At 39.1% G+C, this 288,358-nt stretch overlaps 6 protein-coding genes across 12 annotated transcripts; 4 read left to right on the forward strand and 2 right to left on the reverse strand.

The window, feature by feature from the left end:
• The first annotated feature begins 6,166 nt into the window (after positions 1-6,166).
• On the forward strand, positions 6,167-45,124 carry LOC139162585 (baculoviral IAP repeat-containing protein 1-like). Its single transcript, XM_070743112.1, has 15 exons — positions 6,167-6,205; positions 12,461-13,038; positions 16,910-17,009; positions 19,570-19,651; positions 21,890-21,935; positions 22,223-22,348; positions 25,882-25,981; positions 27,568-27,643; positions 30,369-30,426; positions 33,149-35,251; positions 35,634-35,804; positions 36,437-36,598; positions 39,123-39,209; positions 39,439-39,603; positions 42,212-45,124. Exons 2-15 carry the CDS (start codon positions 12,462-12,464, stop codon positions 42,574-42,576), a joined length of 4,218 nt encoding a protein of 1,405 aa, XP_070599213.1. The 5' UTR covers positions 6,167-6,205; position 12,461; the 3' UTR covers positions 42,577-45,124.
• Positions 45,125-45,392: 268 nt separating this feature from the next.
• On the reverse strand, positions 45,393-60,231 carry LOC139162593 (survival motor neuron protein-like). 2 transcript variants are annotated; one of them, XM_070743124.1, is made up of 9 exons: positions 60,081-60,231; positions 59,041-59,112; positions 57,533-57,658; positions 56,582-56,782; positions 55,790-55,933; positions 50,201-50,272; positions 49,711-49,821; positions 47,222-47,283; positions 45,393-45,687 (listed from the first exon to the last, which is right to left on the reverse strand). In XM_070743124.1, the coding sequence occupies exons 1-8, from the start codon at positions 60,132-60,134 to the stop codon at positions 47,227-47,229; spliced, it is 837 nt and encodes a 278-aa protein (XP_070599225.1). In that variant the 5' UTR covers positions 60,135-60,231; the 3' UTR covers positions 45,393-45,687; positions 47,222-47,226. The 2 variants fall into 2 exon arrangements, with proteins under 2 accessions (XP_070599225.1, XP_070599226.1); XM_070743125.1 differs by having other exon boundaries at positions 45,393-45,576; positions 60,081-60,217.
• Positions 60,232-65,617: 5,386 nt separating this feature from the next.
• SERF1B (small EDRK-rich factor 1B) lies at positions 65,618-81,154 on the reverse strand. Of its 3 annotated transcripts, none has more exons than XM_070743127.1 (3): positions 80,944-81,154; positions 71,322-71,430; positions 65,618-66,409 (listed from the first exon to the last, which is right to left on the reverse strand). In XM_070743127.1, the coding sequence occupies exons 1-3, from the start codon at positions 80,987-80,989 to the stop codon at positions 66,337-66,339; spliced, it is 228 nt and encodes a 75-aa protein (XP_070599228.1). In that variant the 5' UTR covers positions 80,990-81,154; the 3' UTR covers positions 65,618-66,336. The 3 variants fall into 3 exon arrangements, with proteins under 3 accessions (XP_070599228.1, XP_070599227.1, XP_070599229.1); XM_070743126.1 differs by having other exon boundaries at positions 80,925-81,081; XM_070743128.1 differs by lacking the exon at positions 80,944-81,154 and adding an exon at positions 75,990-76,116.
• On the forward strand, positions 80,956-143,729 carry BDP1 (BDP1 general transcription factor IIIB subunit). Of its 4 annotated transcripts, none has more exons than XM_070743116.1 (41): positions 80,956-81,415; positions 86,016-86,580; positions 89,327-89,436; positions 90,277-90,336; positions 92,183-92,338; positions 92,963-93,096; positions 96,101-96,195; positions 97,152-97,206; positions 97,805-97,963; positions 99,977-100,258; positions 101,760-101,919; positions 103,073-103,202; positions 103,758-103,828; positions 105,338-105,562; positions 106,140-106,287; positions 110,327-110,409; positions 110,549-110,810; positions 113,273-113,469; positions 115,561-115,753; positions 116,464-116,636; positions 118,257-118,455; positions 118,631-118,752; positions 119,705-119,924; positions 120,901-121,082; positions 121,350-121,542; positions 123,017-123,231; positions 125,300-125,672; positions 129,158-129,265; positions 131,064-131,094; positions 131,393-131,476; positions 131,959-132,187; positions 132,910-133,073; positions 133,432-133,588; positions 134,898-135,069; positions 135,841-135,892; positions 136,787-136,988; positions 137,593-137,806; positions 139,050-139,092; positions 139,614-139,830; positions 140,335-140,563; positions 141,641-143,729. In XM_070743116.1, exons 1-41 carry the CDS (start codon positions 81,129-81,131, stop codon positions 141,749-141,751), a joined length of 7,062 nt encoding a protein of 2,353 aa, XP_070599217.1. In that variant the 5' UTR covers positions 80,956-81,128; the 3' UTR covers positions 141,752-143,729. The 4 variants fall into 4 exon arrangements, with proteins under 4 accessions (XP_070599217.1, XP_070599218.1, XP_070599221.1 ...); XM_070743117.1 differs by having other exon boundaries at positions 136,790-136,988; XM_070743120.1 differs by having other exon boundaries at positions 136,823-136,988.
• Positions 143,730-148,904: 5,175 nt separating this feature from the next.
• MCCC2 (methylcrotonyl-CoA carboxylase subunit 2) lies at positions 148,905-187,296 on the forward strand. Its single transcript, XM_070743114.1, has 17 exons — positions 148,905-149,148; positions 153,168-153,234; positions 154,852-154,936; positions 156,505-156,606; positions 157,933-158,060; positions 159,982-160,094; positions 160,932-161,045; positions 164,228-164,292; positions 165,188-165,287; positions 168,018-168,113; positions 173,026-173,098; positions 174,137-174,213; positions 178,849-178,915; positions 179,619-179,775; positions 180,514-180,628; positions 181,288-181,373; positions 187,096-187,296. Exons 1-17 carry the CDS (start codon positions 148,939-148,941, stop codon positions 187,211-187,213), a joined length of 1,773 nt encoding a protein of 590 aa, XP_070599215.1. The 5' UTR covers positions 148,905-148,938; the 3' UTR covers positions 187,214-187,296.
• A 6,529-nt stretch (positions 187,297-193,825) lies between these two features.
• CARTPT (CART prepropeptide) lies at positions 193,826-195,666 on the forward strand. The gene is made up of 3 exons (XM_070736348.1): positions 193,826-193,969; positions 194,348-194,431; positions 195,555-195,666. Exons 1-3 carry the CDS (start codon positions 193,826-193,828, stop codon positions 195,660-195,662), a joined length of 336 nt encoding a protein of 111 aa, XP_070592449.1. The 3' UTR covers positions 195,663-195,666.
• Positions 195,667-288,358: the final 92,692 nt, after the last annotated feature.

Genomic DNA, 288,358 nt, shown 5'->3' on the forward strand with positions numbered 1-288,358 from the left:
TGGGTTTGGCGTTCGGCTTCGGGAGGCTGCTGGGAAGCCCCCCGCTGTTTTAAAGGTGACAGCTGGGCGGCGGGGCTTCTCGGCGGCGGCGGCAGGTTCGTAAGACGGAAAACGTTCGGGTTCTGGAGGCCGCTTTGGGTTTTTGGCTGGGAGGGAGGGCAGGAGGTCCGGCGCTGGGGGAGGGAGTCAGGAAGGTCCTCCTGCTACCCCCTCCCAGCGAAAAACACAAAGACGGTCTGCCGCCGCATGCATTTTTTTTCCCGTTGCATGGATTAATGGATTTTACATTGTTTCCTATGGGAAACAATGTTTCATCTTACGAACTTTTCATCTTACGAACCTCCCCCTGGAACCAATTAGGTTCGTAAGACGAGGTATGACTGTACAGTGAAGGGCTACCAAAAGTTTTACTATCACCCTGTGGGACGCCCTGCATTTTCTTTCAACATCTTTCAGTGCAAATTGGGTGCTCTGGGGTGGAGCTCCATTTTCACTACCCCACTGCTTTCCTCCCATCTGGGCAGTAGCTCACCCCTGAATGTATTCCTTCAGTTTGATAGGTTTATTCTTGTATGTCAGAGTAAACGACTCTTTTAAGATATGGTAGCAGTGGGTGTTAGTAGAGACATAATTTCCATTTGCTGAATGGAAGAGTCTCTTCTAAGTAGCTGCTATATAGGATCCAAAAAGAAATATGGGCTGGAATCAAGTGTCCTCCAGGTGACATCTGGCCCAAGCCTTTCAAGTGCCATAAGCAAATTGGCCAAAAATGTTGTTTGAACCTTTGATTTCATTTCATAGGCCAACCTATGAAGGTCCCACTGAAACGAACAACAAAGAACAGCAGTGTTTAATGGCTGTTTACTTATCTCGCCTTGGTCTAAAATTTCTGTCTGCTTTCTTTACCGTTGATTAGAAATAGTTGTACGATCATTTATGCAATTATTGATATTCTGACAAACCAGAAACTGTTAAGATGAGACAGACTTCCAGTGACTAACCATGTACATTACCCTAAATACCATACAAGTATTTTAATATTGCAGATGCAAACTTGCAGTATTAAAAAAATAATACTGATATATAACACTTTTAGTTAAGTGGGTACGTTGAATAAACATAACTTTGAGTTTCAAAACACATTGATTTCGTTGTTGTCTTGGGTGACATCTGTGAAAAAAATTCAGGTGCTCAGGCATGAAAATGTGCCACTCAGACACTATACTTTTCCACTCACACCAAAAAAACCTAAGAGGGAAAATTGCCCGCCACCCCTCCTCTGAGTAACCTGCTGCCGAGCGGCCTCCTTCACCCCGCCCACTTAATTCGTGGGGCAGATGGGCTGGAACCTTCACCTGAAAAAAATCAAAGAACCCCTAAACCCATCCCAAACAACATGACAACACATGTGCAGTGCTGGAAACTCGGCTTCTGCATTTGCACAGAAGAAAAAAGTTTTTTTAAAAATCCATTTAAAAAAAAACAAATATTAAAAAAAAAAGATGGCAGAGCCCATGGACCAGCACCAACCAACCCAATTTGGTGATGTCATCATGATGTCACCAGAAGGTTGCTAACAATTCGGGTGAACAGTTCTAAACCATGGGGGTGGGGGAAACCCACCTCTGATTGAAACTAAGTTATTTGCTTAAAACATTAACACACGCTCTGATAACTGAAACTCAACTTTCATTTTTGTTTTTGTCATATACAATAAACAGTTTACTTTTCATTTTATTAGCAAATTTGTATTATCAACACCATAACCTTTGATGATTGGGTTCCAGGAATTTTTTTTTAAAGTTCCATGGCTTGGAAAAATGTGAAAACTCTTGATTTAGATCAGAGGTCCCCAACCGCCGGTCCGCGGACCAGGACCGGGCCGTTGGGATTTTTCAGCCGGTCCGCGGCGCCGCTGCCCTCCCGGCAGAGAACATTATGCAGGACGGGGTGGGGCGTCGGGCAGTGATGCAGCCCTCCACACTTCTCCACAGGGCGGGGAGAATCAGGAGGCTCCTTTGGCGGCTGGGGGCTGCCTGGCTTTGTGATTTTGGCTGGGGGGAGAGTTAGGAAGGTCCTACTTCTCCCCCCCGCCAGCCAAAAATTCAAAGCCTATCTGCTGGATATGGGCGATGGGTGGGACGAGCGGCGCGGAAGCCGGTGGCTGTAGCAGCTGCTGCAAGAGGCTTCCGTGCCGCTCTGTCCCACTCATCGCCCGTATCCAGCAGATAGGCTTTGAATTTTTGGCTGGGGGGGGGAGAAGTAGGACCTTCCTAACTCCCCCCCCAGCCAAAATCACAAAGCCAGGCAGCCCCCAGCCGCCAAAGGAGCCTCCTGATTCTCCCCGCCCTGTGGAGAAGTGTGGAGGGCTGCGTCACTAAGCTCCACCCCTCCATAACCCCACCCCCATATGACCAAAGCCCCCCTTCCCCCCACCGGGCCATGGAAAACTGGTCTAGCTTAAAGCCGGTCCCTGGTGCAAAAAAGGTTGGGGACCTCTGATTTAGATAATCGATTTCATCTAAGAATCTCTGTATTCCCATCTACCCCCACCAAGCAATAAAGTCATTTTATTTATTTATTCGACTTCCATGTCGCCCAATTGTAAGGGCAGCTTACAATAATAATATAAATACAAATACAAATAGACACAGAACAATAAAAAGAAGTCGAATATAATCCAAAACTACAAAACCCCATATTAAAAGAAAGCCATTAATTATAAAGTAGTCATAATCCCATACATACATACCATTCATACAGTGTGGCCCTGTCAGTTGTTAGTTCATGGCCCCCAGGCCCGCTGGCAAAGCCAAGTCTTTGTGGCCTTATGGAAGGTCAGTAGGGTGGGAGGAGTAGGGACATCAGAGGCTAGTTGCTTCCATAGAGCTGTGGCAACCACAGAGAAGGCCCTCTCTCGTGGTCCCGCCAACCTGCATTGCTTCGTCGACGGGACCCGGAGGAGGCCAACTCTGTGTGTTCTTATGGATCTCTGGGAGGTATGTGGCAAGGGGCGGTCCCATAAATAGTCTGGCCTTGAGACATGTAAGGCTTTATAGGTAATAACCAACACATTTAATTGTGCCCAGAAACAATGTGTAGGACAGAAACTGTCCTACACATTGGGAAGAAGAATCTGAACTCCAAATACGAACTGAATAATCAAATTATCACAGATAATCCCCACTCGGTTAAAGACCTTGGTATACTAATAACAAAAGATTTAAGTGCCAAAGCCCACTGCAACAATATAGCCAAGAAGGCTTCAAGAGTTGTAAACCTTCTGCTCTGGCAATCTCACACTACTTACCAGAGCTTACAAAACTTTTGCCAGACCCATCCTCGAATACAGCTCATCTGTTTGGAACCCATATCGCATCTCAGACATTAACACCCTTGAAAATGACCAAAAATACTTCACCAGAAGAGCCCTTCACTCCTCCACTCGAAATAGAATACCCTATGAAACTATCCTGGGCCTAGAAAGTTTAGAACTAAGACGCCTTAAACAAGATCTAAGTATTGCCCACAAGATCATATGCTGCAACGTCCTGCCTGTCGGCGACTACTTTTCAAGTAGAGCGTGTTGCAATAATCAAGACAGGGGGTGATGAGGGCCTGAGTAACTGTGCATAGAGCCTTCTAGTCCAAATAGGGCTGAGACTGGTAAACTAGGTGAACCTGGGCAAACGTCCCACTGGCCACAGCTAAAAGCTGGTGATCAAAACTCAGCTGTGGGTCCAGGAGGACACCCAAGTTGCGGACCCTATCTGAGGGGGTTAGTGTTTCCTCCCCCCAGAACAATGGAGGGACAGTTCAAGGAGTCCTTGGGAGGAAATGCCCACAGCCTGTTGACCCACCATCCAGATCCTTACAGATCCAGATCCTTACAGATTCCAGGCACTGGCACATCACATCCACCGCTTCACTGAATTGGCATGGGGTGGAGATGTATAGCTGGGTATCATCAGCGAACTGATGATACCTCACCCCCTGCCGTCAGATGATCTTGTCCAGCGGCTTCATGTAGATATTAAATAGTAGGGGGGAGAGGACAGACCCCTGTGGCACCCCGCAGAGGAGAGGCTGAGAGGTGGAGTTCTGCCCCTCCACTAACACCGACTGCGAACAACCGGAGAGATAGGAGGAGAACCACTGTAAAATGGTGCCTCCCACTCCCAATCCCTCCAGTCATCACAAAAGAATACCATGGTCAATGGTATCAAAGGGTGCTTAGAGGTCAAAGATCACCAGAATAGAGGAATGTCCCCTCACAAAGCACAAGAAAGAATTTTTTCTGCACCAGCTCAGGAAGCTCAAACTGCCCAAGGAGCTGCTGACACAGTTCTACAGAGGAATCATTGAGACTGTCATCTGCACCTCTATAACTGGTTTGGTGCTGCAATCCAACAGGACTGACACAGACTTCAGAAGATAATCAGAACTGCAGAAAAAAACCATTGCTGCCAACCTGCCTTCCATTGAGGACCTGTGTACTGTACAAGTCAAAAAGAGGATGGGGAAAATATTTACTGACCCCGCGCATCCTGGACACAAACTGTTTCAACTCCTACCCTCAAATCGTCACTACAGAGCACTGCACACCAAGACAACTAGACACAAGAACAGTTTTTCCCCGAACGTCATTACTCTACTAAACAAACAATTTCCTCAACACTGTCAGACCTTTTACTAAATCTGCACTTCTATTTCTACTAGTTTTTCTCATCATCCCTATCATCCCTTTCCTCCCACTTAGGACTGTATGACTGTAACTTGTTGCTTGTATCCTAAGATTTTTATTAATATTGATTGTTTCTTCATTGCTTATTTGACCCCTGTGACAATCATTAAGTGTTGCACCACATGATTATTGACAAATGTATCTTTTTCTTTTATGTACACTGAGAGCATATGCACCAATACAAATTCCTTGTGTGTCCAATCACACTCAGCCAATAAAATTCTATTCTATTCTATCCCAGGCCAGTCAGAGATCATCCATCAGCACAACCAAAGCAGTTTCCATGCTGTGACTGGTCCTGAAACCAGACTGAAAGGAATCTAGATGACGAGCTTCATCCAAGGACCATCGGAGCTGGAGTGCCACCACCTTCTCAACAACCTTACCCCAAAAGGGCAGGTTGGAGACTGGCCTATAGTTCTTCAATTCGGCTGGATCCAGGAACGGTTTCTTGAGGCGGGGTCACACAACCGCCTCCTTCAAAGGCTGAGGGAATGAACCCTCACTCAAGGAAGCATTAATCAATGCCTAGATCCAGCTGTGTGCCACCTCCCGACTGGCCGAAACCAACCAGGAGGGGCATGGGTTTAGTAGGCAGGTGGAAGAACTCACAGTTCCCATTGCCTTGTCCACATCCTGAAGGGTTACCAGGTCAAACTCTTCCCAAATGATGGAACTAAGATCTGACCCTGTCGCCTCGGTCTGAATTGCCTAATTGGAGTCCCGATTGTTCTGAATCTGAGCGACTTTATCTGCAAGAAACTGAACAAATTCCTGAGCCCGCCCCTGCAAGGGCTCCACTGCTGCCTCCGTATTCAGGAAAGAGCAGGTTACCCTAAACAGGGTGGCTGGCCGAGAATCTGCAGATGCAATAAGGGTGGTAATGTACGCTGACTTTGCTGCCTCTGTCGCCACAAAGTATCTCCTAATATAGGCTCTTACCTGTGTTGAGTCAGACTCAGAGTTGCTGACCCTTTATGCTTGCTATAGGCGTCTCTTCTGGCGTTTCATCCCCCAGAGTTGCTCAGTAAACCAAGGAGATCTCCAGGGTCTATTACCTCAGAAAGGCCCCCAATGCTGTCACCGGAGACTCGGATGGACTATGGACAAACGAGTTGGGAATTTCCCCAAGCTCCCTCTGAAACCCATCTGGGTCCATTAGGTGTCTGGGGTAGAACCTCCTAATCGGTTCTGCCTCCCTGTGGTGAGGGATTGTTTGATTGAAGTCCAGCCTCAACAGGGAGTGATCTGACCATAACAAGGTTGTAAGGACTATGCTATAGAACCTATTGTTCCCTTGTTTTGCTTCCCATAGGTATATTTCTCAATTGAGGAAAGTCCATTTTTCTTACTTCCTTTTTCCTGTAAGGGGAGGGTTTACTTTTGGTATATGGGCTGAGAGAACCTTTTTGTCCTGAAGCAACTGATTTCAACAGTCCGTGAATCAGTCTCTGGAATCAGGTAAGTTCCAGTGCTAAACTGAACTATCAATAAAGGCGATATTTGTAGCTCAGAGTTGAAATAAGGAATCCTCTGTGCTCTCTGAACTTGCTTGTTTTCTTGCAGATGTTTCATTACCCAAACTAGGTGACAGGCATGATGATGTTACTTAGTTTGGGTAATGAAATGCCTTTAAGTAGAACTGAACTGTATTTGAGAATGCATTTGACGTTCAGTATATAATGTCAAAGAATACTATGACATAAAACTAATATGCATTCCTATTTCCTCCTATATTTTTTCCTGCGTGTTCTATTCGGTGCCAGTTTTGATTTTGGGGGTGGCTGAAATGGAGCGGTTGTTGCTATTTGTCTCAGTCTGCAATGTCACATATCTGTTCCAATCTGTTCTTTGCCTTCATTAAGTTTCAACTTTAATTGACCTCATGAATAGTGGGTTTTACAAGACTATGCAGTTCAAATTCAAAGAGAAAGAGAGGTGGTGTTAATTTGAAGTGTTTCCTGCAGATAATAGCGAACACTGCCTGCATGGGTGAGAATGAAGGTTTCTTTCAATCATGATTTTTATTAGTACCAGAACAAGGAGGTTTATAATAATTTCTGATTTGGATTCAGACTGTGTACATTTCCAAGATATTCACACCAATTTGAATTGCAAGTGGCATTTCATCTTCATGCCTAAGAAAATTTCCTGGGAATTTGTTTTTGCATTGAACAAGTTAAAAAAAATATGAAAAAAGGGTGAACCAATGGTGAGAGAAGAAGCATAAATACCATGCACACAAAATCTACCTCTATATTAGTGTAAGTCCTTTTGAAAAGAAATTTCATTGGTTTTTTTTTTAGGTTTAATATTTGCTTTTGCTGTATCTACATTGCTGGGATATACTAGAATCATAGTATGAGTCACAGGAGTTTTTATATGGGCTTTTTTAATAGCTCGAAAAGTGGGGGAAAGGGAGAGGAGGAAGTAATTTGTTAATTCTTTTCAGCAGAAACTAATTTGAGATTTATAATTGATATCCTGCCAAAGATTTTGTTTCTACTGCCTGGCAAAGGAACTCAAGGGACATCCTCCAGCAAGTGAATTTATTTATTTATTTATTTATTATTTATTACTTGGATTTGTATGCCGCCCCTCTCCGAAGACTCGGGGCGGCTCACAGCATGTAAAACAAATCATAGTAATCAGACAGATTTAAGATATTTAGATATATAGGATTTCAATAGCATTTAGACTTATATACCACTTCAGAGTGCGTTTACAGCCCTCTCTAAACAGTTGGTGGACAATCAACTAAACATGAGCCAACAATGTGCAGCAGCAGCTAAAAAAGCCAACACAATCCTAAGCTGCATCAACAGGGGAATACACTCCAAGACCAGGGAAGTCTTAATACCACTCTACTATGCCCTGTTCTGGTCACAACACTTCAAAAGAGACATTGAAACTCTGGAGAAGGTGCAAAAAAGAGCAACCAAGATGATTAAGGGATTGGAAACCAAGACTTACGAAGAGAGACTGAGGGAACTGGGCATGGATAGCCTAGAGAAAAGGAGGGCCAGAGCGGACATGATAGCAGTCTACAAGTATATGAGGGGATGTCACAGAGAGGAGGGGATCACTTTATTCTTCAGGGCACCAGAGGGCCGGACGAGGAACAACGGCTAGAAACTGACCAAGGAGAGATTCAACATGGAGATAAGGAGGAACTTCCTGACGGTCAGAGCGATCAACCAATGGAACAACCTACCAGCGGACGTTGTGAACTCCAACAGAAGATTGAACTGCCACTTGACTGGTGTACTATAGTGTTCCTGCTTGGGCAGGTGGTTAAACTCGATGGCCTTCATGATCCCTTTCAACTCTAACAATAAATAAATAAATAAATAAATAAGTGAGTGAGTGAGTGAGTGAGTGAGTGAGTGAATGAATGAATGAATGAATGAATGAATAAATAAATAAATATTTACAGAATCAGCATATTGCCCCCAGCAATGTAGGTCCTCATTTTATCCACCTCAGAAGGATGGAAGGCTGAGTCAACCTTGAGCCAGTGGTGAGATTTGAACTGCTGAACTACAGCTAGCAGTTAGCTGTAGTTCGTAATGTTCATAATATGCCTGGATAAGTAAAATCTTGAACAATTTCCTGGCTTTGGAAGAATTTGTAAAGTTTGTGAATGGATCCTCTCCCTTTCCTCCTAGACTGGTAACCTGAAGTATGGAGAATGGATACAAATAGGAGGGTAGATGTTCTCCTGATATTCCTTGGAAACTCTCCTTCATGCCTGTAATATTTCCTCCAGGATAAACCTGAACACATTTCTGGTGTGCATTTCAAAAATTGCTAGATTTGTTTTCAAAAATTGACCCTGCTGTCATGTCGCAACACTAAAGGATGAACACATAATGAATGAAAGAAAAATCTTTGCAAAGACAATTTGTGACCTATTCAGAAACAGTCTCACTCACAAACTGGAGGCATGGAGCACTTCCATATCCTGCAGCCTGCTAGAAGCGCAACTTGATAATTGGCTAAGCCCAACGTTCATTCTCCTGCCAACCTAGCAGTTCAAAAGCATGAAGATGCAAATAGGCACCACTTTGGTGGGAAGGTCACAGCATTTTGTGTACCTTAGGATACAGTCATGCTGGCCATAGAACCACAGAAGTGTCTTCGGACAATAGTGGTTCCCTCGGCTAAGAGACATAACCACTGCCCCCTAGAGTTGGTTTTGACCAGATGGGAAATCTGTACCCCAACCTTTTAAACTTTCATACGCCTAGACCAGGGGTATCATGGGCTGTGGGCTGGATGCGTCACGTGCAGGGCCACCATCAGGAATTTTGGGGCCCCATACAGCCTAAGTGTCTGCCCCCCCCGCCATTTTAAAACTATTTTAAGTCGCTGAGCCACTCCATCCCCTGGGAATCATTTCCCGCTTCACGCCAAGTGAGGCGGTCCCATAGGCCAGTGTTTCCCAACCTTGGCAACTTGAAGATATCTGGACTTCAACTCCCAGAATTCCCCAGCCAGCGAATGCTGGCTGGGGAATTCTGGGAGTTGAAGTCCAGATATCTTCAAGTTGTCAAGGTTGGGAAACACTGCCATAGGCTATTTCAGGAACTGGGTTAAGCCGATTGTGTGGACTCATCCAGGAGAAAGAAAGAAGCGGGAGCGGCGAGGGAAAGAAAGAGCCTACTGGCATTGGTCAGGCAGAGCATGGCTTATTTACGGCTCATTGGCACTTCTCCCTTCTTGGAAGAGGCCTTGTTGACAAAACCATGTGCTTTCTAGCGAGGGGAGAGGGGAGGGGGATCCCACACCTGGCAGCCACTGGCGAGGAGCTGGAAAGGACGAGGGGAGAGAAAAAGCAGGGTACCAGCAGTCGGGCAGGTGTCTTGAGGGGGCAGGTGTCTTGAGGGGGCAGGTGTCTTGAGGGGCCATCTGGAAGGAAGGGAAGAAAGGCGAGGACGAGCTATGAAGGAAGGAAGGAAGGAGGAAGGAAGGAAGGAAGGAATGGTAAAAGGGGCGATCAAGAGAGGAATGGGTGAATGAATGGACGGAGGGTGAGAAGGAAGGAAGGAAAGAGGGAAGGGACAGGAACAGAGGAACGGTGCAAAGAAAGCAAGGAAAGGTGTGAAAAGGGAGAGTAAGAGAGGAAGGAGTGAAAGAAGGGAGTGAGGGAGGAAAGAAGGGAGGAAGGAGAAGGAAAGCAAGAAATGGAGGGAGGGAAGGAAGGAAGGAAAGAAAGAAAGAAGGAAGGAAGGAAAGAAAGAAAGAAAGAAAGAAAGGGGGAAGGGACAGGAACAGAGGAAGGAAGCAAGGAAACTTATGAAAGGGGAGAGTAAGAGAGGAAGGACTAAAGGGAGGGAGGGAAGAAGGTAGGAAGGAGAAAGAAAAAAAGAAATAGAGGAAGGGAAGGTAAAAGAGAGAAAGAAAAAGAGCAAGAAAGAAAGCAAGAAAGAGAAAGAAAGAAAGAGAATGAAAGAGAAATAAAAAGAGAGAGGGGGAATGAAAGAAATGGAAGGAGGGAAAGAAGGAGAGAAAGAAAGAGAAAGAAAGAAAGAAAGAAAGAGAAAGAAAAAAGAATGAAAGAGCAAGAGAGAAAGAGAGAGAGAAAGAAAAAGAAACAAAAGAAAGAAAGAAGGAAAGAAAGAAAGAAAGAAGGAAAGAAAGAAAGAAAGAGAATGAAAGATAAATAAAAATAGAGAGGGAGAATGAAAGAAATGGAAGGAGGGAAGGAAGGAGAGAAAGAAAGAGAAAGAAAGAAAGAAAAAGAAAGAAAAAAGAATGAAAGAGCAAGAGAGAAAGAGAGAAAGAGAGAAAGAAAGAAAGAAAGAAAGAAAGAAAGAAAAAGGCAACTCCAAAGAAAGGCTCACTGAGCGGATGCATGAAAAGAGGGACCTGGATCTCCACTTGCCTCCCCCTCGTGCTTACCTGCTCCCAGCGCCAGCAGCAGGAATGCAAGCGAAAAGAAACTATTGGCTCCGGGCGGCGGGCGGTGTTCACGCCCCCCCCGAACCCATGGCCCAGCACCTCCGGAGGCCGAAAGGCGCGGCTCTCTTGCCCTCGCAATCCTCTGGGGGGACACAAGACCGGCAGAGAAGCCGGCCGGGCTCAGCCCTCTCCCGGCTTCCTCAATTCCGCTTCCCCAGCAGCGCGGCTTGGCTTCCGGACCCCCGCGGTGACTCCTCCTTCCACGGCTGCCATCGGGGCTCCCTGCCTGTCTGCCGGCCTCCCTGCCTTCTTTCCTCGCGGGGGTGGGAAGAAGGTGCGGGGTTGTTGGACAGAGACAGAGTTCGTCACAATCGGGGTTGGGGAGTTTTTGGCGGGTGCCGCCCCCCCCATTTTTCAATTTTGCCGGGCCCGTTACACCACTCCCAGTAATACCGGTATATCGGCGGCCCTGGTCACGTGCTGGCCCCGCCTCTGCCTGCTTTAGCGAAAGGAGAGAATGTCTTGCTATGTCATGTGACACCACCCTGATGATGTGAGTTTGGCACTCCTGACCTAGACTCTTTAGATCTGCTACTCTTTAGCAGATATTATGGGTAGTTGTTTTTTTTCAGCTAGCAGTTGAAACTCAGTTGGAGGGGAAGGAAACCAACCAGTTGCCCTCCGTAACTTCTGAATTAAAACTGTTAGACAGCACTCTTTACCATTTATTTATTTATTTATTTATTTATTTATTCATTCATTCATTCATTTATTTATACTTCTATGCTGTCCAGTCCCGAAGGGACTGCCACTCAGACACTATACTTTTCTGCCTACACCGAAAAAATTTTAGAGGGAACACTGATGGGGATGAAACATTTGCAACCAAATCACCAAGCTCGGAACTCAAACCAACACCATAACTACCAACCCAAGCTACTAATATTTAAAGATATTTCAGTTTTCGTTATTTACAGGTTTTTGCATCTTTTAAAAACTGCATACATTTTCTTCTCTATTACAAATCATGAAAATATGTCTACTTGATGGTATCTCAGACCCGTCAGATTTATGCCACCTCAAGGACTCGTGGAGTACTCTTTATTTTAACCTTGTTATCTGGCTATCTTGTTTACAGTGGCAATGAGTGTATCATTGGAAGACTTGAAAACAACAGGTTTTCAGATCAGTGATGGCTAATTTTTTCTGGACCGAGTGTCCAAAGCGCACATGCGTGCATGGGAATGCACACCTGTGTGCCAAACCCCCAAAATGCAATGCATGTGTGGCCCCTATGCATGCACCTAATTACCACACATGCATGCATGGGCCCCTGCATGCCCCCAGCACATGCATGCCCAACCCCCTATTCCACCCATGCATGCGCAGCAGGGACCGAAAGGCTGCTATTGTGCATGCATGGCAGAGTGCATGTGTGCTGTCCGGCCTGCATGCCTTAGATTCACCATCATGGGGTTAGATTGTCATGGAGGAAATCAATCTATTCAATTGCTGGCAGTAAAAAATGTATTGATTAATCAATCTGGCTGTGCACTAAAAATGTAATGCTCTAAAAAAGTAGCAAAATATACTACTTGAGATAGCAGACCCATACTACTTTCTGTTGACTCCTGGGAAAACAATAAGCACCATGATTATCATTTCTCTGTGCAATGAGTCTTCGGAGAGGGGCGGCATACAAATCCAAATAATAAATAAATAATAAAATAAAATAAATGAGATATGTAATTTCCGAACCCAAATCATTTATGATGTATTGACTATAATTTTGTTTTGTTTTTAATACTGTAGAATGGCTGCCGAAGAGACTTCTGCAGATATCAGTAATATTTCAGAGCTGGATGCCGCTTATATTGAGAGTTTTTTGCCTCCTAGAAATCTTAATATTAGCAAAATAGTCGAAGAAAATGAGCTAGAATACCAGCAAATTCGCAAGCAACATGAAAGAGGGTTTAATCCTACAATGAGAAGTGAAGCCAAAAGGTTAAAAACTTTCCTCTCCCTACCTGAAGATGGTCTATCAACTTGGGCCACCTCAGAAATGGCTGCAGCTGGCTTCTCTTACATCAACGTTAAGACTGCAATACAGTGTTTTTCCTGTGGATTAGTTTTGCTTGTAAGAAGTGTTGAAACGCCACCTTTTGAGAAACATAAAACGCTCTGGCCGAGTTGTGACTTTATTTTAGGCAAAGAGGTTGGCAACATCTCTAAATATGACATTCGAGTACAGAATCCAGAGAACAATTCCCAAGAAGTAAAAAATAACCACCAAGAAATGGAGTCAAGACTTGAATCCTTCAGCAACTGGCCATTTTATTGCAAAGAGATACAGCCTGTTTTACTAGCTGAGGCTGGATTTTTCTTTACAGGTAATCCCAAAGCATATTTGTTTTCTAATGTATAAAACCTCCACACTGCAAAGAAAACATAAAACATTACCGGTTTTGGTTAAGAATGCAAAATTTGGCTAATGGGCTGCAAAACAATAGTATTAAAATTTGCTTTTCTTTAATTATTGCACATTTCCAACACTCTGTGTTGAGAAATATTATCTTTTTATGTTGATCAGTGGCACCATTGAAATATTTATTGAATTTTTAAAAAATTATTCTTCCTTCTTTAGTACCTTAGTATGATCCTTAATTACTTTTAAAATAGGAAATAATTAAATAGTAGGTTTTCACCCCTAAATCCTTTACTCGTTGTAATCATTATCTAGAACTGAACTTTTATAGCAATTAAAGAAAATTGAGCTATTCACCTAATCTGTTATCATACTGAACCTTATGGGTTCAGTCCAAAACCTTAAAATGTTACTGTGCTCCTCAACAAATAATGCTGTCTATTATTTATCCTTTTTGTGGCTATTCAAATAATGTGACTTAATCAACAAGGTGCTTAATCCAAGCACCTATTTGAAAACTTATCTTGGTCAGCAAGTCACTCCCACCCAGTCACATGACCTTTAAGCACCCCTGGTCACATAATTGTCAAGCCACTCCCACCTGGTCACATGGCTGGTAAGCCACTCCTAACTGGTCATATGACCATCAAGCCACACCCACACAACAAACAATACTTCATAATTTGCTTTCCTTTGATTCTACCACTCTTTGCTGTTGAGCAATATTACCATTTTTATGTTGACCAGTGACACTCTTCCCGCTGTACACCAAACCAAAACCTAGATAAACCTCATTGCTGCTATGTCTGGCAGCTCATTCATATTAAATGGGTTTTTTTGGCAATGCAGGATCCTTATTCATTTTCTCCAGGAGGTGCCTGGACCATAAGCCCATGGACAAAACTAATTGTCTGGGGCACCAAGACGGTGGTGATTGTTGTTTTAAGTGGTGGTATTATTTTTTTTGTGTTATTGACTGCTGCTTGTAAGCCACCCATTGTTATAGTAAGATAGGCAGCAATGCAAATCCAATAAAAAAAAGTCCTAGTGTTTGAGCCCTGGTGGACCCATAATGCACAATTGTAGGCTAACTCTGCCCACAGTCTGGAGTTCAATCCTCAAGATTCACTCCAACTTCCATCCTTTTGAGGTTGATAAAATGAGGACCCAGATTGTTGAGGGCAATATGCTGACTTTATAAACTATCCAGAAAGTGCTGTAAAGTAGTATGAGGCAGTAATCAGAGGTAGGTTCTTTCCAGTTCAGACTGGTTCTATGAAACTGGTAGTAACTCGGTGCCCTAGTCGTTGGACCCGGCAGTGACCCAGACCTGCCACGCCCCCGAACCGGCAGCGCCATAGATGCCACCACCTTGTTTTTTGCTTCTGTGCCTGGACAGAAGCTGGGTTTTTAACACTGCCTCTGCACCCATGCAACGCTTTAGGAAGTGAACCAGCAGTGAAGAAAATCAGAACCCAACCCTGGGCAGTATGTAAGTGTGAGTGCCATTATTATTATTATTTTTCCTTGGTCAGCCAAGTAGAAGTTTACGTGTCCAGTAGAAGCTACAATTCAGTCCATAAATTCAATATAGCATTTTATATACCGTATTTTTCAGTGTTTAAGACACACCGGTGTATAAGATGCACCTCGATTTTAGAGGAGGGAAATAAGAAAAAAAGTCTTCTGAACCAAATGGTGTAGTACAGGGGTAGGCAAAATCGGCTCTTCTGTGACTTGTGGACTTCAACTCCCAGAATTCCTGAGCCAATCAGGCTAGCTCAGGAATTCTGGGAGTTAAAGTCCAGATGTCATAGAAGAGCCAACTTTGCCTACCCTGGCTATAGGAGATTTGCTTAGGTTACGGTACTGATCTGTGGATTAAAAAAGAACTGTGACAGATTTCTCCTCCTCCCCAACTTTTGAGTTATCCAGCAATCCCTTTCTCAGTTTAGTGAAGTCCATAAGGTGACGTCCTTAAACAAAGAGATATTTAATTGAATTAATAAAATGACTGTTTAATTTAATTAATGAAAGAAGGTTCTGTAACTTTGCTGTGAATTACCACATTACAGTATCCTTATTCATGAACGTAAATGTATGAAGGTTTAGCATTGTCATTTATTCCCTAAATTTGACATCTTGGGGGGAAGCAACTACAGTACTCACCTCCGTTGGATCAGGCAGGCGGACCCTCCTGCTTCGCAACCCTCTGTCATCCCCCCCCCTCCACTTTCTTGCCCTTCTTGGGAAACTTTTTCATGAGCTGCATACACACATTTATTTATTTTATTTATTTTTATTTTTATTTATTTATTGGATTTGTATGCCGCCCCTCTCCGTAGACTCGGGGCGGCTACCTTTCCCAAATGTGGCCAGCGGCGTGTGTGTGTGTGTGTAGATCACTTTTCTTCCCACATGAAAAAGTTTCCCAAAAAGGGCAAGAAAGTGTGTGTGAGGGGTGACAGAGGGTTGCAGAGAAATAATGGCTCCCCTCTCTGCCCCAAAACTTTGGGGAAATAAAGCGGGACACAGCAGAGATCCCAGGCTGGCCTGGCATGTAAAGGGAGAGTAACCTGTGGCTATGGCTATGTCCTCATCCTCCAGCACCACCTGCCTCTTTCCCTCGCTGGGTGAAGTAAGCCGCCTCCTTCCACCTGCTCATGTCGGAGAAGCTTGGTCGCCCAGACAGGCAGCTCCCGGGCTAGAGGGCTGCGTGCCAAGGCTGCTCCTGAAAGGGCATCATTTTCCAGCCTTGCGTGCGGATCCTGGGCTTCCAAGGTGGACATCTGAACTATGGGTGATGCTGGCAAGGATCCTGCAAGGAATGCCTGCCGCTGGGCAGGTGAGGCGGGGCACGAGGCAGCAGCTTCAGAGAAGTGGGCAGGCATTTCCTCGATGCGACCAGTCAGCGGAGGAGGTCTTGATCATCTGAGGGGAAGGGGCTCAGCTCCATTATTTATTTATTTATTTTATTTATTTATTTATTTATTGGATTTGTATGCCGCCCCTCTGCCCAGACTCGGAGCGGCTAACAACAGCAATAAAACAGTATACAGTATAACAAAATCCAATACTAAAAACAGTTAAAAAACCATTATATAAAAACCAATCATACATACAGACATACCATGCATAAAATTGTAAAGGCCTAGGGGGAAAGAGTATCTCAGTTCCCCCATGCCTGGCGGCAGAGGTGGGTTTTAAGCAGCTTTCAAAAAACAAGGAGGGTGGAGGCAATTTTAATCTCTGGGGGGAGTTGGTTCCAGAGGAGTTGGTTCCAGATTAGGCCCCACCCCAATCTCCTGCCTTCGGGGGCACCTTTGGGAGGTGTGGTGGTTGGTAAAAGTGCTCCGAGCAGAGGGCGTCAGCTGCGGAATTCCCGAGCTGAGGCAGCTTTGTTCAGAGTGTCTTCGCCGACTGCTGCACCTTCCCAAAGACCCCCCTGAAGGCAGGAGATTGGGGTGGGGGCTGATGGAGCCGAGCCCCCTCCCGCCAGGTGATTGAGGCTGCCCCGCAGGCCTCCTCTGCTGGCTGGATGTGAAGCTGCTGCCACGGGCCCCACCCATCCCCGAGGCTGAGCCACTAGCCTCCAGCCAAGGGCTGCCTGGTGGCTTCGCGGACAGCCACCACTTCTGCTGACCGCCACCCAACATTTGATGTATAAGAAGCACCCAGTTTTTGATGCACCTTTTTCTGATAAAAAGGTGTGTCTTATACACAGAAAAATGCAGCATATATCATGCATACAGGATGAATCTGTTACTTTTTATAAACAAAGAAGATTAATATAGTCAGTTGAATAGCTCAGCTCAGTGTAATTGTCTTTCATACAGGCATAAAAGATACAGTTCAATGTTTTTCCTGCTCTGGGTGCCTGGGAAATTGGGAAGAAGGTGATGATCCATGGAAAGAACATGCAAAATGGTTTCCTGAGTGAGTAATACATGAGACAAGTTCACAATGCCTTTATATTCCTGGTTCTAATGTTGAATATAACAGCACTGTAGTTCTATTCCCAGTGGCTGAGACCCCAGTATCAGATTCCTTGAAGCAAATCCAAATGATCAGAAGAGCCAACAGTATCTTTGATCTACGTTCACCAACCACAAGCTTGTTTGCTGACCATGTCTCCTTCATGGGCCATAGCTTTAAACCCATTTTTCCACTGCCTTTGGGCACATAAGGTTTCTGGTGCACCCAGAGTCCAAAAGGGCTGGTATCCTTCCGCTTGCCCCCCTCGTTGGATCCAGCAGCATGACAGGGATGTACAAAGATCCATGGGGGGGACTTGCCAAAATGGCTTCTTCAGACTCCCTGTCTTCGATGACTAGGCAGATGGGAGATCTCAGCTCCTCCCTCTTTGGGGGAGGTGACCTCTACGGCCTTCTTCCCTTGGCGTCCTGCTTCTGGAGGCTTATTGGTTTATTGTTCTTCTCTCTTGCTGCCACTAGGGGCTCCCCTTGGCACAGGTTTAGCAAGGCACCCCGCTGCCCAATGGTCTTCTTTTCCACACCAAAAACATGCTGATGGCCTGGGCTTAGGCTTCACAGATCTGCCAACATTTTTCAGGCCCCATTCCGCTGCCAGGATGGAAGTTTTCACTCGCTGACTTCTCAGCAGATTGATCTCCATCTCTGCTGCCAGCTGGAACCACAGATTCAGATCCTTGAGGGTCCCTCTAGATTTCCAATGCTGGTAGATGTCATCAGTTAGGCCATCCATGTAGTATTCCATGAGGACCCCCACCAGATACGTGCTCACATAGGACATCAACTCCTGAAACTCCTGGGTGTAGTCAGCCATAGACCTCCTACCTTGCATCAAGGTTTTAGTTTTGTTTCTGCCCTTCCGCTCCGCCAAAGGGTCCTCAAAGCACGCTTTAAGGGCTATCATAAAATCATCAAAATTCCTCAGGACAGGGTTACTTTGTTCATGCAGTGAAACCATCCAGTCCGCTGCACTTCCGTCAAGTGCTCTCATCACCACTCTGACCCTCGCAAGGTTACTAGGGAATTGCCCTCCATAGACTTGGGCTAAGAAATGTCTTAAGCCCCCAGGGGATCCATCGTACCTCTGGGCCAGTGGGGGGGGATCTGGAGGGAGACGCCTGTTTGGTTTCCCCCTCCCACAATGAGTTTGCACTGGGAGGGGTCTGGGCTGATGCTCTTCGGTGCGCTCCATCTCCCGATGGGCCTTCTGTGGGCTCCTCCTCCCCTTCTCCATCACTTTTCGAGCCAGCCGTTTCTGGATGGGTCTTCCTCTCCACTACTTGTAAAACCTCTTTGATGCCTGCCACCAGCTCCGATAAAAGGAGCCCCTCCTCATTTAATTCTTCCCATTTGTTTTTTTTGCTTCCTTCGCTGGCTGACATTTGCATCAGAAGGGAGAGGGTCAACTTCAAAAGTATGATTTACGCCTATACCCATGGACCATTTGGGTGTTTTCCAAGGCCCGACATCAAGTTGGTCGTCTTTCCATAGCGAGGCTGACACATGAGGAAAAAAAGCCAACATTAAAAATACAACTTACACCTTAGATCAACAATCCATTGCAATGAGGTCCACTATCATAGCTAAATCCAGCAAGCATTAGATACGGTCAGGGACCCTGAACTCATCCGAAGACATTATTTTTATACTTTTCTGCACGCATTTCACAACTTACTTACATTTCACAGCAGCAGCTCACCAAAATTACTAATATTTCTGATACACTTTGCAATGTTTCTACCTAAAACTTTGGTTCATGTAACTTTTTAGGGCCTAATATCCTTCTGAGACCTATGAACTCTGTTAGTCCAATAGGCTATTTGTCCGTTTCTCACAAGGCTATCTTAATCCATTCCTGCCTTTCTAGGGTGCTGGTGGGTTTTTTTATTCCATACAACAAATGAGTCTCTCTGGATTGCTTGGGATGAACAGGTAGAAGAAACAACCCTTTCCACCATTAACAATCCCAAGCTAATGTTGTTCTATCTTCTATCACCGCCATTTTGAAAATTGAAATGGTAGTTAGATTTCAATATAGTAGTTTTGTTACTAGAAAGACAATGTAAATACTATGAATAGATAAATTTATGAATTCATTTCTAATGGGAAAAATTCCAACCTGATACCTTCAAAATATCTTGGACTATAATAATCATTGCCAGCTAGCATTGCCAATAACCTGCTACAGCAGAAAGTGGAATTTATAATCCAACATTTTTGGCAGGCACCAGCTAGAGAAACATAGTTCTTGGATATTTGTATGCTACCGTAGTTCTAAAGCAAAAAAGTGTAAGAATCCTCAGAATAAAAACCAGAGCAACACGTTCTTCTTATTTTGTAATATGAAACTCATTGTAGAAAATCTCCACAATACAGATTACTACATGTTTATATTTGTGCTTTAAGTTCTTGATCAAATGCCAAGACAAACTGATATGTCATTAATTGTTTGTATCTATTGTGATCATCTAAAATATATAAATTACCATTATATTATATTATAGATGTGAATTTCTTCAAAGGAAGAAGTCCAGAGATGAAATTAAACAGTATATTCAAAGTTATTCTGGATTTTTTGGCATTACGGTATTCTTTTTTCATTTTTATTTTATTGAAACACTATTGCTTAAGGAGCTACTTTTAATGGGATACTGTATTTTTTAGAATATAAGACGCACCCCCCCCCAAAGAGGCTGAAAATTTAGGTGCATCTTATACTCAGAATGTAGCTTTTTTTGAAACATAGAAGAAACATAGAAGACTGACGGCAGAAAAAGACCTCATGGTCCATCTAGTCTGCCCTTATACTATTTCCTGTATTTTATCTTACAATGGATATATGTTTATCCAAGGCATGTTTAAATTCAGTTACTGTGGATTTACCAACCACGTCTGTTGGAAGTTTGTTCCAAGGATCTACTACTCTTTCAGTGAAATAATATTTTCTCATGTTGCTTTTGATCTTTCCCCCAACTAACTTCAGATTGTGAAGCTTTTCCCCCCAACCCTAACAAGGTGTTAACAATATTCCTGGCTCTTCCTGGCTTGCAGCTTGTTTCCGTTACTACTCCCACCCACAAAAAAGGTTTTTAGTGCTAAGGTGGTGCTAATGATCTCCCCAGCTTGCAGGATTTTTCCATTCCTACTCCCTCTGAAGGTATTTTTCTCAGCCCTAAGTCTTTGCAGGCTTGTTTTCATTCCTACTCTCTCCAAAGAAGATTTTTTTCCAGGCCTAACCAGGGGATAAAATAATGTGCTGAAACTGACCAGACTAAGGACCCTAGCCAGATGAATACCTGGTAGGCAGATTTTCTCCCCTATTTTTCTCCTCCAAAACTAAGGTGCGTCTTATAATCCAGTTCATTTTATACTCTGAAAAATACAGTAAATAATTCCATTGGGTTCCTGTTAAGAGTAGGCTTTTGAAATGATTTTTCTTGGAGAATGATGACTAACGCCTGTTATATAATGTCCTTGACAATTCCTATGTACATTTTTATACTGAAAAATATGGTAAAGTATGGTTTTAATTTTTGTGTTGGAAAAATCTAACTAAACCTCATGAAATGTATTTCTCTTGGTTCTCTTCCTTCACAAAATTAAAAGTTAGAATGTTTGAGTATTATGGAAAATTAAAGCAGCAGTTAGCTTATCTATCTGTCTGTCTGTCTGTCTGTCTGCCTATCATCTACCTATCATCTACCTACCTACCTACCTACCTACCTATCTATCTACCTATCTATCTACCTATCTATCTACCTATCTACCAATCTACCAATCTACCAATCTACCAATCTACCTATCTACCTATCTACCTATCTACCTATCTACCTATCTACCTATCTACCTATCTACCTATCTACCTATCTACCTATCTACCTATCTACCTATCTACCTATCTACCTATCTACCTATCTACCTATCTACCTATCTACCTATCTACCTATCTACCTATCTACCTATCTACCTACCTATCTACCTACCTATCTACCTACCTACCTACCTACCTATCTATCTATCTATCTATCAATCAATCAATCTATCATCTACCTATCATCTATCTACCTACCTACCTACCTACCTATCTATCTATCTATCTATCTATCGGATTTATATGCCAATCCCTTCCAAGGACACGGGGCAGCTCACAACATACAAACAAACAATGCAAAGAAAATCTAAATTCAATTAATATGAAACCCACTAATCTAATCTAAAATCCCCATTATTAAAAATCAATCATCAAAAACAACATACATATCATTCATCAGCCAGGGGGCTAGAGTCTAATGGCTCCAAGCCTGGTGGCATATATGAGTTTTTAGACTTTTATGGAAGGTGAAGAAGGTGGGGGCAATATGAATCTCTGGGGGCAGCCAATTTCAGAGTGCCCGGGCCCCCATAGAGAAGGCTCTTCCCCTAGGTCCCGCCAAACAACATTGTCTAGTTGACGGGACCTGGAGAAGGCCAACTCTGTGGGACCTAACTGGTCGCTGGGATTTGTGCAGCAGAAGGTGGTCCCATGCCATGTAGGGCTTTAAATGCTGAGATCTGGTGGGGAGGGGGAGTCCAGACAATCCTAATTGGAGGATTACTAAAGAAGGAAAGAACTGCATCTGTTCAAGACATAGTTATTTGTCAGAGTATAAACTCATGGCAGATCAAAGAAAGGAATTTAATACTATACATAAATTTAGCAATTTATATACAGTATTTATAAAGTGAATTTAAAGCATCAGTGGAACCTATCAAAATAATAGAAAAAAATAGAAACATGAATAAAATTAATTTTAATGTTTTTTTTCCTTTGTTTTTTTTTTTAAGGGAAAACATTTTACATCTGCCAGGAAATGTTTACCTTCTGACCCAGGTACAGTAATGGAAATAGAATTCTAGGTCTGTGATTTAAATCACAAGGAAGCAACGTAGATACTTTGGTTGCAACCAAATCACCAAGCTCAGAACTCAAACCAACAACATAACTACCAACCCGAGCTACTAATATTTAAAGATATTTCAGTTTTCTTTATTTACAGTTTTTTGCATCTTTTAAAAACTGCATACATTTTCTTCTCTATTACAAATCATGAAAATATGTCTACTTGATGGTATCTCAGGCATATCTTCCTAAACTCTTTTTTTTTTAAATTGCAAAAGACGACCTAGAACCCTTTCTGAACATCTATAAGGATGAAGAGATGCGGCTGGAATCCTTCAAAACATGGCCACAAGATGCACATGCTGACCCAGCAATTCTGGCTAAAGTAGGTTTCTTCTATACAGGTAAGTTTGCTTCCCCTCCCCCACCCTCCATAATCTAACCTTTAATTACCAATGTCCGCAAAGTGTCATTGGAGTTTGATTAAAATTTTCATATTTGCATTCAGTTCTATTTAATAATAACCTTCTCTATCTAACCCACATCTTTGTATTTTTTTTTGCTGTTTTACATAATATTTTGAAAACATTTGTACATTATTTTAAGTCAAATCAAAAAAACAGTTTTTGCAAATGATGACTATATTGAAGAAATTTTAATTCAGTTGCCTAGGAAACATGTTTTAAATTTTTTAAAATTCCTTGTATTATACAGAAATGTGTCTCAGTTTGATGGCTTTAAGATATGTACTCTTCAATGCCCAGAGTTCCTGCAATTCTGAAAGTTTAAGTTCACATATCTTAAAGTTGTTGAGATTGAGAAACACTGATGTAGAGTTAAACATTAACCACACTACTCTAAATATTTAATCTTACTACTGTTTGATGAGGTTCTGCATGCTTGGAAAATGATTCAGAGGAAAATAACTTTATCTTTGAGTACGTGTGAACACAGCACATTTGTGGTACTTATTAAGGCAGCTCAAGTTTTTTCAACTTTTATGAAAGAAGCGGTTACTTTAAGAGATACTTCGAGTATAAATAATGTATTCCTTAAAGTTTCGGCATGTTTTTTCAGCCATTCATAAGCTGTTTATTAAAATCAAGCAATTATGCTTGGTTGAGGGCTTAGCTCTATATATGTTGTATTTAAGTGTTTAAGGATCCATGTACAAAAGTCTAAAAAAAAGGAGATGGAAATTTAACAAAAGTAATATATCTTGCCATACATAATATCAGGGGTGAGTTCTGGATTCTATTACTGTTGGTTTGGTCAGGGACATTATTATTATTATTATTATTATTATTATTATTATTATTATTATTTATTAGATTTGTATGCCGCCCCTCTCCGCAGACTCGGGGTGGCTCACAGCAATAATAAAACAATATACAGTAACAAATCTAATATTAAAAGTCTAAAATAACAAATCTAATATTAAAAGTCTAAAAACCCATTATTTAAAAAGTATACACACAAACATACCATACATAAAACTAGGCAAGGGGAGATATCTCAGTTCTGTTCTGCTTGCGTGTGTCAACCGTCCTTAATTACAGGTTAATTAGTCCAAGCAGACACACACACAAGATAGAAGGCAAATAAATGTTCTTTATCAACAGAAGAGAAGAAAAAACTCCCTTTTAAACTTCAAAGGGATTTCTTGTAGCAACAAGGCACAGTTGAAATACAATACAAGAACAAAGTCCAATTATTAACTCAGTAACTGTGAAATTGGGTCACAGATACTGTTGTCCAAACAGGGATAAACACTCACAATGAAGTATAATCCAAAGTCCAGGAATCCAAACAGTCTTGAATACAATCAGGAAACAACAATTCACCTTGATGAAGTACGATCAGATAATCTTCCACAAAGGCCAAGCCAGCACACTGCTATTTTTATCAGCAGCTCTAATTACTGGAGCCCCACCCAAACACAGGTGGCCTCTCTTATCTCCTGTAATATTTCTTAAGTTGTTCTCTCCTATGCATAACTCTACGCATGCGTGTGTCAGTCATACATTCCTGATCTGAATCCAGCGAAGATAAAAATGATTGATCTCCTTCTGAATTGTCTGCCAAACCCCCCTCTTCCATCACACCCACACTTCCTTCATCAGAGGATAATTTGCTGGCAGCTTCTGTCGGGAGCAAAACAGGCCTGTGGCATGTGGATGTTTCCCCCACATCCACCTCCACATTCCTTGGGCAGGAGCTGGGCCAGAGCTATCTGCAACAAGTTCCTCCACGCCTGACGGCAGAGGTGGATTTTAAGGAGTTTACGAAAGGCAAGGAGGGTGGGGCAATCCTAATCTCCGGGGGGAGCTGGTATACACTGCTGCCTTATATGGTTTCCACTAGGAGTCCCTCTCACAGTTACTATTGCTGAACAAGATACCACATATACTGTACCTGTACATTTTGTTTTTCTTGCCTAAATGTGGAATCTTACCTTTTTCACCATTGAATTTCATTTTTAGTGAAAATGAATTTTTGGGGGCATGTTAGTGCCCAATGTTCAAGTCTGTTAAAAGCCTTATGTACAGTATCTTAAGCCTATCTTCTGGAGTGTTGCCAGCTTGGTGTCATTTGCAAATTGATAAATTCCCCATCTATCCCCTTATCCAAGTCATACTCCATTGCATAATTCCCTCCATGTAGATCAAGTTCCATTGAGCACTACACATTGAGTGTGGTTGGTCAGCCAGTTTAGAATCCATCTGGCGGTGTCATACTTAAATTTAATTATGCCTAAGTCAATCAGGACAAAGTTTGCATTAATCCTACCTGATATATGGGACAAACAATGGCATTCCAATCCCAGTTTCCTGCCAAACTAGATGTCATCATCCGTTCATATTGTCTGACAACTTAGTCCTTCCAAATAGCAGCCAAGCTCTCCCACAGTGTTGGCCTTCTCCGGGTCCCGTCGACTAAACAATGTCGTTTGGCGGGACCCAGGAGAAGAGCCTTCTCTGTGGTGGCCCCGACCCTCTGGAACCAGCTCCCCCCGGAGATTAGAACTGCCCCCACCCTCCTTGCCTTTCGTAAAGTTCTTAAGACCCATCTCTGCCGTCAGGCCTGGGGGAACTGACACATCTCCTCCGGGCCTATACAGTTTATACATGGAATGTTTGTGTGTGTTTTTCCTTTTAATAATGGGGTTTTTAAATTATTTTTTTAAATTATTAGATTTCTTTTTTACATTGTTCTTGTTAGATTATTAGATTAAATTATTAGATTTCTTTTTTACATTGTTCTTGTTGTTGTTGTGAGCCGCCCCGAGTCTACGGAGAGGGGCGGCATTCAAATCAAATCAAATCAAATCAAATCAAATCAAATCAAATCAAATCAAATCAAATCAAATCAAATCAAATCAAATCAAATCAAATCAAATCAAATCAAATCAAATCAAATCAAATCAAATCAAATCAAATCAAATCAAATCAAATAATAAATAATCATCTCACAGTATGAATAATTCTCCTCATCTCACACCAAAAGGACCAATTCTATGCATTCTGATAGATGTTCCCTTCTTTCTACTTATAACTAAGAGAGTGAAGGCTTTGATTTTTAAAATTTTCATTTAGCATTATATCTACCCTGGCTCCCTCAAAATAAGACATCCCCTGATAATAAGCCCAGTCAAGCTTTTGAGTGCATGGCAATAAGGCAAAGCACTTATTTCCGGGTTCCAAAAAAATATAAGACAGGGTCTTATTTTTGGTGAACACGGTATTACTTAATGCTCTTGATGTAGTGTTAACAAGCCAACTGCAATATAAGTGAGTATCACAGATTCTGATAATAATTAAAGAAAAAGATTGATCAAACATTGATTCCCGCCCTCCATGTTTGTTTGTGGATATACCACATACACACATACACACAAACACCACTATATTGAACTGCTATTGCCTTTTTTTTTTAGGGAAAAACGATACTGTACAGTGTTTGTACTGTAATGGGTGTCTGCAAAACTGGAAAGAAACTGAGGATCCTTGGGAAAAACATGTGAAAATTTTCCCTCAGTAAGTGAATATTGTACTGAATTATCTCATTACAATATAATTTATAAAAATGGTATAACTTTGTATGTTTATAAGTTACAAATACTTGCTCCTCTTGTAGAAATGAATAAAATAATAATAAATTTATTGAATATTGAATAGAAATGAACAAAAATAAATACTTGGATAAATGTGTATGTTTTAATTGATAGAGGTCAAACAGAACATGGCAAGTTAAGTAGGATGTCTTCAAGTTGGGAAATGGGCCATTTCTGACCTCTTGAGGAGGTGGGATAGGCTGTTTTCACCCTCCCCAGGCTCCTAGAAAGGCTCTGAAGCTTGGGGAGAGCAAAAAAACAGGGCTTCCAATCCAACCAGAAGTCTGCAAATGGAATATTGCTGGACTCTGGAGGATCTCTGAGGGGGTGAGGAAGGCCATTTTCACAGCCTCCCGGGGTTCTAGAAAGGCTCTGGAGCTTGGGGAGAGCAAAAAACGGGCCTTCCCTCCCCAACCCCTGAGGCTGGAAACAGCCTGTTTCCCAACTCCCAGTGGGCCCAGAAGGCCCGAAAATCAGCACCCATGCATGCCAGACCTGAGTTTGCGTGCTCACTAATATGGCTCCATGTGCCACTAGTGGCACGTGTGCCATAGGTTCAGTAATGGGCAGCTAAATTTTTTACTGCCACACTATGGGTGTGGCTTATTTTGTGGGTGTGGCTTAATGATCATGTGACTGGGTAGGAGTGGCTTGCCAGCCATGTGATCACATGGGAGTGGCTTAAACAAGAATCATCGTTCAAGTGAACTGTCAAGTCCTCAAATTGCAACCTTACCAGTGTCGCTCGCTGGTGTGACAATTTGCTTTGCGTTTCCCACGTGCTACTTCCTGGGTCACCCCCCCACCTCAGGCTGGGTAGCTAGGCGAATGGGTGCTGCCAAAAGCATAAATGCTGCCAGCGCCGCTTCCAACTACGCCTTCTGCTTGCACCTCAGGTGAGAGGTGGCTGCGTGAGGCTGGAGGGGAGCCAGGCAGGAGAGAGGGAAGCTCATCCAAGGCCAGGAAGGAGGAAAGAGGGGAAAAGCAAGGAGCACAGACGCAGCAGCAGCAGCAAGGGGGAAAAAAGGAGAGCGGAGCTGAGACCAGTAATCTAGGAAGTGACAGCTGCCAATCAGCTGGAGCTGGGTAGGCAGCTTCATTTCCGCCAATGGAACTGTGTTCCACCCCATCCTGCCTGCTGCCCACCTCTGTATAGGTATGACATCTTTGGGATTGAGGCCTCTCTGGGGCAAGCTTGAGGGAGAGAATGAGTTAGGATAGGGGAGACTTCTGTATTGATATGGCTCCACATTCCACAGGTTCACCATCATGGATATAGTCTATTTTAGGCTGTGATGTAGGTATACAGGTTTAGTTTTATTTGTTTCAAAAAAATTAAAGTAACTTAAAGCAAACTAGAACAGTGCCAGCTAGAATATCCAGATAAAATAGCAAGATTCAACCATTCAATGGTACACTATCTAAGGATATACAAATACTAGTGGAATCTGATACAGTTCATTTTGTTGATCTCAGTTAACACAGCTATTCTTTATAAATGCATTGCAGCTGTAAGCTGTCAGATCCAGAAAGACGGCTGTCATCGGAAAATAGCAAAATGCAACCAGAGTCACAGCATGAAAAGGTAAAACAGAGGGCAGCTAGGATTTGATAGGTTAACTTTTTCATTGTAGAAAGTAATTTCCATTTATATAAACAGAAGTGTCAAAGGAAAAAACAAGAATTGTTTTTTTTATAATATTCTAAGAAATAGTCCCTGGTATGCACAAATTTTAGAGTTTGGTTAGAAATTCAGGTTGCCACTATAGACCCACACAAGAGTGAGTTTCATTGAAGAAGGTGTGATTGCTTTTATAAAGGATACTGGACTATCAAAAACTAAAAGGAGGATACTACATTTTTTTACATCTTATATAGTGTTGTGAGCCACTCCGAGTCTTCGGAGAAGGGCGGCATACAAATCTAATAAACAAACAAACAAACAAACAAACAAACAAACAAACATTGTTTTGTCCTGAAATAATGGAGGACCACATTGTAGCTTCAACTTACTTTATTAAGATCAGCTGGAATGGACCTCAAACATAGATTAGGCAAATGGAGCGGAATTGATACAAAAAGTGGTGTGGCTTGCACTCCCTTTTAAATTTTTTCTCTTCGGAGGCGCGGCTTGATAGCTGCTTGAATTTTGCCAGTCTCATCTTAGCCAATCCGCAGCCAGTATGCAAATGGAGGAGTTTTGCATATACAACAAATATACTGCAATAACTTCTTTACATATTACACAACATCTATTGGTTGTTGTTCTGTCGGGCTCTCTGGTAGACTCCTCCCAAAAATTCACAGGTACAAATTTCAGACACACACACATTTGAAAATTCAAAACAATGTTCTTTATAATGAAAATTCACTTAAACCAAGCCCTCTTTTGGTATAGCAAAGAGCACTCGTCTCCAACCAAACTGGTAATTTGTACAAGTCCCTTATCAATTCTGTGATACTTAGCTTGCAGCTGTGAGGCAATTCACAGTCCTTCTTCTTTCACAAAGTGAAACACACTTTGCTCTGGTTTAGTTTCAAAGCGGGGGAAAATCAGCACACAAAAGGTCAAAATCAGTAAAGCAGTCACGAAACACAACGATCAGATAATCCTCCACAATGGCCAAACCCACAGGCTGCTATTTATAGCAGGCTCACTAATTACCACAGCCCCACCCAACCACAGATGGCCTCATTTTCTTTGATAATAATCTCTCAGTTGTTGTTGCCTATGCATCGCTCTCTGCATGCGTGACTGTATCATTAACTTTTGTTCTGAATCCAAGGAGGAGCTAGATAATTGATCTCCTTCTGAGCTGTCTGCCACACTCTCCTCCTCCCTGTCACTCATGTCTTCTTGGTCAGAGGAGCCTTCATCAGCAGATTCCACCGTGGGCAAAACAGGCCTGCAGCATGTGGATGTCTCCCCCACATCCACAGTCCTTGGGGCAGGAGCTGGGCCAGAGCTAACCACAACAGTTGTACGGGATCTTTATATAATTTTGGGTACCATTAATTGTAAACAGGTGAAATAGAAGAAGGTTCAGGTCACAATGGCCATGTTTCTTCTTAGAAGTTGATGGGAATGGCAGAGGTAGCGGTAGTGGCTTTAGATTTGTTCTAGATTTGTTGTCAACAACTGTGTTCCAGGTGAATCATGTACAGTTATCAGTGTGCAATTGTTATGGTGACTGCCTAATTTGCACATGTGGAAGAGCCATACCAGTGCAGCAAAGGTTTTTATGCTATGATGTTCCACGATATTCTGTCTTGTCATCCATGAAATAATTGTTTACATAAAATTAATGGGGTAGATTGTAGTTGGTGTCACCAACTATTCTGAAGACACGCTCCCTTTGGAATGCCAAGGAATCTGTTAAGGTATTCATGAACTGGGAGAACCAGTTAAAAAGGTTAGCCAATAAATAAGCATAGCAACGAAGTCAGCCAATGGGAGTTAACCACTTCTGAGTCTGTGCAGAGAATTGAAACTGGAACTTAAGCTCAAGGCAGGGCATAGTTCAGCCCATTCTGTACTCTCTGAACTCTGAAGTTGCTTATTTTTTACTTTTAACCGTTACTACATTGAAGAAGAACTCTGCTAATGGTATTATAAATATATAGAGTGGTACCTCTACTTACTAATTTAATTCATTCCATGACCAGGTTCTTAAGTAGAAAGGTTTCTAAGGAGAAGCCATTTTTCCCATAGAAATCAATGTAGAAGCAAATAATGCGTGCGATTGGGGAAACCACAGGGAGGGTGGAGGCCCTGTTTCCTTCCAGGAGATTCCTAGAGAGGCCCCACAGAAGCTTCTCCCCACCTTTTCCGGCTCTGTTTCCTCCCAAGAGATTCCTAGAGAGGACCCATGGTGGTTTCTCCCCGCCTTTTCCAGCCCTGTTTCCTTCCAGGAGATTCCTAGAGAGGCCCCACAGAGGCTTCTCCCTGCCTTTTCCGGTTACAGTTTCGGAAGCTCGAGTTTATAAGTGGAAAATGGTTCTTGAGAAGAGGCAAAAAAATCTTCTTATCTAGAAAAGTTCGTAAGTATAGGCGTTCTTAGGTAGAGGTACCACTGTATATCATATTACTATGTTTATAACTAAGTCAATGAATCCAACTGGATCAGTTATCTATGTATGTCTCTGATTTTTAATTTTATGCAACAAACTCTGATAGAGCTCTTCAAATTCTACACCAGTAACTAATAGCAGGGCTAGGCTAAACAGAACAAACAGAAATTCAATAGAGAAAAACAGTGTCCTTCGCAGTGCTATACTGGACAGAATCTTACTATGCTTTTCTTTTTTAGCAAACATATTACAACGAGAATTCAAATGAGACAGAAACTGTCAGCTCAGCCATGACCAGTAAGTATTCTACTGCATGCAATGGACATGGATCACAGAGATTTTGCCTTAAATTTTAAGATAGAAACATAGAAGTCTGACGGCAGAAAAAGACCTCATGGTCCATCTAGTCTGCCCTTATACTATTTCCTGTATTTTATCTTACAATGGATATATGTTTATCCCAGGCATGTTTAAATTCAGTTACTGTGGATTTACCAACCACGTCTGCTGGAAGTTTGTTCCAAGGATCTACTACTCTTTCAGTGAAATAATATTTTCTCACGTTTCTGTTGATCTTTCCCCCAACTAACTTCAGATTGTGTCCCCTTGTTCTTGTGTTCACTTTCCTATTATAAACACTTCCCTCCTGGACCTTATTTAACCCTTTAACATATTTAAATGTTTCGATCATATTTAAATGTCGATCATGTCATATAAGTAGGTATATGAAGTGTTCAGTGTATACTGGGTCTAATAACCCTGAGCTAAAATCACCTGTGTAGCATTTGTGTACAGTTCACTTATTCAACAGGTTTCGTTTTCTAAGGTCTACATTTAAATTAGCATACCTAAGCTTTAAGGCCAAATGAGGGGCATACAGTCAACTGCATTGCACAACTGGATGTCAAAAGAGATGCCTTAGGTAGATGTTGAATTTATTGTATACTGTAAATGAAGCCTGATATGTGTTAATTCATTGGTCTAAAGTAAAGTATGAATTTGTAATCCTAATATAATTTGCTGTCTTTGAGCCAATTTTGACTTTTGGTGATTGCTTAGATAAGTCCCTTCAGTTTTCTTGGCAAAGCTTTTATTTTGGGAATTGGCTTGCCCCTTGCCTCTTTCCTAGGGCCGAGAGGCTTATAGTTTCCTGATTTGTAGGCTGGTTTTTTCTCTCTCTCTCTATCCCTCCCTCCCTTCTATCCCCCCTTCTTCCCCCCCTTCTCTCTCTCACACACAGTCGGTGTTGGTAGTGGGGCAGAGGTCTATCCCTAGGCCCCTCTTTTGTGGGGTGCAACAGGGCTTGGTTCTCTCCCCTCTCCTATTTAACATCTACATGAAACCACTGGGTGACAGATTTCTGACAGTCTCAAAATGGGTGAGCAGTGTGGTCGGGCAGTAGGAAAAGCAAGTAGGACGCTTGGCTGCATAGCTAGAGGTATAACAAGCAGGAAGAGGGAGATTGTGCTCCCCTTATATAGAGCGCTGGTGAGACCACATTTGGAATACTGTGTTCAATTCTGGAGACCTCACCTACAAAAAGATATTGACAAAATTGAACGGGTCCAAAGACGGGTTACAAAAATGGTGGAAGGTCTTAAGCATAAAACGTATCAGGAAAGACTTAATGAACTCAATCTGTATAGTCTGGAGGACAGAAGGAAAAGGGGGGACATGATCGAAACATTTAAATATGTTAAAGGGTTAAATAAGGTTCAGGAGGGAAGTGTTTTTAATAGGAAAGTGAACAAGGGGACACAATCTGAAGTTAGTTGGGGGAAAGATCAAAAGCAATGTGAGAAAATATTATTTCACTGAAAGAGTAGTAGATCCTTGGAACAAACTTCCAGCAGACGTGGTTGGTAAATCCACAGTAACTGAATTTAAACATGCCTGGGATAAACATATATCCATTGTAAGATAAAATACAGGAAATAGTATAAGGGCAGACTAGATGGACCATGAGGTCTTTTTCTGCCGTCAGTCTTCTATGTTTCTATCCAACGGCACGGGGTGAGGTGTCAGAAATATATTCAGCTTTACATCTCCACCTCTTGCCAGGTCAGTGAAGCGGTAGATGTGATGTGCCAGTGCCTGGAGGCTTTGAGAGTCTGGATGGGAGTTCAGGCTCAAGCCAACCCCGACAAGACTGAATGGTTATGGGTATGCCTTCGAAGGACATCTCCAACTGTCCATCCTTTGTTTTTGGGGGAGGGGAAAACATTAACCCCCTCAGAATGGGTTCACAATCTGGGTGTTCTCCTAGATTCTCAGCTGAGACTAGAACAACATCTCTCATCTGCGGCTAGGAAGAGCGCCTGGTGCACCAGTTGCGAACCTATCTGGATCAGGAGTCTCTGCTCATGGTCACTCATGCCCTTATCACCTCATGGTTCGATTAGTGTAACCTGCTCTACATGGGGCTACCATTGAAAAGCATTTGGAGACTACAATTGATTCAGAATGCAGCCAGGCAAACTGTTGTGGGTGTACCAAGGTACACCTACATCACATCAACACTCTGCGAGCTACACTGGCTCCCAATCAGCCTTTGGGTGCAATTCAAGGTGTTAGTTATCAACTATAAAGCCCTACATGGCTTAGGGCCAGACTATTTATGGGACCACCTTCTGCTGCATTCCTCTCAGTGACCAATTAGGGCTCACAGGGTTGGCCTTTTCTGGCTCCCATTGGCTAGACAGTGCTGGGTGAAAGCCTCATGGGAGGGCCTTCTCTGTGGCAATGCAAGCTTTCTGGAACCAGCTACCTTTGGAGGTCCAGCCCCCACCCTACTGGAAGACCGTGAAAACCTGGCTTTGCCAACAGGCCTGAGGTCATTGAGTAATATGATACCATCTGGATCCAGCCCAAAAGGATGTGAATGATTTTTAACCTTATGGGTTTTTAACTGTTTTCTAAATATTGTTTTTTAATTGCTGTTCTCTGCACAGAGTCCCTAAGGAGTTGTGCGGCCTATAAATTTATTAAATAAATTAACATCTCATTTCTGCTTTTACAGACCTTGCTCTGCATGAACACGAATGGCTGCAAAGGAAGCTCTCACAGGCTTATAATGATTTCAGTTTCAGGAAAACACTTTCCTTTGGGGATCACACTCATTTTGCCATTGACTTGAAATTGCTTTACGGGGATCTGGCCATTATCTCCAAGGACATCAGTAACCAACCCCAACAGCAGCTGACATTGACTGAGATCCTGCAGAGCTTTTCTTCCATTACAGTCATAGAAGGAGAGGCAGGTAGTGGGAAGACCGCATTGCTTCGAAAAATAGCGATTCTTTGGGCCTCTGGATGCTGTCCCATACTCAACAGATTCAAGTTAGTTTTTTATTTGTCCCTGAATCCTGGGGAGCGTGACCAAAGTCTGGCCGACCTTATCTGCAGTCAGGTAATAGGGCTTAAAGGGATCTTGACTGAAGATTCTCTGAAGAACATCTGTCAAAGTTTAACTAACGAGGTCCTGTTCCTTTTGGATGAGTTTGACAAAACGAATGGGCTTTCCCATGCAATCGAAGATTTGATTCAAAAGAACTACTTGAATAAACACTGCTTGGTTATTGCAGTCCGTCCCCACCAAGTTAGAGGGATTCGCCAATATGCCAACACTCTTCTCAGTATTTTGGAATTCCCATTAAGTAGCACCTTCTATCTGTTACGAAAACTATTTTCATACAATGTTCAGCATTTGGGAGACTTTATTACTCAATTGACCAATGAAAATATCATGCGTTCCATGCTGAAGACTCCCCTTTTCGTTGCAGCCCTTGCTTCGTACTGGGCTCAGAATCCCAATAGCTATATATTCACTGATTCTGTCATTTTAAAAGCCTACCAGCTGTACAACTTGTTGAAATACCCTCAAGAAGTGGATCGCATGAAAGCTGTGATGTCTGCTTGTGGGGAATTGGCTTTACAAGGTCTCTTCAAATCCCTCTTTAACTTCAGTGAGAAAGACATGTCTGAAGTTGGCGTCAATGGGGAGGAAGCTCTCTACTTTGGATTGCTGAGCAAGTTTACTGCCCAAAGGCTCCAGCCACTCTACAAGTTCTTCCACCTTTCCTTCCAAGAATTTCTTGCAGGACAAAAAATGAGTGAGCTCCTGACTTCAGATGTACAGGCGGATATAAATAAAGGCCTGAAATATTTGCAGCAAATCAACACTTTCGAGAAAATATATGGGCGGTATCAATATATTTTGAGACATGCTTGCAGTCATCCATCCAAAGCGGTACCCATAATAATATCCTATCTCCTGAATTTATCCAGTGACAAGAAGTCACTTGAAAGCCATTCAGATGATTCTGCTTATCTGCAGCAAACTCCAGACATTAATTTAAGGCAATATGCAATTATGAAGGCTACCTCTAGTTGTAGTCCGGAATATTATCACTTACAATTCACTGAAACTGTACTGAAACTTGCTATTGAGTTAGCCTATCAAGGCAATATGATTTCCACTTGTGCACCTATCATTTTAGAATTTCTGACTGGGAAAGAGATTCCTTTATATTTATTGGAAGGGGGATCAATCCATAAATTATGTATGGATTATCCAGAAAGTTTGTTCTTACCAAGTAGGTTTAAGGGAACGTTTACCGGAACACAGGAACGTTTTGACTTGGTTGCAGCGGAAAATGCTTTTCTCAACTTGGAAGTTCCATCGGTTGAACCAATATACACTCAATCTTTTGAAACCTTCAGTAATATTAACCAGAAACTACAAGAAATGTTAGATACTACTTTTACTTTTTTGTCCTATAAACACAGAGATATTCCGGATCCCATAATAACTCCATTTCTCTCTGTGAAAAGCCGTGAAAAGATTCCGTATCTGAAATTTGATTTAATATGTATGAGATCCTTTGCAACACCTGATATTCAGAATTTAAAACTGCTCTTCTCATTTTTCAATAATATTGAATTCAATTTACAAAATTGCAAAGGCCTCCTTGAGAATATCAAGGCGGCTATTGAAGAGAATATTGAATATTTTAAAATCTGCCGCTTAGATAATACTGAACTGAATGATCTGGAAGAAAACCTACTACTTTCAATGTCTTCACTTGAATCCCTTCACATTAAGTCAAGTGCTTCAGTGCCAGGTATAGTACTTCTATCTTTTTTGCTTTTAATTTACAATGCAATATTCAATATTGCTGGATCTTGCAAGATTCCAGGCGGAAATAATACAAATATATTGTTCCATGAATAAATCAGGAAATACTGGTGGATTAGAAGAAGGAAAGTGGTTACCAAAGGTGGTGGTAGTGAGAGAAGACTGTGTTTGATTTTACTTGATTTATTTGAGAACTTCCTTAATAATAAATACTGTTAAGTCTGGCAAGCATGTCAAATCAACTTGACATAAAACACACTAAATATTGTGTTCACAGTAAGCATGTACAGGATTTCATGATAAACCTGAGTAATGTACTTTACATATTGATGTAGAAATAAATGTATTGATTATCTGTTTGCCTTCAGAAACTCTCTTGGCAAATTTGGACAAATACATGTTTTTAAAGGAACTCTCATTGAATCTATCTGACTGCCGGAATATGTGTGATACCATCCCAGAGGGGTTCAAAAATCTTAACAAAATTGAGAAATTGATGCTCAGCAACTTTAAGTTTAAAACAGATTCTGTCTGGCTAGGTAAGTGCTATGTGTATAAAATTCAAGAGTACAACTGGTTGCATGTGGATGAAAAACTGGGAGGCTTAATGCTTTTATACTTTTTCCCTAATAGAACACTGTTCTTTTAAAATGTGTTTTAAAGTACATTAGAACTGAGAATGCTTGTTCCTGTTTCACAATGTAGTAAGTCCACTCAACGTAGCAGATTCTGTGCCCAAACCCCCTTCTATATGCCCCTGGATTCCTGCTTCGTTCTGTGCCCGAAGTCTCTTCAATATGCCCCTTGCCTGCTGCTAAGTTCTGTGCCCGATCTCGCTTCCAAAGTAACCTCTCGTCAGCCGCTTCCTCCGGTCGCCACTTTCTTTTTTTAAAGCCTTAAAGTTTTGGATTTTCCTAATTGGTTTTCACACATTATTTGCTTTTACATTGATTCCTATGGGAAAAATTGTTTCATCTTACGAACTTTTCTACTTAGGAACCTGGTGACGGAACGAATTAAGTTCGTAAGATGAGGTACCACTGTATATGCTTATGTAAAATAGATTCTGAACTGATGTGAAGTAAATCTGCTGAACACCTGACACTACTAAAGTCAAAAGTAACTTTAAATCCTTCACATCATAATGTGGTTTTTCTTTTTTCTTTTACAGTTGAACTCATACGGAACTGTCCAAATCTCTCTCTCTTCCATTTCCAAAAATCAACTTTTTTTTATATGGGAGCTCTTATGAACGCAATGTCTTCCTGCAAGAAGCTCACTGAAATTCTACTCAATGAGTTGAACGTTGGAGATGAAGATCTGCGTGCACTTAGTAAGAAAAATATAATGGAGAACTTTTGCCATATTAATGCAAAATTACACTTTTTCTTAGTAAAAAACCAGTGACAATTCAAGAAATTATTAATATAAAATATATCTGAGAGATTACAGCCTTCTGTGCTGACTTGACCATGCTTGAGAAATGATTTATCTAGCTTGGTTTTCTTCTCTTCTTCTGTGCACATCAGAAGTGAGTTGCTACCGGTACAATAGAGGATGATGCACACCAGTAGTGAATGCTGCGCTGCACGCGCAGCTTCAGTTTTCTGGTGTGCGCGTGAATCCCAGTGTATTTTTTCTTTGTGTTCTTGCACAGATGCAAAATCTCATGAGGGGCCACATACGTGAGATTTCCGTGGTTTTTTGCTTCTGTGCAAGCAAAAATATCACCCAAATCTCTCATGCATGCGGGTCCTGTCACAAGAGTCTATGGAGAGGGGCGGCATACAAATCTAATAAATAATAATAATAATAATAATAATAATAATAATAATAATAATATTTCAGTGTGATTTTGCTTCATGTGCAGGTGCAGAAGCAAAAACATGTTGAGATGTGCGCAGACGCACACAAGGACAACTGAAGCTGTGTGCGCAGCACACAAGTTGCAGTGGTAACCCATCCCTGATACAAACATTGTTATGAAATAAGAGAGCTGGATGTTAATAATAATAATCAAATATAATAATCAAATCAATAGTCAAAGACCACCAATATAATAATAACAACAACAAAACAACAACAATAACAACAATAACAACAATAATAATAATAAATAGAACATCCAAGAACCATTTCAGATTCTTAGAATCTACACATTTTAGTATCTCTTTGATCCTAGGAGCAGATTCTTGGGTGATAAATGAAGTCCTTGACTTACAGCAGTTCGTTGACCATCCAAAGTTGGTCGTCACCCAAGTCAACAAAGACATGCTAGGTGTTGGACATCTGGAGACAAATGACTTACAAAATTCATGACTTTTGGCTACCAACCAAAATTGACCCATTGTAAATATACAAAAGATGTGCATATCTTGCGACGAATCCCCACTGCTGTTGCGCAGAATCTGGCCACCTGTGCTGTAATTATGGCCTGTTCATCTTTAAGCAGCCACTGGAGATAGGTAGTGTCTGAGTGGCCAGGATACCTTGCAATTAGTGGCAAAATATGTTTTTTCCTAATGTCTGTATAAAAGGAGCATCTCAGGAGCATGTGTCCCTCAGTCTCCATCTCTCCAGAGCCACAAGGGCAAAATCTTTCAGTGAATTCTTTTGTACTTGCCATACAAAACGGCGGATGGAAGTGCATGACTGGATGTGCTGAATTGTATTTGTAATCAGAAAAAAACTATAAAAAGTTGCCTACAGTGAATAGGTGGAATGACTCTGAGGAAATGGAGGAGAACCAAGAAGATGGGGCTACCTTTGAAAAGTGTTCGGAAACTTCAGATCGTGCAGAATGCAGCTGCGAGAGCAATCATGGGCTTCCCCAGGTATGCCTATGTTACACCAACACTCCGCAGTCTGCATTGGTTGCCGATCAATTTCCGGTCACAATTCAAAGTGTTGGTTATGACCTATAAAGCCCTTCATGGCATTGGACCAGAATATTTTCGGGACCACCTTCTGCCGCACGAATCCCAGCAACCGATTAGGTCCCACAGAGTTGGCCTTCTCCGGGTCCCTTCGACTAAACAATGTTGTTTGGCGAGTCCCAGGGGAAGAGACTTCTCTGTGGCAGCCCCGACCCTCTGGAACCAGCTCCCCCCTGAGATTAGAACTGCCCCCACCCTCCTTGCCTTTCGTAAACCCTTTAAATCCCACCTCTGCCGTCAGGCATGGGGGAACTGAGATAACTTCCCCTGGTCTATATTGTTTATGTATGGTGTGTTGTGTGCATGTTTTTTAAATTATGGGTTTTTAGTTTTAATTATTAGATTTGTATTGCACATTGGTTTTCTATTACTGCTGTGAGCCGCCCCGAGTCTACGGAGAGGGGCGGCATACAAATTTAATAAATAAATAAATAAATAAATAAATAAATAAATAAATAAATAAATAAATAAATAAATAAATAAATAAGATGGTTGAATAAAAGAAACTTGAGTCAGGGCAGTACTGTAACCTGATGGCTCTTCCAACTTCATTCTCACAAATCATTCAATTTCCTTTTCATATAGCAAGATGTCCCATGAACTGGAAGATTCAGTCTGTGTCAAAATCTGTAAGATGGCGACTGCGATATTTGTGATCAAAGCCAGACTTTTTTGTACATAGGTTGATATTACATTCATATACAAAAGGATAGAACTTAGATTGTGGTGATACACCCATCATCTTGCAGATTTTGGCCATAAACCCAGCTAAAGGAATTACAAGAAAATTGTAATTCATTTGTAATTGTATTCATTACTGTAAAAGTATTCATATTTTAATCATATCATCTGTTGATTTGAATTGAAGGCAGCTATTTGTAGTCGTTCATTTATGCCGATATTTATTTTTATATGTTGCAGTTGCTGTCTTGCCAAATTTTACAGCATTAAAGATACTGAATCTCTCAATGCTGTTTTTGAACAACGCGGAAACAAGCGCAGCCTTGGGTATGGTTTAAGTTTTCATTCCTGATAAATATGTTTTGATGTTTAGAATAGTGCTGGTCTAGAAAATTCAGCATTTATGATGTTGCATTTTCTTGAACAGGTTATATAAAACACCTTGGCCACTTTTAAGATTTGTGGACTTCAACTCCCAGAATTCCTCAACCCTGATCTAGACAGTAGCTGGGAGACACCCAATTACCACTTTTATTTTATTTTTTTTACTTTGCAGCATTAGCTTTGCGCTCTCTTACGAATTTGGAAGAACTTGTTCTACCAAGTGGAGAAGGAATAAGGCCTGCAGCTAAGTTAATTGTTCAACAATGTTTCCATTTTCCAAATCTTCGAAAGCTGGATTTTCGTGATTCTTTAAGTGCTGAAGGCCTGTTGGAAATAGGTACGTTTTTAAAACAAATACTCTGTATACAACTTTTCAGCATAGGGCCATACTCTCTTCATTATCCAGATTTATTTATTTATTTATTTATTTATTTATTTATTTATTTATTTATTTATGATTTGATTTGTATGCCGCCCCTCTCCGTAGACTCGGGGCGGCTAACAACAGTAATAAAAAACATCATGCAAATCCAATACTAAAAATAACTAAAAAACCTTTATTATAAAACTAAACATCAATACAAACAAACATACCATGCATAAATTATAAAGGCTTAGGGGGAAAGAATGTCTCAATTCCGCCATGCCTGACGACAGAGGTGGGTTGAAAAGAGATTTGGCCTGGCACAACTATCTTATCCCAAAGATGAGCATGCACAAACATTTTAAAAGTCCTTAGAGCAACTTTTCACACATTTATGTAACTGACATAAATTGTGTAATGTTCATGTTTATTATTTATTTATTGGATTTGTATGCCACCCCTCTCCGGAGACTCGGGGTGGCTAACAGCGACAATAAAACAGTGTACAATAGTAATTTGGTATTAGAAATGATTAAAAATCTATTAATATAAAAACCAAACATACATACATACATACCATGCATAGAATTGTAAAGGCCTAGGGGGAAAGAGGATCTCAATTTCCCCATGCCTGGCAGCAGAGGTGGGTTTTAAGTTGTTTACGAAAGGCAAGGAGGGTGGAGGCAATTCTAATCTCTGGGGGGAGTTGGTTCCAGAGGGCCGGGGCCGCCACAGAGAAGGCTCTTCCCCTGGGTCCTGCTAGGCGACATTGCTTAGTTGACGGGACCCGGAGAAGATCCACTCTGTGGGACCTAACTGGTCGCTGGGATTCGTGCAGCAGAAGGCGGTCCCTGAGGTAATCTGGTCCGGTGTCATGAAGGGCTTTATAGGTCATAACCAACACTTGTTGTCACGCAAATGATGAAAATGATATTTGTTTCAACTACATGATGCGCAGGGGCAAGCTCCTACTTACGTCGCTGCTGGTTCACTTCCTCCTATGCAGTGTGGGTGCACCTCATGGCCACATGCATGCACGGTAGCAAAAACCCCCGAAGAAAAGCCAAAACCAAGATGGGTACCACGTACACAATGCCAGAAACTCGGCTTCTGTGCATACTCAGAATTTTTTAAAAGAAATTGGCAGTGCCCACAGTACTGAATAGTGACGTCATCGTGACATCACCAGCGGGTTGCTAACCGTTTGCCCAAACTGGCCCAAACCAGCAGGAACCCACCACTGATGATGTGACTAAATACTGTTTATAATTTGCTTTTAATTGAAAGACAATGTAATGCAAATGATATCTCTGGCTATGGATACTCGAGGTCCACAGCGTATGTTAAAACTCACAGTGATATCCCGTGCATTAGTGTATTATTGTGCAAATGAGCATTTTGTAATTATTTCATGTATGAATTAATACTTCTTGTAATCAATGTTAATTCCATATATTACATTCTGTGCACAATGACAGCCTGAGGCTTGTAACCCATTTCCCTTCTTGCAAATGCCATTGAAGGTAACAGAGCCCTTTGTCTGTGATGGTTTCATTTAAATTCCTGCCCTGGAAAGGAATGTGGACATCGCCTAAATCAGTGATTTTCAACCTTTTTTGAGCAGCGGCACATTTTTTACATTTACAAAATCCTGGGGCACACCACCAACCAAAAGGACACAAAACGACACTCTAAGACACTCTCCTCTCTTTTTCCATTCCTGTCTCCTCCCCCTCTTGTTTGTGTGTGTGTGTATACATACTCTTGAACCATTTCCAAAAACAGGTGAGGGCTGGGGGGTTTTCTCTCTTATTTTTGGGTGCTTTAAATCAAGAGTCACTTCTCTCTCTCTCTCTTTTGTTTCTCTCTCTTTCCTCTCATTCTCTGTCTCAATCATTTTCTCATTTCTCTTTTTTCCTCCCCTCTTTGCTCATTTCTCTCTCTCTCTCTCCCTTCCTCTCCTTTTCTTTCTCTCTCTCTCTCTCTTGCTTTCTCTCTCTCTCTTTCTGTCACTCTTTCTTTCTCGCTTTTTCTCTTTTCTCTCTTGCTTTCTCTTTCTCTCTCTCTCTTGCTTTCTTTCTCTCTCTCACTCACTCTCTTTCTCTCTCTCTCAGCAAAAAGTTGTGAGACCAGAACCTGAGCTTCCTTCTTTGCGGCACACCTGACCGTGTCTCGCGGCACACTAGTGTGTCACGGCACACTGGTTGAAAAACACTGGCCTAAATGACCCTTCCATCTTTCCCAGAGGAAAGTGAGATCTATTTTTGTGAAGTGTTGTCTATCATGGAATAACAATATGTCATATTGAGGGAAGAACTAATGCTTTAAAATATTACATCAATATTTTATATTCAAAGGAATTGTATCAAAAGTTTCATTACTTTTTATTATAGAGGATGCTCTTCCTCTTCATGCTAATTTAGTATTTCTCAACTTTAGCAACGTTAAAATGTTCTCAAAATTTCCTAGCCATCATGCCACCTCCAGAGATTCTTTGCAGACTGTATCTAGGACATGAACACCATTGTGTACAATTAATTTGGAAATAATTTCATATTTCTACTCATTGTTTTTGTTTCAGCAAAAGTAGCTGCCGATGGAGGTTTTCAAAAACTTGAAATTCTGTGCCTCCCAATCAACCATAAAATTATTGAAGAGACTTGGAGGAATTTCTTTCAAGCGTTGTCCAACATGCCAGACTTACAAAATATGGATTTAAGTCGTATTATTACACATCAAATCAAATGCCAAGCAGTAACCATGAAGTCTTTCGTCCAATGTGTTTCTCGACTGCCCAATCTCAGGACAATCAGCATGATTGGCTGGTTGTTCGATGAAAAGGATCTCAACATGTTTGAGATTATGAAAGAACAACATCCCCAAGCAAAGAGGCTAACCTTAATTTGCAAATTTATATTGCCATCTGTACCTATTATTAATGAATAAAGTAGTGGAATGTAGTTCACTGTACCCTATTAACATTAGTTATTACGCCATATACATATCTTCACCATTTATTGACTTGTTTTAATTTTTATGCAAGTGTCATCATCCTGTAATTTTATCTTTTTCATAACCATAGATTCCCATTTTTCTGAAAGTTCTTCTCCATTGCACTTGGAAGGAGAGTCCAACATGGGTAATTCTCAAGTCTTATTGGTAGAGACTGAGTTTAAATTAACATATTAATGAGGTACCACCACCTAGCTTCCTCAGTTTTAAAAACCTCAGCACCCATCACATCAGAAGTTTCTACGCTTCTGTCTGGAGGGAGTGCATTACCAGTACAGGGCGATGTCCTTTGGCCTCTTGTCCACCCCACGGACATTTACAAAACTGTTGGACGTACTGCCAGTCTGCGTGTCCAATCCATATGCTTGATGGCCTACCTGGACGATATAATTATATTGTCAAGGTCTCCGATGAAGGCAAAGAAAGATCTCCAGCACACTATACAGGCTCTACAGGAGCATGGCTTCACCATCAACTTACCCAAGAGCCAGCTGTCTCCCACCACCAGTCTCTTACATCTGGGCTCAATCATAGATACCGTTTCCCTCTCTCCATAGAGACAATCCAACATCCTACAGATGGTATCCAGCCTACGACACCAGCACCAAGTACCTCTCTCCTTCCTTTCCAAACTGCTCGGGACCTTGGTCTCATGCATAGACATTGTGCCATGGGCCTGCCATCATATCCAAACCCTCCAGTGGTTCTTACTCCCTTTTCCACCCAGAGTCATCCTACGTCTGGATCCGGCGTTCATTTTCAAGGTCAATACCTTATTTCATAGAAAGCAAGATCCCGTGCTACCGGACTTTTGTACGCATGGTAACCACCCATCAGAACTTAGGTGGACACCCGAAGGGGGTTAAAAATTTATATTAGACAGACTAAGCCATTTAGGAAATCTGAGGCCCTATTTGTCTCCTTTTCTCAATCCAAGATGGGCCTCAAAGTATCATCACAGACACTTAGCTGTTGGCTTTGGAGCTGTATAGTGGAAGCTTATAATGCAAGTTCTCAACTTCCTCCAGCTGGGATTATGGCCCACTCTACCCGAAGTGCAGCTACCTCTGCTGCGTGGACGATGCAGGTGCCCATCGAGGACATTTGCCAGGCAGCCACTTGGTCAGCACTGTCAACATTTATACATTACAAACTTGACTCGTTCGCCTCTGCTGAGGCGTCGTTTGGAAGGCGAGTTCTCCAAAGGGTGTGCATTTCACCTGCACCCCTGGTCCAGCCTTCTCCCTTCCATGGTACTTAAACTTGGGTATATCCCATGTTGGACTCTCCTTCCCAGTGCAGTGGAGAAGAACAGTTGAACTTACCTGAACGGTCTTCTTGATGCAATAGAAGGAGAGTCCAAACCCTCCTGGCCATTTGGCCCAGGAGCGCCTATTATCTAAAGTTCAGCTTTTGCCATTTCTGTTACCAATGTTGAATAAATTTTGTTTATGTTTAATATTGTCTTTGTTTTTTTTAAAAAAAAACTGGGCTCACTCTCTACCAATAAGACTTGAGAATTACCCATTTTGGACTCTCCTTCCAGTGCATTGAGAAGACTGTTCAGGTAAGTTCAACGGTTCTTTCCCATCAGTATTGGTACCACTTCCTGATTTGTGCCACATCCCTCTGATTCCATGATATAGGTTGTATGGCCACTGAGATAATTTACTTATGATTCAGCTGTAGCACACCACCACTTGTAATTCTGTATTGCTGAAACTTTGGTTTTAGGCCAGTTTTCCCCTTGATGGGAAAGCTGAGTAGTCCAAATTCTGACATGAAATTCTGACTTGATTATAAATTGATGGAATAGTAACCAGCATATAGTTAGAGACCACCATCCTAAGCCTATCTGGGAAGAATTACTACTATTTTAATCTTTTTTGATACACCCGTCAGCATTTTTTCATGTTAAAGCAATTTTTTAGTGATTGACACATATCTAACTTTCTTTCGTTATAGTATTTAGCCTGCTTGTGTAATCGATTTTTCTTTCTCTTTTGCTACACTCAAATGGTAGATCACTTCTGCTGATGTGTTAAGATGTCTGTTCTTGTACGGGTATTAATTTTACAATTGTTATTTTATCTTTTTATGGTTTTTTGGCTGTTCTTTCAAAATATAAGCTTCAGGGATAAAGTCACGATGTTGTTCAAAATATCTAAAACTCAGTTCACAATTTGGGCAATGGTTTACCTCCTTTAGTCTTGTGATTGTGACTGGAAGAGTTATCCCAATGCATTTTAGAAAACCCTGTTGATTTTCTATATTAAGCAAGGAAACCTAAATTGATAAATGTAATGTAATATATATTATGCATATCTATGTGACTTACTAGGTATATTGTTAGCCTGTAAACATACATTAAATTAGTAAAATAGATTTATATGGTTCATATGTAGTTCTGTAATTGATAAAGTGTGTTCAAAATGCAATTATTATACACACAATAAAAGGAGACATGGTATGAGATGAAAAACAGGCTCTTCTCCTGCTTTTATGACTTCCTTATTGCTTCGAAATTGAAATCAGTTGTGATACCATGGGAGACTTTTAAAATCCTAAGGGAAAGCAGAGTGTTTTCTAGTGAGCTTAATCCATGCAGTATGTGCATTTTCTGTGTTCTGTTGTGAGGATATATACCCATATGTCCACAGATGATTCCACAAAATGAAACATGACTATCGTGTTAAAAATGCTTTTTACTTATTCTAGTAAACTTGATAAAAAAGAAAATGGAAAATCAATTTGAAAAAACTTAATTTTATTTACCAATATTTTAAATCAGTTGACTCATAGTAAGCAAACATTCCCATAACTGACAGAAGAGCTGTTTTAGTCCTGGATCCTAGATAATCCATGTTTGAATACTGTCATTCACTTAGGGCATTTCTGTTGTCCACAACTACAACATGGAATACATCAATGTTCCTGTGGAATTAGCAGTGAAGATTAGTCTTTGTGTTGTTGACTCTAAGTTGACCCTAAGAATCAGCATGTCAGAATTTATCTGAATGTTATTCAACTGTTCAGAATAAACACCTAAAATGAACACAAGATAACAACAGCAACTGTATCAATATCTTGCCAGCAGTGAAGATAATGTAGACAAATGCACTAATGCCGATTTTCATCTCTGAGCATTATTTGTTATATGTAAATTCCTCTGCTAACAAGGGTCAAGGGGGAACTCTTTCTGAAAGTCTGTCAAACTTTCCCAATACAGTGATACCTCGTTTTACAAACATCTCATCATACAAGCTTTTCGAGATACAAACCCGGGGTTTAAGATTTTTTTGCCTCTTCATACAAACTATTTTCACCTTACCAACCCACCGCCGCTGCTGGGATGCCCCGCCTCCAGACCTTCAGTTGCCAGCGAAACACCCGTTTTTGCGCTGCTGGGATTCCCTTGAGGCTCCCCTCGCTGGGAAACCCCACCTCTGGACTTCCGTGTTTTTATGATGCTGCAGGGGAATCCCAGCAGCACAAAAATGGGTGCTTCGCTGACAACGGAAGTCCGGAGGTGGGGTTTCCCAGCGAGGGGAGCCTCAGTGAAATCACAGCATTGCAAAAACACAGAGGTCCGGAGGTGGGGTTTCGAGGACTTTGGTGTTTTTGCGATGCTGCAATTTCACTGAGACTCCCTTCGCTGGGAAACCCCACCTCCGGACTTCCGTTGCCAGCGAAGCGCTTGTTTTTGTGATGCTGGGATTCCCCTGCAACATCGCAAAAAACACAGAAGTCCGGAGGTGGGGTTTTCTATGTAGGGGAACCTCAAGGGAATCCCAGCAGTGCAAAAACGGGCGCTTTGGCTGGCAAAAGGGGTGAATTTTGGGCTTGAACGCATTAATTACTTTTCTATTGATTCCTATGGGAAACATTGTTTCTTCTTACAAACTTTTCACCTTAAGAACCTCATCACGGAACCAATTAAGTTTGTAAGACAAGGTATCACTGTACTATTATGATTTATTCCAGATTTGCAATGGTGGCAAATATCTGTAGCTTGGGTACAGGATGAGGGTGGAGGTTTGTTCTCAAAGCTTGTGATTTGGTTTCTGAACATTACCAGTCTAGGTAATATTTTCAGAAGAGTTATGGGAATGTCAATGTGAGTGTTCCTCCGTTTATAAGGGCATCATTTGATTAAGAGCTTTATAAGGCTTTGCGTGGAACAAAGGAACACTAATTCTGATGTTCCCTAAACTCTGATGAAGATGTTACCTAGCCTGGTAACAAAAGATTTGGAAAGCAACCCATAAGAGAAATAACCTCTACCCTTCTTTCAGATTACTTATAACTGCTATAAATCTGATGCTTAAATATTTATTCTTCTTGGGCATGTAAAATATGGTATCAATAATATAAATCGGAACAACTACTCCCTACTAATCAATCCATACCCTCTGCAGCAATTTTGGATTCAGTAATAGCATTCTATGAGTTCTAGATGCTACTAACAATTACTACAAGACATGCTATTCTGAAGTGATATTTGGTCAGGGGTTCATCTTAATACATTCAAGGAATATCTTCCACTGCACAATTAATGCCAATAAGATACAATACTTACCAGATTTATTTCAAGTGAGTGTCCTGTCCCAAGGTAGCTTCCACTCGGCCCTGCTTTAAACCCTATGCAATGTAACATAGTTTGAAGTTAAAAGGTTAATAAATTTTGCAGTCATGCAAGAAACAGGTGACACAGGAAGGGCTCCCACAATGAAAGCCAACATGAAGGAGACTGCGACTGGCACTGCCCACAAAGGACAAGGAATCACGAAAGGGGCGCTAGGGTGATTTCTCTCTCTCACCCAAGCGCCCCCTTTTTTGTGATTCCACATCCTTTGCAGGCAGCTCTGCGCCAGCTGCGGTCCCCTCCATGTTGGAGTGAAGCGCCACATTTCTGCTCAAGGCAGCCCTTGCCTCCTCCCCCTTCGGACTGGAGCTTGCACCTGCCGTGCTCAGGCAAAGAGCTGCGGAGGAACAGAGGGAGGTTTGATAGCCAGAATGGAGGAGTGAAAAGGAAGAGAGGGACAGAGAAATGAGAGCTGGAGGGAGAGAATGAGAGAGAGGAAAGAGCGAAACAAATGAAAGAGAGAGATAGAGTAGGGCGAGAAGGAAAGGGACAGAGAAATGAGAGATAGATAGAAGAGGAGAGGGACAGAGAAATGAGAGAGCTGGAAGGAGAGAATATGAGAGGGGGAAAAGAGAGGGAAACAAATGAGAGAAGAATGAGAGAGGAAAGAAAAAGGGAGAGGAAAATAAAAAACAAATGAGAGGCAGAGAAAGAAATGAGAGAAAAGAGAGAAAGAGAGAGAGAAATGGGAAAATGATAGTGGGAAAGAATGGGAGAGTATAAAATAAAAAGAGAAACAGAGAAGGGGAAAAGAGAAAGAAATGAGAGGGAAATAAATGAGAAGGGGAAAATAAAAGAAGAAAGAAAAAGAAAGAAAAGAGGGAGGAGATGAAAAAGAGAAAATCAGAAATGAGAGGGAGGGAGAGACCCATTTCCTACAGAAAAAGCCAGGAGCCGCAAAACTTGCTTAGGCATGGCTGTGGGTCATGTGACTGGGTGGGAGTGAAGTTGAGTTGGTCATCCCCACCCGGATTTTGTGGCTCCTGGTGTTTTCTTTTCTGTTGGAAACAGGTGCAAATGGCTCTTTGAGTATTTAAGGTTGCAGACCCTTGATATACAAAATTTAATTAGGAGCCATCAATTATGGATCTTATCTCATTCACTTTTCTTGTAGGCTTGAACTTATGAGCAGGAAGTGTCTCATTATTACTTTTTAAAATGAAGTTCTGGGAGTCTTTTGGTTGAAGAAAAGAATAATAATAACAACTAATATTGTCATTATTAGGTAGTAGTACAGTGATCCCCCGTTTATTGCGTCCCCAACCATTGCGAACAGGGTACTTCGCTATTTTTCAACCCGGAAGTCAAAAATACCATCTACGCATGCGTGCCGGGCACGCATGCGTAGATGGCAGCGGCTTCCCTGGGTCTTCCCCCTCTTGCTGGCATCAGCGAGGAGTTTCCCCACCGCCCACGCAAACTCCTCGCTGCCGCCCGCCCTTCGCCCGCCCACGCCGTTCATTCTCGCCGCTTTTGAGCTAAATCCGGGAGCGAATTCGCTCCCGGATTTAGCTCAAAACCGCCGATAGCAAGCGGCAAGGAACAGCTTGTCTCGGCGCTTTCGAGCTGTCAGCTCGAAAGCGCCGAGACAAGCCGTTCCTTGCCGCTTGGTATCGCCGGTTTTGAGCTCAAAACCGCCGGTTTTCAGCTCAAAACCGCCGATACCAAGCGGCAAGGAACGGCTTGTCTCGGCGCTTTCGAGCTGACAGCTCGAAAGCGCCGAGACAAGGCGTTCCTTGCCGCTTGCTATCGGCGGTTTTGAGCTGAGTCCGGAAGCGAATTCGCTTCCGGACTCAGCTCAAAACCGGCGATACCAAGCGCCCCCCGGACCCCCAACCCGGGTTTGGGGGGCTGCTAGGAAGCCCTCCATGCCGGCGGCAAACAGCCGCCCCGCCCCCGATCTTCGGCTCCTCGCTAGCGCTGTGGGAGTAAAAACACCGTCTGCACATGCGCAGACGGTGTTTTTACTTCCGCATCGCTACTTCGCGAAAACCCGCTCGTTGCGGGGGCTCCTGGAACGGAACCCTCGCAACGAGCGGGGGATCACTGTACTATCTACTAGTACTATCACTAACCTAAAATTACTCCTGTATATATTTAAAGATATAAGCCAGAGAAGCAGATAGCCAAGAGTGATGTATAAGCACCTATCACTTATTATAATTAAACAGAAATAGAAAACCCAAATACAAATAGAAAATAGATCAAAAGAAGATGATTTATTGCAAGCCTGAGAAATGAGGAGCTATCCCTTTAAACTACATGGTTTAATATTTACTGTACATTAAGTTTTTACATCAATCTCTGCGTATAGGACATTTCTTTCAAAAAAGCCATATTGTCATAAGTCATATTTTTTTTTAATTTTTTGCAGCAATAAGGCAGGCAGTTTGCTTTTAATATGGGAAAAAAAGATGTCTCACCAGGTAATAGCCAGTGTGGTAGCCACTCATATACCAAGATATTAACATACTTCCTAAAGCTTCATCATCATCAGGTGAATCTGAACTAAGAAGTGGAGGAGGTGGTATCAACTAGAAAAAGTAATGGACACATTTATCATTCAGGTTTAGTTTGCAATAGTGCTTTTCAAGAATGGCTGGATAAAACTAAGAGTTGAAATTCAGTATACAAGGTAGAGAAATATTAGTTTCTATGAACAAAAAGGAAAGCAGTCATATTAGAACAACAGTGACATTTTAACTAGCTAAAACCACAAGAAACAAGTTCAGAATTAGTCACTTCAAATACAATTTATACATTTTTATTAACAAATCCTTTAATGCAAAATTAATCAAATTAATTAAATAAAAATTATAGAGGACATTGTCATTTCATGACAATCCTCCACTAGAAAGTCAACAACAAAGTTTATTTCTCACAACTATGACATGGCTTTTATTGCCCACTCACCGGTGGTCCTGATGGAAATGGTGGGGACCAGCCTGATAAGAAAGTTGGAGGCCCAGGGAATTTCCTTCCAGCCTAGAGCAGCAAAAGATCCTTAATCAATTATACTATCATATTTGTGCATGATTCAACAATTCATAAGACAAACCTAGAGAAACATCAATGTGCATTTGGGCAGACCTGACATGAGCATCAATCAAACTTATTATGGTCAAACCACCAGCACGAAGGAGGGTAGAGTATAGTTTTTAAAAAAATCCTATGTATATTAGGTTCACAGGCAATAAAGGTTGGTATCTTAGCGATATAATCCAATTGATGCTCTGTGTCGGCTACACAGTGTTTAATGAATATTTTGGGCCAATCTGGAGAAAAACCTGAGGATGAGATTTAGTTGCTGTTCTCTTTTTTGCATGTGGACTGGAAACCATCCCTCGTAGTTAGTGGGGCAAGATCAAGAGGGGAAAAGGCAATAGTTGAATATGGCGATGCACACTCTAGCCTCCACTTTCTTGAGATCTGTTTCTAGTCTTATAGTGCCATTTGGAGACTTGAAGGATCAATATTAGAAATTTGGACTGAACAAGTTCTAATGGTTCAAAACTAGAGAATGGGCCCAGTTGGGCATAAAGTTGTGTTATTGATTTGGCTTCAAATAATTTGAGTGCTACAGGAATGTAGTGCCCACCTTTCGTTTTGGCAAGTAAGTTTGTGTTGAGGAGATGGCCCACCATAGATATGCAAGCTGGAGCAAATATAGAGCAGAAAGACCCACTCATTCTGGAGCCAGAGTAAGAAGGAATGCATTGTCTCCAGAGTTGGGAGAAAGGCACTTGTGCTCTGTGAATAGGATATGGTCATTGGAGTATGGGCATCAATGTTTTATTTTTCCTTCTTACCCATGAATCCCATTTTTACGCAGTGATTTTCTGATGGTGGTGTGGCTTTAGCCAAAGTGGAAAAGACTTGCTGATCTCTGGAAAGTATTTTGTGACTTCTAGTTTATTTGTTTGTTTTAGTAAAAATGTTCTCTTGGAGTGATTTTATGAGAATAGCCACTCTAAAAACCACTATAAAGCATACAAAACATTCGCTAGATCAATTCTCGAATACAACTCATCTGTCTGGAACCTGTTTGAAGAGTCCAAAAATATTTCACGAGAGGAGTCCTCCACTCCTCCATTCGCAACAGAATTCCTTATGCCACCAGACTTGAAATCTGGGGCTTAGACAACTTAAAATTACATCGCCTTCGACATGACTTAAATGTACAGTAGTTCATAAAATCATCTGCCTAAATGTCCTATCTGTCAATGACTACTTCAGCTTCAACCACAATACACAAGCACACAGTAGATACAAACTTAGTGTAAACCACTTCAAACTCGACTGCAGAAAATACGACTTCAGCAACAGTGTGATCAATGCCTGTAATTCACTACCTGACTCTGTGGTTTCTTCCCCAAATTGTAAAAACTTTAACCTTATACTGTCTACTGTCGACCTCACCCCATTCCTAAGAGGCATGTGTAAGGGGTGTGTATAAGCGCAGCATTATGCTTACCGTCCCTGTCTTACTGTCCTATTGTCCTCATTTATCTGCACTTGCTTTGCTTATGTTTATACCTACACCTGCTATCTTGTACATGTTTGACAAACAAAATAAACATTCCTTGTTTAAAATCTCTATTTTAAGGTAATGCTTATGGATGTTAACTGAACCTCAAAACTTTAGAAATATTTCTATAACTTTGTTCAAATGGATAGACTTATTTTCCAAAATTTTCAGAAATGTCTTCTGAGTGGGACATGCCTTCAGAAATCATGAAGTAGGGAGTCAAATTTGTGAGATTTACATAGTGTAGATTTGATCCAAATCAATCTGTTTAATGAAATACTCATGCTCTAGTCATTCTTTTCAACTGAACTGCATGAAGTAGGGAGACAATTAGGTTTTCACACTGGCACATTACTTGTGGGTAATTTTGTTTATGCCCAAAAAAGTAGATTTTTATTTTTTCAGATTCTCTTTACAACATCAATACAATTCATATAAATCCCCAGTGGCCTTACATGCAAAAGTAAGAATATAGTAGAGGCCTTTACAGGAGCAGCTCTGGCACAGCTGGTTAAGACACCAACTAGAGGGGAGAATATTCTAGATTTAGTTTTTATGAATGGGAATTGGGTTTCAGATGTCAAGGTGGGAGAAAATTTAGGTTGCAGTGACCATCTATGTTTGTGGTTTGATGTAAAAACTCATTGTGAGCAATCCTATAATGCAACCAAAGTATTGGATTTCAGAAAAACAAATTTTAATGCAATGGGAGAATATTTAGATAATGAATTAAAGGGGAGGGATAAAATGGCAGGAGCGAGCATCCAGTGGACTGTATTAAAAAAGGCCATCTTAAAAGCCACTGGACTGTATGTAAGACAAATAACTAAAGGTAAAAGGAAGAAGAAACCGCTATGGTTTAGCAATGATGTAAGGGCTATAAGTCAATGAAAAAAAGGCTGCCTATAGGAGGTATAAAGAGTCTGGAAGTATAGCTGATAGGGAGGTATATAAAATGAGACAGAAGGAGGCGAAACAGATAATATATGCTGCTAAAGCCTCAAAAGAGGAAGAAATTGCAAAATCTGTAAAGAAGGGGGATAAAACCTTCTTCAGATATATTAATGATAAGAAGAAGAAAAACTGCGGCATCACGAAGCTTAGTACCGGGAATAATACATGCATTAATGGGAATAAGGAGATCGCTGACCATTTCAATAGCTACTTCTGTTCAGTTTTCTCAAAAGACACCTTACAAAATAATACTATAGAGGGATATAGCATTGCTTCCAGCTGTACGGATTCAGCTCCAGTGATCTCAGAAGCCGATGTCTTAGAAGAACTTGAACGATTAAAGATAAATAAGGCAATGGGTCCAGATGGCATCCACCCCAGAGTTCTTAAAGAACTCAGATCTGTCATTACTACCCCCCTGACTGATTTGTTTAACCAATCCTTGCTAACAGGAGAAGTTCCTGAGGATTGGAGAATGGCCAGTGTTGTGCCTATTCACAAAAAGGGCAGTAGAGAAGAAGCTGGTAACTACAGGCCAGTTAGCTTGACATCAGTTGTAGTTAAAATGATGGAGACTCTACTCAAAAAGAGGATAAATCAGCACCTAAAAAACGATAACTTATTGGACCCAAATCAGCATGGCTTTACTGAAGGGAAATCATGTCAGACTAATCTCATTGATTTCTTTGACTATGTCACAAAGGTGTTGGATGAAGGTGGTGCCGTGGATATTGCCTACCTGGACTTCAGCAAAGCCTTTGATACGGTTCCACATAAAGAGCTGATAGATAAATTAGTGAAGATTGGACTTAATCCCTGGATAGTTCAATGGATTTGCAGCTGGCTGAAGCGTAGACATCAGAGAGTTATTGTTAATGGCGAGTATTCTGAGCAGAGTCAGGTTACAAGCGGTGTGCCACAAGGGTCTGTTCTGGGTCCTATTCTTTTTAATATATTTGTGAGTGACATAGGGGAAGGTTTGGTAGGGAAGGTTTGCCTATTTGCCGATGACTCTAAAGTGTGCAATAGGGTTGATATTCCTGGAGGCGTCTGTAATATGGTAAATGATTTAGCTTTACTAGATAAATGGTCTAAGCAATGGAAACTGCAGTTTAATGTTTCCAAATGTAAAATAATGCACTTGGGGAAAAGGAATCCTCAATCTGAGTATTGTATTGGCAGTTCTGTGTTGGCAAATACTTCAAAAGAAAAGGATTTAGGGGTAGTGATTTCTGACCATAGTTCCCTCTAAGCTGAGCAGTGAGCAATCGCTCACTTAAAAATCATCATCAACTCAGAGTTTTTCAAACCTGCCCAGAAGCCGAGAGGGAAAGAGTGAGAGGGAAGGAGAGAGAGAGGAAGAGAGAGAAACAGATAGAAAAAAGGAAGGAAAAGAGAAAGAAAAAGAATGGGAGTAAGGAAGAGAGAAAGAAAATCAAAATCCAGTTTGAAACTAGCTCAACTATTTAAGTGGCATTTTGATATTGATAGAGTTGCCCTATTATGAGCTCACTGTTATAGACACACAGTACAGTATTTTATTTTGAAATTCTCTGAGGCAAAACAGGGTGGGTTTTTTATTTATTTGTTTGTTTGTTTGTTTGTTTATCTATTTATTTAATTATTTAATTATTTTTATATTTCTGTGCCGCCCAGTCCCAAAAGGACTGCCGCTCAGACACTATACTTTTCCGCCCACCCCCCAAAAAAATTAGAGGGAACACTGTTTCTGACAGTCTCAAAATGGGTGAACAGTGCAGTCAGGTGGTAGGGAAAGCAAGTAGGATGCTTGGCTGCATAGCTAGAGGTATAACAAGCAGGAAGAGGGAGATTATGATCCCACTATATAGAATGCTGGTGAGACCACATTTGGAATACTGTGTTCAGTTCTGGAGACCTCACCTACAAAAAGATATTGACAAAATTGAACGGGTCCAAAGACGGGCTACAAGAATGGTGGAAGGTCTTAAGCATAAAACGTATCAGGAAAGACTTAATGAACTCAATCTGTATAGTCTGGAGGACAGAAGGAAAAGGGGGGACATGATCGAAACATTTAAATATGTTAAAGGGTTAAATAACGTCCAGGAGGGAAGTGATTTTAATAGGAAAGTGAACACAAGAACAAGGGGACACAATCTGAAGTTAGTTGGGGGAAAGACCAAAAGCAACATGAGAAAATATTATTTTACTGAAAGAGTAGTAGATCCTTGGAACAAACTTCCAGCAGACGTGGTAGATAAATCCACAGTAACTTAATTTAAACATGCCTGGGATAAACATATATCCATCCTAAGATAAAATACAGAAAATAGTATAAGGGCAGACTAGATGGACCATGAGGTCTTTTTCTGCCGTCAGACTTCTATGTTTCTATGTTTCTAAGGTTTTTTTCTGATAACATTCAGTATTCAGGATTTTTTTTAAAAAACGGAAAACCTGAGAGGGACAATGTGTTTATTCATCTTCTTTAAAATAATTTACTCATTTGCAGCAAGACTCTACAGACTCTGATAGGAATTTTTCCAACAAATATGAACAACTTAAGTAGTAAACTGATAGAAAGTTTTGTCTGAAGGGTTTCCAATGTGCCCTTCCTCATAAAATTAATTTCAACACTACACCTTAAGTTTTAATATAATAACTACAACTTAATTTTGTGAATACCATTGTCTATTAAGCAGAGATGTTTTCCTCCTGGTTCGGACCAGTTTGCCCAAACCGGTAGCAAAGTGCTGGTGATGTCACGGAACAGGTTTGTTCAATGCTGGTTCTTAGAGTCCACCATCTTTTTTTTTTGAATTTTCCCCAGATTTTTTTTCATCTGCACATGCACAGAAGCCAAATTTCCGACACTGTGCATTTGGCACCATCTTGTTTATGGGTTTGAGGGGTTTTTTGGATTTTTTTTCTATTGGGTATGAGTGTGTGCAAACGAGGAAAGTGAACCAGCAGCAAGGTTAGTTAAAACCCACCCCTGCTAGTAAGATACAAGCTTTCCAACTTGCTGGTAAACTTACCCTTTCTGAGCCTTGTGCTGAAGGTGATGGTGGAAGAGGAAAGTGGGAGTTCCACTGTGCTGTTTTTGTAGGGTTGTGTTTACTGTGAGGTGACCGGAAGGAAAAGTCACTTTCATCTGTTGAATATTGAGTCTCATTTTCATTCTAGAAAAAAATATATTAAATTTTATGAATGTGCAGCAAATTTTTAAAACTACCAAATATATACTGTACTTTTTGTTTTCATTCTATTCTTTGTAAAATATAGTTTTAAATGCAATTGCTAAAATAATCCCCATTTCAAACACCAACCAGTAAATAGGACAGTGATGGTGAACCTTTTTTTTCCTTGGGTGCCAAAAGAGTGAGGATCTATGCTGTAGCGCATGCGCGAGTGCCCACTCTCATAATTCAATGCCTGGGGAGGACGAAAGTAGCTTCCCCCACTCCCCAGAGCCCCTCTGAAGGCCAGAAATGCCCTCCCCCATCCTCCGGAGGCTGTCTGGAAGTCAAAAATGCCGTCCCAGAGCCATTGTGCGAGCCAAAAATCATTTGGTTTGCACACATATGCAAGTTGGAGCTAAGCTAGGGTCAACTGCCCTCGCTTAGCTGCTAGGGCAGTTGACTTCCAGCAGATATGGCTCTGTGTGCCACCTGTGGTACCCATGCCATAGGTTCGCCATCACTGAAATAGGACGAAAATGATAATAACAATAAAGTAGCTGGAATAGACTGTGGTCAGTAAATGAGGATAAGATGCATCTTTTCAGTTTTATTTTTCCCTTTTGGTATAAGTTGTTATATTTGTCTTACCTCAGCAGCACTTTTCTCTTCATTAGTTCCCTCAGTATCTATTGGTGGTAAAAGATCTGACAACTTCTGCTCTTCTCTATTACCATATCCAGTATAAACTACTACACAAGTTCCTTTCTTCCAGTTGACCGAGGTAATAATTGCTTGGTATACATTGCCATCTTCAGACCAAACTGCGCTACATACATCATTAACTCTCCACTGCATTGAAAAGAAAAATGTTACATTAATGCTGCTTCAAATCAATTATTTCTTCACCTTCCTATATATTTGCTAGCTAGTTTCTGACATAAAGGTGTGGCATTATTTTTATACAGCAACTATTCAAAACAGTAAAGTGGCTCTGAATTTACAAATGGATTTATGGGAGGATAAAAAAGCAAATCTCAATAAAGTGGAACCTGTGGAAGTAGAAGTTTTGTCCGGGCTTGGGATCTGACAGTAAATCAGATCAGCACAAATTATCCCAGTTTTAAAGAACTGTATTGTTTTAAAGATAAATATGAGAAGCAAATGCCTTCTCCCTATAATTTTTTGCTCTGGGATTGCTCCAATTACTTGCTTGAACTTGTACTATGTAATTATAAAAGAAAAGCATAGCTTTAATGGGTTAGAAACACAGATTAATATGAAATATAGAAGTCTTCATAAACACTTTATTTTATAACAACTATTTTAGTAATTGGAAAACAACTAACCTACCCAAAAAGCTTAAATCTTGGCAAATAGCGGATGCCTCAATTTCTCTCTCAAATTTTATGTAAAATTAGATATTTGAAACATTGCCTCCTATGTTTCATGCCAGGGAACAATTTCTGTCTTTCTATTTTAGATTTTTAATACCTTTTTGAAGTCCATTTTAAAAAAATGTTTTTTTCAATAAAACAGTTATTAAAAAAGGCTCATCTTTTATTTATTTTAAATACAGTGTTCCACCATACAACCAACAACCTTTTTCTGTGATGTGGCATTATTTTTCTTTCTACTCTTATTCTTTTTATTGTTTTTTCTTTTTGTGCCAGCATTTTGCTCAGTTTTGTCCAAAGGCTCTGAACAGTCACCATTCTTTAAGGCATTCTGTAGGGGAAAATAAAGAAATTTATAAAAATAGACATTTCTTCAAGTTGAGCTCGATTGTTGATATCTACATAGCTTTATTTTTCTTGGCAACTGCCTTTCCATTGCCTAGTGACTAGTCCAACCTACACACTTGCAGTAAAATGTTAATTAGATACAAATCTCTTAATTTCCAAGTTCATAGGTTCTGCAACCAACTGCTTATAGTTTCAAATCCACTATGACAACTCATTTATAACTACCAGGTTTTAAAAAGTGTGTTGTGATTGTTTACATTCAAAACACGTTTTAAACAATTTGAAATAAATTATGTAACACATGGAATGTAATATAACAAAACATAAAAAGAAACCTCTTGGGATTGTACAAGCAAACCTTCAATGACTAAGATTGGTGATATGCTTGAATATCATTCAGGCAGATGGATTGGTTGTTTCTTTTTTAAACAGTGATTTCTAAAACATACTTCTTAAGAACTTCTGTAAGCTTTCAAGTGATATATAATTGGTTCAACCTGGTAGTTATAAATGAGTTGTTATAGTGGATTTGAAACTATAAGCAGTTGGTTGTAGAACCTATGAACTTGGAAATTAAGAGATTTGCATCAAATTTAGATTGCTTGCTTCTACATAAACACATATGCGTAAAGTTGCATTAAAATGATAGTTTGGGCACAAGACAAATAATTGTAATTTTGGCTATTTAACTAAAATATATTATCAAATAATAAAAATGTCTTTAAATATCTATATTGATTTCCTTACAAAATTAAATTAACCAGAATATGATTGAAGAGTTAAAAGTAGCCAACCTTGGTGCTTAGTCCTGGCACATGGTTCACATCCCACCCACCCCGCCAAGATAAATAACAAGTAAAATTTACAAAATAAAATGCCTTTGTAGATATAATCAATTCAATTCAATTTATTAGATTTGTATGCTGCCCCTCCGAAGACTCGGGGCGGCTCACAACAATAATAAAAACAGTATAATAATGGAACAAATCTAATAATAAAATTATATTAAAAAACCCCAACAATTAAAAAACCATACAACACATACATACCAAACATAAAATATAAGAAAGCCTGGGGGAGATGTCTTAATTCCCCCATGCCTGGCGATATAGGTGGGTCTTTGAGTAACTTGCAAAAGACAAGGAGGGTGGGGGCTGTTCTTTCAGAAATGTTTTGCATTTGCTTTTGTGCTTTTATACTTTTGACTACATCTCAGCATTAGGGGAAATTATTTCTTTGGAATTTTCTGCTTGTTTCTAGCTAGTTTAATGTTTAGGAATCAAACAGTATATGATGTACAGTATACATTTCAGGAAAAATAATCCCTTTGCATAGTGAGTGCGAAATTTCACTGTGTGTTTTTACCTTAAAAGATGCAACTGCTTTGTCGTAGGCTTTTATCAGTGCTGTATCATCCCATATATCAGAATCATCACTCTGTGAAAAGTAGAATAAAAAAAACACCTGTATATTTCTGAAAGAGTTAAAAAACAACAACACAACAGTCCCAACAAGGAATCATACAGTGTGAAAAATCTTATCTTTCACTATTATCTCACGATTCTTGACAAATGTATCTTTTTTTATGTACACTGAGAGCATATGCACCAAAGATAAATTTCTTGGGTGACTTGGTCAATAAAGAATGCAATTCAATTTGATTCTTTTGGTTCAGGAATAACATTTTTTTTAATTTATGTTGTCACGTTTCAGTAGTGCATACTAGACGCGGAGAGTGGAGACCCTTTGAGAGTTGTATTGCAATGACATTTTATTTTAATGACATACATTTAGTGACTTACATTCCAAGTGACAAATGAAGTTACCGGTACTTTAAGTTAGAGGTCTAAGACTAAACTTTATTGGCATGTTAGATTCAAAGCTCTGGGGGACGCCGAGCAGCCAACTTACCTCTAAAGCAGTGTTTCCCAACCTTACCAACTTGAAAATATTTGGACTTCAACTCCCAGAATTCCCCAACCAGGGGAATTCTGGGAGTTGAAGTCCAAATATCTTCAAGTTGCCAAGGTTAGGAAACACTGCTCTAAAGCATGGAAATGGAGAGGGGAAAAACCAACGGCAACTTTACACACACTTTACTGCCTTTACACACAATTTACTTTACTGCCCTGCAACAGGACAAAACTCTGGGCTCTAAAAATCCCGCCAAACTTCCAGCAAGTTTTCCAGCTCCTGAAAGTTGAGCGCTTCTCCTCCTTCTCTCCCCGCATTTCTGGTAGCACCAACGTCCCTCAGACTAGCCCCCTCCCCGAGTCCTTCTTTAAAATAAGGGCTTTATTCCCTTCCCCCTTCCTCGCTATTTCTTTTCCCTTGCTTCGGAGCCCCAGCGGCCGCGGTTCCCGCGGAAGACCCTCTCGAAGAGGCAGACGCCTCAGCCCCATTACCTGGCCGGCCCCACGTCTGAACAGGACCGCGTCGTCCCCTTCCCGGGAAGCCATGTGAACTTCCGAGCCAGAGTGGGGGGGGGAAAAGCGGAAAGCGTCTTTCCCGAAGGCCTCTTCGCGGCTACTGCCGGCCTCCTCCGCTAAATAATCGCCGGGCAAGAGCTCCGGGCCAACGAGGCGCGGGCTGGCTCCGCGGCGCACAACGCGGTGCCGCCCCCTACCGGTTGGGAGGCTCCTCGTCTTATCCTCGCTTAGGAGATGGCCACTTTGTTGGTAACGGCCGCTGGTTCTTTCCGAGCTGGAGGACCAGCAACACCTGGAGGTGCTCGGCCTTTTCCAATAGGGGGCTCTCCGGAAGGGAGGCCGCATCCTACCAAACTCCCAGCCAACTGACAACGGCGAGTGATTCGGGGAGGCATAATCTACAGAAAGCAGCAGGCTGGGAATCAAAATTCCTGACAGATTTTCAAGAATAATTCTGTAGCCACAAGCATCAATCAATCATGCAATTTGTAGGCTGCCCAACGCCTTACAGGCTCTGGGCGCCTAAGAAGCAATATATAATAATAATAATAATAATAATAATAATAATAATAATAATAATAATAATAATAATAATAATAATTTATTAGATTTGTATGCTGCCCCTCTCCCCTGATTAAAACATCCATTCAGCCTGGAAAAAGATGAAACCGTTTACCAACTCCAGGCCTGTTTCGAAGGCAAGGAGGGTGGAGACGGTATGGATCTTAGGGGGGAATTGATTCCATAAAGCTGGAGCCACCACAGAGAAGGTCCTCCTACGTGGTCCCACCAGTCAGTATTGCCTGGCCGAAGGAACCGTGAGATGACTGACTCTGTGGGCCCTGACTGGTCGCTGGGAGATATGTGGCCGAATGCGGTCCCATACATAATCTGGTCCTTAGCCAGCGATGGCGAACTTTTTCTTCTTCGGGTGCTAAAAGATCATGGGCCTATGCTATCGCACATGCATGAGTGCCCACACCAAATAATTCAATGCCTGGGGACGGTGAAAACTGCTTCCCCCCCCCCGGTGGTCCTCTGGAGGCTGGAAACAGCCTGTTTCTAAACTTCTGGTGGTGCCAGTAGGCTCATGTTTCACCCTCCCCAGGTTCCAAAGGCTTCCTTCCACCATCACCCTGGGGGCTCTCTGGAAGCCAAAAACGCCCTCCCAGAGCCTCTGTGCAGCCAAAAATCAGCTGGCCGGCACACACATGCATGTTGGAGCTGATCTAGGGCAACGGTTCACGTGCCAGCAGATATGGCTCCATCACTGTCTTAAGCCATGTAGGGCTTTAAAGATAATAACCAACTAGCCCCCTTTTCAATTCTAATTCTAATAATAAAATAAAAAATAAATAAAAAATAAATAAAATAAAACTATCTGTCAATTGCAAAAGGCTGCTTTACCGGGATCAGCAAACATAATTTGCCGCTATATCACGCAGTCCTAGGTGCTTGGGAAGCGCCCGACTGGTGATGAAATACGAAATCCAGCATAGTGATCTCGTTTGCTGTGTTGTATTGATATAATAATAATAATAATAATAATAATAATAATAATAATAATAATAATTTATTAGATTTGTATGCCGCCCCTCTCTGGAGACTCCCAGTATTCTTTGGCACAGCCCATAAATTTAATTAATTAATGACAATCCTTTACCCACTGTCGTCTGACTCATTTCTCCCTGCTTAGATTTATTTAAAAAACCCTTTTATTACTTTTATAAATAATTCAATATGGTGAAATGTACCTAATACTCTTTTCCCCCCTCTTCTTTTTCCCAACGATCTGTGAAGTAGGTTGGGCTGAAGGAGACTGACTGTCCAGTCATCCAGCTGGGCTTTCATGCCTAAATCTAGCCTGGCTCAAAGCTGCTTGCTTTTAGATCAACCGTTACAGCATGTTAAGCATAGCACACCGTGTTTACCATAATTTCACCTCTTCACAAAGTGTGTCTGTGTCAATTTGATCAATATTTGGTATAGTACCAAGGAGCAGGATGGAGTACATGCCATTTGCTATTAATGCAATTCATCAGTACATTCAAAAGTAAGTTTCTTTCTTCTACCTCCACCAGACAATGCTTTCAGTTAGCAAACAAAGATATGGTATTACAATAGTCTTTTCACATAATAACAGCAAGGGCTGTTACACTAACTAATGCCCCAAAGCTGAGGAATCTATACCAAGCATTACATAACCAATGGTCGACCAATAAACCTCACTGATTCCCAAAATGAGACATGTAGTACTAGAGCTACAATATTTAAAATATCCCTCTTTAGTTATCTACTAGTCCTCTGGCTTTTGCATAAAGTTTTAATGGTAGCCAGATTTGGCACAAAATAGAAAATCCTGTATTTTCCTTACTGCCTCAGATTTGTACCTCACTTTGCCTAATGTTAAACCAGTAAATAAGTGGGTACTAATCCCCACTGTAATGCTCAACTTCCCATGAAGTAAAAGGCGTTCCATTTTTTATGCTTAAAATGTTGATACTCTAAGGAACCATTCTCCTCAAGTGATTTTATTTCATTGATGCTGCTGTATTATTTGTTCCTTGCATATTTAAAATGGCAATGCATTTTTCAGGATTCTTCTGTAATCTACCTGTTGCATTTGTTTCAAAAATGACAAAAAATATATACAGTGGTACAGTACCTCATGATACGAACTTAATTGGTTCCAGGAGGTTCGTAAGGTGAAAAGTTCGTAAGATGAAACAATGTTTCCCATAGGAATCAATGTAAAAGCAAATACAGATCCCTCTATTATCGCGAGGGTTCCGTTCCAAGACCCCTCGTGATAATCGATTTTTCGCGATGTAGGGTTGCAGAAGTAAAAACACCATCTGTGCATGTGCGCCCTTTTTTTCTATGGCCGCGCATGCGTAGATGGTGGAGTTTGCGTTCCCCGCCGCCCACGCAAAGGGGAAACCCCGATTCGGCTCCTCGCTGCTGCTGCGCTACCGAGCAGATCAGCTGCTGGGCGGCCGAAGGAACCTTCCCTGGGTCTTCCCGGCCGCCCACGCAAAGGGGAAACCCTGGCTCCTCGCTGATGCCCGCCGCTCGCCCCGCCCGCCAGCAAGAGGGGGAAGACCCAGGGAAGATTCCTTCGGCCGCCCAGCAGCTGATCTGCTCGGCGCAGCAGCAGCGAGCAGACGAAGATCGGGGTTTCCCAGCCGCCCACGCAAAGGGGAAACCCCGGCTCCTCGCTGATGCCCCCGCTCGCCCGCCCGCCAGCAAGAGGGGGAGAGATAGAGAGAGAGAAGGAAAGAAAGAGATGAGAGAGGGAGGAAGAGAGTGTGAGAGAGGAAGAAGCAAGACAGAGAAAGAGAGAGAGAAAGAAAGATGAGAAAGGAAGGAAGAGAGTGATGTCATCGGGTGGAAAAATCACGATATAGCGTTTCGCGAAGATCGAGATCGCGAAACTCGAGGGATCACTGTAATGCATGCAAATCCTTCAGGAAAATCCCAAACTTTAGAAGGGAGGCGAACAGAGGGCAGGGAGGAGCAGCTAAAGGGGGCAGGTGGAAGAAGCAAGGCTAGGCTAAAGGGTGAGAGGGAAGGAAGAAAGGCAAGGGGGCGCCCCTCCCTTTTCTTTCTTCAAAAGACACCGTTTCAGTTCCTTTGCAAGCACGTTGTTCTCTGCAAAATTTTTCCTCCCCCAAGCTGCCCCTCCCTCCTCCCTTTTCTTTCTTAAAAATACATCCTTTCAGTTCCTTTGCAAGCACCTTGTTCTCGGCAAAAATTTTCCTACTCCAAGCAGCCCCTCCCTTTTCTTTCTTCAAAAAAGGGGATAAAAAGAAACCCCTTCATCCCAGCAGCTGCTGCTTGGGTTCGCAAGGTGAAAATAGTTCGAAAGAAGAGGCAAAAAAATCTTAAACACCGGGTTCGTATCTTGAAAAGTTCGTTAGAAGAGGTGTTCGTAAGATGAGGTACCACTGTATTTCAAAAATTATCAACATCTGTAAGATGGACCTAAAAGGTTGAATATATAAGAATGATTAAAAGATCTTTGAAAGGTGGATGGCTCCTTGGCATGCTATCAAATGCATTCACAATGAAATAGCCTTTTGGACCAAATCCCTCAACCAGTGCTTCTTCCATATTTACATGATTCTGTCTACATTAATACACAAGTTTAATTTGAATCTTGGTGATATCATTAACAAAGCATTGTAATTGTCTTGACAATACAATCATTTGCCACTGCATTGTTATGAAGTTTGTCAATTGCCTGGCTTGCATTCAGTGTTAGGATTTTTCAGGAAGTTTTCCTAATCTGACCTTTTTTTTTAACCCCCCAAAAAGTTAGCTATGCATTTTCTGAACTTCCAGTTTTGCCATTGTGCTGGGTTTCTTTTTTTTTTGCACTCCAGAGCTTCAGGAAGCTTCTCTGAACCCTCCAGAGTGCAAAAAACAGCACAATGGCAAAAAGGAAGTGCGTTTTCCTGAACTTCTGGTTTGCCCGTTTGGGCATTTTTTTTCACCTACCAAGCTTCAGAAAGGCCTGTGGGTGGGAGCAGCGGTGGGCTATGAGCTGGAATGCTAAATTGCGCTTGCTGCGGTGGCTCTTAAGTTCTTGCGGGATCAGCACAATTTTGCTGCTGCACCTGTGAAGGTAGCAAAATTGCTCAAGGAACTGCAGGTAAAACCTCGCTGAAACACGGGCACAATTTTGCTACCTTCACAGGTGCAAAACTTAGTGTTCCGACTTGTAGTCCAACGCTGGGTGGGAGGGAAGGGGTATGTGCAAGTACACGCATGCTAGCACACACACACACACACACCCTTTTGGCACGCAAACCCAAAAAGATTTGCCCTTACTGTTCTAAAGCATCTTTCTGGAACTGAATCTGAGTAACTATAATCTACAAATTGGTTTTAATCCAGAAGGCCAATTTTTATCTAAAGTTCAAGTCCATCTTACCTAAACTCCAACTATTTTTAAATCCCATGTAATTGAAATTTAGTAACATCACAGAAAAGACACAAGGCTATCTCAACTTTTGGTTTTATGCCAATGTATCAACCTTTAAATCACAAGTCTTTCTTGTTTTAAAATTAAATCATGGCTAACAGCAGTTTTCAAAATACCTATTTTGTTGCAATAAGAATGGCTTTCTGGAGACTCTGAATTATCTGTACCTTTCAAACAATGCAATTACGGTAGTTCTCTGTATGCTTGAGCACAGTCTCTTTGAAATGTTCAGAATTAAGTTAAGGTCACCCTGATTATTATCTTCCAACTGACAAGTATGCTAATAAAATTTCATTGTTCAGAAGAAGTTACTGTTCTCAGAATATTCGCTTGATCTAATTCTAGGTCAGCCTGATTTTGTCCCAAGCTGAAACACAATTAGGCATGTAAAACTAATTGTTCAAATAATGTCCTTACCAACTGTCGTGGAAATAATCTTGTACATCAATAAAGTTAAGCAACGCATTCCCTGACTGCTGCACTTACAACCAAACCAAGTTTTAATCAAAAGATAATATAGTTTATATTTTAATTCAAATTAGATTTTAATTGCAATTTTACAGAGAGAGAATCTTGACTTGCAAATTACTGAAGAATGGTATTAAATACTCAGATTGAAGTTAGAACTCATGATGAAAGGCAAGTTATTTGTGCTAAATGTGACAAAGGATTCTCTAAAAATTATGTCATATTCCCAGCAATAACTGAAAATCTATTTCGTTCAACTTCTTGAATACCCAATTTTGACAATATGTCATGCAATATTTTTATTGTAAAAATAATTTATGATTAACTTTACAGCTGACCTTTTACAAAGTGGAAAGCAAGTATAGATACCTATCCTTTTAAAATATCACTTCTGAATGTAAGAGTGCTGCCATATACATTTCCCATCTTACTTGCATATATAATAACTAGTAAAATCACACAAGCAATTTATTGAGCAAACATTTTAACAATAAAATACATTCTGGCTATTGCTACTGTTACTAACAGGCATGCAAAGGGAAATACAACCTTAAAATCCAATTTTATTGGACCAGATTCTAGTAATTCATTCAAAGCCAAGTCAGCTGCAAATACACAATACTAACCATACATTCTAAAATAACTGCATACTGGACAAGCAAGCAAGTAGAAGATAAACATTAACCATTTAATGGCTGGCTACTTTACAAATATGTCTTTTTAGGCCCTATATTTTGAGATGCTGCAGCATTATTAGGTCCTCTCTGTAGCCACATATTATTTTGATCCTCCCTGATGAGTCTTCTTCTCATCTGCCGCTTTTTGCTTCTGCTGCATAATTTCAGAATCTCTGTAAAAAGGGAAAGAAGGTGGTCAGTTTGTGGTGCCAATTTTTACAGAGTCAGAACATCACAATTAAATCTCCAGTAAACTCATTAATTTAATATCAATAAATTCAAAAGAGCAAAACTTCTAGCTGTTCTGAGCATAGAAAAATGTTATGCCGGACTTGTATTATGTACAGGTAGTCCTCGACTTAGGACTACAAATGATCCCAAAATTTCTGTTGCTAAGTGAGACATTTGTACAGTGAGCTTTGCCCCATTTTACAACTTTTCTTGCCAGGTTAAGTAAATCAGTGCAGTTATTAAATTAGTAACAGGGTCGTTAAGATCAGGTTTCCCCATTGACTCTGATTATCAGAAAATCCCAAAGGTGCTTTTTCAAAATGCAACTGGACTTTTTGGTTTTTCTTTGAAGATGTTTCACTTCTCACCCAAGAAGCTTCTTCAGTTCTGACTGGATGGAGAGAAATGGAAGGATTTATACTCCTTGCAGACAGCTGGTCATTTGCATTCTTTTAACAAATCATTAAGGGCACCTGGAGGTTTATCTGTCATAAGACCTCACCTACAAAAAGATATTGACAAAATTGAACGGGTCCAAAGACTGACTACAAGAATGGTCGAAGGTCTTAAGCATAAAACGTATCAGGAAAGACTTAATGAACTCAATCTGTATAGTCTGGAGGATAGAAGGAAAAGGGGGGACATGATCGAAACAATTAAATATGTTAAAGAGTTAAATAAGGTCCAGGAGGGAAGTGTTTTTAATAGGAAAGTGAACACAAGAACAAGGGGACACAATCTGAAGTTAGCTGGGGGAAAGATCAAAAGCAACATGAGAAAATATTATTTTACTGAAAGAGTAGTAGATCCTTGGAACAAACTTCCAGCAGACGTGGTAGATAAATCCACAGTAACTGAATTTAAACATGCCTGGGATAAACATATATCCATCCTAAGATAAAATACAGAAAATAGTATAAGGGCAGACTAGATGGACCTTGAGGTCTTTTTCTGCCGTCAGACTTCTATGCTTCTATGTTTCATCAGGGTCTGGTGAAGCCTTCTTGAAACTGCTGAAAGGACTGTGTTATAAACTGGAGATAGAGGATGTCCTATCCCTCCCCCTCTGCTGAGAGGGATGTTCAATTTTGACATAGCTGGCCTTTGACCCTTCTTTCAAACCAGCGGTCTTCCCTGTCAAAAATGTGGACTTTGCTGTTTTCAAAAGAGTGGTCTTTGTCTTTTAAATGCAGATGGACTGCTAAATCTGGTCCTGGTGAGTTTGTTCTCCTATGTTGTGCTATCCATTTATGAAGTGGTTGTTTTATTTCCCCAATGTACAAATTTGCATATGGCTCACTGCATTGGCCTGCATGTACTACATTGCTCAGTTGTTTCTGGGTGTTTTATCTTTGAGATGGACAAGCTTCTGCCTTAGTGTATTCCTGGGTTTAAAGTGTGCATGTATGTTGTGTGGACTGAAGATCCTCCTGAGCTTTTTTGATATTCCTGCATTGTATAGAATGACGATGGGGTTAGCTGTTGTAAAGGAGCTTCTGTAGAGTCTTTTTTGAGATTCGATGAAGGCCCACATGGGAGCCACGCATTCTGAGGGCTTCCTTGATGTGCTTTAGTTCTTTCCCTTTCCCATCTTTGCTGGTAGGCAGGCCTTCAGTTCAGTGGTGTAGGGCAGTGTTTCCCAACCTTGGCAACTTGAAGGTATCTTCTATGTCAGTGTTTCCCAACCTTGGCAACTTGAAGAGATTTGGACTTCAACTCCCAGAATTCCCCAGCCAGCAAATGCTGGCTGGGGAATTCTGGGAGTTGAAGTCCAGATATTTTCAAATTGCCAAGGTTGGGAAACACTGTTCTATGTTTGCAGAAAAACCATTTTTTTCCTGCCAATTGTTGCAAACCTCCTAAGAGCCCCCCACCCACCTACCTTCCCCTGGCCCAAAAGCTCAGTTTCCAGGCACTCTTAACATCCACCCACCCCTTGTGTCTCTGGGTCCCTGTTTCTTACACCTTTCCACTGATTGGCCACCTTCCCTCAAAGAGATCCAAAGCAGGGGAGGGAATTTAAATATGTTAAAAGGTTAAATAAGGTTCAGAAGGGAAGTGTTTTTAATAGGAAAGTGAACACAAGAACAAGAGGGCACAATCTGAGTTTGGGGTAAAGATCAGAAGCAAGGTGAGAAAATATTATTTGACTGAAAGAGTAGTAGATGCTTGGAAGAAACTTCCAGCAGATGTGGTTGGTAAATCCACAGTAACTGAATTTAAACATGCCTGGGATAAACATATATCCATCCTAAGATAAAATACAGGAAATAGTATAAGGGCAGACTAGATGGACCCGGAGGTGTTTTTCTGCCATCAATCTTCTATCTGGACTTCAACTCCCAGAATTCCCCAGCTAGCGAATGCTGGCTGGGGGATTCTGGGAGTTGAAGTTCAGATAACTTCAACTTGTCAAGGTTGGGAAACACTGGTGTAGGGTTCTGATGACTCCCATTTTGTGCTCCAATGGGTGGTGGGAATCAAATGAAAATATTGATCTCTGTGTGGGAGTTTTCTGCAAACTTCAATGATAGGGATTTTGTCTGCTTTAATGTTGTACTCAAGGAAGGCTAAACTAATCTCCTTATCCTCTTCCTTTGTGAACTTTATGTATTTGTCCATGTTTGGTGAATGCTTCCAATTCCTGTATTCTGATTCTTGACCCAGGTATCATCCATATACCTTTATCAGTGAATGGGTGGAATTCCTGTGAAGGAGTCTAGGCCTTATACCAGCGGTCTGCAAGGAATATAAATCCATCCAGAGCTGAAGATAAGCCAGAAAATCCTGTTGCCTCTTGAAAGAGCACCTTTGGGACATGACTTGAATGACGAAGAATCTCCATAAACATTTATCAGAAAATCACCAAAAAATGATTACATGACCCCAGGATACTGCAACTGTCCTAAATATAGGTCAGTTGGCAAGCATCTGAATTTTGATCATGTCATCAATATATGTCAAAACTGCTTTGGTCGTGTTGATGGATGATCTCTGCTGGGATCAGGACAGGGGCTTGTCCTCTGTCCTGGTGCTTCTTGACCTCTCAGAGGCTTTCGATACCATCGACCATGGTATCCTTCTGCGCCGGCTGGAGGGGTTGGGAGTGGGAGGCACTGTTCTTCAGTGGTTCTCCTCCTACCTCTCCGGTCGGTCGCAGTCGGTGTTAGTGGGGGGTCAGAGGTAGACCTCTAGGTCTCTCCCTTGTGGGGTGCCTTAGGGGTCGGTCCTCTCCCCCCTGCTATTTAATATCTACATGAAACCGCTGGGTGAGATCATCCAAGGGCATGGGGTGAGGTATCATCAGTATGCTGATGATACCTAGTTATACATCTCCACCCCATGTCCAGTCAACGAAGCAGTGGAAGTGATGTGCCGGTGCCTGGAGGCTGTTGGGGTCTGGATGGGTGTCAACAAGCTCAAACTCAACCCAGACAAGATGGAGTGGCTGTGGGTTTTGCCTCCCAAAGACAATTCCATCTGTCCACCCATTACCCTGGAGGGGGGAACTGTAGACACCCTCAGAGAGGGTTCGCAACTTGGGCGTCCTCCTTGATCCACAGCTAACATTGGAATACCATGTTTCGGCTGTGGCGAGGAGGGCGTTTGCCCAGGTTCGCCTGGTGCACCAGTTGCGGCCCTACTTGGACATGGAGTCATTGCTCACAGTTGCTCATGCCCTCATCACCTCGAGGTTTGATTACTGCAACGCTCTCTACATGGGGCTACCTTTGAAAAGTGTTTGGAAACTTCAGATCTGCAGAATGCGGCCGTGAGAGCTATTGTGGGGCTTCCCAGATTCGCCCACGTTTCTACAACACTCCATGGCCTGCACTGGCTGCCGATCAGTTTCCAGTCACAATTCAAAGTGTTGGTAATGACCTTTAAAGCCCTACATGGCAGTGGACCAGAATACTTCCGGAACCACCTTCTACCACACAAATCCCAACAGAGTTGGCCTTCTCCAGGTCCCGTCGACCAAACAATGTCGTTTGGCGGACCCCAGGGGAAGAGCCTTCTCTAAGGTGGCCCCGGCCCTCTGGAATCAACTCGCCCCGGAGATTAGAACAGCCCTCACCCTAGTCTTTCGTAAATTACTGTATTGCCAGGCATGGGGGAACTGAGACACCTCCCCTAGGCTTTTATATTTTATGTTTTTGGTATGTATGTGTTGCATGATTTTTTAATTGTTGGGGTTTTATATATTGTTCTCTTTTAATATTAGATTTGTTGCAATGTTATATTGTCTTTGATTATTGTTGTGAGCCGCCCCGAGTCTTCGGAGAGGGGCAGCATACAAATCTAATAAATTATTATTATTATTATTTTATGTAGTTGTGTGAAAAACGGTCATGTCACTTTTTTCAGGGCAGCTGTTAATTTCGAATGTTCACTAAATGAACTGTTGTAAATCAAGGACTATGTCAAGTTGGTGAAGAAGTTGGTGATAAATCAACGGCTTACCACGCTATCTGTAGAAGGCTTGATGTTTATGGGAACTTGGGAGAGGTGATTTCATGAGAGAGCAGATGCAACCACAAAGCATTCTTTCCAGAAGTTCAAGGCCATCATATGACCACCACCTGGGTGGAAGTGGAAGGAGTTGCCATGCTGGCAGAACCTGAGTGGGCAACATGACAAGGTTGTGGGTGAGGGGCAAGGCATGTGAACTTTCAACTGAGTGGAAAGCTCAGATTCAGGTTCCCCAGTGTAGGTGCCCGAATGGCTCTGGAAATAAATTGGAACTTTGAGGAATACTTTGACTTGGACTCTGATTTAAATTTGGATGCTACCTGAATACAGACTACCTGTATTCATGAGACATGAAAGGTGTCACAGATTATGCAAATATACCTCTGTTTCCTTTGAGAAGCTGATAAAGCGTCTTCTTTTCTTTTCCCCTTGTTGTGTTCTTGGGTTTTTTTCATATTCTTCTGGCGGGAAAGTTCACGCTGGTTCCCACCTGTAAAAGTAACAGTCCAGGTTTTATGCTAATTATTGATAATTACATTTTATATTAAAATAAAATCCACAATATCAAATCCAGTTACCACTGTGGCATTAAAAAGAATATCCTTGGCTCAAGGATGTCTTTGCCATGCCCAAATTATCTAAACTATAAAACTAAGTTTTGAATCTTTAGGAACTGCAAACTTTTAGCAGCTGTTCTTATGAACCTATTATGCTTTTTACCAACTGTTTTTTTAATAGCAATCTGAAATGCATTTAAAAACAAAATATGTCTTTAAAAGTATAAAAATGGAAGTCTTGCTCAAATAAGAAAAACAGGAAAGTGTGAATTTTGGCTAAATATATGTAACCAATTGATAAAATAATGTACGCAAAAGATTATGAAGAATATACAGCAGAGAATATTAAACCAAATATCTTAGACTTAGAATAACTTTAAATGTAATATTTAAATTAAACATATCTGCAGATTTATTTGGAATAAGAACCCAACCAGAGGCTACTGGGCTACTAATGATGGGAGTATTAAAGATATCAGAAAAAAATAAGGAGAGAAACTGAATGAATTACTTGCTTTTGTCTTCACTATTGAAGAAAGAGAACAGATGCCAATTCTGAACTGGCGGAAGGAATGGAGATGTTACATAAACATGTTAAAAAAAAGATGAACCAACTTAATTAAATTAACACGTCCACTTTTAAAAAAGAAATTGATCCATTCACAAATCATCTTAAACATCTTCATGCCTTTCACAGAACTAAAATAGCTGGGGTGACCCTCTTAAACGAATGATAAACTGTAGGCCAACTATCCAAACATTAATAATTGTGTTGTACTACTTTTTATATTCCATATAAATAAAGGACTATTTGCTTAAGCCACTTTCCAATGTTACCTTGTTTCTCTTGGCTTAAAATATATTTTAGTCTCTTTTGCCTAAATAATATTTACTGCATGTTTCCATCAAGATACTTCCCTTGCTCCCTACACATAACAACAACTAAAATAAACAGCAGTTTTCTGCCAAGGAAGCATATGGAAATTTAGTTTGAAATCGAGGGCAAAGTTTGACAGAGGTATATATTGTACAATAACACACTAAAAAATAGTCAGAAAACGTTCTTACAATGTTAAAATTCAAAGTCACCTACTGAATCTAAATAGTGAGATTCTAGAGACTGACAGAAATACTTTATTATTAAAAGCATAATATACTTTTAGAATTTGCTGTCTACAGTAAAAATAGGTAGCCCATTTGGATGTTTTAAAAGCAAGCTAGAAAGTTCATGGTTATGATTAGCATGCCTATTGCCAGAAAGCAACAGTGGATTGTGACTACTGTATTGCCTTCTAGGTCAGGCTTGGGAATTTCTCAAATACATACAGTTGGCCATAGTGATGCAGAATGTGAGATTAGAAAGGTTTATGACTTGATTCAGCAGGTCTTATATCTTGTAAGCAAAATATAAACATTTTGAAAATGCTGAACACATGAAAAATTATTGTATGGCCCTAACGTAAAATATATTATAGTTTTTAAGATTTTATCTGGCATTATGAAATTTAGGAAAACCATATGCATATTTGCTGAATCTCTTTAGAATAGAATAGAATAGAATTTTTATTGGCCAAGTGTGATTGGACACACAAGGAATTTGTCTTGGTGCATATGCTCTCAACGTACATAAAATAAAATATACATTTGTCAAGAATCATGTGATACAACACTTAATGATTGTCATAGGGGTCAAATAAGCAATGAAGAAGCAATATTAATAAAAATCTTAGGATATACGCAACAAGTTACAGTCATACAGTCAACATGGGAGGAAATGGGTGATAGGAATGATGAGAAAAACTAGTAGAATAGAAGTGCAGATTTAGTAGAAAGTCTGACAGTTTTGAGGGAATTATTTGTTTAGTAGAGTGATGACGTTCGGGAAAAAACTGTTCTTGTGTCTAGTTGTCTTGGTGTGCAGTACTCTGTAGCGACGTTTTGAGGGTAGGAATTGAAACAATTTGTGTCCAGGATGCGAGGGGTCAGTAAATATTTTACCGGCCCTCTTTTTGACTCGTGCAGTATACAGTTTGTATAGTATACAGTTTGTACAGTTTGTTAGTACAGTTTGATGATTTAAAAATGGACAATAGTTCAAACACACTGTGATCTTAGAAGCAAATGCTTCAAGTTTGAAGTACATTTTAACCTGGATGCATTATAATTTGGATCTATGTTTACAATCTATCATATTGTTAGAAATCAGTCTTGAAAATAAGATCTTTTTGAATTCTATTAATTCCACTTTGGGCCATTGCTGCTTGTAACTCTTAAAATATTTTTTAAAGTCTTAGAAAAAAAGGGAAAGTGAACAATACACACTTAAGACACACTTCTAGGCACACTTAATTTTTAGCAAACCTAAATTCTATCCAGTTAAATACCAATGTTCTGAACCTAAAACCAATAAAATACATCAAATAAACATACCACTACAAAGAAATCTTACATGTTAAACCTTTTATTTCGAAGCTCATTTTATAAAGACAAAACTAAATTAGTCTCTCTCTTAGCCTAACCTATTTTATAGCACTGGTGCAAGGATAAACAAGTTACGCAGGCAACAACCACGCATATAATTTTTAGTTCCTTAAGTGAAGAGGCACTATAATCATAAGATATATCTGTAGCATATTTAAAAATGTGGCTCCCTGGGAAAAAAACCCCAACCCGAGATAATCCTCCATTCACTCATTAAGGACTATGCATTTTGTATTTCCAAACCAGAATATCTAACTGTACAGTATTGCACAGAAACTGCAAGTTTTTGTTCTGCAAGTTTCTAGGTAAAAAAGAAGAAGAATCAAATTACTGGGTTAGCTGTGATATCCACTGAGTCTAGATAAGGATTCATTGAGTTGCAACCCTAAGCACATTACTGTATTTTTTGGAGTATAAGAAGCACCCCCCCCCCCCAAAAAAGAGGGTGGAAATGTTGGTACAACTTATGCATCAAATACAGCAATTTTTGCTGTCCCAAAGCCCTGCCCCATGTCCCATTTTGGGACATTTGGGTCTGGGAAGCCTGCAGAGAGCTCCTGGGTTCTGACAGAAAACAGTCCTGTTTTTGTGGAAAAAACAGCCTATTTGTCACAAAAACAGAGACATTTTTCCATCCCCCAACACCCAGGAGTTCCCTGCAGGCTTCCCAGACCTTTGCCCACCCAATTTTTGTGAAAAAACAGCTCTCCTTTTGCAAAAACAGGGGTGTTTTTGCCTTCTAATTACCCCATTTAGCATGAATGGAGGAAAAATTCTGGGAGTTGAAGTCTTAAAGCTGTCAAGTTGAAGTTTGTAAAAAGTGTCCATGGTTGTAAAAAATATACATGTTTGTAAAAGGATTCTTCTACACTGATATATTATTAAATAATATATTAGTACATCATTTGGTTCAGAATACTTTTTTCCTTGTTTTCTACCTCTAAAATCTAGTTGCGTCTTATACTCTGGTTGGCATCTTATACTCAGAAAAATACAGTACTTCTCAGACTTTCAGCTGCAATCTAATGCAGGAGTCTCCAATCTTGGTCATTTGTAGACTTCAATTCCCAGAATTCCTTAGCCAGCAAAGCTTCAACTCCCAGAATTCTTCAGCCACCAAGGTTTCCAATCCTGGCCACCTTAAGACTTGTGGACTTCAACTCCCAGAATTTTTCAGCCAGCAAAGCTTCAACTCCACAATTCTTCAGCCACCAAGGTCTCCAATTCTGGGAGTTGAAGTCCACAAGTCTTAAAGTGGCCAAGGTTGGAAACCCCTGATCTAGTGGGTATGTTTTATTTGCCCGATTTGTTTACGGAGTAACTGTTTTTAAAGTTTTTAAGGTAGCTCACACCGGACCATCAACTTCAGTCATAATTACTAACACAGTACCTTCAATCGCCAACATCTGTTCAAGGAGACGAGCTAACATCTAAAATACCATACACTACACTAGGGGGATGGCGGCTCAGTTTCTTAACAACAACAACAACAACAACAACAACAAGAAGAACTATTTCCAAATCGGTTCCGAAGAACAACCGAGCGCAACATCGGGAGGGTTTTTTCAGCGCTTCCTTCTCGACGCTTTTCAAGCGCTCCTTTAACCGGGCAGATTTGAGCGTCAATTCGGCGAGAAAGGTCAGTTCACCTGGCAGGCTTCAAAAAAGAGGGCGGCCGGGGCTCCCCCTTCCTCTCCTCGATCCGGGAGCGGGTCCCCCAAAAGAGATCGAAACATTTGTAGCGGCAACGCAATCCAGAAACCAGCGCCCATCCCGACGCGGGGCTTCCCCTTTTTATTAAATCGGTCGCTGACCCCAAGATCGCCGCCCACCGCGGAGATGCCACGAACAACAGGCGGAGGGGCGCCTCCCTCTCCGGGCCTGCGGCCTCCGCAAAGCCCCGGGAACTGTCCCTTCTCGGCCCCTAACGGCCGGGCACCACCGATCCAGCAGGAGGGACCGCTTGGCCTTTCCGGCGGCGGGAGAGAAGGCGATCGCGTGGGATACTTACGGGCCATGGCAGAACAATAACCCCAGCGATAACAACCGTTAGGCTCGCCAAAGCTTCGCAACTCCCCACCAACCACTTCAACTGCCAGAACCTTCTCCTGGCCCCGCCCGCCCAAGTTTTTATTAAGTAAGGGACCGCCCCCCTGACGTCACGTCACGTAGCGCTCTCTCTCTCTCTCTCTCTCTCCGTCCCGAACGGAGCTCTTCAGTGACCGCCTTGCCTCTTATTGCGCTTGCGCAATTCTAGCAAAAAAAGCCTCCTTTGTTTGGATGGTGACGTCGGCTTCGGCAGCTGACTCAACTTGGAGACTTTCTTCGCCCGGGTGCGAACTAGTAGCTTCCAAGTTAGCGGTCGCCAGTCAGCTGGCTCTCTCGCTCTCTCCCACTCTCTCCCCTTTCCCTCCCTCTCCCCTTTTCATCCCTTCCCCTCTCTCACCTCTCCCTCCTTCTTCCCTTCCCCCTCTCACCTCTCCCTCCCCCCTTTCCTTCTCTCCCTCCCTCTTCCCCCTCTCTTGCCTCTTCCTCCCCCTCTTCATCCTCCTCCCTCCCCCACTCTTCCTCCTTATCTCTCCTTTCCCCCCCTATCTCCTTTCTTCCTCTCCCCCTCTCATTTTCCTGCTCCCCCTCCCCCTCCATCTCCTCCCTCTCCCTCCTCCCCTTTCCCCCTCTCTCTCCTGCCCCCCCCCCCACTAACAGAGTAGCATAGGGTTGTTTCCCTTTTAAAAAGCTATAAATAAATGCATATTATGGCTGGTCATCCACATATTTAACCTGGATTTGACATTTTTATTCACCTAGCCTAGTCCTTCCCATTATTATTCTCTATTCACAACCACGGGAGTCACAGCTGCCAGTTCTTTAGCTGCTATTAGTCTTCGTAAAGCATTGAGTTGGTCTCACGAACCTAAAACATATATTGGCATAGTTATGTGTGAGGGTCCCAGCATTGAGGTCTTTTCTGACTGACAGTTCAATATTCTAAGTGCCATCCCAAATTTTTAGGAATAGGCACCCAATGGGTAGCTAGGTAACTACTAGGAACATAAGAACTGCCTTAACACCATAATCTTTCAATTTTGACTTTTAGATCTTCCATACGTAAGATACCCAATTCTTCCTAATCTATTTCACTGTCCGTTATCCATATTTTCTTTTTTTTAAACCATAGCTATGTCTTATGTATTATCATCTAACTTTATCAGTCTGTATTCAGAAATCCCATCATATTAACCACCTGCTTTTTCAATTATGTTTCCACACATTTTTGCCAATTGGTTAAAGAATCAAGTTAAAAAGTGGAAGGAGTTCAAGTGCCACCCTTAGGCATGAAAGCCAGCTTTGGGTCAGTCATTCTCTCAATTCAACCACTTCACAGGATTTTTGTTGTGAATAAAATATATCTTAGATATGTTCTCTGCTTTGCATTATTTATGAAAATAATAAAGATGGGATACAAATAATTTTTCATTACTGGTACATGTTAATTTTTACAGATGTTCCAATGAATTATTTTGGTGAGTGTTATATGATTAATTTGGTCTAGAGAAATGAACTATTTTTCAAAAACAATAGTGAGAAATTGGAATTAGCTGGCTATAAGATTGTGAGAGGTTTGGAAATCAATTTATGTGTGAAGTGATGTATTTAATTTTTTTTTACAAAAAAATGTAACTTTGACTAAACTAAATGGCTATACAGTGTTCCCTCGATTTTCGCGGGGGATGCGTTCCAAGACCGCCCACGAAAGTCAAATTTCCGTGAAGTAGAGATGCGGAAGTAAATACACTATTTTTGGCTATGAACAGTATCACAAGACCTCCCTTAACACTTTAAACCCCTAAACTGCAACTTCATATTCCCTTAGCAACCATTTAGATTATTACTCACAATGTTTATTTATTAAAGTTTATTAAAAAAATATTTGTTAAAGGTGGGCGAAAGTTTGGCGATGACAAATGACGTCATCGGGCGGGAAAAACCGTGGTATAGGGAAAAAAACCCGCAAAGTATTTTTTAATTAATATTTTTGAAAAACTGTGGTATAGACTTTTCGCGAAGTTCGAACCCGCGAAAATTAAGGGAACACTGTACAGTGATCCCCCGCTCGTTGCGAGGGTTCCGTTCCAGGAACCCCCGCAACGAGCGGGTTTTCGCGAAGTAGCGCTGCGGAAGTACAAACACCATCTGCGCATGTGCAGATGGTGTTTTTACTTCCGCAGCGCTAGCGAGGAGCCGAAGATTGAGGACTCAGCTCGGAAGCTGCACGGGTGTTTTAAAAGGTCTCCGCCGGCATGGGGGGCTTCTTAGCACCCCCCCAAACCCGAGTTGGGGGTTCGGGAGGTGGTAGGAAGCCCCCCATGCCGGCGGAGACCTTTTAAAACACCCGTGCAGCTTCCGAGCTGAGTCCTCAAGCCAAGCGCAGAAGTTAGCCTTGAATCCCTTTGAATCCCGCCGCTTCTGCTGGATACGGGCGATGGGGGGGCGAGCTGCCACAGCCCCTGGCTTCCGCGCCGCTCGTCCCACCCACCGCCCGTATCCAGCAGAAGCTGCTGGATTCAAAGTGCTGCTGGGAGCCGCAGGCGAAAGGAGCTCGGGCATCGGAGCGCGGCGCCAGGCATTGTTCTCCGGACCCCGCCCGCTCAGCCCCGCGGCGGCCCTTTCCCTCTCCAGGCTGCGGGCGGGGTCCGGAGAACAATGCCCGAGCTCCTTTCGCCTGCGGCTCCCAGCCCACCGCCTGTCTCCTGCTGCCCGGTTTAGCCAGGACACGAGCGGTGAAATGACTTGGAGGAATGTGAAGCTGAAACCGGCCGGTTTCAGCTTCACATTCCTCCAAGTCATTTCGCCGCTCGTGTCCTGGCTAAACCGGGCAGCAGGAGACAGGCTTTGAGTTTTGGCTGCGGGGGGAGAAGTAGGACTTTCCTAACTCCCTCGCCCCGCAGCCAAAACTCAAAGCCTGTCTCCTGCTGCCCGGTTTAGCCAGGACATGAGCGGCGAAATGACTTGGAGGAATGTGAAGGCTCAGCGGATCAAGGCCGGCTCCTCTCGGCCCAAGCGGCTGCCTTGATCCGCTGAGCCTGGCTGGCCCGGAAGATCGTAGCGCGCGTTGGCTGCACCGGCGGCGACATTGCTGCCGGCTTGGCTTCGCTCGCCGCTGCAGCCAACGCGCGCTACGATCTTCCGGGCGAGCCAGGCTCAGTGACGGAAGGCAGTCGCTTGGGCCGAGAGGAGCCGGCCTTGATCCGCCAACGCGCGCTACGATCTTCCGGGCCAGCCAGGCTCAGCGGATCAAGGCCGGCTCCTCTCGGCCCAAGCGGCTGCCTTCCGTCACTGAGCCTGGCTCGCCCGGAAGATCGCAGCGCGCGTTGGCTGCGGTGGCGAGGGCTTGCAATGGAGGGTGGAGAAAGCGGCCATGGGAGGGCGAGCTGCCTCAGGGAGGAGGATCGGGCGGGACCAGGTGGAGGCTGGAATTTCTCCGCTGGGAAGAAGCGGCCAGGGCGAAGGGCGGGCGAGCGGCGAAGGGCGGGCGAGCGGGTGCTGGGGAGGGCTTCTCGCCCTCCCGCCAGCAAGAGGGGGGAGCGAACGGCGTGGGCAGGCGAAGGGCGGGCGAGCGGCAGCGAGGAGTTTGCGTGGGCGGTGGGGAAACTCCTCGCTGACGCCAGCAAGAGGGGGAAGACCCAGGGAAGCCGCTGCCATCTACGCATGCGTGCCCGGCACGCATGGGTAGATGGTATTTTGACTTCCGGGTTGAAAAATCGCGAATTACCCTGTTCGCAATGGTCGGGGACGCAATAACCGGGGGATCACTGTATTTGTATTTAGCCTACAAAAAGGATAAAAATTGAGATAATGAAACAATCATTACCTATCTGAATGATTGTCACATGGAAGAAGCAGTGGATTTAGTCTCCATCAGAGAGAATTTTTATATTAATGCATTTGAAATCACTAGGACATACTTCTGAAAATCCTTGGACTCAAGAGGCGCTTATGTTCGAATAGAATAGAATTCTTTATTGGCCAAGTGTGATTGGACCCACAATATGCACGCCTTTAGTGCATATGCTCTCAGTGCACATAAAAGAAAATATACATTTGTCAAGAATCATGAAGTACAACACTTAATGATTGTCATAAGGGTCAAATAAGCAATCAGGAAACAATATTAATAAAAATCTTAATGATACAAGCAACAAGTTACAGACATACAGTCATAAGTGAGAGGAGATGGGTGATAGGAATGATGAAAATAAACTTAGTAGTAATAGTAGTGCAGACTTAGTAGATACTTTATCTCACACAATTTCTATAATAATGGTGTTTTAGTTTTTTTCTTTTAATCTTGTGTCTCAATGTAAAATACTGGAAATTACAGCTCCTTCTTCCCTAATTAGTGGAATTGTAGGGTAATGTATTTCTTTCTTACTGAAAATAATTTAATTTAATTTATTTGACTTCTATGCCTCCCAATGGGACTCAGGGCGGCTTACAATAATAAATAGTACATACAATAAACAAGTCAAATAATTAGTAATAGGAACAGAAAAACCCATAATAAACCCTAAACTCATATATATACAGAAACAGTTGCAAATCGGACGTGATGTTACATTCACGGCCCCCAGGCTAGCCGGCAAAGCCAGGTCTTAAATAAATAAACAGAATAATGATACAGAATTGCGGGAGGAGAACAACACATTAAGTAGGAATGAAAAAAGAGAATTATGGCATAGGCTTTACTACATTAGTACATTAGAAGACCTCCAAAATCCCTTCCAACTCTTGTTATTCTGTTATGGAATTTCTTTATTTAGAAAATTTATTTGCCGGCCGTCCCTCTCCAACGATGAATTAAGAACACCAAACCCCCCCCCCCTTCTTTAGTACAAATCTGCAAAGCAAAAAACCTCGATTTCTGCATTGCGGGCAGCACACCAACCGTTAATAAAGAAGCAAACCTTTCGTCTTGCTTTTGTCGCAGAGTGATGACGCGAACAACGCCATCGAGATTTAAGCAGCTGATTGAAGTCCTCTCCCAGAAAGGAAGGGCGGGGAGCTGGACCGAGCCGGGCCGATGACATGAGGCGGCCTCGCCGGCGACGCTGGACTCTAGCCGGTGCCGGACCTTCCGCCTCGTTACACCATGTTCCGCCGCGCCAGGTTTAGCGTGAAGCCCAATGTCCGGCCGAATGCTGCAGGGCGAGGCGGGAATAGTGGAGGCAGCGGGAGCTCAATTGTCCCGGCGGTTACCACCACCGCCACCGCCGCGGCCGCCACCACCACCACTACCGATGCCGACGGTCAACATGACTCGGCGCAGACCACCCGGTCTTCTACGGCCGAGGACAGTCCGATGCCCCATCCCGGTGACGCTGCCGCCTCTGGAGATCTTCACCAGAGCGGGGACAGTAGTAGTAACGACCGTAGCAGGTACCCGAGGTTTGCTTTTAGCCTCTCGTGGAGCTTTTTGTATTGGTCGTCTTCTCGGAAACCATCGGAGCTTCCCCGTTTCCTTTTTGAGATGACTGGAGGAGATACATTGGCTTTGAGAAAGCTTCTCTATAGTACAGGGGTAGGCAAAGCTAGCTCTTCTCTGACTTGTGGACTTCAACTCCCAGAATTCCTGAGACAATCATGCTAGCTCAGGATTTCTGGGAGTTGAAGTTCTCATGTCAGAGAAGAGCTAACTTTGCCTACCACTGTCTTAGTAATAGAGGTTCATAACACAGGTCTACAAAAAGAATATTTTTTGTAATCATTGCAGTTGACCTTGTAATTTTCCGAATCATTTTATATTCTGATTTCAAGTATATACAGTATATAGTTTTCTGTAACAGGTATAGTTTCCACAGAGCAGCATCATTATTATAAAGTATAGGAAATATATTGGCGACATTAAGAAAACAGTAATCTACATATCAGAAATAACATAACAACAAAAATGCTTCTATATCAGAAACTTTACATGACAGAGCAAAACTAAGCATATTTTTGAATTAGCACATCAAACTCCATAAAACAGACATTACCTTTGCTGATGATTTTTTGTGTGTGTTGACCAGTGTAATCTTAGTCAGCAAAACTCCAGTCTCAAAGAAAGAACTTTAGGTTTGTGTTGTAATAAGTGAGCTGTTTGGACTCGAGTCTAGTGACTTGATTCTGTAGTGTGAACATGCAGAGGAGTAATTGGCATTAAATAGATTGTAGAAATCATACCAACTTGCTGTTCTCCTATGGAGAAGTTTTCCAGGTAACGGTGATGATGATGATGCAGAAGAATTGTATTAGCCAAACTCTGATCCAATGAGAGTATAACATCTAAACTGTATTAATGGTCACTGTACAATGAATAATGCTGTCAGTATGTTCATAAGCTTGAGCTGTGTTGTTTACGTCCCTGCCAATCTTGTAAGACCTTAATACCAGCTCTTTATAGCTAATTAAATAACATGTTCAGGTAGTCCTTGACTTAAAGCAGTCCATTTAGTGACTGTTCAAAGTTACAACACCACTGAAAAAAGTGACTTGATCATATAAATTTAATAAGTAAAATAAACAGGACAATATAGGAAACTGCTACTATTACAGTACTGCAGTTTAGGGGGCCTTTAGATTGTTGCAGTCTTGATGTGGATGTTATACATAAATTAAAGTAATTATTTTATTTGAAACTTGATTGTTGTGTGAGATCATTAAACTGTATGAATAAATTGCAAATAGTTAGAATTGTTCTTTTGAGTTGTTTAAAATGCTTGGTAAACTTTCAAACAGAAGGGCTTGATCTTTCTACTGTTCTCCCCAGTCCTTCTTTTCATTAAATTAGATATACCCAGCTCCTGCAATCATTCTTCATATGTTTTAGCCTCCAGTCCCCTAATAATCTTTGTTGCTCTTCTCTGCACTCTTTCTAGAATCTCGACATCCTTTTTATATCGTGGCAACCAAAACTGAATGCAGTATTCCAAGTGTGGCCTTACCAAGGCATTATAAAGTGGTATTAACACTTTGCGTGATCTTGATTCTATCCCTCTGTTAATGCAGCCTAGAACTGTGTTGGCTTTTTTGGCAGCTACTGCACACTGCTGGCTCATATTTAAATGGCTGTCCACTAGGACTCCAAAATCCCTCTCACAGTCACTACTGTTGAGCAATATACCACATATACTGTACCTGTGCATTTTGTGTTTTTTGCCTAAATGTAGAACCTTACTTTTTTCACGATTGAATTTCATTTTGTTAGATAGCATCCTATGTTCAAGTCTGTCAAGATTCTTCTGTATCTTGAGCCTATCTTCTGGAGTGTTGCCTATTCCTGCCAGTTTGGTGTCATCTGCAAATTTGATGAGTTCTCCATCTATCCTCTCATCCATGTCATTGATGAAGATGTTGAAGAGCACTGGGCCTAAAACAGGAACTCCACTGCATACTTCCCTCCATGTAGATGCAGTTCCATTGAGCACTACAAATTGAGTGCGGTTAGTCAGCCAGTTTCGAATCCATCTGGTGGTATTGCTTTCTAACCACATTTTTTCTACTTTATCTAGCAGTAGGTTATGGTCTATTTCAGTGGTCCCCAACGTTTTTTCCACCAGGGACCAGTTTCAGCAAGACAATTTTTCTATGGCCCAGTGGGGGCGGAAAGGGGCATGGTTGGGGGCGGGATTAAGCATGGGGGTGCTGGTCCTCCCAGCCCCTCTTTCCCGCCATCGTCCTGTGGCCGGCAGAACCTGCCTCCCAAGCCCTCTTGCCCAGCGGGAGCTAAGCGCTGGAGAGAGGGGGTCAGGCTGGCCCTCCTGCCTCCCCCCAGCCAAAAACGCAAAAGCGCCCCGCGGCAGAAGCCAAAAGAGGCTTGAGCCTCTCGGTCCTTCCCGCCCCTCTGCCCCATCCATCGTCCTGTGGCCGGCAGAACCTGTCTCCCGAGGCCTCTTGCCCGGCGGGAGGCGAAGCGCTGGAGGGAGGGGGTGGCGGCATGAGGGCCGGCAGCTGCTGACTCCACGGACCGGTGCAACATGCCCCGCGGCCCGGTACTGGTCCGCGGCCCGGTGGTTGGGGACCCCTGGTCTATTTTATTAAGTGCCTAACTGAAATCCAAGTAAATTGTATCGACAGCATTCCTCTGGTTCACTAATTTTGTCACTTTGTCAAAGAATGCAATAAGGTTAGCCTGGCATGATTTGTTTTTGACAAACCCATGTTGGCTTTTGGTTAATACTTTGTTTGCTTCTAGGTGTTCCCTGATTTGTTGCTTGATGATCTTTTCCAGAATCTTCCCTGGTATTGAGGTCAGGCTGATAGGTCTATAGTTTCCTGGATCTATTTTCTTTCCTTTTTTTGAAGATGGGAAGTACATCAGCTCTTTTCCAGTCCTCTGGCAGTTCCCTGGTGTTCCAGGATTTTTGAAAGATATAGTTCAGTGGTTCTGAGATCTTGTCTGCCAGCTCCTTCTGAACGTTGTGGTGTAATCCATCTGCTCCATTAATCCATATGGTTGGGTCATTTGCTATGATTGTTGGGTTTGGGCTGACATCAACAGGATTGTTAAATTCTAGATCAATTTCTGATTGTTAAAGATATATGTGATCTTGGCTATATCACCAGTATTTGAAATTCACCAAGATACCAAGATATGTGCTTTTTCAAGCATAGGGTTGACTTAGATAATAATTCTGCAACATTAAAAGGAGAAATCAAGCCACCCACAATATTTTAATAATGAGATGCTTGTAACCCAATTTATCAGTTTTCAGTAAACATTTAAAGATATGATGAAAATTATTTAAATTCCATTTATTAACGTTTTTATTTTTTATTATTGTCATCATAATGATAATTTAATGTTTTTAAAAGCACTTCTGCCTTTCAAAACCAGATCACAAAACAAAAATAAAATAGATTAGTTAGTTTATTAACAGATATGCGCAGGATTGAATTATAGCACTGACATATATTTTATATATTTACATGGAAGTTAATCTCACTGATCTCAGTAGTAGTTATATCTGAGTTGGTATGTATAAAGTTAGATTGGAGAAACCCAAAATATTTGCAGGATAATTTATTACCTAGCTATCCTTTTGAATTCATGAACCTGCATTGTAACACTGCAGTATTTTGATCTGTTTATTGTGTTACTTTTTTACTAGTGGTGGCATAAATGTGCCAAATAAAGATTTGTTGACATTACAAGTAATCTTCAACATATGACCACAATTGAGCCCCAAATTTCTGTTCCTAAGTGAGGAATTATTTGAGTGAGTTTTGCCCAATTTTATGACCTTTCTTGCCACAGTTGTTAAGTGAATCATTGCAGTTGTTGAGTTAGTAACACAGTTGTTAAGTGAATGACTTCCCCATTGACTTTGCATATCAGAAGGTTAGGAAAGGTGAGCACATGACCCTGGGATACTGCAACCATCATAAATATGAGTCAGTTGCCAAGCATCTGAATTTTGATCATGTGTTCATGGGGATGCTGCAATAGTTGTAAGTCTGTAAAATCGTTGTCACTTTTTTCAATGCTGCTGTAACTTTGAACGGTCACTAAATGAACTGTTGTAAATTGAGAACCACTTGTAAACTTGTATTTCTGGAAAATTGATTTATTGATCTACAGTATATTCATTTTCCTATAGAGTCCTAATATATTTGTTTAGGTCTCAAATTTAATCTAGGAGGGTCAGTGTTTTCCATAAGAATTAACTATAACATAGTATAATTATTTATGTAAACTATGGCATACCCCCATTTCTCTAAAAACAAGACCGGATTGTATTAATTTTTGCTACAAAAGATGCATTAGGGCTTACGGTATTTTCCAGTTAGATCTTATTTTGGGGAGAAATATGATAAATGGTTTCATCAGGCTGACAATTTTAATTGGGGTTTATTTTGGGGACTTATATTAGAAGCTTATTTTCCAGTGAGGTTTTATTTTCAGGGAAACACGGTAATTACTGTACTACTTTTTTTAAAAAAAATCTGTCATTATGTTGTTCTATTCTATTTGCTAATATTTCTCTGAATTTTCCAGAATTGAAAAGACCAGTGATAAAAGTGGAGGTGGAGATGGAGACTGCAGGAAAAATGCCGAAGGATTTTCACAGAGAAGAAAACGGATCTCCACTATGCCCAACCTTATAAAACCAAAAATTGTACCTCCACCTCTCCCCACTGTTGATTCGTCATCAAAATGCTCTCAAAAGCAAGGACCTCACTCTCCAGCTTTTAGTAATTCTCCGTTTCAAAAAGAAACAACTTTACCTGAAAAGATTAATGTGGAAAGTTCTCCCAAGTCTTCCATATTGCCTGAAAAGAAAACTTCTGGTCCTCAAGTGCCACAGTTCTCTCCATTTAAAAAATCTGCTAGCAAAGAACCCAGCCCATGCATGCCAGCTCAAAGAAATGACGAAACCCTTCCGAAAAACATAAGCTCGCCCCTCAAAGAAAGACCCACGCAGGAAACATTGATAGAAGAGGAAACAATGCAGACAAAATCTGCTTCAGCAGATAAGAAAAATATTTGTTCGGATCGTGTGAAAATTATCAAAACCCAGAAGCTAAGGAAGATGCTTAAAGAAGAATTGAATAAAGAGAAAGTACAGTATTTTTTGTAATTTTAATCTGAAGTATCGGAGAAGGAAATAGAGTTCTAACATGTTTTTGTGGGATGAAGTATCCTATAGTGCAGTGGTTCTCAAACTGGGTGTCGGGACCCCTTTGGGGGCTGAACAACCATTTCACGGGGTAGCCTAAGACTATGGAATAAGACAAAGTTCCGATGGTGTTAGGAACTAAAGCTTCTATTCTGGTGCCTTGGAACATATTTTTACAATCCGAAAAAAGAGTGTCCCTTTGTTGTTCCTGCCAATCAGCTTAAAGTTCTGTTGGGAGACTTATAGACTTATAGTTGGGGGTCATCAAAACATAAGGATCTGTATTAAGGGGTTGCGGCATGAGAAAGGTTGAGAACCACTGCGTATAGTGAATCAGACTATTGATTTTTCCAGCCTGATATTTTTTCAGTGCAGAATAGCAACATTTCTCATTTCTAGAGGGTGATTAGGCACCAAATTGTTTTTGACTCCAAGTGACCACATAGGTAGTTCTTCTCTATGATGATCTGTCTTTAACCAGGTCTTACAGAGAAGAGAGAAGGGGTTTTTTTAATCATTGTCTAGAAATAATACATTTCATCCTTTGATGAATGTAGATGCATGTAGATCTTGGGCCCTACTGTTGAACTAAGACAATCTTCACCTGTGGGAAGTAAAAAATCTTTTGTTACAATCACTGTTCCCCATAGGCAGAGCACGTGAGCACGCGCGCGCCCCAAAATACCCCCCCCCCCGCGTGCCCTTTTCCATGGGCGTGCAGTCCCCATCCCCCTGCGGAAGCTGCCTGCCTGAGCCTCGCGTTGCTCCACCCCGCTTCGTCCTGCCTGTCATCCTCCGTTGTGTTTTCGGGGGGGGGGGGAGAGCGGCGGGAAAGCCCTGTGCCGGCCAGGAAAGCCGGCTTTGCTTTCCGTGAAAGCAGTGCGCCTTTTAAACACACTGCTTTCCTGCACCTCTTTCCTGGGGGGGGGGGGAGTGGCCTCCTCCCCATCCCTGCCCAGGAAAGAGTTGCAAGAAAGCATCATGTTTAAAAGGCGCGCTGCTTTCACGGAAAGCAAAGCCGGCTTTCCTGGCCAGCACAGGGCTTTCCTGCCGCTCTCCCCCGAAAACACAACAGAGGTTCAGGATGACAGGCGAAGCGGGGTGGAGCAACGTGAGGCTCAAGCTGGTGGCGGAAGACCTCCGTTGTGTTTTCGGCTGGGGGGGCAGGAGGACCTTCCTGGTTTTCCCAGGCAGCTGGCTTGAGCCTTGTGCTGGTCAGCAAAGCCGGAGACGTGGAGAGAAAGCAAAGAGAGGGAGGGAAAGAGGAGAGGAAAGAAGGAGGGAGGGAGGGAAGAGAGAGAAAAGTGAACGAGAGGCAGAGAGAAAGGGAGGAAGAGGAAGGAAGGAAGAGATAAATATAAAGGGAGAGAGGGAGAAAGAGGGAGGGGAAGAGGGGAAGGAAGGAAAAGAGAAAGAGAAAAAAGTGGAAGGAAGAGAGAAGGAAAGAAAGGAAGGGAGAGAGAGAGAAAGAGAAAGAGAGAGAGAAGATAGGAAGGAAGAGAGTGAGAGAGCACGAAAGAAAGAGTGAGAGAGGAGAGAGGAAGGAAGAGAGTTAGAGAGAGAGAGGAAGAAAGCAAGAGAGAGAGAGGAGTGGAAGGAAGAGAGAGGGAGAGAGAAATGATAGAAAAAAGGGGGGGAAGAGAAATGAGAAAATGATTGAGGCACAGAATGACAGGAAAGAGAGAGAAACAGAGAGAGAAGTGACTCTTGATTTAAAGCATATGGTAAAAGCACTTAAATAATAACAGAGAAAAAAACCCCCAGCCCTCACCTGTTTTTATTAATAGTTATGTTTTTGGATTTGCTGGTTGTTTTTGTTTTAATAGTAATAGAGTTTGGTTTTGTTTTATTATTAATTTCTTTTAATAAAAAAGTAGAGATTTACTTTACTTTATTTTATTTTATTTATTTTTTTGTTTTGTTTGTTTGTACTTCTATGCTGCCCAGTCCCAAGGGGACTGCCGCTCAGACACTATACTTTTCCGCCCACCCTGAAAAAAAATTAGAGGGAACATTGGTTACAATATGGAAGTATTACAGGAAGTATCACTATAAACTAGTGAGGTTTTTGGCAGCTTACATTATACCAAGCTATTCTAGGTAGACACTTAGATTTGGACTTCAATTTCTACCATAAGCTCTGGCTGACAAGGTCAGTAGCAAAAACTCTGAGAGTTTTAATTCTAACATCTGAAATATATTAAGCTACTGGCTAAACTCTCTAATGCTTCTTAATTTCTATCTGATGCATCTGGTAAATAACAGGAATTTAAGTCAATGTGTGATCAGTAAGTTGTGACCAATTGGTCATCTCACCCCTTCTAATTCTGTCTTCCATCTAAATTAGGTGAGGGGATGCAGAAGGTGAATTGGTATCTGAATATGGTAGCGTAAATTATATGATAAATTTTCATGTAATGGTAATTATAGTTTCATTATACATGCACATACATTTTTTAAATTAAACACAAATATTGTGGTTTTTTGCTTCTATCTCAACATTATAAAATGTGTTAAAATAATTAAAACAGTAATAGCAGATAAAGTTACACCACTATAAAAGTAAAAATAAAATAAAACAGGCTAGCAACTGAATATGGCAAGTAGAAAACTCTTAAATATATACAAATGATAAAATTTCAAACAAAAATCTATGGAATGATAAAACTATATTAATTTATCTTTTTAGAAACAACGCAAATTTAAATATCCTATAATCGAAAAAAATATGCCGGAAGATCGCTCCAAAATGACTATGAGAGATTTTATTTATTATTTGCCTGAAAATAATCCTATGAAGTAAGTGCATGATATTCTTTTGTCATGTTGGTACAAATTGTTTTTATTAATTCATTAGATCTATGCACTCTGTATACTCTAAAAATCTTAAGGAGTGTTATATGGTTTCACTCTTATTCTTTTATCTTTACAATAATTTTGTTAACTTGAGCTCATGGGCATATAACATGGGCATTCATGAGCATATAAACCTCTGAGACATTAAGTCTAGTGGTCTTTTACTTATGAAATATAGTTTCTTTGCTCCAATATAAATTACTAAGGTTTTTTTAGTTCTAGTTTTTTTCTAGTTTTTTTGCTGCAATATAAATTACTAATATGTAATGTATATATGTTGGTTTCTATAAAAGTGCATCTGTATTCTAGCCAAATAAATAGAAATCTTATAAAATTGGCTAGGAACTTTATCAAATTTTTACAGGGCAAGATTTATGGAAACCAATGACACATTTTGGTACGTATAAAACATTTGCATAATTTGTTTTTTATCCTTTGTTAAAATTTTGACGTTTCTAAGTAAGTGGAATTTAATTTTCTTGTTGCTACCTGTCGTTTTCAGGAAATTATTGTCATATTGTGAAATCTGAAATGATTAGAATTGTGCTTTATTATCTCGATTCACTAATTAAGAAACCATGTAGATTTACTTTAATTCAGCCTTGCTGAACTTTATGTGAAAAAATTCAATTCAATTTTTGTGTGTAAAAATATATACTGCAGCATGGTACCAATTAGCATGTTAAATACACAATTTAATTGCATTTGTACTATGCACTATGAAATTTAGAAATTTGCTGGATTAAATGAATCATTAAGTATGCACTTTTCAATATTTAATAGGTCTTCTTTCATTGAAGAGAAGAGAACAGAAAAGGCTTCTACAATGACCCAAGCAAAAGAGTAATTTGTTTCTTTTTTGAAATAGTACTAATGAAATGTACGATCAGTAATACATTTGTAAAAAATAAAAAATGTGTTTGCTTAATATTGCTGAAATTAAATTATTGGTTTAAAATATAATCCTAATAATCTGTTGTAGATTAATCATGTTGGCCTTTTGATAAAATCCTGCCTTTATTAATTATAGTTAAAAATCAGCAACATGTAGCATGAATGGATGCTCAGCTCTATTATCTTTCTTTTTGCTTGCAATTTCTCTCTGTCTCCCTCCCTCTCTCTCTCTGTTTCTCCCTCTCTCTCCTTCTCCCTCCATCTCACTTTCTTTACCTTTATTACTTTATATCAGCGGTCCCCAAACTACGGCCCATGGGCCGCATGCGGCCCGCTGAGGCCATTTATCCGGCCCTCAGGTTAGTGACAGGAGCACAGGAGTGAGAAAGAGAGAACAAGAGAGGGCAAGAAAGCAAAAGAGAGAGAGAGCAAGAGAGAGAGAGCAAGAAAACAAGAAAGAGAGAGAAAGAAAGCGAGAGAAAGAAGCAAGAGAGAGAGAGAGAGAGAAAGAGAGTGAGTGAGTGAGTGAGAGAGAAAGAAAGCAAGAGAGATAGAGAGAAAAGTAGAGGAAGGAAGGAGGGAGGGAGGGAAGGAAGGAAGGAGAAATGGAAGGAAAAGGAAGGAAGGAAGGAAGGAAGAAATGGAGGGAACAAGGAAGGAAGGAAGGAAGGATGAAATGAATGGAGGGATGGAGGAAGGAAGGACTTTTTGGGGGGGTGTAATTTTTTTTTAAAAAATTCTCTCAACATACATTTAAATAATACAGTGTACCATCTAATTTCCCATGAATAAAATACGGTATTTTGTTAGTAACAAATATCAATCATCAAAAAAGTTGCAAAAGTTTTTTTTTCTAATGTTGACATCCAGTTACATTCATTTTCTTTTAATTAAATTCCCTCCTTAATATTCCTTCAAAAAGTACAACACCAATTATATTTCTAACTTATTAACTATTATGCCAAAGTGCTTCCTTCTTTTTTTATACATTTTTCTATAAGCCAAGAAAACCTTGTATAGCCAATCAGATGTTAACAAAAGAAAATTAAAAACAAAACATAAACATATATGAATTTCAGACTCCCCCCCCTTTAAATAGTACATTCCCATTTTTTTTACTATAAAATAATGTATGTGCAACGTGCATAGGGATTTGTTCATAGGTTTTTTTTACAGTTCGGCCCTCCAACAGTCCGAGGGACAGTGAACTGGCCCCCTGTGTAAAAAGCTTGGGGACCCCTGCTTTATATTAAGATGGCAAATATATATAAAACTCCCTCCTCCACTTATTATTTTGCTACTTTAAGCATGTAACCATTATTTTTATATAGTGTAATTTAAGCAAGTTTAATTTAATTCTGAGATAGCATTCCTAACCCAAATTTTAAGTGCTGATTTTCAGTGCTGTGTTAGAAGTACCTACGTATTAATGTATAAATAATTCCATACTATGTTTAATGGAGGAAAGAAACATTTGCAGTCGAGAGGAGATCAGCTAAAGAATAAAACCTATCGCCCATTGTCATATCCAATGCCTAGGCCATAATTTACAGCTGGTGGTATTAAATTTGTATTTGTATAAATATGCAATTATTAAGTAAGGTTTTGATGCAATTTTTAGGTATAGGTGTGTTAATTAGGATAAGAAATATGAACATACACCTTGAGGAAAGTTATATTCCAGCTAAAAAAAGGAGATGTATATAATCATTCTTATAATGATACTTTAAAAAGAAAAAAGATAATATGAAAAGAGCTTAGTGCTATTTGAACTGTTACTTTTCCCAAATTTCAGGCCTGAAGAAAGAATAGTTGCTGATCCTGAAGATGAAAATGAAGAAGATGATGATGAAGAAGAACGAGGAGGAGGAGGAAAGGAAGATGATGGCTCCCTTTTAGTCCCTCGAGTGAAAGTTGCAGAAGATGGCTCAATTATTCTAGATGAAGAAAGGTTAGGTTTTGCTATCAGTCAGTTTGTGTTATAAAATTGGTGTCCATTTATAGAAGTGCTTAATATTGGTCAAGATATTTTGGTGCTTGAGATAAGACTTCCCTCACTAGGACTGACAGTGTATAAATAAAACGAGCTACTAATTCCTGCCTTCAATTTATCCCCCTTTTCTGCTTTTCTTTTTAAGATTTATATCCTGTGACATATATTGTAAATTCCATTGGAGTTTTGGTACTTAATTTGGAAAGATATTCAATAGGGCAATTATGTATTTCCCTCTCCAAATATTTCTTATACATGTAATCATTATCCTGTGTTGGAAGGAGAGTTTCATAATCCTCTAATTTATTAATCGTGGAAAGATAATGTAAAGTGAAATTAAATCTTAAAGAACTGCTTTAGCAATATTGAGGGCAAAAATATCTGAAGGGTCACTAAATGATCCTATTGTAAGTTCAGAATAACCTGTATTTCAACACAGGTCACAAATTTTCTCCATTATTAGTAAGACATAGACGAATAAATAAAAGAAAAATTGAATAAATAAGACAATTATTTCTAAGACGATGCTGCTTCTGATGGCATTTCGTGTATAATTATTTTCTTTTTGTTGTTCCCATTTAGTTTAACTGTAGAGGTTTTAAGGACAAAAGGACAGTGTGTAGTGGAAGAAAATGATCCCATCTTTGAGCGTGGTTCTACAACAACATATTCAAGCTTCAGGAAAAGCTATTACACTAGACCATGGTCAGAAAAAGGTGTGTATAATTTAGTGCTGAAGGCACAGAAGCATATTAGGGTATATAACCGTGATGGCGAACCTATGGCATGTATGGCAGAGGTGGCACACAGAGCCGTCTCTGTGGGCACACGCGCCATCACCAGCTCCTCTTCTGGTTTCTGGTGCAGAAGGGCGGCCTATAAGTCTAATAAATAATAAATAATAATAATAATAATAATTGGTGCCGGCTAGCTGGTCTTCACTGCATGCTGGAGCGCCGGAACCCAAAAGACCAGCTGGCCAGTGCACATGCGTATGCTGGCCACTTGGTCTTTGGGTTTCTGGCGCTCTGGTGCATGCATGTGCATTCCGGTTTGGGCACTCAGTGCCAAAAAGGTTCACCATCACTGGTATATAATATGCATCTTTCAGTATGTGTCAGCGAAGTATATATGTCGGCTGGCAGGATCTAGGGGAAGAGCCTTCTCTGTGGGTGCTCCGGCCCTCTGGAATCGGCTCCCTCTGGAGGTTCACATTGCCCCCACCCTCCTTGCCTTCCGAAAGAGCTTAAAAACTCATCTTTGCTGTCAGGCCTGGGGACATTAGACCTTCCCGTGTCCAACAAATGTTGTTAGTGTGATTATTGAATGAATGAAAATGAATATTTTAAAGTTAGAATTTTAAGAATCTTTTAGTATATTGATTGGATAAACTATATTGTGCTTTTGGTATATGCTGTGAGCTGCCCTGAGTCCACGGAGAGGGGCGGCATACAAGTCCAATTAATAAATCAATAAAATAAATCTGAGTCTTATTTATGTATTTGTTTTATTTTATTTTATTATTTTATTTATTTATTTTATTTTATTTTATTTTATTTATTAATTAGATTTGTATGCCGCCCCTCTCCGTAGACTCGGAGAGTTACAGATTGTTACAGATTGGAATACTATATATCAATTATATTTTCTTCCAAAAATGATATATCATTAGAAGAATGTAGTGTATTTTTCAGAGTGTAAGATGCATCGGAGTATAAGACGCACTTTAGTTTTGGGGGAGAAAAATAATCTGCCTACCAGATATTCATCTGGCTAGTCCTTAGTCTGATCAGCTTCAGTACGTTAGTTTGCTGGTTTTGAATCCAGTGCTTGCTTTTTATCCCCTGGTTGGGGATAAACCAGTTTCTAAAACACTTCACTTTTCTCTCTCTTCAGAGAGATTACTTGCTAACAATGCAGGGAAGATCCCTTCATTTTAGCACCTCATTAGGGCTGAAAAAAGGCTCATTGTCGGAGAAAGCAGCAATGAAAAAACAGGCAAAGGGAAGATCGCATTTGCACTTCGCTAGGGCTGAAAAAAGCTTAGTAAAAGCTACATTTGGGGTATAAGACACAGTGGGGGAAAAGGTGCTTCCTCTATCCCCCAAAATACAGTATATGTACCTAAGATTTGAATTTTGGACTTGGTGCTTTCTGAGCTTGGTTGCTGTCCACAGACATTTCATTACCCAAGTAGGTAACTTCATCAGTGATATTCACTATAGAATTTTCTTCCTCTTTAAATATAATCACTTGCTTTACCAATGTTGGTGGGTGGGTGGTTTTTCTCAGTAGTAGTTCCTTGATTAGGGCATTTATTTTGATTGTTGTCTGGTATCAGTCTCTGCTTATATGGGTGTTGGCCACTGGAGGGAATGTCTTCTGTTCATTTTTCTTTCCTTCTAAGCCTTCATCTCTTTTGAATGGTATGTACATATGCCTTATTGATACATATTGATGATTGATTTGCCTGAATGCCAAGCTTCCAGAAATCGTCCAATACAACACACTTGAAACGCCCAGAATCATTGACCTCATCTATCTCTGCATCACTGCCTACTTTTAGTTTGATTGATGCTGTGTATTGACAAATCAGAGGCACACCCATGGAATCACCATTCAGAGGAGAAACTGCAATGTAGCATCCAGAAACTATTCCCTAAGAACTACCAGGAAGAAAACCATACCCATATGAATATTGGCAGGCAAGCTTTGAAATATAAACAGGGAGCAAATCCCACAATCTAGCATTAAAGTTGTGATATAGCTGGACAAAAAAAGGTCACCAGCAAACAACCAAGCTCAGAGAGCACCAGAGTCTCTTCAATACCGCAATTTCCTGTATTTTTTAAATGATATATGCAGTTAGAAATAATGCTTGTTGAAATAATTCATCAGGTGATTTACACCTGATAAACTATTGGGCAGTTTTTCATAGATCAATATTAGGATTAGTGTGTGACTTCCTAGCTCTAGTTGGCAAATTTGGAGGTACTGTATATACACTGCTCAAAAAAATAAAGGGAACACTCAAATAACACATCCTAGATCTGAATGAATGAAATATTCTCATTGAATACTTTGTTCTCTACAGAGTTGAATGTGCACACCAACATTTGACATTGATTGTCAATCAGTGTTGCTTCCTAAGTGGACAGTTTGATTTCACAGAAGTTTGATTTACTTGGAGTTATATTGGGTTGTTTAAGTGTTTCCTTTATTTTTTTGTGCAGTGTGGTTCATTGGCAAAGATGAACATGTGGAGTGAATAACGTTTAAATATCCTTTGTGTTTAGGATATTGTAAAAGTTCAGTTATTCTTCAATTTCCTCAAACTTTGAAGAATGACCAAAGTAAGCGCCTCTTCAACTCTGACTAAAATGTACAATTAATGTAACAGATATGGTTAGTGCTCATTTGACTTAAAATAGGAGATAATTCAACAGTGCATTGTTTACTTTGTATGCAAAAAGCCTCAGATGCCTGGATATTCCATCTTTTCTGTGGTATTTAAAAGTAACAGCACTCTTGATGAAATTCTGAGGAAGGCAGTTCATATGGTTTCCATGTGTGAAATACAGAGCATTTTGTGATGATTATGAAAAGAATGATACTTTGATGTTTACATTAACCTATAATCTGTTTACTTAAGATTCTTATTGATACGTTAAAATGACAATTGCTTTAACCATATATTTTATCTTTTTTTAAAAATTACAGAAACAGACATGTTTTTCTTAGCCATAAGTATGGTAGGAACTGACTTTTCAATGATTAGCCAGCTTTTTCCTCACAGAGCAAGAACAGAAATCAAGGTAAACATTTTCTAGAAAAAAATTAACAAGATATTCTTTAGCTTGTGTATTTGTGACAAAATTGAACGGGTCCAAAGACGGGCTACAAGAATGGTGGAAGGTCTTAAGCATAAAACGTATCAGGAAAGACTTAATGAACTCTATCTGTATAGTCTGGAGGACAGAAGGAAAAGGGGGGACATGATCAAAACATTTAAATATGTTAAAGGGTTAAATAAGGTTCGGGAGGGAAGTGTTTTTAATAGGAAAGTGAACACAAGAACAAGGGGACACAATCTGAAGTTAGTTGGGGGAATGATCAAAGGCAACATGAGAAAATATTATTTTACTGAAAGAGTAGTAGATCCTTGGAACAAACTTCCAGCAGACGTGGTTGGTAAATCCACAGTAACTGAATTTAAACATGCCTGGGATAAACATATATCCATTGTAAGATAAAATACAGGAAATAGTATAAGGGCAGACTAGATGGACCATGAGGTCTTTTTCTGCCATCAGTCTTCTATGTTTCTATTTAATATTTTATGGTGTTCTTACTGTAAATTACATCATCTCAATTTAATCTGTGTCTGGCAGAGAATATATCAGGCAGTCTTTTGATTAACTAGTTCTTGTTCTTGTTTTAGACCTCTTATTATTACTTAACATACTATTGTCACTCTTATTACTATTATTTCTAATAGGACTAATGTCTACTTATCAATATGTTTCATTGGATTACAATTTTAATTATAAAGAGTTTTTTCTGATATGAATCCAAAGCATTAACTTTGCTTTTGTTCAAGTAAACTTGTTTTATAGATGCTAAAAGTTCTATCTCTTTAACCTAGAAAACATACAAGAGAATAAAGACATACAACCTACTCCTTTCATTCTCCTAGTAGAATTAAATATGGATATAAACAAATATCATTTCTCAATAAAGTAATTATCATGTTACAACATTCTGTTTTTAGAATAAATTTAAGCGGGAAGAAAAAGTCAATGGATGGAGAATAGATAAAGCATTTAGTAAGTATTGCTATACACTTTTTCCCCTTTGAAAACATTTTAGATGTGTGTTAGTAAAAATTCGTTAGACTGCATCTTTACAGTATGAATCTTAGTGTGAAGGGCTTATTTATTTTTTTGAAATTAATTAATATAGTGTGAGTAGAACTCTAATCATTGAGGTGGACTTTGTTTCTTTTCGCAGTTTTTCAGGTTTATTTATTATTTGGGTTTTTAGGCTGTCCTCTGTATACTTAGGGCATCTATGTTCTCTCAAAATCAGACCCTTGACCTTGTAGTATGAAGACTCCAGGCTGAAAATGAGACTATTTTTTTCTAGTCTATTAGCAGGAATGGCCTCTAACATATCATTGGATTTTACCCTTAACATTTCTCAGACCAATATGCATCTAAATACTATAATATTTCTTAATTCTAATGTTTTCTAAATCCTGACACATTAAAAGTCATACATTCACTGTTGCGTGTTTTTTTAAAATGAGCAAAGACTTATTTTAATTAACAGAACTAAGTTAATGATATAGTTACTTCACTTATTCCATTTAATAAGGTATACTTTATGTTCATTAACTTATAACATCATTTCTTTTTGGGACAGAAGAAAAAAGGCCTTTTGACTTCAGTTTTTTTACAAAACTCCTTGAGAAAGTCCTGGAAAATGAGAAGAAGAAGAAAGATAAAGATGCTACATGTCAGCAACAAAAAGAAAAAAATTCCAATAAGAGAAATACACCAAGATCTCAGAAAAAACGAAAAGGTAATTTTAAAATACTTAAAATAATTGGCAAAGTCATGCATAGCTCCTCTTTGCTATGTGGCATTCTCTTCTTTCTAAGCAAGGACAGTAGTCGTGAACAGAGAAGATATTCTGAATTTTGTGTGTCTGTGTGCCTTTGGTCTCGATTCTTGTCAATTGCCTAGATAAGTCCTTGCATTTTTATTAATCAAAGCAGAATACAGTGGTACCTCGGTTCTCGAATGTTTTGGTTGTCGTACATTTTGGATACCGAACAAAATTTTCGGCAAAAATTTGCTTCGGTATCTGAACAAAAATTCGGATACCGAACAGCCACAGAAAATTTTGTTTGTTATCCGAAATGTTACCGCCCGCTTAACAGCCTCCCAGTCTTAACAGTCTCTATAGTCTAACCTCTCCAAGCTGCAGGAAGGGTGAGGGCGGCTGCAATACCGGCAGCTTCGGGGGACTCCTTTCCTCAGTGCTTGGTCTTGTGCACCAACGTTCTCCTTCCCGGCGGCAGCGGTGATGACAGCAGCGGCTTCCCTTCGAGGAGCAGCAGCGCCGGGAACATCACGTGATGAAGGGAAGCCGGTGGAGCCATCTCAGCAGTTGCCGCCGCTCCACCGGCTTCCCTTCATTACGTGACGTTCCTGGCGCTGCTGCTCCTTGAAGGGAAGCCGCTGCCGTCACCACCGCTGCTGCCGGGAAGGAGAAAGTTGGTGCACAAGACGAAGCACTGAGGAAAGGAGCCCCCTGAAGCTGCCGGTATTGCAGCCGCCCCCACCCTTCCTGCAGCTTGGAGAGGTTAGACTATAGAGCTCCTCAGATTTTTATCCCATAGGAAATAAAGAAAATAGATTTAATTGGTTCCCAGCGAGTCAACAGGGGCTGGGAACCAATTAAATCCATTTCCATTATTTCCTATAGGATAAAATTCGGTACTCGACCAAATCGGTTCTCGACCACACTTCTGGAACAAATTGTGGTCGAGAACCGAGGTACCACTGTACTTTTATTCTACTTCAATGATCCTAATAATTTTTGATGAAATATTTTGTATATAATACCAGGCAACCTGCACCCCGGATTATCATTTCAGAGATACTCTCTTTCCTAAACAGAAAAACAGATTGACCATGGATGGGGAAAATTATCAATAGGAGTGGGAATGACTTGATTTCCTTTTGGCTTCCCCATTGAGTTTCCTTGGGTGAAGCTGGCAGCCAGTGTCAAAAATCCTTCCTTCCTTCCTTCCTTCCTTCCTTCCTTCCTTCTTTCCTTCCTCTTCTCCCTCCCTAATTTTTCCTTTTTCTTCCTTTCCCAGCGGGCAGGTAATTAGCTACTGCCAGATGGAGAAGGGAGTGGGGGAATAAATGAGTGGTTGGCATGGTACAAGTCCAGAGGGACTGGATGATTTCATTGTCTTTCTTCTTGCAATTTCCCCACAGGCAAAACTTTTACTAATAGTGAGATGGCAAGGAGCGTAGGAGTGTCAGCAATCATATGAGTTCCTCGTTTGAGAGTTTGTGGGAAACTGTCAGGTTATATTGAAAACGAGGATCACCTGACTACTTCTGACTGTGGCAGCATGGTGGTAGTGTTGAAGATCCCCCCCCAAAAAAATAACCCCCAAATTTAATTCCCTCCAGAGTGATGGGTTCCCTCCAGAGTGATGGGCATTCAGTAAGCTAGTCCATCTGGGGGATCTTTATTACAAAAGTTTTGCTCTATGATGCAATGTTTTACCCAATTGCAAATTGCAAAGTACGTATCAAACACACACACACAATCTATTACTAGTCATACTAGTCTTTTAGTATTATATAGTTATATAACCTTGAGAAAAATGAAGGAAATTTCTGTGTAACTAAAACAATTAGCACTTCTGTGACCGACATTAAGAGATCAGAAGATGCTGTGAGTTTATAAGAGAGCAGCAAATGGAATGCTTCCATATTGTTCATGCTGCTTAAACAAGTTTTATTTTTCACTATTAGGAATAACTTTTTTTTATATTGTATACTTTGACAGATAAAGTTGTAAACGGACAGTCTAACCATGGTCTGGATGAACATCAGGATGGTAGAAGTTCTGACATGGAAATAGAAGTAGATGCTGAAACAGCTGAAAAGGAGAATGAAGAATCTCCTAGCATTTTGGAACAGGCAAAAGAGCAAACAGTTACTGAATCAACAGTGACAAAGAAGAAAAGAAAAAGAAAGAAAAAAGATTCTGAGCAGGAGACAGACAATCTTCTTGAAGAAAGAGTTATTCCAACAGAAATGATGGAAGAAAAAAAGACTATAAAGAAAAGTAAGCTTTTGAAATGCTGTTGTTATATCACTGAGGCATTATGTCTTGATTTTGCTAATTTCTGAACTGTAATTCAATTTACCTTTTATTCCAATAATGCAGTGTTTCCCAACCTTGGTAACTCGAAGATATTTGGACTTCAAGTCCCAGAATTCCCCAGCTAGAGAATGCTGGCTGGGGAATTCTGGGTGTTGAAGTCCAGATATCTTCGAGTTGCCAAGGTTGGGAAACACTGTACAGTGATCCCCCGAGTTTCGCGATCTCGATCATTGCGAAACGCTATATCGCGATTTTTCCACCCGATGACGTCACTCCCTTCCTTTCTCATCTTTCTTTCTCTCTCTCTTTCTCTATCTTGCTTCTTCCTCTCTCACACTCTCTTCCTCCCTCTCTCATCTCTTTCTTTCCTTCTCTCTCTTTCTCTATCTCTCCCCCTCTTGCTCTCGAGCGGCAAGTGAGCAGCCGGGCGGGCGGGCGAACGGGCAAGCGGCAAGCGATCTTGGGGTTTCCCCTTTGCCTGGGCGGCGGGAAGACCCAGGGAAGGTTCCTTCGGCCGCCCAACAGCTGATCTGCTCCGCATCGCGGCAGCAGCGAGGAGCCGAAGATGGGGTTTCCCCGTTGCCTGGGCAATGGGGAAACCCCATCTTCGGCTCCTCGCTGCTGCCGCGATGCGGAGCAGATCAGCTGTTGGGCGGCCGAAGGAACCTTCCCTGGGTCTTCCCCGGGTCTTCCCCGCCGCCCACACGCAAACTCCATCATCTGCGCATGTGCGGCCATGGAAAAAGGGGCGCGCATGCGCAGATGGTGTTTTTACTTCCGCACCACTACATCCCGAAAAATCGATTATCGCGAGGGGTCTTGGAACGGAACCCTCGCGATAATCGGGGATCACTGTACTAGTGCAAATCCTTCCTGAACTTGGAATGTTGCCATTAATGGAAGGCTCCTTATTTCCTCCCTCTCTTTCATTTTTGTACGCCATCTCCTGTGCCACTTTTCCTTCTCCAAAAATCTCCTAAATATTTGGGAAGAAAGCGTAAGAGGAAAATATTCTGTCCTGCCATCAACATTAATTTGCTTGCCTTTATCTGGAGGATGATCCATATTGAATCCAACCCGTTACTTGTGATTTTTTTTTTTAAAAAAAATAACAAATGTAAATATAAAAATACAATAAACATTTCCTTAAAACTTAGTTTATTTACATGGGAAGAGCCTGACACGAGCAGAGATTTTTGGTTTTGTACTGGAGGGAACTAAACATCTATGGCTTGATTCGCCTACAATGCTAAACCATAATATCATTGATTGGTTTTTTTTGCATAAAATGTTATTTGATGAGGCAGGACAATACACAACAAAGCCGTCTTCAATTTCATTCAGAGAAAAAGATTACAGTACTGTGAATATAACGATGGGTTCAGCTTCTATTTAAGTATGGAAAGATTTAACAGTTACGGCCAGTTCGAAGGATTTTTAATGCATGACAATCTGTTCTTAGGGAAAGATATACCGGCTAATGATGAGATAAGTGGTGCTGGGGAAGTTGGTGGTGATCTGGAAGTCCCTAACAGAACAATCCCTGATGAAACTCTTATCACGGATAAAGAAGTCCCACCCTGCTGTATCCAGTTAAATGAAGAAGCGGGAAAAGACCATAGGTATAAATTATGTATGCATATTATACTGTATCAAAGCAATTTTGCAAGGCACAACACATTTTAATAACTTTCTTTATAAAACTCTCTCCTGTGTGGCTTAATTTTAAATGGTTTTTTTTTGTAATTTAAGAAGTAACGATATATTCAGATTTATGCCATTTTCAGCATGTCATTGATAAAGCCATATATGAACTTTAGTCTTGCTAGAACTTAGGGATGTAGAAAACTATTTTTTATTTGGGTTAGGAAAATCTGCTGTGCCTCTAATCAGTTGACTATTGTGCACTATGAATAATAATAATAATAGTAATAATAATAGTAATAGTAGTAGTAATAATAATAATAATAATAATAATAATAATAATAATAATAATTTATTAGATTTGTATGCCGCCCCTCTCCACAGACTCGGGGTGGCTCACAACAACAATAATAACAATGTGCAATGTAACAAATCTAATATTTAAAAGAAAGTATCTAAAAACCCGTCATTTGAAACCATACAACACAAGCATACCATACATAAAACTATATAAGCCTGGGGATGATGTCTCAATTCCCCTATGCCTGGCGATATATGTGGGTCTTAAGCAATTTATGGAAGACAAGGAGGGTGGGGGCAGTTCTGATCTCTGGGGGGAGTTGATTCCAGAGGCCGGGGCTGCCACAGAGAAGGCTCTTCCCCTGGGGCCCACCAGATGACATTGTTTAGTCGACGGGACCCGCAGAAGGCCAACTCTGTGGGACCTTATCAGTCACTGGGATTCGTGCTGCAGAAGACGGTCCCGGAGGTATTCTGGTCCAATGCCATGAATACATTTTCCTCTGATACTTTTTCTTTAACTATGACAGTCTGGTTATTTTAGATAAATGTTTTTCCTCTGAGTGTTTTGATTTTTACCTGTACTATGAAAAGTGATGATTTTTTTTCCTTGTCCCATCTAAGCATATATATAACTGCTTTGTACATTCCTAAGGACATATAAATGGGAGTATTGCTCATTGAACAAGTGCCACTCTGATTGCTTGTATAATTTTTAGGATAAGTCTGTTTCGTAGCTTATACATTATATGAAGATAGAAATGCCACTAGTTCTTTGTAAGAGGAAAAAAGGAAAAATATAGAATTTTATACATATTATATTATTTTCAGTATTCAAAACAGTAAACCAGAAGAGGATATTTCATCACTTACTTCTGAATACCAGGTTGAGCAGGATTCTGTGTCTGATATGACTCCAAAAGAAAATATAGAAGATTTTCAAAAGCCCACTGAAGACCAGGTAAAATATTTATTAGTTTTTCTGTATTACAGCTTGCTAATTTTCCTTATTCGCGGAATATCTATATTTAATCTATCCTACAAACATGTCATTTTAAGGACTTGTGCTCCATTCCAGCAAAGTCAGTGAGGCCAAATATTTGAATATTGATATTAGTTCTGACAAGGGCTCTTTTTGCTCGGAGGTAGAAAGTGTGAAAGCTATGGACTTGCATTTACTATATAGAAATATTGCCAAATTCTTGGTATTATTGATTCCAATATGATTGGACTAGGATTGATTAAAAATGTCCCACTGCGAATTTGATAGTATATTCTCCAGTTATTTCTGGCATTATTTCACTTTCTTTCAATCTTTTATTTCTGTTTTTACTCTTTTTTTTCCATAGACCTGGTTCATACATTGCATCATAATTGTTTATTTGTTATTTAGAATAAGTTAGTGTATGAGTTCAACCATTGTGATTGATGAATCAAAGTTGAATATTAAATGCAAGATATAAATCAATTGTTGTGTATTTAGTAATGAGATTATGCTATTTTGATTGCTTTGCAGAATGACGTAGCTGTAAGAGATAAACTGGATAAAAATCAGAGTGTGACATCACAAAAATGTGGTGAAGAAATGTGAGTAAAGCTTGTTTTTCCTCCAAGACCCAAATGGCAACTTTTTCCCAACATGAAGTGGGATAGAGCAGCTTTCAAACAAGTTTGAAGTGCTTTGTTTCTATAAGACATTTTAAAAATTAGGGTAATACAGTGATCCCCCGGTTATTGCGTTCCCGACCATTGCGAACAGGCTAATTTGCGATTATTCAACCCGGAAGTCAAAACACCATCTGCGCATGCGTGGCCTTTTTTTCTATGGGCACGCATGCGTAGATGGCGCCGGGCAGATCAGCTGCTGGGCGGCTTCCCTGGGTCTTCCCCCTCTTGCTGGCGGGAGGGCGAAGCCCCCCCAGCACCCGTTCGCCCGCCGTTCGCCCGGCCACCCGCCCTTCGCCCGCCCTTCGCCGCTCGCCCGCCCTTCGCCCTTCGCCCGGGAAGTTCGCCAGGAGTCAGCGGAGAAGCCGCGCGCCTGTTTTAAAACGATCAGAGCCGGCCTGGGGGGGGGGCTTTCCAGCAACCACCGAGCCCCCAACCCGGGCTCGGGGGTTGCTGGAAAGCCCCCCCAGGTCGGCTCCGATCGTTTTAAAATAGGCGCGCGGCTTCTCCGCTGACTCCTAAAGCGGGGAAGTTCGCCAGGAGTCAGCTGAGAAGCGCATGCCTGTTTTAAAACGATCGGAGCCGGCCTGGGGGGGCTTTCCAGCAACCCCCGAGCCCCCAACCCGGGCTCGGAGGTTGCTGGAAAGCCCCCCCAGGCCGGCTCCGATCGTTTTAAAACAGGCGCGCGGCTTCTCCGCTGACTCCTAAAGCGGGGAAGTTCGCCAGGAGTCAGCGGAGAAGCGCGCGCCTGTTTTAAAACGATCGGAGCCGGCCTGGGGGGGCTTTCCAGCAACCCCCGAGCCCCCAACCCGGGCTCGGGGGTTGCTGGAAAGCCCCCCCAGGCCGGCTCCGATCGTTTTAAAACAGGCGCGCCGCTTCTCCGCTGACTCCTGGCGAACTTCCCCGCTTTAGGAGTCAGCGGAGAAGCGGCGCACCTGTTTTAAAACGATCGGAGCCGGCCTGGGGGGGCTTTCCCTTTCAGGGCGGGCGAGCGGCGAGCGCAGCAGCAGCAAGGAGTTTGCGTGGGCGGCGGGGAAACCCCAATCTTCGGCTCCTCGCTGCTGCGGCGGAAGTAAAAACACCATCTGCACATGCGCAGATGGTGTTTTTACTTCCGCAGCGCTACTTCGCGAAAACCCGCTCATTGCGGGGGGTCCTGGAACGGAACCCTCGCAATGATCGGGGGATCACTGTATATGATATGGTAAAAGGGTGGAATCAGTTATTTGAAGATAATAATAATAATAATAATAATAATAATTATTATTATTATTATTATTATTATTTATTAGATTTGTATGCCACCCCTCTCCGAAGACTTGTAGGGTCTTGCAGATGTGCAGGAACTTTCCTAATACCCTTTTCTTATAAATCCTGGTTAAGTTTTCAGAGACTCTGTGTGCAAAATGGATATTTCCAATTTATTTGCAGAGAAAAGGATAGGGAAATTTCCGAAAAGCCCACACAGGAGACGCAACTACAGAACATTGAATCGGACTTAACAGGAGCATCTGAAAAAATAGAACCTCTAGCAAGTAACCCACTAATTGCTGAAGTTTCTTCTGAGTCAGTTGTAGAAAATAAAACTGCTTCAATTTCTGGATTTGCTACAGAGGAAACATGCAAAGCAAGCAGTGACATCATAAGAGTAACAGAGTAAGTAATTTATTAGGATTTGTTACACAGTCAGCATTTCAATTATTATTATTATTATTATTATTATTATTATTATTATTATTATTTATTAGATTTGTATGCTGCCCCTCTCCGAAGACTCACAACAGTGATAAAACAATATACAATAACAAATCTAATATTAAAAGTCTAAATAACAATTTAACATTAAAAGCTTAAAACCCCCATTATTTAAAAAACATACACACAAACATACCATGCATAAAACTACATAGGCAAGGGGAGATGTCTCAGTTCCCCCATGCCCGACAGCAGAGATGGGATTCAAGAAGTTTATGAAAGGCAAGGAGGGTGGGGGCAATCCTAATCTCTTAGGATTCTTAGATTTGGCAGTTTCCTCTGCCTGTTGAGTCCTTGCCAAGGACTTAGGATAGGCAGTTATATGATGTAGTAAAGATATTGTTGAAGGATGCAAGCTATTCTAAATAATGCTGCTTTTTGAAATTGATTGATGGGGATTTATCTGAATGTTCCATTTCATATAAATAGTGCTAGGTTTCAAACCAGGGTTTGTTTGTTTTTTACTGTTTTTCGGTAGAGCGAGTCAAAAAGCTTTTGTGGGAAAAATGGAAGTGAGAGGTCGATGGACGAGACCTAAACCTAATATCGCTAAAGCATCTGGCAGAAAAGAAGCATCTGCTCAAGGGGAGCTCAAGAAGTCTGGATCTGATGATACAAGCCAGAAGGTATTCATTAGTTTGGATTCATGTGTTACCTGAGGAACTGAAAACTTTCAATTATCTCTCTTGCATAAAATTATTTTGTAACCACGATATCATTTTGTTCTGTCGGGCTCTCTGGTACACTCCTCCCAAAAATTCACAGGTACAAATTTCAGACACACACACGTTTGAAAATTCAAAACAATGTTCTTTATAATGAAAATTCACTTAAACTAAGCCCTCTTTTGGTATAGCAAAGAGCACTGGTCTCCAAACAAACTGGTAATTTCTACAAGTCCCTTATCAGTTCTGTTATACTTAGCTTGCAGCTGTGAGGCAATTCACAGTCCTTCTTCTTTCACAAAGTGAAACACACTTTGCTCTGGTTTAGTTTCAAAGCGGGGGAAAATCAGCACACAAAAGGTCAAAGTCAGTAAACAGTCATGAAACACAACGATCAGATAATCCTCCACAATGGCCAAACCCACAGGCTGCTATTTATAGCAGCCTCACTAATTACCACAGCCCCACCCAACCACAGGTGGCCTCATTTTCTTTGATAATAATCTCTCAGTTGTTGTTGCCTATGCATGGCTCTCCGCATGCGTGGCTGTATCATTAACTCTGGGGCAGAGCTAACCACAACACATTTCATAGCACACTGCACAGGAATGTACAGTTAAATTTGAATCAGTGTAGAGTATGGTGATCACCAGGTTTTGTTTGCATGTACAGTGGTACCTCAAGATACGAACCTAATTGGTTCCAGGGGGAGGTTCGTAAGACGAAAGGTTCGTAAGACGAAACATTGTTTCCCATAGGAAACAATGTAAAGTCAATTAATCCGTGCAACAAGAAAAAAAACCCCGCAAAAAACCGCTGCCGCCTGGCTGTCACCTTTTAAAATAGCGGGGGGGGGGGGGGGCTTTCCCAGCAGCTTCCGGAACCGGGAAGTTTGGCAAAATTTCGGGGTTCGGGAGGCTGCTGGGAAGCCCCGCAGCCCGGCTGTCACAACAACCGGGAGGCTTCCGCCTTTGGGTTTTCCGCTCGGGGGGGGGGGAGCAGGAGGACCTTCCTAACTCCCTCCTCCCCGAGCCGAAAACACAAAGGCGGTCTGATGCCGCCAGCTTGAGCCAGGAGGCATTCAGGGCGTGGAGGGTTTCTTAGCTTTCCTCTTCCTCATTCTCCGTGAAAGCTGGAGGACAAATAGAGAAGAAACGGTGAAGAGAAGAGCCTCCTTGAAAGGTTGAGGACACATGGAGAGCAAACTGGGAAGAGGAGAGGTGAAAAACCTTCCATGAAAGGTTGGGGACACATGGAGATCAAACTGGGAAGAGGAGAGGTGAAAAACCCTCCGTGAAAGGTTGAGGACACATGGAGATCAAACTGGGAAGAGGAGAGGTGAAAAACCCTCCGTTTTTCACCTCTCCTCTTCCCAGTTTGCTCTCCATGTGTCCCCAACCTTTCACGGAGGGTTTTTCACCTCTCCTCTTCCCAGTTTGATCTCCATGTGTCCCCAACCTTTCAGGGAGGGTTTTTCACCTCTCCTCTTCCCAGTTTGCTCTCCATGTGTCCCCAACCTTTCACGGAGGGTTTTTCACCTCTCCTCTTCCCAGTTTGATCTCCATGTGTCCTCAACCTTTCACGGAGGGTTTTTCACCTCTCCTCTTCCCAGTTTGATCTCCATGTGTCCTCAACCTTTCACGGAGGGTTTTTCACCTCTCCTCTTCCCAGTTTGATCTCCATGTGTCCTCAACCTTTCACGGAGGGTTTTTCACCTCTCCTCTTCCCAGTTTGATCTCCATGTGTCCTCAACCTTTCACGGAGGGTTTTTCACCTCTCCTCTTCCCAGTTTGCTCTCCATGTGTCCTCAACCTTTCAGGGAGGGTTTTTCACCTCTCCTCTTCCCAGTTTGCTCTCCATGTGTCCCCAACCTTTCACGGAGGGTTTTTCACCTCTCCTCTTCCCAGTTTGATCTCCATGTGTCCTCAACCTTTCAGGGAGGGTTTTTCACCTCTCCTCTTCCCAGTTTGCTCTCCATGTGTCCCCAACCTTTCACGGAGGGTTTTTCACCTCTCCTCTTCCCAGTTTGATCTCCATGTGTCCTCAACCTTTCACGGAGGGTTTTTCACCTCTCCTCTTCCCAGTTTGATCTCCATGTGTCCTCAACCTTTCACGGAGGGTTTTTCACCTCTCCTCTTCCCAGTTTGATCTCCATGTGTCCTCAACCTTTCACGGAGGGTTTTTCACCTCTCCTCTTCCCAGTTTGATCTCCATGTGTCCCCAACCTTTCATGGAAGGTTTTTCACCTCTCCTCTTCCCAGTTTGCTCTCCATGTGTCCTCATCCTTTCAAGGAGGTTCTTCTCTTCACCGTTTCTTCTCTATTTGTCCTCCAGCTTTCACGGAGAATGAGGAAGAGGAAAGCTAAGAAACCCTCCACGCCCTGAATGCCTCCTGGCTCAAGCGGGGCGGCATCAGACCGCCTTTGTGTTTTCGGCTGGGGAGGAGGGAGTTAGGAAGGTCCTCCTGCTCCCCCGAGCGGAAAACCCAAAGGCGGAAGCCTCCCGGTTGTTGTGACAGCCGGGCTGCGGGGCTTCCCAGCAGCCTCCCGAACCCTGAAATTTTGCCAAACTTCCCGGTTCCGGAGAGCAAACTGCGTTCTGCGTTCGGAGACTGCTGGGGAGCTGCGCAGCTGTTTTAAAAGGTCACAGCCGGGCTGGGGGGCTTCCCAGCAACCTCCCGAACCCCGAACCCGGAAGTTTGGCTAAAGTTCAGGGTTCGGGAGGTTGCTGGGAAGCCCTCCAGCCCGGCTGTGACCTTTTAAAACAGCCGGGTGGCTTCCCAGCCGTCTCCTGAAGCTGAACGCCAAACCCGGAAGTTCGGGTTTGGCGTTCGTAAAATGAAAAAACTTCGTAAGAAGAGGCAATTTTTTTCTGAACCCCGGGTTCGTATCTCGAGTTGTTCGTAAGACGAGGGGTTCGTATCTTGAGGTACCACTGTATGTGAATGTTGAGTTAGGGTCCTCTAGAGCAGTGTTTCCCAAACTTGGCTTTTTGAAGGTATCTGAACTTCAACTCCCAGAATTCCCCAGCCAGCATTTGCTGGCTGGGGAATTCTGGGATTTGAAGTCTAAATATCTTCAAGTGGCCAAGGTTGGGAAACACTGCTCTAGAGTGTGTCATAAAGCAGTAATAATTATTGCAATTATTATTTTCTTTGGAATGATGTACACAGTTATGGGCCCCACCCGGTATGGATGGGATCGGTGATCTGTTAGCGCTTTTTGATGGGTTCCAGAAGCCAGCCCGGCCATGCGTGTGCCCAATATGTGTGTGCATGCCCCTGCACGAGATTTTGCTTCTGTGCATGTGCCCGAAGCAAAATCTCACACAGGACATGCTCATGTGTTGGGCGCGCACACGTGCGCACCGGCCTCAGCATCCTGTACCAATAGGAAAAAGTAAGTGGAGCCTTTCGCTGGATGTACAGTACCATAACAGGATTAAAAAGAAACACAGCATGTTTTCCAAATTGTTTTCCAAATTGTTTTTTTTGTAAAAAAAAAATTCTTTAAAAGAGAAAAAATATATTTTACATAATCTTGCTTCTACAATCTGGCTAATTAAAAAAAACCCCAACCAGAATAGAAACTATAAATAACTGGTGTCTAAATAAGGTCAGGAACACATTTTCAGTTTCTTTTGGGAAGGGAAGATATATAATAAATATGTTGGTTAACATTTTTACTTTCTGTAGATTGTTAAGTCGCCCTTGCCATTTAGTATATATAGATTTTTGCAGGAATAGTAATAAAATATGAGGACTAGGAAGTTATGGAATGCGTTGAAAGTTCATGTTTGTTTGCTTTGTGAATGTTCACTAGTCATTTTTCTAAAATGTATGACATGTATTTGAGATGAGTGAAAATGAATATTCTTAAGATGCCAGCTAATTAGAATATAAGCTTGAAATCTGGAAAAATAGTGTTTCTAAATTTTATATGATGAGAGTGATTTGTTTTGAAAAGGTCCAGCCATTCATGTTTTAATGATTAATTTTTAGGAAAGTGACCAGAATGATGCACCCAGCTTCATCACAGCTGATATTCCTGAAACACATTCCCAAAGCTTGGCTGCAGAATCTGTGTAAGTATGGGAAGAAGAACTCAGAATTTGGGCAAGGATTTTCTACTTTATTCATTAATAGTAAAAGGAGTAGAAATGATGGTCATCTTTAGGAATTACTTCCTTTTATTATTGCTTTTTTATGCTTGATTTTGTTTAGGAATAAGAACCAATCCGCCTCAGAAGAAAGTGTCAAGCAAACCGTTCTCAAACCTGCACTTTTAGGAAGAGGACGATTCCAGAGACCAAAACCGAATTTAGGAAGGGTTGCTAGAAGGCAAGAACTACCTAGAAGAAGCACTGAGACAGAAAAAACCCCAAGTGAAGCAGGGCCTGAATTAGCAAGTGAAGCCGTAATCACTGAAAAGACTGTGATGCAGACTGGATGTAATGATTGTCAACTTCTAAATAAGAATACCACAGTAAGTATAGCATTTAGACTTATATATCGCTTCATAGTGCTTTTACAGCCTTCTCTAAGCAGTTTACAGAGTCAATATATCACCCTCAACAATCTGGGTCCTCATTTTACCCACCTCAGAAGAATGGAAGGCTGAGTCAACCATGAGCCAGTGGTGAGATTTGAACTGCTGAAATACAACTAGCAGTTATCTGAAGTAGCTTGCAGTATTGCACTCTAACCACTGTGCCACCCCAGCTCTTACAGCTTTACAGTACACTGTATGTAAAACGATAACTGTCAAAGACTGAACGAATTACCATATTTTTTTGGACTATAAGACTCACCGTAGTTTAAGATGAACCTTAGTTTGCAGGGAGGAAAATAAGAAAAAAGCTGATTGGGGGATGAATGGCCTCCCTAAATACTGTCAATCAGCTGAACTTTAGCAAGTGAACTTTATCAGGTGAACTTTAAAACAGGTTTGTTGGTTGTGCGCTCTGTGTCTTGCTTTTTCAACTTGTAAAACCCACGTTTCAGAGGCATTTTACCAGCCTGTGGAAATGTCCATTTCAGAAGCTTTTTTCCAGACTGAAATCTCAACTGTAGCTCCGTCCAGCCTCTCAAACGGACATTTCAGAGGCTGAAAAACCCCCTCTAAATGGAGGTTTCACAGGCTGTCTTCAGCCTCTGAAACCTCCATTTGAAAGGCTAGGTGGGACTACATTTGGTGTATAAGTCGTACCCAACTGTTCACCCTCTTTTAGGGGGGGGGAGTGCGTCTTATACTCTGAAAAATACAGGTATCAACCTATAAAAATTTCCTTCTGTGAAATATGTATTGTTTAAGAAGATACTGGTGCCTTGACTGAATGAACTTGCATTTTTTCTTAAACCATGGAATGGTTTATCTGTATTTAAGGCGTGTGCTGTACAATGATAGTTTATTCTACTCTAATAAGTCAGTCTCTTCTGCTTATGTACCTATTACAGGTAATCCTTGACTTATGATCACAATTGAACTGAAATTTTCCATTGTTTAACAAGGCAGTTGTTAAATGAGTTTTGCCCCATTTTACAACTTTTTTTGCCATGGTTGTTAAGTGAATCAGTGCTGGTGTTTGGTGAATCATGCAGTCATTAAGCAAATCTGGGTCCCCCCTATTGCCTTTGCTTGTCAGAAGCCAGCTAGGTAGGTTACAAATAGTGATCACAATTAACCTGGGACAGGGCAACTAGCATAAATAGATACCAGTTGCAAGTGGTCCAGTTTTGGTCATGTGGCCATGGGGATGCTGCAAGGCTCTACACAAATTGCCACAGCCAACACATCATGGCCAATTTGCCCTGGCCAACTAACCATGACCAACTCACTATGGAACAATCACCAGAGGATAATTCGACACTGTATTAATAATTTTCTTCAATTACATTTCTTGGCAATCACATATTCATCAAAATTATTGTAACTCTGCTATTTCTGGATTAATTTCTTTACCTTATTATTATTGACCATGGTTCCATTGAAATTAATTTAGCTTTTGTATTTGTTCAATTCTCCTGTGGCAAGTTGTCATATATCATGATGCTGCCCTGTGGCAAGTTGGTCTCAGTGACTTGGCTATGGTGAATTGGGCATGATGAATTGCCCCATTCTGGCAGCAATGTTCATAAGTGTGAAAAACAGTCATAAGTCATTTTTTTCAGGGTTTTCACTGAACTTCACATGGTCACTAAATGAATGGTTATATGTTGAAGGAGTACCTTTTTGTGAAGCATATACAGTGTTCCCTCAATTTTTGCGGGTTCGAACTTCGCAAATAGCCTATACCACGGTTTTTCAAAAAATATTAATTAAAAAATACTTTGTGGGTTTTTTTCTATACCACAGTTTTCCCCGCGATGACGTCATATGTCATTGCCAAACTAATAATTTTTGCAAATAAATAACAAAAAAAATTATTGTTAATAAATAATTATGTTTATAAATATCAGGATCACTAAGTATCTTATTCAATGTTGAATACCAGTAATAATGGTGAGTAAATGGTTGTTAAGGGAATGGGAAATGGTAATTTAGGGGTTTAAAGTGTGAAGGGAAGGCTTATGATACTGTCCATAGCCAAAAATGGCGTATTTACTTCCGCATCTCTACTTTGCGGAAATTCGACTTTCACGGGCGGTCTCGGAACGCATCCCCCGCGAAAATCGAGAGAACACTGTACTGATATACTAGAAGCAACTCCTATAGATTGACCCAACTCTTGATAACTACAACCTGGAACTTAGAATCCTGGAGAACAGGTTAAACTGAATGGAAGATGACCTTTATATATGTGGACAACCCAGCTCTACTTTTGCGGACAATATAGAAGCTCCATTCATAGATGCTGGATTTCTTTCTCCTCTGGGGAAAATGCCTTATTCTAGCTGATAATTTTTCTCTGTAAATTCTTACAACTCAGAGATTTAATCTTTTTCTAGGATGCAACGGTTCATGAAACTGACACACCACAGTGTGAGGCATTAGAAAAAAATACAGTTTTCAGCGATGAAAAAGTAGGTGGAGCACATTCAAGCCAATCTCCTGTGAAGAAGCCACTAGAGTCTGAAAGTTATACACTACAAAATGCCTCTTTGTCACCTGATATTACAAAGGATGTGATAAATCCTGTCAGCAGGTAGGTATATTTTATTTTTAAAATGGAGAAATAACACATAGACCCCTCCCCTTCGTAGGGAAATATATAATACAGTGGTACCTCATCTTACGAATGCCTCTTCTAATGAACTTTTCGAGATAAGAACCCGGTGTTTAAGATTTTTTTGCCTCTTCTTCCGAACTATTTTCACCTTATGAACCCAAGCCGCTGCTGCTGGGATGAAGGGGTTTCTTTCCCCCCCCTTTTTTGAAGAAAGAAAAGGGAGGGGCGGCTTGGAGGGGGAAAGACTTTGCATTAACAAAAGTAGGAGAACAGCGTGCTTGCAGAGGCACTGAAAGGGTGTCTTTTGAAGAAAGAAAAGGGAGGGGTGGCTTGGAGGGGGAAAGAGTTTGCAGAGAACAGCGTGCTTGCAGAGGCACTGAAAGAGTGTCTTTTGAAGAAAGAAAAGGGAGGGGTGGCTTGGAGGGGGAAAGAGTTTGCAGAGAACAGCGTGCTTGCAGAGGCACTGAAAGGGTGTCTTTTGAAGAAAGAAAAGGGAGGGGTGGCTTGGAGGGGGAAAGAGTTTGCAGAGAACAGCATGCTTGCAGAGGCACTGAAAGGGTGTCTTTTGAAGAAAGAAAAGGGAGGGGTGGCTGGAGGGGGAAAGAGTTTGCAGAGAACAGCGTGCTTGCAGAGGCACTGAAAGAGTGTCTTTTGAAGAAAGAAAAGGGAGGGGCGCCCCCCTTACCTTTCTTCCTTCCCACTCACCCTTTAGCGCCTAGACTTGCTTCTTCCACCTGCCCCCTTTAGCTGCTCCTCCCTGCCCTCTGTTTGCCTCCCTTCTAAAGTTTGGGATTTTCCTGAAGGATTTGCACGCATTATTTGCTTTTACATTGATTCCTATGGAAAACATTGTTTCGTCTTATGAACTTTTCACCTTACAAACCTTGTCCTGGAACCAATTAAGTTCGTAAGACAAGGTATCACTGTATCTGTCTTTATGACATAGCCCATATATAGCACACGGCTGGGAACCTCTCTGTGTCAGCTTCACACATAGACTCAGACCTCTCTACACATAAATCCTTATGCCCTCTTTGGCGTAATTTTGTGCAAGACCACATGACTCAGCTAGCTACATGTTTCATTGCCTCAAGAAAATAACCCTATTTAACCCAATGGTGGATTATTAATGGCAGTGCAGAAACTGTAGGCACATTTTGTATATTCTATGCTAGCACAGAAGAATCTCTATGCTAGCATAGATAATACACAGTTAACAATAGGTGCAATCATGCGATCAAAGTTCAGTATTAAGTAGTGAAATCTGTCAGAATAAAAACCAAATTTGATTTATATTTAATGTTAAGATATATATATAACATTTGCTAATTTTTGTTGCATTCAAAAGTACAATTTTGATGCAACTTTGAATCAAAAGCTGAATGCCAGAGTTATGGAAGTGACATGCAATTCTAAGCTTCAAATTGGATATTTTTTTAACCAAATATGCCTTAGCAGTGTTTGCCTCCAGAGTCTTCTCAGTACAGTGGTACCTCTACTTACGAACTTAATTCGTTCCGTGACCAGGTTCTTAAGTAGAAACGTTTGTAAGAAGAAGCAGTTTCTCCAAAGGAATCAATGTAAAAGCAAATAATGTGTGCGATTGAGGAAACCACAGTGAGGGTGGAGGCTCTGTTTCCTCCCAGGAGATTCCTAGAGAGGCCCCACAGAGGCTTCTCCCTGCTTTTTCCGGTTACAGTTTCAAAGACTTGGGTTTGTAAGTGGAAAATGGTTCTTGAGAAGAGGCAAAAAAATCTTGAACACCCGGTTCTTATCTAGAAAAGTTGATACGTAGAGGCGTTCTTAGGTAGAGGTACCACTGTATTAGTTTCAAGCTGCATAGAAATATTTTGTAAATGTTTTAGAATTTTAAATTAATTGCAACTTTTGTCTGTCTGAAAATCATACTTTTAAAAAATAAATTAGATATTATTATAGTAGGCACTCCTATCTAAATGTTAATTTCTACATTTTTTAATGTCAAAGCCTAAAATCTACATGAACACAAAAATTGTTTTTCTAAATTATAGTAGTTATAGGTTGATTTTTTCCCCCTTTGTTAATCAGAGATTCTAGTCTGCAGGAAGAAAAAAAAGATAATACTGTTGAAATAGAACATTCATTGGAGAGTTCACAATCAAGATGTAAGAAGAACTTAGAAACTGCATCAAACAAAGAGGAAATGTTAAACACAGTACAACCCCAATTGGATACTGTAGAAAAGAGTGAAAGTGAATGTAGTGAGACCTCTAATCTAAGGGTAAGATTATTTTAACTTTGTATTTTGCTGCTTGCAATTAATACGACTCGTTTTATTTATTTTCTTAAATTTGTAAGCCACCCATTTGGAACAGTTTATGTATACTTAAGAGCATTTAAATTTTTGAATTTGTAATTGTGTGTGTGTGTGGGTGTATTTGTGTGCATTTCACAAAATATCCTGGATCAGAAGAGCCAGTTTTTTTTAAGCTTTCTTAAAAGATAGCAGATTGGGATTATGTAAACCTCAGAGAGAATGTCCTGTACTAGCAACAGAAGACACATGGTTCTGAGGACCCATAGGATACATTACTTAGTTAATTGGGCACAGAGCATGCCAATCCTGCAAGTTCATAGAGGAAAATCAGAAATGATTCTGCTAGTAACTAGGCCGTAAGGGGTTTATAGATGACAACCTCTTGAAGTGCAATTGGAAGCCAGCTGGTAACTAGAAAATTTTGTAAAATGGTGATGATGGGCAAACTTGTGAACAACATGGATCTATGCAGAGTCCCACCTACCTATGACTTTGGCGTCAGCTAAGGTTTTTTGAAATCTCAAATGTTACACATGTCAGGGTCTGGAGAACTGAAAATTATTTCTTGGTTGCTTTTCCTGCGTTTTGTTTCTTGTGTGTCGCATTATTTTGCAATTTCAGAATTTTAAGTGCTTGCATCATGCATTAATTTTGGAATGATTGATATATTCCAGGAAGCAGTAAAATATAAAAACTTACCAACTTCAGAGGAATGTACCATCAATGCTCAAGAGGAGGTTGCAACAAATGAAGCCGATTTGGTTCTCCAGAATCTTCCAGGACTTAAAAATGATGCATCAAAGGAGATTTCATTGGAATCTGATACCCAGAAAAAGGAATTAGTTGGGTAAGGATACTGTGGTTTTTAAGACTCTTGATGTGTTACAATAATATATGTATGTAATTTTATTACATTTATTAATAATTATATGTTTGTGCATAGTATTTCTTGTTGTGCTCTCTGGCACAAAGGTCATAATAAAAGATTGATTTGAATGGATTGTAACACTTACAAGAGTAGCATGTTTTTCTATTGTATCTAATTGCCAATTAGCTGCTTCCTTTCCATTTTTCCCCCAAGCTTTTGTTCCCATTAAAAAATCAAGAAAATCAATCCAAGCTCCAATCGGTCAAATCACTCACCAGCACCATTCTTAACTCAGTTCCTCTCGCTCCAGCATGTTTCTTAATTGCTCTCCCTCCAGATGAGTTCCAGCTTACTTTAAAATCCTTTCGTTGCGGTGTCGGCTCAGCTTGGTTGGCTTAGGCAGCAGCTCAGCCGATTTCACCCACTGCCGGTGCGAGACAAACCGGTTTTAATGGTGGGGTATGATGACCCCAAGCCACCCCCTCCCCCTCTGGGCAGCGTCCCCCTGCATCTCTTCCCCTTCAGGGAGGATCCGGCTTGGTTCCATGGGAACCAAAGCCCCCTAGGCAGCAGGTATTCAGAGTTTCCCCATGGACAAGGGGAAACTCTGTGCCGCCAGTGCCATTGACTCCGCCCCTCTCCCCTCAGTAGCATGTTTTTAGGGTTGTACCAAATGTGAACAGACAGATTGCGTACTGAATCTAATGAGATGTTGCGCTTCCACAAATTCTAAAACATTTTTCTAAAGTATTTTCAAAGCATCAGCCCCACCACATGTGCTTGGTTTAAATCCAAACTGAAGATTAGAGAGCAGTCATGGGCTTACCTAGGTATGCCCATGTTTCACCATCACTCCGCAGTCTGCATTGGCTGCCGATCAGTTTCCGGTCACAATTCAAAGTGTTGGTTATGACCTTTAAAGCCCTTCATGGCATTGGACCAAAATATCTCCGAGACCGCCTCCTGCCGCACGAATCCCAGCGACCAATTAGGTCCCACAGAGTGGGCCTTCTCCGGGTCCCGTCAACTAAACAATGTCGGTTGGCGGGCCCCAGGGGAAGAGCCTTCTCTGCGGCGGCACCGGCCCTCTGGAACCAACTCCCCCCGGAGATTAGAACTGCCCCTACTCTTCCTGCCTTCCGTAAACTCCTTAAAACCCACCTTTGCCGTCAGGCATGGGGGAACTGAAACATCTTCCCCTGGGCATGTCTAATTTATGTATGGTATGCTTGTGTGTATGTCTGTTAGTATATGGGGTCTTTTTAAAATCTTTAATATTTTAAATTGTCAGATTATTTATGATTTGTTTCCACGTGTTGTGAGCCGCCCCGAGTCTTCAGAGAGGGGCGGCATACAAATCTAAGTAATAAAATAAATAAATAAAAATAAATTAGAAGAGAATTAAGTTCAATACCAACTAGAAAGTAAATAAAATTTACTCTCCTATTAGATATCAGTATGCTAGTTAAAAATCAATATAAAAATGGACATACATTTCCTTATCCTGTTTAGTTGATCATATAGATATTATCTGTTAGAAATTCTGTCAGTAATACTTTTGGTTAATTGCCATGTCTACTCATTTTGATTTTCATCTAGCAAACAAAGGTCACAGGAAGAAAGCAAGCATAGTGATACTCAATCAACACCATTTCTCAGAGGCAGGTTCCAGCGACCCAAACCTAACATAGGAGGAATAATTGGAAGGAAAGAAAAGAGATCCCTGGAAGGAAATGGATTAACAACCACTGGAAACCCAGAACTACAAAAATCTGAACCTACCAAAACTCCAACAATGGTATTCAGTCAAGAAAATTTGGTTTGAATTGTTTATTTTATATAGAATTCTTGAATGTTTGGAATTCAATATAAATGGGGTTTCTGTATTGCCACTATTATTTCTTGATATTCAGCATATCACTGCTGAAACTATTTCTATTTCAAACTATAAAATTGAAACTTTTAACTTTCAGATCAATGATAAAATTTTATCTGATGAAAATTTGGAGAGTAAACTGGAAAACCCTGAGAAAGTAATTCAGAAAGACTTTCCAGTGCCTAGTACTTGTCAGGATAGCTCCAATCTACGTCTCAGGTATGCCCTCAAATGTGACTTTTGTTTTGTGATCTATGCTAGTAAACCTGAAGAATTAGAAGTTGGTTTTATGAATTTACACTTTTTTAAAAAATATGGCATTCTTTCCCTTGCTTCCCAACCATGTGGTGTTTTCATGTGCAGATTTTTTTTCTTTCCTTTTCTGACCTTCATGAACAATTTACAAGAGCTCTGAAGTGGAATAGAAAGTGGGTAGAAACCCTTTAGTGATTAGGAACAAACATACGGAGAAGGAAAACAGGAAAAAGGGGCATATTTTAGGAAATGGGGGCTGTACATACGGTGTACACATGAATCACACACCAGACTGATAAAAGTTTTAGGATTTGTTAATTTCTTTCATTTTTACATGTAGTTTGGAAATTTAAAATTTGCCTTTCAGTTTTGGATTTAGTTTGTTGGATCAGTTATTCTCTTTCTCTTGAGAAAGGCAAGCAGGGAATGGTTGTATTTTATTTGGTGGACTACCTTATTTAATCTTCCCCAGGGAAATAGCTGAAGAGGAAACATATTTTATTATTTCAGAATAAAATACTGAAGGCAAGTGTTCATAATTATTCATCAACAATAAAAACTCATCTTGTTTTTAGCACCTAATGTGACTGCATCCTGTTTTCAAATAGCATGCTTTATAGTAATGTTTTATATATCAAGCTACTATCCTGCTACAATCATAATATTCTTGGCAGCTCACACAATAAAATTATACAATAAAATATAACAAATGTAGTGAATGGCATTGGGGCCAAGTCCTATGAAAAAGCAGAAATACAGTTCATCTTTAGTTGTTTTGAAGGAGAGTTTCTAATTAACATTTGATAAGCAGGCAATCAGAAGAAAGAATTCTTAAGAATTAATTTCATATCAACATACAAATGCCTGTTTTAAGTATCTGTTAATTCATTTGGTACTTTCCATCTTTGGTTGATAGAGAGAAAACCAATTTCCAAGGAGATAAGTCATCCACTATCAAGCCTGCTCAGTTGGTAAGAGGGCGATTCCAGAGAGCCAGATTTAATGTTGGAAGGACCAACTGCAAAAAGGAAGTACCTGTGTCAGAAGATATTAGTGTTCCAATTAGTGTTCCAATTGTGGAAGAAGCAAAAGAGATGGAAATTAGCAAGAAAGATGATTTACATCTAATTTCAGAGGTTAGCTACCTACTCAATTTATTGAAACTTTAAAAATATATATATATCATGTCCTATGCTTTCGTTTTCCCATCTTATCTGATGAAGCAGGTACAGTATATTGAAAAGGCAGCTGCTACAGGGTTTTTTTTTGTCTCTCTCTATAATGTGTGTGTGTGTATAAATATTGGTAAAAACAGGACATACTTCTTTGATCTTTAATCTTTATTAAATATTTGATATATTTAAGATATTTATTATTTATTATAAAATAAAATATAAAGCATAGATTAAAGTAGTACATTTGAAATTAACTATAGTAAAGGTTTGAAAATCTTCCCTGGTTCAGTCAATAGTGCTAAGTGTAGCTTATCAGAAGATGAGATTAAAGGTTTCGTGTTCCTTGTTGCTATGGGATAGTGAGCCTATATAGAGGCCACAATTGTTTAAGTCTCACTAAACCATAAATTATTGTGATCCCAGATTTAACCATAATAAATAAAAAATATCTTAACTATATCAAATATTTAAAAAGATTAAAGATAAAATAAGTACGGTATATCCTGTTTTATTGATATTTATACATACATACATACATACATATATACATACGTACGTACATACATATGTATATACATATATTACACACACACACACACAGAGAACCCTCTAGCAGCTGCCTTTTCAACATACCTGCTTCTTCATCAGATAAGATGGAAAAATGAAAGTATAAAAAGAAATCATGCAGTTCATGTTTGATTTTCAATTAAAATATTCTTACATTTTTAGTAAAATAAAAATTAGAAATCACTAAGTATATCACGTTGTAACAATATCTTAGCAATTTACATAAGATATGAACTGCAAATCTGGAGAAATCATGTTAACTATCACAATAGGAAATGTCAGTATTCTAAGTTCTGAATTTTAATGTGAAAATGTTTTAGCTGTACTCTGATAAATAATTTGGCATGCACAAATTTTCTTTAACATCAAGGATGAAGTCATTGTCCGGGCATCCCCAGATAATTTAGGTAGAAAAGAAGAATCAGAATCTATTGAAAGCTCATCACAAAGATGGACTGATCAGAAGAAACATTCTTCTGAGAAATCACTGGAATGTGATATTTTGAAAAACCAAGATGACGTTAAAATAAAAAAATTGGATGCTCTTGGAAGGTAAAACAATTTTCAATAAATAAATGAACACTTTCCTGAGATCCTAGTATAATCTTTGTTTTCTATATAACATGGCATAATACTTTAATTTTCCACTCCAAATTTTTCTAGCTTTTTTCTTGTTTGTCTTTTTTGAATTAACTGAATGAATTTGACTGGTTTTTGATTTTTTGAAAAATGTATGATTTAGACAATGAATAGTTGCAAATATGCTTTCAGTTTCAGAACCAGGATGATCTCAGTAGTTTTGCTTACTTTTACTTTTAGTGATACCTTTGACCATCAAGAAATAAATTATTCAGAAAACAAAAACACAGCCCCACTTGTGATAGATCAGCAGCAGAAGGTAAAGCCAAATGTGGCACAAATTCCTAAAAACACAGAATCCTCCTTAGAAAGAAAAAACAGCAAAGGAGATGCCTCATATGGCAGTAAATTTGGAAAAACAGTTCCATTAATGGTAAGCATCGATTAATCATCCTAAATCATCTGTTCTGGGTCCTATTCTTTTTAACATGTTTGTGAGTGACATGGGGGAAGGTTTGGTAGGGAAGGTTTGCCTATTTGCCGGTGACTCTAAAGTGTGCAATAGGGTTGATATTCCTGGAGGCGTCTGTAATATGGTAAATGATTTAGCTTTACTAGATAAATGGTCAAAGCAATGGAAACTGCAGTTTAATGTTTCCAAATGTAAAATAATGCACTTGGGGAAAAGGAATCCTCAGTCTGAGTATTGTATTAGCAGTTCTGTGTTAGCAAAAACTTCAGAAGAGAAGGATTTAGGGGTAGTGATTTCTGACAGTCTCAAAATGGGTGAGCACTGTGGTCGGGCGGTAGGAAAGGCAAGTAGGATGCTTGGCTGCATAGCTAGAGGTATAACAAACAGGAAGAGGGCGATTGTGATCCTGCTATATAGAGCACTGTTGAGACCACATTTGGAATACTGTGTTCAGTTTTGGAGACCTCACCTACAAAAAGATATTGACAAAATTGAACGGGTCCAAAGACGGGCTACAAGAATGGTGGAAGGTCTTAAGCATAAAACGTATCAGGAAAGACTTAATGAACTCCATCTGTATAGTCTGGAGGAGAGAAGGAAAAAGGGGGGACATGATTGAAACATTTAAATATGTCAAAGGGTTAAATAAGGTTCAGGAGGGAAGTGTTTTTAATAGGGAAGTGAACACAAGAACAAGGGGACACAATCTGAAGTTAGTTGGGGGAAAGATCAAAAGCAACATGAGAAAATATTATTTTACTGAAAGAGTAGTAGATCCTTGGAACAAACTTCCAGCAGATGTGGTTGTAAATCCACAGTAACTGAATTTAAACATGCCTGGGATAAACATATATCCATCCTAATATAAAATACAAAAAAGAGTATAAGGGCTGACTAGATAACTGTGTGTATGTATTTTATCTACTGGGTTTTTTTTAAAAGACTTTGTAATGTAAAACTGTTATTTTAGATTTTAATTATTAGATTTGTTACCATGTATTGTTTTTATCACTGTTGTGAGCCGCCCTGAGTCTACGGAGAGGGGCGGCATACAAATCTAAATAATAATAATAATAATAATAATAATAATAATAATAATAATAATAATAATAATAATAATAATAATAATAATAGATGGATCATGAGGTCTTTTTCTGCTGTCAGTCTTCTATGTTTCTATGTTTCTATCACTTGGTTGTTTTTATGAGAACTGCATTTGCCAATACAAAATACCTGTTGAATCTTTTTCATTTCCTTAAAAGCTTAGAGCAGCTCATGAGCAGATTTTATACAAGAAATACTATAAAAATGTATTTAAATATTATATCATACATATGTATATGTGCATGGCGTATTTTGAAGTAATATAACATACTGGATTATACTGATTTTCTGATGTTTGTGGCAAGCACTTCTATTTCTATACATTTTCCAGGACAGCTCGATACGTTTGATGGAATCTGCACCAACTTCTGAATCAAGGAAAGAAAAAAAATGTGCAGAAAGCATCGATTTCGTATCCTCAACAAGAAATAGGCACTCTGGGAAACCTGGTTCATCAGACCAGCCTTTGGAGAATGAAACTCAAATTGAAAAAGATATCCCTAAGCTGCTTTCTGTCCAGGAGAAAGAAGTAGAAAACTCAAAAGGGTAAAAGTGCACTTTGAGTAGGGTTATGTCTTGCATGGGGATAAGAGGGCTCTAAAGTATTCAGGATCAGATTCTAAGGAAGGTGTCCTATAGTCAGAAAGACTGTAAGAAGAACAGTAGAAAATTCAGAACAAATCCTATGAAAGCTGAAAGAGAGCAATATAGAAACCTGAGAAATATAGACATATACACATCAGAGAGATTTCACAACACAAAGACTAACATCAGACATTGCTTTCAAGTCCAGATACCTCAGAGTTTTATAATTCATCTCCTCTTACTCTGCTGATTCTTATCAAACCTGATCAAAGTAAGTCTTTGTATAGTAAGGGCTTAATTCAGTTATTACTCATTGTGGTTATTCATCAAATGCTTGCAAAGAAATACCTGAATATTTCTCCACCTTAATAACATAAGAGTAGCTCTTCTGGATCAAAAGCCCATTTTAGTCCAGGACATATAAATATGTATCTGTATTTATTTTACTTACAAATTCATTGAATTTGATTTTGGTGTCTACTGACTTCAGAATGACCATCAGTGCTTTTGTTCAGGATGACTGTGGATGCTTCTGTGGTACTTGTAAGCTGGAGATGGAGGTATACGAGTCTACGGAGAGGGGCAGCATACAAATCTAATAAATAAATAAATACTCCTGCCATTATTTTTCTGCAACTGGTATACAGTAGTCCCTCGCTATACCGTGCTTCACCTACTGCGGCTTCACTTCATCGCGGGGTTCTGAGGAAGTCGATCGGCAGATTTAAACAGCCCGCCGAACTCGACCGGCAGGTTTTTAAAAAAATATATATATATCTAAAATTGTAAATACTGTATTTAAATACTGTATCTAAAATAAATACTGTGTGGGATGGGTTTATAAACACTTAAAACAATGAAAACTTACCAAACAATTACAATATAAATACTTAAATAAGTACTATCAGTCGATAAATTCCCCATCACGGATTTCACCTATCGCGGCCAGGTCTGGAACGTAACACCAGCGATAGGTGAGGGACTACTGTATGTTGGCATTTTGTCCTCAACCCAAACTTTGCATTGAAATTTTAAGACAAATAGTCATTGATATCCCTATCCTCCATAAATGTATTGAATATTTTTCAAAATCACCCAAATTAGTGACAATCACCACAACTTGTCAAAACAAATGTTTCAGGGTAATTATGGTCAATTATGAGTTTAAAAAATAGCCTGCTCCAAATACTCTCCCTATGCACTTCCTCTGTGCCAGATATTTTAATATGTTTTGATTATGTCCTGCATCCTTCTAGTCACCTTTTCTTTGAACTAAGTAGTTTCAAATACTCTAAGCGTTTTGGTTGTTCTGTGCCTTTTGTCAGATCTATTGCATTGCTTTTCAAATGTGGCCAGAACTGCTGGAGTAAAATACAGCACATACTAAATTAGCAGTTTCTTAACAATCCTTATGCCCTTGTCAGAGTTGCTATTTTCTTTCTTTTTTTAACTTTTATTGAAATACATGTATCAACACAATACACAAAACAACACAAAGACATTTTAAAAAGTTGCTACTTTCTGAGAACATCTTCATCTAGCTAGCTTAACATAGGAACTGCATTATGTTTTCCACAGTTGGATTCAGAGAGCTCAGCCTATTACATTATAATATAATTTCACTCCAGTGTGCATCACTTACACCTTCAAATAAATATTTAACCTGTGGCTGTACCTGTTCATGTCAATTGAGTGGTTGCATTTGTCAGTCTAGACCAGAGTCCTTAATAGGTCATTGAATTCATAGACTCTGCTTCAGATTTGATCAGCAAGGGCATAAAACCTTACAGAATGCTAGAATGGTTTGAGTGTATTTTTAGATAGGAGCATGGCTACAATATTTCTTTTAATTTGAAATACCAGAATATGAACACATTTATACATAAGAATTTTTAAAATCTATTTTAATAACTCAAATGCCTAAAAGAAAACCTAGGTATTTATTATCTTGTGTTTTTGATGTTATAAAAATTGGCTTTCCCCCCTTTTTTGTCAGTCCTGTTAATTAAAGCATCTCTCTATGATATAGAAAGCAACCAGGAAGAACATTAAAGCAGAGGAACAAAAACTATGATTCAAAAACATCTTCGATTTCTGAATGTGAAAATGACCAGGGTCGAAAAATGAAGCACCAACAAAAAGTTAAACAACAGGTCATCAAAGGCAGAAATTTAAAACCAGTCCCTCGTAAAAAATCAAGAAATGGAAACTCTAAAGTTAATTTGGTAACCCTTAGAGCTTCTTCACAAGAGGAGGAGGATGATGATGATGATGAACTTGAATCAGAATATGAAGTTGAATTTTTTTCACCAGAAGAAGTAAATAAAGCTCCCGTGTTTGTTCCTAAAGGGCTTCGATCTCCAAATCCTATTCCTATGCATATTGAAGAAACCATGGAAGAGGTATATCATAAATACCAACCCAAAAATATTCAAATAATGCATCTCATTCATCTTTTTTGTGCCATGGATTATTTATGAGTCAGGTGAAAACCTGATAAGACCTTTCTCAGCTAAAATTTATTTAAAAGTTGGTCAAGAAAAATTAAGCATGCAATTTTGCTTGTAAGCAGGGGTGGGCTACTGCCCGGATTTGGGGGGGAATACAGTGGGGTAGCAAAAATGGAGCTCCACCCAATTTGCACTGAAATATTTATTTATTTATTTATTTTGTCCAATACACAATGAGAGTGTGGGGTTCAGAAATTTTTTGCCTCTTCTTACGAACTTTTTTCGGCTTAAGAACCTACCGCAGATCGCAAAATGAGGCTCTGCTGGGCGCCGCCGCCCGGCTATCACCTTTTCAAACAACCCGGGGGGCTTCTCGGCGTTCTTCCGAACCCGAACCCAAACTTTTTGGGTCCGGGTTCAGGAGGCCGCCGAGAAGTGCCGCCGCCCGGCTGTCACCTTCTGAAACAGCCGGGAGGCTTCTCGGCATTCTCCCGAACGCCGAACCCGGAAGTTTGGGTTTGGGCTCAGGTTCCGGAGGCCGCTGAGAAGTGCCCGGCTGTTTCAGAAGGTTACAACTGAGCACCGCCGCTCGGCGGAGTGCCGTTTTTGCGATCGGCGGCTAGAAAAGAGGTGGGGAATCCCAATAGGGAATTCCATGGGCGGAGCTTTGACAGAGCTTTGATGCACGGATTAATCGCTTTTACATTGTTTCCTATGGGAAACAATGTTTCATCTTACGAACGTTTAGCCTTACAAACCTACTTCCGGAACCAAATAGGTTCGTAAGGCAAGGTATTACTGTATATATATATGCACATAGTAAAATACATGGTGAAGGTTATAGAGGAGATACTCATAGTAAAATATATCTATGAAAGAATAGAAAAGAAGATATAGTAATAGAACATATCAATGAAAGAATAGAAGAAGAGATATAGGAATAGAAGAAAGGAATAGGAGATATAGGAGAGCAATAGGACAGGGGATGGAAGGCACTCTAGCGCACTTGTACTTGCCCCTTACTGACCTCTTAGGAATCTGGATAGGTCAACTGTAGATAATCTAAGGGTAAAGTGTTGGGGGTTTGGGGATGACACTATGGAGTCCGTTAATGAGTTCCACGCTTCGACAACTCGGTTACTGAAGTCATATTTTTTACAGTCAAGTTTGGAGCGGTTAATATTAAGTTTAAATCTGTTGTGTGCTCTTGTGTTGTTGTGGTTGAAGCTGAAATAGTCGCCGACAGGCAGGACGTTGCAGCATACTTAGATCTTGTTTAAGGCGTCTGAGTTCTAGGCTTTCTAGGCCTAGGATTGAAAGTCTAGTCTCGTAGGGTATTCTATTTCGAGTGGAGGAGTGAAAGGCTCTTCTGGTGAAGTATCTTTGGACATTTTCAAGGGTGTTAATGTCTGAGATGCGATATGGGTTCCAAACAGATGAGCTGTATTCGAGGATGGGTCTGGCAAAAGTTTTGTAAGCTCTTGTAAGCAGTGTGAGATTGCCAGAGCAGAAGCTACGTAGGATTAGGTTTACAACTCTTGAAGCCTTCTTGGCTATGTTGTTGCAGTGGGCTTCGGCACTTAAATCTTTTGTTATTATGCAGGGCGTACTGCATAAGCCACGGCCACAGTGTGGTAGTAAACGTTTTGGTAGCCCTTCCCTGGTTGTAAGTCATTGTGGTTGTTAAGGGAGACATCCACCAACTGCCTCAGTCACCTACAAAAATCTCAAGTCTTTCCATTGTGGTCATTAAACGACCACAATGCAGGAATGCCTTGAGGTGGAAGGACTCTACTCAGCATCCACAGACATGCAGAAACTTCCAGTGGGTTGTTAGACAGCATGAGGGGTTCCTTTATTCCCCCTCCCACTGACGCCCGGAAGGCCCAGTAGTGTGCAAGCCTCTTCCCTCTCTTCCTACTTCCAAGAGGCCTAGCCTTCTTCTTGTCTTGCCACACTTGGGTTCACTTAGCTTTCCCTGCAGCTGCTGACAGGCATGCCTAGCCGATACGAAACTCATCTAGAAAGTTGGGATGGCAATCTTCCTCAAGGCTAGAGAGCCAATCTTCCCAAAGGCTAGCCAGGAACTCCTCGCTGGCTTCCTACCAATGATCCCTTTAAAAACAAGATTATTAGAGCTATTTAAAGTACAGTGTTCCCTTGATTTACGCGGGTTCAAACTTCGTGAATAGCCTATACCACGGTTTTTAAAAAATATTAATTAAAAAACACTTCACGGGTTTTTTTTCTATATCATGGTTTTTCCTGCCCGATGACATCATACGTCATCGCCAAACTAATAATTTTTGCAAAAAAATAACAAAAAAAAATTATTGTTAATAAATAATTATGTTTATAACTATCAGGATCACTAAGTGTCTTATTCAATGGTGAGTACCAGTAATAATGGTGAGTAAATGGTTGTTAAGGGAATGGGAAATGGTAATTTAGGGGTTTAAAATGTTAAGGGATGGCTTGTGATACTGTCCATAGCCAAAAATGGTGTATTTACTTCCGCATCTCTAGTTCGCGGAAATTCGACTTTCGCGGGCGGTCTCAGAATGCATCCCCTGTGAAAATCAAGGGAACACTGTACATAAAAGTTATAAATCTGTCTGTGAAGATAGTGGTTTAGCCATTAGCACTAGAACCTTAATAACTGCTCTATGCACTTCTTTCCCCAGTTCATTATTTGTGTCATTATGCAGGCATACAGAAATGTTAAAAATATCTTTTAGATAAGAGCGTTCAATTGTATATACTCAGACAGAAATCTGTGCTTTTGCAAACCAAGACTTAATAGAATAATATGTAGAGGCAAGGTAATTCCCCAAATGATAATTCTGTATATCCCAGTATAAGTAAATACAATCATAGGGACAAAAAAGATCTTAGAAACATATTTGTTTGAACTCTCCACATTCATACGTTTGTTTATTTTTATTTATCCAACTTTTTTTGCTGCCCATCTCATGGTTCAATGCAACCTTACTTTACCTTTAGAAATCAGATACAGAATGGAGGAGAGTCGATTAATAGAACCGGGTTTTTTTCCCCAAGTAAAGGGAGGGATGAATGAAAGAACGTCACACTTTTGAAGAATTGCCTTTCTCTGCCAGACTGTTGGTTAAACAAGTTATCTCTTTGTCACATAGGTGAATAAAAGGAAAATAAAACTTATGCAAATGATTAAAGGATCATTGTTGCCCTGTAAAATTATTATAATTGCCAGTGCACTTTAATGTGGAAGTAGCCTTAACTTGACTAATTAAGCTGGGAAATGTAATTGTCAGAGTAAGTGTATTTTGAGTAAACTTGGATTTTATATTTTATAGCTTGTACTTTTATTTCAATGTATAACATTATATCATATAAAAAGAGAATAACTAGATTCTTTTAGACAATTAAAATAATAGTTGTGTTTTTCTCTATGACAGTTGGAGATATATGAGAATGTTGTAGAAGAACCATGTATCTCTCATAATTTAAATCTGTCTGTGCAGCCCGTGATGCAAGATGATAGCAAATTGTACATCCCAGCAGTTGTAAGTATGCAAATTTTTCTTTTATGATGAAGCATAAATATATTTAAGGCAAAATGAGCATTCCTGTTATCCTTACTTATTGGCCATTCATTCAGCAACTGTTAGAAGTTACAGTGGCACTAAAGGAGTAGTATTTAGAATTGATCCTCAAAGTTCTGGCCATCACAGTGCCCTCGTGATCACGTGATTGTGATTTGGGCAGTTGGCAACCCATTGTGCTTATGATTATTGCAATCTCCCTCAGTCATTTGATTGTCATTTGCGACCTTATCTGCTGGCTTCCCACAAGCAAAGTCAGTGGGAAAACCGACAGAGAAGGTTGCAAGTCCCTCTGATAAATTCCCCTGGCCTTCCAGTATTACACCACAGGACCCACTCTCCCAACTTCACATAAACCAGGGATCCCCAACCTTTCTGAGGGTGGGAGAAGGGATCCATGCACAGCTCCATTTACAGAAGTGGTGTGTGTGCCCACTACTCAGGCCACTTACGTGGCCCAGTTCTGAATGGGCCATGGCCTGATACCAGGCTGCGGTCTTGGGTTGGAGACCCCAGACATAGACCGTGTTTGATCTCTCAAGAGCTCCCCTAGCCTTCCCACCCCTCTTAGGCACTTCCCCAGTCCCCTGTAGCACCCTCAAGTTCTTTACCTGAGCCTTCTGACACTTCCCATTTAACAGTCTGCGCAGCTTTTGGTTACAATTGCAACCAATCTCAATTGCCATTGTAAACCAAAGACCACCCACAAAAGAGTTAATCCACCTAGATCTTTGAAACAATGTATTATTGTAAGCAAGTTGTCTACTTTCCTAACTTCTCATCTTGCTGGCATTTACTTGCTGTTATTTATTTATTTATTGATTGATTGAACAAGGTTCATTTTCCTAACATTGGTTATAAGGTATTTAAAGAAAAACAAGGAATTGTAGTCTGTTACTACAGTACTATTATTAAAAAGGTGCTAGGGTTGCATTGCATTCAAAGTCTCCCATTCTAGGTAAAACTTGATTTAGTTATAGCATTATTCTTTAATAAAACTATTAGCCGCTCCGAGTCTCTGGAGAGGGGCGGCATACAAATCTAAATAATAATAATAATAATAATAATAATAATAATAATAATAATAATAATAATCCAGCATAGTGATCTCGTTTGCTGTGTTGTACTGAAATAATAATAATAATAATAATAATAATAATAATAATAATAATAATAATAATAATGGAAAAATAATGAGATTTTATTAGCTTTACTTCTTATCAGTGTATTATCATAGTTTGCTATTGACCCCCAACATGTATCTCTGATTAATTCAGTCATTAATATCAGAATATTAGGCAAAGTGGTATAAAATTTACAAAAAGGTATACTTTAATTATAAAATTGTTTAATTGGGGCAGCATACAAGTCTAATAAATAAATAAATAATTATCTGGATAAAGATATCTAGAGTTAAAATGAAAACTTCTTTCTTTGTCAACTATAACTGATTTTTTAAATATGCAAGATAGTTTTATTGGTGATGAAACTGATTGCTTCTCAAGATTGTTGTTGAGTATTCTTCAGTAAATAGTCTTGAACACAATGTTGTAATTGAATTTATGGTAAACCGAGTCCATTGTCCCCATTTTATTATTTGCCGGTAATACCACAAAATATGCTAGGAATTGTTTTTAGTGTAAAGATTTAGAATTTTATCCATTCTTGTAAATGAAAAAATGCTTCATTTAATTTATTTTAAAACACAGACCAGAAATGTAGTAGTTGATTTGTTTTCTTTTCTTTTTTCTTTCAAAAGGACATTACACAAGAACAAACAAAAGAAACAGGTACATTTTTCAAAATATTCAATAAACCACTCAATGGAGATTTGTTAACTTAAAAGTATAACTTTTACTTTACATGTTGTGTGTGTGTCTGTGTGTGTATTTGTGTGTGTGTAGAGGGAAGTGGTTCCTAAATCCTTCTTTCAATGAATCGAACATTAATCGCTAAGGTTGTAATTCTATATATACTTATCTGAGAGTAAATTTCATTGAAAATTTAATAATATTTTCAATAATATAATATAAAGAAATGTGACAGGTTTGTTGATTTGTAAGCCTATTTATTTGGAAACTTTTTTAGGAATTAATGATGGAAGTACTGAAGCAGCCATGACTTTACTTGCTATGAGAGATCCCGTGTTTCAGTTACATACTGATATTCAAGGTATGGTCAATATTATCACATAAAATCAGAGTGGATAGGCTATTGTAGCAGTAGCACTTAGAGTTATATACTGCTTTACAGTGCTTTTACAGCCTTCTCTAAGAGATTTACAGAGTCAGCATTTTGCTCCCAACAATCTGAGCGCTCATTTTACAAACCTCTGAAGGGATGGAAGGCTTTTTTCAGTCTCCATAGCCCAGTCTGGTCTCATTGAATCACAGCGAAGTTTCTTGCTATTTTGACACCGGAGACAAAATAATTTTGCAAAGCCTAAAATATTATTAGCACCTTTCAAAACTTGAAAAAAAGTTATGCTTTTTTCTGCTGTGTCTTTCATTTGTCCCTGCTGCTGTGCAAGCAGAACTATAATTTTGAATGCCGATAGTCAAGTAACATTTTAATGATGTCATTTGATTTGTTTTAAATGCAGAAATGTCTCAATAAAGATAAATTGAATCTATCTGCTATCTTTTTATATTCAGAAAATGAAGTACAAATGGAAGTCCCTTCAGCAAATGAACCTATTCATTCAAATAATAAAAATAATACAGAAGATAAAAGCAGTAAACAATCATATTCTGAAGAATGCTTGGAAGAAAAGACAGTTGTATTACTTCCAGACTCTTCAAAAACTGCACTTGTTTCACCACACAAAACAAATAAAACTAGCACAGATTTGGAAAAATCTTCACAGGAAACTAGAGTCTGCAGGTTTGTTCTGCTATATTACCCCAAACAGTTTTTTTTTTAAAAAAATCCTACCCTTTTTTAAATTTGAAAATATTATTTTGATGACATGCTTAATTGTATAAAACACATTTCCCCATCTCAATTTTTTCTGCTGTATTGTCTAATTTTTGATGCATGTGCAATGAAAATGCAAAAGTCTGCATTATGAATATTTTTATGTTGAATCTGAAAAATAAAGATTTTTCTAATCTGCACATCTATTAAAATGTGACTGTAAGACAATAGTATGACATTATGGGAACTTAATCCAAATAATCAGCATAGCGAACTGCGAACAAAGTGAGATTGCCATACAAAATGTCTGTAGGGAAGTAATCTGCCTTAATTATTAATATTATTAGGATAATTAAATGCTAAAGTTAATTTTCATGTGTTATACTCAAAGTGATAAACAGCTAAGAATCCAGCTTTTTGTCCAGTTTATATTCGAAGCTATCATATAATATGCTTACGTTAACATTTGATGTGGAGTATGAAAACAGTTCCTGAGTGTCTTTCCTAAATTCTTCCTTTAGTGATAAATCCAGATTATATTTAAATGGCATATATTAAATTCTTTACTCTGGTATTCTGTAGCACAGATTTAGAAGTCCTAAAGTTTTTGCTATCTTTTCTACCTGATAATATATTAAGAGCTGAGAACATGAGAGATCCATTTAATGTCATTTTCCTTTTGTCTGCAGTACTGTATCTTTATGTAAAAGAAATAAAACACCCAGGTCAGCAAGATACAGACTCCCAAAGCCTAAACCAAATCTTAACAGTGGCTTGGCATCTATCAGGCATGTGTCTCAAAAACCTCTGAATATAAGTTTAAATGTGGAAGAATCTAAAGAAACCCAAAATGGTAGGTTTTGGAGTTGATACCATAGAAAAATTTAAAATAAAAGCTTATTGTTTATGTGGCTTGCATATTTATAGCTATCAGCACAATTGAGAGAGGGTGTTGTTTTTTTAATGGATGGGCTACGCATAGTTAGTTCATTATTTTTAGTATTGTAGAAATATTTGACTATTTGTACCTTGACTGCTAATAGATTAATAAGTGGACTATAAAATTCCATATCCGTCTGTACCAAAATAAGTTTTGGTCCATCTCATCTATGTATTTTGTTCACCGCTTCTAATACAAATTCTTTTTGTCCACCACATCTAAATTGTAACAATAACTTACAATTTTTTCCTGTGTATTCTAATATCTAAAGTAACAGATGACAAAATGTCAGAAAAACCTAGAGAAGAGCAAAAAGTTGAAATGAATATCCAAATGGATGAGCAGCTTGTTAAAATCAGCAATATGGAAAAGTATGATTTACATTCTGTAAGTGCTGACCCCGCCATGCAGGAAAATAATATAGAAAGGTATACACTTGACTATAGTTGTTTGTTTGTTATTTCTCAATATTATGCTTTGTTTTGTAATATATAGTAAATTGTTTTGTAAAACAGATATATCTGCAAATGATACTGGAAATATAGTTATAAATGATGTTTTGCATTTTCTAAAAAAAGCAGTCTTCAGTCTTAATATTTAAATATACAGTGGTACCTCTACTTAATAATGCCTCTACTTAAGAACTTTTCTAGATAAGAACTGGGTGTTCAAGATTTTTTTGCCCCTTCTTAAGAACCATTTTCTACTTAAGAATCCGAGCCCGGAAAAATTTCCCAGGAAATTTGAGAGTGGCATGAAGGCCTGGCCAGTTTCCTGCCATCCCTCCTTTAATCCCGACCATCTTGGGCTTTTCTGGGCTGCCAGAGGAGCCTTTCGGTGGTGCTTAAGGAGGCTTTGGCAGTCCAGAGCAAACAAAGCATTTTCCTTTCTCTGGGCGCTTGGAGAGGGAATAAACCACTTTGCTGTGGTGATTCTCTCGCACTGCCTCCCATATACCCGTTGCAATGTTGCCTCCTGGAGCATCTGGGCGCGGAGAGGCAAAAGGGAGCACTTTGCCCCGGCCAGATCAACTTGGCTTCAGCCAAACTGAGGAGTCACCACAATGAAGGAAAGGCGCCGGCTACAAAGCGAGTGACCTAGAGGAGAGGGGAACCCTCCAGTGTGGGAAGGAAGAAGAAGTAGGTAGCAGCAACAGCCACCTTTTGGACAAAGGAGCAGGAGGTTCCCACCTCTCTCCCGCCTAGGTTGCTCTCTCTGGCATAGTGTATGGGAGGCAGCCTCGCGCCAGATGTATGGGAGGTGCGTGCTCCTCCTCGCCGCCTCAGAGTCCCTCTTTTTTTTTTTTTTAAGCCTTAAAGTTTTGGATTTTTAAAATTCGGCTCACCTCACCTTCTTCTTTCGGCAGCTACTGTCCTCCTCCTCCTCCCACCCAAATTCCGAGCTATTATTTCTTTCCTACTTACAAAATTTTCTACTTAAGAACCTGGTCGCGGAACGAATTACTAAGTTCTTAAGTAGAGGAAGCACTGTAAATGCTCTTAATTTTCTTCAAATAACTTTAGAAGCATGAGAATAATGAAATATCTCCTTAAAAGAAAATTAGAATTAATTTCTCCTTATAAACTACCATTTTTCTTACTATTTACATTTCTTATTGTGAAGTCATTGTTATACAGAATGATTGTAAACACATTGTGTATAGTATTAAAACGTTTTGAAACATTTTCTCATAAACAGCATCTAGATTAAAACTATTTTCATTTATTTTTGCAAAAGTGGAAGCCCAATACAAGAGATTTACGAAATTTCATCTGAGTTAACATCTCCAAAATGTTCTCAAGAAGCAGTAGCTTGTTTATCTGAACCACCAGATAACCTCAACATAAACAATAATATCTACGCTTTTGGGTCTGCTGAACATCAGTTTTCTACAGCTGAAGTTGCACAAGTAAGAAGTGTTAATTAATCAACATAGCAACATTTTGGAATGTAGTATAAAAGGAAAACTGTTGCTAAATAACTAAATATACTTTTACTACATTCACCATATTTTGGTTAATCATATTCTAGTTAAACTCACTATAATATATTCTGGTTAATGCTGTTGAGAGTTTTATGAGTGTTTGTATAAATTGGATAGATTGCTAATATTAAATTCTGAATTGTACACTTTTACTGCTTTTTCTTTTTATGCTTCCTTTCCAGGAGGCTATGCATTTTTAGTAAGCATTTCTTTAGCACTGATTTAAGATTGTAGTTACATTTGCTTTGAAAAGATATGTCACCGTTCTTCCAAAACGTGTTTGACTTTCCATTAATGAACAAAGAGGAAAAAAGACATTTGGGTTTAGATGAAGTTACTGTAATTACAACCATTGAAGCATATTGTTTTTCTGAGCAACTGCTGTTTTATAGTTGTTCCTGAATACTATAACTGAAAGGCAAATATGCTGTATTCCATTCTTGATTAATAATATTGTATGCATTTTCATTTACAAATGATTTATGTGCTGTTTTGACAATTGCTATTTTTCTAGTTTGTTCATAGTTTTATTAGGGGCTTTACCCTGTTTTATAGTTTCTTTCCCTTGAATTCTTGGGACAAGAAGAGCTTTATGTGATTTGTAACAGCATGGATAAACATGCAATTGTTTTAGAGTTATATATTCTGGGCAGTGCAATTATTTGACATGCTGGATATACTTATTTTTACTCTTAGACTGAAGGAAACAAGAATGCCATCATTTCAGCAATGACAGAGATGAGTGCAGGTATGATCTAATATTTAATTTTTTTAATCTGAACACAACCTTCATTTACAATTAAATTTTTCCTAGAGGACATTTTGGGGATTCAAAATAAGGTATTGTTGCGTTTATCCTATTTGCACATTTCTTTAATACAGTGTTCCCTCGATTTCCACAGGGGATGCGTTCCGAGACCGTCCGCGAAAGTTGAATTTCCGCGAAGTAGAGATGCGGAAGTAAATACACCATTTTTGGCTATGGACAATATCACAAGCCATCCCTTAACACTTTAAACTCCTAAATTAACATTTCCCATTCCCTTAACAACCATTTACTCACCATTATTACTGGTACTCACATTGAATAGTGATCCTGATATTTATAAACATAATTATTTATTAACAATAATTATTTTTTTTGTTATTTATTTGCAAAAATTATTAGTTTGGCGATGACATATGATGTCATCGGATGGAAAAAACTGTGGTATAGGAATTAATATTTTTTTAAAAACCGTGGTATAGGCTATTCGCTAAGTTCTAACCTGCGAAAATCGAGGGAACACTGTACTACTATTATCTGATAGAAGGGGCAAAGAATAATTATTGAGCAGAAGGAGTAAAGTGAGACTTAAGTACAAGAAATAGAGAAGTGAGAATGATCAGGGGATTTGAATAACAAGAGAGAAAAAAACACAGAGAGACAGAGCATTTATGCAAATTAATATCTCTAGGAGTGGTAAGCATGTTTGCTTACTAGAATAACTTGGGTTATCTGACTAAGCATGCCAACTTTTCCTTACAGAAAAAGAAATGCAAACAAATGGTGATTTAGAAGTAAATAATAACTGTATAAATTTTTTTGAATGTTTATGTTCTCAGGAGTTTATGTTTTCTGCTGTTTTATTTATACTCTTAGTAGTAAGAGGTGACATTACAGATTTCGTTGATGCAGAGGAAGAGCCAGGATTCATTTTAACACTGGTGGAAATCTCACCTGATTCTGTGGAATGTAATAGTGTCCCTGCTGCACTTTCATATGGTTCTGAGGAATTGCTTCCTCCACCGATACATTTAACCTCAGATAATATGGACTTATTGGAACTGAGAAGAGACGAAAGGTAAATGTTAAATATGAATGGTAATCTTTCACATTCAGATGCTAACTTCTGGAACTTCTTAAGACTAGAGACTGGATTTTGAGCCTAAAACCTCTCTTGATGCTGCTTGCCAGTGCAGTGTGTACAGTTTTTATTTCTAAGGCTTCTAAGAATGCATTTCTATGCATTTGGTATGCATAGATATTTTTGGAAAATGGATATCTGCAGTTTGTTGCTTTGTTTCAGAGAGTCCCAACTAGCCTATAAAATGAAAAAGATATTGTAGAGGCCATTCTGCGAGTGTAACATGAAGCAACCTTGGCAGTTTAGTTCTGCATAAATGGGCATTTTGTTACATACCTGCTATAGTAGCTATTTTGTGAAAAGGTAACAAGATGGTAACAACCTTCAGTATATGCCTATGGTCTCTACATAATGTTTATTGCTGCAAGCTCATAACAAAGAAACCATTCAAACACAGCCATAACTGACAATAAAATTTCATTGGTATCAGTGGAATTACTTCTAAGGTTAATATTTATTATTAATAAGGCTTTGAATGTAAAGTAAGCTTTAAATCTCATTGTTATCTGACATTCACACACACACATCTATATCCATACAGTGTTGGATTCATCCAAGCTGCAGTTGAAGAAAGTTCTGCTTCTTTCACGGTCTCCACAGAGAGAGAATTGCATCCATCCTCATCAGAACAATTAATAGATTTGGGTTTGACCTCTTGGAAGAATTGGTCTTCAACATCAATAGAAGGAAGTAGTGTCTCTGAGAAGATAAAACATGCTGTTCCTACAGAAGAACACTTGGAAAGCCCCGATAAGGTTAGAAAGTGTGGCTAGATTGTGTCCTGTTCTAATCTTGCATAACTACAGATACAAAGGGTCTACTCCATGGAAATTGTCAGTCCATTGTTGTCCCTTAAGTACTTTTTTCCTTCTTTGTTTTTCCTTGAAGACTTTTCGCTTCTAGTCCAAGAAGTTCTTGGATGAGAAATGAAATGTCTTCAAGGAAAAACAAAGTCCAGTTTTCTCTTTAAAAAGATACAAAGGTTCATTTTTAAATATTGTGTCCTGCAGTGAACTCAAGGAGACCTACATCAGAGGTCTTCAAACTTGACAACTTTAAGCCTTATGGACTTCAACTCCCAGAATGCTGGCTGCAGAATTCTGGGAGTTGAAGTCCAAGTTTGGGGACACCTGGCCTACATGAATAGTCTCATGCTTGATTTTATGAGAAGTTGATAGTTAATTTACACCATGCAAATAGTTCCTTTTTCATGTTACTTCCTTTTTCTAAAATAACAAATTATTTTTAAAATATCCTGCAGCTATGTGGACATATATTTCTTGATTATAATGTTGTATGCTGGTTTTTTATGTTGTATGTTACCAAAACTATTTTGGAACCAGAGGGGGGGGGCAGCTATACATCTGAAAAGCGAATAAACTAAGTTGGCTGTTTTGTACTGAATCGCCTCAGCCAACTTGAGTTAGTGGAGAGAATTAACTGTGCAGTTCCACTGATATTAAGTTATTTAAGTTCTGCATTCTGGTGCTCACCCTGGAGACTGAATCCGGTTGTGGTTGGATCAGATAGGCCTTCATCAGGGGTGGGTTGTGGATTTTTTTGCTGCTGGTTTGCCCAGGGTCGTGCCAGACATGCATCTCGAATCAATTAAAAAATAGCTCCTGCGCATTTGTGGAAACAAAAATTAGCTCCTGCGCATGTGCAGAAGCAAAATCCAAGATGGCAGCACCCACGGACCAGCATTGACAGGACCAGCTCCGTGACATCATCACTGGTTTACTAATGGTTCTAAAGAACCGGTTAGAACCAGTAGGAACCCAGCTCTGGTTTTCATGTGTTAGAAACTGGTGGATTCTGCTGCCAGCTCTTGTCCCCACTTCAGATTTAATTTCATTAGGTAGCTTAAGTTCCAAACCATGATTTCAAAGCTTAGGCTTATTAAAATACCTTACTGTATTGAGATTTTTTGAGCTGTTTTGAGCTTGTTATGCAACTGAAAGATAAATTATTTACCAATATTAATATTTTTTAATGCAGGAGACCTCTCTTACATTACAGTACATATCAAGAAAAGACGCTGGTAGGTGAAGTACCTTTTGTTTTCATGTGTAGAATCATGACACATAGGCATGTTTATATAGACACATGGGCAATTGCTTTTAGCAATCATATCATATTTGGATGTAATGGAGCTCATTCAAAGAACAGGGCCTTTGAAAATACACCCTTTTATCCATCCCTTTCACAACAGCTTTAATTTAGCAGATTTGTGGGCATTGTGTTTGAAAATTGTATGAAAAGCCACCTTTGGCATCACAGAACTACTAGGACTTGGGGCATTGATAAATGCTAATGATTACATTGTTTGAAAAATATCTATATATGAACAAGAGACATAGCTTGCTTGAAAATATTAAAATGAAGTTAATTTGCACGAGCTCCCAAATTAGTCTCCATTTCTTTGTGTGTGTGTGTGTGTAAAAATAAAAAATGGAGACTACTTAGGGATCTCTTGCAAATTAATTTTACTTTACTATTTGCAAGCAAGCCATATCTTTTTCATATTAGAAAAATGTAATTTTTCAATAATGTCACTTACAGAGCTACAAGTGGAGGAAAAAGACCAGCCTCGGTCTTCTGTGAATGTAGTGACTACATTGCTTGGTGAAACAGACAGTGAGGCTGAACTTGTGTCAAGAATGCCTGGTGCAGGAAAAGCAGAAACCAACAATGAACAAAGACTCTGTGTAGCATACAGTTCTGAACAATCAGACCAAGTGAGAAATACAGAAGCCCTTCTAAAAACATCATTGACAAGGTATGAATCAAGCATCATTTTTACTTTGTTATATTAGTTCCTAATCCTAGAATCTTTTATTTAATATTTGTAATGAAAGGAGAAATCTAGAACAATTAAATTATAACTACTCAGCCTAAATTAACCACTGTTCTATATAAAGGAACAATCTTGTATCAATTATAAAATGTCCTATTTTGGCAATCAAATTTGTTAAGAACTTTCACTGTTTGCTTTCTTACTGTTGCTCCATCAAAGCAATAATACTGTATACATTCATTTACTTATACATAATGTCTATTAATGTTACTAAAAAAATTAATTTGCTATATCCCTAATAATGATCACAAATAGCATAATAGTTCCAGATCTATGGGAAATGAATTTATTTACTAAATAATTATTTTAGGGGATTTCAAATCAATAATCAAATCCAGGGGATTTCTGGGGCTACTTTTATAATTTTATTAATTTACTACATTTTGTTACATTAATTTTAATTGTTTTTAATACATCATAACAAAGATCGCTGGGATTTCTACCTTTAATCTGTAAAATTAACACTGAAGAAGTAGCTGCTAAAGAAAACAACAAACCTCCCCAGAAAAACTACACGTCGATTTCTGAAAATACCGCCAAATGTCCAGCTTCAACTTCCAAAAACAACAACGCAGAGATTCAGGAGTACAGTTCACAATCAACAACCATGCTGTCACCTTCAAAATATGAGAGTGAAAGCTGCTCTTCTGTTCAGGTATAGATGAATATCTTTATTTAAAACATGATCTGTTAATAGTACCAGAAAGTTGGGAACCAATTCTTGCCAATTTTCTCTTGGTCTATTAATTATCTGCATCAGATTCTGCAGAAGTCTTTAGACAGAATGCTAAATGAAATATATAGTAGAAAACATAAAAAAAAATAAAAAATACAAGATTTAGAGAGATGAGAAGGAAAAATTTACATAAATGGTATTACACACCATTACAACTTGCACACTTCCAGAGGGAAGGGAAAGGTAATTGTTGGCATGGGTGTCAAAAGAAAGGAGTTTTTATGCATATGTTCTGGGAGTGTGCTGAAGTTCAGAAATTCTGGAAGGAAGTGCAGAATGAAATAAATAAGATGTTAAACATTAAGTGGATAATTACAAAAGAAATAGTGGTATTAGTTAAACAAAGAGAACTGAGAGATTTTAAAGAAATAAAAACTGCAGCACTGGAAAGCGCTCAAGCAGTAGTGGTATTGGGTTGGAAAGAGGCTAAAAAATGGACATTACAGAATTGGTACAGGTACATGGTGGATCACATTCACTTTGAAATTATGGAAATAAGATTAAACAACTTTAATGAAAACAAACTGGAGAAACTGATGGAACGATTATATGTTAAGTAAAATTTGCGACGAAAAGGTGAAAAATAAACTCCAATCACTCTTTGAATTGTAAATAAATGCAAATCAGAGCTGAGGAAATAACAGAATATATACTTGTAAATATTTGAACCCCGCAATTGGTGGTGGGGAATGTATGTTTAGTTGGGTGATGGGAACACGCAAAAACCAATAAATTATATTTTTTTTAAAAATAGACAGAATGCTTTCAGCCCTCATAGAAATATTTTACTGGTGATCAGAAAGATACTTCTGGATTCAGACCTTTGATTAATTTAATAAGATCGATATCGCAGGTTAAATTGTGCAGAAAATCATATTGTAAAATGTAAACAAAATTGCCTGTAGCTCTGCATGACTAATTCTAACACCCTGCATATGATGCTTTTACATAATTATTAAACAGGTATCAGATTGTAAAATATTTATTCTTTTTTAGGTTTTATCTGAGGAAGAGGTTTCTGCTAAGGAGCAAGAAAAAGAAGAGCCAATAAGGATTTCAGAATATTTCTTTAGTGATATTTTTATGGAGGTGGATGATTCAGAATAACCATGAAGATTATGATAGTCTTGGTTTCTAATAAACCTAGAAGCAATATCTTAATTAAACAAATGATTTATGTTTAATATATTAATATTAATATATTAAGAGGAAACTTGCTGAACGGGAAAAATATTTTCTTTTATTCTGAGCAGTCTGATATTTTTGAAACATTGATGAAAAAGTATGTTAAACGTTAAGATGCGCATGATCAGAAAAGCTGTCTTTTTGTTTGAATTATGTTACATTTTTCTAAACATATTTAGAAAGATTTAGAAATGCAGTCAGGAATAGCAGAATGATCATATGTCATTCCAACAAAATATTTATATAAATAGTATTTGCTTCTTTTTACGAAGTAAATCTTTATGGAAAGGAGAATCATCTCTAAAATAAACGATACTGGACATTTCAATGTAATAAGTACATTGTAGGTAAAAAAACCTGAAGTCAACTTATTTTTATGTATTTTTATAATGAATATATGTGAATTGTTTCAAAAATGAAGTTTAATGACTTTAAATGTACAGACATAAATGTGAAAAATATTTAAGTTGAATGTACAGAAAAATAATTATTCTATGTTAATTCTGTTCATCCTGAAATACATAACTTTGTTAAATTTTATTTAGTGCTAAAGTGCTAAATTTATGAAGCAATGAGTTGCCATTTTAAAACCCAATTATACCAGTGAAGAGGAGTAAAATCAAATATAAGAGAGAATAAGAGATGCCTCAACATCATAAATACAGTTCTTTTCCAATTAATGTAATTTATTTTGGGAGGGATGGGGGGGGGGTTCCTTATTGCTCTGAGTTACTAATTTAATAACTCAACCTATAAACATATTCCATTTCTCATTGGATTTTTTTTACTTTTCAATCTGTAGTATGATTTGGACTGAAAAAAGGAACTCTGTAAAATAACTTTTAAATTAGCTATTGGATCTTAAATTCTAGTAGTCTTTTTCACTGCAATTAGAGATTGGAGAATTTTTTTTCTCTAGATATTTCTTAATCTATGCAATATCTATGAAAATAATTGTCTGCATCTACCATTGTTCATTTTGAATAATTAAGAAGTTATTTCTATTTCCAAGATTTCTTCTGTGCAAATATTACTGACGCAGACATTACATTATTACTGGATTTCATGGGAAAGTTATTAGCATTTTTACAAATTCAGACGTAGGACAATTGGTTGGATCCATTTTTTTAAAAATTACAGTAGAACCATTTAATTAATATTTGTCATGACCAAAGATCAGTTTATTTCAGTGCCTCTTCTCTAAAGATATCAAAGTCAGTATTCTAGTTATTAATAAGAAACTCAGTATTCCCTGAGATTTAACAATTCTATATTGATTTGACTGATCTGAATTTTGGTTTCTTTTTTTAATTTTGCAGTTTTGCAAGAAAATTAAATAAAACAATCTTACTTATTTATCAAATAAGTATAGATTACATATAGATCACATAATCACTAGTATCAATTAACCCAAATATTTCCACTATAGAGCAGCATGAGTTCATATTAATACATGGAAGAATATATCCTCAAAGATACACCATTATCTGCTGTAATAATTTGAAATTTCAATTTAAAAAGTGTAGCACAAAAAATCTTATTAAAGAAACCAAGCTATAAGGTGCCTTACCTTTCCTTGCTAACTGGAAAGGACAAGAAGATCCTGTTAATTTTTTATTATAAACTATAGTATGTTTTCTTGACAATGTTTACAAAATTCTTTAAATATACAGGTTCCTTTATAGCAAAATCAATATATTTACTGATGACAGAAAGACAAATAACCTTGGTTAATTGGCAGAACATCTCATTTTAAATTAATATGCAAAAAGGGTTCCTTTTGTGAAATGTTTGATACATATTTTCAGTGGTATGTAATGTTCATGTGAAAGCTTTCTGTTTCAAAGAAAGCAGGCATATTATGTATGTAAATTATGTGAATAAAATTTTATATGGATTATATGTCAAAGTTTCTCTTTAATAGTTGATGGATCTAGAAAATTCAACAAAACTATATATATATGTAGATTGTTCTGAGTTCGGGTTTTGCCCCGTGTAATATTTTGAATGTCTACTTGACGTTTCGTTGAAATCGCATTCACCATCATGAGGCTGAAGTTGTAAGCTTCGTGCTGCTGTAAATATAGTTATATATATTAAATATATATATATATTTATACGAAAACATATATATATATATATATATATATATATATATATATATATATATATATATATATATATCATTGTTAGACTATTCCAGTTTTAAACATTTAATTTACTTATCAATGAGAAAATTGGAAATTAAATATTTAAACTATTACATATTGTATAGTTCAATTTACAGGTTCATTATTATATTTGAAATTAGTTCATCAATCTCCTTTACCTCATATTTTGTAGAACTGGAATTGGCAGAAAAAGACCTCATGATCCATCTAGTCTGCCCTTATACTATTTTCTGTATTTTATTTTAGGATGGATATGTTTATCCCAGGCATGTTTAAATTCTGTTATTGTGGATTTATCAACCATGTCTGCTGGAAGTTTGTTCCAAGGATCTACTACTCTTTCATTAAAATAATATTTTCTCATGTTGCTTTTGATCTTTTCTCCAACTAAATTAAAATATATTAATTTAAAATAATGATTCTTTAGCCTATGAAACTATAAATTAATGTGAATACTTAAAAAAAGTAAGCTTGATCTGTTCATACACATTAAATGCTGGTTTGATACTACACTGTCAGCAAAGTTCAGTTACAGGATCTTTTGAATTCAGAAGCAATGACCACACAATCTCAGTACTTAGGCTTTATTCCAAAGTAGTAAACGTAAACAATAGTTAACAAATATTCATGGGTGTTGAAGAATATAACTAAGATAGCAATCAAATTGTAGGCAGAAATGAAATCATATTACAGAATATTGAAGAATACAAGAAGACCTTCCGTCCCTTGTGCCAGTGAGAGAAGCCCAAAGAGATGATGATCGGCAGACCACTTCAAAACCAGCAAACATACATGCACCACCATCCAATGGGTGTGCCTTTCACAATTTTGACTAGCCTATACTGAAGTTGCATTCCATGATTTAATAGCCTATACAAGTTTTGAATCACCATAATTTCCATCCATTTTAGATGGTCTCATCCAGTAGTGAGTTTCCCTTATCTTCACTACTGGTTTTGAACTTTGAATGTGTGCACACACTTTCACTTTGCTCAGATGCGGCATTTTGCATACACAGAACCTTCTGCACATGTGCAGATTATCTGTGATGATGGGTGGGTGGGTGGAACCAGGGCGGACTGGTAGCAACCCACCAGTGGTCTCGAGTTTGCAGAATACAAGTTAATTTTCTCTTGCATTTATTTTATTTTTTTATTATTTTTTATTTTTATTTATTTACTATATAAATATAGTATTGTAGTATGTTTAACATAATATAAGTATAAAGTAGAGATAGAAAAGATGAAAAGACATTAGGACAGGAAAGGTAGGCACAAAGGGGAGAGGTCTATTGTAGATAATGTAAGGTTGAAGATTTTGGGATTGGGATTTAGAATGCTTTATCTACTTCTGAAAAACTGAAACCATCAAGGTTAAAAAGGATTTGTTTATATCATGTGATGATCACCTGAAAATTAAGTATGGCATTGGACCAGAATATCTCCAGGACCACCTTCTGCCGCACGAATGCCAGCGACCAGTTAGGTCCCACAGAGTTGGCCTCCTCCGGGTCCCGTTGACTAAACAATGTCGTCTGGTGAGACCCAGGCGAAGAGCCTTCTCTGTGGCGGCCCCGGCCCTCTGGAACCAGCTCCCCCCAGAGATTAGGATTGCTCCTCCCCCTCCTTGCCTTTTGTAAACTTCTTAAAACCAACCTCTGTCGTCAGGCAAGGGGGAATTGAGACATCTCCCCCGGGCCTATACAGTTTATGCATGGTATGTTTGTGTGTATGTTTTGCTTTTAAATAAGGGGTTCTTAGATATTTTTTAAATATTAGATTTGTTACTGTATATTGTTTTTATTATTGCTGTGAGTCGCCCGAGTCTGTGGAGAGGAGCGGCATACAAATCTAATAAATAATAATAATAATAATAATAATAATAATAATAATAATAATAATAATAATGTTTCTCAAAATTGTTGGATTGATGAGGAGAAATCATTGTTAATCATCCCAAATTACACAGATGAACCACTAAGGACAGGCCAAACTAAAATACATAATTTGTGGTAGTTATATTCTACAAAAATGTGAACGCTGAATTAGTGAATACTAAACCATTGCTCTTAGGTGGGAAACAGGAGATTTGTTTATGATAAAATAGAAACAAGAAAAAAGAATATTGCCTTGTTTGACATTAACTGGCAAATTGTATGTGAGGTAATTAAAATTTTTGTTGCTCGTCATGTTTTCTGCAAATGCCTGCAAAATGACACAAGTATTGATTTTGGAGCTACAAATAAATGTTAGCAAATTCATACATCCTGAATCTGTGAATAATAAGAATCAATTGAATAATCCAGGTACAACACTTTTGTGATTGAAATGAATACGTTTTACATATTCAACCATTACACAGAATACCTTTTATGTACCATGCATTAAAGGAAGACGGTACATGCTACTATTAAATTCCTTGCAAATCTTCCAACAAGATCACTACCATTATATTTTATCAAGCAAAAATAGTGTTTTATTGAAACTACTAGGTGATCACTGATACAGAAGTTAAGAATTTCATTAATTCTGTTACATTATGTAGAGGCTCATTCAAATATCTTTATGGTAGAATCTTTCGTTTTTCCTGAGAAAACTGTTTAAAGACAGCAGTAATTGCATAGCATTTATTTATGTATTTATTCATTTACTTAATGAGTCGGGGTGGCGCAGCAGGTAGAGTGTTGTACTACAGGCCACTGAAGCTGACTGTAGATCTGTAGGTCAGCGGTTCAAATGTCATCACTTGCTCAAGGTTGACTCAGCCTTCCATCCTTCCGAGGTGGGTAAAATGAGGACCCGGATTGTGGGGGCAATAGGCTGGCTCTGTTAAAATGTGCTGTTGCTAATATGTTGTAAGCCACCCTGAGTGTAAGGAGAAGGGCAGCATTAAAATTGAATAAATAAATAAATAAATTTACTTACTTAGTTAGTTAGACTTCTATGCCACCCTTCTCAACCGACTCAGGGCGGCATTGCCAAAATGTATAGAGCAAGACTGGCAGGCAGCGGTGACATTCAAATTTCCCCCCTACTAGTTCTGTGGGTGTGGCTTAGTGTGGCCAACAGAACTGACAGAAAAGTGTGGCCTAGTCTTCTAGCTGTCTGCTTCTCACCTCTTCATGTTTGCTCTGTGTGTATGAGCCCAAGAAGGAGAAGAGGAAGAGTGTGTAGGAGAGGAGGGACAGGACCAGTCAATGGTGCCATTTACCGGTTCTCCGAACTGTGCATAATCGCCACAACCGGTTCTATAGAAGCTGTCTGAACATGCTAAATTTTTCATCCCTGCTTAAAGGCATTTCCATTATATGACTTGGGACTAAATAAAGTTTATATTGTTATTGAAATCCCAGGCTTTACTGCACCTATACATTTTATTAATAGTTTATTTTTCATGTACTACTTACTGGTTTTGTAATAGAACAGCACAATTAATCAGAAACAGTAATTTTAGGTAGGATTACCAGAATTTTCTTGTGGAGAAAGAAAGCAATGAGAGGATTAGAATAATCATAAATTGAGCATTTCTAGTAGTTTGATTAACCATGATTTCATCGTAGTAAGAGGTAATGAAGTTTGATTTAGATTAAAGCTGTTTGAAATGAAGAGGGAAGAGGGCTATTCTCCAAAGCACCTTGAGGGTAGGACTAGAAGCAATGGGTGGAGACTAAACAAGGAGAGAAGTGACTTTTAACTAAGGAGACATTTCCTGATAGTTAGAACAATTAATCAGTGGAACAGCTTGCTTCCAAAGGTTGTGAATGCTCCAACTCTGGAAGTTTTAAAGAAGATGTTGGATAACTATTTGTATGAAGTGGTGTAGAATCAAGAATCATGAGGTACAACACTTAATGCTTGTCATAGGGGTCAAATAAGCAATGAAGAAACAATATTAATAAAAATCTTAAGGATACAAGCAAATTACAGTCACAAGTGATAAGTGGGAGAAAATGGGTGATAGGAATGATGAGAAAAAACTAGTAGTAATAGTGCAGACTTAGTAAATAGTTTGACAGTGTTGAATGATGGTGTTTGGGAAAAAAATGTTGTGTCTAGTTGTCTTGGTGTGCAGTGCTCTGTAGCGACGTTTTGAGGGTAGGAGTTGAAACAGTTTATATCCAGGATGCAAGGGGTTGTTTATATTACTATTATTATTCTCATCATCATCACGGAGAGGGGTGGCATACAAATCTAATTAATAATAATAATAATAATAATAATAATAATTTTAACAAAAAACAGTAATACAGGAAACGAGATTTATATGCTGGATTTCGTATCACAATATCAAGCACTTCCCAAGGGTCTAGAACTGTGTGATATTATTATTATTATTATTATTATTATTATTATTATTATTATTATTATTATTATAGTGTTCGCTAAATTAGGATAATGTTGGTTAAATGCTGCCATTTGCTGGTTGTCCTGATTTTACAGCCCAGATAACAATAGTCTTAGTTTAGATAGCAGGTATGTATGTATGTATGTATGTATGTGTCAAACAAGTATAGAATTATAGTTTGTATTGTCATAACATAAGTAGATAGAAATGATAGAAAGGATAAACAGATAGTAGGTATCAACCGAACTGTAATTTACTTTCCCATTCCTTTTCATCACAACGCTAGGCCTATGTGACAGTGTACATTTTCTTACAACTAAATGCAGTGGCCAAAAGAGCTCAACCTCTTCCCATTCCGCCACCAAGCGTTTCCCGAACAGGAGACCGGGAGGCTAACCCGGCAGCTCATACTTCCCTCTTAACATTAACCCTTGAGAACCTTGGCCCAGAGGAAAGGAGCGACCGCACGCTTCCAGGGTTCCCTCGGCTGGCCCTTTAAATAAGGCAGAGCTGGAACAAGGAAGCAGGCGGTGCTGCCCCGCTCCTCCGCGTTTCGCTGCCTCCTTCCATTGGCTCTGGCGTGGGCGGGGCCGCATGCTGACTTCCAGGCCCGGGAAGTCGTGCCTTTGGCGCCTCCGGTGCAACCCCCGCCTCCCCCGAGCACCGATGTTACCAGGACTAAGATGCCATCTCTTTGGCTGTCGGCGGGCGGCTGCAGTCGCGGCGGCTCTCGGCCGTGCTTATCACGGCGACCAGGTGGCCACTTTGGGCTCTCAGCCCGATGTCGCCTCCCCGCTCTATCAGGTAGGCCAAGGAAAAGGAGCGTGGTGAAGGCTTCTAGCGCCACTGCTGGCTTTGGGTTGACTTCCAGCTAGTTTTCTTTCTTTCTTTCTTTCTTTCTTTCTTTCTTTCTTTCTTTCTTTCTTTCTTTCTTTCTTTCTTTCTTTCTTTCTTTCTTTCTTTCTTCCTTTCTTCCTTTCTTCCTTTCTTCCTTTCTTCCTTTCTTCCTTTCTTCCTTTCTTCCTTTCTTCCTTTCTTCCTTTCTTCCTTTCTTCATTTTTTTCTCTTTCTTCCTTCCCTCCCTCCCTCCTTCCTTCCTTCCTTCCTTCCTGTTGTTTTTATGTGGGGCCAATGGATAATAGTCATAATTCCATAGAAGAACGGGTTTCTTGAGAAAAGTGAAATCTGAATTGAAAGTTGGGCAGCTCTTCTTTGGCGAAACTGTGCATACCTTTTAGAAAGGCAGTTGCAATTGTAAAGACCATTGACTTGTTCATCTAGTCTTAAAGCACTGGTCCTCTGCTTGCCCCATTGCTTTTGTCCATTCTCTCCTTCTTGCACTGGGATGAAGGTCTGCTCATAGGATATTGCAAGTAACACCCTGCCCTAGGCAGGAGGTTGGACCTGATTTCTTTGGAATTCCTTCCCTTTCCTTTCTATGGTTTATGATGACACCAAAATACACTTACAAAAAGTCCCTTGACGGATTAGAGCGGTATTTCTTAGTTTGTTCGTCTCAGAAACATTTAAAAATATTTTTAAAATATTTATTTTATTTTTTAAAAAATAAAGTTTGTTCTTCTCAGAAATATTTCACAAGAGGAGTCCTTCACTCCTCCTATTCTGGTGGAATACCTTGAAATACTGGGATTAGTCAATTTACAACTATGTCTCCTCCAATCTGATCTAACTGTAGTTCATAAAATCATATACCGAAATGTCCTTCCTGTTAATGACTACTTCACCTTCACCTTTAGCAATACATGAGCATGTAATAGATTCAAACTAAATGTAAATTCGACTTCAGAAAATATGACTTCATCAAAAGAGTAATCAATGCCTGAAATGCACAACCTAACTCTGTGGTTTCTTCTCCAAACCCCAAAAACTTCAACCTTAGATTGTCTATAGTCAACCTCTCCCTGTTTCTAAGAGATCTGTAAGGGGTGTGCATAAGTGCACCAATGTGCCTATCATCCCTGTCCTACTGTCTTATGGTCCTCTTTTATCGTTACTTTTTACTTATGTTTATACAAGCTACTGCTATCCTATACATGTTTGACAAATAAAATTAATTGATTGATTGATTAATTAATTAAAGGCTCCGTTGTCACCAGCAATATCTCCAGTCCTCAACCTAGATTAAGTCATCTCTTCTCCCTCTCCCAAAGTCTGGAAGGCTGTGTTAGAGAATGGGAAGTCTCTGAAAATAGTTGGTGGCCTGAATTCTGTAGGATCTGATGGTAGGTGTGATCTGGATATATAGTCTTTAAAATTGTTAGGAAGAAGATTTGAGGAAGAGATCAAATGGAACAATTTGTCTAAGAACCAATCTAAATGACTCCATTTTTAAATTTTATTAATTAGATTTGTATGCCGCCCTTCTCCGCAGACTTGTACATCATTCAGAAAAAAAGATATTGTTTCTCCGCTGTTGCACATTTACAGCAGCTCAAAAGAATGGGCCAACTTGAAAATTCTCTGGTCAGACCAAATATAATACAAAGTATGATGCAAACTTGAAGAAGGTGCAGGGGAAAAAAGATGATGTTTGCTGTATTTGCCCTTTATTGTTTGTCCTCCTCTGCAAATTTAAGAGATGGTGAAAGATAAACCTCTGACATAGAAAAGATAGAAATGTAATTTGGTGGGATAGTAAATGTGTATTTAATTTCCGAAGTCCTAAGACGTATTGAATACACAGAACTTGCACCAGATTTCTAGCATATGTTCTTTGTGTGATTAATAATTAAATTGTTAACACTCAGTTTCTATTGTTAAACTGAAATAGAAGCAGTTATGTTTGCTGTGATCAGGGGTGAAATGCTACAGTTTTGGGCCTAGTACAGGCGTATCGGTAGCCGTGGCCACATGTGGTTCGGAGAACCAAAGCAGTGGCAGCACGAGGCTCTGCCCTCCCACTTGGACATAGGTATTTGCTTTTTTAACCCTCTGTGCATGCGCAAAGCCTTCTGCGCATGCATAGAGGGTGAAAATGTACGCATGATGGTGGCACAAGAGTGTGTGCTTCCGAACCAATAGAAAAGGTAAGTAGATTTCACCATTGGCTGTGACCATGTGACATTAAGAAACATTTAAGAATCCAATTACTTAATATGGATTCATCTAAACTTAAAGATCTAGTTTATATAGATTGTTTGGCCTTTGCACAAATGAGTTTGAATTTAGTTATTCATTGTTTTTCAGTGTTTGATGATTTGGGTTGATCATTGTTTAGTGTTGCATCCAAATCGACATGCCAGTTTCAGACTATGATTGCAGTTCTGATTTGTAATTTTCCAAGTTGAACAGTAGCCTATTGTGCTTTTCTGGTTCAGCTGTAAATTAGGGAGTTGAACACATGAAGGAAGGGCCAGAAATTGTGTAACTGGAGCTTGCTGTTACAATCTTGTATCAAAGAAGTCTTTTATCTCTACACCTGTGTATCTTTCAAGTAGAGATATTTAACTTTGCTGTAAATAGAAATCTACATTTGAGATTGCTGGGGATTTTTAATGCTAAAAACCCTCAAATATTTTTGCTTCTTCAAGGATTTTATTATAATATTCCCTTTGAATTCTGATTATAATGCAGATTTTTTAAAAAAATAATCTTTATTACAAATAAATGGGGGAAGGGAATACAGAAAGCAAAAGGGCTGTTTAAACATTGGTACAAATTTGTATATTTTTAGAATATGCAATTTTAAAGTAGTGTACATACTTACATAGGGGAAAAGAATAAAAAGGAAAAGTTAGAGAGGAAGAGAGAAAGGGAGCGAAAGGGGGATTTTTATAGTTGCCTGGATAAAATTATAATTTTATTTGGTTGTACAAAATATAGTTTCAAGCTCATTATGCCATAAATTATTCTATACAGTATTTACTTCCTCAACCTGACCTTGGTTTAATCGTGAACAAAGTTTTGTTTATATAGATATAATAACTGGTAATAAGTTACAAGTTTCAACTGGTACAGAATACAGCAGCATGGGAAGTGTGCTCTCAGAACGGTCATACCTCTAATCTGAGAGCTGCATTGGTTTGTTTCGAGGTCAAATTCAAAGTATTGTTTTTTTATATGCCAACACCATCAATCGCAAAAGATTAGAAACTCTTCCTCTATGTGAGGAGTGTCAAACTCACATTGTCATGGTGGCATCATGTGATGTATCAGGACTCCTCCTCCCCCTTTTGATAAACCGGGCAGCCCTGTTCTATGTCATATACTGTATACAACTTATGCTGCAATGCCTCTCTGGATTCTAAGTAGGAGAAACTTTGTGCAAAAAGATTAATAGAAATAAGTTTGACACCAGGATTCAAAACAAGTAACTTTTGAGCATTTTATCTTCCCAGGATACTCCGTTATAGATCTCAACAAAGCCATCTTGGAATAAATACATTTAAGCTGTACAATTGAGCAAGCAATTGCTAAACTCACATACATCAAAACATTTCAGGTTATTTCTGGTGTCTTAACAAATACAACATATATATTTAAAACATTACAGTTGTTAAATGGCTTGAATCTTCATTTGTGAACATTAGATTTTCCTGGAGGCAAACTTAATTTAGTTAGAAGCAAATTAGGATTCTTAGCCTAAGAAAATGTATACAATGTAAAAGAATGGATCTATTATTTGATATCCAGTTGTAATTATTTAGTAATTGTATTTAAAGAATATGTTTTGAAACTGTAGCTTATAAAGCTGAAATAATATATATAGGACAGGAGAAAAAAGTATATCTTTAAATATTTTTCTAACTAACTCACACTGGATAGTGTGTACTTTTCCTTAACATATGATTGTTTCTCAACAGGAAAATTATGAGCGAATGAAAGCTTTAGTAACAGAGTTGAAAAGACAATCTGAAAAAATTAGATTAGGTATGTATGAATGCATTTTTTTTCTTGTCACATCAAATTAGAATTTGTTTCCCAAAAATAACAGTGTTTTATACTATTGTCTCTGACTATATTGAATTACAACTCCCATATTTCCCAATCAGCAGTCCAGTCCAACACAGCTTTAGAGTAGTATTGAAAACCTTTAAATATTAATAGTGTATTTTAATGATTTAATTTGTATTAAAGGTTCATTCCTATCTCTGGACCATTAGATATGAATAAACATCTAGGAGAGAGAGAGAGGGAGAGAGAGTTAAAGTGAGTGGCAAGGTTGATTTGAGAAAACTAATGGTTGCAATAGTATTGATAAGTTAGCAGAGGTTCAGAAAAATCTTACTAAAGGAAAAGAGAAACGAGAAGTATATACAGTATATAAAAGATTATCATAAAAAGATAGAGTTCAGGAGCTGCAATAATTCTCTTACCAATAGTTATGTCCTGTAGCTACTAAGTATTCTTGGTGGTTGGTCCCATGGTAGAATTTCCTTGTCTTTCATTTTTGATCTTTCTTTAAATTTTGTGGTTTCTGGGTGTAGATACACATTTAATATTTCAATCTATGAATATCTTCATTGATTGCTACCATATATTTCAATTTCTGTTACAGAGACATTTAACAAGAAGGTGATCTGTCCATAAATATCCTGATTATTTCTATATATTTTTTTCTAAATTGCCCCACAATAATAGGAAAACACAAATATAAGAATAAGGAACACTATTTTTTTTTAAACTAAAAATATTCTAGTCAAAGGCACACCGTAATGTCAGTAGGGAAGAAGCTGTATATACCTCTGGGATAGTATGTTCACCTATACTCAGGCATCTATAGAAGATGTCATTGTATATCCATATATGTTTAGATCAGTGATGGGCTACCAAAATGTTTATTATCACACTGTGGGTGTGGCTTATGCATTTTGTTTCAACATCTTTCAGTGCAAATTGGGTGCTCTGGGGTGGAGTTCCAAATTTTGCTACCGGAACTGTGTTCCTGACTGTTCCTGTAGGAGCCCATCGCTGGTTTAGATACTTGATTCTTTTTCTCTCCAACTTCTTTGCTAGTTTTTTTTTTCTAGCATTCAGGTCTCACAATTGAGATATTATGAGCCGGGGTGGCGCAGTAGGTAGAGTGCTGTACTGCAGGCCACTGAAGCTGACTATAGATCTGAAGGTCAGCGGTTCAAATCTCATCACCGGCTCAAGGTTGACTCAGCCTTCCATCCTTCCGAGGTGGGTAAAATGAGGACCCAGATTGTGGGGGCAATAGCCTAGCTCTGTTAAAAAGTGCTATTGCTAACATGTTGTAAGCTGCCCTGAGTCTAAGGAGAAGGGCAGCATAAAAAAATCGAATAAATAAATAAATATTTGGTACTCTTTTTGTGTTTTGCCAAAAATCTTCTTGTGTGAGAGGAGTGGTATTGATTGCATTTGCACAATAACAGAAAATGATGCATTGGTATTACAAGAAGTGAAATTAAACATTAATGAAATAATTAAAGATTAATTTAAGATCCATATTGTGTATGTATGTCTACTTGGTAAATGTTTATATACATGGCAAACATTGAAATGATCAAGGCCCTTGCCTGATAGGTGGTGGAGAGAAGTCACGGAACCTGCACACATCAAGAGGCAAATTGTTACCCAGAGAGAGAGTTGACAGACTTATTGACCCTGGGTAGGTATTTGCTGAGTCATTGTAACTGTTTTAACATAAGATGCATACATTTCCAGTTTTTCTGTTTTACTGAAAGATGCTTTCAAATTACTGGAGATGCTTATAATTTTGGACTCAGTTAGAATTATCATTTACATATATACTGTGCATTTTTAGTAATAATGTGTGTAGTGGTCACTGTGACTATTGCTTGGTCAGAACTAGAAAGATGGACTGAAACTGCAGAATAAATCAATGTTGTTTTAGAGTTAGGTTATTGTACTACAAACTTAAATGGTACCTGCCAACGATAACACTGGGGAACAGCCATTTTGTTGTCTTAAATCTGTGACTTGTTTTCAACTAACCTTTAGATTCTGGATCCCAAAATAACCACAGTTTTTGTCAACCACGTCAACTTTTTAAGCTACAGGATACCCTCAATAGTCATTCAAATTGTGCATATAAAGGAAAATAAAGTAAAAACCTAAAAATATACTGTTTACAAAGAATAATTTTATTCACACAAAGGCTATAATAGTTACTGCAAGTTAAATTGTGTTCACACAAATAGTTGTTTTTTTAATCAAATGATAATTATACATGTTAAGGTAAAAATTTTCATTTATAGCTTTTTCTGGAATGTTTAATCTGTGGACAGTCTCGCTTGACATTCCAACAATAGTCAGCCATCATATGTACATCCCATCTACCTTGATACTATGCCTCCATGAGCTTCAAATCTTTGTGGAATCGCTCACCCTGCTGATCACTGACTGCACCAAGATTATCTGGGAAGTTAGCAAGAGGGATATGTAAAAAATGCAGTTTGATGCTCATGTTGCCTAATTAACTATATTATATATATAAGGTGTAGAGAAAAAACTTGACTTGGTAGAAGAAAACTACAGTTTTGAAACCAGCATTCGTAATTAACTATAAAAAAGCTCAAAAATCAAACTCAACAGAAATTGTGTTACAAATTGTTCCCCGGTGAATCAAGTAAGAATGCTTCATGTGACTAACTTACAAAATTCAATTCAATTCAATTCAATTTATTAGATTTGTATGTCGCCCCTCTCCGAAGACTCGGGGCAGCTCACAACAATAATAAAAACAATATTCCAGCGAAAACAAATCTCATATTAAAAAGCACATAAAACCCTATCATATTTAAAAAAGCAAACAACATATACATACCCAAACATAAATATAAAAAAGCCTGGGGGAAAGGTGTCTCAACTCCACCATGCCTAGCGGTATAGATGGGTCTTGAGTAATTTACGAAAGGCAAGGAGTGTGGGGGCAGTTCTAATCTCTGGGGGGAGTTGATTCCAGAGGGCCGGGGCTGCCACAAAGAAGGCTCTTCCCCTGGGGTCCACCAAATGACATTGTTTGGTCGAGGGGACCCAGAGAAGGCCAACTCTGTGGGACCTTATCGGTCGCTGGGATTTTTGCGGTAGCAGGTGGTTCCGGAGGTACTCTGGTCCAATGCCATGCAGGGCTTTAAAGGTCATAACCAACACTTTGAATTGTGACCGGAAACTGATCGGCAGCCAATGCTCTTCTTTTTCTTCTTTTTCTTCTAGATCACCATTCCTGGAGTTCTCCCAGTTTGCAGGTTATCAGCTGTATGGTGATGAAGAAGTGCCAGCAGGAGGTATCATTACAGGCATTGGGCGAGTATCAGGGTAAGAACAGCTATTGCTATATTGTTGGTTTAATTTCTGCTTTTTACTGTAGTATTTTAATTTCCTTTTCTTTCGAGTGTGAAATTGATATTCAGAAGTATTGTATCACCATTGTATATTGGCAGTTCTACTGAGCGGTTTGTATTGTTGAGAAATAATCAAGCCTTTATTGAGCTTCATGGTTTAGTAGACCAGTCTCACCTTGTCCTTGCCGTTAAAAAGTGTAGTTGAACAAGATATCTGGAAAGCCAGAAAACTTCATCCCTACATTAAGCCATATCAAACAAGAAGAAATGATTCAAATGAGGCTTGTTTTATTAATACACCCGAAGAAGGGGTAATTTAATATGTAGATGATTGTGTCCCATCTGACTTGGTAAACTACAAGTTCTAATAGCCCAGCCAGGGTTGTACCAGCCAACCAGGATGACAAAAGTGAAGGATGCTGGGAGTAGTAGTTCAGTAACAGCAAGAACAAAATATCTGTCATGGCTGTATAGTAAAGTGTCTGCATAAAACACTGACAGATAATTTAGTTGCTGTTAGAACAAGCAAGGTGTTAAAATAATGATTTAATTGTTTTATTATACATCCGCCCAGAGTCCTTTCTGTGGGACATGGGTAGTTCAAAATTATAAAAAATAATTAGCATGTTAACATGGGTAGGATTATACACTGCTCAAAAAAATAAAGGGAACACTTAAAAACCAGAATATAACTCCAAGTAAATCAAACTTCTGTGAAATCAAACTGTCCACTTAGGAAGCAATACTGATTGACAGTCAATTTCACATGCTGTTGTGCAAATGGAATAGTTGTGCAAGTGAAATATTCAATAAGAATATTTTATTCATTCAGATCTAGGATGCGTTATTTGAGTGTTCCCTTTAATTTTTTGAGCAGTACTGAATATAACTCCCAAGTAAACTTCTGTGAAATCAAACTGTCCACTTAGAAAGCAACACTGATTGACGATCAATTTCATTTTGTTGTCAGCACATTCAACTTTGTACAGAACAAAGTATTCAATGAGAATATTTCATTCATTCAGATCTAGGATGTGTTCTTTGAGTGTTCCCTTTAATTTTTTTGAGCAGTATATTATACGGATATTCATAAAGATTCTTCTAAGGAAAAGAAGATTCCTCTGTTTGTTACAGTAAATCTAGTAAGCAGCATGGTGAGGACATGTTTAAGAGTTGTACTATATAATAAAAATATTTGGAACTGCCAATGTAATTTCACATTTTAAAGAAAGTTTTATTAATTTTAATCAGACAATTAATATTCATTGTTCTCAATTAACTAATAAAAACTGAATTTCAGAGTGGAGTGTTTGATTATTGCCAATGATGCTACTGTCAAAGGTGGAACCTATTATCCAATTACTGTAAAGAAGCATTTACGTGCTCAAGAAATTGCATTGCAAAATCATCTTCCTTGTGTATACTTAGGTAAGCATTAAGTTTTGAGGCATGTTTTATTTTGTAAGAGACCATTCTTATGACACATAGTGTCTACTGTACCCAACAATTGACTATAAAGCTACAATATTTTCTAATTCAGTTGCTAGAATATATAATACAAGTAATTAAACAGTCTTATCTTTGAGTTGATAAAAGCATGATTTATAATTGAGTGGAAGGTAACATGGGAAATTGTATTGAACTGATTTTGAAAATTTGGAGTTGAAAGAAAAATGGTTTGTTATAATGTCCGACTGGTCTGTTAACTTACTTATGATGAAAAACTATACTCAGTCAAGAGCCTGTTGTGTTAAGGGTGGTGGGAATGATTTTTAAAGCCAAGTACTCAATATTTTTTTTAAAAAATGAACAACAATAACAACAGCAAGAATAACAACCACAACAACAATAATATAGCTATAAATTATAGAGTGTACATAGAACATAGATCAACGTTTCACAACCTCAGCAACTTTAAGATATGTATACTTCATATTCTGGCTTGGGATTTCTAGGAATTTAAATTAATGTGTCTTAAATTTGGCAATGTTGAGGAACTCTGATGTAGGTTCGAAGAGCCTTTGGAAACTGCAAATTGTGCAGAACGCAGCTGCGCGAGCGGTTATGGGCCTGCCCTGACATACTCATAACTCTCCAGCACCCCGCGGACTGCATTGGCTGCCAATTGGTTTATGGATACAACTCAAAGTGTTGGTTATGACCTATAAAGCCCTAGATGGCATCGGACCAGAATACCTGCGGGACTGCCTTCTGCTGCTTGAGTCCCAGCGAATGGTTAGGTCCCACAGAGTCGGCCTCCTTCAGGTCCTGTCAACTAGACAATGTCATTTGGTGGAGCCTAGGGGAAGAGCCTTTTCTGTGGGGGCCCCAGTCCTCTGGAATCAGCTCCCCTCAGATTCTCACTGCCCCCACCCTCCTTGCCTTCCACAAGAGTCTCAAGACTCATCTATGCTGCCAGGCTTGGGCCACTATACTCTAGCCCCCTGGCCGACGAATGTGTTGTAAGTCAATTGAATGGGAATGAGTGTCTTTTTATGGTTTTTTGGATTTTTACACTATTAATTTAAATTAATTGGATTTAGGATGTTATATATTGTTCCGTTATATGTTGTAAACTGCCCCGAAACCTTGGAGAGAAGTGGCATAGAAGTCCAACAAACAAACAAACAAACAAACAAACAAACAAACAAACAAACAAACAAAATAAGCACCCTTAAACATTGGCATATTTTCTGGAGCTGAGTTAAAATCAGCACTTCTGGTTTGAAAGTTTAAACAATGTTGTTGACCAATAAACAAGGCTTAATGTCATTCATTATCTAGCTTAAAATATTTATCGTAACTTCCAAAAAATAACATGGCTAGAATAGAGATGCAGAAGTTGGATTTAGTATATACAGTATTGTCTTGTAGTTTGTGAAACAGTACAGTATTATATCTCCACTGTAATAGTATCTTCTAACTGTGTTTCAATAATTTGTTTTACTGTTCAATAACAAAATGGCAGTCACATCTAATGGACAGCTGAAAGGAATGAAAAGGAATGGCCTTAAGCAATCCATGATTGCATTAAAACTGCTAGCTGTTCCATCTTCCACTTGGGGTTCTTCTCTTTGTTTTTGTACAATTTGGAGATGGTTTACTTTAGATAAAGGATTGTGGATTGGTGGTGAGGGGATTCCTTCATCCAAGCAACTGCCTACCCACAGCTTCTATTTATATTGTAGCAATGACAATGGCAGGTTATGAATCTTGGACAGAGAAACAAATATGCTTTTTAATTTCCTCCTCCAGACCTGTCTATGGCATTGCTTCCTCCAAGGAATACTTTTAAATAAGATTTAACTGAAATGCCAATGATTAATGCTCAGTTTCTATTTGATCTTAGTTGATTCAGGAGGCGCCAACTTGCCTCGCCAGGCGGAAGTGTTTCCTGACCGTGATCACTTTGGTAGGATTTTCTATAATCAAGCAGTCATGTCCTCCCAAGGAATTCCACAGGTAATTTTATTTAAGAACAAAAGCAGAAAAGTATAGGTGTCAATATGAAGTTTATAAATACTAGAGGAGGGCATGTGGATTTGGAACTCAGAATTGTGTAAATATATGTCTTCAGAGCAAATACATTTGTACAATACAAATTTGTATTTGTCAAGAATTCTTGATTCTTTGAACTTTCTCTTAAAACTGATACAGATACAGTTTCCATTTAGCAACCACAATTGAAACTAGCAATTGGTCATTAAGTGAAATAGTAGGTGAAATTGCAGCTCTGCTTATTAACTTATTTCAGCTGTCCTTTGCAAAGGTCATAAATGTAAATTAAATAAAATGGTTGCTAAACAAAGACTTTCTGTAACATATATCACTTTGGCATTACCCATCCCATTTCACAACCTAAGTGCTAATGTTTCTAGCAATGAAAAAATCTTGCAAGCAGGAAAGATCCTTAGTACAGTACCTCATTAGGACTGAAAAAAACATTTTTCAGAGGGAGTAGCAATGAAAACAAGCCTGCAAGCTGGCAAGAGCCCAGAAGATGGTTAGCACCTTGTTAGGGCTGGGAAATAAAATTTCGAAAAAGCTACATTCTGAGTATAAGACACATCCAAATTTTCAGCCTCTTTTAGGGGGGAAAAGGGTGTGTCTGATACTACAAAAATACTACTATATTCTTCTAATGATATTGGATTGTTGGAAGTAAATATAATTGATATATATACTTGTATACACAAAGGAACAATTAGGTTTGTTATACATTAGATTCTTAGACTGAAAATGCAAAGAGATACATGGATTTGATTTCTTACAAATAATTATCTTTGGTTTTTTCCCCAGATTGCAGTAGTTATGGGCTCATGCACAGCTGGAGGGGCTTATGTCCCAGCAATGGCTGATGAAAGTATAATCGTTGGAAAGCAGGGAACAATATTTTTGGGTGGACCTCCATTGGTGAGTGAAGTATTTTCAAAGGATTGGCAAAGGCTTCCTTTTTGAAAACAGAGAAATATGATATAACTCTATTATAGGTTTCAAAGTAACAACTAGGTGTTGCAAAAATGAATATTTTGTTAAATACCAAAATATTTTATACATTGTGGATGCTTAGCATCCAGCTGATTCAGTAAAACCCACCAAGTAAAACTCGCCAGGGTCAGACCAAGTTACTACAGTGGAACCCCGACATAAGAGCTGCTCTACTTAAGAGCAACTCGAGATAAGAGCTGGGAGGGGAGAGATATTTTTGTTCTACTTACAAGCCCAAATTCGAGATACAAGCGCCAAGGAGCTGTCTCCTGAAGCCAAACGCTAACTTCCGCGTTCGGCTTCAGGAGACAGCTGCGAAGCAGCGCGCGTGTTTTAAAAGGTTGCAGCTGGCCTGGGGGGCTCGGGGGGGTGCTTGCAGCTTTCTTTCTTGCTCTTTTTCTTTCTCTCTTTTACCTTCCCTTCTATTTCTTCTTTTCTTTCTCCTTCCCACCTTCTTCCCTCCCTCCCTCCCTTCACTCATTCCTCTCTTACTCTCCCCTTTCATAAGTTTCCTTGCTTCCTTCCTCTGTTCCTGTCCCTTCCCTCTTTCTTTCTTTCTTTCTTTCTTTCTTTCTTTCTTTCTTTCTTTCTTGCTTTCTTGCTTTCTTGCTTTCTTGCTTTCTTGCTTTCTTGCTCTTTTTCTTTCTCTCTTTTACCTTCCCTTCCTCTATTTCTTCTTTTCTTTCTCCTTCCCACCTTCTTCCCTCCCTCCCTTCACTCATTCCTCTCTTACTCTCCCCTTTCATAAGTTTCCTTGCTTCCTTCCTCTGTTCCTGTCCCTTCCCTCTTTCCTTCCTTCCTTACTTCCCACCCTCCGTCCATTCATTCACCCATTCCTCTCTTGATCGCTTAAAGCCGGTCCCTGGTGCAAAAAGGGTTGGGGACCTCTGTCCTACAGGATTGGGTGGCAGAGAAGTTGAACATATGTAAATTTAAAAGTTTAAGAAAGTTTACAAGTTAAGTGAAAGAAACTTCATTATTCATTTATATGTACATGTACATTTCTTCATTAAAAACATGTCTTTCTGCATAATTTAGACTAACTTTGTGAGTTTTTTGAGGGCTGGAACCAATTAAAATTATTTACATTAATTCCTATGGGGAAAAGTCGTTCGAGATAAGAGCTGCTCGACTTAAGAGCCCAGGTCCGGAACGAATTAAACTCGTATCTCGAGGTACCACTGTACTTGGACTACAAGACATACCAGGACTGAAAACTAGCTTGAGAATTTTTTTTAAAAATATCACTCCTAGAAGAAGAAAGTGATGACAAACCACTTCCCAATTGCTTTGTGAAAAAATTATGGAGGTGTCCATAAAGTCACTAGGATTTAAACATAATTGAAGGCATCATCATTTTGCTGCTACTTCAAGAGCAGAGCTGGGCTGATTTTTTAAAAAATCCACATTTCTTTTTGGCTATTATGGATTTGGATGACTTCTACATTTTTTGTAAATGGGGAAAAATCTGGTGGTTTTTATATTAGGAACAAAACATCTTGTAGTATCCAAGGAATCATAGACAAGCTGCATTTTAACTGAATATCAACTTGTCATTTAAGCATAGTTCCCTCTAAGCTGAGCAGTGAGCAGTCGCTCACTTAAAAATCATCATCAACTCAGAGTTTTCCAAACCTGCCCAGAAGCTGAGAGGGAAAGAGTGAGAGGGAAGGAGAGAGAGAGAAAGAGACGAAGAGAGAGAAACAGATAGAAAAAAGAGACGAAGGAAAAGAGAAAGAAAAAGAATGGGAGTAAGGAAGAGAGAAAGAAAATCAAAATCTAGTTTGAAACTAGCTCAACTATTTAACTGGCATTTTGATATTGATAGAGTTGCCCTATTATGAGCTCACTGTTATAGACACACAGTACAGTATTTTATTTTGAAATTCTCTGAGGCAAAACAGGGTGGGTTTTTTATTTGTTTGTTTGTTTGTTTGTTTGTTTGTTTCTTTGTTTATTTATTTATTATTTCTGTGCCGCCCAGTCCCGAAGGGACTGCCACTCAGACACTATACTTTTCCGCCCACCCCAAAAAAAAAATTAGAGGGAACACTGCATTTAAGTGGCCTGCATGAAATACTGATTTAATTTTATATGCAGAATGTCATTTTTACTTAAAGACATAGGAAATAACAAATAAGGGAAAATCTCAGCATGTAGTCCCCTCAGAGCTTACAGCACTAGCTCATATAAATTACAGATAAATAATTTTTTTGTCCTTATTTGTTTGATCAATTAACATTTTTGCCATTTTGCAAAGATTTGCTAACCTTTTTGTCAGAAATACAGTTAAGTACTTTCTAATAATTAGTTATTTTATTTTAAATATAAACTTTAGTTCTAAATTTGGGGAGGGAAGCTCTATTGAAAAATATTTGAATGACATTTTTGCCCGAAATATATCAGCAGGGGAAGTAAAACATGTATTTTGCATTGCTTGTCTTGCAAATATAGTTGCTTGATGTGGAAAGGGATAGCTTTCCTGTGCAAAGTAATCAGCAGAAGTAGACATAGAAAATCAATAACAATTCTTGGATAAAGAAGCTCTGTAATTTAACACTTAATTAATCTGCTTTTTAATCTCCTGTTGAATTTTTAAGCACTAATTATGTCAATTTAGAAAAAATTGGAAAGAACCAGAGTTACTGAATTATAATGGAAAATAAGGGCAAGCAGCTAGTAACAATAATTGCATTTATATCTTCTTCCAGATAGACAGATAGCAATGGAATAAAACTGGTGTAGCTCAAGATTGAAGTATTGAGACCTTGGTGCTTTCAAGGCTTGGTTATTTGTTTACAGACATTTCATTACCTAATTAGGTAATATCATGGGTGCTAGAAGGCAGCTTGGTTTATTCCTTATTTATATATAGTAGCTTACCATTGTTGAGTGGAGGTGTTCTTTTCTTCTTGATATTTCCTTGACTCAGATATTGTTTTCTGCTTGATTGTTTGCCTGGTGTTAATTCTTGCTTATCTGGGTGTTGGCTTCTGGATATTATTTGTTCTTGTCTTTTTCTGTCCTTCTTAGCTTTAAAATAGAGTGCATGTCCAACAACAGCACAAGTACATTTGTAAGTGTTCAGCTTTAGTTTTCATTTTTAGGTGAAAGCAGCAACTGGTGAACAGGTATCAGCAGAGGATCTTGGGGGAGCTGATCTTCACTGCAGGTAAAATAAGCACTCATTTCAACCAATAGTTTGGATTGTAATAGCTTTTTGTCATGCTAGCTGTTCTCCTGTTTTAAATAGTGGTGAAAGAGTCTGCTACCAGTCTTCTGGTGAAATATTGGTAGTCCTTGGGTTATGATCACTTGTTCAAACTTAACTAAAAAAGCCAACACTATCCTAAGCTGCATCAACAGGGGGATACACTCCAAGACCAGGGAAGTATTAATACCACTCTTCTACGCCCTGGTCAGACCACATCTGGAGTACTGCATCCAGTTCTGGTCACCACACTTCAAAAGAGACATTGAAACTCTGGAGATGGTGCAGAAAAGAGCAACCAAAATGATTAGGGGACTTGAAACCAAGACTTACGAAGAGAGATTGTGGGAACTGGGCGTGGATAGCCTAGAGAAAAGGAGGGCCAGAGGGGACATGATAGCTGTATGTAGGTATATGAGGGGTTGCCACAGAGAGGAGGGGGCCACTCTATTCTCCAGAGCACCAGGAACACGAGGAACAACGGCTGGAAGCTGACCAAGGAGAGATTCAACCTAGAAGTAAGAAAGAACTTCCTGACGGTCAGAGCGATCAACCAGTGGAGCAACCTGCCTACGGAGGTTGTGAACTCGCCAACTCTGGACACCTTCAAGAGGAGATTGGACTGCCATTTGGCTGGGGTGCTTTAGGATTCCTGCTCAGGCAGGGGGTTGGACTTGATGACCTGCATGGTCCCCTTCAACTCTAACAATAAATAAATAAATAAATAAAAATAAATAAATAAATAAATGGTATGTAGAACAAGGGGGACTTACAACATTAGTCCTTTTGCCATTTTCCTGAGATCAAGTAAACACAATTTCTGACATACTATAGTTTTGTAATTTTAAATCTGTAGAAAATCTGGTGTAACGGATCATTACGCTTTGGATGATAATCATGCACTCCATTTGGCTAGAAAAGTGGTGAGAAGTTTGAATTACAAGAAGAAAGTTGACGTGAGTGTACATTTATCTTTTATTAGGGATGTATCTGAACTTATATAAGGATGTTATGCTGCATTATGTGTTTACGCCAACACTCTGCTAAACAAATAATTCCTTCACCACTGTCAAACAATTCCCTAAGGCTGCATTACTATCACTATTAGTTTTCTTATCATTTCTATCATCCATCTCCTCCCACTTATGACTGTATGACTGTAACATGTTGCTTGTATCCTTATGGTTTATATTAAGATTGCTTATGTGTACCCTATGATAATTATTAATTCTTGTACCTCTTGATTCTTGATGAATATATCTTTTGTTAAATGTACACTGAGATCATATGCACCAAAGACAAATTCCTTGTGTGTTCAATCACACTTGGCCAATAAAGAATACTATTCTATTCTATTTTAGTTCAGAGAAAAGTATGCATTTAAAATTTAAACTGTTAGTTAAAAGTGTATTGTAGACTCCTATTTCCTTTCTATTTCCTTCCACCCCTTGAATGAACCATTTCTGTTCTCAATTCTGCCAATAACATAGTGCCATTATATTAGGGAACTGCTGCACTTTGGGAGATATTACAAGTATTTGCTACAAGATGGGTGGCCTATAAATTTAATATATTAATACATAAATCCCCCTAAATGTATTTTTTTCCAGGGCTTGAATGTGATCCTAAGAGTATATGAGTTTGCGCTTAGGAAATGTCCATACCCAGCCCCCCACCCACAAAACCATATTGCATGCTGGCAGAGACTGCTTAACTTACAAGATGTATTTTTAAAATTATCTTATTTTTCGGAATATAAGATGGACCTTTTTCCCGATGAAAGGGTGAAAATTTAGGTGAGTCTTATACACTAAATATAGCCCTGCCCAGCCTCTGAAATGGAGGTTTTAAGTGCTGAAAAGAGTCTCTGAAACAGAGATTTCAGAGGCTGGAAAAGCAAGGCACGGAGCTCACAACCAACAAACCTGTTGCTAAAGTTCACCTTTGGGAACAGCTGTTTGGGGGTATTCCAGGAGATCAATTCACCCACCAATCAGCTTTTAAAAAAATTTCCTCCCTAAAACTAAGGTGTGTCTTATACAGTACTCCAATGCGTCTTATAGTCCCAAAAATATAATATTTAATTGTGGACTAAACCACCGGAAATATGACCATACTAATAAATTTGTCTGACTATTCCCTTGGCTCTATTTCTTTGCCTTGTCTCCCAAGGTCATTCTCACATACCATTACAGCTCCCTTGCAAGCCAGTAAAAGCTGTCAAACAAACCAAAGGACTTTTTTGAGTTGGGTTATGAAGAGCATTTTTCTTTTATGTTATGCAAGGTGACGTGGGAATCGGAGAGAAACCGTGCACTGGTAGATAGAAAGCAAGTAGAAAAGAGTAGCGGTGGAAACAGAAGTGGAATCAGTACATGGAAATATGAAAAGTGAAGGAAAGTACAGTACAGCTAGTCCTTGTTTATTGACTGCTCATTTGGCAACTATTTAAGATTACTTTTGTGCTTAAAAAGGAGACTTATGACTGATTCTCAAACCTGTAGCTATCACATCATCTTGTGATTACCATTTGTGAACTTCACCCCTGGTTTCTGACAGACAATGTAAGTGGGGAAGTTGGCAGGAAGTCACAAATTATGGTTGGGAGAGGTCATGCTTATTGTGCCCAGGTGATTTGCTGAATAATCACAGTTGGAACTGACATGGTAAGACAGATAAAGTCACATGATGTTTCATTACACAGCTGCCTTGCTTGGAGTTGCAGTCCCAATTGGTTACCTATAGGTGTGGAAAGAGGCATTGTAGGTCACCCACCACCTTGTGGCTTAAAAATTGCTCGTTTTGCTCTTAGTGTAATTCTTGTGTGTCCAATCACACTTGGCCAATGAAGAATTCAATTTATTCTATTCTATTCTATTGGACACAAATTCTTGTGTGTCCAATCACACTTGGCCAATGAAGAATTCAATTTATTCTATCCTATCGTATCCTATCCTATCCTATCTATCCTATCCTATTCTATATAGCTCTGACTGAACATTAGATTATTTCAAATTCAAATCAGTAATTGTCTTATAAGCCAGATAATATTCAATGTGAGCCCAAAAATTGGAGCCCTGGTGCTTGTAGATACTAGATTTTGGCTTCTTGGTTTTTTAAAAAAATAAATAAAAGTAACCACAGATCGAGATCCTGAGATAATGTATATAAAATCTGATTACATTTTGGGTAGTTTTAAAATATTTTAATTATGAAGTTAAAAATTTTTTTTATTTTTTTGAATGATTATGAATTGTGTGATGAAAATATGTGCCAGAAAAGATTGCTAACCCATAGCCTCTTATTTCCATATCCCACTTGTTTTAAATATTATCCCACCTTCCAGTCTGGTTTGCTGAGGATGTAGTTCTTGTGAAGTCATGTATTCCTTGAATTGTGGGTAGTGATAAATTGTGGGATAAAGAAAATACATATATAATCAAGAACCTCATTTTACTCCTCTAATTTGCGCCTGATTGAATCAATAAACTAGATTTAAATATATGAATAATGTATTGGAGGTATCTGGAAGGGAACAGCAATCTAAAATTTAGAGTAAATTTAAATTTCATACTGAATGTTGTCAATTTTTTAATCTGGGCTCGTAGTCAGTGTGCAAAATGGGTGTATGCCTGCATTTTTTTGTAATTCTTGTGTTCTTTTTTCGGTGCTTCCAATTATCCCAGGTAACAGTAGAATCCCCAGAAGAACCTTTGTTTCCTCCAGATGAATTGTATGGCATAGTTGGAGAACAGCTTAAAAGAAATTTTGATGTCAAAGAGGTAAACATCTCTGAAAACTATTTTAAAAGATTGTGCCTAGCCAGATTCTTGCACATACACATGGCTGCATGTAGGATATCTATGGGTCTGCTTAATGTTCTCGATATGGGAGGCTAATCTCAAGAAAATCATATGAATTATGGAAGTTTGCTTTATTCTTTTTTTGATCACTTTGAGAATGTGAGAGCCCAAGATAACACAATATGGTATAAAACTGTTTGTCTTAAGCAGTGTTTCCCAACCGTGGCAACTTGAAGATATTTGGACTTCAACTCCCAGAATTCCCCAGCCAGCGAATGCTGGCTGAGGAATTCTGGGAGTTGAAGTCCAGATATCTTCAAGTTGCCACGGTTGGGAAACACTGGTCTTAAGTATAGTTTATGAAACTAAGCCAGATTTACACTTGCAGATGAGCAAATTAATCACGCCTTTTGGCGGTTCTTACATTTTACTTCTTTTTAAGTAGTTCTTTTGTCTTAAACATTCACATCTTCATCTGAAAAGAATTAGGTGAAGCATAAAATCAAACAAGCAATTATACAGGAAACAAACATCCCTTCTGGTTTATATATCACTTAAACTATCATCAGTAAACCAAGAAACCTTTGTTTTAAATTGTGTTCAATCCATCAAAATTATGGAATTTAGATTAGTTTAAAATGGAATTTTACTTATGACCGTGTCAGTAGCCAGGTGCTACATTTGATGTTTCTCATTGTTATATTTCTAGCTCGGATTTTGCATGTAGGAATAAGGATGAATAGGATTGAGAATAGAAGTACTGCCATATGTGTTCCATCTATCTTTAACAGGCCTCTGCTGGTCCTGATTTTTTTCAAGAGGTCAAGTTCACAACTCTTTACTACCAATTCTTGTCAAATCTGTTGACACAATTAATCAAGTCTTGAAGTGGCAGGTAATACGATTAGATACATATTTCAGCTAAAAGTTTTCCAAAGGCCAAATTAAACAAACTGCTGCTCATGGTCACAGAGCAATCTTGACAGAGTGGCCCAAGGTCTTTAGGTGTGCAAACCTAATACTTAGTCATTGATTGTAAGTGTAGGCTAGGAATATTGCTATATCTGGAGAAAGTAGCAGCTCCAGAATATTAATGTAGTCTTTGCTTGCTTCCAAGGACATATGTTTTGAGTAATGCTTTTAGGTTACACAGAGTTTTAATTTAGTGAGTATACACTGTAGTTTATTAGAACAATTAAGAATATTTTTCTCAAAATAATGACAAGTAAGCTGACAAATTAATAGCAATATTTGTTTTATTTGCAGTCATATTTTTTTAGAAAATAATTTATCAGATCCTTTAGCATTCTAGCTCTTTAGAAGCAATTAAATTTTAATGAAAAATAAAATGTTGGCTTCATTTAAAAAAAAAACATTGCTAAGAAACTAGGCTACTATTACTGTTTCTATAATATTTTAATTTCCTACTACCATACAACAGATTTTTCAGTTGTACAAGAGACAAATCACCTGAATTTTTACAAGCATGTTTAATTACAAACATATATGAATTTAATTTACCGTATTTTTCAGATGCACCACACACCTATAAACCACACCTTAGTTTGGGGGAAGGAAAATAGGGGGGGAAAAATCTACCTATCAGGTATTCATCTGGCTAGCGTCCTTAGTCTGTTCAGCTTAAGCACATTATTTTATCCCCTGTTTAGGGCTGAAAAAGCCTTTTTAGGAGGGAATAGGGATGAAAACAAGCCTGCAAAGACTTAGGGCAGGAAAAACTGCTTCAGAGCAAATAGGAAGCTGGGAAGATCATTAGCACCAAGTTAGGGCTGGGAAAACAAGCTTCGAAAAAGCTGTATTTGAAATATAAGATACACCCAATTTTAGGAAGGAAAAAGGTGTGTTTTATATTCCAAAAAATATGGAATGTAATTTCTGTATAGCTTTGTTAAATTTTCGCAGTTGAAATTAAAATGTAAAAACTATTCAAAGCCAGAAATATTAAGCATAGGACAGATATGGCAAGGACACTACATGTACAATAATATAGCAGTTATATCAAAATCTTACAACCAGTTTCACTAATTGTATTAGTAATAATCCCAAGAGTCCTTAGTTATTTCATATTGGACTTTACATACCATGCCCAGTGCTTAAGTGATATATTTCACCTTTTTATCAGTAAAAATAAGTTATACTTAACTCATTCATTCTGTTCTGCCGGGCTCTATGGTATGAGTATCCCGAAAATTCAAGGGTAAAAATTTCAGACACACACACACTTGAAAGTTCAAAAACAAAATTCTTTATCACAAAATTCAAAAGAAACAAAGCACCCTTTTTGTATTGCAAAGAGCACGCATCCCAAAACAACCGGGTAGTCTGTACAAGTCCCTTAATCAGTCCTTAGGTACTTAGCTAGCAGCTGTGAAGAAACATCACAGCTCTCCTTCTTTCACGAAGTGACACACACACACACTTTGCTCTGCTTTGGTTTCAAAGTCGTGAAAAATCAACAAACAAAGTCTGGAAACAGCAAGGCACGGTCCTGAAGAAACAACAATCAGATAATCTTCCACAACGGCCAAACCAGCACGCTGCTATTTATATCAGCAGTTCTAATTACTGGAGCCCCACCCAAACACAGGTGGCTTCTCTTATCTACTGTAATATTTCCTCAATTGGTCTCTTCTATGCATAACTCTGCGCCTGCGTAGGTCTAACACTTCCTCATCCGAATCGACTGAAGATAATGGAGATTGGCTTCCTGGGCTGTGTGCCAAGCCCCCCTCTTCCAAGTCACCCCCACCTTCTTCGTCCGAGGAAACTGCACTACCTGACTCTGTTGGCAATAAAACAAGCCTATGACATGTTGATGTTTCCCCTGCATCCACCTCCACATGCCTTGGGGCAGGAGCTGGGCCAGAGCCAACCACAACACATTCCTTAATCATAAATTCCTAAATCATTAATCATAATCTCAGGAGGATGAGTCTGCCTATCGAGATGAAGTTGCTTTCGTGGTATGGAGAAAATAACTTGGTCCTTAACACCAATAAGACCAAGGACTATAGAGGTAATAGATCAGACATCCAGCCCTTGCTTATCAATGGAGACTGAGTAGAAACAAGTGGCTAGTTTTACGTTTCTGGCTGTTACCATAAAAGAGGACCTGACTTGAGGTGCTCACATTGTAGCAGTGGTCCAAAAGGCCCAGCAGAGATTATACTACCTGAGACATCTCAAGAAAAAAAAAGCTTCTGCTGTACCATAGAGAGTATTTTAATTTATTGCACCTGTGTATAGTTTGCCAATTGTACAGTGGCAGATAGGACAGTGCTCCAGAGGGTATAACATTATTGCCCAGACGATCATTAGTTGCCCTCTCCCCTCTTTGGAAGAGCTTTCTAGCTCCTGTTGCCTTAAGAAAGTTCAAAACATTCTTAAAGATCCATCTCATGATAGGCATCCTTTCTTTGAACTATTACCATCTGGCAGATGGTGCAGGATAATAAAAATGAGAACAAATAGGCTGAAAAACAGTTCCTACTCCAGAACGCCTCTACCTAAGAACGCCTCTACTTAAGAACTTTTCTAGATAAGAACCGGGTGTTCAAGATTTTTTTTGTCTCTTCTTAAGAAACATTTTCTACTTAAAAACCCGAGCCTGGAAAAATTTCCCAGGAAATTTGAGAGCGGCAAGAAGGCCTGGCCAGTTTCCTGCCATTCACCCTGGGTTTTTCTCTCTGGCGCAGTGTATGGGAGGCAGCCTTGTGCCGGGTGTATGGGAGGCACATGCTCTTCCTTGCCGCCTCAGAGTACTTCTTTTTTTTTTTAAAGCCTTAAAGTTTTGCATTTTTTTGATTCCCCTCACCTCACCTTCTTCCTTCGGCAGCAACTTTCCTCCTCCTGTACTTCCTCTTCCTCCTCCCACCCAAATTCCGAGCTTTTATTTCTTTCCTATTGGGTTTGTACGCATTATTTGCTTTTACATTGATTCCTATGGGAAAAAATTGCTTATTTACAAACTTTTCTAATTAAGAACCTGGTCACGGAACAAATTAAGTTATTAAGTAGAGGTACCACTATATATTGAATTATACTGTATAGTACAATATTAATGCAATATCCAGAGTTTTCAATTTAATTGTATAGAATGCAAAGGATGTCTGTTTTGTGTTTTATGTTTATAGTTACAGTGTACACTGAATATAGCATTTAATTTCATTGTATGAGGTGCAATGACAATAAAGTTAACTGACTGACTGACTAACTAACTAATTAACTAGAAGGAGCCATTTCAGACAACAGATTAAGACTACATGTAGCTTGATATCAAATGAGCCCCACATACATTCAAGCTCCTTACAGTCCTTGACCTGCTCTACCAATGTTAGAATTACAACTGATCCCACCTTGATTTGTTTGCCTGACATGGGAATCGCATGATTCAAAGTGAGATCACTTATTTGCATAGTACATTAAACATATTGTGAATGGAGGCTGCTGTAATTTTATAGCTGCAAACTCTTGGGAGAGAACCTGGCCTGTAATCTGAGCCATATCCAATAACATACTCTTGCTAACACAATTGTTATCTAATTGAGCAGGTCATCTGAACATAAAAATTGAGATTTCTTACAAATTGTTGTAACATAATTGCATTTAAAAAATTTTTATAATGACACAGAAATAAAATATTTGTGATATCAGTAATTATGAACCAATATGTACTTGGGAAAGGAGCATGTTTCCATTATTAATGTCATCATCTAGTCCATTTTACTTGAGCTAGTTGGACTGGACCCGAATCATACACTCTTTGGAAATAGATACAGTTTTAAGATGTTATTAAAAACATCTCACTTTGCATATTAGATTGATATGAGTTGCTAATAATAAATGTAACTCTATTTTCTTTTTACTTAAGGTTATTGCTAGAATTGTTGATGGAAGCAAGTTTGATGAATTTAAGGCCTTATATGGAGATACATTAGTCACAGGTATTATTTTTCAATAAAAAGTGAAACTGTTCTATAACACAATGCTTTGATTGCATTTATCTTTTCAATTTAAAAATTGTAGAAAACATATTAATTTATTAATGAATGTAGTAATGGACTTACCACTTCAATGCAAGAACTTTATATTTCTAAGTAATAAAAAGTTATGGAAGATTACATATTTAATTAACATTTAATGTTATTTAAACATTAGTTAAATACGTAATGCGCCATAGTACATTGTAACAATAAATGATTTGGTACCAGGAATTTCACACTGGATTTCAAAGGATTTCTTGGAACTATCAATTTTTTAATGAGTTTTCTGAGAACCACCTTTTTCAAAGAGGGAAGCCCACATCATAACTGTTTCCTTTGAATCTTAGGCTTTGACCTTCAGCAGACTTCAGAATTATCCAATTTGGATGGAAAGGTAGTCTATCAGAGATTGAGGCCCCAAGCTTGATAAGGAGCAAGCAAAGACTTGAATTGCTTTTGGAAATGCGCTGGAAACTAGTGTAACTCTCAAAGAGATATAATGTACTGATATTGGCTGGAAAATCCACAGACCATTGCACTTTTCAACCAATTTCTGGTTTATGATCAAGGGTAACTGTAAAGCATTGCGGTAATCCATTTACAAGATGACCAGGCATGAGTAACTGACTTCATGCATTCTGTCGAAATAATGACACATTTGAAGCTGAGAAGGGTCCTTTCGGCCACAGCTGTCACCTGGTTTTCTAGGAAATGCTGTGATTTCAGAAGGGCCCTGAGGCTCCAGGTCTCTTTTCTCCAGAGGGAGCACAACTCAGTTGAGAGTAAAATCAACAGGCTTCTGAATTAATATTGGCACATTTTCAGTTTGTGGTAGCAAAAGCAATTGCTATGGCTATTGCTACGATCAATATTATTATAGCTGCAAAACCATTTGTTTTACTTTTGTGTTTCTTTTCTTTTTTATTAAGGACTAGGAACAAAGCTTTTCATAATAAGGGTATGATGTTCTTGATTGATATTTTTTCTCTTTTCTTTCAGGATTTGCTCGGTTATTTGGTTACCCAATTGGAATAATTGGAAACAATGGTGTTCTTTTTTCAGAATCAGCAAAGAAGGCAAGTGTGAATGCCTGTTATTGAAGCTTCTCCCTATTTTTGTAGCTGGGAATCAAAATGCACACCAGGGAATACAATCCATAGCAGCTGATTAAATAAGAGTAGGGGTGGCTTCAGAAATTTTAGGAAGGGGTTCTCTGCCTGGTTGCTGGGTGGGCGTGGCCATGTTGGGTATATCCTAGTCGGCCTCGTGTCCCACAATGAGAGGCGGTGTTTTTGCCCTCCCTGGGCACTGGATGGTTTCTGGACCATTTTCTGGGCCCATTTCCACCCTTCCTGAACTTCTGGTAGGCCCGTTTTTCACCCTCCCTAAGCTTTCAGGCGTGCCCTACACTTACCTGCATCCAAATTGGGCCGGGGACTCCTGGGAGGGTTGAGGCAGGGTGGACAGGACCAGCCAGGAGTGGGATTTGGGGATTCTCCAAACTGCACAGAATTGTAGCCAGCAGCCCATACCAGAGCAGAGGCATGAAGGAGAATACCTTCGGGACCGCCTTCTGCTGCATGAATCCCAGCGACCGATCAGGTCCCACAGAGTTGGCCTTCTTCTAAAGAGCATCTCTTTAGGCTTTTCTCCAAGAATCTTCCCCAATTGCAGCGACCAGTTAGGTCCCGTCCGGGTCCCGTCAACTAAACAATGCCGCTTGGTGGGACCCAGCGGAAGAGCCTTCTCTGTTGTGGCCCCGGCCCTCTGGAACCAGCTCCCCCCAGAAATTAGAATTGTCCCCACCCTCCTTGCCTTTCGTAAGCTCCTTAAAACCCACCTCTGCTGCCAGGCATGGAGGAATTGAGATACTCTTTCCCCCTAGGCATTTACAGTTTTATGCATGGTATGTCTGTATGTATGTTTGGTTTATGTATTAATGGGTTTTTAATCGTTTTTAGTATTGGATTATTATTGTATGCTGTTTTATTATTGCAGTTAGCCGCCCCAAGTCTCCGGAGAGGGGCGGCATACAAATCCAATCAATCAATCAATCAATCAATCAACAAACAAACAAACAAACAAACAAACAAACAAACAAACAAACAAACAAATAAATATAAGTTTGACTGAGTTTATTTCTAGGAGTGGAAACTTCTGAGATCTTGCAGCTAGCTCTAGAAACAACTGTACATGTGCAAAAGATATGCAGAGTTATATCTCTACACTTTTAACACTTAATTGATCCAAAAGTTGTAAATATTATAGTGCCATTATTTTGTCTATTGATTATGCTGCTGCCAGTTTTATTATTGTGTTGTAATTTAGCTTGTGATTCATTAGGCTAAGAACTACAAAATTACCATGGGGCTGAAAAATAACCTTATGATTGAAACATTTAAATATGTTAAAGGGTTAAATAAGGTTCAGAAGATAAGTGTTTTTAATAGGAAAGTGAACACAAGAACAAGAGGACACAATCTGAGGTTAGTTGGGGGAAAGATCAGGGAAAGATCAGAAGCAACGTGAGAAAATATTATTTTACTGAAAGAGTAGTAAATGTTTGGAACAAACTTCCAGCAGACGTGGTTGGTAAATCCACAGTAACTGAATTTAAACATTATCTTATCCTAAGATAAAATACAGAAAATAGTATAAGGGCAGACTAGATGGACCATTCTGCCGTCAATGTTTCTTTGTTTCTTAAAATCAGTCAACATGATTGCTATTATAGTCAGTACGCATTGTGATGTGCCTGACCCATGTTTTTTTATCCCCCTTCTCCTTGTAGAGCAGAGAGATTGAAGAGAAAGACATTTCAAGAGAGTAAGCTCTTTGCTCTTCCTTGCATTCAAAACAATGCAATCATGCTGGGAGCCCAGGGCTGGGAACCACAGGCATATTACACAAATAGTTTACAGTACTTTTTTGAAATATCTTTCTCTCCAATCTTTCTGCAAGGAGAAATGAAGAAAGGGGGGGGGGGAAGCAGTTCCTGAAAGCAATTTATCTTTTGTCTTACCCTTCCCACTACTTTTTTTATGTAGAAGAAGAAACAGCTTTTTATCTTGAAATCTTTCTCTCCCCACCATTTACTCTATCCCTCTGTTCGGTGGAAGGAGAATAGAGGTTTGATAGTGCATGCTAGATGACAGATTCTCTCTCTCTCCATTTCTCTGTCTATCTCTCTCCCTCTCTCTCTCTCACACACACAAACAAACACACATACATACACACACATGGTTTCTGAATGCCAGGGACAGGTCTGTAGGAAATATACTTCTGGAAGACCTGAGTTTGTGATGTTTAGGGAAGTGGTTGTGATATATCTGATAAGTGAATAATTGGAGGTATCTAGGATTTGTGAGTGGGTGAATGGATGCCTTGGCCTAAGAGAAAGGAGTGTGAGGTGTGAAGGCTTGAGGGGAGTGGAGATTGATGGGAGAAATTCAGGAACTATGATGGACAAAGAAAATATTGGCAGATCCTGGGAGCAGACTGTAATCTGCCTTCAAAGCCAGGTTATCAGATGTTGGTGTTGAATGACAGGGCTACATTAAATCTTGCTTGTGTTACCAACATCTGGTTTGGTCTACAGGTATTAAATTCCCCTCTTGGAAATTGTGCCCACTGGATTTTATTCTTATTACTATCTGGTACTAAGGTATTAAATTCCCCTCTTGGAAATTGTGCCCACTGGATTTTATTCTTAGTACTATCTGAAACTGGAAGGGACAGGGTGGTAACTGTCACCTGCAAGTCAGTGAGGGCCTTCATAAACATTGATCTGAAAATAAATGGGTATGAATCTGTCTACTTGAAGTTAGATTTGCTGCTGCTGCTGTACACTCCTCCCTGTCTGTGCTGCTGGATTCTGCCACTTGCACTTTCTTTCTCACTTGGTGACATCATCTCTGGGGTGTCTTAGGAGTTTGTGACAACAGTAGACCCATCCCAAGTCATTGTGGGCCTAACATTATTAGAGCTCTTTCTCGAGATCTGGTTTATTTATTTATTTATTGGATTTGTATGCCGCCCCTCTCCGTAGACTCGGGGCGGCTAACAACAATAATAAAAAACAGCATGTAAATCCAATGCTAAAACAACTAAAAAACCCTTATTGTAAAACTAATCATACATACAAACAAACATACCATGCATAAATTGCAAAGGCCTAGGGGGAAAGAGTATCTCAGTTCCCCCATTCCTGATGGCAGAGGTGGGTTTTAAGGAGCTTACGAAAGGCGAGGAGGGTGAGGGCAATTCTAATCTCCGGGGGGAGTTGGTTCCAGAGGGCCGGGGCCACCACAGAGAAGGCTCTTCCCCTGGGCCCTGCCAAACGACATTGTTTAGTTGACGGGACCCTGGTTTTTGAGCCAGGACAGACAAACTGCTTTGGATGATGTTGTCAGTCTATCACTATGGTTGATCACTCTCGGATTGATTTTTGTCTTCCTGGCATCACTCCACTTTGCAGTGGTTGTCAGATTAGCCTGTTTGATTGTCCACCCCAGACATCTGAAGGACCTGGATAGAAATCTCACTGAGAACTCCTTATTTGTGGATGTCACAGTATTTGACTCTCTACCTTCTTTCTTAACTTCTATATTAACTGAGTGAAGGCATCTGTTGGAGCGATGAGTTGGCCACACCCATCCGCGCCACATACACCTCAGCCCCTTGAGGTCAAATATAATCTTGATATAGCCCTCAATGAAATTGAGTTTGATACACCTGCCCTAGACCAAACAAGTGATGCCATTGAAGCCTTAGCTGTGCAGGTCTGGATTTAACACAACAGACTCAGTTCTATTCAAATTCAAGTGGTTATGTTTTTTGGTCTTTCTAGTTGGGTGATATTTCATTTTTAGTATTTGATAGGATTGTACTTTCCTATGGAATTCTGATGATGAGCATTTGTTTAGATTTATATCTGCTGTTAATATATCATGAAGTTCAAAAAGATAAAGATGTTTTCATTTTTTTTAGAGATAGGATATAACCTAATGATTGAATAATTAAGATCCTTCTATTTTTCATATTGTCTTTCTATCCATTCCAATTTGCAATATATGGGATTCATTGTGGGGCTTAATTTTGAGGACTGTAATGTAGATGAGATGATGTAAATTGTGTACTTTCAATTTCTATAGATGCTGAGCAGTTGTAGGTTGTTATTAAGATTTTCTCAAGATACCTGCTGCAGTACTTTTTAGTACTTTTTATAGCAATGTTACTATTTCTAGGATTAAGTACAGTAGCAAACTGTTACCTCAGTTACTATCACCTGCTATTTTATCACATCATCATGTGTTAAAACCTTGTACAGTCTATTTTAGCAGTTATTAGGGAATGAGTAATTGCTTCATGGATCAGCTTTATAAGAAAGTAAGTCAATGCCATATAGAAAAGTTTTGTTTTAAATATGATTTCATAGTTTGAAGGATAAAGCTATTTACAGAATTATTTCACTTGAGAAAATGAACAACAGATTCAAATTCAAGATTTTGGCAACTTCTCTGCTTGTTTTGGCAGCACATATACTAACATTGGAACAATACAAAAATGCAATTTCTTTTTCTTATTTTTTTAAAATAAGCTTTATGGTTTTAGAAATACTGCCTTAGGGTCATACAGTGGTTTTAGCAGCCGATATTGTTTAACAATTATTTTTCAGCAGGGCAACTATCAATTTTTTCTTATCTTTGCAGGCCACACATTTTATTCAGCTTTGTTGTCAGAGAAATATTCCCATTATATTTTTACAAAACATCACAGGTAATAAGTGATTATCATAATCTATGGAATGAATTATAAGGCAATAAATATCTGAGCAAATAACTATACCTTTTCTTTCAAATAACTGTATAATAATAATAAATTAATTCCTCATCATCATTTCTAGCAACCTTATTTACGAGTTTGGGGAATATTGTCAGATGGATTCAAATTGAATTATTGTTGCTGTATTTAGTTTTTGATAAAGTAGCTCTCAAACTAAGTTTATAATCTGATTTAGTTTCTGTCCGGTGCCCTGTTATTTACTTGGACAGTTATCATTTAGCAATAACTGAGTGATTCCCTTAAGTAATAATTAAATAATTATGAAACAGTTTGTCATAGTTAAGATTCAGATCTAGAAATCTGGAGATGGTGAATTCTACCTTAGGTATGAAACCATCTGTTGATTTTAGGCTGGTCATTTTCTCTCTCAGCCCAACCCAACTCCCAGGGCTGTTATTGGGAAAATAAGAGGAAGAAATGTTATGTGTGTTTAATTTCTTGAGTTACTTGTAAAGTAATAAAGGCAGGATAAAAATTTAGCAAATTAATATCATCAGCTAAAAGCTTACAAAGTATCAGACATATTAGTTGAACCAATTAAAGTAATGTGAAGTTTTATAGTCTCACTTGCTTTGTTTTTCCAATGGCGAAGCAAGCTATTTGCAAATATAATGGTCTTAACTCTTTCTCCAATTAGGCTTCATGGTTGGTAAGGATTATGAAGCTGGTGGTATAGCAAAAGATGGAGCCAAGATGGTGACTGCTGTAGCGTGTGCCAGTGTGCCTAAAATAACGGTTATTATTGGAGGGTCCTATGGTGCTGGAAATTATGGGATGTGTGGAAGAGCATATAGGTAAGTATGCACTTCAGCAATAGTATTGTAAATATTGAGAATATGTCTATAACATGTGAAAATATTATTTTTAATCTAGAAGAGAGTATTGTTCTATTGTATGATTTAAAAATACCCATGCAAAAGAATTATTTAATTCAAGGATGCCACTAGATTGCATGTAGCTGCATATGTTATACATATCATGGAATAAATCCTTCAGTAGTTCCCCTTTAATAAGATTCATATTCAGTAGTAGTGTCCCAGATTATGGAACAAAAGGCAAAATATGTTTTGTTTACATGGGCTGAAAAGACCATTGATAGTTTAGAAGGACAGTGAAAGATCTAGGAAGATTTTAATTGTGTTCACATTATGCAGATGACATTAGAGATTAGGATTGCCCACACGCTCCTTGCCTTTCGCAAACTTCTTAAAACCCATCTCTGCTGTCAGGCATGGGGGAATTGAGACATCTCCCACTGGCCTATATAATTTATGCATGGTATGTTGTGTGTATGTCTTGCTTTTTTAAATAAGGGTTTTTAGAGACTTTTTTATATTAGATTTGTGATACATTGTTTTTATTATTGTTGTGAGCCGTCCCGAGTCTGCGGAGAGGGGCGGCAATCAAATCAAATCAAATCAAATCAAATCAAATCAAAAAAATTGTTCCTTCTCTGTCCCCTCAGTCATAAATGAAGGAACAAATTTGTAAACAGCTGAAGAGATTTTTATTCTATCATTTGTATTTTTCAGTCCAAGATTTCTTTTTATGTGGCCGAATGCTCGGATTTCTGTGATGGGAGGAGAACAAGCGGCAACTGTTTTAGCTACAGTAGCCAAGGACCGAAAAACAAGGGAAGGAAAGCAGGTAATGTCCACTACTTTTAATATTTTGAAATACTTTGGTATTTGGTGCCATCACTTCTCTCTATTTTCTTACAATATAGTTATTTTTTCTAATTGTATTCATTCAGGAATTCATACTGTACCTTACAATAATACTTCAATTATCACTTGTACTTACAGAACTTACTTATTAGTAATACAATAGTAAAAATATGAATACAAAGGAATATAAATTATTTAATTAGTGACCTGCTATCAAATTGTTGTACTTATGTTTTATAAGTCTAGCACTACCGGTATAAGCAAATTGTTGAAATTAATGTTACTCTCACAGGGAATCTAACTAAAGAAAATGTCGATATCTCATTTTTATAACCAAGAGGAGCAAGGAAAACAATTCTTCAGAACATTGCATTTAAAAAAATCTTTATCATTTACATAGTTTAAGAAACTGTTTGCTTAAACACTGATACTGATTTCTGTAAGAAAAATGCCACTAATATTGCTGCAGTTTGCAGCACATTAAATAGGAAATCCCACCGAACTAAACAGAAGTTCAAATGTACCCAGCATTATTGATTAGTCATTTAATGCTTATTATTATCTCTTAGAACAGGATGCGCAGTGCTCTTGCAGATGAAAATTGCCAGAGTATCTATTGCTGTTAATTATCTTTTGTAGTTTTCTGAAGAGGAGGAAAAAGCTCTGAAAGAGCCAATAATTCAGAGGTTCGAAGAAGAAGGAAACCCTTATTATTCTAGTGCACGGTACGTACAGATGAGGGTGACAGCTTGTCTTTATATGTGTAACAGCTTAAATATAATTTTAAAGAGTGGTTGGTTGGAAAAGGAAGCCAGACAGCCAGCTGGCTAGCCTCAGTCTTCAAGCTGAAGAGACAATATTTATCCCGTCCATTAGTGAAAATTTGCTTAAGATTGATCTTGTAACTAAATGTAATGGAATGTGGGAAAAACCTTGGGAGACAGGGCAAAGAGGTGCTGACAAGGGAACTATCAGATAAGAGATTATTATTATGCATTATTTTACATTTGGAAACATTAAACTGCAGTTTTCCATTGCTTTGACCATTTATCTAGTAAAGCTAAATCGTTTACCATATTACAGATGCCTCCAGGAATATCAACCCTATTGCACACTTTAGAGTCATCGGCAAATAGGCAAACCTTCCCTACCAAACCTTCCCCTATGTCACTCACAAACATATTAAAAAGAATAGGACCCAGAACAGACCCTTGTGGCACACCACTTGTAACCTGACTCTGCTCAGAATACTCGCCGTTAACAATAACTCTCTGATGTCTACACTTCAGCCAGCTGCAAATCCATTGAACTATCCAGGGATTAAGTCCAATCTTCACTAATTTATCTATCAGCTCTTTATGTGGAACCGTATCAAAGGCTTTGCTGAAGTCCAGGTAGGCAATATCCACGGCACCACCTTCATCCAACACCTTTGTGACATAGTCAAAGAAATCAATGAGATTAGTCTGACATGATTTGCCTTCAGTAAAGCCATGCTGATTTGGGTCCAATAAGTTATTGTTTTTTAGGTGCTGATTTATCCTTTTTTGAGTAGAGTCTCCATCATTTTAACTACCACTGATGTCAAGCTAACTGGCCTGTAGTTACCAGCTTCTTCTCTACTGCCCTTCTTGTGGATAGGCACCACACTGGCCATTCTCCAATCCTCAGGAACTTCTCCTGTTAACAAGGATTGGTTAAACAAATCAGTCAGGGGGGTAGCAATGACAGATCTGAGTTCTTTAAGAACTCTGGGGTGGATGCCATCTGGACCCATTGCCTTATTTATTTTTAATCGTTCAAGTTCTTCTAAGACATCGGCTTCTAAGATCACTGGAGCTGAATCCGTACAGAAGGAAGCAATGCTATATCCCTCTATAGTATTATTTGTTTTTGCTTCTATGTATGTGCGGAAGCAAAGAAATAGGGGAAAATCATCCAAATCTCATTGGTGTGAGGACATAAGCATGAGATATTGGTTGCTGTGCACCATGAGCGCTGGTGACTGGCAGCCCATCACTGCCGTCCATGTTAAGTATCATTGAATTCTGAGCTTTAATTCCTTTTCTGCAAACTTGTTCTGTTGTTCACTCTATTTGTGGCTCTAAAGCAGTGTTTCCCAACCTTGGCAACTTGAAGATATCTGGACTTCAACTCCCAGAATTCCCCAGCCAGCATTCGCTGGCTGGGGAATTCTGGGAGTTGAAGTCCAAATATCTTCAAGCTGCCAAAGTTGGGAAGCACTGCTCTAAAGAACAATTCTACTAACATGGGCAAGAGGGGAAGTCTCCAAGTGAATCACGGGAGAATTATTTATTTTTTAATACTGAAGTGCCATGTACGTGCATGCAGTGTTCAGGTATTTTAGTTCTCATTATTAATGATTTATAAAGCAAATTTCATATGGGAAATAGGTTGTTATAATATTGTATGCAGTTATAAATAATCCATTCTCCCATTTTTAAAGATGAGAAATTGAAAGCTGAAGAACAGCAATTCTCCCATCTATCAGAGAAAATATTAAAATGATCTTTGTGGAATTAAATAATTTCTCTTCCAGATCACATTTGTTTTCCATGATTCTCTAGAAAGATGTGTGCTTGGTATATTTTGTAAGATATCAAGGCAACTAATGTTTCTGTTAAAACAAGTAAAATAAAATGTATATTTATGATATAATTTAAATTTTTTTGACTAACAGCAGAAACCCATATACATATATATATATTAAAAACTTCAAAAAGTCATTTGAAAAATTTTACATCAGAATCAAGTTTCCCTTCTAAAGCAGAGTGACGTGTTTCACCATAGCTGACAGATTTCCAGTTGTAACTATGGCTTGCTAAATAGTGTTACTTGAGTGTCAATTTAAATTTATTTATTTATTTATTTTGTTTCTTTCTTTGTTTGTTTGTTTCTTTCTTTCTTTCTTTCATTGTATTTGTATGCCGCCCTTCTCCGAGGATGATATTGCAATACTTATATGCTTACTTTTTGTGTGTGACCTTTGAATCAGGATTGACAACTGGCAACTGCCTGATCTAGTCTCCTTGGCCAGATTTTGGACAGACAGAAAAAAAAATCAAATTCAGAATGGTATAGCTGCACATAATTCTTATAAATCCAAAGCATCATCATGATTGATGCCATCAAGAAGCCAATTTATATTCAGGCTGACCCATTTCCAACAAAAAGTAGAACAGGCTCAGATCTAACATTAAATCAGTATGAAACAATGGCTTATGCAGCATAGTTATATTAGGATATATCCTGCTAATCTGGCTAATATGTTATGGCGCTAGAAACTGGGATACCATGAGTTCTAGTCCCACTTTAGATCTGAAGCCAGCCAACTGACTATTTCCAGCCAATCACTCTTTCTCAGCTCTAGGAAGACACCAATGGCAAACCACTTCCAAAAATCTTGTAAAAAAACTTGTCCCATGTTATTGCCAGGAGTCAAGAATGATTGATAGTAACCCTCCCCACCAAAATACAAGATTGAAATAAGTTCTTTTCAAGTATTTTTATATGTATTTACAATGTGCCTGAACTTTTATAATTGGATTATAAAATAGTACCTTTTTTTAGCAATAGAAGCCTTAATGCCTTTTATTTTGATTTTAAAAAAATCACAAAAGTTATATTACATTCTATTAGCGGTGGGCTTCTAGCCGGAACACTAAATTGGGCTTGCTGCCGCGGCTCGCGAGTGCTTGCGGGGCCAGCACGATTTTGCTTCTACATCTGTGGGAGTAGTAAAACCGCGCACGCAGGTGCGCCCGTGTTTCGGCATGCACAGAAACAAAAAACCTTCACCGAAATACAGGTGCACTTGCGGCTCTGTGTGCGATATTGCTACCTCCACAGATGCAGAAGCAAAATTGCGCTGGCCCCGCAAGCACCCATGAGCCGCGGTGGTGAGGCCAATTTAGTGTTCCGGCTAGAAGCCCACCCCTGCATTTAATCTGTAGCTGCATTTCCTCATCAAATGTACCAAGCTAAAAACTTTCATATACAGAGTTCTTAATTATCAGGTCAGACATCTTTTTAATGAGCTAGATTAATCTGCTTAGAGAATTCTAAAAGGAGTTGAATCAGTTTACCTTGTTACAAATGCCATGAGCCGCTATCTCCTGAGTTTTTGTTGCTTTTCTTTGCAGAAGTTGTGTTATGAATTTTTTACAAGGAGACATATGATTCATATTCTCACCATGGGACTTGATAGGTTGCTCAATAATTAATGCTCTGTCCCACTGGTGAAGACGAGCTCTTACTAAACAAAGAGAAAGCTAAAGTGACTTGGAGAAAGCAATCTTTATTCTACAATGAAAACTCTTTCAAGTGATCAATAAAAACTCCGCTTCCCTTAACAAAACTGTGTTTTGCAGGTTGAAAGGTTGAAAAATCCTTCCTCAGCATGAAACAGTATTTATAGTCCATCTTTCCATACAAGCAGGCCTGTCGGGGTAGTTAAATAATACAATAAAAACAACAGCAACAGTAAATTAAAATTGATACAGTTGGGAATAATTGAAATAGCTGTACAGCCATAAAAATGAATATCATTCTTTATAGTTTAAAGGCCCAGGTTGAAAAGCTTTATCTATATAGCAATAGCACTTAGATTTATATACTGCTTTAAAGTGCTTGACATCCCTCTCTAAGCAGTTTACGGAATCAGCCAATTCCCCAAACAATCTGGATCCTCATAGCGGCCAGGATAGTTTATGCGCAAAATTGGAAGGGAGAAAATACTCCCAAGGAAGAAGAGGTAACTAAGAAAATATTAGATTACGCTGTGGTGGATATGATGACAAGACGGTTAAATAATCAAGAGGAATCAGAATTTTATATTATTTGGAATAAGGTGTATACATGGATAAATAAAAAGAAAAAGAAAATGTAAACGCCAAGGAAAACTATAAATATACTAAAATGATTTCTTTTCTTTTTTTTCTTTTCTTTTTTTTAAAATTCTTTTTATTGCAAGGTTTGAACAAAACTCTTCTTTTCATTCAAATTAGTATGTTGATTTAAGGTATTAACAGTGTATTCTTCTGTAAAAAAAATTGACTTCTAGGATAAGAGGGGAAACTGCAGCCCTAACTTTATGTTAAATGTTTGTATGTCTGTCTGTCAATTTTTATGAAAAATTAATAAAGTTTAATGAAAAAACCCCCAATCTGGGTCCTCATTTTATCCACCCAAGAAGGATGGAAGGCTGAGTCAACCTTGAGCCTGATTAGATTTGATCTGCCAAACTGCTGGCAGCCGGTGATCCGCAGAAGTAGCCTGCAGTATTGCACGCTAACCACTGCGCCATTGTGGCTCTTAAATTTAAAATACAATTTTAAATTAAAGGGTGAGAGAGGTGAGAGAAATGTAATTCTCAAGATAATGTTTTCTACTTGGCTGACAGAAGGAAGACCTTTTCTACCTGACTAATTTACCTCTGAAAGTATGGGCACCATTGAAATGTCCTGTTTTGGTGATCTCAATATGTGGAGATTTGTACTGGGACAATGATACATTTAATAAATCATTTCCAGGTTTCATTTAAGTTTCCAGTCTTAGTTTATCCTATATTTAAAAATGTTGCTTAGGTTGGATTTTGAATGGAAAAGATTTCAGATCTTCAACTCATAGTTGAAATAATATGAACGTACCTCACAAAAATGTTACCCTGTTCTTTGCCCAATCCAGGCAAAACCAAACAATGATAAACATCTCCAAACTTCAAATTATCTTCAAACTACTCCTTTTCAGACAAAGATATCACTTGCTCATCCATAAAGAAAAAAAACCCTAGCATGCTCTCAAGCTATTTATTTGGTTTTTAGAGATTTTATATTTCAGTCAATTACAATTGACTGAATGTACAATTCAGTATTGTACATTCCAATAATTATCAGCACCCTTTGGCTTTAAAGTACTATTTGCTTGACATTGAACTAAATATCAAACAGTGTACTAATAAAGAAACTTTCACCCCTTTTTCTACCTTGCATTCAAATACATTTATTCTGATTGAAGTAGCCCATGTGTCTGAAAACACAAGCAGTGAATCTTCAAGGTTTTTTTCTGTAACATATGAATCAATTATTAACTGTGATGCATTTCTAGTATATATCACTGGAAAAGACTAAAAGATAAATGCAGAAGAGCTAGGCTCAAATAATAGGAAAAGGGGGAGAGGATTATATAATTTTTTAATTTTCATAATATGTAATTCTATCAGACAATATGTATTGGAAATGCAATGTCAAAGTTGAAGCAAAACTTATATTTAGCAAGTTTTATTTCAGCTATGAATGAATTTGCATACAAATGAAGCTCAGTTAAAAAGTGAACTGCATTATTGGCTATAAAGTCAGAATGTGGGGATGGTACTGTTTTAAAAATCCATTTTTCCTCTAACTCTTTGGTTTTTGTGACATATTTCAGATTGTGGGATGATGGAATCATTGATCCAGCTGATACAAGACTTGTTTTGGGCCTTGGCCTCAGTGCTGCATTCAATGCACCCAGCAAGAAGACAGACTTTGGAATATTCAGAATGTGATATGAAAGATTACCCAGTTGTACTTTAAATGAAATCAAATGGCATAACATAATCAAGTAGCAAAATAAAGATTTGTACAGTAATGCAGTTGGGTTTAATTTTCATGGATCTTAAAAAATAATTATTTTATTAAATCAAGCTCTAATCCATTTAAACAGATGTGGCTGTTGGTATTTGTAATCCATTCAATCTCTGAAAATCAGATCCATCAATTCACATTAAATGTAGTATATCAATAGAACAACATGTCTTTTTAAGGAGGGGAGGATGTTTTTGTTTTTTTTGTTCTAAATGGAGAAAGGAAGGAAATAAAATACACCAAACAATAGTAAATATTATTTAAACAGTTTCAGTTTCTTTCTACATAAATCATATTATAGTGCATTTTTCAACAGTTCAAAGGTTAAGAGTGCATACATTTCAACAAGGAGTTCTCTCCAAAACCTGTCAGAAACTGTTGGATTTCACCCTGCCTCTATTGTACCTTTGGGAATTTGGGCATGCAGGTACTTTGGAAGATGAGACAATGAAACAGCCCATCTGTGCTATCATTCAATCTTTGGGCAAGAAGATATAGTCAAAATATATTATTGACTCCCTGCCCAATGATTCTCAGTAAGAAGGCTGCCTTTTTTTTTCTACTAACAAGATAACAAGTGACCCATTATCCACTGCCCATTGATGCCTGTCAGCTGCTTTGCAGAGAACGACTGAGAATTGCAAGTTGCTTCGTGATATGGCACTTGGGGTTATCAAACATTAAACAAGCACTTCAGTGTGTGTTTTGTTATAAACACTTTCTTTAGAAATATGTATTCCTTTAGGCTGGCATATGTGAACATTAGATTGTTATGGGAAAATAGGAAGAAGGAGTGTAGGTATGTTTGCTGCCTTGAGTTACTTATAAAGTAACAAAAGCAGGATAAAAGTCTAGGAAAATATAGAACATTGACAAACTAGTATAAAACGAAAATCAGACATTTAAAATTACATTCTTAGGCTGCAAGTTTTCCTTCAGGGTGGTAATTAAAATCTTCCTTGAGCAAGGCATAATTCATCAACAATCTTGAAAAAGGACCAATTTCTATACATTCATACCTTTATAAATAACTAATAAATAAACCATGTGAAAGATACAATTTTTCCACTAGGAAACATCCATTGTATATATGGCCTAGGGTCAAAAATTATTTTTAAACAACAGGTAGCTTATGAAACATAGAAGCCTGGTCACTGCCATATAGCCACTGCTGCTGTACTTGAAAAAGAACATGCTAAAATGTGAATTATTTGGCAAGGAGAGAAGACCAAGGGCAAAGCAAAATATTACAACTCTACAATTCCAGAGAATGGGACCTGGGAGAGAAGGAAGGAAGGAAGGAAGGAAGGAAAGGAAGGAAGGAAAGGAAGGAAGGAAGGAAGGAAGGAAGGAAGGAAGGAAGGAAGGAAGGAGTTTGGGATAATGACAATGCAACCAGAAATGTCTCGAAGTTACCTAATATAATTGAAAAAAGACAGTAGAATAGGGCTGGTCTGTGGGAAAATGGGAAACTGCAAAAGAAAGAAAGAAAGAAATATCTCTCCTTGGACATCAGTGTGCCTGTATTTGGAGGCGTGATTCTGGCAGGCAGCAACATTAATAACTGGGCAGAGTGACTTTCACATGTTAATACTGCGGGGGTGAGAAATAGTTTGAAAGGAATTCTGAGATAGCTGTAGATAAAAATGATGTCTTATTAGAGGACTGAGTCCACCATATATTTGGGTTCTCAGGCTAATTTGTTAGCTTTGCTAATTTACATTTCTATGAATTCCAAATGTGCCTACAAGTCAAAAAGATCAGAGATCCTTATAATAAGTTTTGAAATTAATCGATGCTTACCTCCAATTATGTGTGCTGGCAGAATGCATCATTTGGAGGTTTGAACAAAATGATAAGAATTGGGACGGGCAGTAAAAACTAAATTCCAACTGTTGGTATGTCTCGGTGGAGCTCTGTGCAAAACCTTTGACAAACAATCAGCAGAATTGTTGCAGTGATATAGATAATGTGGGCTAGCCAGATAAAGACTCAGACTTAGTATTAACAATATTATTATTTACAAATATAAAACAATATTAACAATAGATTACAAACGGCACACAGCTAGAATAATACGACTGACAAGCAAAGATATCACAAAGTAACTCCCCACACATGGAATAATAATAATAATAATAATAATAATAATAATAATAATAATTTATTAGATTTGTATGCCGCCCCTCTCCGAAGACTCGGGGTGGCTCACAACAAAGATAAAAACAATATTATAATGGCACAAATCTAATATTAAAAAACTAAAATCCCTATCATAATTAAAAACCAAACAGCACATACATACCAAACATAAATTATAATAAGCCTGGGGAAAAGATGTCTCAAATCCCCCATGCCTGGCAGTATAGGTGGGTCTTAAGTAGTTTACGGAAGACAAGGAGGGTGGGAGCAGTTGTAATCTCCAGGGGGAGTTGATTCTAGAGGGCCGGGGCTGCCACAGAGAAGGCTCTTCCCCTGGGACCCGCCAGACGACATTGTTTAGTCGACGGGACCCAGAGAAGGCCAACTCTGTGGGACTTTATCGGCTGCTGGGATTCGTGCGGTAACAGGCGGTTCTGGAGGTACTCTGGTCCAATGCCATGTAGGGCTTTAAAGGTCATGACCAACGCTTTGAATTGTGACCGAAAACTGATTGGCAGCCAATGCAGGCCATGGAGTGTTGTAGATACGTGGGCGAATCTGGGAAGCCCCATGATGGCTCTCGCGGCTGCGTTCTGCACGATCTGGAGTTTCTGAACACTTTTCAAAGGTAGCCCCATGTAGAGAGCATTGCAGTAATCGAACCTCGAGATGATAAGGGCATGAGTGACTGTGAGCAAGGACTCCCTGTCCAAATAGGGCCGCAACTGGTGCACCAGGCGAACCTGGGCAAACGCCCTCCTCACCACAGCCGAAAGATGATGTTCCAATGTCAGCTGTGGATCAAGGAGGATGCCCAAGTTGTGCACCCTCTCTGAGGGGTCAATAGTTCCCACCCTCGGGGTAATGGATGGACAAATGGAATTGTCCTTGGGAGGCAAGACCGACAGCCACTCTGTCTTGTCTGGGTTGAGTTTGAGTTTGTTGACACCCATTCAGTCCCCAACAGCCTCCAGGCACCAGCACATCACTTCCACTGCTTCGTTGATTTGACATGGTGCTGGCACCCTCTTATGGCAAACCAGTCAAAGTTCTAGATACAGTTTTTACTTTCATAGACCAACATTGTTAGTTTACTACATGGCAACCCCAAAGTGGGTTATGTACCATGTACTAACACCAACATTATGCAGACATCATGTATTTCTGTCACCTTTCACTTCTGACATCTAAACATTATATGAGGGACTCAAATTGTTGGGGGCAATACTGTATGCTGACTCTATAAACTGCTTAGGGCTACAAAGCTCTGTGATCTGGTATAAATAGGTGCTATTTCCTGGATAGTTGCATGGTCATTTATAAACATTCAAATCTAGTTATCTGATTTATTTTCCCAAGAGGTAGCATTATGTCTTTCTCCAGTCTTAAGGGACTGGATGTTGAAACAAAATCTGGATGTCAACCAAGCTTCCATAAGACAGGCATCACAGCAAAGAAGATATGTCTTCTGGGACTCACTAGAGGTAGGTTCCTAGCCAATGGAACCTAGGGCAACATTTAATGAGACGGCTGATATAATTGGGGGATACAATCCCTCAGTCTGGTTCCATGCCAAGAAATACTTTAAAGGTTAAAATTAGCACTTGAATTGGACTCAGAAGCAAACTGGCAAGCAATGTAACTTGTAGAGCAGGAGTATAACAAGCTGCTCTAAGAACACACATCATTGTCTCCACCACTGCATTATGTACCAGCTGAAGCTTCCAAATACTCTTCAATGCCAGACCCATGTAGAGAGCATTGCAGTAATCCAACTTGGAGGTGACTCAAACAATATTTGATTATTTATCAAAATCAATCAATGAAATCAAGTTTCATTCATGCAGGCTTTTTCAAACTGTATTCTTAGGGTTCCACATAAATCCGATGGGATCTGGGAGACGCTAAGGATAAAAGGAAAATGCATTCAAATGCATTCAATTTTCTGTCACTCAAGCTTTTCTTCTTAATCAGGTATTAATCAGATTTTGGTTTCCCAAACTGAAAAAGTTTCAAAAGTCCTCTATAAATTTAGTTAATATTTATCTGATCTCTTACTTTATGAAAATTAATTTAATTCTCATATAGTGTTGAATCTGATTTCAGTAGTATTTCTCCTTGATCTTTTGGGCTAGAAGGCATTTATGACATTTTAAGAATACATATTGGGTGTTCTTACAAGATGATTATTTTGATGGGCAAAATGTTCCATCTGTATGTTCTGTCGGGCTCTCTGGTACACTCCTCCCAAAAATTCACAGGTACAAATTTCAGACACACACACATTTGAAAATTCAAAACAATGTTCTTTATAATGAAAATTCACTTAAACAAAGCCCTCTTTTGGTATAGCAAAGAGCACTGGTCTCCAAACAAATTGGTAATTTGTACAAGTCCCTTATCAGTTCTGTGATATTTAGTTTGCAGCTGTGAGGCAATTCACAGTCCTTCTTCTTTCACAAAGTGAAACACACTTTGCTCTGGTTTAGTTTCAAAGTGGGGAAAAATCAGCACACAAAAGGTCAAAGTCAGTAAAGCAGTCATGAAACACAATGATCAGATAATCCTCCACAATGGCCACACCCACAGGCTGCTATTTATAGCAGCCTCACTAATTACCACAGCCCCACCCAACCACAGGTGGCCTCATTTTCTTTGATAATAATCTCTCAGTTGTTGTTGCCTATGCATCGCTCTCCACATGTGTGGCTGTATCATTAATTCTTGTTCTGAATCCAAGGAGTAGCTAGATAATTGATCTCCTTCTGAGCTGTCTGCCACACTGTCCTCCTCCCTGTCACTCATGTCTTCTTGGTCAGAGGAGCCTTCATCAGCAGATTCCACCGGGGGCAAAACAGGCCTGCAGCATGTGGATGTCTCCCCCACATCCACAGTCCTTGGGGCAGGAGCTGGGCCAGAGCTAACCACAACACTGTAATATTATAGATTATTCAGAAAATCTAAAATTTATAGTGAGTGTGGGTGTGTATGTGACAATTTACTAGATAATTTGATATGGAACATTTTGCTTTTGGAGGGGGAATAATCAGCTTTTTAAAAATTCAGTTAATTTCTTTATTAAAATAAAGATTAACCATTTATTATTTTAAAAAAACAAATAAATAAAATTAATTTATTAAAACATTAATGTACACAAGATAGAATGTAGAGGAAAATGAGGAAACAAGGGCAATTGTCTTCAGAGAGGGGCGGCATATAAATTTAATAAATAATATAAATTTAATAAATAATAACAGTTGAAAGTTTAAAAGAAAATCCCAGCAGCAAAGCCCTGGGAGAATAAAAATCCTTATTATACCGTATTGTATTAAAAATTAGAACTTTATCATAACAATTGTAGTTATGTACAATTAGTACACTAACTAATTGTAGTATGTACATATACATACATACATACATACATACATACATACATACGTATGTACATAAATAATTGTAGTATGTACATACACATGTATGTATGTACTGTATATGGGCATTGATTCACTACACAATACTTCATGGAATTGCATGGAATTCTTGAGCTAAAAAGGTTGCTATCCATTATATTAGATGGTGAACTGTGAAATAAAACTACACTTATCTAAGTATGGATGACATTTCAGTCGAAACCTCCAGCTCACTTCTTACAATACTTTTATGTGAATCATAAAAACCATGGAAGAGGTGACATCAAAGTAATTAATACCCAAGAGTTCAAATAAAATATCTGGAGCATTTCTAAATGTTTTTTGCAGGAAGCACTGGCAGCCAAAAGGCTCTGTGTACTGACTGACCAGTATGAGATCCAGCAAAATCAAGCATATAGCACTCATATAACTTGTGTAAATCTTCTTTAGGCAATGGAGACATAATGAACTGCAACTTAATAATAATCCAGCATAACACTGTAAAATAATGGCTTAATTATGAGTTGCTAATTGACTGAGTTTACACTTTAAACTACTTAAACAAATTATTATTTACCAACCAAAATGGAGAGATTCACACACAGTACACAAAATGAGAGCATAGTTTGCTTTTGGCTAAGTGTGTGAAGTGAGCCTGGCAATTCAATATAGGTGCTTTAAAACTATACAGTATTTTAGGTTTATTTTTTCTAAGTTTTTTGTTGAGAACTGTCTAGCTAATTTATCTCATTGCTCTTCTTGTCTTTTGTTTTCTTTACCCTCTCAGGCTTCTGTTTGCCCTGAAGGAAATTAAGATTCTTGCCTAACTCATCCGTCAGATTCTCCCCCCCCCATCACCGCCCACCTCCACCGGTACCGGCTGGTGGACTGACGTATCACAGTGCAAGGAGCTTTGTCAACAGGTGACTCCGACAATCCCTATAAAGACTGCTCCGCAAAGCTGAGCTACATTTCAGAACCATGGAGAGCTCTCGCTTCTTCGCCCTGCTGGGAGCCGCCTTGTTGTTGCTTGCGAGAGTCCACGGTCAGGAAGAAGGCGAACTTCAATCCCGAGCTTTGGATCTCTATTCCACCATGGAGGATACGTCCCACGAAAAGGAGCTGGTATGTTTTCCAGCGAGAAAGCGTCTCAATGGGCGGGTGGGGCTATAACTGATCTCAGAAGCCTCTTTTACTCTTTTCCCGACGTTAGTCTTAAACTGGCAAGCTGTTCAGTCCTCACGTTTTGCTTCAAATCACACGAGATGCAACCTTTGGCGAACTTAAAGCCATTCTTAGCAGGGTGGTGGAGGGAACAGGAAGGGAAAGTTGGAATCGAACGGAAGCTTGAAAAGTAGAAAACTCCTAAATTGAGGGCGTCAGATCTAGGACCTCTCACTGCCACCGTTCCCAATTGCCTGTAGTTCTTTTGTCTCCTATTCTGTATTCAGCCTCCTCAGGCTGCTTAATCTATTACTAACAGGCTAGTTCATGTGTCTGCAGATTGAAGCACTGCAGGAAGTCCTGGAGAAGCTGAAAAGCAAACGGCTCCCACATTATGAAAAGAAGTATGGCCAAGTTCCCATGGTGAGTGTGTTCTGATTCTAACTCAAAAAATTATTTTTAAAACAGCACATTCCCTGCAGCAGAAGTAGGTTGGTAGGGAGTTGACCTAAGGCTTTGATTCAGAAAAGAACTTTTTCTTAGAAAACTGCCAATAAAAGTGAAACTTTTTCATCCTATTGTCTATATTAATTTCCAAATTATCAACATAATACTTAATGTCAGCTTTAGAATAATAATGTTCTACCTTCCCTCATTTCAAACCTTTGGTGCCCTGCTTAAAAATACTGATATAACACTTTACAAATATTCTATTCCCTTCTTTCCTTTCCTGTTTAATATCCTAAGGCTGCAAATATATATTCTGCTTTTTGAGATTAAATCCCATGCACATATTGTAAATATGTCTACTTGAAGGAACTTCAGTGAAGCTTAATCAGTCCCAAACAGGCTAATCTGCTGTATATTTATTGGAAAGGAAGTTTATTAAAATGAAATAAAACCTAGTAGTCACACCTCGATTTCTGCACTTTGATTATTTGTATATATTTTAGGGTACTACTTAAACTGAAATGTTTCTGAGACTAAAGTTAAAAAGAATCTGAATGAAACATTGGCCATTCATTTACAGGAGGAATTAGACTCCTTTTCACTAACTACTCCCCCTCACATTAAATATTAGAACAATGTTGAAAAGGAGGAAGAACGTAATTATCAGTGTAGGTTCATATTAGTGGAGTTGTGGGTTTTGGTTTCTCCTATTTTCAATTTTTGACAAAAAATTACATCTTGGTTAAAAAGATAATTGATGACATTCAACTATGACTATGACATATTCTTTTAAAAAATAAATATTTCTAGACATATTGCTTCTGAACTTTTTTTTAATGAAGTCTAGAGAACAGTTGTTTTAAGTGATTTTTATAAAAAATTCAATGCTGATAGTCAAATGAAATATTTTCTCTGATTCATTCATCTGATCTTTTACAAAACAGAAATAGTTGAATATTAGCTTTAGTCCTTTAAATTAGGCAGAAATGCATATAGAATTTGTGTGGTTGTGGAAAAATGTCTTCTATTATATTTTTTCCTTCTGGTCCAATGTGGTTTCACTCTTGATCTAATTGTTGGTTGCTGTTAATAACAGTGTGATGCAGGAGAGCAGTGTGCTGTGAGAAAAGGTGCCAGAATTGGAAAACTCTGTGACTGTCCCAGAGGAACGTCTTGCAATACTTTTCTCTTGAAGTGCTTGTAAAATAAAGTCCTTCCCTCAATTTCTGGAAAGAACAGAAAAGAATCAGTTGCCTTGTCTGAAGAATTAATCCTGAGTTATAGATGCAGGTGGGTGGGGTGGAGAATGGTCTGTAATATTCATCACATTCAAAGTAGTGGGTGGTGGGAGGGAAATGGGTGTAAGGGTTGTACTATTGCTTTTAGGATTTCTTCTTGCCATTTCTTCTTACTGTTATTTCCCTTCTTTGTACCTGTCCTATTTTTTGCTATATTTGTACATCAGTGTTCAGAGAGTGAATTGATAATTGCAAAATTTTATTTTTAAATGTAGATGGTCCCCATGGAAATTGGCTCTACAAAATATATTTATTTATTGTCTCCCAAATGCAAACACAAGAACAAATTAGAGGACAAATAATGGAATTAATCAAATTTTAAAAGGCATATAAATGATTCCAAGATTCGAACATTTTAAAACACAAATATCAATTTCCCAAAATATATACACATGTATGCCAACTGTAAGAAAACAGTGACACTATTTCAAAAATACTCTAGCAAACCATTATTTCATCTCAGTTTGGTAGTACCTTCAAATCCAGTTCCCGTCAGATTTCTCAGGCAACCATAGTTTTGAAATCAATAGCAGAGGATATGACTTTGATCTTGTCTCTTGGGAGTCTTTTGAGAATAAGATGGGAAGAAAAGCTAGTAATATTTTTCCCTGAGAAAATCTGTAATAGAATTCCTGACGTTTCAAATATATGTCAAATAGTGACACCCCTACCAAGTCATCAACACATGTCTACTTCCTGATGACTAAGCAGAAAGATATGGGATATCATTGTTGATTGCTTGATTAGTATATACTGTATATGGAAGGATATTGCAAAGACCTACTTCAAGTTAAAAATTCTGAATAGTCATTATCATTTTAGTCAATTAATAGATCTTGATAATTGCCAGATAGTATTGTTTTGAGGACCAGTGCACATACCAGTGCTTCCAAGCAGCATTGTTGGTATATTAATTTGTATGTTAAGACTTTGTCAGAATTGAGAAGAATTTGGCTGAGCATAAGAAATGAAAGCATTATGAAATCTGTAAGGACAGCAAGAACTCCCAACTTCTAAAATTGCAAAATATATATATGAAGAAATAAAAAAAACACTTTAAAATTTTAGATATTACTTCCATAATCCGATATTGAAGAAAAATATAAATTGATACCATGTAGATGCCTTTTCTTTTGAGACAATAACCACTTATTTATGTATACAATTCAACTCTGTAATAAAGGGTTCAAGCAACCTGAAGCAGATTTACATCAGTACGTGTTTTACAAAAATGCCTATGGAATACATTTCAAACAATGAGAATGGATATTTATAAGGCAAAGATTCTAAATCTGTTACTTCTATAACAATGTATTGATCAAACTTCCAAATATTTTTCAATAATGTCCTATTGTATTTTACTAATCTATTTGTTCATTAATAAAATCATTGTCACAATGTCCATTTCAATGTGGTATTTTATCTTGATTTTTTTAAACTATCTCCAGATCTTTTGGGATAAATATTTAAGCTTCTTGATTGAAGTGTTTCTTTTTATCAGCACTAATGTTTGGACATGTGAATTGTAATGTTAAAAGTGGAATAAGGCATCCATCTGATGGGGGAAAGACATGGTATAAATAAAAACAACAAATACTTGTGGTAGTTGGGCAAATTATATATTTGGAGTGTGTCTGATATATTACTTTGGATATACTTTGTAAAAAAAAATTACTCTAGAATTACAAAGTTGGTATGGGCTATTTTGGCAATCAAATCCAACCTCATATTTTATGCAGAAATTATTAAATAATCTATAATGAATGGATGACTAGCCTCTTTTTTAACATATTGATTAAAAAAGAACCCACTATTCCACCACTCTCCCAAAGCAATATATTTTTAAAGGGGGGGAGGGGGGAGAAAGAAAGGTTGATATTAGCTCAAAAATATTGGTAGTTATGTGATCCTTGAGACAGAAGATTCTCTTTGTATTAAAGACATCATTGAGGGGTTTGGCTCCAGTAATGGGTTTCACTTACTTTTGTTACTGTTTTGGAACTGTGAATGTGCTCACATTCGCACTCGCGCTTGCTTCACTTGCAAGCAGCACTTTTGTGCGTGCGCAGATCATCTGTGATGATGTCTGGGTGGGTGGGTGGGCGGAGCCTCCTACCACTGCTACCAGTTTGTCTGAACCAGGATGAACTGGTTTTAACCCACCATTCCAAGAATTCCAGAAGCATGTAGTCAACTTTAGACAATTTGCAGTATTGTAGGCTGAGCATGGGGATAATTAACTAATGTGCACTAATGTGATAATGTGAATTAATTGTGAATGTGTGAATTAGATTTAATTTGAGGGGAGACTTTTACAAGCTATTTTGCCTTGTCATCAAATCCTAATATCCTTTCAGCTAACAGTTACATTTTATTCCATTATACACTGCTCAAAAAAATAAAGGGAACACTTAAACAACACAGTACCAAGTGTATCAAACTTCTGTAAAATCAAACGGTCCACTTAGGAAGCAACACTGACTGACAATCAATTTCACATGCTGTTGTGCACATGCAACTTTGTACAGAACAAAGTATTCAATGAGAATATTTCATTCATTCAGATCTAGGATGTGTTATTTGAGTGTTTCCTTTATTTTTTGAGCAGTATATTAATCAAAATATGTCCTAATTTTGTACTCATTATTACTGGGAGAACTTGAAAGAACTTGGAAGAACTTTGCTTCCAACAAGCCTAATGCACATTTTAAAAAGAGTTTTGGGGTTGGATATAAACACAAACATAAAGAGTGACAGATGGGTATTCTTAACACAATCCATTTAAAAGGGAAAGGAGTCAATCAGTCTTAACTGATATTGGACACACTATGCCAATATCAGGATAGAAGCAACACATATATAAAGTAATATAGATTTTTAAAATATTGATTTGGGTCAGTAAATGCATAGTATTTATTTATTTTATTTATTTATTTATTAGATTTGTATGCTGCCCCTCTCTGTAGACTAGGGGCGGCTCACAGCATACAATGAAACAATTCATAACAAATCTAATACATTTTACAAACTTTTAAAAACCCTATTATTAAAACAGACATACACACAAACATACCATACATAAATTGTATAGGCCCTTGTGTGTGTGTGCCTCAATTCTCCCAATAGTGGGTGATGGCAGAGGTGGGTTTTAAGGAGTTTACGAAAGGCAAGGAGGGTGGGGGCAGTTCTAATCTCCGGAGGGAGCTGGTTCCAGAGAGTCGGGGCCACCACAGAGAAGGCTCTTCCCCTGGGACCCGCCAGACGACATTGTTTAGTCGACGGGACCCGGAGAAGGCCAACTCTGTGGGACCTAATTGGTCGCTGGAATTTATTTAAAAAACCATTAAAATGATACTTTTTAAATGAACTCACCTATTAATTGATATTAGAATGGTGCTTCCTTTGCTGGAATTCTTGTAATAAGGAAGTTTCAGTTACCTGTTAAATGAATGAGCCTAGAGATGGTCTCATTATCTGTACAAGCAGAGGACAAATCATAGAAATATAATCCCAATGCTCATGAATCATAAAGATTAAGCAGCTTTTGAACTAATTCTAATATTTGAATAATCTTATCCTTATAAATGGAAGCTTATGGATTATCTCTAATGTTAAATGAATATATTTATGCAATAAAATTTTATTTTACTCTCTTTCTTCCACACCCTGTTCTACATAAATGTCAAATCTGCCCCTGAAAATCCCATAACTTTACAGAACAAGTGTGATATGGTAATGAATCTTTTTGAGTACTATTAGAATACCGTTCATTCACAGACATTATTTGAACTAATTTACTGCTTAAAGAAAATTAACTGGCAGACCTGACCTCTTGTAAGAAACCACACACGAATTTCTTTTGCATACATCCATGGCATGTTTCTATATAACATTGAGGTTCTGTTCTGTAGTCCTTTATTGTGCTTATTTTCCCCCCTCTCTGTAAAAATATTAAAAGATAAAATTACAAACCACAAATATGCAACTAATCTTTTTATTTATCTTCATATATAAAGTTGCACAAACACAGATAAATCAAGCCATTAATTTCAATGTGAACCAAAGATGACTTAATACAAGTTAAACCAAATCAAAGTCTGTGTTGTGTTGCAAGGAATGGATTTATTGAAAAGTGACACAAATAAGCAATTCTTGACTGAAGCACTTTGGCTTGGTGGTTTTCATTTCAATTGGCCATCATATAATTTATTTATTTAGAAAATTTATATAGCTACTGTTGTGGTTCAGTCTGGGACCCCTCCGGGAATGGCTGACCTTCTGTCGGTTTCCAGCTCAGAGGGAGAGGCTGAGGAACAGGAGGTGCAGACTGACGAGGAAGAGGAATCCCAGGCTGAAGAAGAAGGACAGCCAGAGTCCCACCAGGGGGAGCTCTCCCCAGCAAGCAGCCTGGATTCCTTAGGGGAAAATGCTCAAGACATCATAGATATGCGACAAAGGAGAGCTAATCAGAGACGGACTCAATTGGCTAAGTATTTCCAGCATTAGAGGTCACAGCTGGGTTTGGGTGTGGTGCTCTTGGGAAAGGATAAAAGGCGGACCCACCCTTCCTGGCTTGTGGAGTTTTATCTTGGAGATTCGTGAGACCTGTCTGTGAACTTTGGTGGCTTACAATCCTGGTTTGTGCCTTGGACTATTGAAACCTTGGGGGGGGGTGCCAGCAAGAAGCTTGTGGTATTGACTGGACATCAGGACCCTGCTGTAACGTATTATAGCCTGTCTGTTGTGAAGACAGGTTTTCCTTTGTGCTTATTTTTTCCAGCTATAAAATACTTTTGGCTTTTACCAGAGTGTCTGGCTGTTTTTTCAGTTGGTGTTGAGGTCTGGGAAAACCCAGACAGAACAGCTACCAACTCGCATGTGGCGACTCAAGGCAGCTTACAAAGATATAAAAAACATCACATAAAAGAAATAAAAAAATAAAAATAAAAATAATAAAATAATGCCCCTACCTTCCAACATGATCACATGAAGCTATGTATTTTCTTGAATAAATCTGATTTTCTCATTAATGTATCTTAGGATATGAGATAGGAAGAGGTGCTTTTCATTTATGACCAATTGATTAGCTAATTTAACATTCCCAGAAGATGAATTAAATTTATGAAATAAGGAAGATGGAATAAAATTTATTTGGAAGACATCTACATGAAATAGTCATCTGAAAAATATTTGAATGTGAGCATTTCCATCCCACTCTCTAGTTTCTTGACAGGGTTGATTTAGCTTCCCTGCAGTTTATACTCTTTCTGTTTCAGGAAAAAGATGATGCTGTCACCCAACAAAATGACTTCGATTGTGATGAGGCATAATTGGATGACTTAAGACTTTTCTTGTTAATTCAATCTAGACTTTGCAAGTGTCTTGAGTCAGCAGTGCAATAGATAATAACATTTTATATCAGTAGGTGTGATAATAGTATCTTATGTTTGTGTGTCTGTCTGGATCTAAGGATAATCATTCTTTCAATAAAACTTATATGAAAAGTTAAAGTATTACTGTATTTTCAAAAATATCCATTAATATACAATTCTGAAGACTTAAGCCAACACTTAAGAACCTGTGGCTTGGAATACCCTACGAAAATAGACTAACTATCCTGGGTCTAGAAAGCTTAGAACTGCGGCGCCTAAAACACAATTTAAGTATTGCCCACAAGATCATATGCTGCAACGTCCTTCCGGTCAACGACTACTTCAGCTTCAACCGCAACAACACAAGAGAACTCAACAGATTCAAACTTAATATTAACCGCTCCAAACTTGACTGTAAAAAATATGACTTTAACAATTGAGTTGTCGAAGTGTGGAACTCATTACCGGACTCAATAGTGTCAACTCCCAACCCCCAACACTTCTCCCTTAGACTCTCCACGATTGACCTCTCCAGGTTCCTAAGAGGCCAGTAAGGGGCGTATATAAGTGCACTGATGTGCCTATCGTCCCCTGTCCAATTGTCTTCCCTTATCTTATATATCATACATATTCTCTCCTTCTCTCTCTCTCTCTGTCTCTCTCTCTCTGTCTCTCTCTCTGTCTCTGTCTCTCTCTCTCTCTCTCTCTGTCTCTGTCTCTCTCTGTCTCTCTCTCTCTCTGTCTCTCTCTCTCTGTCTCTCTCTGTCTCTCTCTGTCTCTCTCTCTCTGTCTCTGTCTCTCTCTCTGTCTCTCTGTCTCTCTCTCTCTGTCTCTCTCTCTCTGTCTCTCTCTCTCTCTCTCTCTCTGTCTCTCTCTCTCTGTCTCTGTCTCTGTCTCTGTCTCTGTCTCTCTCTCTCTCTCTCTCTCTCTCTCTCTCTCTCTCTCTCTCTCTCTATATATATATATATATATATATATATATATATATAAAATATCATATATATTCTCTCCTCATCTCTTATATCATATATATTCTCTCCCTCCCATCTACTTCTCTTCTTTTTTACTTTCTATCTTTATATATATTACTTAATGTCTATTCTCTTCCATATGTATTGTATATTGGACAAAGAATTAAAAAAAAAAACTTGCCACAGCCAACATCACCACTCCCAACTTGAACTTGCCATGGTCAACTCACCATGGAACAACTCGCTGTGGGACAATATTATTTAATTATTTAAAATAATTAAAATGTTTTAATTTTTGTCATTCACATTTCATTTTGTTCTTCCTTTTGCATTCTTTAATTATTCTATTCTTTGATATTATGTAACTTTTGTCTCAAGGCAACTTGCCCCTTAATGAGTTCAGCATGGCTAATTGTCTGATGGTGAATTCTCTCATGGTGAGTTGATCATAGCAAGTTGGCTGTGTTGAGTTGGTGCCAGCAGATGTAAGGTTACAAAAAGTTGTTTCTTCTCCCAGAAATATTTTGCATTTTACATAGATTGGTTTGCTCTCCTGCGGCTCCTTAGTTATGGAGTGTTTTCCTGCTGCTATCATTTATCTTGGGAGAAGGGAAATAGTTTTGTTTGCCTTCTTTCCATTTAACACTGGCTTGTGAGACTGATAGGCGTCTCACAGCTTGAGTACTTACTACCCTGTAAACTTAACATAGTAGTAGTGGTGCTAATTATGGTGGTGTTAATTATGAAGAAAAGGAGGAACTCTGTACATCACATCCTGGCTCTGATAGTTTTGGTGATGAATGACAATTAAAAACCTCCCATTGTTCAAAGACATAATTGAAGGCACCAAACTATAGTTTTAAAATTAAATGTATAAAAATGAGAAAAGGTTAAAAATAAAACTTCCTCTTAGCCTTAGATAGTCAAGTGCCAAGACATTTGAAAACATAAATACTGTATTCCATAGAGTGGCAGAGGGAGAAGAAAGATTATTAGAGCAGACCATTCCTTAACTTGGCTTCCTCTTCTTTGGAAGCACTCGGGTATAATGAGATTCTATGTTGCATAACAATGCAATACCATGGAGTATTACATGGAGAATACCAAAGTAATAACATGTAATTGCTATGCAATTAAACTACTATTTATATTAATCCTAATATAAAAATTGCAAAATTTACTATAGGTTCCCATTCCAGTATCTCTCCCTCTATCCAGGATTTGCCTCAGATTTCCTTGTGTTTATGTTTGTGATTATTTAGATTTGTATGCCGCTCCTCTCCGCAGACTCGGGGCGGCTCACAACAAAGTGAAAAAACAATTTACAACAAATCTAAATTTCTACTAAAAACATTTAAAAAAACCCATTTTCTAAACACACATACATACACACATACCATTCATAAATTGTATATGCCCGGGGGAGATGTCTCAGTTCCCCCATGCCTGATGACACAGGTGGGTCTTAAGGAGCTTACGAAAGGCAAGGAGAGTAGGGGCAGTTCTAATCTCCGGGGGGAGTTGGTTCCAGAGGGCTGGGGCCGCCACAGAGAAGGCTCTTCCCCTGGGGCCCGCCAACTGACATTGTTTAGTTGACGGGACCCGGAGAAGGCCCACTCTGTGGGACCTAATCGGTCGCTGGGATTCGTGCGGCAGCAGGCGGTCTCGGAGATATTCTGGTCCAGTGCCATGAAGGGCTTTAAAGGTCATAACCAACACTTTGAATTGTGACCGGAAGTTGATCGGCAACCAATGCAGACTGCGGAGTGTTGGTGAAACATGGGCATACCTAGGTAGGCCCATGACTGCTCTCGCAGCTGCATTCTGCACGATCTGAAGTTTCCGAACACTTTTCAAAGGTAGCCCCATGTAGAGAGCATTACATGCTACTATAAATCTCTTGCTGTTCTTTTTCTATTTTTATTTTTCCAGTTTTTGAGGCCAGGGTTACAAAATGACTAACTTGGTTTCTCTCTAGTCAAAAAGAGGGGAGCTTCGGCTCATTCTGTTTATGGATGGATGTCTGAAGTCTTTATTATCAAATTTAAGATTTATTAGACTTAAGATTTATTAGATTTGTATGCCGCCCCTCTTCGAAGACTCTTGCCTGTTGGTCAGTCTTCTGAAATAGATGTATTGGGAAGTCTGTAAATTGGCAAACTAGGGTCTTGCTGATGTCAATAAGGTTTATATATGATAGATAATATTTAGATATATATATATATTATTTATATTAAACATATATATGTTTGCATAATGGATATAAAAGGATATAATTTATTTGGTGTTGTGGTTAGCTCTGGCCCAGCTCCTGCCCCAAGGAATGTGGAGGTGGATGTGGGGGAGACATCCACATGCCGCAGGCCTGTTTTGCTCCCAGTAGAATCTGCCGACAAAGTCTCCTCTGACCAAGGAAGCATGAGTGACAGGGAAGAGGGGAGTTTGGCAGACAGCCCAGGAGGAGATCAGTCATCTGTATCATCCCTGGTTTCTGAACAAGAATTAATGACACATCCACGCATACGTAGAGTGATGCATAGGAGACAACTGAAGGATTATTACAAGAGAAAATGAGGCCACCTGTGGTTGGGTGGGGCTGCTGTAATTAGTGCTACAGATAAAAGTGCAGCCTGGTGTTTTAGCTTCATGGCAGTTTATCTGATTCATTGTTTCATCAAGATCATGGTTTTTATGCTGTTCAGGATTGTGTGTGTCTCTGGACTTTAGAATTGGACTCAATTTCCCAGTTATTGGGTGAGCAATTGGACTGCATTTAACCTGTGCCTTGTGTGTACCAGAAAATCTCTTTGACATTTTAAAAAGGAGCTGTTTCTATTTTTCTGTTTATAAAAACTTTTGGGTTTTCCTTTTATCGTGTGGTGTGTGTCTTCCTGAACTAATTACCCTGTAATTACAGGCAGTTGAGACACGCCGGCAGAACATTTGGTATGTCAGAATTAACTAGACTAATGATGTACAACATCAAAATAGGCATCTTGAGACAGATCAGAGATAGTCCAGCATACTGAAGTGGTGTAGGGTTTCCTGCCTAAGCAGGGGGTTGAACTAGAAGATCTCCAAGGTCCCTTCCAACTCTGTTATTCTACTCTTTGTTACCACTATAAGAAACTGAGAAACTGTACATGAAGGCAATAACAATTTTCCACTGTTATAGTTTAACAACTTTTGTCAAACATGTACTGCTTGTAATTTTGAAAGTAGTGTGTCATCAACATATCATTAAACTTTGAGGTTTACCCCCATGTGCGCATATATGATTTTAAAAGTATCTTACCCTGCTATGCCATTATATATTGTAGCAGCCAATCACAGTTAACTGTATGCTATTTGAATAAGCATTTATTTTTGTCCATTCAGTATCTAGGATTATGAAAGCATACAAATTTATCCAGTGCTTAATTTTCTCTACCTAATAAAATCCTCTATAATCTCTGCTAAATGTTGTAATCTTTTCTTGTAGGATATGTGATTTAGCTCCTGTATACTTTCAGATGCCTTTAAAAAAATACTTTTGCAGATCAACAGCATTTTTTTTTTTAAACAGTGGTGATCAAAACTGTATGCATGTCCTGCTACATAGTTTTATATAAAGTTTTATAAAAGTGCTGCCATAGTGCCGGTTCATTTCTATTCCCTCATATCTTTCCTGGAATTTGCATTTTTCATAGCTGTGTCACTCCGAGTTCACATTTTCATTTAATCATCAATTTCAACTTCAAGAAGTTTTCCAGATCAATGACTGCCATTTCAATTTGAATCACCATTCATATAAAATTAAAATTCCTTGCCAAAATAATGATACAAAATGGGTTATTTCAGAGATACCCCAAATTTAAATGGTCTTTAGGTTAGCAATCCGTAGCAAAATATGCTGCTCTAATTTTTAAAATATGTTTTAAAATGTATAGGGTTCTCTTTTCTCCTGGCAATTAATGCCTTTTACAGGCCAATTCTCCATAAAAGAAAATAAGGACACTTCTTTGAATATTATTTACATTGTGTAAATTTTTTAAAAAAATCAAACCAGATAGTTTTTAGGACTACTTGGTGGAAACACAAATTGGAGCAGGACACAAGTGGGTTTGTCCTGATTCAGACTGATTCACCCAAACTGGGAGCAGCCTGATGGTAACATCATGATGACATAATTGAACCGGATCTGTTGGTGCTAGTCCATGGGTCCACCATCTTTTAAATTTTTTATATATTTTTTTAATTTTAATTTTTTTTTCCTACTGAGCATATGCAAAAGTTGAGTTCCGGCACTGTACATGCAGTCACCGTCTTTTTTTTTACTTTGTTCCCCCCCCCCTGGATTTTTTATTACTGCGCATGTGCACCCCCACACAACACACGAGAAAGTGAACCGGCACCGAGGTAAGTTGAAACCCACCCCTGGAGCAGGAGTATGAATTTGTTTAACCTAAAAAGAGAAACACAGAAGATTTGAAGACTGATAACAATCATAAAATACCAGAAAGAATATCATACAGAAATGATCTCTATTGTAAGTCCTCCATGGCACCGGACCAGATTATCTCAGGGACCGCCTTCTGCTGCACAAATCCCAGCGACCAGTTAGGTCCCACAGAGTGGGCCTTCTCCGGGTCCCGTCAACTAAACAATGTCGTTTGGCGGGGCCCAAGGGAAGAGCCTTCTCTGTGGTGGCCCTGGCCCTCTGGAACCAACTCCCCCCGGAGATTAGAATTTTCCCCACCCTCCTCGCCTTTCGTAAGCTCCTTAAAACCCACCTCTGCCGACAGGCATGGGGGAACTGAGATACTCTTTCCCCCTAGGCCTTTGCAATTTATGCATGGTATGTTTGTTTGTAGGTATGATTGGTTTTAAAATAAGGGTTTTTTAGTTGTTGTAGTATTGGATTTACATGCTGTTTTTATTACTGTTGTTAGCCGCCCCGAGTCTACGGAGAGGGGCGGCATACAAATCCAATAAATAAATAAATAAAATATAGGATAACGAAAATTTATTTAAATTACAAGAAGCTGAACTACTGCTGAGCTAACCACAAGAGCATTTTCTCAGTGGAACCAATTATTCAAAGAAGCAGCAAGCTGTTTTTCTCTATTGTTCATATTCAACAGAGACTAAACAGCTAACTGATGCTTTTAATTGGATTCTTGCAATGACCAAAGGATAGGACTCAGTGACCTAATGATCCCTTCTGATCCTATAACACAATGACCAGAACACATGCAGCATATTCATCCTGTATAATTATAGGCACAGATTTATTATGTGCCTGTTGCAAATACTTGGCAGACGCCATGGCTAAAGGTCCCCATCACATGAGTAATGGTTTCAATTTGCTCTTTTGTGACAACTGATTAACTTTTCAATGACTGCACTTCTTCCATTTTCCATTTCCTGATTCACAAGGCCATAAATGGAGAATAAAGGATTACCAAGTGTCCAAAGATTCTTAGTTTCAGAAGTAAAGTTCTTTAGGTACCATTAAACAATGCATTGAAATGCTACACATATTTATTAGCTGTCGGGTAACTGTCACTGCCAAGTAAGTTATCAGTTGTATTTTTACAGCACAAACAAGTGGAATGTTCAAAAAATGTTTCGCTGTATATTACAACAATCTAAACTGAAAAGAAATAAGACATTAAAATATCTACAATTTTCATTGTGTTCTCAGTTTCACACTTCAGAGACTGTCATTTTCTTTTGCCAGATAGAAACACTTCTTTCTATTTTAAGATATTATTCACTCCTCTCCTGGTGGATTAAAAATAGTTTATATTTTTCTCTTCAGCATACCTCAAAGCATACCTCACTTCAGCAAGTGACAATTGTCTGGAGCTTTCAAAAACGATGTCTCAAATATTTTAATAGGCTTAGAGATGACCAAAGAAATAATCTGTACCAAGGGTGGGTTCCTCTCGGTTCCGACCAGATCACCTGAACCGTTAGCACCCTGCTGGTCATGTAATTTTGATGTCATGGATCTGGTTTTGTCTGTGCCAGTCCGTGCTCATCGCCATCTCCTTTTTCTGAATTTTCAGCCCATTTTCCTGTGTTTTGATGGCTTCTCCTTGTTCTGTGCTTTGAAAAAAGCCCTCCTGCCCACTCCCAGGTTAATACAGTGGTACCTCTACCTAAGAACGTCTCTACTTACGAACTTTTCTAGATAATAACCGGGTGTTCAAGACTTTTTTGCCTCTTCTCAAGAACCATTTTCCACTTACAAACCTGAGCCTCTGAAACTGTAACCGGAAAAGGCAGGAAGAAGCCTTCATAGGCCCTCTCTAGGAATCTCCTGTGAGGAAACAGGGCCAAAAAAGATGGGGAAAAACCTCTCTGGGGCCTCTCTAGGAATCTCCTGGGAGGAAACAGGGCTGAAAAAGGTGGGGAGAAGCCTCCGCAGGGCCTCTCTAGGAATCTCCTGGGAGGAAGCAGGGCCTCCACCCTCCCTGTGGTTTTCCCAATCGCACACATTATTTGCTTTTACATTGATTCCTATGGGAAAAATTACTTCTTACAAACTTTTCTACTTAAGAACCTGGTCACGGAACCAGTTAAGTTCATAAGTAGAGGTTCCACTATACTGACTTTTATTTCTTTGCCTGAAGCACAGCTGATCAGCTCCTCAGCTGTGTTTCCAGCAGAATCCGCCTTCTCAGCATACGCGGAAGTGAAATTGCATGAGGGAACATGTGCGTGAAACGTCATGATTTGAACTGGTGGCAAAGGTAGGTAGAATGCACCTCTGACCTGCACCATTAAACATTTCATTCTTCTATACTGACTATGATTATTATTTTTATAACAAATAACATCTATAAACAGTTCTATTTACTTACTGCGCAATCCCATTTATTCAGAAGCAATTATTATTAAGTTTAGTGGGATTTATTTCCAAGAACAGTAAATATAGACCGGGCTTGTGATAAATAATGATTTGGGGCATGAGGAATGAGCCACCTGAGGCTTTCTTCTAATTTAATGGCCTCTTGCAGGAGATCAGTTCAGCCTGCTGCTAAGAATTATTTGTCCTCTTTTCATAGTCAGTGCTTGGAAGAATGAGGGAATGAAGGATGGACAATTTTATGTACTTATTTATATTCCAACTTCATTATTTCTACAACACAATAAAAGGAAAACCCAAAAGTTTTTATAAATAGAAAAACAGAAACAGCTCCCTTTTTAAATGTCAAAGGGATTTTCTGGTACACACAAGGCACAGGTTAAATGCAGTCCAATTGCTCACCCAATAACTGGGAAATTGAGTCCAATTCTAAAGTCCACACACACACAATCCTGAACAGCAAAAACCACGATCTTGACGAAACAATGAATCAGATAAACTGCCATGAGGCTAAAACACCAGGCTGCACTTTTATCTATAGCACTAATTACAGCAGCCCCACCCAACCACAGGTGGCCTCATTTTCTCTTGTAATAATCCTTTAGTTGTTGTCTCCTATGCATCACTCTACGCATGCGTGGATGTGTAATTAATTCTTGTTCAGAATCCAAGGATGATACAGATGATTGATCTCCTCCTGGGCTGCCTGCCAAACTCCCCTCTTCCCTGTCACTCACGCTCCCTTGGTCAGAGGAGGCTTCGTTGGCAGATTCCATCGGGAACAAAATGCGCCTGCGGCATGTGGATGTTTCCCCCACATCCACCTGCACATTCCTTTGGGCAGGAGCTGGGCCAGAGCTAACCACAACAGGTGCCATGCAATTAAAAAAGCAGAAGTGGCAATGGAAGTTAATCACATCTATTTGGGAGCCACAAAGAATGGTCTATATGAGAGTATAGCGTTCCCTTGATTTTTGTGGGTCCAAACTTCATGAATAGCCTATGCCATGGTTTTTCAAAAAATATTAATTAAAAAAATACTTTGCAGGTTTTTTTCTATACCATGGTTTTTCCCACCCGATGACATCATATGTCATCGCCAAACTAATAATTTTTGCAAATAAATAACAAAAAAAATATTGTTAATAAATAATTATGTTTATAAATATTAGAATCACTAAGTGTCTTATTCAATGGTGAGTACCAGTAATAATGGTGAGTAAATGGTTGTTAAGAGAATGGGATATGGTAATTTAGGGGTTTAAAATGTTAATGGATGGCTTGTGATACTGTTCATAGCCAAAAATGGTGTACAGTGATCCCTCGATTTTCGCGGGTTCAAACTTCGCGAAACGGCTATACCACGGTTTTTCAAAAAATATTAATTAAAAAATACTCCGCAGTTTTTTTTCTATACCACGGTTTTTCCCACCCGATGACGTCATATGTCATCCCCAAGAGTCACTTCTCTCTCTCTCTTTCTCTTTCTTTCCTGTCATTCTCTGCTTCAATCATTTTCTCATTTCTCTTTTTTCTCCCTTTTTCTATAATTTTTCTCTCTCTCTCTACCTTCCACTCTCTCCCCTCTTGCTCTCTCTCTCTCTTTCTCCCTCTCTCTCTCTCCCTCTCTGTGAGAATGCCTGCCCCCACCTCTCCTGCAGCCCTCTCGCTGATAGCTGGGACGAAAGCGCTCTCAGCTAAGGGACTGTGAGAGGGGTGGGGCGGGCATTCTCAAAGCGTTCAGAGCAGCTACCGGCCGAATGAGGAGGATGAGAAGCCGTAGCCGCCAGCGCTGCTGCAGGAGGACCCGTGTCCCAAGAAAGCTGATGAGAGGGGTGGATCGGGCGGTAGTGGCGAGGGGGCCGGAGGTGCTGGGGGGGCAGGGGCAGCCGACATTCAAAGCAATCTTTGCTGGACTCCACACTTTCGTCACTCCCTGCCCTAGTTTCAAGCCCGGCTCCTTGCGCTGCCTTGAAAAAGGGTGCGTGGGGGTAGTTTTTGGCTGTCCATAGCCAAAAATGGTGTTTTTACTTCCGCACCGCTACTTCACAGAAAATCGACTTTCGGGGTAGGTCTTGGAACGTAACCCCCGCAAAAATCGAGGGAACACTGTATTTACCTCCGCATCTCTACTTTGTGGAAATTCAACTTTTGCGGGTGGTCTCGGAATGCATCCCCTGCGAAAATTGAGGGAACACTGTATATGTGGCAGTAAATAGTCACGTGCGTTGCTTGCCTTAAAGCCTTGTAAGGTTTTCTACGTCTTTGTGAGCACTTATCTCTGTAAGATAATCAACAACTAGTCGTGTAGCTGCGCTTTGAGCCATCTGCAATGTCTAGACTGCCTCACGTGGAAGACATAAATTAGAACAATCTAATCTTGAGGACATCACTACATTAATCATTGAAACTAAGTCTCACTCCTCCAAGTAGGGAGGCACATGATTTATTAGTCAAGGCAGATGAAAGGCTTCTCATGCCACCAGTTTTGTGTGGCTTCTGCACCATGCAGAGAAATCCCTAGACTGTAAATCTGTTCCTCAGGGGATGGGCAATCCCATTCAAGTAAGTCTTTGTCCCCAATCCTTGCCTGCATTTCATTTCATATCATTTTATACCGTCCAATCTTCTTGGAACCTGGTATTGCTAAGAGTCCCTGGAGACATCAATAAATTTAAGAATGATTTGTAGCGGTATGTAACCGTTAAATAATATGGGATGAAAATGAATGGACACCTAATGTAATTTTCAAGGGATTTAGTAAAAGTCTCACAGTATATTTTCTAGTTAGTGGCAGAAGAGCAAAATGGTCTTCTTACAATTCTCAACTTCCTCACTACTCTAATATGATGTCAAAGTATTAAAAACTACTAAGAGATAAAAGCCATTCTCTGTGAAGAACTGGTCAGTAGGAACTGTGGCAAGGCCGGTTGTGCCAAGAAACACAGCTCACATTAGAGAAACATCACATTAGAGAAACATCACATTAGAGAAACATGCTGTGAGCTGCCCCGAGTCTTCGGAGAGGGGCGGCATACAAATCCAAGTAATAAATAAATAAATAAATAAATCTTTCAGCTGTGGCGAGGGGGGCGTTTGCCCAGGTTCGTCTGGTGCACCAGTTGCGGCCCTATTTGGACCGGGAGTCACTGCTCACAGTCACTCATGCCCTCATCACCTCAAGGCTCGACTACTGTAACGCTCTCTACATGGGGCTACCTTTGAAGAGTGTTCGGAAACTTCAGATCGTGCAGAATGCAGCTGCGAGAGCTATCATGGGCTTTCCTAAATTTGCCCATGTCACACCAACACTCCGCAGTCTGCATTGGTTGCCGATCAGTTTCCGGTCACAATTCAAAGTGTTGGTTATGACCTATAAAGCCCTTCATGGCACCGGACCAGAATATCTCCGGGACCGCCTTCTGCCACACGAATCCCAGCGACCAGTTAGGTCCCACAGAGTTGGCCTTCTCCGGGTCCCGTCAACTAAACAATGTCGTTTGGCGGGACCCAGGGGAAGAGCCTTCTCTGTGGCGGCCCCGACCCTTTGGAATCAACTCCCCCCAGATATCAGAGTTGCCCCCACCCTCCTAGCCTTTCGTAAGCTCCTTAAAACCCACCTCTGTCGTCAGGCATGGGGGAATTGACATGTTCCTTCCCCCTAGGCTTATAAAATTTGTGTATGGTATGCTAGTGTGTATGATTGGTTTTTAACTTGTGGTGTTCTTAAAATTAATTTAATATTGGATTTGTCTTGTATTGCTGTTGCTGTGAGCTGTCCCGAGTCTGCGGAGAGGGGCGGCATACAAATCTGATTAAACTTAAACTTAAACTTAAACTTTATTGCTAACGGATATATCATGGCAACTCAAAATGGCGACAGCAACTGACCCAACTGGTAACATGTGCCAACTGACAGTTTTTTTATAGAAGAGCTGTTAGATGGGTAGACCAATAATGGGGCTTTATTTCCCCCTCTTCAGGCTGCTCACATTTTAGCCAATCAAAAGTGTTCTGCAGCTGGCATGGCTTTTGGTGACATCGTAAGTCTGAGGACCTAACAAAAGCTGCATGAACAAAACATCTGAGATTTTTAGATGTATTTTTTAGAACAGGTTTCTCCTATCTTTCTTTCTTTCTTTCTTTCTATCTATCTATCTATCTATCTATCTATCTATCTATCTATCTATCTATCTATCTATCTATCTATCTATTGGATTTCAATGTCGCACGTCTCCGGGATGACACACAACATATAAAATATATAATACACAATATCTTAATCCAATTAACTAATTAAAAATCTAGAAAACCCCCAGAAAACCATTAAAAACAATCAGTCCATTCACTCCACATTCTCTCAACACATTCATTGGGCAGTGGGCAAAGATCTAATGACCCCAGGCCTGGCAGCATAAGTGAGTCTTCAGACTCTTATGGAAGGCAAGGAGGGTGGGGGCCGTAGGAATCTCTGGGGGGAGCTGATTCCAGAGGGCTGGGGCCCCCTCCCTCTGGGCCCCATCAAACAACATTGTCTGGTTGACGGAACCTGGAGGAGGCCAACTCTGTGGGAACTGACTGGTCGTTGGGATTCATGCGGCAGAAGGCAGTCTTGGAATGTCTTCCAGATGTACAATAGATGGCTTATGGTGATGCTGTTGGTGCCAGAACAGAAGAAGCTTTTTGGATAAGAAGCAAAATGTTTTCAAGGAAAAAATCTAAGAAGTTCCAAGAAGCCTTTTAAAAAACAGATTGAGAATCTCTATAGACACTAATAGTATAACACAGTATGGAAAATTATGAAAGCTGAAATCAGGGGTGGGCTACTGCCCAGACGGAGGGGACGCAGTAGGGTAGCGAAAATGAAGCTCCACCACAAAGCACCCAATTTGCACTGAAAGATGTTAAAAGAAAATGCAGGGCATCCTGCATAAGCCACGCCCACAGTGCGGTAGTAAAAATTTTGGTAGCCCTTCACTGGCTGAAATCCAGTATTGTACATCTGGAAGGCAACTGGTTTAGATCTTGTCCAATATGATTACCATCCAAGCACTAGAATTATTTCAGCTGATACAAGAAGCTGAAGGAAGACGAAAGACGCATGCCCTTTAGAAAGAAGAAACACAGCTTCCTCACACTTCTGAGCTGGGAGGAAAGAGACCCAACTGATAACATTTGATCTGCAATATCCTTTAGAACTATCTAACCATTAATAAAAGAAGACTATTAAGACTGTTGTCACTATTAACGTATTTATTACATTTATATAATCACACATCTTATAAGGGGCGTACATAAGTGCACTGGTGTGCCTTTCGTCCCCTGTCTAATTGTCTTTCCTTTCTTTCACCTATCTTATATATTCTCTTCCTTTCATATATCCTCTCCTCTGTTGTGATTCCGTCTGAGGCCCCTCAGGGAATGGCTGATCCTCTGCCGGCTTCCTGCTCAGAGGGGGAGGATGAGGAACAGGAGGTTCAGGCAGACGGGGAGGAGGAATCTCAGGCTGAGGGAGAGGGAGGACAGCCAGAGTCCCCCGAGAGGGAGCTCTCCCCAGCAAGCAGCCTGGATTCCTTAGATGAAAATGCACAAGCAATAATCAATCTCCGGCAGAGAAGAGCAACACAACGAAGGGGACAATTAGCCAGGTACTTTCAGCACTAAAGAGGCAACAGCTGGGTTTGGGTGTGGTGCTCTCTGGAAAGGCTGAAAAGGCAGACCCACCCTTCCTGGCTTGTGGAGTATTATCTTTGGGAGTCCTGGGACCTGGCTGTGATCTTTGGCGTCTTGGAATTCTGGTTTGTGACTTTGAATACTGAAACCTTGGGGGAAAAAGGTGTGGGTCTTATTCTCTACAGTGGTGGGTGTGCCAGCAAGAAGTCTGCTGTATTGTCTGGCCATCAGGACTCTGCTGTGAAGCCTCATAGCCTGCCTGTTGGGAAGAACAGGTTTTTCTCTGTGTTTATTTTTCAAACTATAAAGTGCTTTTGCTTTTACCAGCGTGTCTGGCTGCTTTTTCCAGTTGGTGTTGAAGTCTGGGGGCACCCAGACAGAACATCCTCTAAGTTCACTTTCACCCTCTTTTATATTATCACATGTCTATTTTCTTCCTATGTATTTATGTATTGGACAAATGAATAAATAAAATAAAAAAATAAACAAACTCTGGATCTCTCCCAATCAAAAATTAAAACAACACAAAAAACATATTAAAATTATAAAAACTGAACACATAAAAACAAACACGGCCGCAAAGACAAGCTTCCAATGTGTTTATCCCAGCATTTGATGGGTAAGTCATGTCTTCAATGCTTTTCTTAGAGGGTAGATATAGCCTCTTAGTCTCTTCTATTGACAATCATGCACTATACACTGGACAAGCTGGTCAATTTCTACACAAAGAAATAAATAGTCACAAACCTAATATCAGAAACCAACTGTCCAAAACCTAGCAAGAAAATATTTTAATTCCTCAGGACTTTCACTTTGTAGTGATCTCAACCATTGAGAGCAAGACTTATAAAGACCAGTTTTATCATGAAGTAGCTGAGCTAGAAGATTTACAGTGATACAGTTTCTCACCGATCAAATCTTCTAATCACACTATGTATGCTAATCAGCTCTGCAGTACATAAGTGTCTGCATCACACATCTATAGGTAATTTGGTCTCTCGCCTCTCTCTTTTTTTCCTTTTTACAACTGTGGTAATAATAAACCTGTTAGACTTTAAGATGCTTCAAGATTCTTCGTTGTCGATGGGTGAATGCATATCATACATCTCAGGATTGCTTTATTTTCTTTTAATTTAATGATTTCCAGGGTTCTGAAAGAATTAGTAATGGTTTCTAGATTTTTTTTCTTTGCTTTTAATTGTTCTGAAATTGGATGTTCTGCTTTTTTGAGCTTTGCTGTACTCTAGATTTGTTACAGAAAGGGTAACATTTGGGAATCGGGAAACTTTGTTGTTTTATTATTGCAAATCATCCATGCATCTGCTTCTGTCTCCTTATTCAACAAGAGATTTAGCATTTAGCATTTAGACTTATATATCACTTCACAGTGATTTACAGTCCTCTCTAAGAGGTTTACAGAGAGTAACCATATTGTCCCCAACAATCTGAGTCCTCATTAGCATCGGTGATTGCAATGAACCTGCCACTGATATCGCACACAAATTCCATGGATACGAAATGGGTCAATGTGGCAACTATTTGTTTGTTTGTTTGTTTGTTTGTTTGTTTGTTTGTTCGTTCGTTCGTTCGTTCATTCATTCATTCATTCATTCATTCATTCATTTATTTATTTATTTATTTATTTATTTATTTATTGGACTTATATGCCACTCCTCTCAATGGACTTGGGGCAGCTTACAACATTTTGATAAAAAGATACAATATATAAAACATTTCTAAGCCAATTAATAGAATAATTAACTTAACAATTATCTTAAAAACTAAATATTTTAAATCAAAGAGTCACTATCACACCGAATACATTCATTGAGCAGAGGCTGGGGTGTAATGACCCCAAGCCTAGCAACATAAATGTGTTTTCAAATTCTTATGGAAGGCAAGGAAGGTGGGGGCAGTGCAAATCTCTAGGGGGAGTTGATTTCACAGGGCCAGGGTTCCCACAGAGAAAGCTCTTCCCCCTAGGCCCCGCCAGCCGGCATTGTCTGGCTGATGGGACCCTGAGGAGACCAACTCTGTGACATCTAACCGGATGCCTGGATTCGTGCGGCAGAAGGCGGTCTCGGAGATAATCAAGTCCTACTTTGTTGTTTACACAACATTTTCATATGGCAGTATAGTTCTTTTAGCCTCTTTCACCAGGAGACTAGGTCTCTCTTAGACATGGAAGCCAACTGGGTGACTTTGGATTCTCTCCTAGCTCAGTCCACCCCACAGGATTGTTGTTGTGGGGAAAATAGGATGCAAGACAATTAGGTACACTTGCTGCCTTGAACTGATCAACCATACACGTGGAATAAAAAACCATAATCATCACCACCACAATCGTCCCTGAAGAACAATTTATTATTTATTTATTTATTAATTAGATTTCTATGACACCCTTCTCCTGAGACTCAGGGCGGCTTACAACAAGGCAAATACAATATGCGAGAAATCTAACATTTAAAATACTCAGAAAACATTAAATATAGAAACATGTAAAAAACTAACAAGTGTCATATTCTAAACCCCAATTCATTTAAAAACCAATCATTCACATTTGATATTAGCATACTTTATCAATTCAATCATAGGCCGGGGTAGATGTTAAAATTCAATGACCTGAGGCCTGTCGGCAGAGGTGCATTTTTAAGGCTTTATGAAAGGCTGGGAAGGTGGGGACAATACTGTACTTTTGGAGGATAGTTATTATTATTATTATTATTATTATTATTATTATTATTATTATTATTATTATTATTAATTAGATTTGTATGCCACCCCTCTCCGTAGACTCGGGGCGGCTCACAACAGTTACCTTTCCAATACTATGCACTCTTAAAATAAAAGTAGTCGTAATATTAGAACATAACAAGAAGGGATTGAAGTGACAATTTTAGCTTTTGACTTATATTGTTATGGCCTCAGACAACATGTAGTCCATCCAAAACTAATCAAGCAGCATTTATTATTGTGTTGCATTACTTATAATAAATGCCTACTATTGAAAACTGGAACCACATTTGCTATGGAATTCTGGGAATCGAAGTCCAAACTTCTTAATTTTGCCAGTCTAATGCTGAAAAATATTGCTTTAGTTTACAGCTTTCAGTTGTGACTGTAAAAGGTGGAATACTTACCAATGTAGGAAAAGCACTACATATCACATCTGAATGCATTCTTGATGTAATAGTCTTCAAGAAAATCACAGGAAGACTGAACCTCTTCCAAGTAGCAGTTTCAAATACATATTAAACATGAATTAACATACAACTATCCCTCAATATACACATTCACTGCCATAACACTGTAATCAAATAATATGTCGTTAAACTACATACTCCTGCTATATTGCAGGTACTACCCCCTTCCCTTTTCCCACCCAAATCACATCCTATCTTACCTAACCATACTACTACATCTCTAAGCAAATCTATAGATATGAAACCATAAAACGATAAATATTAAGTATAACATGAAAATACACAGTTGAATGTTTAGAATTGATAGATAATAAGTTACGGTATATATCTTATGTTGAAACATGTCTATTGTTCTGTATCCCCCTTACTTTTCTGTATCCCTATTTCCCTCTCTTTTCTTTTTTTTTCTTTTCTTAAAAAAACAATAAACTATATTTAAAAAAAATAAAAAAAATAAAAAAACATGAATTAAAACAGATTAGAAACACTTAGCTTAAGATAGTTTGATACTTGCTTTCTGCGTATTGTCCAAATCACATGGATGGCGGATGTAATTGGAAATTGGTAATGTTCCATGTATTTATCATCTCATTTTGCATCTCATTTTGCAGGTGGAGGTGGAGGTAAGAGGATAATTTTTAAAACTGATTAGGGTCTAACACAAGAAACCTCATCTTTCCCCTGTAAACACATTTCTTGCCTTAGTGTAAGTTTTGTTCAGTATTCAAAGCTGAGTGTGAAGTACACTAATCCCTCTTGTACAACATTTCCAAAATAGCTGCTGGCATAAATGAATTGAATTTTCCTTTCGACACAGGAGTCAGCTTGCTGGGGGATTTTCTTAATGTTGCTACAAGATTTCTGGGAAGCTGTGGCAGGACTCCTATTTCCTACCACTATTCATTCCAAATGTTTGCCACAGTGCAGTTGCTGCCGCTGCCAACAAGGAGTTTTTAATGCAGCTATTGTTCCTCTTGTCTTTCTGGGTATACTGAGGTTACTTTGTTTTTTAACAGATCTTTCTCTCCATTTGAAACAGTTTTCAACTCTTATCCTTTCACTTTTTGCAAGAGAACAATGGCAAATTAAATGTGTTGTTTCATGTAGGCATGTATGCCATTAAATTAAGCAACAGCAGATTAGATTCTGATATTTTATTTATTATTTATTTATTTTATTTATTTTTTTATTTATTCTTTGTCCAATATACAATACATATGGAAGAGAATAGACATTAAGTAATATATATAACGATAGAAAGTAAAAAGAAGAGAAGTAGATGGGAGGGAGAGAATATATATGATATAAGAGATAAGGAGAGAATATATATGATATATATATAGATAAGGAGAGAATATATATGATATATGAGATAAGGAAAGACAATTGGACAGGGGACGATAGGCACATCAGTGCACTTATATACGCCCCTTACTGGCCTCTTAGGAACCTGGAGAGGCCAATCGTGGAGAGTCTAAGGGAGAAGTGTTGGAGTTAGGGGTTGACACTATTGAGTCTGGTAATGAGTTCCACGCTTCGACAACTCGATTGTTAAAGTCATATTTTTTACAGTCAAGTTTGGAGCGGTTAATATTAAGTTTGAATCTGGTGTGTGCTCTTGTGTTGTTGCGGTTGAAGCTGAAGTAGTCGTTGACCGGAAGGACGTTGCAGCATATGATCTTGTGGGCAATATTTAAATCTTGTTTTAGGCGCTGCAGTTCTAAGTTTTCAAGATCCAGGATAGTTAGTCTATTTTCGTAGGGTACTCTGTTTCGAGTGGAAGAGTGGAGGGCTCTTTTGGTGAAATATCTTTGGACGTTTTCGAGAGTGTTGATGTCTGAGATGTGGTGTGGGTTCCAGACAGATGAGCTGTATTCGAGAATGGGTCTGACATAGGTTTTGTAGGCTCTAGTCAGTAGTGAGAGATTGCCGGAGCAGAAGCTACGTAGGATCAGGTTAACAACTCTGGGAGCCTTTTTGGCGATATTGTTGCAGTGGGCTTTAGCACTTAGGTCGTTTGATATTAGTATTCCAAGGTCTTTTACTGAGTGTGGGTTGGCTGCGAGAATTTTTTTATTCAGTTCATATGCGAGGTTTGGATTCTGAAGAGGCCACATATATTTATTGGCTTTCCTCCAAGGAGTTCTGGGTGGCATTTCAGCTTTATTACAATCTCGTGGGTTTATCAATGTGCTAATGAACAGCAATCCTGTTATGTGGATAGGAGCTCATTCAACCCACCTCAGAGGGGTCTACATCTCTCCTGGGGTAAAATTCATAGTTTAAGTAGTGATTGTAGTTAGATGTTAGACTGCCAATGCACCAAAACTGGAAATGGCCTTGGGCGGTTAAATAACAAGAGTAGAAATGGGACCAGATTATAGACACTTGTGTAAACTGCATAACTGGTTGTGGTAGTGATATGTTATGATAGAATTATCAGGATTTACTGTAGTCTACTAACTGTTGTGGTTAGCTCTGGCCCAGCTCCTGCCCCAAGGACTATGGATGTGGGGGAGACATCCACGTGCTGCAGGCCTGTTTTGCCCCCGGTGGAATATGCTGATGAAGGCTCATCTGACTAAGAAGACATGAGTGACAGGGAGGAGGAGAGTGTGGCAGACAGCTCAGAAGGAGATCAATTATCTAGCTCCTCCTTGGATTCAGAACAAGCGTTAATGATACAGCCACGCATGTGGCGAGCGATGCATAGGCAACAACAACTGAGAGATTATTATCAAAAAAAATGAGGCCACCTGTGGTTGGGTGAGGCTGTGGTAATTAGTGAGGCTGCTATAAATAGCAGCCTGTGGGTTTGGCCATTGTGGAGGATTATCTGATCCTTGTGTTTCGTGACTGCTTTACTGACTTTGACCTTTTGTGTGCTGATTTTTCTCCGCTTTGAAACTAAACCAGGGCAAAGTGTGTTTCACTTTGTGAAAGAAGAAGGACTGTGAATTGCCTCACAGCTGCAAGCTAAGTATCACAGAACTGATAAGGGACTTGTACAAATTACCAGTTTGTTTGGAGACGAGTGCTCTTTGCTATACCAAAAGAGGGCTTAGGTTAAGTGAATTTTCATTATAAAGAACATTGTTTTGAATTTTCAAACGTTTGTGTGTCTGAAATTTGTACCTGTGAATTTTTGGGAGGATTCTACCAGAGAGTCCGACAGAACACTAACTAAGCACAAGATATAAAATAAGCTCTTCTTGAATAAACTCATCCTGTTTTTAATATGACTGGATATTGTTCTGCCGGCGTGTGCCGCACGCCCTTAATTACAGGTAAATTAATCCAAGCAGACACACACAGAGAATATAATGCAAATAAATGTTCTTTATCAACAGAAGAGAAGAAAAAACTGCCTTTTAAACTTCAAAGGGATTTCTTGTACAAACAAGGCACACTTGGAATGCAATCCAAGAACGATGTCCCGTAATCAATCCAATTACTAACCCAGTAACTGGGAATTGGCTCACAGCTACTGTTGTCCAAGCGCTGATAAACACTCACAATGAATTTTAGTCCAGAGTCCAGAAATCCTATATATTGTGATCAAGGGAGAGTCCAGCTATTTCAATATATGTTGGAAAATGTACTCTTCTAGGAGCAGATTGTCAAAAATATTTTCATAAGGTTGAAAAATAGAAACTTCACTGTCAAGTTGACAAAAATGAACAGGTATACAGTTTAGTTTAATTGGATTTGTATGCTGCCCCTCTCCGAGGATTAGGAAATGAAACTAAGGTTTCATTGGGACTTTCGGCTTGAAATGAAGAGGAACATAACAGGATTGAAGTATATAATACCATTGTGTAGAACTCAAGATCCTCCACTAAAATTAATTTTAGAGAGATTGAAGACCAAGAGAAGGAAATTCAGTACAGCACATGGCTTAATTGTGGTATTCACTTTGGCAATAATCCCAGTCAATTTTAATGGCTTTAAAACATGACAATGGAAAGTAACATACTCTGACTACCAATGCTGATGTATATGTTCCTAATGGTGTTAGGAACTAAAGCTTCTATTCTGGCGCCTTGGAACATCTTTTACAATCCAACCAATCAGGCATTTACAGTGAGGGGTTGGTGTAACCTCTGACCTTCCTGCCAATCAGCTTAAAGCTCTGTTGGGAGAATTGGTGCTAGACTTATGGTTGGGGGTCACCACAACATGAGGAACTGTATTAAGGGGTCGCAGCATTAGAAAGATTGAGAACCACTGCAAAAAGATTGAGAACTACCTAATGTGACTGAGGAAATGGGAGGGTGGGGATGAGGGGTGAACTAATGATATGGTGTGAGGCCAAAAACCAGAACATATAGTCCCAAATGAGGAAAATGAAGAACAAGGACCTTGCAGCTATCTGAGCCAGATTTATTTATTTATTTATTTATTTTGTCCAATACACAATAATACACAATGAAGGTAATAGAGGACACCTTCAAGGAAATATAATTAGAGAAAGAACAGAAAAGACAGTATAGGATAAAATAATCAATGAGAGAATAGAAGAAAGATATAGGGATAGAAGAGAAGATATATGGGATATAGGAGAGACAATAGGACAGGGGTCGGAAGGCACTCTAGTGCACTTATGCACACCCCTTACTGACCTCTTAGGAATCTGGAGAGGTCAACCGTGGACAGTCTAAGGGTAAAATGTTGGGGGTTAGGGGATGACACTATGGAGTCCGGTAATGAGTTCCACGCTTCAACAACTCTATTACTAAAGTCGTACTTTTTACAGTCAAGTTTGGAGCGGTTAATATTGAGCTTGAATCGGTTATGTGCTCTTGTGTTGTTGTGGTTGAAGATAAAGTAGTCGTTGACAGGCAGGACATTGCAGCATATGATCTTGTGGGCAATACTTAGATCATGTTTGCTGATTGCTGACATTATTACAGCAATGTAATGATGTCAGCATAATTTTTCCCCCTGATACCGCTAATAGGTTTCTTTGCATGCTTGCTTATTGTATTTACTATGAATTACTTGCAGCTGTTCCGAAGGCCGCCTGGATGTAGAATCTGATGGTAAATGCCGAGGTTAGCATCTGCTGGTATGCACAATGTTACTACTGCTCCACAAGCTGCTGTTTGACAGGTGGCTTTCTGATGCAAATCAGGATGCTGATCAGTGGTGAAATCCAAATTTTATTATTGGTTCTGTGGGCGTGGCTTGGTGGCCATGGTGTGGCTTGGTGGATATGGCAGGGGAAGTATACTGCAAAATCCCTATTCCAAGCCCACTCTGGAACCAGCCAGAGGTGGTATTTGCTGGTCCTCTGAACTACTCAAAATTTCAGCTACTGGTTCTCCAGAACCTACTGGATTTCATCCTTGGTGCTGATTATCAATTAGAAAGCCTAAGTGATACAGAATCTGGCTTTTTAAGAAACTGCCTGCCTCTAATAGTTCCTCTCAGTCAGTGAGACAAGGCAGAATAGATTTACTCCATCCTCCTTTGATTAAATGTTGCCATCTGCTGAGAATTATAACACCTGCTCTCTGGAACATCATTCCCATAAAACTCCATCCTTGATATCATTCTGAAAGTCTTTGAAGCTCTTCTCTCCAGTTTGGCAAAAAAGTGAGTAAAGATGCCATTGGTTGTTTTATTTTGTTGATAGATTGAATATTTTATGGACATACATGCTTCCTTTTGGCTCAGTTTTATAGTTCTTTCTCATCTTTAAATGTATGTTATGTAAGGTCATTTTTAATTTGTGTAGCCTCTACATTTATTAATTCAATAAGAATACTTCCTGCTTCCATTTTATGTTTCTGAACAGCTTACAAAGCTTAATTATAAAATAAAACACGAATAACCAGCAGTTCAACAACTCTTAGATTATAAACAATGTTAAAAACCTTATTCTTGTCTTTGATAAGAAGGGGACAAACCTGTATACTGGTAGTCCATAATGGGGAAAAAAGGTTGTTATAGGGCAGAGGTCTTCAAACTTGTCACCTTTAAGAGTTGTGAACTTCATGTTCCAGAATTCTGGGGCTTGAAGTCCACAACTCTTAAAGGTGACCAGTTTGGGGGGCCCTGTTGTAGAGAAACAGTAAGGGAGAGAGTTGCATACATATCACAGTGTGGTCCTAAATGAAAGGTGGGTTATAAAGTAAACATGTTCCTTCATTTAAGTATTGGTAGTTTGTGGCATAACATAAGCAATGGAGGGATACAAATGAATTCATCTTACATTTGTGGAAAATAAGTCTAAAGATCAGTTGGGGGAAAAAAGTGGAGTGGGAGGTGGGATAGGGAATACAATGGTTTTCAGGTCGGCTTGGGAGATCCTCAAAGATGATTTTTGTGATGTGGAAAATACTGACCTAATGTCCCACCAGTTAAGTCAGACAAAAAATGAGATCCATAGGAAGGCTAAAGCTATCTTTATTGAGATTAGATATATTAACAGAATCTTCCAAATCTGATTGTGTCCTCTCTACCTTATATTGCGACAAATAAGAAGGAGTCATCCTATTCTCTAAAGGACCTGAAGGTAGATGAAGAAGCAATGCATAGATATTAAACAAAGAGAGAAGTAACTTAGAACTAAGGAGAAATTTCCTGACAGTTAGAACAATTAATTAGTGGAACAGCTTGCCTCCAGAAGTTGTGAATGCTTCAACACTGGAAGTTTTTATGAAGATGTTGGATAACCATTTGTCTGAGGTAGTGTAGGGTTTCCTTCCTAAGCAGAGTGTTGGACTAGCAGACCTCCAAGGTCCCTTCCAACTCTGTTGTTGCTGTTGTTTGTTGCTGTTGTTTGTTGTAGTTCTAGTAGTAGTAGTAGTAGTAGTAGTAGTAGTAGTAGTAGTAATATTAGTAGTATTAGTAGTAGTAATAGTTCTTCTTCTTCTTCTTCTTATTATTATTATTATTATTATTATTATTATTATTATTATTATTATTATTTTCCCACCAGATGGGAAATTGCCTGCCTGAGCTGACTAATATCTTGTTTTCCAGGATTTAAAAATGTTTCACCCCTTTTGCCCCGGTTCTTGTATAGTTTCATCAAGCTAACTCTATGGTTTATAAAGGCCATTACAAGGAATAGTTTTTTTTTGTTTTTTTAAAAAATTATCTCTAGAAGAGAATAGAACAGAACAGAACAGAATTCTTTATTGGTCAAGTATGATTGGACACACAAGGAATTTGTCTTTGGTGCATATGCTATAGGTGTACATAAAAAGACAAGATACATTCATCAAGAATCATGAGGTAAAAGATTTAATGATTGTCATAGGGTACAAATAAGCAATCAGGAAACAATAAATATTAATATAAATCATAAGGATACAAGCAATAAGTTACAGTCATGCAGTCATAAGTGGGAGGAGATGGGTGATAGTAACAATGGGAAGACTAATAGTAATGAAGCCTTAGTGACAGTGGTGAGGGAATTATTTTTTTAGCAGAGTGATGGCTATCACTCTACAGATATGTTTCATATCTCCTCCCACTTCTTGTTGAGTATAGTAGGAGTTTCATTCAGGAATGGCTTCCTGTCATGTTGTATTGATATTAACCACTGAGGGGCAGTAGTCATCTACTATACTAAATCAATCATAAACCTTGCACAATTGGATTTAATCTCTCTCTCTATCTGAATAACAGAAGCATTTAAATAAATAAATGCATAAGTTATTATCTTCAGGAATTTTATATTTTTGGCACAGAAACCTAGGAATATCTTAGTTAAGATCGTTCAAAACATCTAATAATAACTCAGGAAATGCAATGATTTATTATGTGTGTCTTATATACTGTAAGTTTATTCTTGGTTTCAGTTGAAAACTGAAAGATTTTTGCAATACTTTCTATGACTATCACATTGCGTTAAATAAGACAAACCTTTGTGTGTGGCAGCTAACCTCATCAGAGGCATAGTATGGCTATATATGCAGGATTTAAACTGGTTGAGGCAGAGGGGAAAGGAAGATAATTATGCAGATTAAGGTTTCCTCAAATTAAAATACCTTATCAACTACTATAGAAATATGTTAAGAACCTATCACTTTGTTGAGACCTGATTGCCTGAAGTGTTTTTATGTGTGCAGTTTCAACCATTTCTCACCTGACGCTACTATTAAAATCCTGCTTTTAATCATACTTTTTCAGAATTTTAAACACTTTGAGGATGAATGAGCTATAAACTGTGCTGGCAATTTAACATACTCTGTTATTAATTTGCTCTTGTTTTGATTCTGATTTAAACCTAAGTCAAGAAATGAAGTATTACTTGATAAGATAAATGTCGGGATAGAAATGGCTGTAGAGGAGGCTGGTTAGTGGCAAATAAATAAATAAAAGAACCAGAAAAGGGAGGAGTTGTGTTTACATCTGAAATCTCATCTATAACAGCTTCACTGAACTTGTCTCCATGTAACAAAGTATAATAAATTTTACATATCTTAAAAGTGCAATGAAAGGAAATGGCTTAAGGGGAAAATATTACTTTAAACATACCAATGTTCAGATTTACTTTGTCAAAGAGAACAAAATACCTTTCTGCTCTCATTAAAGCAGATGATTTGTGACTATTTATTTATTAAGTGACTGCACCTGATTTTATGATATTTTTTTGCCATGGTCATTAAGCATAATGTCATGTGATCACAATTTGCAACCTTCTCTCCTTTATTGAGCCTCGGTGGTGCAGTGGTTAGAGCAGTGATGGCAAAGCTTTTTTTTTCGTTTGCGTGCCAAAAGGTGGGAGCATGAGTACCCACACCCATAATTCCATGTGGCAACCTGTGCATGCACGCATGACCCTGCCCCTGGCACACAATGGCAAACCCATGTTTTGCTCTCCCCAGGGTTCAGAGTCTTTCTAGGAACCTCAGGAGGGCAAAAAAGGGGACTTTCAGTCCAACTGGAAGTCGGCAAATGGGATGTTTCCAACCTCCAGGGGGAGGAGGCCAAAAAAATGGGTCTTCCTCACCCTTCCGGAGGCTGAAAACAGGCTGGTTCCCGACTGTCAGTGGGCCTAGAAGGTTTGAAAATCACCTGGCCAATGCACACATGTGCACCGGACATGAGCTCATGTGTCCACCAAAATTGTAGCATGCATGCCATAGGTTCGCCATCACAGAGTTAGAGTACAGTACTGCAAGCTACTTCTGCAGATGTCAGACGTAGGGTGACAGCAGCTTGGCAGATCGAATCTCAGTAGGCCTAAGCTTGACTCAACCTTCCATCCTTCCAAGGTTGGTAAAATGAGGACCCAGTTTGTTGAGGGCAATATGTTTACTCTCTGTAAACTGCTTAGAAAGGGCAGTAATGGTATATAAATATAAATGCTATTGCTATTATTAGAAGCCAGCTAAGAAGGTTGAAAATTGTGAACACATGATTGCAGGATGCTGCAAATATCATAAATGCAAAGCTGGTTGTCTGCTGGAATTGTGATCATATGGTTGTGGAGATATCACAATCGTTGTAACTTCAAGGATGAGTCATAAGCCACTTTTTTCAGCACCATCATAACTTTGACCCATAATTAAACACATCTCTACTGCATTCCTGCTCCTGAGTTTTCCAAATAATCTCTTTCCAATAATGTCTGAAGCTTTGTACAGCCTTGCTTATGGAGATTTGAGGTTATTACACTCATGGGTGAAATGGGACGCCATTGCCAGTCCACAGGTCTTCTCAGTGCCATTTTAAAGAACAAATGACGACACCACAACAATGAAACTCCGCCCTCAGTGTTAAACCAAAACTTTCTTCAATTTTTTATTTTTTAAAAATATAGGTAATAATGAGACTCTTAAAGATCAATTATGCTGACTTGATAAACAGCTTAGAAAGGGCTGTAAAGGGGAAGAGCCTTCTCTGTGGTGGCCCCGGCCCTTTGGAACCAACTCTCCCCAGAGATTAGAATTGCCCCCACCCTCCTTACCTTTCATAAAATTCTTAAAACCCACCTCTGCCGACAGGCATGGGGGAACTGAGATATTCTTTCCCCCTAGGCCTTTACAATTTACGCATGGTATGTCTGTATGTATGTTTGGTTTTTATAATAAGGTTTTTTTTAGTTATTTTAGTATTGGATTGGATTGTTACATGCTGTTTTTATCATTGTTGTTAGCCGCCCCGAGTCTACGGAGAGGGGCGGTGTACAAATCCAATAAATAAATAAAATAAATAAATATAAGTCTAAATGCTATTGCTAGAGATCAATAAGCAGGGAGCCCAAAATTATAAATACTGTATTACAAATATTTGTGTTATGTATTTAAATAAGATCTAATGGTAGCAAAATAATACTTTGGAAGTGACAAGCTGGTTCAGCCATTTCTGGACTGAAGAAAGATCTACCAATAATGAACTCTTATTTCCTTGCAATGCTGCCATCTGGAGTAAGAGGAAAATATGTTTATGCTTGTTCCGCTTCATACCACACAGTAGTAATTTAAGGCTTAAGGAAATGCAGATCCCATTAGGACCACTAATAGTTCTTGGTTGCCTTAGTAATAGGTGTGCCTTCCACTAGTATATTTATACCACCTGCGCCTCCACCCACTCTCCATCCGCCAGAAATGATTAGGCAAATGGGTTGTGTGCAGTGCCTCTTGCTTTTGTGTGAAGTACTGTACTGCTTAGAAAGCCATCCTAACATTGAGGATAAAAACAGAGCCCTTGTTCCTTGCAGTAAAGGGAATGAATTAAAGAGAAAAATAAGCCTGGTGGTTTACATACAGAGACGCACACAACAAATGGACACTTCACAATAAGGAGGACTTCGCAATTGTTTCATGAATTGCCTAGCTGAATGAATGTGTGAAAGCGCTCTAGCTGACTTTCTTAACAATTTTTTGCCTAGTATAATTTTCTGCCCAGGGTTTTTCCTAGTCTTTGTTCCAACTGTAAACTAGTTAACTATATTTCAGAGCTGCATGGTGTCTTTGTCCAGTCAAAGCACCTTGTAAATACTTGATGCATTTTTTAAAAACCACGGTCAAATAGGTGTTATTTTTGCACATGGATGGAGTATACCTGATTCTCTATCAAAATTGGTATGTGTTTTGGCAGTGCTAGAATGAAGCAAGGTTTATAGATATCCATTTGTATTGAAAACAGAACAGAAACTGCTGTATGTATGGAAAAATTCTTCAGCTTGGCATAAAAATCAAACTAATCCATTGTCAGTTAATATAGAAACTGTGTTAAACCATGACTTCCATTTTCCTAATTTTTCTTCTTCATCACCAAAAGAGACTTCTGTTTTTCAACCTCACGTTCAGAATGTTTTTAATGTATTTCAACATGATTGTATTGGTGTTTTAAAGGTTAGTTTACCATTGTTAGGGGCCAGAGGTGGAAGTGCTGTTGAGTCTCCCCCCTCTTTTCTTGTTATATGTCACTCTAGCACACTGCTACAGCTCTCTCGCTGTCCAAGCTTCCTGTTGCGAAAAAGCCCCTGAGGAGTTCTCTCATTATATCTCCTCAAGGGATTAAACTAATGCGTAGTTAGTCAAAGAGAAGAGGTGATAGGATAAAAGAAAACAGGATATTTGTATATTTTTCTCTTAGTTCATAATTATTGGGGTGCAAGAGTCCAATGCTCTTATCTATTAGAATTTCATGTAGTGTTTCTTCTTTGGAAAAAAATGAAAAACATTCTTTTTTGGTATCATATTATATGAAAATGATTTTTAAAAATATAGAAGTAATTTGACCACCAGTCTAGAAGTCTAGACTGAGATAGAGGAACTATTCATCTCATTTTGTATAAACCAACTCATATTTTTTGGTCAAACATACTTTGAGAAATTTTTCAATTTTTTTAAAACCCTGCTGTTCTGTTCGGGTCTGTGAGACCCGAAATCAAAGTTTGAGACCCTGTAAAAAAATTTCCCTGCATATCTGAAACTTGAAATTTCATGACTTTTCATCATTTCAGGGGTTCTCTCTATGAGAATTTTTTTGGGGGGGTGGGAGGTTTCTTTCTTGCTGAAAAAAAAAACCTCCCTAATGTTATGTTCCCGGGTCTATTTGACCCGGACTGCAAATTGATCATTTTAGGTACTTATATTTGGTCTTTTTGAAAGCTTTTTTCACCTGGAAACATGTTTGAACATTTCTGCACACAATGGAATGAAAATTGAACTGAAAAAATTAATCCTTATTGGTTTATTTTGCACATAAATGTGCCTCCCCCCCGTTTTTGTGAAAGTTTTTTTCAATTTATGGATAGTTTTGCTTGCAAAATGCAGTCTATTTTACTGGAGTTGGTGTGGGAATGGTACCTTGAACATTTCTGAATATAAGAAAAATATAAAGGAACTGAAAAAAATGATTCTTACTGGTTTTTTAACATCAGAAATAAGGCCTCCCCCCCCCCCCCCTCGGCTGCTTGCAACCATTTTCACTTTTTTTTTTTTAATGCTCCAAATCCGAAATATTCTTTAAAATCTTAGGCATCCATTTACTCAATTTAACAATGCTGATCATCAAAAAATATTTTTGGGGTGGTGGCTAATTGTTTTCTGGGCAAAAAAAAATCATAACTTCGAATCTGTTTCTGTTCGTATATGACCGGACCAAAAATATTTTTTTTAGGTACTTGAATTTGATCTTTTTGAAAACTTTTTCAACTGGAAAACTAGTTTGAACATTTATGAACATAATGATATGAAAATTGAACTGGAAAAATTGAGACTTATATTTTTATTTTGATCAAAAAGCCCCTCCCCCCATCCTTTCTGAATTTCGTGTCAATTTCTATTTTTTAAGGCTACAAATCCCTAAGGAATTTTCCCCCAAAAGGTTTGATATACTAAATTGAACATTTCTGAATATAAGAAAAATATAAATGAACTGAAAAAAATGGTTCTTATTGGTTTATTTTTGCCACAAAAGGGACCCCCCCCCCAGCCTTGCTCTGTGCCATTATTGTCACTGTTTATACATATTTGTCTAGAAATATTTGGAATATCCTTTTGAAAATCAACCACATTGTAGCCAGATAACTAATTTTATGAAAGAAATCCATTTTACTAAAAAAAGTATGTAAGTTTGAAATTAACAGCAAAATAAACCAATATGCATCAATTTTTCCACTTCAATTTTCATATCATTATGTTCAGAAATGTTCAAGCTACAAATCCCACACCAACTTTAGCAAAATTGAATGTATTCTGGTAGCAAAACTATCCATAAAGTGAAGACTATGTCACAGAAACGGGGGGGAGGCACATTTATGTGCAAAATAAACCAATAAGGACTAATTTTCTCAGTTCAATTTTCATATCATTGTGTGCAGAAATGTTCAAGCTACCAATCCCACACCAACTTTAGTAAAATAGAATGGATTTTGCAAGCAAAACTATCCATAAATTGAAAAAAACTTTCACAAAAAACGGGGGGGAGGCACATTTATGTGCAAAATAAACCAATAAGGATTAATTGTTTCAGTTCAATTTTCATTCCATTGTGTGCAGAAATGTTCAAACATGTTTCCAGGTGAAAAAAGCTTTCAAAAAGACCAAATATAAGTACCTAAAATGATCAATTTGCAGTCCGGGTCAAATAGACCCGGGAACATAACATTAGGAAGTTTTTTCGAACAGAACAGCATTAATAGGTGAAAATTTCAGAACACAGTCTGAGATATTGAAATCCAGCATTTTACACAACGTATAGGCTGAAATCAAGAGAATATACCATTAATGGACAGGAGAAATTATACAATTTCAAAACTTAATCATAAATCATCTGAGAAATTAGATCAGAGATGCATTTCATTCACAAACTATAAAGTAAATAGGAGTTTCATAAAACTGAAACAACAGAATTGAAAGGCTTTAACATAATGCTTAATTTTAAAAAATGCTAAATTATACTCATTTTTTTTAAAACAATCACAAAATTTGTATTTCTGAGTATTCAACCCTGTTTATAGAGCTAAATCAAATTTCTTCCCTGCTCCTCACCGCAGAAAAGATGGTCTTTGTAGACAGAAAAGAGTAACTTAGTCCTGTCCATGTTCCTAAGTACCACAGACAAATTATATTTTATTCATTGTTTAGTATTTACCAAAATTCTTTTTTTTTACAAAAGTTTTTTAATTTTTTTCTAACAAACCCAAAATTTGTATAAATGGCAGGTATTTTAATTAATTAATTAATTAATTGATTAATTAATTAATTAATTTGTGTTTAACATGTGTTGATTTGTTAGTTTATTTATTTTATTAAATGATAAATGATAAATGATAAATGATAAATGATAAATGATAAATGATAAATGATAAATGATAAATGATAAATGATAAATGATAAATGATAAATGATAAATGATAAATGATAAATGATAAATGATAAATGATAAATGATAAATGATAAATGATAAATGATTGTTCTATGCCACCCAATCCCAATGGGACCCAGTTGATTAATTGTCATTTTTATTATTTTGTACTGCATTTTATTTGAACTTTCCTGTGTACCTGTGTAGGTAGAAGAGCAGATAATAAATTTAATAATAAATTAGAAACAGAATAAAGGATATATTTTTAAAAAAGAACACTCCTTAGCTATAGCAAAAGTGACATATTAGACCATCTCTAGAACTACTTTGATTGAGAACTAAATTTGGAATATTAATTGTACAATGTCAATTCCAAAAATTGCTACTCCCTCCCCCACCCCAAGTAATTTTAAAATGTGGATGTCATAGTAAGGATTGAGAGGAATAGAATATAATCTTTGGTTAATGGACTGTTTGTCAGGCCAAAGCCAGAATGTTTGGAAGTTTTGGCCTACCACATTATGCTATGTTATTTTGGAATGTTTCTTGCTGTGGGAAGAGGGGAGAGGCAATTGCAGGAAGAGTTAGAGGCAGACAAAATAAATTCCTTTTAGAGTTTCAAGGTCATCTTTTGTCAGCACCGGGGCTGAAGAAGATGGGCGTGTACGGACCCGATGGCAGAAGATTAGCGGTCCATGTGATGAACTCATGGGTGTGGGGCAGGAAAATGAACTGTAACCTGGAAGTAGAAATCCTGGTGAAATCAGATCTGGGTTTCCCCAGAGTTGTGCCAAAATGGCTCCAAGAATAAATTGGAAATATTTGCCTTGGACTCTGATTTAAACTTAGGGTGTCTGTAGGGCAGTAAATTTTAAAAGAGAGAGAGAAAATGGCTGCTAATTGTATAGCTAAGGTCACCCTCTTGATCTTTTTGCTCCAGAGGTGGGTTCCTTCCAGTTTGCACCAGTTCTATAGGACTGGTAGCAAACCGCTGGTGACATCATGCAGCTGTTTCTGTTGATGCTGATCTGTGAATGGCACCATCATTTTTTTAGATTTTGGGGAAAATTTTGTTTTGGAATTTTTTGTTGATATTTTCCTTCTGCATGTGCACAAAAGATGTGTTTCTGGCACAGTGTGTGCACCACCTTCTTATTTTTGGCTTTTTAAAAAAATTATAAATTGTTGGCACTGCACATACACCTGCAAGCGCAGCCACGCAATGCAGTGGGAAGCAAACCGGCGGTGAGGTAAGTTAGAACCCACCCGTTTCTCTCTCCTCTGCAAGCACCACCAAGACATATTAACATTGGAAGAAAACTAGTGTGGCATCTCTCAGTGACAACAGAATTGTTGGAACTATTTTCTAAATGGAAGCAGCCAAGAAGTGAAGATGTTTTCAGCGCACTCTGTCATTCAAGGAATTAAAAAAAACCTTACTTCTTTGACAATAACTTTACAAAAGAGAACAACTGCATCCAGTTCCACTACTCTAAAATTTAATGAGCTGTGAGTAAATTTGAGTCACCAATAAACTACCTGATAGTTTGGTGAGTGTAAATGGCTGCGGAAGGGAACCTATTTCACAACTCTTTACCTCCTTTCATTGGAATGACACTCTGAAATTGATGGTGTATGTACAAACACTAATTAGTTGTTTCTAAGCACCCTTTCAGTCACAAATAGAGTTGCGGAATGCAGGCAAAGAGCCCAAGACAGATTTTAATCTGTGTGGAGGATTTGTTTTCTCTCCAATTCCAAATGATTGTAAGAAAGGGTTAAGAGAATCATACGAAAAGAGATTTATGTAACTAGTCAAAGATATTTTACTTTAATAAAGGAGACTTCCACATCTAAGTGCCACATAGGGCACCTAGAATTTAAACAAATCTTAAATGACGAACTCTCAGGCTGAAGTTCAGTCACCCAATTCCAAGCAGAGGAAGGCTTTAAAAATGCAGCCGCAAAGGGCTGAGCTATGCAGGTCAAAAACAGGTCAGCAGGACAGTAGACTCAAAGAAACCTCAGTTTTATATTTGAGCGGAGGCTCAGCTTATTTATTAACCTCCCTTCCAAGCAGAAAATTCCAGAATAAAATGTTCAAGCCTCCATTTTGTCATGTTTACTTGCTGTACCAGGCTTAGAATTGTGAATTTCACCTCACCTTGTTGGTTTTCTTGGGTTTATTACTTGTTTGCTGGATTGCTGGTCCCAACCAGGGCCAAGCCTTTGACTACACTGCAATTGCTGTCTTCATATGTCAGTACAGTATAAAGGACTCTTTTCTTCTCAAAGTTTTGCCTGAGCTTACCTATGACTGTACTATGGCAGGCATGCATTTTGCTGTGTTGTTGGTTGCCAGCAGTACTGGCACAGAAACCCTGTAACTTCTGACTGGTTTGCAAGGAGAGCCCAATGTGCAGCATATTACATAGCCCATGTGCAAGCTAGCATGGCATGAATGATTGTTTGAAGTCCTTGTAGTCCATGCACAGATATAACTAACATACAAGGACCAGGGTATGTACGAGACCGCCTTCTGCCGCACAAATCCCAGCGACCGGTTAGGTCCCACAGAGTTGGTCTCCTCTGGGTCCCGTCAACTAAACAATGTCGTTTGGCGGGACCCAGGGGAAGAGCCTTCTTTGTGGCGGCTCCGACCCTCTGGAATCAGCTCCCTCCAGAGATTAGAACTGCCCCCACCCTCCTTGCCTTTCGTAAACTCCTTAAAACCCACCTCTGTCATCAAGCGTGGGGGAACTGAAACATCTCCCCCTGCCTATGTAGTTTTTTGTGTATGATATGACTGAATGTATGTTTTTATATACTGTATTGGGGTTTCTTGTTTTTTGGACTTTTTAAATGTATTATTGTTATTTTAGATTCCAAGTACAGTATTAGATTTGTTATTATATATTGTTTTTATCATTGCTGTAAGCCGCCCAGAGTCTACGGAGAGGGGCGGCATACAAATCTAATAAATAATAATAATAATAATAATAATAATAATAATAATAATAATAATAATAATAACAACTGTGCAAAGGCCTTCCTGGCCAAACTGCCACCTGCTATTTCAACAAGAGCTAGAACCCTCCTCCCTATTATGCATTGGTTCTGAATTGGGGAAGTAGAACCCTATTCCCTAGCATTCCCATAACAGACACAGTTGGCTCAGTCTTGCAAGGGTTGAACTTGAATCTGGTCCATTCTATTTAGATCTTCCTAGTCTCCTAATGTTGGACAGGATTTTGACATTTTGTGGATAACTCAGGTCCAAGAGTTACAGCCTGACCACCAAACTGATAGATGACATTAGATATTAAATAAAATGGATGAGATCCCTTAGGTGCCCCATAGGTTAGGAGTTATGGCTTCATCTGTATCCGGTTATCAATGACAATTGGAAGCTCTCATGCAGAAAGAAGGGAGCCAATGGTTCCCATTATCAGTCTCTATAAGCAGTACAGAAGGCTATAATGACAAATATTATCAAAAGCTGTTGGGAGACTGAGGATAACCTGTCCTTGCTTTACCAGAGGTCAATGGCAAACCCCATCAATCTGTCTCACTTTAGTGTAAAACCCAAATAAAAAAGATCCAGATAATCCAACTCTTGACCCACAGCCCGATAATCTTTCCTTGAAAATAAAAATTATAAACTGGATAAAAATTGTCCATGACTGCTGGGACCACCTATGACTTCTTGAGGGCTGAACTGCCTCTTCCTAGATAAGTAGATCCACCACCACTATCAAAGAGACAACCATTATCTCATGTACCAGGACTGACACAATGATAAGCGACAAAGGTACAATTTGATCCCTCATCAGGTTTTAACTAAAGTTTTGACTAAAGTTTTGACTTATCTCAGGGACCGCCTTCTGCTGCATGAATCCCAGCGACCAGTTAGGTCCCACAGAGTGGGCCTTCTCCAGATCCCGTCAACTAAACAATGTCATTTGGCGGGACCCAGGGGAAGAACCTTCTCTGTGGTGGCCCCGGCCCTTTGGAACCAACTCCCCCTAGAGATTAGAATTGCCCCCATCCTCCTCACCTTTCGTAAGCTTCTAAAAACCCACCTCTGCCGTCAGGCATGGGGGAACTGAGATATTCTTTCCCCCTAGGCCTTTACAATTTACGCATGGTATGTTTGTATGTATGTTTGGTTTTATAATTAGGTTTTTTAAAAGTTATTTTAGTATTGGATTGTTACATGCTGTTTTTTATCACTGTTGTTAGCCGCCCCGAGTCTACGGAGAGGGGCGGCATACAAATCCAATAAATAAATGAATGAATGAATGAATGAATGAATGAATGAATAAATAAATAAATAGTTTAGTAGATCCTTAGGGAAAACCCCAACCTCTTTCTTGAACCACCTAGGGCCCATTAGTTGCCTGAACTAATCTAACAGCACCAGCCTTTCTCAGGTGAGATAGAAAAACAGTCAGAGAAGTGATTTAACTATTGAAAAGGACTGATGGTAATGTCCCAGTTACAAGTGGTCCAAGGCAAAAAACAAATCAAATATGCAATCCATAGAATGTGTTGGGTGCTTGATGACTTGGGTGGGTTGTCATGGTGGCCCTGAAATCCTGAACTGCCACAGATTTATGTCAGCATGTGGCAACTCAACTGCTAACCCAACAATAGATTCTAACAATAAACATTACTTTCATTTGGAATTGAGTATGTGTGTGTGAAAAATTGCTGTCCATTCATCTCTTTTCTCTACTCCCCTGTGCAGCAGTGGAATTGCTGAAAAATAAGCTTTTATTTTCTAAAACTGCCCATTGGACAATTATGTCTTGGAAATAAAAATAATGTTAGGCGGCATTTTTCTTTCTAATTTAATTATTTTTAATTCAAAGAATATACACTGCTCAAAAAAAAAATAAAGGGAGCACTTAAACAACACAATATAACTCCAAGTAAATCAAACTTCTGTGAAATCAAACTGTCCACTTAGGAAGCAACACTGATTGACAATCAATTTCACTTGCTGTTGTGCACATTCAACTTTGTATATAACAAAGTATTCAATGAGAATATTTCATTCATTCAGATCTAGGATGTGTTATTTGAGTGTTTCCTTTATTCTTTTGAGCAGTATATAATCAAAACATAAGGTAAACATAACATAAAGCCTACACCAGTGATGGTAAACATTTTTTTCCTAGAGTGCCGAAAGAGTGTGCGCGTGTGCTATCACACATGCACAAGTGCCCATACCCATAATTCACCTGGGGAGGGTGAAAACAGCTTCCCCCACCCCTCGGAGGCTCTCTGGAAGCTGGAAACAGCTTTTTTCCAAACTTCTGGTTGGCCCAGTAGGTTCGTGTTTCGCCCTCTCCAGGCTCTAAAGCAGTGTTTCTCAACCTTGGCGGTTTGGAGATGGGTGGACTTCAACTCCCAGAATTCCCCAGCAACGCTGGCTGGGGAATTCTGAGAGTTGAAGTCCATCTATCTTCAAACTGCCAAGGTTGAGAAACACTGCTCTAAAGTCTTCCCTGAAGCCAGGGGAGAGTAAAAATGGCCTCTCCATCCCCCAGAGGCTCTCTGGAAACAAAAAAATGCCCTCTCAGATGCTCTGTATGAGCCAAAAATTAGCTGGACGGTATACACATGCACATTGGAGTTGAGCTAGGGCAACAGCTCACATGACAGCAGATATGGCTCCACCTGCCACTTGTGGCACATAGGTTTGCCATCACTGACCTGCACTCTGGCCGCCCGGTAACTAAGGAATATTCTCTCTGTTTGTTCTACTTCTCCTTTGAAAGAATTTCTCAAGAAAATTCATTGCACTGAAACGAGAATGGGCTAAAAACAAATTGCAGGAGAAAATAGGAAGAGTGTTGGAAAGACATTTGCCAACCATGACTGATCACTGCTGCGTTGCCACATGTGGGTCAGAAAGATATTAGGGAGAAAGTTCATAAAGGATCAAAGGCAGCTAACTCTCCATTTTTCAGGAAAAGATTTTTTCAAAAGAATGAAAGAATTCTAAGAGACAAAATAAGTTATGACTGCTTGTCACATTGTCATGGCTGAGTCACAGGCAGTAAATGAATGGGAGCTAGAATTCAGCTGGATTTCCAGCCAAGAGTCATTACACATCGTGGCCCAAGGCCCAGAAAAATATTCATTGTCCAGATAAAACCCCTCCCTGGATGAGTAGCCTGGGCTCCACTTCCCACTTCCAATGCTTTAGACTAGGGAGGGGCTCCAAGACAGAATTCTTTGGGCTGTGATGATCATGTACTGAAATCGAAGCTATTCCTTCTAATGATTTAATTAATTGTATTTATATAGCTTATATATGTACATAGTTTTACAATACTTGGGTGCATTTTATATTAGGGTATCAAATTCTACCAAGTGAAAACTGCTACCCATTCTCATCAATAGAGTGTGCATAAGATATCAGATGAGCCTTTTGGGCAGAAAGAATATTTCCAAAGGAATAGCTTTGCCACAACTGTTTTGTGGTACCTTAAGCACAAATTGATTGATTGATTGGACTTTTATGCCGACCCTGTCCGAGGACTCTGGGCGGCTCACAACATATAATAAAACAATACATAACATTTTGGGGCCAATTATATATAATCTAAAACTAAAAACCCTAGTCATTCTCATTCAGAAAAACCAGTTTTTCTCAGTCCATTCATCGGCCAAGGGGCAAGAATCTAATGGCCCCAGACCTGGTAAAATAAGTGAGTCTTGAGACTCTTGTGGAAGGAGAGTTGATTCCAGGGGGCCCCCACAGAGAAGGCTCTGCCCCTAGGCTCTGCCAACCGGCATTGTCTAGTTGACAAGACCTGGAGAAGGCCAACTCTGTGGGACCTAACCGTTTGCTGGGATTCATGTGGCAGGAGGCGGTCCTGTAGGTATTCTGGCCTGATGCCATATAGGAATTATAGGTCATAACCAACACTTTGAATTGTGTCCGGAAACTAATTGGCAGCCAATACATATAGAGGAAAGTGTAATAGGCAAATTACACTGTGCAGGTTTGATTCATATTCTTTAGAGGAGACAAATGAAGCCGTCAGTGTGCTTCAGTGTTGGACTATAGAAAAGTGGAGTTGATCATGGATATGGCAGAGTGTGAGACATTGCAAGGGAATCTGACCTCTTCAAATTTGGCTCTGCATCTTTAAATGTAAAAAGGTAGTATGCAGATTTATAAAAGAAAAAAACCCATGAAGTGCTTTTTCAATATTGGGGGAACTGAGACAACTTCCCCAGGCCTATATTGTCTATGTATGGTATGTTGTGTGCATGTTTTTTAAATTATGGGTTTTTAGTTTTAATTATTAGATTTGCATTGTACATTGTTTTTCTATTACTGCTGTGAGCTGCCCCGAGTCTACGGAGAGGGGCGGCATACAAATTTAATAAATAATAATAATAAATAATATTGTAATAGATCTGTGCTGGTGACAAATCAAAATTCATATATCCCATCCATCCCACACCCCAATCCCTCCCTCTATCCCCAGCTGTTTTTGCCAGAAATGCAGTGTTGAACATAAATAAGAAAGAAATGTTTCGGATTTATAATATGCAATAAATATTCTCTGAAGAAGATGGATAGAAAATCTGTGAGAGTTTATAATATAGTTAAGAAACAGAAGGCACTGAATGCATATAAGGTAAGGCTAAGCCAATCTGACAAAAGAGACATGAAATATACCCTTCTTTGTAGACTTTTGTACTTTCTTTGTACCAAAGAACTGTACTGCCGCACGAATCCCAGCGACCAGTTAGGTCCCACAGAGTTGGCCTTCTCCGGGTCCCGTCAACTAAACAATGTCGTTTGGCGGGACCCAGGGGAAGAGCCTTCTCTGTGGCGGCCCCGACCCTTTGGAACCAACTCCCCCCAGATATCAGAGTTGCCCCCACCCTCCTAGCCTTTGGTAAGCTCCTTAAAACCCACCTCTGTCGTCAGGCATGGGGGAATTGACATGTTCTCTCCCCCTAGGCTTATAAAATTTATGCATGGTATGCTAGTATGTATGATTGGTTTTAATTTGTGGTGTTTTTTAAATTAACTTAAATATTAGATTTGTTTTATATTGTATTGTTATTGCTGTGAGCCGCCCCGAGTCTGCGGAGAGGGGCGGCATATAAATCTGATTAAACTAAACTAAACTAAACTAAACAAAGACAAATCAGATCAAAAAGTGCTCAAGAATTCAAATACAAAGTTGAGAGTGTCCTCAGTGTGCCTAGCTGACAGTTCTTCACAAAGTCAAGACTAATTTTCTAGGACTGCATTTATCAAAAACTATTCAGAGGAAATCCTTTGAACATTGTATGAGTGCATGTACGCCTCTGGTATGTTGTGCATGAAAACAGCTTGTCTCTTGCAGGCTACAATGGAAAGGCTGGGGGGAAAAATAGGGCACTACTGCTTTAATAATTTCCATTCAGGGAGATGGATTTACTCCCAGGTAAACAAGTAGGGAAGACTGCTTTGCTTCAGTATGAAATTCAGGCCTTTGTTTTGATATCTTTCAGGACTGATAATACAGAATATGATAAATGAACCTCTAGTGACCTTAAACTCTGATTTGTTTTGATGGTAGCATAAATATCACTTTATGAAAACGCAGCCTGGATGAGGCCTTGCCTGTAAGACAGTTTTGTTGAGTCATCTTGAACTCTGCGCTGAGATTTAGAGTGGCTGCAGCTGAGTCATTCCCTAAACCCTGGTACAAAATAGACCCGGCTAAAAGAGTTCCTGCATTTATAAAAGAAGCCAGATGCTAACACTGAACAGGGTTTGTGTTAGTTACTCTCTCAAGGGACAAAAGAAAAAAACATGAAGTATTTTGACAGTGTTTTTTCATTGGTTACAAAAAATATAACTGAAAGGAGAAGCTGGCTTTGGAAAAATTATAAGAGTTTTTAATTTAATATCAATATAACTATGTCTCACAAGAACTCTCAAACTTAATACAGTGATACCTCTACCTACAAACGCCTCTACTTGCGAACTTTTCTAGATAAGGACCAGGTGTCCCAGATTCTTTTGCCTCATCTCAAAAACCATTTCCACTTACAAACCCAAGCCTCTGCAATATGACCGGAAAAGGCGGGAGAAATCTCAGTGGGGCCACTCTAGGAATCTCCTGAGAGGAAACCGGGCAGGAAAAGGCAGGGAGAGGCCTCTGTGGGGCCTCTGTAGGAACCTCCTGGGAGGAAACAGGGCCTCCATCCTCCCTATGGTTTCCCCAATCACATGCATTATTTGCTTTTACATTGATTCCTATGGGAAAAATTGCTTCTTCTTAAAAACTTTTCTACTTAAGAACCTGGTCACGGAATGAATTAAGTTCGTAAGTAGAGGTACCACTGTAGTTCTATACTATGATTGTAGCCAGTTAATTATATAGTAAATAGCTGATAGTAACTGTGGCGTCTTGCATGCTTTATTCCTTATTTAATCCCCCCTGGAGGAAGAGAGGTATTAATGAATTTCAGGAATGAAGCAGAAGGAGTGAAGGTTTAACACCATCTCAACATTCTATAAATAATAGTATTAGCCTAGATATGCCTATAATATGCTTATTTTGTAGCACTGATTTTAATCAAGATTCTACTATAAACTTAACTCTGTTATCAATGGACAACAACTAGAGGGCCCCCAACCCAGAACTCATGTCAATATGTTTTGCTTGGGCACTGATATTCTATCCTAACCCTTTTCTTCTCCTGCTAGCTAACCAAATGTATTGTTCTAAATATATTCTGAAGAGAATAATTTGAGGATGTTTGACTTCAGGTATTTCCTGCTCTCTCTTCTATAATAACCTCTGATGAAAGGTGAATTGGCTACATTAACACACTTTCCCAAAGGTGTTGGTAGGGAAGTACTGTAAAATTTATGCTGTCTGGCTGTGTAGTGACTTTTTCAGGGTTTAACGGGTCATATTATTATGCAAATTGTGAAGAATTAATAAGATTTAATAAAACAATGGGTGGGGAAGAAGAACATTTATTGTGTTTTAATCATGATGTTTCCTACCAATTATGGTAACCTGCTTTTATATCATTTTGAGACATAAAGATAATTTGGAAACCACCGCAATTAGATTTATACAAGATGCCAAGCCAAAAGTAAACAAAATCACATAATATATGAATCTGGCCACAGACTTCTTCTTTCAAAATTAAAATCCTCATCAGGGATTTCCCCCCCCCCCTTGGGTTCCTTTCTTGGCATTACTTCTTCATTAAAAATAAATATTTACCTTTCCTTTGGGATGCAAGTTTCCAGAGAGCTGACAGATCAATGAATAATTGATAATAAAGTAAGACAACTAAGGGAGACTGGGGAGCAGGGGGTAGAAAAAAGCCCAGACAGTAGTTGTTACTGCACAATTAAATCCCGACTCCCTTTTTAAATGTGTGGAGCACATAAGAAAAATGTAGAGCTTCTATTGTCGTGATAGCTGCCCTTTGAATTGAGCCCCAAGTTCACTCCCGAAAGATAAAATCAGCTCTGTTATTAGATGATACTTGAAAGAAAGCCTCGTGGCAAAGCTCTTTTTCATTTAAGAAAGATGAACCTAGTAGTAACTATAGTAAATACACTTGTGGTTCTTGAAATAATTGATCCAAATATCTCAAGTAAAGACAGACTACAAATTTAGAACATCCAAGACTACAAGGAGGCATAGAAAAATGAATATGGAAAACTCTGGTCATGCCTGCATTGCCAAGGTACTTAATTTCTTTGTCTAGACTGGGATGGGTTATCTATCTATCTATCTATCTATCTATCTATCTATCTATCTATCTATCTATCTATCTATCTATCTATCTATCTATCAACCTACCTACCTACCCACCCACCCACCCACCCACAGGGTTGGAGCCACCACAGAGAAGGCTCTTCCCTGAGGTCCTGCCAACAGATATTGTTTGACGAATGGGACCTGAAGAAGGCCAGCTCTGTGGGCCCTTACAGGCCGCAGCAAGGTATGAGGGAGGAGGTGGTCCCGTAAATAGTCTGGTCCTGAGCCATTTAGGGCTTTAAAGGTAATAACCAACACCTTGAATTGCATTCGGAGACTGACTGGCAACCAATGAAGCTCATGTAAAAATGGAGTTATATGGGGGTACACCCGTAAATAATAATAATAATAATAATAATAATAATAATAATAATAATAATAATAATTTATTAGATTTGTATGCTGCCCTTCTCCAAAGACTCGGGATGGCTCACAACAATAATAAAACAATATAACAATGAAACAAATCTAATATTAAAAAAACATATAAACCCCCATCATTTAAAACCATGCAGCACACACATACCAAACATGAAATATAAAAGCCTGGGGGAGGTAGATATGCCTGGTGATACAGATGGGTCTTAAGTAATTTGTGAAAGACAAGGAGTGTGGGGGCAGTTCTAATCTCTGGGGGGAGTTGATTCCAGAGGGCCGGGGCCACCACAGAGAAGGCTCTTCCCCTGGGGCCCGCCAAACGACATTGTTTAGTCGACAGGACCTGGAGAAGGTCAACTCTGTGGGACCTTATCGGCTGCTGGGATTCGTGCGGTAGAAGGCGGTTCCGATGCTGCTGCATTTTGCACTAGCTGAAGTCTCCAAACGGTCTTCAAGGGTAGCCCCATGTAGAGTGCATTGCAATAGTCAAGGCGAGAGGTAATGAGGAAAATTAAATTAAAAAAAGACAAAACAAGATGGCGCATGCACAATGCTAGAAACTTGGCTTCTGCAACCCTTCCTAAAATAAATAAAAAAATCCAAAAAAAGAGATGGCAGCATCCATGGACCAGCACCAACAGAACCGGCTTTGTGACATCACCAGCAGTTTGCTACCGGTGCTATAGAACCAGTGCGAACCAGGAGGAACCCACATCTGCTCCAACTTAGCTTTCTCATGTTTAAATTCCAGACAGTGATTCAAGGACACAGCTTAGAAAAAAACCCAATAACAGCTACGTAGAATGCAAACTGTATTTGTAACAAAACAATATTAAAACTGCACCTTTTTGCTTGCCCTCTGTGATCTAATGACTTGAGAGCCCCATGCTTTGGGGAAATAATGGCATTTAAAACCTGTGTTATAACAAATCAATTTGGTTTCAGGTTATTTGCTCTTTGCTAGAAACACATACTAGACAGATATAATGGAACATGTAAATCGCATTAAGGAAAGAGAGGAGCTGATGCTGCCTATGAATCAGATGAAAAGGCAAGAGCTCACAGTTCCTTAGGGGTTACAGAAGGAAACACAGGAAAGACATCCTTAATGGATCAAGTGATTAAAAGTAGAGGAAGGAAGTCTGTTTCTTCAGACTTGCAAGATTCTGTTTATGAAACATAATTATTTCATGTTCTCGGGATAGTTACTCTGGTAGGACTTACAACAGCACTTAATTTCCCAAGTGAAGAAGACTGTTGGCATATAGTTAGTTGGTCTTTTCTTGTTCTATATCCCATGCTTGACTCTACTTCATTTAAGTTGCTCGCTCAATATATTGTTTCCAATAACGCAGCCCCACAGCTTCATTGATGTATCTACTCTGATTTATTTATTATTTATTTGTTTATTTTATCAATTGGATTTATATGCTGCCCCTCTCCGAGGATTTGGGGCTGCTTACAACATATAAAAAAACAATACAAAATATCCTAATCCAATTAAATTTAAAACTACCTAATCTAGAACCCACATTTAAAAATCAATCATCCCCATTCAAACAGATAAACATACATTTTCATTTATTGGCCAGCGGGCTGTAAACTAATGGCCCCAAGCCTGATGGCACAAATGGGTTTTCAAACTCTTGCGGAAAGCGAGGAGGGTGGGGCAGTGCGAATTTCTGGGCGGGATGATTCCAGAGGGTCGTTCCCCCCCACAGAGAAGGCTCTTTCCCTAGACCCCTAGATGACATTTTCTAGTTGATGGGACCTGGAGAACGCCGACTCTGTGGGACCTGCCCAGTCGCTGCAGTTCATGCGGCAGGAGGCGGTCCCATAAGTAATCTGCTCCGATGCCATGTAGGGTTTGATAGGTCATAACCATGCCCTCATCACCTCGAGGTTCAACTACTGTAATGCTCTCTACATGGGGCTGCCTTTGAAAAGTGTTCAGAAACTTCAGATCGTGCAGAATGCTGCTGCGAGAGCAATCATGGGCTTCCCAAGTTATGCCCATGTTACACCAACACTCCGCAGTCTGCATTGGTTGCCGATCAATTTCTGGTCTCAATTCAAAGTGTTGGTTATGACCTATAAAGCCCTTCATGGCATCGGACCAGAATACCTCCGGGACCGCCTTCTGCCGCACGAATCCCAGCGACCAGTTCGGTCCCACGGAGTTGGCCTTCTCTGGGTCCCGTCGACTAAACAATGTCGTTTGGCGGGACCCAGGAGAAGAGCCTTCTCTGTGGCAGCCCCGACCCTCTGGAACCAGCTCCCCCCGGAGATTAGAACTACCCCCACCCTCCTTGCCTTTCGTAAAGTTCTTAAGACCCATCTCTGCCGTCAGGCATGGGGGAACTGAGACATCTCCCCCGGGCCTATACAGTTTATACATGGTATGTTTGTGTGTATGTTTGTTTTTAATAATGGGGTTTTTAGTGTTTTTTAAATTATTAGATTTGTTCTTACATTGTTCTTGTTATTTTTGTGAGCCGCCCCGAGTCTATGGAGAGGGGCGGCATACAAATCTAATAAATAATAATAATAATAATAATAATAATAATAATAATAATAACCACCAACACTTTGAATTGTATCCAGAAACCAACCGGCAACCAGTGCAGCCCGCAAAGTGCTGGAGAGACATAGCCATACCTAGGAAGGCCCATGACGGCTTGTGCAGCTGCATTTTGCACAATATGTAGTTTCCAAACAGTCTTCAAAGGTAGATGATTGTTGTGTACTTCACAGGGGTTTCCTGTGTACTTCCTGTAAAGGGGTTTCCAGAAAAACCTAAGTCTGGAAGATCTCAAGAACTTCTGTCTTCTGTCTTGTACTTTTGTCTTCCAGGCCTTTGAAACTCAATCTTCTTTGCATTATGCTCAATCCCATAAATATAATTTAACAACAGCGTGTAAAATGCTTCAGTCACACATGTTCAGTGCAGAAGAGTTGGATGAGAAATAATGCCCCTTAGCTAAGACTAAATTATCTGTCTGGATGTATAAGATATTTGCATATCAGACCATTAAGAGAGGTTGCACTTTTTGCTTGAAAATTCATCTTCATCTGTCACCTTCTCCAACCAGAAAAGAAAAGACATGACTCTGAAAATGACATTGGGTGATGACTTAAGGCAGTGAGTGATGTTGCAGCAACTTCAAGATTTGTATTTTTTATATGCAGGGGCCTTTAAGAGTTGCTTGAAGACATTTTTCAGCTGTTTTCCATTATTAATCTTGGCAAACTGATGAGTCACAATAGTCTTGGGTTGCTCTCTCTGCCTTTTTCTACTGTTGGTTTTCTTTTGCAGAAGAGACGGAGTAACGACTCGGACACCAGAGCTGGATTTAAACTTGGGTCATTTTTATTAAAATAAATTTGCATAATTTATTAATTAAATTAGCATAATTAGCATAAATTTGCATAAATCAACATATTCAACTATGACCCGGAAACAGTGGACCTGCAGGGTCAAACAAACACTTCCGGGGCGGAAATGACGTAAAAGGTCAACATTCCTGGGCAACTATGGGCGTAATCGATGCTGGTCCAGGTGAGGGACCTCTCCCTCACCTGAGACCCTGCCATACACTCGCATGAGGGGGGTCCCGCCGGCTCACCCCTACCCTGGGACTTCAATAGCGGGACCCAAAGACAGGTTCCCCCCAAGTGCGCAGGTAGCACCCACCATGGGCTTGGAGAGAACCTGTCAATCATCCCCAAAGATGCCCAAGGGAGAACGCGCAGTTGCTGAAACCACCCAGATTTCCACCCCTAACCTGCCTACCCAATGACCAGAGGTAAGCCAATTAACCTAATTAAATGCAAACACCCCCTAACCGCCCATCCATCTCCCCAGTGTGGAATGGGCGAAAAAACAGCCTGGCCTAATGGGCAAGGCTGCAAAAAATTCCCATTCGGCCCCAGAAGGCGACCCCTAGGCACACTGCAAAATAGGGAAGGGCGGGTGGGTGTCTGCTCAGGCAACCAGGTCCGGGCGAAAAGGCTGTTTCCCGGCCTGCTGCCCCTTAAATAGGGCCAGCAGGCCCCGCCCGGACCCGACGTCATGCCCGGCCACGTGGGCAGGGCATTCCCGGCCGAAATCTCGTCTCGCGAGATTTCGGCCGAAAACAAGATGGCGGCCGCCATCTGAAGGGTCCGAGTCTGCCCGGCCCTTCAGCAACATCGCCGTGGGGCCGGTGAGTCAGCCGGCGTTATTTCTCATATGCATGAGATGCTTTTTTCCCATAAACAGCAGCAGGTATTTGGTTGGAGATACTTTTCTGCAGCCTTTGGGAAAGAGAAGACCAGCAACAGGAACATCTGCATGGGGCAAAGGTTAAAGAAAGCCAGGATGGGGGTTGCAATTGGCTGCAGATCATGCAGAATGCAGCTGCGAGAGCAGTCATGGGCTTCCCCAGGTATGCCCATGTTACACCAACACTCCGCAGTCTGCATTGGTTGCCGATCAATTTCCGGTCACAATTCAAAGTGTTGGTTACGACCTATAAAGCCCTTCATGGCATCGGACCAGAATATCTCCGGGACCGCCTTCTGCCGCATGAATCCCAGCGACCGATTAGGTCCCATCAACTAAACAATGTCGGTTGGCGGGCCCCAGGGGAAGAGCCTTCTCTGTGGCGGCCCCGACTCTCTGGAACCAACTCCCCCCAGAGATTAGAACTGCCCCCACCCTCCTTGCCTTTCATAAACTCCTCAAAACTCACCTTTGCTATCAACTAAACAATTCGGTTGGTGGGCCCCAGGGGAAGAGCCTTCTCTGTGGTGGCCCCGACTCTCTGGAACCAACTCCCCCCAGAGATTAGAACTGCCCCCACCCTCCTTGCCTTTCATAAACTCCTTAAAACTCACCTTTGCTATCAACTAAACAATTCGGTTTGTGGGCCCCAGGGGAAGAGCCTTCTCTGTGGTGGCCCCGACTCTCTGGAACCAACTCCCCCCAGAGATTAGAACTGCCCCCACCCTCCTTGCCTTTCGTAAACTCCTCAAAACTCACCTTTGCCGTCAGGCATGGGGGAACTGAGATATCTCCCCCGGGCCTATACAATTTATGTATGGTATGTTTGTACGTATGTCTGCTTAATAATGGGGTTTTTAAAATATTTTAAATTGTAAATTATTAGATTTGTTATGAACTGTTTTATTCTGTTGTGAGCCGCCCCGAGTCTACGGTGAGGGACGGCATGCAAATTTAATAAATAAGTAAGTAAGTAGGTAGGTAGGTAGGTAGGTAGATAGATAGATATATAGATAGATAGATGATAGATAGATAGATAGATAGATAGATAGATAGATAGATAGATAGATAGATAGATAGATAGATAGATAGTTAGAAGCTCTGATCATTTTTAAAATCTCCCTTGCATCTTTTGATGCTCTCCCTGGAGGTTCCCAGGCAGTGGGAGGTGGCAAATGTAGTCCTATCAGTGGGATGCAGATAACCTTACTTGAGTTATTTTTTGCATTTCAGTGACCCAATTACACTTGTTCTGTAACAGCCTACAGCTTTCTCAGCTGGGTTTTTTTTCCAAGCCTTTATAGCTGATGAACTTTATAAATCTGAAAGCGTGTGAAGGAATGGGGCAGAGATCCATTTAACAGCGAAGTAGAAAGTGTAGTGGGGCATGTAGGTTGTTGTTTAAAACATCACACATAAAAGTAGGTGAAATTTTGATCACATTGTTATGATTGTTATCTTGACATTTTTTTTGTGGATACCCTGTGGGCAGCCCTGAGAAACTGGAATTAAAAGGTGAGACAGGATATTAAACAGACCCAATAATTAGGCAAAGTTTCATGAATATATCAAATAAAGAATAGGCTCATATTTATTTATTTATTTATTACTTAGATTTGTATGCCGCCCCTCTCCGAAGACTCGGGGCGGCTCACAACATGTAAAAAACAAATCATAAGCAATCAGATAATTTTAAAATATTTAAATATTTAAAAAACCCCATATGCTAACAGTCACACACACAGACATACCATGCATAAATTAAACGTGCCCAGGGGGAGATGTTTCAGTTCCCCCATGCCTGACGGCAAAGGTGGGTTTTAAGGAGTTTACGGAAGGCAGGAAGAGTAGGGGCAGTCCTAATCTCCGGGGGGAGTTGGTTCCAGAGGGCCGGGGCCGCCACAGAGAAGGCTCTTCCCCTGGGGCCCGCCAACCGACATTGTTTAGTTGACGGGACCCGGAGAAGGCCCACTCTGTGGGACCTAATCGGTCGCTGGGATTCGTGCGGCAGGAGGCGGTCTCGGAGATATTCTGGTCCGATGCCATGAAGGGCTTTAAAGGTCATAACCAACACTTTGAATTGTGACCGGAAATTGATCGGCAACCAATGCAGACTGCGGAGTGATGGTGAAACATGGGCATACCTAGGTAGGCCCATGACTGCTCTCGCAGCTGCATTTTGCACGATCTGAAGTTTCCGAACACTTTTCAAAGGTAGCCCCATGTAGAGAGCATTACAGTAGTCGAACCTCGAGGTGATGAGGGCATGAGTGACTGTGAGCAATGAGTCCCGGTCCAGATAGGGCCGCAACTGGTGCACCAGGCGAACCTGGGCAAACGCCCCCCTCGCCACAGCTGAAAGATGTTGTTCTAATGTGAGCTGTGGATCGAGGAGGACGCCCAAGTTGCGGACCCTCTCCGAGGGGGTCAATAATTCCCCCCCCAGGGTGATGGACGGACAGATGGGATTGTCCTTGGGAGGCAGAACCCACAGCCACTCCGTCTTATCCGGGTTGAGCTTGAGTCTGTTGACACCCATCCAGGCCCCAACAGCCTCCAGGCACCGGCACATCACTTCCACCGCTTCGTTGACTGGGCATGGGGTGGAGATGTAAAGCTGGGTATCATCCGCATATTGATGATACCTCACCCCATGTCCTTGGATGATCTCGCCCAGCGGTTTCATGTAGATGTTGAATAGCAGGGGGGAGAGGACCGACCCCTGAGGTACCCCACAAGGGAGAAACCTAGGAGTCGACCTCTGGCCCCCCACTAACACCGACTGCGACCGGCCAGAGAGGTAGGAAGAGAACCACTGAAGGACAGTGCCTCCCACTCCCAACCCCTCCAGCCGGTGCAGAAGGATACCATGGTCGATGGTATCGAAAGCCGCTGAGAGGTCGAGGAGCACCAGGACAGAGGATAAACCCCTGTCCCGGGCCCGCCAGAGATCATCCATCAACGCGACCAAAGCGGTTTCCGTGCTGTAACCGGCCCTGAAACCCGACTGCTGGGGACCTAGATAATCGGCTTCTTCCAAGGACCGCTGGAGCTGGAGTGCCACCACCTTCTCGACAACCTTCCCCATAAAGGGAAGGTTGGAGACTGGACGATAGTTGTTAAGTACGGCTGGGTCCAGGGAGGGCTTCTTGAGGAGGGGGCGCACAAGCGCTTCTTTATAGAGTGATGGAAAAACTCCCCTCCCCAAGGAAGCGTTGGTAATCTCCTGGGCCCAGCTCCGTGTCACCTCCCTGCTGGCCGAAACCAACCAGGAGGGACACGGATCCAGTAAACAGGTGGCGGAACTCACAGCTCCAATGGCCTTGTCCACTTCATCAGGTATTATTATTGCATATTGGTAGTAAGATGATATATTATAGGCCGGTGATGGCGAACCTATGGCACGGGTGCCACAGGTGGCACACGGAGCCATATCTGCTGGCACGCGAGTTGTTGTCCTAGCTCAGCTCCAATGTGCATGTGTGTGCCAGCCAGCTGATTTTGGCTCACACAGAGGCTCTGGGAGGGCATTTTTGGCTTCTAGAGAGCCTTCATGGGGATGGGGAAGGGTGTTTTTACCCTCCTCCAGTTCCGGGGAAGCCTTTGGAGCCTGGGGAGGACAAAACACAAGCCTAGTGGGCCCACCAGAAGTTGGGTAACAGTCTGTTTCCAGCCTCCAAAGAACCTCTAAGGGGTGGGGAAAGATGTTTTTGCCCTCCCCAGGCATTGAATTATGGGTGTGGGCACTTGGGCATGTGCGATAGCACACATGCATGTTCTTTCGGCACCCGAGGGAAAAAAGGTTCACCATCACTGTTATAGGTTATATTAATGTTGATGTAGCCAGGAAGCAATAATAATATCCACTTATTGTTAGTTCTGTCTGGATAATTTATTTAATAATTGATTTATTATCATTTATTAAAGCCTTGTAAAACACTGGATGTTTGTATGTTCATAGTGTTATGTTTGCAAGTTGTTAGAATAAATGTGATCGCTGATTGGAGCAGGCGTGACCAATAAGAAGCCCGCTAGCGCAACCAATGGGAAGCCGAGGCTCGACCAATAAGGAGCCTCCGGGCGCAACCAATAGGAAGCCCCGGGGCAAAGTCTTGAAACATTGTCACCAATCCCAGCGCTAATAACAAAGTATATAAGGTGCAGTTTTGGCCGCTTGTTTTTTAAGTCGCTACCTGCCTGCGAGCTGGTCACTTTAGATGTTCCTGATTATTAAATAAAGAGCTGTTATCCTCTTCATCGGCCTCCAGCCTCTGATTTAACACATAGCTATCTGGAATTAATACTGCTGTATCTCCTCTGATTCAGCAGGATTGGATTTTTAAAAATATTTGCTAATCAGCCTTTCTTGTTCATTTGCAGATTCCTTCCCATTCCATCTGGAAATCTGCATTTTCTGGAACTGCTTTCTCCAAAGCTTTACCCCAAGGGAAAGACAGTGGATTTGTTAGGGGCTTTTAAGAAGCGTACTGATGAGGTGAAGTTATTGAGTGACGAAAATGCAATGGCAAGGACATATGTAGTGATGGAGAAACCTGAAATGCATTTTTTGTTAGAACAACATCGACTTCTTAAAAACAAAAAAAAAGAGTTACAGAAAGATTGTCCCAATAAGAATGGAAATTCTTCTAACATTTGAAAGAGTTTCCAAAGTTTGTCAGATGAGTCAAATTAGGTCTTCTACCCCTGCCACACTTGCAATTCCAGTCCCCTGATTCTGCCCCTGAATCAGTTGCAATTCTAATCCCCAGTTGCCCATCTAAATGCATATCCAATTGAATCTGCCACCATGTAATGTGATGGGATGTTCCACTCTGGCCAATTTATCTGGGAGATTAGCATTCCTTTCTGGAACTGACACTGAATCATTCCAAGCTTGACCCTGTGCAAGTAATCAAAACTTGGACACATCCTCTGTCATTGATGCCCTCCACTCCCCTGGCATAGCTAGCATATTAATCTATTTGCCATTTTGGCTTTGGTGGGGTCTTCAAAAACCCATTGAAATTTTCCCACAAAGTATAGTATGCTCAACTTTATAATGTGGTGCTTTAAACCAAAAGATGTAGGACTGTCAACTTGGTACTGGGGGTATCAGGGTTTGTAGTTTGTTATCTTAACATTTTGTCATATTAATATCATTAAGGGGAGACAGTTTGATCCCAAGTTTAGATATACATTACATTATGCTAACAATCTCAAAGGGGCTTTTTCAAGAGGCAACTGGACTTTCTGGTTTTTCTTTGAAGATGTTTTACTTTTCATCCAAGAAACTTCTTCAGCTCTGGATATTATTATTGTGTTAAGAAGGAAGTAAATAGAACAGAGTGCCTATTAAAGTTCTTAGGTTACATGAGGTGCATTCTGGAATATATAATGTCAAATCTTTATGTTCTGCTAATTGTGTTGGTGTGTTTGTTACTGCAATTTACATCTTATCATCCAGTTATGTAGATTTGTTTTGATGTCTCAATTTAAACTTCTCAGTTAGTGTTTGTGGAAAATCAGGTTGGAGGCAAGTTTTCATAATCTGACTATGGAACCCAAGTAAGCACTGAAGCATCTAGCAAGATAAGTACAAGTTCAATGTGTCTGTGTTTGAAGTTCACATAAGAACCAGAATCTACATGCACATGGATGTATGCTTGTGTTCAGGATGATTGGCAAGGAGAATGATGGACATAAATGTCAAGAAGGCTGCATTTGGATATGGAACAACAGACACAGGTATAAGCCCAGCTAATTGTATTTAATGACTAAATCCATGATTAAAGAAATCATGGCTAAGATTGTTAGGTGAATCTATATTTATATTAACTCACAGGATTACTACATTTTTATTTCCCCTTTCCTCAAGAATGCTCAGTTATGCAGTTTATCCTGTGGGTTAGAAATAATTGGTCTGTGATGCCTCGAGTCATCCAGGAAGATGTTTTGTAGAAGGTGATCCAAACCTTTCTTCTGATACTTTAACCATGATATTATTAACATCAGTCTTAGTGTAATAAAAATCATGTTCCCTTTTGTAGAATTGATCTGTTCCTCACTCTATTTAGTCGACTTCTTGTCCCATGTGCCTGCTTTGTAAAGGGGTATCTTGTTCCCAGTGGACTGTTATGTCCATGGCTGTCTGAAAGCTGCAATTTTGATATTTCCTTTAAAAGAAGGTCTTGTTTTTGAAGAGATATGTGCAATTTGGAGCGACCCATTCGACATTAATGAGACCAAGCCAAATGTGTATTGGCCATGTGATGAAGGAGAAGTCAAGAAGTCTGAAGAAAAAAATAACTTCTAGATATGATCTGGCCTGTAAATTTTGATTCCACTCCCCCTTCTATTTGATTAGGAAGTGCTAATCTTGTAAAAAAGACCTTCTTAAAAACATGGCTATTACCATGTCACTGGTATCTAGTCTGGTATCAATAAATGAACTGCTAAGTTTGTTTCTGAATAAGCTGTGACAGGAGAACCCCTCAAGGGGGGCAGATATTATAATGTTTATTTTAGAGATAGCATGAGTGACTGTGGCTGAAATTGCTCTGGCATTGAGTCTCACTGCAGGCCCTTTGGAAGCAATCTTGTGTGATAAAAAGAAGTCTGCTTGATTTGGAAAAAAAAAAACTTCATAAGAAATTGTTCTGTAATCTGCAGAAGTGCCCTACAGACTATGGTCACTGCCAATACCAGGTACTGCCAAAAGATATTGAAAGCATCTAGATAAATGAATACAGTGGAATGATAAGCTTCACCTGTTTCAGCCACAATAAAGACTTTCCTCAGAGTCACAAGATAAAAACACAAAGCTGTTTGCCAAGCTTTCTCTAGGGAGTGGTTGCATTATTATTGCCCTGCCAAAGTTGTCAAGTCACTCTTCTAGTGAGCTCTGTAAGCAATTTTGTATTTTTACCTCTTTCCCAAAGGATGGACCTCATTAAGGCCAAATTGCTCAGGCTTTTATTTCATTTGTTATGCATCTTGTGGCATTATCTCCTTTCCCTGCTTATTTCTGATGGATGTGATCTGATTTCTTGTGTTAATGACATACAGAACATTTCTGAAGGTCAGCATAATGTAATGGGGCTCTTTATGATGGTTAAATTTCCTTAGAGAAAAGAAGGCAAGGGAACTGGATATGTTTAATTTGGAATAAAGATATTGGAGGGCAGAGATAATGGTGGAGCCTAGGAAAAAAATGAAATCAGTTGTTTCCCATCCTGGGCATGTCAATATCCAATTTTGTTCTCTAGTTTGCTGAATAAGCCAATTTTGTCTGATTTGTGCACTGAGCTAAATCATAAATGCTATTTTTAAAAAAAAACAAATCATGGTAGTTTGTTTATATATAATATTAACAGAATAAATATTAGCCTGGGTCTGTTTAGCAAAAGAATAGGCCTCCGGTTACATAATCAAATAGAAGCATTTGGATTTTCTGAGCCCTTAAATATTCTGGCATTTTACAATAGCTTTATCACACTGTTATTTTCATCTGTTCAAATGCAATAGAGCCGGGGTGGCGCAGCAGGTAGAGTGCTGTACTGTAGGCCACTGAAGCTGACTGTAGATCTGTAGGTCAGCGGTTCAAATCTCATCACCAGCTCAAGGTTGACTCATCCTTCCAAGGTGGGTAAAATGAGGATGGTGGTGGCAATATACTGGCTCTGTTAAAAAGTGCTATTGCTAATATGTTGTAAGGTGCCCTGAGTCTAAGGAGAAGGGCGGCATAAAAATTGAATGAATGAATGAATGAATGAATGAATGAATGAATGAATGAATAAATAAATAAATATCTTTCCAGGTTGATGACCACGAATCTTAACTGTAATTTGTGGTTAATTGTGGATGGGAAAATGTGAGAAAGTCCTGATCTGTTCTACATTCTGTACCATTGACCCATTCAGGTTAATTCATTTGCTGACCCCCAAACTAGAAACTGTCCTAGAGCAGGAGCCTCTAACCATGGCCACTTTAAGACTTGTGGACGTTTCTGGCTGAGGAACTCTGGGAGCTGAAGTCCACAAGTCTTAAAGTAGCCAAGGTTGGAGACTCCTGTCCTAGAGGTTCATCTCCCCATATTAAGCATGTGTTTTGTTTTGCTTCTTCTGCCAAGTTGTCACTTAGAAAGATGTCAGAGAGCACAGTAGGATCTTCCCTCTGCTGCTCTTTAAACCCATATAATTAAGCCATGGTTAGTTAATGAACACACTCAAATCAGAGTCAGTAATGTGACCAATTGGGATATCTAGAACAGAGTTTCCCAATCTTGACAACTTGAAGATATTTGGATTTCAACTCCCAGAATTCCCCAGCCAGCAAATGCTGGCTGGGGAATTCTGGGAGTTGAAGTTCAAATATCTCCAAGTTGCCAAGGTTGGGAAACACTGAGCTAGAGGCTCAGCAGCCGTTAAACCTGGAAACTGCAAATAGAGCATGCATACTATTTACACAAGATCACAATTGCAGCCAAGAAACAAAATCTTGAAATTTATTAGATTCATTCAAGCAAATCATATTACTATATGATTTAAATAGCTTTACTTTACACTAATAGATGCTTTACTGTACACATTTATTTCACGTTTGGCTCATTTTTACGATTGTAATACACTTTAGGAGTAAGGGGAGTTGGATTTACAACATATATGATCTACAGGACCCCTTCCAACTGTAATAATAATTTGTAATCTTAGCCATATCAATTTTCCAATTTTTTTTGTTAGAGTAAATAGATTCTGCTTAGTGCAACATAGTATTTGGTGATAAACAAAGAAGCAAATATTGCTGTAGAGCAGTGTTTTTCAAACTTTAATAAAACAAACTTTATGGACAACTCTCAGAATTCCCCAGTCTGTATGATGGCTGGAGAATTCTGGAACTTGAAGTCGATACATCTTAAAGTTGTCAGGTTTAGAAAAAGTCTGCTTTTTAGCATGTGTAAAATATCTAAAACTGAAGTTAAAATTCAGACCTTAACATTAATATTTGAGGTTAGAAATTCTAAAAAAAAGGATATTATATTTTAAAATGCAGAAAGATACAGAGGTTTTTTCCCCCCTTCAGATACTTAATAGTTCTGATCCATATGGAATAGGATTGATCCACATTTATGTGCCAATTCTTTCTGAAACAGAAGCTCATCTTTATCCAAGAGCAAAAGGATCCACCACCTTAAAAACAAATTCATCACATAAGCATATAGAATAATCTGAACAGGAATCTCATACAGTTAATATTAACATTGAAATTCAGTGAAAAGAAAATTAATATTGCATGGTACTGAAAGCAATCTACTGTAATACAGAGTGCAAGCAGCAGCTGATTTCTACTTAATCGATTTATAATTACATATTCAAACTGCTGTCAAAAGATGGGGCCGTCATTCAGTTGATAGGTCCGGGTTGCAGCTAATGGTGGAAAAACCTGTGATTATACCAACATATTGATCTACTTGCATGTTTATTCTTTACTGGGGAGGAACAACGGGACCATTTTGTGGCTATTCCCCACTTTGCAAAAAAGAAAAGAAAAAAAAGCTTCAGCGTCTCCCCCAAATTTAGCACATTCATCCAATTCTGCAACCTTTTTACCCAGTTGAAGAAAGAACCCTCGCGTTATTTGTATAAATCCATTGTTTCAATTCAAATAACAAATTCTTAGCATGAATCTTTGCTTTTCACGTGTGTGTGTGTGTGTGTGTGTGTGTGTGTGAATTAATTCCTTAAAAGAACTTGGAATTGGCTGCTTTTGAAGGTATTTTGTAAGTTTGCAAACTGAGGATGCCTAAACATTTTAAATTATAAATTAATATAAACAACGTCTTAACATATTTAATATAAATTATTAACACAAAAATGATAACATAATGAACATAATCAAGATATTTTTAACAACAGAAGCAATGTCTATGGAAAGGGACCAAGCCCCAAACCACCATGTTCCCAGGAGAACAGAAAAGCTGTTTAGTTTTCTCCATTACAAAATGATCATGTTTCCTTTTGTTATTGAATGGTCTTTGATAAGTAGCTTACAGCTCTTAATTATATCTTTATTTTATAACTATTTAATTCTATGCAAGTATTCTATCATTTCTTTCAAGAAGAAAAATAATCTTAAATCCAATTATTTATAAGATATTGAAGGATTTTTTTCACCCTCATTTTTTTTTTACATAATCAAAATTACAGTAGAACAAAGACCAGTTTAAGCTACTCAGGAAATATCCATTAGAACCCTGCTGCTAATTAAGCTACTATCTCATGATTTTCTCATCCAAATGCCCCCTATGATACAATGCTGCCTTAATCTATAGATTCTAAAGGTCTATTGTTCATTTCATTCTAAGTGAATGTGTCAAGGGATGTCCTACCCAGGAAATTGCTACATTATTAACTTCCTTCTTGGAAAAAAAAAATTCTCTGAGGCATGGCAGTCATGAGACACATTTCAACAGCAGCCTATGGAAAGACTGCTATATTCATTTATAATTCTGGTTTACAAACCAGATGCAAAACCTCTCTATTTCTGAACTTATTTTATGTAAACATAGGGAAAGACATACCAATATTATTTTCTCTGCCCCAAATTCATGTTGTTTAAAAATTGAATGGCTATTGAGGAATGTTTGTGTGTATGTTTTTATATAAGGGTTTTTTTTAGGTTTTTAATGTAAAATTGTTATTTTAGACTTAATATTATATTTGTCATTGTATACTGTTTATCACTGCTGTGACTTGATTTTAAAAGCATTGAAGTGAATGTTCTGTGTATACCTGAAAATTAAAAGAAACTTGATTTTAAAAGCACTGAAGTGAATGTTCTGTGCATACCTGAAAATTAAAAGGAACTTGATTTTAAAAGCACTGAAGTGAATGTTCTGTGCATACCTGAAAATTAAAATAAACTTGATTTTAAAAGCACTAAAGTGAATGTTCTGTGCATATCTGAAAATTAAAAGGAACTTGGCCACATAAATAAAATGTGCTCAAATTCCTGACTAAAGGCACGGTGATCTTGCCTTCTATTTTATATATTCAGCAAATTGCAGATATAATGAAAATCTGCGTCAAACTAATTCATTTACAGATGGTAAAAGATAAACAGTCAACATTCTGTTCCCATCAACTCTCTGTGTTCTGCAAAATTTTTACTACCATATTGTATATGAGGATTTTTGCCAGTACAAACTCTCCAAAGTAGGGAGTAATACATTTGGTATTATTTTTCTTCCTGTAGAAAAAAATATAATTAAACTTTAAAAAATTTATTTTTTTACTATTACAAACATGTTCACCTTTCCCCTCCCTATTGGATTCTTCCACTCCTTATATTAACCTACCTTCCCTTACCTCCATTTGCTGGTTGCTAACAGTACCATGGACAGCAGATGTTTTCTAGTATACAATGAACTCTAAAGATGCTCCTTTGAAAATTACATAGGTGGTTGTTTGAAAGTTTAATATAATGCTGGACACATGTTTAAAGCTGTTGCAGTTTTATCATTAAGCGTATATCAAAATAGTATTTTCGAGTTGGAATATATTGCACTGTTTCAAGGGAAACATGGATTTCTCTCCAGATTCCTAAGAGGTCAGTAAGGGCTGTGCATAAGTGCACTAGCGTGCCTTCCGTCTCCTGTCCTATTGCCTCTCCTATATCTCCTATATCTTTTCTTCTATCCTTTCATTGATATATGTTATTCCTATATCTTCTCTTCTCTTCTTTCTTTGATATATTTTACTACGAGCATATCCTCTATAACCTTCATTGTGTATAGGACAAAATAAGTAAGTAAGTAAGTAAGTAAGTAAGTAAGTAAGTAAGTAAGTAAGTAAGTAAGTAAGTAAGTAAGTAAGTAAATAAATAAATAAATAAACTGTGCTGAAGAAATTGTAAAATGTAACAAACTATTAGAGGAACTAAAAGTTTGTATTTCGAGGCATGACTCCTTCACTCTCTTAACTTTCTTTCTTTTCCTCCTTTTTCATGCATTAATGCTTGGCTAAACTTCATGCTAGCCAACAAAGCCAGTGTTTCTCAACTATTTTCTATTACATGTCCCTCTAGGAAGAAGTAAATATTTCACACACCCCAACTCTCTGATCTGGGCTCCCAATGGAATTTTAATGTTTTGACATGGAGCCAGGCCAGCTTAACCAAGCAATGTTTTGGGGTCGCTGGCTTAAGCCATAAGTGCTGCCTCTGCCGGGCACTCACAATGAATGTTGTAGAAGGAGGCTTAAGAGTGCCATTCGAAGCTTTCACCCAGCTGCAGAGGATGTTCCTGCTTGTCCAACAGCAGGTTTGGCCATGACCTTCATGGCTGCCACATCTCCTTCTGAGAACAACAAGAATCCACATACCTGCCCCACCCAACATGGCCACCTTCTCTTCCGGGCTTGGAGCAATGTGCAACTAGGAAAACATTCCCTGTCTGGGAAAATCAATTGAGAGGGATCATGCATGTTCCTTAGAGTCACAGGCATTGCTCCGCATCCTTCAGGGGGGTGCGTTCCACTATTTGAGACTAAATTTAGACTTCTCTAAACTAGGAAGTTTAGAGAAGAACTCTAAGCTAAGTTAAATATAATAATAACAGCAGCAACAACAATAACAACAGAGTTGGAAGGGACCTTGGAGGTCCTCTAGTCCAACCCCCTGCTTAGGCAGGAAACCCTACACTACTTCAGACAAATGGTTATCCAACATTTTCTTAAAAACTTGTTGGAGTATTCACAACTTCTGGAGATAAGCTATTTCACTGATTAACTATTAGGAAATTTCTCCTTAATCCTAAATTACTTCTCTCCTTGTTTAGTTTCCACCCATTGCTTCTTGTTCTACCCTCATGTTGCACTTATATTTGGATCCTAGAAAAGCAGTGCAATGTTATTAGAGTGTTAGAATGTGTTCAGGAAGATGCAGTTGAAGCTCTACTTAATTATACAGCTCACTAGGTTATTTATCTTATTGCTGTCCAATAGAATCAAAGATTCTCAAAGCTAATAAAATCCCCTTTAATTTTTTTTAACATAAAAACATCATTTTTGTCATCTATGAATTCTACAGTATCTGCAGGGAATTGTTGAGGCATATTTTGCCTTATTTTAATTTTATTTTTACAGTGGGAGACAAACTTACTTTTCATAATAATCTCTTGTAATTGGCTCAATAACTTTATTTGCAGCCTGTTGTAATTAAATACACTGCATTACAATGACATTGAATTTTCTGTAGTACCAAAGTCAGAATTTTAACCCGTTACAAGTTGCTCTGCCATAGTTTTATGTTTTTATATCTTATTTAACATTCAGGTTTCATATTTTCTTCTAATCCCTTTTCTCCAGTCTTTAAATGTGAATTTTCCATGTGTTCTTTAAAATCGTAGCTCTTAGTGAATGGGGGTTAGCTATACTGTATCTAGAAAAGGGATGACTAGATCAGTGCAAATCCTCAGAATTTACATAAGACTCCACATAATTCCAAGCACTTTTAAGCTTCTCTGCCTGAATGTTAATTAAAATATTTAAATGAGTGACATTTAAAAGGAGAATGAAAATTACTCTTCTCATTTTGCTAAGAATCATTTACCAGTATTAAGGCATGGCTACAAGTAGCACACTAACCTCCAACTAAAACCTTCTGCTATCTGTATCAAACGCAACAGGCAGCATATTTTCTTGTAATTTTGTGGAGGGAACCAATGTCAATTGTGCACAAAGCTTAAAGTAGAGCATATTTCATTAAAAACCCTTCAATCTGAGTATTGCATTGGCAGTTCTGTGTTAGCAAAAACTTCAGAAGAGAAGGATTTATGGGTAGTGATTTCTGACAGTCTCAAAATGGGTGAGCAGTGTGGTCGGGCAGTAGGAAAAGCAAGTAGGATGCTTGGCTGCATAGCTAGAGGTATAACAAGCAGGAAGAGGGAGATTATGATCCTGCTATATAGAGTGCTGGTGAGACCACATTTGGAATACTGTGTTCAGTTCTGGAGACCTCACCTACAAAAAGATATTGACAAAATTGAACGGGTCCAAAGATGGGCTACAATAATGGTGGAAGGTCTTAAGCATAAAACGTATCAGGAAAGACCTAATCAACTCAATCTGTATAGTCTGGAGGACAGAAGGAAAAGGGGGGACATGATCGAAACATTTAAATATGTTAAAGGGTTAAATAAGGTTCAGGAGGGAAGTGTTTTTAATAGGAAAGTGAACACAAGAACAAGGGGACACAATCTGAAGTTAGTTGGGGAAAGATCAAAAGCAACGTGAGAAAATATTATTTCACTGAAAGAGTAGTAGATCCTTGGAACAAACTTCCAGCAGACGTGGTTGGTAAATCCACAGTAACTGAATTTAAACATGCCTGGGATAAACATATATCCATTGTAAGATGAAATACAGGAAATAGTATAAGGGCAGACTAGATGGACCATGAGGTCTTTTTCTGCCGTCAGTCTTCTATGTTTCTATGTTTCTAAATATGCTGAAAAGTCATCCTGGCTTCCATCCTTAATATAGGCTCACTCATTTTGCAACCATCAAGCCTTCATACTGATGATTCTACCTAGTGGTAAAATCTACTTCCCTTCCCTACCGGTTTAGAAACACATACTTTTTCAGAAGGTTTTGCACATGCACAGAGGGTTAAAAACAACAAAATGATGAGGTCCAGGCAGGTGGGAGAAGCTTCATGTTGCCACCAACTACCTGTTCTCCAAACTACCAGTGGCTACTGCTACCAGTATGCCTAAACCGGACCGAACCAGTAGCATTTCACCCCTGATTCTAACAAAATATGAAGTGTGTCTACCAAAGGTTCCCTTCTCCCCCAATGGGTTCCAATGAAAAGGAGATTATATTGTTATTTTGACACAAACAATTCTGCTTAATTGAACTTCCTTCTGAGTATAAATGTATCAGATTGCCAGTCTCTAGAACCGTGATGGTGAACCTATGGCAGGTGTGCCAGAGGTGGCACACAGGGTCGTCCCTGTGGACACATTTATTTATTTATTTGTATGCCGCCCCTCTCCGAAGACTCGGAGCAGCTCACAACAAAAAACAGTACAAATCCAATACTTAAAAACAATTTAAAACCCTTAATATAAAAACAATTGTACATCTCATACAGACTATACATAAAATGGAAACAGCCCAGGGGAATCAATTTCCCCATGCATGGTGACAGAGGTGGGTTTTGAGGAGTTTGCGAAAGGCAAGGAGGGTGGGGGCAGTCCTAATCTCCGGTGGGAATTGATTCCAGAGGGTCGGGGCTGCCACAGAGAAGGCTCTTCCCCTGGGTCCTGCCATATGACATTGTTTCATCGACGGGATACGGAGAAGGCCAACTCTGTGGGACCTAACCGGTCGCTGGGATTCGTGCGGCATAAGGCGGTCTTGGAGATATTCTGGTCCGATGCCATGCATTATCACCAGCTGCTTTACTGGTTTCAAGCATGCACATCTGCACCATCCAGGGGTAGGCTACTGCCCAGACGGGGGGCAACGCAGTGGACTAGCGAAAATGGAGCTCCACCCCAGAGCACCCAATTTGCACTGAAAGATATTGAATGAAAATGCATAAGCCATGCCCACAGTTTGGTAGTAAAAATTTGGGTAGCCCTTCACAGGCACTATCCACCAATAAATAAAATCTTTCATCACGTCACTGTTTATTTATTGATTGATTGATTGATTGATTGATTTTGTCCAATACACAATGAGGAATTTATTTATTTATTTATTTGTTTATTTGTTTGTTTGTTTGTTTGTTTATTGGATTTGTATGCTGCCCCTCTCCGTGGACTTGGGGCGGCTAACAACAGTGACAAAAACAGAACGTAAAAATCCAATACTAAAACAGCTAAAAACCCTTTTAGTGGTATACACATAGTAAAATACATGATGAAGGTTATAGAGGAGATACTCATAGTAAAATATATCTAAGAAAGAATAGAAAAGAAGTTATAGGAATAGAACATATCAATGAAAGAATAGAAGAAGTGATATAGGAATAGAAGAAAGGTATAGGAGATATAGGAGAGCAATAGGACAGGGGACGGAAGGCACTCTAGTGCACTTGTACTCGCCCCTTACTGACCTCTTAGGAATCTGGATAGGTCAACCGTAGATAATCCAAGGGTAAAGTGTTGGGGGTTTGGGGATGACACTATGGAGTCAGGTAATGAGTTCCACACTTCGACAACTCGGTTATTGAAGTCATATTTTTTACAGTCAAGTTTGGAGCGGTTAATATTAAGTTTAAATCTGTTGTGTGCTCTTGTGTTGTTGTTGTTGAAGCTGAAGTAGTGTGTTGGACTGTCTCTGAGGCCTCTCTGTGTAGCCCCCACCCATTCTCTTTCTGATTGGTATAAACATAGGGTAGAAACATCAATATATTGTGAGGAGCTTCTGAACTTAATGCTGATGGGGTAGAAATGCCACAGACCACATAACAATCTCTCTCTCCCTCCCTCCCCTTCTCTTTCCACTGATATGTAGATTGCTGATTACTCATAGCTGCAATACATAATGTTTGAGGCATTTTTTTTTTTGGAAGTGGAGCAAAGTGCTCTTAGCCGAAAATACCTCCACTTTCCTGGCTGTGTGCCTCAGAAGCAAAGAGAAAATTGTTGAATCATGCCTCTGCAGCTCATAGCACTGACAACTGAGCCACAAAATACTGGGTTACTGGGGAAAGTGAACATTTTCATATGCAGGCAGGGAGGACCAGAAATGTCACTATTTTTGTTAATTATTGTACCCTGTTATTATTATACCCTATTTTTAAATGTATGGAAACATTTGAGGAGGACATTGGAGATGCATATTCAGCAGTATTGAAGAAAGCATGTTAAATAAGTTACCATTTTTGCTATTATATCATTAATGTTTTGGGGTTGCTTGACTGTTATGGATTAGATTTAGACCGCAGTTGCAAATCCTTATCCTTAAAGCCTTATCAGAATCAGTGTAATAAAGGCATACCTAAGCTTGGTTCATAACCAATCAACAACAGGACCGCATGCTCATTTATTTAGAAAAGGGGTGTCAAACTCCTGTCATCATGACGGTGTCATGTGATTTATCACGCTTTTCCCCCATTGCTAAACCAGGCATGAGTGTGGCAAGTGCATGATACATCCAGCTTGAAGGCCACTAGTTTGATTTAGAAGTACAGTGATCCCTCGATTTTCACGATCTCGTTCTTCGCGAAACGCTATATCGCGATTTTTCCCACCCGATGATGTCACTCTCTTCCTTCCTTTCTCATCTTTCTTTCTCTCTCTCTTTCTCTATCTTGCTTCTTCCTCTCTCACACTCTCTTCCTCCCTCTCTCATCTCTTTCTTTCCTTCTCTCTCTTTCTCTATCTCTCCCCCTCTTGCTGGCGGGCGGCGGGCGGGCGGGCGAGCAGGGGCATCAGCGAGGAAGACCCAGGGAAGGTTCCTTCGGCCGCCCAGCAGCTGATCTGCTCGGTAGCGCAGCAGCAGCGAGGAGCCGAATCGGGGTTTCGCCTTTGCGTGGGCGGCGGGGAAACCCCGATCTTCGTCTGCTCGCTGCTGCTGTGCTACCAAGCAGATCAGCTGCTGGGCGGCCGCAGCAGCAGCGAGCAGACGAAGATCGGGGTTTCCCCGCCGCCCACGCAAAGGGGAAACCCCGATCTTCGTCTGCTCGCTGCTGCTGCGCTACCGAGCAGATCAGCTGCTGGGCGGCCGAAGGAACCTTCCCTGGGTCTTCCCCGCCGCCCACGCAAACTCCACCATCTGCGCATGCGCGGCCATGAAAAAAGGCCGCGCATGCGCAGATGGTGTTTTTACTTCCGCAACCCTACATCGCGAAAAATCGATTATCGCGAGGGGTCTTGGAACGGAACCCTCGCGATAATCGAGGGATCACTGTACTCACTTCAGGGGTGGTTTACTCCCGCTTTGGACTGGTTCGCCCGAACTGTTAGTGACCCTTTGGTGCAGTAATGGGCAGCCAAAAATTTTACTGCCACACTGGGGGTTTGGCTTATTTTGTGGGTGTGACTTAATGGTCATATGACTAGGTAGGAGTGGCTTGCCAACCATGTGACAAGGTGGGAGTGGCTTGAACGATCATCATCATTCAAGTGAACTGTTAAGTCCTCAACCTACAACCTTACCAGGCTTGCTAGGCCCAAAGGGGGTGCAGGGGGCCTTCAGGGGAGAAAGAAATAAACCCTCAATGTTTGGTGATACCCACGTGCATGGAGTTTGAGTTGAGAGCTAATTGTAAATAATCTATGATTAACTGAACATTCCACATAGGAAAATACTATCCTTCTACAAATAATTTTTATGCTTTCTAGCTCCCATATGATTTTAGCATTTAGGAACAAAGAATTACATTGTACTTTCTTTTGATTTTTTACAAAGGCATTTTCATCAGTGAGCAATATATATTATGTCGTCTCCCATATTAAAGTGATCATTATGTGCAATATTTATGTACTGATACTGACTCAGAAATAAGTTTCTGGAGCATAATCCCACAGATGTTGGTTTAAGGTTCCAGCCACAGAAAAATAAGAAAGATGCTTTTACAGTAAATTACATGCCTTGATTTTATTCTGATGCCAAATTTCTTTTGCTTGAAAAATAAGTCTGAAATAAATAAGCAGTGATAAGTCTATTTTTATTTTACCATTTTGAAAATTATCCCTACTGTCATGTTGTAAATTCAAGTGCTGTTCTCTAACATACCATATTTTTCGGAGTATAAGACACACCAGAATATAAGACGGACCTTACTTTTTGGGGAAGAAAATAGGGAAAAGAATCTGCTTACCAGATATTCATCTGGCTAGTGTCCTTAGTCTCATCAGCTTCAGCACATTATTTTATCCCCTGGTTAGGGCTTAAAGAAAACCTTATTCAGAGAGAGTAACAATGAAAGAGCTTGCAAGCCAGTAAGAGCTGGGAACATCATTAGCACCTGGAAAGAAACAGTCAGAGCAAGTAGAGCAATTGGAAAAAACCTGCAAAGACTTAGGGCTTGGAAAACATTCTTCATAGAGAGTAACAATGAAAGAGCTTGGGAATATTTATAGCACATGGTTAGGGCTAGAAAGAAACATCTGGAGCACGCAAAGCAATGAACCCCCCCCATAAAGACAGGGTTTGGAAGACATTCTTGACAGAGAGTAACAATGAAAGAGCTTGCAAGCCAGTAAAAGCTGGGAAGCTGGGCCTTTAAAGAAACCTATTCGGAGCAAGTTAGAGCAATGAAAAAAACCATGCAAAGACTTAGGGCTTGGAAAACATTCTTCACAGAGAGAAACAATGAAAGAGCCTGCAAGGTAAGAGCTGGGAAGATAGTTAGCAGCTAGTTAGGGCTGGGGAGGAGCTACATTCAGAGTATAAGATGCACCCCAATTATAAGTCTCTTTTAGGGAAGAAAAAGGTGCATCTTATACACTGAAAAATACATAATTTCTAATGAAGTATTCCTGGATTTTAAAAAAACTTTAAAATAGGTAATTTTGGTCTGGTGGTTAAGATATCAGGCTAGAAACTGGCAATGTTGAGTTATAGGCATGAAAGCCAGCCCAACCCACCTCACAGGGTTGTTGTTGTTGGAAAAATAGGAAGTGGAAGGAGTTATTTATAAAAATAATAAAGGTTAAAAAAAATGAATAAAAATAATGGATAACTATCCCAAAGAATTGAAAATGCATGTATTAATCCAGAATAAAAAGCACAAACAAAATGGGATAATAAAAGGACTTGGCAAAGTGTAATTTTAGCGGCTTGTTTTCTGATAAACTGTGCTTTTGTATATGGCCAGATTTTAAGGCAACCATTTTGTCAGCACATTTAACATCATCCAATAAAGGGTTCCTCAATGCCCAAGAAAGATGTCTACTCCTGCTATGAACAGTTTAGCTACCAATATAATTGTTAGCAATCATATGCTCTAGTCTAGACACAATAAAACTGACCCTGACGGATATAACTGGCTATTCAGAAATAAATGTTAAAAATTCAGCATTTTCATATAACAGATAACAAAATACAAAGATAGAGTGACTCATATTTTTCATATATTTACAAAGATCTAGAATTCTTTTAGAATTCTAGGTCTAGGTCTGTCGATTTTTCAACTCCTTAAATGTAAATAACTTGCTGATATATAAAATATTTTCAGCAAGCTGTATATTCAAAATTATAGCTGGGTAAAGCTTGGAAGGATGCTTTGGTTTTGATGTTTCCTGAAGATTTTCAATGGAATTAGTCTGCATTTTCAACTGCAAAATTGAAATAACCTTTCCTGATCTCAAGTCTATGGAGAAGGACGGCATACAAATCAATCAAACAATCAAACAAACAAACAAACAAACAAACAAAGTATCCAATGTGAATCAAGTTAGACCTGATTTACACAGAGCTATTGAATTGTAACTCTTCTATTGTGTTTTCCTGGAGAGCTATGCTTTATCATCTATACTTGAGATATTGTTCTTTTTTTCTATTCCACAATACATCTCATATTCAGAATTCCACATATATTCATTTCAGCATGAAATAGTACTGAATAAAGAACAATTGTAAAGTTTTAGAGATATCCAAATGTGCTGAATGTAGTGAATATATATTTACTGAGAATATTTCTTTCTATAGTAATGTTGTTGATGTATTATTTTTAAAAGAATAGGACCTTATTGATAAATTAGGAGAGAAAGAAATATTTCACTGTCCTTTAGGTGACAATGAAATATTACTCTGCATATCCACATCTGGATATGGTTTGGCAAGACATACAAAAAGTAGGTCATGTGAAGTGCACATGATTATAAAATTGATGGAGTGACATGCCATAATAATAGATCTCATATCAGCAGGGAGATACAACACCTCCGAGCTGTGAAAATAGCAGGCAAGACTTTTAAAATAAATTAACCCTTACCACATTCTGCCTACATTTGCTCAACCCATTTAAACTGAAACAGATGGAGGCTGGTGTCATCCAAAGACAGCATGATAAACTTAGTTAGTTTTAATCTTAGTTTTATTGTGGTTTGTGTTATTGCAGTGCAGCCTATTTGGACAGATAGCAGTGATTCCTAAATATTTTAAAGATTGATATACTATTGGAATCCCTAAAATTGTAGAAATTTCCTTTAAAGTTTTGGGATTTTGGGAAAATGGTTAAATGTGATTTATGAGTCTTGGTGGTGCAATGATTAGAGTGCAGAACTGCAAGCTACTTCTGCTGATCATGAGCTGCCAGCAGCTTGGCAGATCGAATCTCAATAGGCTCAAGGTTGACTCAGCCTTCCATCCTTCCAAATTTGGTAAAATGAGGACCCAAATTGTTGGGGGCAATATGCTTACTCTCTGTAAACCACTTAGAGAGGGCCGTGAAGCGGTATATAAGTCTAAATGCTATTGCTATTATGAAAATTAATTTATAGCCATGAAACCTTAACAAATTTCTCTAACTCCTTCTTCACATAGCTAGGTGAGTAACAAGCATTTGAGAATGTCAAGACTGTATCACAGATTTAAAAGATATATCTTAGCTCCCATTTTTAGCCTGCTAATCTGATTAAGTGCTATTACCAGCATTTCTATATCTAGATTGAATAGTAAAGATGATAAAAGACAACCTTTATTCCCTATGTTTTGGATTTGCACAATATGTTGTATTGTAAATTGCCCTATTTGGGTTAATTTAGTAATCAACATTTTATGTTTTTGTAGTTTTTGGTTAGGTGGGCAAGAAAGTGATTAGTGAATTTTGGATTTAGAATTAACCTTTTGTTTGCAACTATTAAAGTTGCAAACAAAATATACATAAGTATGCCCTGAGATGCATCAAACAGAACAAACTACAGACTTAACAAAATGTATAATTTAGAATCTTGCTGGTGCGCTGGAACAGGAAAATAAAAATATTTTTTTTGGTCATCAAAAATCTTGTTCAAAATTGTGGATGTGAATTCTAGTAAAATAATTTGCCAGAGTCCCATTCATATTTCAGTTAAACCATGGATGTCTGATTTTAATGCAATACATTATGGCATGGATGATTGATCACTGAAATCACTTGCCATTGTTTCTGCCTTCCTAAAGAATAACAACTTTTAAAATCTGAAAAAAGGGAGTAACATATATAATGCTTTTAAATATGTATATCAATAAAAAGCCATTTCAACATGAATTTATGATAATTTAACAATACATAATAGTTACAATAAATACTCTATATAGTAGCATGAATAAAATTAATGTGGAAAATGTTCAGATATTGTGAAACATCTGCCTATTTTTCTCTAAAACTGGATTTATTATTAGAAGTTATTTTTATCAAGATAATAATGATCTCCTCCCCATTTTCCATAATACTGGAGCAAAATACCACAAGCCCCTAAATAAGATCTTCTGGGAAATTAAAGTTAAGCCTTAACTAGAGAAAAGCTAGTTTAATGTTACTGTTGAGGTCAATTCCCTTCTGAAATATCAAATTCTATTTTCTCTTTCCTGTCACATAATCCATGAATGAAGGGATTATATTATATTCATAGGTTATGTTCCAAACTTACCCACATTTAAGTGGTTGTTAAATACAACCTGGCTTGCGTTTACAGATGTAAATATTCACAAGCTATGTGAATGTAGGATGAAAAAAAAAGTAGGATTTCATATTTTATGCAAGATTATTATTAAGGGACATTTTTCCACTCTCATTGTAGTCCCAAGTAACACCCTGAGCCCAATACATAAAATACTTTTGATATCTGAAATCAGAAGGAGGCTCATAGAACAAAAGAATGCTGATCAAGGGCAGCTCAAGATGTTTTACTTACTGGATTGAAGGGTTGCATAGTATCCCCTATTATTTACAGATTGCCATCCTCTAATTATCTTTGACTTGCTATAAAATCATATAAGGTGTGCAAGCTCCATGACCCATCAATTAAGCAGAGTCATCCGTTGGAATCACAGAAATATCCCTTTTCTGTTATCAATCCCATCTCCATGTAGAGGTTCATCTGGACCTGACCTTGCTGTTTTTGTCTTGTTTTTTTTATTTTACAAGGGTCAACTTCTACCAGATGAGTCTCACATGTTCTTCAAAGAATTAAGCACTTGTTTGGTGATTATTGATCCATTTCTTGTAAACAGTCCCTTGTAACAAATGTTAGCATCTTATACAAGGAAATAGGACCCATGTGTTAACATTTCCCTGAACATTACTGCTGTCCATATGAATTAATGACATGAAATTCATTCACCATATAAATATTGGTCTTCCAAAGTTGTTTGCTGAAACTCAATGAGGTTTGCTTGGTATTGGTTTTGTGTTATGGGTAAACACAGCCATTAAATACTATAAATTATAATGTATAATGTAATACTATACAGCATGTAAACTCAAACTATTCAACAAATAGTACTTTAGCAGAATGATTCCAAACAGCAAAATTGCTAGAGTGATCTCCATTCTACAGTGCCTATGCTGCAGATAATCAAATAATATTTTACAGCTTTCAATCACAACAGGAGCAAAAGATCTGAAAAACTATGGAAATTGTATCTGGCCTCAAACCATAATTATATATATAGTTTGAGCCAATTGCTGAGGAATACAAAATGAATAGTTACAGACTACTTAAGATACTTTCATTATCCTCCCATCTCCCATTCTTGTTAGATCTGACAAGCATTACTGACTATTACAAGGTCTTCCAACCTAACAATTCATCTACCCATCACCCCAGCAATATCAAACCTGCCAGCATCAGTGATTTATTGCCACAGCAATGGACAGTTAATGCTATAAATCACTGGTCTGAACAACCTATACATCCCAGGCACTGAACAAAACTATACTAAATTGCTTGAAGAAAAGTGCCAACGTATCTCACTTTGGATTCTAACCAAGGCATGTTAATGACAAGATTCTAATATCAAAATACATAGCTTAGTGGTTGGGAATGTTAGATTAATATACTACATGAAACCATAGCACAATTTGCTAAGTTTTGGCATAGTTTGTTTCTCTGAACAGATCAATTGTGTAAACAGGATTTATAGCTTAATAGCAATTTGAAATCAGTTCAGATCTTTTAATTGAGCATGAATAACCAGTTAAAATTATCATATTATGGACCTAGTCATCTTGAGAGAGTGTTTGGAAAGATGGAAGATGAAAGGAACGATAAGTAGAGAAGAACCAGCAATGTCAATGGTCTCAATTACAGCAGTAAGGAGAATACAATGGAAAGATCTGAAGATTAAGAATAAATCTGCCTGGACCTACAGTATGTGTGTAGTTGCTAAAAACTGACTTGATAGTACATAATCAATAACAAAATTAATCATTAATTTGAAATGTTCTTCATTAACTGAACTGTTTAGTAAACCTTTGTTAGTTCTATGTTAGCAATAGAAAAATAATAGCTGATTAATGTGGTATAATATTTATCTAACAATGGGGAAAAAAATCAACTCAAGTTTATCAATTGAACTACAATGGCAATATGAAAAAGAAATGGACTTTCTTTTTGGTTTTGGGAAAAGTTAGATCATTTGTCCATTTCATATATTTGGATTGCATTAGGGCTACCATATCAGAACTGCAAAAATTCATATTTGTTTATTTACTATATTTATTTATTTACTATATTTATTTATTTACTATATTTATTTATTTACTTTATTTATTTATTTATTTATTTGTTTGTTTGTTTGATTTTTATGCCGCCCTTCTCCTTAGACTCAGGGCGGCTTACAACATGTTAGCAATAGCACTTCTTAACAGAACCAGCATATTGCCCCCACAACCCGGGTCCTCATTTTACCCACCTCGGAAGGATGGAAGGCTGAGTCAACCTTGAGCCAGTGATGGGATTTGAACCACTGACCTTCAGATCTACAGTCAGCTTCAGTGGCCTGCAGTACAGCCCACTTATATATCTATCATTGTGACTTCAAGCAGTGAACACAAGAACTAGAAAATTCCTTGCTGTCACCTACTAGTTATCTGGAATTTTATAAGCTTAGATAATCCTAATACCTTTTATTATCTATGACTGGCCACCAAATTCCAAAAGATCTGAATTGTGGCATTTATTTTGCATTGCTAGTTTCTTTGCCTGCTAGTTTCTTTAATTCAATTTTTAACAAACCTGTTTGATAACTTACCTTAATTTAAATTCTTAGAAGATTCGGAAATAAATATGATTGTCCTTTGCTCTTATTGTTAGAAACACAAAGCTGCAATATTCTACACCGTATAGCTCAGCATCCTGAGTAATTGCTTCTATTTTTCCTCAATCACTACTTGACAAATGACTAGCATTGTGCAATAGGTGAGAGACTGACAGAGATGATAGTTATCTTAGATGCATTGCCAACCAATTTAATATGTTTGTGAGTGACATAGGGGAAGGTTTGGTAGGGAAAGTTTGCCTATTTGCCGATGACTCTAAAGTGTGCAATAGGGTTGATATTCCTGGAGGGGTCTGTAATATGGTAAATGATTTAGCTTCACTAGATAAATGGTCAAAGCAATGGAAACTGCAGTTTAATGTTTCAAAATGTAAAATAATGCACTTGGGGAAAAGGAATCCTCAATCTGAGTATTGTATTGGCAGTTCTGTGTTAGCAAATACTTCAAAAGAAAAGGATTTAGGGGTAATGATTTCTGACAGTCTCAAAATGGGTGAACAGTGCAGTCAGGTGGTAGGGAAAGCAAGTAGGATGCTTGGCTGCATAGCTAGAGGTATAACAAGCAGGAAGAGGGAGATTATGATCCCGCTATATAGAATGCTGGTGAGACCACATTTGGAATACTGTGTTCAGTTCTGGAGACCTCACCTACAAAAAGATATTGACAAAATTGAACGGGTCCAAAGATGGGCTACAAGAATGGTGGAAGGCCTTAAGCATAAAACGTATCAGGAAAGACTTAATGAACTCAATCTGTATAGTCTGGAGGACAGAAGGAAAAGGAGGACATGATCGAAACATTTAAATATATTAAAGGGTTAAATAAGGTTCAGGAGGGAAGTGTTTTTAATAGGAAAGTGAACACAAGGACAAGGGGACACAATCTGAAGTTAGTTGGGGGAAAGATCAAAAGCAACATGAGAAAATATTATTTTACTGAAAGAGTAGTAGTTCCTTGGAACAAACTTCCAGCAGACGTGGTAGATAAATCCACAGTAACTGAATTTAAACATGCCAGGGATAAACATATATCCATCCTAAGATAAAATACAGAAAATAGTATAAGGGCAGACTAGATGGACCATGAGGTCTTTTTCTGCCATCAGACTTCTATGTTTCTATGTTTCTAATCAATGTCATTCTTTGTAACTCTTCCCAATCAACAATTCCTAAAAAACTGTTGCAGTTTGCTACAGTATACTCTTAAATATTTGTTTTTTTAATCTACAATAGAGTTATAAGATCTTGTAAAGTTTTTCTGCTAAAAACCTTTAAAAATATTTCTGTATATCATAGTTATTGCAGATCATTTTATTTCTGTAAAATATGAAACTTTGTGTGATTTTTCTTTAATAATTTGTTTATATAAGTAATTCCATATTCCCCCTTCGCCACAGCTGAGAGATGGTCTTCTAAGCTCAGCTGTGGAATATTCTCATTCATTATCATCTCAAATATACAGTACCTACTGCAGTGATGGTGAATCTATAGCATGGATGCCGCAGGTGGCATACAAAGCCATATCTGCTGGCCCATGATCCATTGTCCTAACTTGGCTCCAATGTACATGTGTGTACCAGGCAGCTGCTTTTAGGTTCACACAGAGGCTCTCGGAGAGTGTTTTTGGCTTCCAGAGAGCCTCTGGGGGAATGGGTGAGGGCGTTTTTACCCTCCCCTGGCTCCAGGGAAGCCTTTGGAGCCTGTGGAGGGTGAAACACGAGCCTACTGTGTCCACCAGTTATTGTACATACTCCTGATCAGTTGGAGGATGATGAAGATATTGAGGACTTGGATTCAGATAGTGTTTATGAATTAGTGTGTGTGTGTGGGGGGGTGAGGTTACAGGTAGTAGAACAGGTGGGAGGCCAGCCACAGGATGGTGCTATGAGTTCAGGATCTAGTGAGGGAGAATCAGACGCTCGCTGGGTTAACTCTAAATTCAGAAGGGCCCAAAAACGTAGAGAACAGAGGTCTGGAAGAAGATACTAAGGAGAGAAATGGGTTAAATATTGTAGTGATGTATTTGGCATGTCAAGGGGTCAGTGGGTGGAGTTTCAACGTTACCAAAAGGAAAAATGGATGTGTTTTTGCCACGCTAAAGTAAGCCAAAGTATTTTGTATTGTTATCAGTCAGTGCTGCTGTTTTTCAAAGTTATGCAGTTAGGAAAATAAATCTTGTTTAAGTGAAGCAGAAGGAGGAGGAATGTGAGAAATGCAGCTAAGAGAGATAACGGACCAAGTGCTGTATGGAATGTGTTTGAATTACAGGAGAGCAGAGAAATAAATGGAGTTTCTTTATTCATGAAATGATGCATTTAATAAGAGTCATTTGTAATTGCTAAATTTCTACCAGGAACCAGAACACCAGTAGTTGGGAAACAGGCCGTATCCGGCCTCCAGAGGGACTCCAGTGGCTGGGGGAAGCTGTTTTTGTCCTCGCCAGACATTGAATTATGGATGTGGGCACTTGCACACGAGTGATAGTGTCCACTCTTTCAGCACTTGAGGAAAAAAAGGTTCACCATCACTGAACTAGTACAAAGCTTAATTATGACTCTAGAAAACCACCATTTTAAAGTATATTTAAGAAGTCTTCTTTTTTATAAACAATTATAGAACATCCTTCTTGGAAATGATATTTATATGTGCTAGGACTATGAAGTTCATAATTTCAAGCCGAGATGATGTTTGGTAAAGTATTGTGAAAGTTTTATGCCCACTAAATCTAGAAAGCATTAACTTGAGCAAGATTACAGTGGGATATAAGCAATAAGGTTAATGGGAAAATGTCAGTATCAGTGATGCATCTTATACCAGATTTCACGGAATCTGAAGATTCAAAGAGAAAAGCAGAAGATATTGGGCTGAGGCAATACAACCCAATGGATGTTGGACGGCATTGTAACTTGGCTGTGAAAAAGAAAGGAAGGAAGGAAGGAAGGAAAGAAAAAGAAAGAAAGAAAGGAAGGAAGGAAGGAAAGAAAGAAAGAAAGAAAAGAAAGAAAGAAAGAAAGCAAGGAAGGAAGGAAGGAAGGAAAGAAAAAAGGAATGAAGGAAGGAAAAAAAGAAAGAAAGGAAGGAAGGAAGGAAAGAAGAAAGGAAGGAAAGAAGGAAAGAAAAAAAGAAAGGAAAGAAGGAAAGAAAGAAAAAAAGAAAAAAGAAAGGAAGAAAGGAAGGAAAGAAAAAGAAAGAAAGAAAGAAAGGAGGGAAGGAAGGAAGGAAGGAAAAAAGGAAGGAAGGAAGGAAAGAAAGGAAAGAAAGCAAGCAAGGAAGGAAGGAAATAAAGAAAAAAGAAAGAAAGAGAGAGAGAGAGAGAGAAAGAAAGAAAGAAAGAAAGGGATATTTGAATATTCAGCATAGATATTTGAGTTGAAGGAAATTTGCTCAAAAGATGAAATTGAATCTACTGCCCGAATCTGATTCAAATTGTTGATTTTACCCGTGCATTTGCCTCAGTTATTATTAGATGGTTTTGATTTATGCAATTTAACTGAGATAGATGCACCTCCTTAAACCAGATCAAATTTCCTTTCCAAATTAATAGAATAACTTAATCTGTATAGTTTGGAGGACAGAAGGAAAAGGGGGGACATGATCGAAACATTTAAATATGTTAAAGGGTTAAATAAGGTTCAGGAGGGATGTGTTTTTAACAGGAAAGTGAACACAAGAACAAGGGGACACAATCTGAAGTTAGTTGGGGGAAAGATCAAAGGCAACATGAGAAAATATTATTTTACTGAAAGAGTAGTAGATCCTTGGAACAAACTTCCAGCAGACGTGGTTGGTAAATCCACAGTAACTGAATTTAAACATTCCTGGGATAAACATATATCCATTGTAAGATAAAATACAGGAAATGGTATAAGGGCAGACTAGATGGACCATGAGGTCTTTTTCTGCCATCATTCTTCTATGTTTCTATGTTTCTTAATGTGGAAATTAAGTAGTATTATTTCTAAATTTGTTTTCCTTGCATAACCTTTTTTCTGAGTGATGCATGGCTCTTTCGTGACTCAGTTTCTAAGGGACCCATTCTAAAAAGGAAGAAGAAAATATCTTTAACTCTATTGTGAAAGATGTATATAGTTTAAGCCACCCCATACGATTAAAGAGTTCACCTGCAGTGCAGATGTGACCTAATATCAAAAATGCATTATTTATGTTGGGTTAGTCTCAATACTCATTTCACAGCATATACCTAACGTTAATAGAACAAATGGCTTAATGCCACACGGTAGAAAGCTTTAAGTCACACTTGGCTTATGTTTTTATAAATATAGAACAAAACACAGCAGGCTTGTGGCTTCACATAATTCACAGGTTTTAATTACAGGAACTCATGTATTACTACTGTATATTAGTTATAGGTACGATAATTTTAAGTTTAAAAAAAATTCACCTGATGAGTGAGGTTTCAGATTTTTGCTCGGTTATTTTCACCAGACAATTAAACAATTGTTATTTGTTAATAACAATTAAAATATAGTTTACAAATATTCTGACTTTAGCTCATTAATAGATTTATTCCCGGGCAAAGATATAAGAAGCAATGAAAAAAACTTAAGAGAAATAAATTAAAAATCTTATTGAATGCTTCACTTCCCTAGATTCTACAAATGATATTTAGACAGTATAGAAAAAAATAAAAAATAAAAGAGAGAATTAGAAGAACAAAAGCAAAATAATCATGAAAAAGGACTGTTAGAAGGAATTCATCATCTGTGGCTTCTCACATATGCCTCTTAGATGTAAGTTAAGCAGTTCCATACACACTGGATATATGGAATATTGTGGATCATTGTATTAGTTAATTGAAGGTTAAATTATGTTGGAGAAATGAACAGTGAGGAAAACCCCAACATTTTTCAGGGACAAGTCCATTTTTATAGAGTTTATTATTTTTTCTACTTTACTTTTTCCTTACTCTGCAATAAATTATATTTTAGTATAATTATAGTATATATTTTAGTATCTTGACATCTCCAGCCAGATTTTGCAGTTTAGCAGCAGGGAATTTCAACCAGCATCAGCTAAACAACTTGCTTGAATTCCTGAATTATTTTTGCTAGCGTATTAATTAAATCTCACCACAGGTCATCATTCTGCCCTGCTGTGAAAACAAAAAAGTGGAACATAAATGTAATATATATCCAGACACTAAAACCATGTTTCTTTGCAAGTTTGGAAAATATGGTTTGGTGTCTGGATGGCCCCAGAGTGGGGCTGAAAGGCAATAAGAAGCAGTATGCTCCCTCCCTTATATGGGTATACCAGGTGACTTGACAGAAAAATATGTAATCTTTCCCTGACTCAGCTGATAAAAGGGAGGAGAGCCTGTGGTTTATACGGTAAAAGCACTGCCTACCCAGACAAAAGCAGCCCAAGTTCAAACCCTAGAAGGGTATGGCTAGCTGATGAGAGCCAGATAGCTCAAAATATATCTATACTTGTCTCCCTTTATTTCTTTATCAGTTCTTTGAAAGTTTGGAAAATATGTTTTGGTGTCTGGTTATATATATATAACTGATTGGATATATATATATATATATATATATATATATATATATATATATATATATATATATATATATATATTCGTAGATTTTCATGGGTATAGGTATGACGGTCTTGGTATATTCGGATTTCTTCCCATGTAGGATTTAGAAATTTCTGGCGATGTTTCGACGAGGTACCACTTGTCATCTTCAGGCTGGTGCTTCTGTCCTTGTTCTAAGGTGAACACAGTAAGACCTAAGCTGTTTTCCTTCTATAAATAGTGGTGGCTGGGTGTGGTTTGATGGCTCAGCAATTGCCTGCTGTGTAGAAACCTCCTGGTGAGTCAGTGGGGTAACACCTGGGGTCGTTGATTTAACTGAGGTATGCTGATTAGTTAATGATTGTGGATTAGGGGTAATAACCTGAGTAGTTGGAGCTTGCAGGCTACTTGATTGTTTTGCAATGTGTGTTCTGAGTCTGGTTTCAGTTTCTATGGCTGGGATACGTTTATTAATGAGGGCTGGTTTCCAGATGTATGTCACATGTTTTTGCTGAATTTGAAAATTAAGGGAGACTAGGATAGATCTATTTCAGCCTTATTCTGGCCATATCAGCTAGTCATACCCTCACTGGGACTTGAACTTACAGCCTTTGCCTTATAAGGCAGGGAATTAACCTCTAGGCTACAGTATCCAATCCCTTCAGCTCTGTACCAGGGAAGGGTTACATGTTTTTTTGTGTGTCGAATCACCCTGGTATACTTGAAGGAACATCACAGCTCCTTTTTTGCCTCTCGGCCCAGCCCAGGGCCATTTCCCAGGCAGTTAATTCATTCAAGGCCGACAAACTATATTCTGTATGTGTCACATGTCTTTGCTGAATTTGAAAATTAAGGGAGAATAGGATAAATCTATTTCAGCCTTATCCTGGCCTCATGAGCTAGCCATACCCTCACTGGGACTTGAACTTGCAGCCTTAACCTCTAGGCTACATATCCAATCCCTTCAGCTCTGTACCAGGGAAGGGTTACATGTTTTTTTTACATATATATGTATAACCCAATCATATATAAAGTTTTCTCTGACATAGATGCTGCTTTTGAGAAATGAATACTACCCAACCAGCCATGTATATTAAAAAAAAACTGATGAAATTGTTATATTATGGATTTATTGTTTTTAAAAAATTAGACAATATATAAAATAGGTGGTGTTTAAAAAAATAAGAGCTGTATTGAAATGGTCTTGTGTTTGCAATGTTTTCTCCATTGGTTACTGTGATTTTTACAGCGAGAAAAATGACATTGTCTGAATCTTAATTTTTAAGACTTTAGAATTGAACTGTGCTGCCTACTCTTGAAACAAAAGAAATTGCCTCGAAGAGGAGGGTATTTTCCTCTCACCATCATTCCTTCTCCCTGTCTTTCAAAAACAACATGACTTGCAATCTTCTGCTGCTGAGTCAGAAATGCTGAGAACAGAGAGTGAAAATCATTGCTTGAACTGCAAACAAAAAACAAAACAAAAATCTCTCTTTGCTCTATTCCATGAAAAATCGAATAAATTTGACAAACAAACCAAGCTACTTTGCATAGGAGAGTGGTTCTCAACCTTTCTAATACCGTGACTCCTTAATAAAAGTTCTTCGTGTTGTGGTGACCCCCAACCATAAGTCTAGCACCAATTCTCCCAACAGAGCTTTAAGCTGATTGGCAGGAAGATCAGAGGGACACCCACACTGTAAACGCCTGATTGGTCGGATTGTAAAAATATGTTCAAAGATGCCATAATAGAAGCTTTAAGCTTTACACTATGGGAAATTTGTCTTTTCCCATTGTCTTAGGTGACCCCTGTGAAACGGTCGTTCAACCACCAAAGGGGTCCCAATCCCCAAGTTGAGAACTAATGAGCTATTGGTGGATACTAACAGAATTTCGCCCCTTTCCTTAGTCTGGATTATTAAGAAGGGACTCTTCAGCCTTCAAAGCAGCATTCCCAAAAATGCCCATGTAACACCAACACTCCGCAGTGTGCATTGGTTGCCGATCAGTTTCCGGGCACAATTCAAAGTGTTGGTCATTACCTATAAAGCCCTTCATGGCACCGGACCAGGGTATCTACGCGACTGCCTTCTGCCGCATGAATCCCAGCGACCGGTTAGGTCCCACAGAGTGGGCCTTCTCCGGGTCCCGTCAACAAAACAATGTCATTTGGCATGGCCCAGGGGAAAAGCCTTCTCTGTGGCGGCCCCGGCCCTCTGGAACCAACTCCCCCTGGAGATTAGAATTGCTCCCACCCTCCTTGCCTTTCGTAAGCTCCTTAAAACCCACCTCTGCTGTCAGGCATGGGGAACTGAGATATTCTTTCCCCCTAGGCCTTTACAATTTATGCATGTTATGTTTGTGGGGATGTTTGGTTTTACAATAAGGGTTTTTTAGTTGTTTTAGAATTAGATTTATATGATGTTTTTTATTACTATTGTTAGAAGCCCCGGAGAGGGGCAGCATACAAATCCAATAGATAGAAAGATAGATAGATAGATAGATAGATAGATAGATAGATAGATAGATAGATAGATAGATAGATAGATAAATTCCCTTTAAAAGCTCTCATAAGACAACTAGAGTTCAGGAAGAGGATTAAGGCAAGAGCCAATCAAAAATGTCAGCCCACAAACTCTGCAGGGTACCAGGATTTCCAACTGACAACTGACTTCAGAGAAGTAGAATATAATATAAACACCCATACAAACACACACACACACACACACACAGACACACAGATGTAGGGAGCTACTCTTAGCACAAACTACCACAGAGAAACCTCTAGAACTTTAAGACTTGTGGACTTCCAACTCCCAGAATTCCCCAGCCAGTGCAGTGATCCCTCGTTTATCGTGGGTGTTAAAAATCTGGAGGGGAAATATAAATAAAAAAACACAAAGCTGAAAAAAATATGGCAACTGTATGCACATTGTGCATGCTCAGAAGGGGGAAAAAAATTAAAAATTGTAAAAAAAATTTTTTTTAAGGTGGCAGTGCCCTCGGACCGGCACCGACCAATCTGGTTCAATGACATGATCATGATGTCACCAGTGGGTCACTACCAGTTCAGGTGAACTGGTCTGAACCAGGATTGGAACCCATCCCTGAAATTCAGTGGGATTATGTTGCAGAAATGGAAATGCTTTCTGCCTGGATCCAAGCCACAGTTATTGGTTGTTGACTTTTATTAACGTTACATTATCTAGACAGCTGAATCCATTATATATTGCCATTGAGCTATCCTTTGTACTTTGCTCTGCATAAAGTGATGCACCGTCGTGCCAGAACTACCATTAGATCAATTAAAGATAGTTGCAAAGACTCTGAATTTCACGAAAGGTGGAAGTATTCATTTGATTACTTGGTTTGTTGCATCTTACTACTGGGGTTGGAGAAAATGTATTTTCCTATGGATAAAAAAAGTGGAATTCAGATGAAGAAATGACAGACTTTAGTAGAAGAAGCTATGAAGATTTCACCCCTCGTTTTCATTAAATACCATACTTTTCGGAGACACACTTTTTGCCTTTCTAAAAGATGATGGATATGTTGAGGCATCTCATACACTGAATACAACCGTTTTTGGCTTCCTGAAACTCTGCCCCGTGCAACCCGTTTTCACCAAAAACAGGCCAGTTTTTGCAAAAAAACAGGATGTGCAGAGGCTTTGGGAGGCCTGCAGAGTGGTAAAAGATCTTGGAATACTAATATCAAATGACCTAAGTGCCAAAGCCCACTGCAACAATATCGCCAAAAAGGCTTCTAGAGTTGTTAACCTGATCTTATGCAACTTCTGCTCTGGCAATCTCACACTACTCACCAGAGCCTACAAAACCTTTGCCAGACCCATCCTTGAATACAGTTCATCTGTCTGGAACCCATACCACATCTCGGACATCAACACCCTAGAAAATGTCCAAAGATACTTCACCAGAAGAGCCCTTCACTCCTCCACTCAAAACAGAATGCCCTACGAAAACAAACTATCACTCCTAGGTCTAGAAAGCTTAGAACTATGATGCCTAAAACACGATCTAAGTATTGCCCACAAAATCATATGCTGCAATGTCCTACCTGTCAATGACTACTTCAGCTTCAACCGCAACAACACAAGAGCATGCAACAAATTCAAACTTAATATTAATCGCTCCAAGCTTGACTGTAAAAAATATGACTTTAGCAATCGAGTTGTCGAAGCGTGGAACTCATTACCGGACTCAGTAGTGCCAACCGCTAACCCCCAACATTTCTCCCTTAGATTATCCACGATTGACCTCTCCAGGTTTCTAAGAGGTCAGTAAGAGGCATACATAAGTGCACTAGCCTGCCTTTCGCCCCCTGTCCAATTGTCTCTTCTTATCTCATATCTCATATATCTTTTCTTCCCTCATATATCTTCTCCTCTATTTTTTTTCTCTTTATATATAATACTTCATGTCTATTCTCTTCAATATGTATTGTGTATTGGACTAAAAAAATAAAATAAAATAAAATAAAGTAAAGTAAAGTAAAATAAAATAAAATAAAATAAAATAAAATAAAATAAAATAAAATAAAATAAAATAAAATAAAATAAAATAAAATAAAATAAAATAAAATAAAATAAAATAAAATAAAATAAAATAAAATAAAATAAAATAAAATAAAATAAAATAAAATAAAATAAAATAACTGCCTGCAGTCTTCCAAGGATATAATCATATGTTTACACTAATGTACATTTCTCTCATACTTGATTCAGCAAAATGGTATGTTCTGCTTCCTCCACCTAATTTACTTTGCATCAATCAAGAGACCAGGCTGTGCTGCTTTCCTTACAGATTTAATATGGGACAGAGTTAGATATACAGTATCCTCTCCTACACAGGGGTGGGCAGCAGCCAGGATGGGGTGGAACACAGTTCCACCAGCAGAAATGAAGTTGTGTGCCCAGCTCCAGCTGATCATCCCCCTTCCCATGCTCCCCCTCCTCCTCCCCAGAAAGCGGCAGGGAGACCAGCAACGGCAGGAGTTGCAGGGGAGCCATTTCCTCCCCCCTCTTTTCTCAACAGCTGATTGGCACCCGTTCGCCTAGCTACCCAGTCTGAGGCAGGGAGTGACCCGGGAAAGAGAGCACGGGAAACGCGAAGCAAATTGTCACCCTAGAGACAGTTCACTTGCACGGTGATGATCCTTCAAGCCACTTCCACCTGGTCACATGGCCGGCAAGCCACTCCTACCCAGTCACATGACCATCAAGCCACACCCACGGAGTAGCAGTAAAAATTTGGGCTGCCCATTACTGCTCCTACATCACATTTTTTACTGGCAGGAAAAGCAACCAAAATTCCCTTTCTGCAAAGTGAAGCATCTCTTAAGCTTCCAAGCTTACTCTTCTGGGTGCTCACCTAGATTTTTTTTTTGTTTCATTATGGGATTACTGCCACTGTAGGATTACTATCAAAAAACAAACAAGATGAAGAAACAAAAAATGGATTCCACAGTTCTAATAGAACTTTTGCACACTCTTATTGTTCATGTTGTTTCTTTCCCAACATTCAACCCTAAGGAGAAATTTCCTGACAGTTAGAGCAATTAACCAGTAGAACAGCTTTTCTCCAGAAGTTGTGAATGCTCCAACACTAAACATTTTTTAGAAGGTGTGGATTACCATTTGTCTGAAATAGTGTAGGGCAGTGATGGTGAACCTTTTTTCCCTCGGGTGCTGAAAGAGCGTCTACGCACAGTATCACACATGCACGAGTGGCCACACCCATCATTCAATGCCTGGGGAGGGCGAAACTGCTTTCTCCGCCCCTCCCAGAGGCCCTCTGGAGGCCAGAAATGGCCTGTTTCCCAACTTCTGATGGGCCCAGTAGGCTTGTGTTTCAACCTCCCTGGAGCCGGAGGAGGGTAAAAATACCCTCCCCTATCTCTCTAGAGGCTCTATGGAAGCTAAAAACACCATCCTGGAGCCTCTGTGTGAGCCAAAAATCAGCTGGCCGGCACACACATGCACATTGGAGCTGAGCTAGGGCAACGACTCACATGCCAGCAGATAGATAGATAGATAGATAGATTTATTTATTTATTTATTTATTTATTTATTTATTTATTTATTTATCTATTTATCTATTTATCTATTTATTTATTTATTTATTTATTTATTTATTTATTTATTTATTTATTTATTTATTTATTTATTTATTTATTTATTTATTTATTTATTTATTTATTTATTTATTTATTTATTTATTTATTTATTGTTAGAGTTGGAAGGGACCATGTGGGTCATCAAGTCCAACCCCCTGCCTAAGCAGGAACCCTATAGCATCCCAGCCAAATGGCAGTCCAATTTCCTCTTTGAAATGTCCAGAGTATTGGAGTTCACAACATCCGCTGGTAGGTTGTTCCACTGGTTGATCGTTCTAACCGTCAGGAAGTTCTTCCTTATTTCCAGGTTGAATCTCTACTTGGTCAGCTTCCAGCCGTTGTTCCTCATCCAGCCCTCCGGTGCCCTGGAGAATAAAGTGATCCCCTCCTCTCTGTGGCAACCCCTCGTATACCTGTAGACTGCTATCATGTCCGCTCTGGCCCTCCTTTTCTCTAGGCTATCCATGCCCATATCTCCGCGTACCACCTGTGGCACCCATGCCATAGATTCACCATCACTGGTGTAGGGCTTCCTGCCTAAGCAGGGGGTTAGACTAGAAGATTCCTTCCAACTTTGTTGTTATTGTTGTTGTTATTGTTGTTGTGGTTATTTCCAACATATTAAGTCAAAAGCAACCGAAGTGGGATGTTTGTGGTTTTTAAACTGGTTGACAGCTCTTCTATCATTTGAAGATCTGATAAACTTATGCTGCTTTTGCTCGCCTGGTGCCCTATTTCCCCCCCCTTGTATAATTAATCCTAGACATTTAATTCCGTTTTACTGAAGGAACTGAAATACTGCCCCTTTGAAATTACTTTAGGGTTCCCTGTCTCAGAACAAACCTAAATGTCATCTTTCCAAATCACTTTCACATTACAGAAATATGCGCTAAATAAATAAACTGTTCTGACAGATCAATATACTGGAGGTGAGTTATTGCTTTATATAAATTAGTTACACCAATAAACTTTCCACCATGGTAATGTCTCCTACACAGATGAGGCTGGAATCCTGTAGCAATTAGATGGTTGGTCTTGGGTGAAATGGTTATTTAAAACTATCTGCTATCTATTTTCCATCCATTAATATCATGTTGCTGAAAGCTATGAGGCATAAAACAAAATGTTTCCAGAATTTGGATTATCCAAATTGCAGCCCATAGCTGTGGCCTCAGAACATAACTGGGTGTTTCACATTTCAGTAAGGAATAAAACAAGCCAGGGAAAGATTGTATTGCTTTTCACCATTATCCTTGTAGCATTCATCATTTTCTTTCACTCTGGGAAAATTCCATTCATTAGTATGTCCCGACATTCCTTTCTTGCTTACAAATGCAGCATAAAATCATGGGGAATGTTGCTGTGGGAGGTCAGAGCATGAATGTGAACAACATACACATTGAGACAAAAGAGATGATCAGGAAAGCCAAATTGCCAGAGGCAGATCTGTTTTAAAATCATTTTAGGGTGTAAAAAGATTAGAGACGTTGTAAAGAGATGCAGGACAAACTTTACTGACATTTTCTTTGACGGAACTATTCAATTCTGTTTTCAGAAATACGGTAAAATAAAATAAATAAATGAAAGATATGTTATCTATTTAAATAATAATCATCATCATTTGGACTCGATTCCCAATATTTTTCTCTTTATGTATTATAAATATTGTGTTATGTCTGTAATATTCTGTTGCCTGGCAAAAGTAAAAGTTATGCAGTTGTTAAGCAAAATGGATTGTATTCAAGAGAAGTTGTTTACCTGTTTCCTATTGGCTTCCGCCAAAATGGATTGTATTCAAGAGAAGTTGTTTACCTGTTTCCTATTGGCTTCCGCCAAAATTGTATCGCTGTCAAGCGTCTCCTGTTGCCGGGCTGGAAAGTATAAATAGAGAGAGCCACCGGTGTTATGCGCTCTTCTCTAACTCGCGTACGGGCTGTCACTGTATCTGCGTCTAGGTTAGAGTCCTATTGAAATAAAGAATACAAAATAGCTACCGCGTTCGAATTCATTTTATATTGTATAATGAATAAAGCCACTTCCTTGGCATATCCATCATCTTTAGCAGAAATAAAAGCCTCTTTGTAAGCTACATTTCTAACTTTCAACATTTTCTCTTTTTTGTATTATGCACATATCAGAGGTAGGTTTCCGGTTCAGACCAGTTCCATTGAACCGGTAGTGGGAATTTCCCCCTGCTTGCCGAACTAGAAGTGATGGTTGGCTAGACTTGCCTCTGAACTGATTCTCTCGGTGGCACCATAAGGGCTGCCATTTTGGATTTTGCTTCTGCACATGCGCAAAAGTTGTTTTTTTGCTTCTATGCATGTGCAGAAGCTAAGTTTTTAGATGCAGTACACAATGTGCACGCATCTATGCAGTGCATCAGGAAGCAAACTGGAGGTAAGGTAAGTCAGAACCCACCCCGGCACATATGATGAAAGAATCAGGCCTCTGAAATATCCTAAATATTCAGGACTATATGATTAAAGCTCAAGAGGTTTAGGCCAGATCACGTATTAATGTCAAATACTGTACAGTGGTACCACTACCTAAGAATGCCTCTACTTACAAACTTTTCTAGATAAGAACCAGTTGTTCAAGATTTTTTTGCCTCTTCTCAAGAACCATTTTCCACTTACAAACCCAAGCCTCTGAAATTGTAACTGGAAAAGGCAGGGAGAAGCCTCCGTGGGGCCTCTCTAGGAATCTCCTGGGAGGAAACAGGACCGGAAAAGGTGGGGAGTAGCGGAAACAGGGCCTCCACTCTCCCTGTGGTTTCCCCAATCGCACACCTTATTTGCTTTTATATTGATTCCTGTGTGAAAAATTGCTTCTTCTTACAAACCTTTCTACTTAAGAAACTGGTCAGGGAACAAATTAAGTTCGTAAGTAGAGATATCACTGCATTTACTTTAAAAAAACTTACAGCTGTTAACAGCATCATTATCTGCGTTTCTTTGTGTGCTTGTTTTAAATATAGGTGTATATTCTTTTATTCTTTTTTGCTATATGAATAATTCCAGATTTCACTGTCAAACATTTTGGATGTCAATCAAAAACCCTAAACACAATTTTCAAAATCTTATATAGAAACTATAGTAGCATTGAATGGGTCATAGCATCTAATTCCAGCATTTTGTTGTTTTAACTGCACGTAAATAATGAGATCCATCCCAGCAAGTAATTCCAATGACACAACTTTCAGAACAGCTTGGGAAGATCCCCCTCTTTTTTTTGGTGGGTCGGGTATTAAGGGCTTATCCAATTTTATTCATCCTTCCCTATTTATACAGAGTCAAAGGACTCAATATCATTGCTTCTCTCTGCAGCTCAAATAAATTAATGTGATTAGATACGTATCATTTCACAACTCCAAAGGGAAATTTTTAAAAAGGCAGCAATGGTATTTTTCTGTCTGGCTAGATAAACTTTGGGTTCTGTTTGGACAAGTTTGATAAATAAAACGTAAAATCAGGTAGATGGCTAAAGATGGATTTTTAGCAGGAAAGGCTTGGGAATAGAAAAAACTAGCAGGAAGAAAGTCTCATTAGAAAGGTAATGCACAGCTAAGAGGCAGACAGAATGCCATGTGATGTGTCAGTTTCTATAGTGACTACTCCCTTTCATTGGAAAGCTCAGCAAGCACTTACAAAAAAAGCTAAAGCAACCGGCAGGGTGGTGGGATTCCCCTGCCGCCCTCCCCCATTACACAGACAGATTTGCAGCTCTTGAATTGAAAGCATAAAAGAGCTTTTGTTACATATTAAAAAGGAAAGCTAATTTCAGCAGCAGCAGAATGGAGCATAAACATTAGAGACTAGCAAATGTCTCCACCACCCTTCTTTTCACCCATGTGCCAGAGTCTACAGTTATGGCACTCAGACATACCGTGGAAGC

This window comes from Erythrolamprus reginae, chromosome 2, assembly GCF_031021105.1.
Source record: "Erythrolamprus reginae isolate rEryReg1 chromosome 2, rEryReg1.hap1, whole genome shotgun sequence".
In the NCBI taxonomy this organism is placed as follows: domain Eukaryota; kingdom Metazoa; phylum Chordata; class Lepidosauria; order Squamata; family Dipsadidae; genus Erythrolamprus; species Erythrolamprus reginae.

Excerpts from the sequence above, each read along its gene's own strand:
- LOC139162585 (XM_070743112.1), top strand. The coding sequence starts at position 12,462 with ATGGCTGCCGAAGAGACTTCTGCAGATATCAGTAATATTTCAGAGCTG. Across the intron at positions 22,349-25,881 it reads AGTAGGTTTCTTCTATACAG|GGAAAAACGATACTGTACAG; the intron begins GTAAGTTTGCTT and ends TTTTTTTTTTAG. Across the intron at positions 25,982-27,567 it reads CATGTGAAAATTTTCCCTCA|CTGTAAGCTGTCAGATCCAG; the intron begins GTAAGTGAATAT and ends AATGCATTGCAG.
- LOC139162593 (XM_070743124.1), bottom strand. The coding sequence starts at position 60,134 with ATGGCTTCCCGGGAAGGGGACGACGCGGTCCTGTTCAGACGTGGGGCC. Across the intron at positions 59,113-60,080 it reads TCAGACGTGGGGCCGGCCAG|AGTGATGATTCTGATATATG; the intron begins GTAATGGGGCTG and ends TACTTTTCACAG. Across the intron at positions 50,273-55,789 it reads CAGCACAAGGCTCAGAAAGG|GCTGGAAGGAAATTCCCTGG; the intron begins GTAAGTTTACCA and ends TTGCTGCTCTAG.
- SERF1B (XM_070743126.1), bottom strand. The coding sequence starts at position 81,066 with ATGTCATCGGCCCGGCTCGGTCCAGCTCCCCGCCCTTCCTTTCTGGGA. Across the intron at positions 71,431-80,924 it reads GGTTTGCTTCTTTATTAACG|GTGGGAACCAGCGTGAACTT; the intron begins GTTGGTGTGCTG and ends TTACTTTTACAG. Across the intron at positions 66,410-71,321 it reads GCTTCTCAAAGGAAACAGAG|AGATTCTGAAATTATGCAGC; the intron begins GTATATTTGCAT and ends CCCTTTTTACAG.
- BDP1 (XM_070743116.1), top strand. The coding sequence starts at position 81,129 with ATGTTCCGCCGCGCCAGGTTTAGCGTGAAGCCCAATGTCCGGCCGAAT. Across the intron at positions 123,232-125,299 it reads GAAGTAGAAAACTCAAAAGG|AAAGCAACCAGGAAGAACAT; the intron begins GTAAAAGTGCAC and ends TCTATGATATAG. Across the intron at positions 140,564-141,640 it reads AAAGCTGCTCTTCTGTTCAG|GTTTTATCTGAGGAAGAGGT; the intron begins GTATAGATGAAT and ends ATTCTTTTTTAG.
- MCCC2 (XM_070743114.1), top strand. The coding sequence starts at position 148,939 with ATGCTGACTTCCAGGCCCGGGAAGTCGTGCCTTTGGCGCCTCCGGTGC. Across the intron at positions 161,046-164,227 it reads TTTTGGGTGGACCTCCATTG|GTGAAAGCAGCAACTGGTGA; the intron begins GTGAGTGAAGTA and ends TTTCATTTTTAG. Across the intron at positions 180,629-181,287 it reads AAACAAGGGAAGGAAAGCAG|TTTTCTGAAGAGGAGGAAAA; the intron begins GTAATGTCCACT and ends TATCTTTTGTAG.
- CARTPT (XM_070736348.1), top strand. The coding sequence starts at position 193,826 with ATGGAGAGCTCTCGCTTCTTCGCCCTGCTGGGAGCCGCCTTGTTGTTG. Across the intron at positions 193,970-194,347 it reads CGTCCCACGAAAAGGAGCTG|ATTGAAGCACTGCAGGAAGT; the intron begins GTATGTTTTCCA and ends ATGTGTCTGCAG. Across the intron at positions 194,432-195,554 it reads AGTATGGCCAAGTTCCCATG|TGTGATGCAGGAGAGCAGTG; the intron begins GTGAGTGTGTTC and ends TGTTAATAACAG.